General features: G+C 34.8%; 3 protein-coding genes and 1 pseudogene across 7 annotated transcripts; 2 read left to right on the top strand and 2 right to left on the bottom strand.

The window, feature by feature from the left end:
- Positions 1-50,626: 50,626 nt before the first annotated feature.
- Positions 50,627-76,861, bottom strand: MRPS31 (mitochondrial ribosomal protein S31). The gene is made up of 7 exons (XM_012545256.3): positions 76,630-76,861; positions 73,272-73,574; positions 72,220-72,378; positions 63,275-63,418; positions 59,520-59,596; positions 54,936-55,079; positions 50,627-51,020 (listed from the first exon to the last, which is right to left on the bottom strand). Exons 1-7 carry the CDS (start codon positions 76,752-76,754, stop codon positions 50,791-50,793), a joined length of 1,182 nt encoding a protein of 393 aa, XP_012400710.2. The 5' UTR covers positions 76,755-76,861; the 3' UTR covers positions 50,627-50,790.
- Positions 76,862-110,470: 33,609 nt separating this feature from the next.
- Positions 110,471-141,681, top strand: SLC25A15 (solute carrier family 25 member 15). 4 transcript variants are annotated; one of them, XM_023499633.2, is made up of 7 exons: positions 110,471-110,635; positions 112,932-113,055; positions 118,984-119,242; positions 132,607-132,744; positions 136,959-137,128; positions 138,459-138,617; positions 140,210-141,681. In XM_023499633.2, the coding sequence occupies exons 2-7, from the start codon at positions 113,001-113,003 to the stop codon at positions 140,332-140,334; spliced, it is 906 nt and encodes a 301-aa protein (XP_023355401.1). In that variant the 5' UTR covers positions 110,471-110,635; positions 112,932-113,000; the 3' UTR covers positions 140,335-141,681. The 4 variants fall into 4 exon arrangements, with proteins under 4 accessions (XP_023355401.1, XP_003764602.1, XP_023355402.1 ...); XM_003764554.4 differs by having other exon boundaries at positions 110,471-110,827; XM_023499634.2 differs by having other exon boundaries at positions 110,471-110,846.
- A 9,278-nt stretch (positions 141,682-150,959) lies between these two features.
- LOC100929397 (phosphatidylinositol 3,4,5-trisphosphate 3-phosphatase TPTE2-like) lies at positions 150,960-225,333 on the bottom strand. 2 transcript variants are annotated; one of them, XM_031961972.1, is made up of 20 exons: positions 224,627-224,847; positions 220,479-220,578; positions 214,452-214,499; positions 208,083-208,133; positions 198,109-198,156; positions 194,116-194,277; positions 193,665-193,784; positions 185,005-185,104; positions 184,080-184,143; positions 182,087-182,151; positions 177,996-178,056; positions 176,650-176,731; positions 176,444-176,532; positions 174,298-174,359; positions 172,833-172,913; positions 170,804-170,909; positions 164,524-164,621; positions 153,186-153,281; positions 152,223-152,293; positions 150,960-151,175 (listed from the first exon to the last, which is right to left on the bottom strand). In XM_031961972.1, the coding sequence occupies exons 2-20, from the start codon at positions 220,511-220,513 to the stop codon at positions 151,073-151,075; spliced, it is 1,542 nt and encodes a 513-aa protein (XP_031817832.1). In that variant the 5' UTR covers positions 220,514-220,578; positions 224,627-224,847; the 3' UTR covers positions 150,960-151,072. The 2 variants fall into 2 exon arrangements, with proteins under 2 accessions (XP_031817832.1, XP_031817831.1); XM_031961971.1 differs by having other exon boundaries at positions 150,962-151,175; positions 220,483-220,578; positions 224,627-225,333.
- LOC111719840 lies at positions 155,688-156,390 on the top strand (annotated as a pseudogene).
- Positions 225,334-264,112: the final 38,779 nt, after the last annotated feature.

The raw sequence follows: 264,112 nt of genomic DNA, 5'->3' as shown, positions 1-264,112 counted from the left end.
GTCTCTCTGTCTCTCTTTCTCGCTGTCTCTGTCTCTGTCTCTCTGTCTCTCTCTCTCTCTGTCTCTCTCTCTCTGTCTCTCTCTTTCTGTCTCTCTGTCTCTCTTTCTCGCTGTCTCTGTCTCTGTCTCTCTGTCTCTCTCTCTTTCTCTCTCTCTCTTTCTCTCTCTCACCGCCACCTCCCTCCCTTTCTTGCCTCCCTTCCTTCTCTCAGCCTGTCACTGCTTCCACAAGCTCCTCCGCCCCCTCCCCGAGCCACGTGCAGAACTCCAACTCTTAGCCTTGGTGCGGGGAACTGACTGACAGCTCCATTTCCCAGGACCTGCCTCCTCTCCTCCCCTTCTCTGCTTTCCTCCCTCTCACTAACTCCGTTCTTTTTCCTCCAGGAACCCAACCACCCACCTGGCAACTGCAACCTTAGCAGAAATTCTGGAGGACTGCCGGAATCCTGTCAAACCCGGGGTCAGGTTGGCTCAGCACAGTCTCTACTGCCCCTTCCACCTACCAGGCAGGAACGGGCAGAACAGAGTGACAGAAGGTAGATGAGATGGGCCTCGATCCTCTCACCTTCAAATCTGAGATTGGTCACAGAAAAGAAAAGGAAATAATAGATTCTTATCCCACCTTCTCAGGGACGCAGGATAATTTTTTTTTTTTTTTTTTTTTTTTTTTTTTTTAATATGAACTAGAACCTTTCTCTCCTCTGTTTCATTAGCGGTTGGCTGCAAGGAATTCCAGCCGTGTTCTGAGAGGACTCTATTGCTTGGGAGGGAAATTCTACCTAAGAGCGAAATTGAAAGCCAAGAAATGCCTAACGGGGATGGGAAATAGAAGGAGGGATGGTAAAAAGAGTGTTATCAGCACTAACGCTCCGGGAGTACTTGCTCTAGCTTTCAATGGTTAACCTTTTCTGGAGACAGCCGGTGTGCTAGGAAGAGCTTTGACTTGGGAGCCAGAAGGCTGGGGTTCTCAGTCCTGGTCTCCCACTCCGGTTGGGCAAATCCTTTCTCTGAACCCTTTCCTCATCTGCAAAATGAGGGTGCCAGACTCGATGATCTCCGAGGTCTCCAGCTCTCACGGTGTAATATTCTGCTGATGTCCCGATTAAATAGACTAAAAATGTTTGAGTTTGAGTGTTTTGTTTGAGATGGGTAAGATAGTCAAATCTCTGTGGCTCCTACTATCCAGTCTCAGTCCCCCCCCACCCCCAGGACCCTTAGGCTGTAATAAGACCTCTTGTCTTCTAGGCCAATCAAATTATGACTCTCCTCTTTTTCCCCTCTCCCCAAGCCGGGTAACAGGTCCAGGAAGTCCTGTAGAGGGTGAATGGGGCCAGAAGTAGAAAGACAATGGACCTTGTGTCTCAGGGAGCAAGAGAAATAGATTTCTATTTAAGTTTTTTTTTTTTTTTTTTTTTTTAAAGGAGGGGGTGTGGAAGACATTTCCTTCCAGGAGAGACAGAATCACTTAACATAGAAGATGAGCAGCTGGGTTGGGTTGTTTTTTTTTTTGTTTTTTTTTTTTTAATATCTTGTCTAAATTGACAGCTGCCAATTCTAGACAATCTCCTTTCTTCCCACCAATAATTATGAAACTAGTAAAGGGTTAGAATGTTGTGGGGTTTTTTTTGCAGACTAAAATAAAAATCTCATGTCCGTCCGTTCATTTCCATTATTATTGCCTTCACCCTATTGGAGATCCCAATCACTTCATATCTGTATTATTTGCAATAGCCCATTATTGAATTCACTTAACCTGATCTCTTCACATTCCAAGTCATTCTCTTGATGTTTTCCAGACTAAGACACCACTTTCATCATATCACTCCCTCTGCCCAAATTAACTATATTTCATATCTTAATTTCTCTCTCTGGCTTTCAGGGACAATCTTGGTCTATCCTATGTGTCCAATTTTATTTTCATCTTCTCCTTAATGTAAGTTCACCTTAGAATGACTGAACTACTCATGGATTCCCCTCTGAAGAATACTAATTCTTGGTGCCTTGTCACATTGTATTTAATTTCTTACTCATATCTAAAATGAACTTTTCCTTCTTCCCACCTTTCAAATTTGTATCTATTCTTTGAGGCCTAGATCAAAACTCAGGAAGACTTCCTGAAAACTCTAGTCCATGGTGACCTCTCTTCCCTTTGAACTCATGGCCCTGATTTCCTGTTTCACTGCCTGTCATTTAGCACTTAATTATAAATAGTACTGCCTTGTGACATCACTTATACTGTTGTTTGCTTTTTTGCCATTTAACTCTTGTATATATTATGTTTTCAAACTGGTACTCCTTATTTCCCCAAATGCTTTGTAAGTTTCTTAGGTGCAGATACTAGGTCTGATACTTATTTGTAGCATCCCACAATGTACTGTATATAGTTGGTGTATATATATATATATATATATATATATATATACATATATATGTATCATTTATGTGTGTGTATATACAATACATGGGTGTATGTGTATAAAATACTTTATATTGATGGTGTTAGTAGAAAATAAGGAAGGCACAAGGAAGAATTATAATAAAATATGTTTATATGTTACTTCTTTAAGGGTAAATTGACAAGTAGTGTTAATGATACAAAAAAGGAAAAAAAGATTTTCAAAGAAACATTTAAAATATGCAGAAGAGAACATAAGGAAGTTCAAGGGAGCACAATCAATGCAGTTTTGTTACTCAGGTTGAATCTAACATACACCTAGAATAATTAACAATTTATATACAGTGATGTTTTTATTGTACAATGAAACACTCATATTTGTCATTTGTTAATTAATAGTAAAATATAAAATTTTAAAAATACATAGTCAAACACCAGTTCTCAAATTCTTATGCCCAGGTGTTTATAGGATTTGGTGACCCCCAACTGGCTTGTGAAAAGCTTTTGAGATTTTATTACATTTCATATTTTGTCACTTCAAATTTTCCTCTTACTGCACTGCCCCTTAGAAATAGTGGCCCATGTAAAGTACAATGGCTTAGGAGCTAGAAGATTCAGAGAATAGTCTCTATTCTATCACTACAAATTGTATTTGTTGTTGTCGTTCAGTCGTTTTTTAGTTGTGTCCAACTCTTTGTAACTCCATTTGGAGTTTTCTTGGCAAAAATACAGGAATGACTTGCCATTTCTTTCTCCAGCTCATTTTATAGATGAGGAAACTGAGGCAGAGTTAAATGACTTGCCAGGATCACACAGCTAGTTAATGTTTGAGACCTGGTTTGAACTGAGGCCTTCCTAACTCAGAGCCTGGCACTATATCCACTTAGCCACTTACCTGTCCCTACTAGTTATACAAACTGCCTAACCTCTATATAATAAAATTAGACCAACATACTTTAATTTTTAAAATATTGCCAAATCATTTTCCCCCTAATCTGTTCAGGGAGGATGCTGAAGACAATCTCTAGGTTCTAGTCTATCTCTGAAACTATGATACAACCAGAGTCAATTCAAATCAATAAATATTTTCTAAACTCCTACTGTATCCAGGATATTATACTAGGCACTGGGAAAAATACAAAGCTTAAATAAAACATAAATAGATATTCATCTCACTCTAGTTGTTAACTGACAATTTCCTGTAATGCCCTACCCCCCTTCATCCAAGGGAGCCTTGGTTTTGTTCTTCCTGAATGTTAGAAAGGTTCCTGTCACTTACCTTCAGAATTATAGTAAAATATACTTATTTGTTACTACTTTGGGGGTAAGTCAAGTAATGTTAATGATACAAAAAGGAAAAATCTTATTACCAATGCTTTAAAAAAAAAAAAACCTGAAATTTTCTGGGAAAAAGAAAAAATCATAATCTACTTGTCACACACACACACACACACACACACACACACACACACCCTGGTCTTCCTCTTCTCTGTATGGAACAGTATACCTTTGAATAGCACAGTGCCACCAGGGGGCACCCAGTAACCCAAGACATTGCACCTGGCATTGACACAGTAAATCCAAGTCCCCTCCAATTATTATCTTGATTACTAGCCATACAGATGAGCAAACAAGATTTTCAAGAAAATATTATCTACAAGTGCTCTAAGGCCTCTGGCCTGCTAGAGAGGTAACAATGTAATGGATGATATTCGGTGTTTGAAGTCAGAAAGGTCCCAGATTTGAATCTTGACCCTGACTTTAATTAGCAGTGGGACCAACTGGCAAATCACTTAAAACTTCCATTTAATATCAATAAAGTGGAGGAGAATTAAACCAATAGAACCTAGCTCACAGAATCATTGCAAGGCTCAAATCAGATAATGTATGCAAAGTGATTTGCAACCCTTTGAAAAAGTTACTGTGTTGAGTGAAAAGTCTCCCGATGTTGATTCTGCCAGCAATTCACTATGAGGTGGGGCAAATCATTTATTTATCCACATTGGTTCTCATTTTCTGCATCTATCTATCAAAGTGAACGTAAAACTCTACTTCTTCACTACCCATAATTTGAGTGTGAGATCCGCTAGGCAATCTCCTTTTGGACAAAACTGTGTCTGAATCTTTTCTTATGCATCTTTAGGGAGTTTTGACAGTTTTCCTCAAATATAGAAGTTTGACTTGGGTTGATCTTTTAAAAAGATCTGGCTCAGATAACCTATGATCCCATTGTCACCCCATTACTACTAAGAGACAATTTCTCAGAGTTCTCTATCTCTTGGATCATGTCTCAGATGCCAGACTTACTTTTTTTTCTTTGCTTCTACATGAGGACTGACTTTAGGCAAAAGTGTGAAATAAGCAAATTTTTTTATGTGTTCCCATATGCTCCATTTTGGACCAGGCACTCAGTACTTTGCTCTGACATTCTTCTCATTCAGTCATATAACAAACATTTCTAAAGTTACTCTTAGAGAAATGCACTCTTCTAGGTGCTGAAGAAAATTCAAAAATAAACAAGATATAGTTCCTCCCTTTAAGTTTATCATCTAATGGGGTAAATAACCCCCTTCTATACATTAGCTCCTACATAATGAGAAATCATTTCTTAGTTATATAAATATAATTATTCATAACATCATTATTATTTTGTAAAAGAACTAGGTGTTATGATATTATTTACATCTAGTGAACTAGACCTTTTTTTTAATTTTTTAAACTGTTGATAAATCTTTTTTTCCAATTTTTTCTAGAACTTAGCACAATGAGTTTTGACTTAAAATCTAATTTCCTGAATTTCCATTTCAAAGAAATGTAATGGGAGAGCTGAACAACTTCATTCCTAATTAAGATTCACTAAAAATAAAGTAAGTAGGCCTAAGGAGAAGAAATTATCATAGATTTATTTAGATCTGAAAATCACCACAGATTATCCAGTCCAACTTCTTTTCTTTATTTATTTATTTTGACAGATGAGGAAAATAAGGTCCAAAGAAATCAGATGATTTTGTCCAAGATCAGTGAGTAGATGTGGAGATGAAAGACACAAGAATGTAAAGAATTATCTGCTTGGTGAAGAAAATAAAATAGCAAAATGTTTTATTTCTTGTATGTTAAAGTATTTAAAATAGCATTAAACAAAATTTTTTAAATAACATCTTTTTATTTTCAAAATATATAAAAGTTAGTTTCAACATTCAACCTTGCAAAACTTTGTGTCCCAAATTTTTCTCCCTCCCTTCCCCCTTCCTCTCTTAGACAGCAAGTAATCCAAGATACATTCAATATGTGCAATTCTTCTATACATATTTCCATATTTATCATGTTGCACAAGAAAAATAAGCTCAAATCAGTGGAAAAAAATGAGAGAGAAAACAAAAACCAATCATACAACAATCAAAAAAAAAAAAAAGGTGAAATATTATGTTGTGATACACATTTAGTTCCCACAGTCCTCTGTGTAGATGGCTCTCTTCAACACAAGATCATTGGAACTGGTCTCAATCATCTCATTGTTGGAAAGAGCCACATCCATCAGAATTGATCGGTGTATAAAATTGGTGTTACTGTGTACAATGATCTCCTGGTTCTGCTCATTTCACTTAGCATCAGTTCATGTGAGTCTCTCCAGGCCTCTCTGAAATCCTTTTGCTGATCATTTGCTGAATGTGGATCACAACATAGTATTCTCACTCTTTTTGTTGTTGTTCTCTTGCATTTTGCTTTCTTACTCATTTTCTTTCCTTTTTGATCTGATTTTTCCTTGTGCAGCAAGAGAATTGTATAAATATGTTTACACATATTGGATTTAACATATAATTTTAACATGTATAACATATTGGATTCCTTGCTATCAAGGGGAGGGCGAGAGGGGAAGGAAGGGAAAATCTGAAAGACAAGGTTAAGCAAGGGTCAATGTTGAAAAATTATCTGTGCATATGTTTTGAAAATAAAAAGCTTTAAAAAAAAAAACTTCATATACCATAACTTATTTAGCTATTCTCCAATTAATGGGCATCCATTTAGTTTCCAGTTCCTTGCCACTACAAAAAGGGCTACTACAAACATTTTTGCATATGTGAGGCCTTTTCCCTTTTTTATGATCTGTTTGGGATACAGACCCAGTAGAGACATTGATGGATCAAAGGTATGCATGGTTTGATATCCCTTTGGACATAGTTCCAAACAGCTCTCCAAAATGATTAGATCAGTTCACAATTCCACCAATAATGTATTAGTGTCCTAGTTTTCTCACAACTCCTCCAACATTTATCATTATCTTTTCCTGTCAGCTTAGTGAATCTGAGAGGTGTGTAGTGGTACCTCAGATCAATAGTGATTTAGAACATTTTTATATGACTAGAAATCAATCAGGTTTATTATTATTACTATTATTATAGCTTTTTATTTACAAGATATATGCATAAGTAATTTTTTAGCATTGACAGTTGCAAATCCTTTTGTTCCAACTTTTTTCCTCCTTCCCCCTACCCTTTTCCCCAGATGGCAGGTTGACCAATACATGTTAAATATGTTAAAATATAAGTTAAATACAACATATGTATACTTGTCCAAACAGTTATTTTGCTGTATAAAAAGAGTCAGACTTTGAAATAATGTACAATTAGCCTGTGAAGAAAATCAAAAATGCAGGTGGACAAAAATAGAGGGATTGGGAATTCTATGGAATGATTCATAGTCATCTCCCAAAGTTCTTTCGCTGGATGTAACTGGTTCAGTTCATTACTGCTCTATTGGAACTGATTTAGTTCATCTCATTGTTGAAGATGGCCAGGTCCATCAGAATTGATCATCATATAGTATTGTTATTGAAGTATATAATGATCTCCTGGTTCTGCTCTCACTCAGCATCAGTTCATTTAAGTCTCTCCAGGCCTTTCTGAAATCATCTTGTTGGTCATTTCTTACAGAACACTAATATTCCATAATATTCATATACCACAATTTATTCAGCCATTCTCCAATTGATGGGCATCCACTCAGTTTCCAGTTTCTGGCCACTACAAAGAGGGCTGCCACAAACATAACCAGGTTTTTTTTAAAGGGCTTTATTGCCAATACATCTCTTATATATTATTTAGAGTCTCTTTTAAAATTCATAAATTCTTTCTCTTATTAGCTTGGATTAGGCTATATATGTGGCCAAACTAGATTATAGAGAAGAAAAAGTTTCAGTCAGTTATAGGCAATTATAAAGAAAAAAATCTTGGATTATTTCACTTCCCCACCATATTTGCATCTTTTTCTAGCCTTGTTTCTATGTGGCATAAAAGGCCAAGAGACCAGGGTGTCATTTCAATTGATGACTCTAAAAAAATTTTTCATTTACAACTGAACACTAGCACAATAAACTCTGAATCAAATTCTCTTAAGGAATTTGCCAACTAATTTTTACTCTATTTTACATAGCCCAAAAAGGTCATTTAAAAATTCCAATCACTACATTAAAAAAGTTTTAATGTTTATTTTTCAATTGTAGCATGAAAATTCCAAATTTCAGTGCTTTTCCCCCATTATTACCCAAAAAAGTTAGCTATCCATTTTTTGGGAAGATGCTGTTAAGGACCCAAAACAATTCAAATTTATCTCATTTGATCCTCTCAGCAACCCTGTAATGTAGATGCTATTATCTTCATTTTGAAGACGAAGAAACTGGGACTTTAAAATGTTGTGACTGCCCCAAGATATGAGGCAGGATTCAAACTTAATTCTAACTATCGGTAGAAAATATATCTTTGGGAATAATGGGAGGTAAGGCTAGAAAAGTCATGATAACAGATCATATTTTCATAGCATATTAAAAGATTTTTAGTCATATAAAAATGTTCTAAATCACTATTAATCAGAGAAATGCAAATTAAGACAATGCTGGGTACTCTTACATACCTCTCAGATTGGCTAAGATGACAGGAAAAGATAATAACAAATGTTGGAGGGGATGTAGGAAAACTGGAAAACTAATACATTGTTGGTGAAATTGTGAACTGATCAACCATCCTGGGGAGCAATTTGGAACTATGCCCAAATTTTCTTTAGCTTCCTGCTGAAACAAAAACGTTATCATTCACATTTTATGGATGAGATTGGAGTTTACAAATGATCACACAAGTGTCCAAAGTAAAATACAGGAACCTAGCTCTCCTGACTCAAGACCCAGCACTCTGTCCAGTCCACCAACACTAGCTTTGTACCTAAATGGTACCATGGATGGAACACAGGACCTGGAATCAAAAAGATTTAAGTTCAAATCCAGCCTCCAACATTAACTGTGTGATCCTGGGCAAGCTATTTAATCTTAATTTGTATCCATTTCCTCATCTGTAAAATGGAGATAATAATAGCACCTGCCTCCTAAGGTTTTTGTATCAAGCAAGTTAATAATTGTAAAGAGTTTAGTGCAGTCTCTGTCGCATAATAAGAACTATATGTTTGTTATTATTGTATTAGAAACAGACTTTTGCTTTCAGGTTTTGTAGTTTGTCTTTTATCCTAATGGCAAAAACTCTGAGGATCTTCCCCTCCCAGAGTTATTCTTTTGTGAAGTCAAACTAGGCCATTTTTTGCCTTAATTCTTACCTGTGCTTTAACTACTGAATGATTATTGACTCAGAAAAACTGGGACTTTGGAAAAAACCTTAGTTTAAAGGGATCAAGTTTTCCCATAACATCTGGAGTCATCTCCAGTTTTTTTGACACTGGACTTTGACTTTACACAGTCCTGCCTCACTTAAATCCAAATCACTTGCAAGTCAAGATATCATCTTCCTGATGTCACTGGCCCTTTTGGAGCACAAAGGACAAACAACAAGAATCACTGAAGATTTTTGAGTAAGTTATAAAATGGTTAAGACCAGTGCCCACGGACATTTTCTGGGCCAACTAGATAGTCCTGTGGGCCTGAGAAGAGCTGACATCATATCAATCTTATGTGCTCTTGGATATCTTACTATAAGAGCTATGTTATGGTTCCTGTGGAAGAAATGGATGGCAAGGACAGCTGAGACATGGAACTTGAGTGATGGATTAGCAAAGTTAAACTTCCCATGGACAGGAAAGAGACCAACCCTACTCCAACGTGGAACAACAAAGTAAAACCCAAAAGGGGGAAACAAAAATTGATAGGGTGCCCCAGACCCAGGGAATAGAGAGAAGGCCAGAATCTATGAGCAATGAAGATCAGACCCAAAGCAAAGCTTCCCGGTCCTGAGAGTGATGTGCACTGTGTGGATTCAGAAAAGCAGAATTTACGCTCACTGCCATGAGTTCTTTCCCTACTAGGATTCCTCTGTAGAGGCTACTGGGGGAGATGGGGCTTCCTATAAGGGAAAGTTTTCTTTCCTGTCTATAGGTTCAGGATTCAGCCTTTTCTCTATTTTCTGTTGCATGCTCCAGGGCTTGTTAGCCCAGAATCCTTCTGAAATTGAATACTTCCTCACCAGAGGTAGGAGTCCAATTCAGATGTTCTTAGATTCCCTCCTGAGAATAATTGATTTTAAAAAATAGGTGATAACTAAAATTACCATAAACAACATAATATTTTAAATTAATTTGTATTTTATTAATTATGAGAGGGAACAGGAATAATGCAGAATAGTATGATAGCCAGCATAGAGTCTGGGAAGATCTATGTTCAATACTACTTTAGGACACAAAACTAGAATCATGATCAAATCATTGAACTTTTTAATCCCTGAGATGGCTCTTTAAGACTAAGTACAGAAGAACTGCAGAGTTATATCACTGGAAAATGTCTTCATAATGATGAAATCACAGGTCTATTCTTATACACACATACATGCATGCATGCATGTACATGTGAAAAAAATAATTCATATGTGCATGAATTTTCCCATTATAATTTATTAATTTATTAATATATTATTATTATTATTATGGGCAGTTATATTGAATATTTTGAGTTAGGTAATGATAAAAAAAAAAAAAAAAAACATTTGCCATACAATGGGATTCATGAACTGCTTACAATAACTGCTTGGCTTTCCAAGTTTTGCTGGACCCACAGGTTATGAAATGCTTATCCTTCATGTATCTTTGTGGTAAAAAAATCCTTATTTTGGTCTCTTCAGAGGCAAGTAGGCCTTCCTCAGACCATTGACACTAAGCTTATACTCAGAGGCTTCACAGAATATGAGGACCAGACAGCATCTGGAGTCTGGTGACAAACCCTTTAAGAAATCACAATCATTGATTTCCCACAATGATATGTCAGAATGGCCTTAAGAAAGACAGTCTTAAAGAATTCTCCTGGGGGCAACTGGATGGTACAGTGGATAGAGCACCTGCCTTGAGGTCAGGAGGACCTGAGTTCAAATTTGGCCTTAGACACTTAACACTTCCCAGCTGTGTGACCCTGGGTAAATCACTTAACCCCAATTACCTCAGCCAAAAAAAAAAAAAAAAAAAAAAGAATTCTCCTGGGCCACAAATGACCCTGCCAGGACTTTTATTTTCATTCCCACTCCACTCCTTTGGAGACTTATATTCCCCACTCCATGGGTAACACGTGGCACACCAAATCCTCTTGGTGCTATCCACAGACCAGAGTCTTGTATTCATGTCAGAAACACAATGTGTTTTTAGCATTTTATTTCTGTTCCATGTCACATTAAAAACCCTTAACATGCTTCCTCAAAGGGAGGACATATGCATTCTCCAAGAAAATGGAGTATACAGATGGCAGCCCATTTTTGGCAGCAGGGAAGTTCAACAAGACATTTCAGTTATTTACTCAGAAAATGAATATGCAAGTTAGGCAGGGAGAATTAATTGCTACTTTATTATATATATATATATATTTAAATCAAACCACTCTCTTCTTATAAAACAGAGGTTCTTCACCTGGAGTTCATGAACTTTTGTGTTTTTTAATATTATATTTCTTTTCTTTTTAATTTTTTTTTATTTTAAAGCTTTTTATTTTCAAAACATATGCATGGATACTTTTTCAACATTGACCCTTGCATAGCCTTGTGGTTCAGATTTTCTCCTCCTTCCCCCCACCTCCTTCCTCCCCTAGATGACAAGCAATCCCATATATGTTATATACATGGATGACTATATTTCAATTGGTTTCCATAGTTCTCTATGTTTCATTGTATTCGTAGTTCTAAAAAGGGGTCCATGATCTTCCCCAAACTAAAAGGTTAAGAACATCTGCTATAGGGCATTTTAGTACTATTATTGCGAAATAGGAGTTCTAAGTGATTATTAAGGGAAAAAAAAAAAAAACCACAAAGGCCAATGGCGGAAATGAACTAAAAGGCACAATGAGGAAGCTTCTAAAAACTTACATCATCCTCACCAAATATGTTGCTTGTAACGCGTTTGTTGATAGAAATCAATAGTGAGAGGTAGTAAGCGTGTAGCTACATCTGTTTTTAATATGACATGTGTCGCCTCTGACTGTTTCAGGGATGGTGTAAAAGCAGGAGGTAAGAGTTTATCAAATTTCAGATTTGACTGACTCAGACAGCCCACCCATACGCAAACTCTCAGAAAGGCCAGAAAAGAAACACAAAGGATAGAAAGTATATTTTTCCAAAAGATCATATTTCTCTATTTTGTTGTAAATACAGTGATTAAAATACCCTACAACATTCCATATTCTAAGTTTCAACATTTAAAAAAAGGGGGGAATTTCTCATTTGTTTATTACTGATATGTTGCTAGAGGGGAAATTAGCTTGCTTCACAGGCTGTTATGTGTACATTAAATTAAATTTATGTTTGAACAACAAACTGAAAGCATAATATTTGACAGTAATACTGCCTTTGGGGAGCAGATTTAAACAAGACAGCCTCTTTATTATTGACCAAGACCAAGCCTGATCACAATTTATACTTCTCTATTTTGTTGCCAAAATGGTTATTTTTCTCCCTACATCAAAATAAGTGTACAAAAGTGCTATGTTTATGTATATTTTTCATTGTACCATGACATTTTCTAGAGACCTAGAACTCTCTCACAGGGGGGGGGGGGGGGGGGGGGGGGGGGGGGGGGGGGGGGGGGGGGGGGGGGGGGGGCAAGGTTATTACTTTATACACATGTCTTATAAGGTCAGCAAAGTACTTTATAAATATTATCTCATTTTATCCTTACAATAATCCTGGAAGGTAAGAGCTATTATTATCCCCATTTTCCAGATGAAAAATTCCATAACTTGCCTAGTATCACACTGCTATTAAATGTCTGAAGCTAGATATAAATTCAGGTCTTGGACTTCAGGTCAAGGATAATTTGAAGATTCACAATAAATTGTGAACTCAGAAAATGGGTATTCAGAGGTTGATAACTCATAAATTCCAAGGGCAAGTAGTTGACACAGTAGATAGAATGCCAGGCCTGAAGTCAGGAAATCTCATTTTCCAGAATTCAAATCCGTTCTCTCACAACTACTAGCTAGCTATGTGATACTGTGCAAGTCATTTCAGCTTGTTTTCCTCAGTATACTCATCTGTAAAATGAGCTTGAGAAGAAAATAGGAAACTAAACTATTCTTATTATTTTATTTATTATTTTCATTATTTATTGATTTTCTTATATTATTATAAATAAATGTTTATTATTAAAATATATAATAAATAACAATAAAATATATGTAATTGTATAATGTGTAGTAATGTTATTATTACAAATTATATACATTATATATTACATATTATATTATATTTATTATATTTGCCAAGAAAACTGCAAATAGGATCACAAAGAGTAGAACACAACTGAAAGAAAACAACCATGGATCCATTAGTTTCTGTGCATGAAAAGAATCCTAGATAGAGAGAAATAAATAATAAGAGTTAGAAATGACACTAATGGTGTAGAGGATTTCAAGTATTCATGTTTGCTCCCATAAACAGGCAGGTCTCTGGGACACAAAAGTACACAAAAACTTCTGCATGTATAACAAAAGAAGCCAGCCTTTCAAGAATGTAGGTGTGGCTGCAACTGTTTCTAAACCCCAGGCTATCTATCAGTTGAGTCTCAAAAGGAGGGTTATCTAGCTTACCTCAGCAGCACCCATCCTGTGCCAACATCCCACTCAAAAGAGAGGTTGGTCTTAAATTAGTTGCTAAAAATCTGTCACGCTTTCATTTTTAAAAGCTTGGGGGTTAGGGTTTGATGAGAATCATTGAGTGTGCAATTTATATTTCAAATGGGTGAGGTTTATTCCAAGAATACTTAATCCCAGCACTTGTAGAATCACAAAATCTGAATGCTGGAAGGGAATCTTTAAAGGAATCTGATTCTATCTCTCCCCCAAATCAACTCTTTTCTACATAATATCATGAAAACTGTTAATTCTCCTTACTGCAGGGATTGTCCAAATGATATCTTTGGTCTCATTCCAAGAACAAATGAAATTAAAATGTCTAATGTTCCTTTCCCTTTTAAATTCTAAATCTAAGAGAAAAGAGAAAATTCGTGATGATAAAATAAATACAAAACCTTATTAAAAATACTTAAAAGAATCTTTGAAAAGTTATTGTCAATGCAGGTATTTTAGTTATTTTTTAGTACAAGTTTGCTTTAATCAAATTAGGAAACTCATGAAATGGGAGGATAACTATTTTTATATTTCCAGACTTATCACAGAATTTTTTAAACCGTAGGAAAACTTCCTTCTGGTTCTGTATTTCTCAAACTAAGCTGGATTTGGTGATCTTTTAAGGGTATTGGAATGTTATTCTGAAAGGCTAGTGTCTGGGATGAAAGCATGAAATACTCCCAAACTAAAGGAGTGGGGGAACATGTAGAAATCATGAGCATTATTGAAGAATTTAATCTCTTTTCATACTGAAAAATTACCAAACTGAATAACTATTTTTGATACATACACAATTTCATATTTAATGTTATAGAGTAGAAAAATCACTACTATCAAAACAATTGTAAGGAATCCCTATTAATAATCATGAATGAACTCCACTGTTATGGAGAACACAATTTCTTAAATGTTGATTTAATCAAATTTCATTTTTACAATTTAGGGGAAATTTAGGAAATTTTAGGGACCCAAAAAGGTTAAATATCTTACCAGGGTCAAATATTTATTTAGTAACTACAGAACTAGAATCCAGTCTCCTGACTTAATGCTCCTTTCAAATAATACGTGAAATTTTTTAAATCACTTTTCATATTGTAAAGCATTTCATAATACATTCTTAAATCTTAGCTAGCCAACCTGCCTCTCAAGATAGTACAAATAGCACAGCAGTGCTCCATCAAGTCTTAGAAATGCTTCTAGCTTTTTTCAGACACCAACCTTAGGTTGAGAGCTGGTTAATGTTCAGTGGAGGTTAATTCCATGGAGGCTGATAAAGGTGGAGGAAAAACTTGGAGAGCTGACAGTCTGTGCAGGAGTCCACCACTAGTTAAGGTTGCACTATGAGAAGTTCCTCAGCTGATGGCTATACTTAAAACCCCCATGTATGGGGGCAGCCTTAAGTGGGACAAGTTATATTATCTGTCTACTGGACTTCCTCTCCTTTGTCTCCAGGTACCAAAGTCTCATAGCCTTAAAAAAAAGTCTGGTTTCCTGCCTTTTTGTGAGCCTTCTCTCATATCTTTTCATGAAACTCTATTTTGACCCTGAACCAATTTTTTGTCTCTGTTCCATTCCAGTTAATCATCCAATGAGCCAAAGGCCATACCCTCAAACATAGGATAAAATGTACCCTTTTTGTCCCCTCCCTTCTCATTCCTGAAAAAGGAAAGAGTTCTGCCCACATCATGGACCCTGCCCAGACTTGTTCCTCATCTCACTCCAAGGGCCAGGCTACATGAAGCAAGATAATTATTCAGTGTAATCCTAACATTAAAATATCTGCCCATCTTTCCCCTTTAGCTGTATAAACCACCTGGTTGTGACAAAGAATAGAACAATGAAATTGAAGTTGTTTTCTTGGAGTAGTAATAAGAATTCTGAACTAGAAATCAGAGTTCCTGGGTTCAAATATTAGGTAAATGACTTAAAATTTCCCAGGTACCTCAACTGTAAAGTAAAGGGATTAGATTACTTGATCTCTATTCCCTTGAGGGCAGGGAATAGAGACAGCTCCAAACCTAGTCAGGATAATCTGACTTCAAACCCTTACTAGCTGTGTGATCCTAGGCAAGTCACTTTAATCTGTTTGCCTCAGTTTCTTCATCTGCAATATGGAAAGTGAAATGACAAACAACTCCAGTATCTTTGCCAAGAAAACCCCAAAGTTTGGGCACAACTTAAATAATTGAAGAAGGGGGAAAAATGGTAGAGGAGTCCCCTCCAGCTCTAAATGCATTAAACATTAGCAAAATATGCTGACTAATGTTAGGCTATTAGTGCAACCTTAAAAATTGACATTAATTGACAATATTGACAACAATAATAATTGACATTAATTCAGCTTTAAGAGTTGCAAAGATTTTACATACAGTACTTCATCATATCCTTACAATAATTCTGTCAGATAAGAATTATAATAATTATGATCACCCCCATTTTCATAGTAAAAAATTGGGCTTCAATAAAGTTAAGTGCTTTGCTTATGGTCACTCAGCGTCAAAGACTCACAATCTAGTACTTTTTACACTCAACCACAGTGCCTGTGAAATAGCAGTAAGAAAAAAAAAGTACAGAAAAGTTTAAAATGTAAATCAACCAAACATATTTTTTCTACCTCATACAGTATAGATATCAAACACGTTTGATATTTGATTTTATAGACACAAGTCATGATAGATGCTTTACCAAAGACTTGGGCGAACCAGTTGAATGCCATGGCAGTCACCTAAAACTTAGGCCTCTCTCTGGCCCTTAAGAAATAGTAATGGGAAAATTAAAAGCTTTAATTTAAAAAAAGAAAGAAATAGTCATGGATCCATGAAGCTACCCCTAGCTTCAAAGCACAGGTAGAGCTAAATGTTGGTGTAAGCAAAATGTTTAGCACAATGGTTCTCTTACCAAAGCTAGACACCGTGGGTTACATTTTTTTTTTTATAAAATGTAAAGTAATATTGGCCCTCCATACATGACAAGATGAAGTCACAAAAAAATCACTTTTGTAAGGCCTTGCAGGCAAAAGTCAATCTTCTGTGCCTTCATGGAGTGTTATCTTAGTTGTAAGTACCACCTACATACATCAAGGAGGTGTCTAAGGATTAAGGTAATGTTTGCAAAGTGCTTTGAGACTAGGATGAAAGGTTTGTACTTTGACATCAGTACAATTTTGTGGGTTGTGTTTGTAGCTGCTTGAGTTCTAACTTGGGTGAATGCATTATTTCCAAATCACAGGCATTTGTTTCTAACCACTTTATAGGTGACTCATTTTCAGTCTATAGAATAGCTTCCCCACTTAGGTAACCATCTTAGTTACCTAATACTCCTGTGTGTATTGGGGGATAAACTGTGTACTACTAATAGAACTAGGTTAATTTCTTTTGGCCAAGTTTTTATATATTTTATAAAAGAAGAAATAAAATGAAGTGACCTAAAATAATTAAATTCTGCAATTTAGTTTAAAAAGCAAAATTCATATAGAATGTTAGAATGCTAGAACTAGGAAGGGTTTAGAAATCATTTAAACACTTGCCTGATAAATCAATTACTCTGTTATAAAAGCATATATATGTATAATATGTATTTGTATTTATAACTATCCTTATGCTTAATAATATAATTATTATATAATATAACAATAATAATTCACATTATCCTTAGTAATCTCAATGAGTAGTTTTTAAAAAATAATTAAAAGTAGAGTTTGCTGGTTCATTTCAATGAAATAGCTGTTAGTGGTTTTCCTGGCACCTTCAATTAATAGATAATATTATTGTGAAAAACATCAAAAATATTTCCAATTACTAAACCAAAATTCTTCAAAAACTTTAAGACATTTATAATATATTTCAAATGTGTTAAGAAGAAAATATAATTTTTTAATACATGTATTTAAAATAGAAGCCCACTGGATAGAGGGATAAACTGAGTCAGAAAGAACTGAGTTCAAATCCAGCCTCAGACACTCCTGTAACCTTAAGCAAGTCATTTAACTTTTAGCACAGTTTCTACATTTGTAAAATTGGGATAATAATCTCCTTCCTCTCAGAGTTGTTTTGAGTATCAAATGAGATAATCTATCTGAGCATTAACACAGAGTAAGTGCTTAATATATCCTTGTCCTCTTTTGTTTTCAAAGTTTTGTCTAAAAAAAATACTATGTTCAACTAAGTTCATTTTCCCCCCAAGATAGGCATTAGTAAATATTTAGTATTTTGAAGAAAAAAAAAAATAACACTAAACATTTGAGGTAACTGAGTCCTGACTTATCCATAATCTTGGTGATCTTGTGATCCAATTAAAAAAGTAACACAAAAGTTTCTCACAATTACTGTCTCTAAAGAAAAAGAATACTATTATTTAAGGGGAGGTGGGAGGTGGGAATGGGAAAGGCATGAATATGATATTTTTAAGTCTTGATTTTCTCTTCCCCCCCATCACAGTTTTAAAAGAATATTTGTTTGTTTAAAGCAGGAAGGTAGTAGATTAATTTTCATGTTCAGGTCTCAGTTAAAAGGAATTCATGTCTCCTCATGTAGACAAATTATTTCTAACGAGGCATAGCACCTGTATTATCAGATATTGTAGTTATTCCTAGATTTGTTTTTCTTGGCGTGTATGCTATAGAATCACATGTCAATGTGTGTATGTATAAAGACTAGGGTTCTATTAAAAGAGATAGTAAAATGCCATATAATACTTTTTTCACAGCCCAATTAAAATATTCAATCAATGTAGTCATTAATGGACAAGAATTGATGACAATCAGAAAACACTTATAAAAACAAATATTCATTTGATACATGCATATTTCTTTTCATGAACATATAGAGACATATGTATACATGAAAAGAGAGAGAGAGAGAAAGAGAGGGAAAGAGAGAGAAATATGTTCCCTCAATCTACTTCAAATATAACTTTCCTGGTGATATTCATCAACAGTCAGCAAATTAGCAGATTGTACCCCTTCTATGTCTGCTTTCAACCTATTGGTTGTTTGTTTTTTTTTAATCTAACTACTAGCAGATATATTCCTCCAAATCATTTCAATTCAATTAAACCATTCTTTATTGAACAACTTTAATGCAAGGCACTTACTATGTATATACCAATAAAACCTGACCAAAAATGATAAACACATACATTTTTGTTCCCAAACTAATGATCAGAATTTTTTTTTAATTATGAGTATTCTGATTTTTTTAAAATAATATTCAGTATTTAACGAAAATGGTCTAATCAACAGAGCTCAGAAAAGTAAATACAGTCACATCCTACTAAACTCTATAACTCTTCTTTAATCACTATCCTTTAACTTCCCAAACACAGTTATCCCTCAGGTGGAATTTGTTGGCTATGAAGCATTATAAATCTACTTGCTGGTTTTCTTCAATATGAACCATAGAGGTCCTTTCTGCAGGATCTAAGGGCATTCTTGACGGAATGTGGATTTGTTCTGTTTCCTCTCTTTTCCCCCTTTTCTGGTCTAACCTTGTCTTTGTAATGCTTTATAGTTAACCATACCAATTACTGAAGGTCACACGGGACTCTAAAACTAGAACTAGAAGAGACCTCAGAGGACATCTAGATCCCAGTTTCTTGAACTGTGGGTTGTGACCCCATATGGAATCTTGTAACTGAATGTGGGAGTCCTGAAATTATGATTTATAATCAGTACATGTTTGATTTGTATACCTAGCTTATATGCAGATCACATAAAAATTTCTTAGGCAAGACCAAGCTTATTATTTTATGGTTGAAGAACCTGAAACCTAGAGAATTGTAGGTTGCTTATGCAAGGTCATTTATGTTATAAACAGTTATGAATAGAACCTAGGCCATCTATTCCAGCATTTTTCCCTACCATCCTTCACTGTCCATGGGCCTTGGAATACTTATTCTTATACTTGGAACACTTCTAGGAGCTATAGTACTAAACCAATCCAAGGCCTTTGAAGGCCCACAGGGACTTGCCTGTGGAATAAAAACTCATTTTGGACCAATTCTGGCTCAAACACCAAGAAATGAATTGCCTAAAGCTACCTTAGCCTAATGTTTACAAATGTGCTGGCCCTGTTGTCACTCTTCAGTTGAATTAATTCAAGTTGCTTCCAACATGCCTCCCGAATGGTGTGAACAGGCTCACAAGAAACACAGCCCCCTCCTACCATTCCAGGCTTCGGACAGCTTGCTCTGTTTCACATTCTTTAAGATCCAGTGACATCGGCCTTCTTGCTGTTCCTTGCACAAGACACTCAATCTCCCATCTCCGTGCATTTTTCACTGGCTGACTCCCATGCCTGGAATGCTTTCCCTCCTTGTCGCCGCTTCCTGGATTCCCTGGCTTCTTTTCAATCTCAGTTAAAATTCCATGTTTTGTCTTCCTTCTGAGATTATTCAGTGTGTGTGTGTGTGTGTGTGTGTGTGTGTGTGTGTGTGGCTATACATAGACACACATACAGATATATGTATCTATTCATCTTTCCCTCCTTCTCCCTCCCTCCCTCCTTCTCTGTCTCTCTCTGTAAGTATGTATATACATTTTTTCTCTCTGTCTTTCTGTCTTTTCTCTTTCTTTTTCTGTGTCTGTCTCTATTTCTCTTTGTGTCTGTTCTCTCTGTATGTATATATGTAAATTTATCTCTCTAAATGTATATATACAAATTTCTCTGTCTCTCTCTGTATGTATATATGTAAACTTCTCCTCTGTCTCTCTACATGTATATATGTAAATTTCTCTCTGCATGTATATATATAAATTTCTCTATCTCTATATATGTAAATTTCTCTCTCTACATGTATATATGTAAATTTCTCTCTGTATGTTTATATATATAAATTTCTCTATCTCTGTATATGTAAATTTCTCTCTCTAAATGTATATATGTAAATTTCTCTCTGTCTCTGTATGTACATATGTAAATTTCTCTCTGTCTCTCTTTGTATGTATATATGTAAACTTCTCTGTCTCTCTACATGTATATATATAAATTTCTCTCTGTATGTATATATATATATATATAAATTTCTCTATCTCTATATATGTAAATTTTTCTCTCTAAATGTATATATGTAAATTTCTCTCTGTCTCTCTCTCTCTGTATGTATATATGTAAATTTCTCTCTGTCTCTCTTTGTATGTATATATGTAAACTTCTCTGTCCCTCTACATATATAAGTAAATTTCTCTCTGTATGTATATATATAAATTTCTCTCTGTATGTATATATATAAATTTCTCTATCTCTATATATGTAAATTTCTCTCTCTAAATATATATATGTAAATTTCTTTCTGTATGTATATATATATATATATATAAATTTATCTAAATATGTAAATTTTTCTCTCTACATGTATATATGTAAATTTCTCTCTGTATGTATATATATATATATATAAATTTCTCTATCTCTATATATGTAAATTTCTTTCTCTAAATGTATATATGTAAATTTCTTTCTGTCTGTCTCTCTCTGTTTGTACATGTATAAATTTCTCTCTCTCTGTCACTCTCTTTGTATATATATGTAAATTTCTCTCTCCATCTCTCTCTACATGTATATATGTAAATTTCTCTGTATATATGTAAGTTTCTCTCTAAATGTATATATGTAAATTTCTTTCTGTCTGTCTCTGTATGTACATGTGTAAATTTCTCTCTCTCTCTCTCTCACACACACACACACACACACACACCCGTGCGCGCTTGTTTTCTCTCCCCTTAGACCGTGGGCTCCTTGAGACCAGGGACTGTTCTTCACCTCTCTGCACCCCGATGCGATAATCTCCCGCTTGTTGGGAGCCTTCAGCAGCGGCCCTGCAAGAGCGCCTGCAGCCCTCCGAGCTCCCCTGCCCGGCCAGCTCGCGCGGCGGCGGCAGCTGCTCGGGCATCCTAATTTTATCCCTTTTCCCCTTGGGCCGGGCACAGCTGAGCCGCTCTTGGGGGCTCTTTCATCGCCTCTTGAATGACACAGTTCTGAAAGTTACTTAGAGTCTCGGACCTGCCATCTGATACAAGACACCAGCCGAGTTCAAAGAGCTCAGGCTAGGAACTTTAATTCTACAGTTGCTGTCTCCAGCAACTTTTAAACAAAATTAAAAGACAAGGTTCAAAATGTCACGGGGTTATATTGGTTCTTCCCTTCTTTAAGGGGGTCAGGGTAGATAGGGAAATAACTACTTGCCTTGCTTTCTATAATTTCTAGTGAGAAATAAAACCCAAGAGATGAGAAACTCACTTTACAAGAGCAGATGTTCCTTTATTTCATAGCCCTGGATGTCCCTGCCAACAGATGAACACTGCCCCCAAACAATTCGGCATACCCAAGTAATTAAGACACCCCAAAGAATCCAGGATTGCCAAAAATGTAAGCCCCCGGCCATTCTCTCACCAGCTATTTTTATGGTACTTCAAGTAGGATGGTTAGAGTAGATCATGCCCAAACTATGATCTCTCTTAGAGCCGCAAGGATCTGGAATTTTTAAATGAGATTTTATAGGAGAAAATAAAAATGTAAGACAGAAAATGTGCAATTAACTTTCCCCATTGGTTAAAGTCTGCAAATCCCTGTGTATAATTGTCCATCGTGATTACAAACTGTCATACAAGAAGCAGTATGAAGTTTTAATTCACTAACAGGAAAACATGGGTATTGTCTTAACCATAGAACAATTAAGTTAAAGTCTTTGTTTTTGTGCCTTGGTTTCTTTCACTGTAAAATGGAGTTAATAGGAATAGGACTTCGTAGATTTTTTGTGAGTTCTTATTCTTTGCTTTCCATACAGGTAATACAAGGGCCATGTTGATTAGTAATATGCTTGCCAGAAGTACATTTCACCCAGTTATCACTGTATCTGATTGCCTGAGACTTTTCCAGATCAATACACAGAGTAAATTAATTCCAGGGAAAAAAAATCCTCTCTCTCCTTTTGGATAAATGGGATTTTGTTAAGAGCCTTAAAAAAAAAAATTTTCAAATACAAATTCAAAAGCAATGTTTGAGCTCCCCCTACTGGTAATCACATTTCGTTGTATGATATATGTTCATCAGAAACAACCCATTTAGGTTTGTTTTTTGTTTTTTGTTTTTGTTTTTGTTTTTTTTTTTGCTGAGGCAATTGGGGGTTAAGTGAGTTGCCCAGCGTCACACAGCTGGGAAGTGTTAAGTGTCTGAGATCACATTTGAACTCAGGTCCTCCTGACTTCGGGGCAGGTGCTCTATTTACTAGGCCCCAGTTGTTTGTTCTTTTTTAACCCATTTAGTTTTTAGAGAAAAGAGGGGCATCCACTTTACAATTAGCTATGTCTCTTTAAAAACACTCCATTTTATATAACTTTATAAATCTGAAGAATAAAATAGATAGTTAAGAACTTAATAATATTCTTTGTATTTGGATAATTAATTCAGGCATACCTAAGAATACTCACACCATGATTATCCTCATTTATGAATGTTAATTCTTCAGCTCAGCAGCAGCCCTGAAGTCAAGAGGACCTGAGTTCAAAGCCAATCTCAGACACTTAACACTTGCTAGTTGTGTGACCCTGGGCAAGTCACTTAACCCCAATTGCCTCAGCATAAAGGAAAAAAAATTCTTTAAGCTCTTTTCGGGGAAGTCTTGAAAATGATCTTCCTTCTTTGCCTCCTGGCTTGGGCTTCTCTGCTTTCTTCCAAATCTCAGCTAAAATCCCACTATCTGCAAGAAACCTTTCCTGATCTTCCTCAGTGCTGGTGGCTTCCCTCTGAGATTATCTCAGTTCAGCCTGTATATGTATTTTATGTTTGTACGAAGTAGTTTGTATATTGTCTCTCCCATTAAACTGTGAACTCTAGGCAGGTAAGGACTGTCTGTTACATTTCCTGTATCCCTAGGCTTAGTACACTCCCTTTTGCATAGTAAACACTTAATAAATAGATATTTGTTGTTTACTTCAGATTAGGAGAAAATTTAAGTTAGGATAACCAAAGAATCTGGAAAGGGCAAATTATAGCCTAGATTCTCCAAGGTTACTGTTGTAGTATTTTGTGGAAACAGCTTTTTAAAGGACCATTCCTATTTCTAAAAAGTGAAATTCTCCCCATAAATTACAAGCAGTAGCTAGTGACTGTGCTAAATTAGATCACCGGACTAGAGGCAGATTTAAACTGGCAGGTATGAAGGGGAATAGTCCAGTTAGTGTGGATGGTGGTTGGGATATGAAGAGAGATAGCTATAAATTAGATTAGGCAGCAGTTACCTTCATATGGGGAAACCCAAATTTCATTAAATTAAACTTCACTTTAGATCTAATGTTAATTTTCCAACTTTAGTTTGCACATGGATTTAAGAGGAAAGACACTCCTGAACTCTGGTTAAAATTTAGATACAACCAAGACAGAAGAGAGCCTCTCTTTGTTGATTCTCAACACTGAGATAAAGAACCGGAGACCAAGGCAAGCTTCCGAACTTTGCAACCAACTGCAAGCCTGCTAGGCAGTGATTAGCCAGCCCCCAGGGAGAGCAAGGGAAGACACTCATTACCCACTCATTCAAGGGTTTCTTGGAGCAAAGCTCTCATTTCTACAGAAAAGCTAGGTGTGGCTGTTAATGCATTAGCTGGAGGGAAGTTGGGGATATATAAACCATTGTCAAATGGGGGCCCTGAAATTCCTTTCACTTGCAATCTAGTGCCAAATTAATATACTGGAAGATGTGAAAGAAACAAACTCCTGGAAAGTACTCCAAGTGTTTTATATTCTTCAAATAAATTCCCAGGAAATTTATACTACCTTCTAAGTACTTTTCTGAAATAAATACTTTTCTGAAAGTTTTTTAAAAACTGCAATCAATGCTTCAGAATTTCTCTCATATGCATTATTCTTTATATTGATACTGCAAATATATATGTGTATATATATACATATGTGAGGAAATATGGAGGGAAAGTGTCATATAACTTTTACTGATACATATTTTTCCCCAGTTTACCTTTACTCTATTAGTTAGAATGAACATTTAAGAGGTTCAAAACTTGAGAACTTTTCAGTTTGTTCTACCAAATTGTTAATTTTAGGCATTTTAGCTTCAATTTTAATAATTGCCATTACTAGTCACACTGCAGGAAAAAAAAAATCTCTCTCCACTGACAGGTCTTCCTTCTAAAACAAATATACATATTATAATGTCATAGAAAGCAAGCAAAACTAGGATCTCTCTATAAAGTAAAGGGGCTTATTGGGTTTATAAACAAAGATAAGTATCAGCCTTTTCAATCTAAGCTACTGGAAGCAGGAAGGGAGGAGCAGAGAGGAGGGGAGAAAAGGAAGAAAGGGTGTTTTATTTCAATTAAAACCATTGTGATGCAAATTTTCCTTTAATATAAGAGCTGGGAGCTACTGCTCAGCTTAGTTGGGCCTTAGGAGAAAGAATGCCGTAGTGGTTATCTTCTTAATGGAATTTCACCTATAAACACAGTTTTGTTTATCTATCTTTTTGTGAATCCAGGGCAAGGAACTCCCAGTCCTCAAAGCAAAGCCATTATCTCCACCCCAAAAAGTTGGAGAACTTGAACACAGCAGGTACATACCCCTTCTTAGCCTCTAGGACTTTTTTTTTTAAAGAGAAAGACAGTTTATCTCAAACCCGGGACCCGATCCTGCTCTGATAATCCCCAACTCCCTAACAATCCCTTGCCCCTTTTACTATTATTATTCTTCTCATCTGACTTCAACATTTTATACTACTTTTATGCACTAATTAAATTCTAATTATATTCTCTATTCATGGCTATTTCCCCTTATTGAATTTGAGACAGGGTCTATCTTTTTTTTTCCAGTCTTAATTTCTTCATCCATTAAAAAAATAAAATCACCATTTTTAACATATTGGTGAGGGGAACAAATGAGATAATTAGCACATGTAAAATTAGTGCTATAAAAATATTATTGTTATTGTTATTCGGTCTTTTCAGGCTTTTTGACTGGGGTTTTCTTAGTAAATATACTGGAATGGTTTGCCATTTCTTTCTGCCACTCATTTTACAGATGAGGAAACTGAGGCAAACAGGGTTAAGTGACTTGCTCATGGTCATACAGATAGAAAGGGTCAGAGAACAGATTTATATCCAGGCAAATAAGTCTTCATTAGCTGCCCAGTTATTAATGGAAATAATAAATAGTGAATGAATGATCTTATACAATAATACTCTCCATTTCCTGATGATTCCTTGCTTCACAGAGCTTAAAGGAGTGTTAGGGGTCATCTAGTCTAATCCTCTCATTTTACAGATGGGGAAACTGAGACCCAGAGAGTGAAATAATTTGCTCATGGAGGAACATACAGAGAATTGAAGAAAAGTCCTTTGATTCCAAATCCAATCTTTTCCCAACTCACTTTGCCTTCTTTAGAATGATATTTACAAACTATTTTGAAAAGAGTTGGAGGAGTTTTTTTGGGGGGGAGGAAGATCAATAGAAAATTGTGATAAAACGTATAACCTTTAAGAATGGCATGTAGAGCCCTTATAAGTCAAATCCCATTTCTAATACTGGATCAAGAGTTTCTAATTGTATTAATAATAATAGCAATTAACATTTATATAATATTTTAAGATTTACAAAATATCTTCCATGCAATAGCCTTTTGAGATAAGTAAGATGAGAGTTATTTTCCCCCCTTCTAAGAAAACCTTGTCCAGGTTTTCTTCACCTCTCCTTTATGTGGGCTACTATAGCTTTCTGGTTGACACCTCCTTACTTCAATTCAGCTGCCAGTGATTTTCCTGAAATATAGAGTTGACCATTTTACCTCTAGTAGCAGCTAAGTAGGTGCAATAGATAGAGATTCAGGAGTCAGGAAGACTGATCTTTCTGAATTCAAATCTGGTCCTAGCCATTTACTAGCTCTTTACCTCATTTACTAGCCATTTACCTCATTTTCCTCATCTGCAAAATGAGCTGGAGAAGGAAATGGCAAGCCATTCCAGTATCTTTGCCAAGAAAACCCCAAATAAAGTCACAAAGAGTCTGAAGCAATTGAATAATGTCATTCCCTTACTCAATAAACGTTACCTCCAGAATCAAATATAAAATCCAGCTTTTAAAGCCCTTCCCAACATAGCCCCTTTCTCCTTTTCTAATTTTTACATTTTTACTTCCCACCAAGTTCTCCCTAATTATGAAACTCTCCGCTTCTACAGCTCTCATTCTTGATCCTTCTGGTTTCTTTCAAAACCCAATTCAAAAAGGATAGCAGAAAGGTAGCAAACAATTTTTACAAGCAAATATTTTTGATAAAAATGTCATTTCTAAAATGTATACAAAACTGAATCAAATTTATAAGAATACAAATAATTCCTCAGTGATGAATGTTCAAAGGATATGGAGATGATTTTCAGATGAAATGGAGTCATTGATAGTCATATGAAAAATGCTAAAAATTACTATTGATTGGAGAACTGCAAATTGAGACAACTCTAAGATACTATTTCACACTTAATTGGCTAAGATGATAGGAAAAAATAATGATAAATGTTAGAGGGGATGTGGGAAAACAGGGACACTAATGTATTGTTGGTAGTTGTGAATGATCCAACCATTCTGGGGACCAATTTGGAACTCTGCCCAAAGGGCTATAAAACTGTGCATACAACTTTAATCCAGCAGTCTCACTACTGGGTCTTTATCCCAAAGAGAGAGAAAAAGATCCACATATGTAAAAATGTTTGTGGCAGCTCTTCTCACACTGGCAAGGAATTGAAAATTGAATTGATGTTCATCGATTGGGGAATGACTGAATAAGGTAGGGTATATGAGTATTATGGAATATTTAATTGTTCTATAAGAAATAATGAGCAGGCTGATTTCAGAAAAGCCTGGAAAGACTTGCATGAACTGATGCTGAGTAAAGTGAGCAGAATCAAGAGAACGTTGTACACAGCAACAAGATTATGTGATGATCATCTGGGAGGGATTTAGCTTTTCTCAGCAAAGCAGTGATCCAAAACAATTCCAATAGACTTGGGGTGAAAAATGCCATCCACATCCAGAAAGAGAACTATGGAGCCTGAATGTGGATCAAAGTATTGATCCACCATTTTCCCCATTTTTTTGTTTGTTTGTTTGCTTTTTCCTTCTCATGTTTTTCCCCCTTTGATCTGATTTTTCTTGCACAATAAGACAAATATGGAAATATGCTTTAAATGATTGTACATATATAATTTATATCAAATTGTTTGCTGTCTTGGGGAAGGGGAAGTAAGAAAAAGAGGGAGAAAAAATTTAGAACACAAAATTTTGCAAAAATGAATGTTGAAAATTATCTTTACATGTATTTGAAAAAACAAAATACCATTGAGAAAAAAAAAATTCAACTCAAATGCTACCTTCTATAGGAGGCCTTTCTTCCCTTCCCTGATGTTAGTGCCTTTCCTCTAAGATTACTTTGCATTTACATTGCATAATCATATCTAGTAAGTATTACTGACAGATTGAGGACAACATTTGTGTTTCGCCTTTCTTCACATCCCCAGCACTTACCCTAGTGCCTGACACATAGAAAATACTTAATAAATCTCTGTAGACCTACACACTGAGGCACTAAAAAATTAGAAATGTACACACTACCTAGTAAATGTCAGAGGTGATATTTAAACTCAAGTCTCCTGACCGGTGATCTTTCCACTGTCATATTATAAACAGTAACTCCACTGAAACTATATCAATATCAAACTAATCAATCAAGCACTGTGCTAAAACTATATGACGTACTTCTGCCTTACTTGTTTTTCAAAACTATTTTTCACATTTAATTTTTTAAATTCTCCATCTTTATTTTTTAAAGATCTCAGAGCTATATAGGTGGAAGAGGGAAAGGGGAGGGAGGATACACATTCAATAGCATGACATGAAAACAACTAGGAAGCAGCAAAGTGAATCTGAGTTGGACTAAGATGCTTTAGTACATAATGGGAAGATTGAGCCAAGATGGCAGAGCAACAGGAAGCAGCTTACCTGAGCACCACAGTGGAATTCCAGGATAAGGAGCTTCTGGACAATAAAGACTAAGAAATTCTATCAATGTTTTCTTCCTTTTTGGTGAGGAAGTGTTAATTTTTCTGTCTTAAGGCCAATTGGCCCAGTGTTTAACATTGTACAAGTTTTGGTGAAGATGTTTTCCAGATGTGTTATGGTCCATTTTACATTTCCAAAAGTATTCATTCAGACTTGTAACACTGCATCAGTATTAACTGCATGAAACTTTTATTTCAGAATGTCATAAGTCTCTTAATGTGTTCCTAACAAGTACATGTACTGCTTGACTGAGTCACGTTGATATTAATATTCTTACTATAGATGAAATTGTAAGACATAAGGAAGTAGCTGATAAATCAAAGCATAGTTTAGGCAAAGAAAAATGTCTCTTTAAAGCAGTGAATAAAGGAGTTGGGAAATTTGGTGTTGTTATTTTTCCAGGGGTGACAAGAAAACTTATTTCATGGAAAACCTGATCTCCTCAACTTGCAATGCTTCTGATGTCAAGGGATCAAGCACAAAAATTGTGACTGCTCAGTGTCACTCACTCCAGAGTTTATAGAGGATGAAAAAAAGTGGAGAAATGTTACAAAGAAATGTGATTACCACAAAATTACTCAAGTACCTTCACATACTCAATGACTTCAATGTGAGGATGAATACTGGGAAGAGCAGTGAAAAATGTTGAAAAGAAACTCAAGAGTGAAAAATAAAGAAGCCAAAAGTATTTAGATCACCCAAAAGCCTCATGCTAGCATGCAATTAACATTTTCTTTAAGAAAATAACTTCAGGGGCCAAACAAGATAAGCACTGATCATCATCTCAAAATATTAAATTTACTATATCTTAAGGACAGAAAAGGACCTCTGACATGGGACTCATTTAGCATTTATTGTCTTTATGCAGCTAGATAAGCACCTACTTTTATACAAGGGAAGGACAAACCCCCCAAACAATGCTGACCATCAAGAATTCTACCTTTTACATTATAGTTGTTCTGTAGCTCCCTGGACATCATTATACCATACTCCTCCACTCCATTCCACCACCACCCCATTTATGACCAAACACTCCAGATCCCACTTTAGGAATCTGGGCTTCTGTTCACCTTTTTTAGCCAACCTAGATTCACTTTGCTGCTTCCAAGTCATTTTTATGTCATGCTGATATAGATATATATCCTCCATCCCCTCTCTTTCCCCCTATAACTCTGGGAACAATAATTACATCAATGCTACCATTCCTGGAGAGGTTTTGATTATTTGTACTTAGAAGTAATTAGTTGCCTTTGGAAATATTGACAGCATAGTGGGTAAGAGTGCTGGATCTGACATCAGGAAGATCTGAGTTCAAATTCAGCTGTGAGACTCTGGGCCAGTAACTTAACTTCAATTTCTTCATCTGGAAAATGAATGTGATAATAATAGTCCCCACCTTCTGTGGTGGTTGTTTTATATTTGATAGATTTCTGTTTGATAGGTAATATTTGCAAATCACCTGGCATATGCTAGACACTTCATAAATGCTTGTCTTCTACATCCCTTTCTCTCTTTCCACTCTGTCCCTGTGACTTTCTTGACCAAAATTTCCTTCCTTAATCTCTTAACTATCCCCCAATTAGAATGTAAACCCTTTTTTAATTTGAGAATTGGCACTATTTTTTGTCTTCTTCTTGCTTTTTGTATTTGTATCCCCAGTGCTTAGCAGAGTGCCTGGCACATAATAAGAACTTAAAATGTTTTTCATTCATGCATGCATGCATTTATTTATACATTTATTATAATAGTAAAAGCTCCCAAAAAATCTAATTGAATTGTCAATTTGAAAAATGGGAAATGATAGTAGAATCATTGATTCTAATTTCTTAGACAAGTTTAGCTATGTAAAACAGTCCACAAAAACAAGGTCAAAAAGCCTAGAAAATGTCTTACTCAACAGACATTTGAACTCCTTAAGTACAATATCAATTTAGAATAAAGTCTTTTTGGAAGATACTACTTACTGAAGATTTTAAATTGGATCATATCACATAACAATAAAAAGTAGTGGAAAGGAAATGAGTCTGCAAAATTCTTGGCCTGAGACTCAGCTAAGCCATAATATTCCAAGTGCATTTGTAGATCATAGAATAATTGATTTAGAGTTAAAAGCAATCTTGGAAGTCATCTAATTCAGCTCCATCATTTTGCAGATAAAGAAATTAAGACTCATAGAGGTGATGACTTTCCCAATGTTACAATTAGTAAAAATCAAAGCTAAGATTCTGAACCAAGTTCTTGAACTTCAAATCCAGCACATTTTGTGCAGCATAACACTGATGAAGCTAAAAGTCACATATAGAAAGAAAAAGAAAGAGGTCTTGCAGCATTTCCATAGTGATCTATTATTATCATTGATAACACTGTGGCAACTACATTTGGATTCAACCCATTATATCTGAAGTGCTTTTAAGGAATGAAAAATGGTGCTTAAGAAAGCTGAGAAAAGCAGCATGCTAATAGCCATATATATATAGGCATATCTTGTTTTAGTGTATTTTGTTTCATTGCAGTTTACAAATAATGAGTTTTTGGGTGTGTTTTTTTTTAATTGAAGATTTGTGGCAACTCTAAGATAAGCAAGTCTATCGACTCCATTTTCCAACAGCATATGCTCACATTATATCTGTGTCACATTTGGTAATTTTCATAATATTTCAGACTTTTTATTATTATAATTATTATGGTAATCCATGATAAGTGATCTTTGATGTTATTATTGTAATTTTGAGGGCTCCATGAACTGTGCCCATAAAAGATGGTGAACAATTGATAAATGTTGTGTGTGTTCTGGTTGCTCTATTGACTCACCACTCCCCCCATCTCTTTCTCTTCCCTCTGACCTCCCTATTTTCTGAAATACACAATTTTAAATAATATTACATGAGCTTATGTAAAAAGTATAGCAGCAGCAGCATTTAAGAGGATTGACTCCAATTTGAAAAAAGTTCTAATATAGTTAAAATATTATCAAACATCATCATGTACTAAAGAGAAATCTTTCATGAAAGGAAAAGTCAATTGATGAAACAAAAATCATTGCTGTCTTATTTTTAAAAAGTATCATAGCCACTCCAGCTTTCAGCAACCACCACCTTCATCAGTCAGCAGCCATCAATGTCAAGCCATGACCCTTTGCCAGCAAAATGATTATGACTTGAGAACGACTTGAGTGATGGTTAGTATTTTTTTAGTAATAAAGTATTTTTAATTAAGGTATATACATTGATCTTTTTGGACATAATACTATTGCACACTTAATAGACAGTTTGGTATAAACATATACACTAGAAAACAAAAAAAATTCATGTGATTTGTTTTATTATAATATTTGCATTATTATGGTGGTCTGGAATCAAACCTACTTTCATCTGCAGGGTATGAATATACAAAATAAATATACTGAAAATCACTTCATTTTGAAGATATGAGCTGAGGGGTGGGGTGGGTAGGGAATAATTTTCAAAATACCTCAAGAAGGACAATATTCCAAAAGAATGAAAGAAATGAAACAAAACATGTGCAGTGTTATTACTTTAAAAAGGTGACCAAAAAGGGGGAAAAAATGCCAAGAAGATACTGGCAAACAAAATGGCTACTTTCTCATCTCCATGAAATCTTTTTGAGGATGGTCTATGGTCTATACTCACATTGACCTTGATGAAAATATGAGAACTGAACAGGGAACCTTTTGCAACTAATTCTTCACAACAGATCATATCTTCGCTGTCACATAACTGACCAAACTGAAGAGAGAGCACAAATTCTTCAGTATTTATGATTTGATTACAAAAAGCACCTGACAAGAGTAGCATCAGTGTGAGTAGAAAGGAGGGAATATCCAGTTAAGTATTTTATTTCAAAGTTTTGCTTGGGATAATATCGAAATGTTCTCCTTGAAATTAGAAACTGAAGTTCACAGCATCAGTGAGGAGCAGGCTGCCTTGGATTTTCAGCTCAAAATCAGAGAAGACAATAAGTCTGCAGATTTTAACAGTTTTTCTCACCCTCTCTGTGATGGAATGGAACTTCAGAGATGGCATGTGGAACACAATTTCTTCTATATCTGATTACAGAAATCCACAGGTGGAGGAGCAAGAGAGTTCAGGCATGAAGTACAGCCAGTGAAGATATTCAGCAATAATGAGGGCATTATTATTAAGAAACAATAAAGACACTAGTTGGAAGGGTGTCACATATAAGAAAACTGGAATGATAGGAAAAGGGGAGGGTAAGTTGGGCTTTTAAAAAGGCAGAGGATTTTATATTTGATCCTGGAGGTAATAGGGAGTTTTTTTTTTAAATAAGCTTTATTGATAAATAAGTTTTTTAATACCAAATTTCCCTTCCTCATTCCAGAAAGCCATCCTGTGTAACTAACAGTACTTTTAAGACAAAAAAAAGGAACAAAACCAACACTATCAATTGATATACTGAAAAAGTCCATCAACATGTGCAGTGTTTAATACCTGTGAATTTATTTTCATGAAGGGATGGATTTAGAATGTCTGATCATATATCTTCATTCAAGTCATTCTTGATCTTTATAATTTTTTACATCTAGTTTTGATTTTTGATGAAATAGTTATTTTCCTTTACATTGTTGCAGTTATTGCTTTCTTGTTATGTATATTATTTTCTTAGCTTTGCTTATTTTACTCTTTATCAGTTCATGTAGATCTTTTCACATCTGTATATTCACCACAGAAAAACTCCATTATATTCATGTGCTACTATTTGTTTTTAGCCATTCTCCAATCAAAAAGCATCTACTTTATTGTCAATTCTGCACTACTATGAAAAATTTTGCTATAAATACTATAATGTATCTTAGGACTTTCTTCTTATCAGTGGCTTCCTTGGGGTAAAAGGCCAGTAAGAATCTCTTGTCCAAAGAATAAGGATGTTTTAGTTGCTTCATTTGTATAATTACAAATTGTTTTCCAAAAAGTTCTACCATCTCACAGCTCTATCAATAATGTATTAATGTGATTATCATCTTATAATCCCTTCAAATTTGACTACTGATATTTGTTGTCACTTTTGCCTATTTTGCTGGGTACTAAATAAAACCTTAGGGCTGTTCTGATTTGCATTTCTCTTATTATTAATGATCTGGAACATTATTTCATGTGGTTGTAAATGCTTTGCAATTCTTTTGAGAACTGTTTATTTCAGAACCTTTGACCATTTAGTCAAAGGAGTTCATTTATTAGGGGAAGGTGACATGGTCAGATCTGAACTTTAGGAAGAACAAATGAAAGCTAAATGGAGAATGGACTGGAGTGGGGAAAGACAGGAGACAGGGAAACCAACTAGCAGGCTATTGCTAGTTATTACGATGATAAGGACCTGAACCATGGGGGAGCAGTATTAGAGTAGAAAAGAAAGCATACGAGAGGGATGTTGCAAAGGTAGAAATTACTTGGATTTGACAACTTCTTGGGGTCATATTTGAACTCATGAAGATGAATCCTTCTGATTCCAAGCCCAGGGCTCTATCTACTGTACCACTAGAAATAATAATTGAAACCAAGTAAGATAATAAGATCACCAAGTGAAATTTTATATATATATATATATATATATATATATATATATATACACACACACACATATTATATACATAATATATATATATATATATATATATATATATATAGAGTGTGTGTATATAGATATGGAAAGCATAAAACAAATATATTCATAACATTTGTTTATAAAATTTATATGTATACATATTATATATATGCATATATATATATATATACATATATATATATACACATATAGGAACCAAGAGAGAAAGAACCTTCATGACAAAGCTATTGGAGACCCTCATGGATAGTGGGTGTGACCTGAATGAAGATCCAGAAAAGGAGACTGAGAAATAATTAAAAAGTATAGAAGAACTAGAAGAGAGCAGTGTCATAAAATATAGAGAGAAAGGCCTCATTTCTAAAATATAGAGAGAATTGGCTCAAATTTATAGGAATTCAATTTACCAATTGATAAATGGCAAAGGATATGAACAGACAATTTTCAGATAAAGAAATTGAAACCATTTCTAGGCATATGAAAAGATGCTCCAAATCACTATTGATCAGAGAAATGAAAATTAAGACAGTTCTTAGGTACCACTAGATACCTCTCAGATTAGCTAAGATGACAGGAAAAGATAATGACGAGTGTTGGAGGGGGTGTGGGAAAACTGGGACACTGATACATTCTTGGTAGAGTTGTGAACAGATCCAACTATTCTGGAGAGCAATTTGGAACTATGCTCAAAAAGTTATCAAACTGTGCATACCTTTGATCCAGCAGTGTTTCTAATAAAAAAACTAGGGAGGAGAATATCAAGAAGATGACCAACAATGTGAAAGTCTGCAGAGAGGTGAAGGAGTAAGGACTGAGAAAAAGACCCTCAAATTTACCAATGAAGAGATCACTGGTAACTTTGGAGAGAGCAGTTTCATTTGGAGAAAGATGTGACAAGCTGGACCTCAGAGACTTAAGAAGAGTAAAATGAAAGACATCTATTACATATGGTCTTCCAAAGAAGTTTAGCCACAAAAGGAGGAGATAGGGAGGATGACAGCTAGCAGAGTGGAAGGATCAAGTACTTTTTGAGGATGGAGGAAACATAGTTGTGTTAGGGAACAACGGAATCAATTGTTAAACAAGAAATGACTGAACATTAATAAGAGACTAGGAATGTCAGAGGGGTGCAAACTGCTGGGGAAGACCTGTATAGAGTAGGATCACTTATGCAGGTAAAGGAGTTTTGCCTTGGCAGGGAGAAAGTCACATCTTCATATGAAACCAGGGTGAAGGAGGAGACAGTTGAAGCTGAGTGTTGTGAGATGAGAAGGGGAAGAGGGATCTCTTTACTATGCAGCTTTTTTAGTGAGATGTGAGTCAAGGTACTCAGCTGAGAGACTGGTGAAGGGAAGCTGTAGGAGGTTTGGAAAAGCTACTGTGGTGAGGGGGATGAGTGAGTAGGATAGTGAATCAATTATGGAAGGACAAAAGGATTTCCTTGTCAAAATGAGGGCTTTGTAAGTAGTGGACCCAGTCAACATGGTTTTGTGATTTTCTCTAGCTTTGTTAAGCAGCATGTGAGTGGGAGTGAAGGTACAGGATGATGAGAGTAAGCCAAGGTGGAATTTGGCAGGGCAAGTACAAAAGGATAAAGAAACAAGGTATTATAGAGAAGAGGATAATCTAAATTTGAACAAAAGGTCCAATATGAAGAAGGAAACAGGGTATTAAATAGAGGGATGATGGATTGGGGAGGAATTTAATGGTGAGGATGATGAACAGGGTTTAGGGTGCAAGGCAAAGAAAGGGGTAGAATGCCAATAGACTATGGTCAGATAAAGGGCTTTCAAAGTTCAAGGACATGAGTATTGAACACTTGTAGGTGATAAGATCAAGAGTATGATCATCTCTGCATATAGCTGTGGTGCAATGGAAGACTGACATCATGGGAAATGAAGAAGTTGATGAAATTGAAGGTTAGGAAGAAGTTAGAAGTTGAAGGAATTCCAATATGGATTTTTGAAGTGCCCCAATATGAGAGCAATAGATGGGAAGGAAAGAAAGATTGAGCCAGGCAGTTAACTCATTCAGGAAGGAGGGTACAAAAGGATCCTGGAGGATAGTTGACAATACTCATCAGAATCTTGATTGGGTGATAAATGGGGATTGTAAGGAAAAGAGATTGCTGAGTGATAATGCTAGAGGGACACAGGGAAGTAGCATGGCAAAGGGGAGCAAAAAATAATTCAATTTTTCCACCATGATCACTAAGAGGGCTGTAACCCTGGAAAGGGTAATTAGGGAAGCTGCCATCAGGAAGGATCCAGGTCTCAAAGGGTATAAGAATATGGAGGGAGCAAGAAAGGGAAAGGTTTAAAATGAAAATGAAAGATATTTCATTACCTATGGAACAGATATTCCAGAGATCACACTGGGAAGATTGGGTAGTTTTAGAATAGGAATTTGGAGGGACTGGGATGAAGGGAATGGGAATAAGTGAGTGGAGATGGTCAATAGAGTTTAAGTAATGGCAACTTGGGATTCAAAATCACTGGGGTGCACTAAGTATGCTAGAACAGATGTAGATTATTCATTGAAGAATGAGTTCAGGTAGGTTATTATTGTTCATAGGGGTCCATAGTTATAGGTACCATATTTGTGAAGGGACATTACTGAGCTAGAGCACATCTTGAAGAATGAAACAAGAAAAGACTTAAGATCACTATATATGAATTGGTTGAAAGAATTAAGGATTCCAATTTGAAAATGCTCTATGACTAGAATTCATTGATTGAAACTGATTCCAGAGAGGTAAAGAGAGCAAGGGGTGCGGGGGAGAGAGGAAAGATGAATGAACAACTAGATTATTTCATAGTCTGTACTCTTGAAATGTCAGAAGAAAATGAGACATTAAGCAGATCCCCTAGAGCTAATGTGTAGAAAGAAATAGATAAGACTCATTCAGGATGGGCAGGCATGGATTGCAGATAGAAATATGGATCACTGGAGGAAACTTCCAAATTAGTAGAATAAGAAATTCACTCGAAAATATATACATATATATTGTCTCCCAAAATAGAATATAAGCTCTTTCAGGACAGGACCTGATTCATTTTCTTTCTTTTTTATTTCTTAATTGAGTATTTTATTTTTCCACAATTACATGAAAAGATGATTTTTAATATTTGTTTTTAAAATTTTAAGTTCCAGATTTTCTCTCTTCCTCCTAACCCCCCCCCCCATTGAGAATGAACACAATTCAATATGTTACATATGTACAGTCATGCAAAACCTTTTGATAATAGTCATGTTATGAAAGAAAACATAGGCCTAAAATAAAACCCTTTAGAAAAATAAAATATTTTTTAAAAGTATGTTTCAATCTGTATTCAGATACCACCAATTCTTTCTCTGGGTTTGGATAACATTTTTCATCATAAGTCATTCAGAGTTGTCTTGGATTGTTGTATTGCTGAGAATAATGTCAATTATCATCTTACAATATTGCTGTTACTATGTACACAGTACATTTTATTTTGCATCAGGTCATGCAAGTCTTTTCAGATTTTTCTGAGAGCATACTGCTCTTCATTTCTTATAGCATAATAGTATTCCATCAAAATTACATATCACAATTTATTCAACCATTCCCTAAATGATGAGCATCTCATTAATTTTTCAAAATTGTTTTATTTTTTCCTATTATACATGTATTAACTTTTTAAAAAATACACATTTCTTTAAGAATCACGTTGGGACCATTTTGGAGAGCAGTTTGGAACTATGCTCAAAAAGTTATCAAACTGTGCATACCCTTTGATCCAGCAGTGTTACTACTGGGCTTATATCCCAAAGAGATCATAAAGGGAAAGGGACCTGTATGTGCATGAATGTTTGTGGCAGCCCTGTTTGTAGTGGCCAGAAACTGGAAACTGACTGGATGCCCATCAATTGGAGAATGGCTGAATAAATTGTGGTATATGAATATTATGGAATATTATTGTTCTGTAAGAAATGACCAACAGGATGACTTCAGAAAGGCCTGGAGAGACTTACACGAACTGATGCTGAGTGAAATGAGCAGGACCAGGAGATCATTATATACTTCAGCAACAATACTATATGATGAGCAGTTCTGATGGACCTGGCCATCCTCAGCAATGAGATCAACCAAATCATTTCCAGTGGAGCAGTAATGAACTGAACCAGCTACGCCCAGAGAAAGAACTCTGGGAGATGACTAAAAACCATTACATTGAATTCCCAATCCCTATATTTATGCCCACCTGCATTTTTGATTTCCTTCACAGGCTAATTGTACAATATTTCAGAGTCTGATTCTTTTTGTACAGCAAAATAATGGTTTGGTCATGTATACTTATTGTGTATCTAATTTATATTTTAATATATTACATCTACTGGTCATCCTGCCATCTGGGGGAGGGGGGGAGGGGGTAAGAGGTGAAAAATTGGAACAAGAGGTTTGGCAATTGTTAATGCTGTAAAGTTACCCATACATATAACCTGTAAATAAAAGGCTATTAAATAAAAAAATAAAATAAAATAAAAAATAAAAGTGTTTTTGATATATAGGACAATGCACAAAATCATTAATTGCTTCAGATAAGTACAATGATCTATTTAAAATGCAACATCAGGATTATTGGTAGCATAATAAATGTTACAAATGAAAAAAAAAAAAGAATCACGTTGGGAGAGAAAAGTCAGAACAAAAGGGAAAAACCACGAGAGAGGAAAAAAAAAAACAGAAAAATGAAGTGAATATAGTATATGTTGATCTACATTCAATCTCCATAGTTCTTTTTCTGAATGCAGATGGCATTTTCTATTCAAAGTTTATGGGATTGCCTTGGATCACTGAAGCACTGAGAAGAAACAAGTCTTTCATGGTTCATCATTGCACAATCTTGATGTCGCTGTGTACAAAGAATTCCTGGTCTGGTGTTTCACTCAGCATCAGTTCATGTAAATCTTTCCAGGCCTTCCTAAAATCAATTTATTCATCATTTTTAATAGAAGAATAATATTCCACTATCTTCATATACCAGACCTTATTCAGTCATTCCCCAATTGATGCATCCCATTAATTTTCAATTCTTTGTCCCTCAAAAAGAGCTGCTATAAATATTTTTTGTACATATAGGTCCTTTCCTTTTTGATTTTATCTTTTTTGGGATACAGACCAAGTTTGGTATTGCTAGATCAAAGGATATGCATGGTTTTATATCTCTTTGGACATAGTTCCAAATTGCTCTACAGCATGGTAAAATCAGTTCACAACTCTACCAACAATGCATTAATGTCTCGTTTTTTCCCACATATCCAACATTTGTCATTTTCCTTTTTTATTAGCCAATCTAATAGGCATGTGGTAGTACTTCAAAATTGTTTTAATTTGCTTTCCTTCAATTGATAGTGAGGCAGAACATTTTTTCATATGTTATGGATAGCTATGATTACTTCATCTGAAAACTGTTCATATCTTTTGATCATTTATCAATTGGGAAATGGTTCTAGCTTTTATGAATTTGACTCACTTCTCTAAATTTTGAAAATTGAGGTCTTTATCAGAAAAACATGCTTCAACTTTTTTTCACAATTACTGTTGATAACTGTATTCCCCATTTATTCTATCTCTCTCCTTTCACTCTATCCCTCCTCAAAAGTGTTTTGCTTCTGACTATTCCCTCCTTCAATCTGTCCTCCTTTGTATCACCTCACCTGCCTTATATTCCCTCCCCTACTTTCTTGTAAGATAAGATAGATTTCTATAACCAATTGAGTGTGTATGTTATTCTGATGACAGTAAGGTTCTCTCACTCTCCCTTCTCTCCCTCTCTTCCCCTCCATTGCCAGAGCCAGTGATAATTAACCCCATTCCACTTTCCCCTTCTCTTTCTCCTGGTACATCTCTCTTTCATCCCTTAATTTTATTTTTTTTCTAGAGAGCATCTCTTCACATTCAACTAACACTAACACTGTCTGTACATAATCCTTCTAACTGTCCTAATAATAATAAAGTTCTTATAAATTATAAGTATCCTTTTCCCATGTAGTAATATAAACAGTTTAATCTTATGGTGTCCCTTATGATTTCCTTTTCCTGTTCACCTTTTTATGTTTCTCTAGAAGCATGTATTTGAAAATCAAATTTTCTATTTATCTCTGGTCTTTTGATCAAAAATGCTTGAAAGTCCTTTATTTCATTAAATATCTATTTTCCTTCTGAAGGATTAAATTCAGTTTTGTTGGATCTATGGTTCTTGGTTGTAATCCTAGCTCTTTTCCCTTCCAGAATATCCTATTCTAAACCCTCCAGTCCTTCAGTATAAGAACTACTAAATCCCGTGCTATCTTGACTGTGGCTCTATGATATTTAAATTGTTTCTTTCTGACTGCCTACAATGTTTTCTCCTTGATCTGGGAACTCTGGAATTTGATTATAATGTTCCTGAGTTTCCATTGTGGGATTTCTTTCAGGGGATGATCAGAATTGGATTCTTTCCATTTCTATTTTACCTTCTCATTCTATAATATCAGGACAGTTTTCCTTGACAGCTCTTGAAAGAAGATGTCTTGGCTCTTTTTTTGATCATGGCTTCCAGGCAGTCGAAAAATTTCTAAATTACTTTTCCTGGATCTATTTTCCAGGTCAGTTGTTTTTCCAATGAGATATTTCATATTTTCCTCTAATTTTTCATTCTTTTGGTTTTGTTTTATTCTTTCTTGATTTCTCATAAAATCATTAGTTTCCATTTGCTCAATTCTAATTTTTAAGTAATTATTTTCTTCTGTGAGCTTTTTTTTTTTAAACCTCCCTTTCCATTTGTTCAATTCTACTTTTAAGGAAGTTGTTTTCTCTCAATGGGCTTTTTTTTCCATTTGGCAAATTCCACCGAGTCAAATTGGACCCAGCCCCTAAGTCATACTTGCTAACTGTTTAAACTATTAGCAACAAAATTTTCAAGATAAAATTCTCCAGCTTTTATTGTATCAGTTTGCTCAAATATATTTATGTTAATCAAGTGTAAGATTTATAATATGATAGGAACTGAACCTGTGATTCTATTGCTTTAGGAATTTCCCTGGGGAGGAAAGCCCCTCTACTAATCAGCATCTTCTCTGCAATTTAGAATCTTGGAGAATTGCATTAAGACATTGAGAGTCTCCCCCAGGTCATATAGTGAGTATGGCAGAGGATAGACTTGAACCTGGTCTTCCTAGTTTCAAAGCCAGTTCTCTATCCTCTGATCTATACCAGAGGTATAACAATGTAACTGAGAAATAATGAAAAATTTAAAATAGAATATAGAGAATGTTAATATGTTATTCTCCAGGTCAATATGTATACCACAGAGATCCTAGTTACAATTTAATGTCCCCTCTCTTTCTATTTGAGTTTGATACCAATGAACTGTCACACTGCATCTCAAGATTTAAAATACTGATATGAGCATGTACTTTTGAATTAATATTTCATATTTTAAAAATTACAGTATTTGCCTTTTAAACTCATCTATGTCTCAATTTCTCAAAGCAACGGGCTTCAGAAGGAGGACACAAATGAAATTCACATAGTTTACAAAGTTCATTTTCAGAAAATATGGCAATTCCCATTAAGCCTTTTGGTTTTTCGGTGACTGTGGCAATAAAATTGATTGATTTGCATTCAATCTCTTTTACTTCTCTTAATAACTCTCTTGATAGGTTGCCAGCAAAAGAGAAGCACTGGAGTCAAGAGAAGCCAGTCAGTGGTTTGGGATAAACAATTTTGGATATTTTAGGGTTTAAACAAAATAAGTGAAAGATGGATCATAATTTAGAACACCCAGACTCCACTCATAATTTACTCAGCGAAGAAATGATCACTTTTCTCAGTCTAAGTTTTTCCATTTCTATAACATCCAAATCTGTTGGTGAAAAACTAGGCTTTTTGTCGCTAGATGCTCTCATTCAGTCCATCATGAATGCTTAAGCCAAAGCTGTGTCCCACTCTGACCTCATATTCTTCAATATACCTTTTAATAGTGCCTCATCTGAACATGTAAAGTCTAAATTCCTATGGGGTTTGTGGCCCTCTGATCTGCCTACTCCATTCTACCAACCCCTAAGTGAATGGAAATTCCTGATGTGTCCACTTTGGTAAGAACAATTACTTGTCCATTAAATCCTCAGCTACACTTATTCAAACATAGATTACTTCACTCTTGTTACCATTCATCAAAATGGCATCGCTTTCCTTCATTTCTATAGCCTAGTTGCAAGTCATTGATCACAATGAAGCCATTTTTTGATAAAATGGGATAATAAACACATGTTCAATCCCCAAATATAGAATATGTTTCTCCCACAAATTGTTATTATTGTAAATTATTGTAAACATCTAGTTTTCATTATAAGGAATTTGCCATTTGCAGCAATCTCTCATTATTTTCAAGAATTGTTAAACTTCCTATTGTGCTAATGTAGAGTTCCTAGGGGATATTGAATCATTAAAAAACAAACAAACAAAAAGCTTTTGCTCTGTTTGAAGAGAAGAAAAAAGAAAAGACTGCTTAAAATGAGACATTTTTTTACATGCCTAATGTAAGAATTTACTTTGCTTGATTGTATATGTGTCACAAGGACTTTCTCTCTCTCTCTCTCTCTCTCTCTCTCTCTTTCTCTCTCTCTTTCTCTGTCTGTCTGTCTGTCTCTCTGTCTGTTTGTTTCTGTCTCTTTTTCTCTCCCTACCTACTTATATGTCTACGGATTATTCAATTGTAGAAGGGGGGAATGGAATGGGAGAAAATAAATGATAAAGAAGTTTATAAAAATGATTATAAAAGACCACAAAATGACAGCTTATGGTAGAAGTAAACAAGAATTCTCTTTTCTGTTTCCCTTCCCAAAGAAGAAAAATAGCATTGGACCTATCCTGTGACCAAATATTATTTTACCGGGTACTATTTTTACTAATGATGGGGAACACATAATGCAACAGGCAGATAAACATGTGTCATGTGGCTTTTTGGGCACTCTGTTTTGTAGAATTAAGCTACCTAGAATGGATCCTATTAATGATGGAATAGGAAAATCTTAGCTTTATGAATTAAAGCTAAGGAAATATGATACTAACATAAATATTTCATGTTAGCTTCCTTTATTGTCTCTCCTACTGATGTAACTCATGGAGCTGATTCTATACTATTTAAAGGAGGAACATTAAAATTAAAGAATTCCTGTTTAAGTAATATAATGAAATCAACAAGTTGAGGAGTGTCCTAATGTGTGCTATCCTTATGAAATATAAAGTGGGATAAAAGTGCATTAGCTATCATTTCAAAATTGTTAACATTTATTCTCTTTAAATGATATCATGGCTTAATAGATAGTGAACCACACTTTGAGTCCAAAATATCTGGGTAGAAGTCCTACCTCTGAAGCATATTGACTAGCTGACCATGAGCAAGTCACTTACCAGCTCTTAGCACACTGCTTGGATATAGTAAACGCTTAAATATTGATTGATTGATCAAAGTTAATGTCTCAATGCCATCAAGCAACTCTCTAAGAATCCAAGCTATAGAATAATTGCTGCTCTACCTCCAGGGAGAGAATTTCCATATTGGGAACTTGCCATTCTCATATATTCACAAGTCCATACTTCAGAAACTCCCCTTTCCCCTTCCCTTCCCCATATATCTCTTATTAAGATCTTAGAGGTATTAGCATTTTCTAAGTTCACCAATTTATTGTAGTATTCTTGAACTAAATATTAAGATACAGTTTCTTGAAGCTGTGCATGAAGAAGAGTTATATAAGGTGCTAAAAAGTTATCAAGCTCATTTTAAATGGCAGTAGATTTTCAAGACTGAAAAGAAGAAAACCAGTAGGGAAGACTTCTTGTCCACTGTAGAATAATACCATTGCAGTCCCTGACTCACTAACATTTTCTTATTCACTATCTTGCCAGATCTTTTTTGGAACTTCTTTCCCTGCAAGTTCTTTTCTAGCACTCATTTTTTAAGTAAAGAATTAAAAGCATTAGTTTAAATGACATTACAAATATAATGATATATTTCTTACTAACAAGTCTGCTTAACTCTAGTGGATTATGGCACCCATTTAGGTATTGCAAAGCAGAAATTAATTATATTACAGTGATATAGAGGATAGCTTATGGGCTTTTCTGAGATCTATTTACTTCTTTGCTTCTGAATACTTGAAATCACTAAGAATAGGGTTGTATGAAGAGAGCAAGAGTAAAAAGTTTTCCTTCCCACTCTTACCACTCCACATCTATTTTAGATTTCAAGTCTTCCTTCCTTTCTTTTCTTTTATTTCTTTCTTTCTTTTTTATTTTTTTAGGTCAATAGCAGTTGAAGAAAGGGAAGAGATAGGTTATTAAAGGGTCAGGGAAGGGTATCATAAGATTAAAATGTGAAACTTCCTGGTATGGACTGATTAGATCTGGAAAATGAAAAAGCAAGCAAGCTGCTGCCGCCAAAGAAATTCCAGAGATGTCGGGGGTTGGGGATAGGAATAGCATCCTTAAAAGAGTCATCTCTGCAGGGTAAGAGGTGGAGGAAAAAATAAAACAAGAATTCTATCATCTTTCCCTTCTATGTGTCACTGGGGCTCTAAAAAAGTGGGGAGGAAGAAGAAAAGTAACTGGAAAAGAAGAAGAAAAACTAGGAAGGATACTCTGGAATAATTTGGACCACCACAAGGCTTTGGAACAAATAGGATGACGCCAAAATTCCAATGTTACTTCTCCTTGTTCCTCTATTTCCCCAAGGATTTGGTTTTCTCCAGATAAATGGTGAAAAACTCCAGGCATGTTTTTTAGGTCCATTACTGTTTCAGAACTTGGCAGGGAGAAGCACAGAGGTGGTGTGGGTCTATTTGAAATAAAAATGAGCAAGTAGCAAGAGCAGGCTGTTCCTTCTTGCAGAATTTCATACCAGATAAGCTGTTACTAAAGCATTACCTAACCTTAATGTACCATGGGCTAATAGAGTACAAACACCTTTAATTCTAGCTTTTATTTACTCAGAAAATCACTTATCCCATGACCTTGGAAAATATGAGTACCTTCTTTTTTGCAGAGCTAATTTTTTTTGTAAGAGGCTTCTCCCCACCACTGATGCTATTATATGCTTTTATAATAGTGCATCAGCAGTCCAAGAAACAGCTGGACATTCTTCTCTCTCTAAAATATTTTCCCTTCTGCCACCCTCATCATCAGTATCCCAGACCACAGAGATGTTAACAGGCCAAGTAAATCATTTGGGACTACTTTTACAAATGGTCCGGTCTCTGGGTTAAAAGAAGTCAGAAGGCAGGGTAACCTTATGCCTCTTAATATTTGTTTTCTTAGAACACAAACTTGACAGCTCCCGTATCCAACAAATGCATACATTTATAAAGAAATTCATTATAAAGGGGAAAATATTTGTCCTTTCCTCTTTTATCAAAGTTAATACTGATTTCTGGAACAAATTCAGAAGCAATTCTAAGAACTGTTTCAAAGCAAAAATTCAAGCACAATAGAATTCTTTATAGAGACTCAGCTCATGAGTGGCCATTTTTGGAAGTATTTAAACACATAAGGTCTGAGTGCTAAAGGATAATGATCCTTTACTATCTCAATTTTGAAATTAGCTTTTCCAAAATGAAAAATAAAAAAAATTCTCTCATAGAGATAATTATTAAATCAGTGTTCTCACAGGCACTAGTTAATAAAAGGTATATTATTTAAGAATCATATGCCTAAATTTTTCTTTCTTTTTAAAAAAACCTGATGTTCTCTCAGAAGGAAATTATATAGGTTCTTCTAAAATATCTCTAGCTAAAGTTGCCTAAAGTTTTCAAGAAATGAAATGACAGTCACATACTTCACTTAAGTTGGAAGAAAGTGTGTAATTTTATGCTACCCTTTCTTCCAACTAAAGTGAAGTGCATGACCATTAATTTTAAAATTCTCAAAATACCCTCAGAAAAGGAGTTCCCAATAATAAAAGCATCTTCTTGGAAGATATAGTGAATTTGTAGTTAAAAGGATTTGGTTTTAGCACTTATTACCTGTATGAATTTGGATGAGTGACTTTATCTCTGAGTCTCTTCAGTGATTCTTTCCACCTGTAAATCCCATGATTTCCCATGATATTCTATTAAAATGAAATGAGGAACATAATCCTACCTAAATAACATTTGGGAATAAACCATTCTCTTTCCCTCCATTTAAATAAGTGAAATCATTTTCAAAGAGGAATTTTTGGTCTGATTGCCTTGGCCCACTAAAGTATGAGAACTGCATATTTAAATTCTGTAAGGTATTGTTACTTTAATGATTTGATCAATATAGGTTTTCTCTTCATAGAGAGAGTACCATTTCTCCTTGGCTTTTCATCCTGCTTCACCTAATCTAACCTTGGCTTGTTTATCATAGAAGATAGGGATCCTATCCTGTAGTTAAAATACAAAAAATGTACAAAAACTTTTGTGAAAGATTCGATTCACAACGGTACAGAAAATGTGCACACACTCATGGACAACATGAATCCAGTAGCCCTGAAAGACAAACAGCTCTGCTTGTGAGAGCAGGTATTGCATCCAAATAGCAGTCCTAAGTGAAACAAGGATGGCAAAGGAAGGCCAGTTTAGCAAAGTGAGAGATGGATAAATGTTTTACTGGAGTGACCACAGAAGTGGGGAGCATTGATGGGAAGCTGGCCCAGGTTTTGCTATTAAATATAATCTGGTCAACAAACTAGTGTGCCTCCCAAAAGGAGTGAACAGGCGGCTCATGAAAATGCAATTAATTGTCACTTTCAGAAAAGCACCAGACCACCATTCTCAGTTCATTTGCTCCCACCATGACAAGGTATAGGTGGTCAAAGATCAAAGATAAGGTCTTATAAGGTCAAAGAAAAATTTTATGAAGTCCTAGAGACCTTCATCATCAATGTGCCATAAGAGGATGAGCTTATAATTTAATGCCTGAGTAAATTCAGACTATCAGAGATGGCAGGAAATCCTTGGGAGGAATGAACTTGAAAATGGCAACAGCAATGGTTACTTACTATTGAAGACTTATGAATCTCATGACCTTATCACCAATACAGACTTCCATTTACCTAGACACAATAAAACATCATGGATGCAAGTTTGTAGCAAATATTGGCATTTAATAGGCTATGTCACTGTAAGAAAAAGAGACAGAATGGAACAGTGATGAAGGCTCACTAAGAAAAATACAGCTGAATTGAACTTGGCAACTGCTCCATCGGGTAGCCAACGGTGAATTTGAATATGCTCTTGAATCTCCCTTTAGATTGCAATTTCCTTAAGGATAGAGACTGTCTTTTTGCCTTTCTTTATATCCCTAGAGGTTAGCATCCTGCCTGGCACATGGTAGATTAATAGATATTTATTGACTGACTTGCATCAACATAGATGTGGTCTTTTGATTTCATTTTTTTTACATGAAAAGGAAGCAAAAGAAAGTAAAATTAACATAAAATGAGCTACTACATTCTTGATCCAAATCAGCCTATCACAGCTGTTTATGCCTCAGAATGAAGTGGTATCCAATTTCAGGCAAACTATTCAAGCTTCCTCCAACCTATGCAGAAATAAAGCCAAAATTTTCTATTAATAATGTTTCATTTTTTAAGTAAAAAAATGTCAATTTCTCTAAAATGTCTTGAAAGTTCATAAATTTTTATTTTTTTTATTTTGAAAAAAAATTCTTTACAACATAATCCCTTGTACTCACTTCTGTTCTGACTTTTTCCCTCTCTCCCTCCACCCCCTCCCCCAGATGGCAAGCAGTCCTATACATGTTAAATATGGCACAGTATATCCTAGATACAATATATGTGTGCAGAACCTAACAGTTCTCTTGTTGCACAGGGAGAATTGGATTCAGAAGGTAAAAATAGTGTGGGAAGAAAAACAAAAATGCAAACAGTTTACATTCATTTCCCAGTGTTCTTTCTCTGGGTGTATCTATTTTTGTAGCACCTTTATCCATTTACCCAATTCTGTTTTTTAAAAGGTTATATTCTTTGATATTTTAATGTGTTTTTATTAAACTTTATTAATCTATTTAAATTATTAAAAAAAATAAACAGACTGCTGGTTAATCTCTTGTAATTTTCTTGTACAACTTTCTTTTTCCCAATTTTTTCTCTTTTCCTCATTATGTTCTCTCTCAGGAATTCTTTTTGGGCCGTGTTCAGTTAGCATTTTCTTTGATATCTTGGTTAGAGCTGTTTTCATGTTATTGTCTTCTGAGTTTGTCTTAGTCTTTTCTACCACCATTGCTTTATGGTTACTGTTGTTGCTCATTTTTCTTGCCTATTTCTAGACTTTGAACTTTAAAGCTGGACTCTTATTCACCTAGGTTTGGGAGGCACTGTCCCAAGTTTCAGGGTTTTTTGTGCTGTTTTCACAGCTAATTCTAGGAGTCCATATTTTTGGTGCTTCTAAGATAGTGGGATCGTTGGAAAGATGTGATTATTGCTCTACTGGTCTATGCTCTGTTATTTACCCAGGAAGGAACCTTGCTCTCTGATAGCCACAAACTCTAGCTACTTGGCCCTGGAACTGTGACCATGTGCCTTGTTGCCCTGCTATTGCAAGTGCTAGAGCTCCTCTTGGCCCTGGACCTCTGCTCTCTTATGAGCCATCTTAAGTGTTCCTCTCTACTCTGGAACTAGAGCAGAATAGAGCTGTCAATCAGTGCCAGTTGTACCCAATGTTAGCAACAGGTGTCCTGTGATCAGTTTTCTGACCCCCTTAATATCTTTGGGCTGAGTCCCCAAACTGATGCTACTGTATACATATACTTATTGGACAGAACTCCCCTCTCATTTTCTTCTTAAATCTCTATGGTTCAGTTTCCAACCTTATCATTCAACTAACCTGTTTTCTTTGGAATTAATAATGATCTCTTCTCTGCCAAAACGAATGGTCTTTTCTCCGTCCTCATCCCTGACCTCTCTATAGCTTTTTGGCAGTCCTAGTAGGTCTCCTTCTTTTTCTTGAAACCTTGTGACTCTGGTTCTCCTACCTCTCCAACTGATCTTTCTCAGTGTCCAAACACTGGATCTTCACCCAGACATGGCACTAACCAAGTAGGTAACTTATAGGTATCTCAGAGGAGTCTCTCTGGCAATCTCTCAGTGACCTCTCTGCTGACCTCCAGTGTTTCATCTCCAATAATGAAGACAGACCTGGGATGTTTCATAGCCATCTTCATCTAAACATGTACAAAACAGAACTCGTTATCTTTCCCTCGACCCTTCTCCTTTCTGAACTCCACTCATCCTGTGTAGGGCACTACTATTCTCCCAATCACCTCAGCTAGCAACCTCATTGTTATTCTTGATTCCTCAGTTCGTATCCCCAAAACCAAATCTGTTGCCAAGGTCTGTTGCTAACATCCCAACCATTTGAGTTCAGGACTACTGCAACAAAGTCCTTCATAATCTAGCCTCACCCTCAATGTCTTTCCAGACCTCTTCTGTCTTACCCATCCCCATCTTGATCCAGTGACAACAGTCTCCTTCATGTTCCTCAAATAAGACACTTTTTCACCTTTGGGCACTTTTCATGGTTGTACTCCATACAAGGAAGGCTCTACCTCCTCTTCTCAGCCTTCTGGTTTCTCTCCAAGTCCCAGCTAAAATTCCACCTTTAAACAGGAATCCTGTCCTGATTGCTCCTAATGGTAGTGCCTTCTCTCTGTTGATTTTTTTTTTACTTAAAAGAAGTCAATAACAATCACTTAGCACCAATTATGTGCCAGGAAAATAATAATTTAAAGTTCTAATTTAAGAATAAGCTCACTTTTTCAATGTTTCCTTTTTTCTTGATATTCAAATGATATTTCTCATGAAATCAAGTTTATCCTGCGATCAGTACATGTTACTTGACAACTAAATGGATTTAACTGTACAGGACACATGGGCTATACTCCTCTCAGACACATGAGAGAGTACTTAACACAGCAAGAGGAAAAAAACAAGTCCCAGAAGGATCTTCAAAATATAGTTATCTTTTTTCATAAGGCTACTTCTCCACAGCTGGGCTTCTTAAACTTGACCCCTTTCTGCATGAAAAACTTTTAGAAAACCCTAAGTTATACTGGTACATAAAATAGGTATATAAACCAAATGTCTACTACTAATAATAATTTTGCAACCCCCACACTCAGACTCAGTTTAAGAAGCTTTGTTCTACAGCATCCCCTATGGAGGCATGGAACATTTTAGCCTTTCATACAAAAGAAGCAATTCTACCTTCAATTCTTCTTTGTAAAATATAATTCCTAATTTTTTTTTATTGCTGTCAGCACATATATCCATGGGAGGCTCCTTGAAAGCAGAGACTGTTTCCTGTTTCACCTTTGTCTTATAGCTCCAATGCTTTTAGCACAGTGCCTGAAACATTATAAATACTTAAGAATCCTTGTTACTTGACAGTTTTCATGGAATAATTTTTATTATCTAATAAAATATAATGAAATCTTACAACTAAGAGTATTTTTCAGCCACCATGGCTAATCTCTTAAACAACTTAATAATTTTTGTAATGCAAATCAATTACAATAACTATTCACCACAAGTTAACTTAAAGAGAAAAATGAAATTTCTATTTATTCTGTGATAGTGTGCATCTCCAAGAGAATAAAAATGTCCATGTTTTCAGCCAAATTGAATGTTATTTTCTTCAAGAATATTCTTTTTTTCATGGAAATAATTCCGAAACCATTCTATATGCTCAACTTTTTCTTTAACAGTTAAAAATGGGTTTTTTGAGAGTCCACAAGTAACTAATTCCATGAAATGACGAATTGGTCCTTGTTTTGGAAAACCTTCCAGGTATTTGTCCAAAAATATATGTTCATGAAAATCAGCACCATCATCATCAATACCTAGAAAAAGAGCCAAAACACATACAATTTGAATGTATATACAATTATAAATCAGAAATATATTAAAAACTGAATCAGCTTATTGATCTTTCCACTGATTAAAAATAAGAAAATTTCACAAAACACTTAAAAATGAACATATTTATTTCCCATATATGTCTTTGTAAACTAGTTCTATAGTTAACTCTGAATTTCTCATAATTATTTTGGGGGGGTAAGATTTTTTTTCCTTTTATAGTGTATAATGTCGTTGAGATACACATAAAGACAGCAATGCCATTTAAATAAGCAACCCACTGTAAGCTGAAAACAAGTATTTTTGCAGAATCTATTAAATAAGCATCCTTCCATGACATTAGAAACAGACCCAACAATGTATGAGATGTAGAGAAGACACCAATCTGAATGGCAAAGGTAGTTTCTTCATCCAACACTGAAACCACAAATCCAATCCCTATCCCCTAAATTTAAAGTGACCTAGCTACTTATTATTTTTTGGAAGTCCACTGATTGAATAAAGAAGATATGGGAGAGGGAAGAGAGTCTATGAAGAAGTACAAGGATTGAGAAAGACAAATCATGTTTCTCACTACCCTTGTATTATCAGGGGTCAGTAATCATTTTAGCCAAGACTGTCTCAAGTGAAAACACCTATTATTTTAGGATTGAACTGCTAAAGGAAATGAAAAAATAAAATAGAATTAAGAAATACACATAGGAGGATGGCAGGGTCTCTAAGAACTTATTCCAGTACCATTCTAATATTTGTGCCATGTCAAAAAAAAAAAAAAAAGCACTAGTTTATAACAATAATCTCCAAACTATTTTTGCTTCACTTTGAATTATGTTTCTACTTTCTTTGTGTCCATGATGCAAAAAAAAAAGATTTAGAATCTCTGCCCTGGGTTTCTCTCCATACTAACCCCATGAGCCAGTTCTAACAGGGTCTTCTGACTGTGTCAAAGAACATACTATCAAGGGCTCTACCTGGAGCTCTTATAACAATATTAAAATTTCTGTGTCATTACTTCAAGCAGAGTACCTTGCATAAAATAGATGCTCAGTAAATAGGCCATCAAATAAATTGAGCATATGCAGACTGGCTTATTCTTTGTCATGTATTGTAAAAATGTGGCAATGAAAAGGGAACAAGTAGTCAAAATAATTATATTTGATATAATTCAAAATAGAGAATTACTGACTTCAGATAACATCTCATTATTTCCCCAAATGGAATTATTATTGTTTTGATTAAAAATTCTTTCTTGGGTACATATTCAAGGAACAAAGCTTGCTAACTGGGTATTGCTATATTGTTCCTAAATTTATTGAATAGTCAAATCCACAGAAGATTTACTTTCTCCCCAACCCAATGCTTAAAACCTGGAAAACAATATTGCTGTACCTAGTTGATAGCCTCTTAAAATGTACAAGGACTATGAAGAATTGTGAAATAGAGAGCCTCAAAAATAGGAATTGAAATTACTTTGAATTTTAAAAGTTAATTTAGATGCTGCTTTAAATGCCATACATATGTAAATGTCTCAGTCTCTATCTCTGTCTCTCTCTTACACACATACACTCCTAACTTTCTGATACCAGAAAAAAAAAGACATAGAGAAGTTAACTGTAAATATACAAAATGTCATTTTCATTATAATGTTCCAATGCTCACATTTGTTCACTGTACTAAAGAAAAACTAATTTATTTCATAAAGAATAAAGATTGTTTTAAGTAAAGCAACAATGGAATTTCCTTTGCCAAAAGGAATGTGTGTAAATCTTCATGGAAGTTATTAATGACAAATGAGAAAAACATGATATCTGATAACCCCTTTTTAAAAATGAAAATTAAATACCAAGGACAACAAAAGGAAAATAGCCTCCTATTGTGAGGAACCAGGTCACAGTGCAGGTTCCTCAAAGTCTTCAGAAGTTTACAAATGTGTGGTGAAGAGGGAGATCAAATTGAAAAAGTTTCCATGGTTTCTTTCCTGTTTTTCCTTCAGATATTCAAATGTCTTAAGGAGCTGGAAATGAGACACCTCCTTTTCCTACACTGTAACACCAATAATATGCAGTGTATATAGATACCTGTCACATTTTTCTTCCCCGACTGATCAAAACAGATGTTTCCCCCCTTCTTAGAGACTAAACATTCTCAATGACTTTATCGACTTTAAGATAAATTTTTGCTAGGCACTGAAATTCAAGACTGTTTGTCAAATGGAAATAATGGAATGGAAATACAAATCTCATAGTTGTTATGACGATGTACCCTGATTCACCTTCTTATAACCATACTTGGTAGCCACTTGCACTAGGAAATACTATTGACATTTCAGATTCAAGTTATATTGTAAATAATTTTAAAATGTACAGCAATACAAGTAGCTATTGAGAACATATAATACAAGGCCATATCTAATGAAACACCACCTTATCAAAATGTTGTTAACTTTGTCAGTGATTAAAGCACCCAATTTGCATTAAACACTGAATTTTTTAGGAGTAAATCAAATCATTTTCTTGAGATGAAAAGGTTTTTTTTTTTTTTTAACTAATTCCATCTTGTTTTGTTTTTTTATGTCCATGAAGATATATACACATGTATTTAAAACATGCATAAACATATGTAATACATAAGTATGTGCACAGTAAAATTGCAAACATGACAAGAGAAAATTCAGCAAGACTCAAAAAAGCTTCTTTAAAAATAAAAGAACAAAAACTGGCATATTTAAATTTTTTCATTCTATTATTCTAATACAATGTTTTTTAAAAAATATTTCCATGTCAAAATATAAATTCCATTAGAATACTAATTAAAAATCAAAAAACCTAAAATTCTATTTAAAGTTTCTTAAGACCTATGTAGTTGTCATTTTTATGTAGTTTGGCGCTACACCAATTCCAACTCTCCATAGAAATTCAATGGCTTCTCTTCTGAAGAAAATTATTCAAAACAATATTCAAAAAATATTTGATACATTTTAACTGATAGCAAAGGAGGATAAGCACATACAATATAGCTAGAATGTTTTCCTCTTGATTTAAGTAGCTCAGCTTTCAAGCAGAACAGAAAAAAGGCCACAGATTCTTAGCCATTCAAGGCCTCCTAGGCTTTATAGAAATAACTTTTCTGGGCATCATGGCATCCCACGGAAAGTTCCTATAAGACCTTTCAAATTCAGCAACATTCTTTTTTTTTTTTTTTTTTAATGATGGATTTTTATTTTCAAAACATATGTAAAAATAGCTTTCAATATCCACCCCTGCAAAACCCTGCACACTCCATATTTTTCTCCCTCCCTTCCTGTCACCCCCATCCTCCAGACAGCAAGCAATCCCAATATATGCCAAACATGTACAGTTCTCCTCTGCACCTACTTCCTTATGGATCATTCAGTAACTTTTTTTTTCCTGAGGCAATTGGGTTAAGTGACTTGCTCAGAATCACACAGCTAGAAAGTGTTAAGTGTCTAAGGCCAGATTTGAACTTGGGGCCTTCTGATGTCAGAGCTGGTGCTCTATCACTACTCCAACTAGCTGCCCCTCAGTAACATTCTTAAAGTCCTGCGAAGAAAAAGCACTCAAACTCAAAATCTGACATACCATCATCTCTTCAGAATGTAAAAAGTTGTGACTAGTTAAATGGATACAATAATCTTTATTATTCTATGACATCAAGAACTGACATTTAACTTGTCATTTTTCATGTTTAAATTTCTTACTAGGTTGCCAGGAATAAAAAGAAATCTAAAATTCTTAGCTCAAACCTCTCTAAAAATCCATTTTAAGATAAATATTTAGTTATTTAGTCAAAATAATATACAAATATGAAGCTTAAATTAGAAAATTTACCAGAAAGTTTCCATCTCCTAATTTTTTTTTTTTGGGGGGGGGAAGACATACCAGCTTCATTGTTAATTGGGAATGTCCAAAGTTTTCCTTCTTTTGTCCACTGGATCATCTCTTCAAAAGCATTCTGGGGAAGTTGTTGACTTATTGTAGCTAATTGTTTAGCAAATTCCACATCCCAAAGTGTCGGTGATGTTTCTGTAGCAAACAAATTACTTCAAATAAGTATAACCATAAAGATCTTTATTGCAAAAAGTTAAAATTGAACATTAGTTCTAGGTTTTTAGATCTATGATATTTATAAAATAAAGCTTATTTATTTTTTATCACTTTTATTATTTTTGTTTATTTATTTGTTTGCTTATTAGCTATAATTAAGGAACTACTAAAAAGGTTATTACTGTTTTGACCTGAATGAATTAAGCTTTCTTCTAATATGGAGAAGGTTTGACTTCCTATTTGCTCAAAATAAATAAATAAATAAATAAGAATGTATTTTCCTACAAAGGTAATGCACTTTGTAGTATTTTATGTAAGAATGCCTTCATGACTAAGGTGTGCTCTAATAGAAAGTATGTTGGATATGGAGCCTGCCCTTTTTAAGCTATGTGAATATCAATAAGAAATTTCATTTTTCTTAACTGTGGTTTCCTCAGCTTTAAAAAAGAATATTTGCAGTATATATCTTACAGCATAATTGTGATGATTAGATGAAATCATATATGTTAAATACTTAATAAACCATAAAATACCATAAAAATGCTTTCTCTTTCTTTTTAAAATTGTTTTCTTCAAAAGAAGATCAACCTGCTTTCCCTTCTACTTCCTTTCTTCACTGGGAAAACAAGAAAAACAAAATCTTTCCTATAAAATGTATAGTCAAACAAAACAAATTCCCACATTAATGCTAGTTATTAATAAAACTGAAATAGATTTTGTTAATAACTGTCTGGTATCTGGAACATTAAGGATTTCTTGTTTTGAGCTGACTGGTAAAGGTATCAACACAAATCATATGATCAGTGCTATTCCTAACAATTCTCACAAAATTCCCAGTAGAAAAACCCCCTTTAATTCTTAAGATTTCAGAATGAATCATATTGTACAAGCTTCCTGTGTTTTATCACTGTAAATCAAAAAGCATTTATGAAGAACCAGTTATTCAGTGCCAGGCACTGAAGACATAAGTCTTCACACAACCCTTATCCATAAGGATCTTATGTTCCATATGAAGGAAAGAAAAGGTCATACATAATATGTACAGCATAAATATAAAGTGAATGGATACAAACATATATATAAAATAGTTAAATATAAGGTAGTTTGGGGAGAAGGGCATCAGTAGCATGAGAAAATCAGGAACAATTTCATGAAATGGATGGTGCTTGAGCTGTGTCTTACAGGAAGAAAGGATGCAAGTAATTAATAGTGTATGCAGGCAGAGAGAATAGCTAATAGTGGAAAGAAATAAAGCCATGAAGTACATTTATATGTTAAAAACAGAAACACCCCTTATGGATGAATCACAAAAAATCAGGTAGGATGGGGGAGTAATTACTAGCAACAATAGAAACATAAGTTGGGTCCAATGTATGTGGGCCTTTAAAAGCTAAAGAGATTTGATGTTTTATTCTAGAAGCAATAGGAAGATTTTGAAGTTAATTGAATAGGGCAAACACGTGGTAAGATTTACCCTATAGGAAAATTACTTTAGAAGCAGATTGTAGGATAGACTGCAATGGTGTGAGACCTGAGGCAGGGAGAGCAATTAGGAGGCTGTTACCATAATCGTGGCAGGAAGTTGATAAGGACTTGAAATAAGGTGGTAATTATGTGAGCATAAAGAATAATTCCAATAAGAAATATGTTGTATAGGCAGAAATGGCAAGATCTGGACATGTGAGATGATGAAGAATATGAGTTAAGGATAATGCTGAGATTTCAAATCTTAAGAGACTGATGAATGGCAATACATTTAAAAGAAACAGGAAGTTTAGACGAGAGAAGAGCTTAGGGAAGAGATAATCAGTTCAGTTTTAGACATGTTGAGTTTGAGATGTCTGCAGAACATTCAGTTTAAAATGTCCAACTGGCGGAGCTGTATGTCACCTTGCTTACCCCTTGATTTATTCATTTGTCCCAAAGGCTTTAAAAACATAAACAGCAGGCACTATAAGTTATTAAGAGTCAGCTCACTGTTTGAATGGATAAAAATATATCAATATAATCAGATGTCATCATTCATATGTAGATAATTAAATACAATCTTTGCAAGTCTGATTCAAATATTCTAAAAATGGTCTAATAATCTCATTCATGTGGAAACAAATTAAGAAGATGACAATTAAATTTGGGATACAGTCTCTTCCTCTTCCACCTACTAGGCAAAGATAACACAGTAGCAATCATGGTTTCAAGTAATAATAACTAAGTGTAGAAAATAAAGACATAAGCTATGAACAAAGGAGAGTCATACAGATGGGCCTCTTCATCCTTCACAGTAGTTTAAACATTTAAGTTTTGGCTATTTGCCTATTTGAGATTTGGCTATTTGTCTGCTCTACAATATATGACAAGAATGATGTAACTATCATCACTAATACCAAAAAAAGCATCCAGGAACTTCAACTGTAACCTTTGAAAGAGAAGGGCTTCAAAGACTTTGGAAGTATTTCTGATATTTATATCAGTATCATCCTTGATAGTACATACTTTCTGCAATGTCAATATATCTCATCAATTTTCAAATAATCTAGAAAATGATTTACAAAGATCCAGACCACACGAAACTAGATATAAAGTTTTCTATGCACCCCCACATACAAAACCTGTTACTTTTTTGCCATGTACTTCATGGGCAATAGTTGTGAGATATATTTATAGAATTAATCTTTTTTTTGGTGGCACATGAGGAAATAGGATTCCCAATGCCTTACTTAGTATTTCCTTTTACAGTGTACATTATACATGTTGCCAAGTCTATAAGATTAGCCATGATAGGTTTAACAGTTTTCTATAGGCTATCTATAGACAGGAATATATTTTGTGGAATGTAATACCTGCATACATTGTTTGTATAGGAAAATTTGTTGCAAATTACCAATTTATTTAAAAACAAACTTTTGTAATACAACTCACTCAGAAGTTGGAGAAAAGGAAAAAAAATTTAATAACTAAGAAATAACAAAATTACAATTTCCTCACATTTCTGCCCTCCTTACTTTTCTTATTTCCCCTTGAAGCTTATATATATATATATATATATATATATATATATATATATATATATATATATTTTTTTTTTTTCAGCTTGGTGTCCCTCTGACATCAACTTTCCATAAAATGCGACCCTAGAATTTCAACTTAACGACTTATCAGCCTAAGTTTGTATACAATGAACATTTTAAGATGTGGTTTGAATTAAAATCTAATTAACAACATTCTACAAAAACTATCACTATAGAATCTGTACAGATAAGTTAGATAACTAAGTCATATTTATAATCCAAAGTGGCTTTAGAACCACTTAATACATTTTCTTCCAAACATTTTTTAGAAAATGTCAGGATAAATGTCCTGTGGGTATCATTCACCATTTTATTGTAATTGGTAAGTTCTTTCAGCCTTAATGTGCCATTTAGATAATGAGTTTCTCTTTCCTAAAAAAAAGTTAAAGAAACATTCAGACCATGTTTTAAACTAATTCTGGAGGCCACCAATATTAGAAACATTTTAAATATGATTTCCTCTGCTGGAGTCCTACCCTAATATCTCATTATGTCATGGTTTAACATGGTGATGCTGGTTTAGCAAGCATTATTCAAATGGAATAAAAGTTCTGGTAATTCAAGAAGCTGGGAATGCTGTCTATGCAAGTAAAGATGAGTTCTTCACTAGAAAGACAAAAAAATGGCCCTCGAGAAGCCTTTCTCAACCCCTTTTGGGACTAATGGCTCTCCTCTTTAAATTATTTCCGATTCAATCTGTATAGAGTTTATTTGTACTCATCTTTTTGCTCCCAGTGTTCCCCATTAGGCTGTTCGCAATTTGAGAGTAAGGACTATTTTTTGGCTCTTTATGTATTTCTAGCAATTAGCAGAGTACCTGGCATACAGTAGGTCCTTAATAAGTGGTACCTTATTAAATTTCTTTTTTTTTTTTTTTAATTACAGCAACTCATTTAGAGTTGCAACATACATCAGTGGAGGGATAAATGAAATCAGGACTATTTAAGAAATGAAGCAGTACTTAATACATTGTCTCTAAGTAACATATTTTAAAATTATTCTTCTAATTATAACTAAACTGAGGAATTTAAAAAAGAAGATAGGAGAATTTGAAGGATAAAAGCTAATTACAAGGGGGAAAGAATATGGTTATCCTCTTTATTTATAACTGTTATAATGAATAACATTTTGTAGTCGCATAACTGAGAGCATTTAATTTACTACAAGAAAGGAGAGTGTTCATTCAGAGAAACCAGTGATGTAATTAGCTATTACTTCTCTCTAAGATTTAGGCAACTAACAGGATAGAATATTCAGACACTTTATTACTATGCAAATATGTCACTATGCACTGAGGTCTTTGAGAAATGGATTCATGAAAAAGTAATGTTGCTGTTGTTTCATAACCAACCTGTTTCAGGTATCTCTTCAGGTGTTGTTTCATCCACAGGGAAAACATTAAGTCTCTTCCCCGTGAACAATCCTTTCCTAAAACCAAAGAAGGAAAACATGTTCTAAGATCACTTTTAGTTATCAAACTATGCATACCCTTTGACCTAGCAGCGTTATTACTGGGCTTATATCCTAAAGAGATCTCAAAGAAGGGAAAGGGTCCCATATGTGCTAAAATGTTTGTGGCAGCCCTTTTCCTAGGGGCAATAAACTGGAAACTATTTTGTTGAAGAATGACTGAATAAGTTATGGTATGTGAATGTTATGGAATATTAAACAACAAACAGGATGATTTCATAGAGGCCTGGAGAGACTTACATGAACTGATGTTAAGTGAAATGAGCAGAACCAGGAGATCATTATACACTTCAACAACAATAACATATGCTGATCAATTCTGATGGATGTGGCTCTCTTCAACAATGAGATAATTCAAACGAGTTGCAACTATTCAGTAATGGAAGAGAAATCAGGTACATCCAGATAGAGAGGACTATGGGAAATGAGTGTGGAACACAACAAAGCATTCCACTCTTTCTGTTGTTGTTTGCTTCCATTTTTGTTTTCCTTCTCAGGTTTTTTTTTTTTTTTACTTTCTTTCTAGATCCAATTTTTCTTGTGCAGCAAGATAACTGTATAAATATGTATACATATATTGGATTAAACATCTATTTTAACACTTTTAACATGTATTGGACTACCTGCCATCTAGGGGAGAGGATGGAGAGAAGGAGGGGAAAAGCTAAAACAGAAGTTTTTGCAAAGGTCAATGTTGAAAAATTACCCATGCATATGTTTTGTAAATAAAAAGCTATTTAAAAAAAAAGATCACTTTTATATGCTCCAATTTTAAGTTATTTATAAAAACAAAATTTTACATGAAATGTTTTTAAGGTAGAAGTTAAAACTAACTGACCTAAACCAGATGTTTTAATAAGACACAATGAGCCTTACACATTTGAATTTTTATTTCATAAGACAATTAATTTGGCAATACAGTTGAATCTCCAAAATTCCTACTGAAAGGATAATATAATATCCCAAAATTTTATATCTGATTCATTTCTATTTTAGTCATAAGAAAATCCAATGTAATGTCAAAACTATCAAATCTTAATTTAGCAACTTCAACATCAAGCATACCATTTCTGATCTTTTTAATTGTACAAGATATTGTAAAATTTAATTGTAAGAGATAATAGGTAAATTAAAATGTTCCAACTCATAAAGTAGTCTCAGTCTTTCGAATATCCATAGTTTTTAATAGTCTTTTATTTAATCATAACTAATGACATGTTAATCTTTTTTCCCCTGTTTGAAGTTCATTCTTTTTGCAAACATGGTTCACTCTAATGAAGATTCATATTTCACTGTTTCCTGCTCTTATTTGCAAAATTTTCAAAGTGAAATGCCAATGTGACATATTAAAAACCAGCTTTTTAATTGGTCTTTTGAACTGCTTTTAGCCTTCTCGATCTAAAAACTCAGTACATTAACTGGCTGGCAAATCAGAAAGTCAGGGGTTCAGGTCATTTCTTAGATAAATACTAACCACATAGCCTTGGGCAAGTGCCTCTGAACTCTGGGCAACTCTACACCTTTAAAATGCAGAGCACATTTACTGATCTGCAATGGTAATAGAAGTTTCCTCATCCCAAGTTTCCTACAGCCAATGAAAGCATAGCTTTGGATCATACACACATATATTTGCATGGCAAATGAATCTGGCAAGCTTGAGTAGTGTGACATAGCAATTTAAAGCCTTCCTATTTGTGTAAAATTATTTTCCATTGACAGATGAAGCTCAGCAATCTACAGCATTGAAGGCAGAAAGACAATTTTCCATAGCTTATGAAGCCATTTTCCCAATCAGGGCAGAATTGGGTTTTTTCCTCCTCTTTTCAACCTCCAGGCTTTCAATTTCCCACTCTATAGTGCCTTTTTTTTTTTTTTTAACAGTCTTTTGGATTTTTCAAAGCCCTCCAAGTCTGCTCTGAACTTGAAATAACAACTCCTCCCCACTTCCTAGCACTTCAAAGTGCTCCCACAGAAGAAATCTCAATTAGGCATTAAGCCATCTAATTAGCTGATTAACAAGGTAGGAACTGCTGATCAGCTTAAACTCCCAGTATTTTAATAGGGAAGTCCATTAATATAAACAATCTTCTAATTGGTGGGACATAACTGGGAGACATTTGAGAAGAGGGGAGTGAGTATGGCATTCTCACCTTCCCAAACAAGATATCAAAATATAGCTGGGAGGGTGGGGTAGAAATCACTCTTTTAAACTGTACTATTCCCAGGTTCTGATGGTCACTTCTCACCCATCATAAGTGCTTCAAAGAGGGTGGGAGACAGAAATATCATACATTTTCTGTACCATTTTAATCTGTTTCAGATTTAAATTTTTTAAAGTTATTCTAGTCAGCCAAAATCTTATTAAATCCTGACTTTATCATGCAGTACGTAAGCTATATCTCCCGGTTTGTGTCCCCTACAGGGTGTATGTGTGTTTGTAAAGATCTATATGTCTTTCAAGTTACTATTACATTAACTAAAAAACAAAAAAATTCACTGATCACAAAGGCAAGCACAGATCTCCAGATAACTCCAACGGGGAACTCCTATCATTAACAGCTTAGCCTGAATCCATATAATTACAACTTTCTTCGAGTCGTATCTTCATCTTTTTCATAAGAATAGTATAAGAGATGATAGCAAATATTTTGCAAAAATCTAAGAAGTTATACCAACAAAATTCCACTGATTTAGCAGTTTAACAGTGGTCAGATGCCAATGTCTACCAAGGCATTCTTTCTCCTTCTTCTGAAATTATTGTCTATTCATTGTGTGCAGGTGTTGTATCCCTTCTAATTCAATATAAGCTCCTTGAGGACAGAGGCTGTTATTTTCATCTTTGAATCTTTAGGACTTAACACATAGTAGACACTTGAATGTCATTGTGGAAGAAGGATGTTTTAGGGAGGTGAGAGGTGGAGACTATGAGTTACTCTTTGAATGTGACAAATATGAGATGCAGACAGAAATGTCCATTAACTACTGGTGAGGCAAAACTAACACTGAAGTGAGAAAGTAGGGCTGTATATAGACTTAAAAGTCATCTCTGTAGACATGATCACTGAGCCCATGGAAGCTAATTAAAGTGCAGAATCAACAACAAAAAAAAGAAGAATGGACATCTTATAAATTACCATTATAAATGAAATGACCTATCATTTCAAAAATTTCTTTGGGGTATTTTATATTTTAGAGTAGCAGCAGCAAGTTTCAACTCCAAGGTTTTCCCTTGTTGTAGAGAATGATTAGAATATGTTAATATAAGCTGGTACAATTTTACTTCATGTCACTAACATACAATTGAAAACAAAGCTGCCAAATAAAGACTGCTTCTCTAATATGTGGTCTGGTTTACCTAGTCCAAATCAGGAAAACTGTAATCAATATTGGAGGATTTCAAACAGCCTATATAATATGAATGCTCCCAGAATAATATATGTACACAGATGCTAAATCCTCTTCCAGTGAACAGAATGGGACAATATAGACTGAGAGGATAGATTTTAATGCATCTTTTCTGTCTAATACATTGTGGACAGGAATATACATAGTCAAAATCCATAACCAAGAGAATAGAAGAAAATTTATAGTCTGAGTTAGGAAAATGGAGCAAATAAAAATTGAGAATTAAAGTACCTCTTCCTAGGATTAAGATCCCCCAATTCTTTCGCAGACAAAAATCCATGTTCTTCATCAAACTGAATTTGACGGTCTGGCCTGGAATAAGTTCGAGGGGCAGATGACTTAGCAATCTTCATATCTGAAATTATGTCACTGAAACTTAAACAGAAATGGTTAAATGAACACTGAACCACAAAACAGTAATAGGTTTCCTGACATGTAATGATGACTCATGTTACTTAATCTTTATATCATCATTATAAACACTTTAAAACTGACAAGTATAAATCGGCAGTCATACAAAATACCAGGTAATATTCCCTTACTACAGCTCTTTAAGGTTTTTCATTTTATCTCTTATAATTTGTTCTTTGGATTTCTGCATTAAAAACTATAACAGTCCTTCAAACTTAAACCAGAAGTTCTGAGTTTAAAAATACAAAAGATAATTTCAATATAACTACAATCTACAGCAAAGCCACTTCAGGTCACTAATTCATCTAGAAATTCTCTTTCAATTTTTAACAATGAAGATTCATAAACCTTTTCTACTTCTAGCTGAGAAAAAGTAATATTCAGAGATCTGAGTGAAAGAATTTGCTCAAACTTAACAGTAAGTGAGAAATAATTTTATAGATTCTTAAAAACTTCATCCCTTAAAGTCTTTCATAGAACAGGAACACAGAAATCTTAGAAATAAAGTGATCGTGCCTCAACTCATTAAAACCTTAACAGCTATATTAATATCCTTATGAACTCTCAAAATAGTCACCTGGTCTCTCTCTACCTATATTTCCTGTTTTCCTCTTTCACTGTATTGTTTGGCTTTATACCATGTGTTCCTTGCAGCAGACTTCATCCTCCTTTTCCCTCCAGATTTTAATAAATTTTGGGGGGGCAAGGGAAGGGAAGGGGGGTAACTCTGTCTCTACTCCCAGCCTTTTAAAAAAACAAGTCTCATTTGGAGCCTTAGTGTTCTTGATTCTATTTTTGTAGGTCTATGCCACTTTGGAAGACTTCTTTAATCATATGCCCCTTCTTGTAATCTTTTTTAAATCTAGACTTATCAGATCTCTTTGGAAAATCTTATCATTCACTTTGTGTTGGCAGACTTTCATTTGTGAAACTCTTCCATTTCTTTTGAACTGTCTTCTACTTTACAATCTCAGGCCAAAGAGCTATAACTGTTTTCTCTTTGATCTTGTTGAAATTTACTTCCTTAAAATCCAAATGTCTTATATGTCCATATTCATTGCCAATCATGAACTTTTATAGTAGACATTCACAGACAAACAAAATAAATTCTACATTGTTCAGGTAAAAAAAAAGTCTCATTTTATATTTTGAATTCATCACCTCTCTGTTAGGAAGTGAGGTAGCACAATAGATCACCAATCCTCTGGAAATCTACCAAAGTTGTCTTTATGGATGTTGTTATTGTAAAAGACTTTAGGGAATGATTTTTAAGAATCTATAAAATTATTTCTCACTTACTGTAAGTTTGAGCAAATTCTTTCACTCAGATCTCTAAATATTACTTTTTCTCAGCTAGAAGTAGAAAAGGTTTATGAATCTGTCATTGTTAGAAACTGAAAGATTTACATCTTTTACTGTAAATTTACAGTAAATAAAAATAAAAAAACTTGACTATCTCAGTTTATATCTGATTCATGCCCTTCATAATTTCTTACATCATTTTAGCCATTTATATAACTTATTCAAATATTTACCAAATGATAGGTACCTCCCCCCCTCCCAGTTTCTTGTTCTTTATTACTAAATAGCTCCTGTAAATACTTTTTATACATATATGCCCTTTTGCTCCTTTACTGCTCTCTTTTGGATACTGATCCAGAAAAGATCTCCTTGGGTCAAAGGCAATGCAATTTTGTAACTCTCAGAACTGAGTTACATATTGCTTTCCAGAATGGTTATACCAATTTACAATTTACAATTCCAACAACAGTGAATAAATGTCTTTTTTACCCTTAGTCCATCTAACAGGTCATTATCCATTTTTGTCATCTTTACTAATCTTATGAGTGTGAAGCAGAACCACATAGTTGTTTTAATTTGCTTTTCTCCAATTATTAGTGATTTGAAGTGTTTCTTCACATGTTAGATAGCTTTGAGAATTGATCATTTTTCCACTGATCATTTATCAAATGGAGAAAGGCTCTATCAGGAACTTTAAAATGATAAAATTCTCCACAGATTTTCATCATTCCTATTTCAATCACTAATTTCTTTACTGATCAAAATTAGCTTTTTAATTGCAACAAAATAATACTGAGAAAACAACATGGAAGTCTAGTACTAGATAATAGCCAAATATATTTCATATTAAGATAATAATATCATATTGATATGAAAAATACAAAACACACAAGGAAAAGTAGAAATAAAGGAAAGCAAATGATACAACAATGATCCCAAGAACTACATTAAAAAAAAAAGAAAAAAAAAACACTGTGTTAAAACTATATCGTATTCTGGTCCTTCTGAAACTTTCTCCCCTTCTAGTCAATATATCAAATTTATAAGTAGCCAGTATAAGAAGTACTATTAATAGCCAGAGATAAAAGCAGAAGCTGAGAGTAACATACAAATAGTCCCAAAGATCAAAGAAGCATAATTTGTAAATCATATCATATATTAACCAAAATTCACATCCTGGTAATATGTGCTGAATCAGCAGAAGCTATCAAGATATAATGCTGTCAGGGTTCTGTTAATTCCAGACAAATTCCAGACCTGTAGAACATCAAAAAAAGGTCCTGCTAACTTTGAGATAATGAGGACATGTTAACTTTACAATTCTACTGATAATGTTGAAATGATTTGTATATATTAATTAATGTTTCCCACCCCCAAATTCCTAAATAGATAAAACTTCAAATTCCTGCCCCCCCAAGTCCTCTTCTATCTTCATCAGATAAATGTTGCCTAGTGCTCCCAGCTTTAATCTATGATTATGTGAGTAATATTCTTCCCTTCTCCCTCTTCATCATAACATTTTCCTACTTGAACATCAACATCTGACTCTGTAAGTCTTTTGTTGTTTGTTTCTGCCTTTATGACTTCTTGCCTTCAATACTTAAAAGTATGATTAGCACCTCTTTCCTGCTGCGAGTTGTGGTCTTTCTAGGCAAGTACCCAAAGAACAAGGAATACCTACCCCCACTTCATAATTTCATATTTTATTACACAACCAAAGGCTATAAAATTTTAGGCAGGTAAAAAAAAAAAGGGGGACACAAAAGCATTTTCTTTGCTTTAAAAAAAAATTCTAATACTGTTTGCTTTTGTTTAAATAGGTATTTTGGATTTTCTAAACATTAAAAAAATCTTGAGTTACAAATCCTCTCCCTCCTTACAATCCCTCCCTTGCCCACTGTGAAAAAAAAACAATGTATCAATTATATATGTGAAGTTATACAAAATATATTTCCATATTAGCCATGTTGCACTCAAAAAAAAAAAAAAACACCAAGGAAAATAATATGAAAAAAGTATGCTTCAATCTGCACCCAGAGTTTATCAGTTCTTCTCCTAAATTTGGATAATGTTTTTCAACATGAGCCCTTTGAAATCATCTTGGACAAGTACAATCACTCCTTGACTACAAATAGCACAACAGTTTTGTTTTATAAGACAATTTCCAGGTAACATTAATGTATCTTTATAAAATCTAAATGTGTACCTTTTCATAAAGATCTATTAAAAATTTTTACTCACTTTTATATTTAAGTTTTTTTTTAAATCCTTTGAATTAGATTAATTTTCGAATAATCCTAACAAGCAAAAACTACAAGTTTAAGGATTACCCACATTTCAACACTTATGAATTACAGAATTTTAGACATGAAAATGACCTTCAAGATCAATTCATTCATTTTTAATATATGAAGACGATAAGGTTTAACTGAGGGCACATAACTTGTGAAGCCATATAACTAATTGGTTCCAAACAAAACAAAGATACAATTGGTCTTTACTCCCTTCCCACAACATCTTCTTGTATCACACTATTGGCTGATAATTCCACAGAAACAAAATTTTAAAGGCCATTATGACTAACATTTTGCTAATATATCTTATGACTGCAGGATAATAGGTCAAGAGATAAGAACTATAGAGATCATCTAGTCTAAATCCCTTATTTTTAAAGATGAGTAAAATGAGCTCTTCAAAAAATTAAATGTCATGCCCAAAGTAATCTAGCTGGTAAGTGGGAGATGAACCTAGATGCTCTGATGCTTCCATCAGTGTTTCTGATACAGGACTTTTGTTCTATGTTAGCATTCAAGTGCTCTTCACAAAGCTGACTTGTCTCCTAAGACTATCACTGTGAATTCACTTTTGCCTTGCCCCTTCCTCCTGGGCTACTCACCTGCTTAAGAGCTTAGAGATGGAGGTCACTCACTCTACTTTACACAAGGGGATAGAGAATGTTGCCTTAGCAACTACACTGTCAATACCCCCATAAGTCCCCTAGGTCCTGCCACCTGCCTTGCCTCTACATACCTGGCAGCCCCCTGATGCTGCCATCTGATCTCCTAATGTAATGAAGAGACTCTTGGACCTTTCTATTTGCTTTTAGCTAAACTTTTTTCACGTACTATCTCTCACAATTAGAGTGTAAGCAATGACCCAGTTTTTTCTGTTTGTATCTCTAGCACTTAATATAGGCATATAATAGAGGCTTAATAAATGCTTTATCCTTTATTTATCATCATCAAATAACAGTTTTTTTCAACATCATCATCATCATCACTTTTTTTCTAATATCCCAAATTGGTAGCAATCTTCCCTTTCAATGTTTCCTAACCTCCAATAGACTCATCATATAAGCAAAGTACCTTTGTTTTTGGTCAAAATTAAACCTGTGACTTCATCAACTAGAGAGCTCTCCAGTGAGTAAATGTGTGTTAGCAATAAAGACTAACTGCTCTGCAAATTTAGTGTATAAGTTGCCTGGGGCTCTCAGAAATTTACACGATTTGTCCAGGGCTTCCTGACTGGAGGCCAGCTCATTAGCTCATCCAAATAGATAGTGGAAAATATATGGAAAATATGAAAAATACACTTTTCTATATTACTGCCTCGCTCAGTGCCTTAGAGTTGGGTGTTCAATGTCCATGAAATGGTCTCCCACCTACCTCTGCCTTGAAATTTATTGATTCCCTGAAAATCTGCTCGTAGGATGCTCTCAGAAAATCTGGAAAATTATTCCTGAACTTAAGCAAAGTGAAATGTATAAGGTACAAAGTAATCAATGTTCTGAGATGGTCAATTGTGAATGACTTTTTGCTATTCTCTGCAATACAAGGATTCATGATTACTCTGAAGGATTTGTAATGAAAAATCCTATCCAAACCCAGAGAAAAAACTGATTTGTGTCTGAATACAGATTGAAGCACAGACTCTTTCACTTCATTTTTCTTGAGAGATATATATATATATATATATATATATATATATATTTTTTTTTTTTTTTCTTTTTAGAATGGGAAACCTAAGTTTTCTTTCCCACATTACTTTTATGGAAATGTTTTACATAACTTTACATGTGATTTCTTAATTAAATGGGCCTGGAAGTGAGGATAAGTGAGAGAATCTGGAACTCAAAGCTTTAAAAACAAATATTAAAAAATTGTTTTTGATGTAACTGGGGAAAAATAAAAATATTAAATAATTGAATTTAAAAGAAAAAAAAATCTGCTCAAGCACCACCTTCTACACATGGCCTTTTGCTACTTTCCATTAGCTCATGATCCCCATGTTCTATCAACTTTTATTTATGAAATACATTTTATATGTAGTTTATATATAGCTATATACTTTTATTTCTGCCAAAAGAATGTAAGTTCACTAAGGGAAGAGAGAAGCACAGTGTCTGGCACTTAGTAGGCCTTTAATAAATGCTTTACTGACGGGTATCTATTACTAGACTATATATAGGTAAAGTGCTCCCTAATGTTTTAAAAAATTCCTTGAGAAAAAGGAATATGTTTTAGGTGAACTTTGTATCTCCCTCAATTCCTTGCACTGTGCTCATTGCAAGGATGATGCTTAGTAACTATTGAACCAGTTGTATAAATGTATTGGAGGGGAAAAAAAACCAACCAATTTCCTGAAAAAATTAACAAAATGAAAACTGTCAGTGAAACTGAAAAGTGACTCAAGCAAAAAGGCTAAAAACCTGCTCAATCTAAAAACCTGAAAAACTGCCCAATTCGGGAAATGAGGGAACTGATAAAAGTACAGGAATTCAGATACAAATCAGCAATTAGATGCAGTAACAGGGTACCCTGAAGGAAAGAGAAGTAGCATGTGCCAAGCAAGTCAAGACCATTATCACTTCCATCACAATTTTCCTTTAGGCCCTCATGGAGATAATCCAGGACCCCTATATGCCCTCAACAGCCCTTCCATTCCTCAATCCCATCACCCAGATTCTGCTTCCAACCCAGTTCCAAGAGCCATCATTCAGGGAATCAACTTTCATGCCACCAAAAGCCTTATCATAGTCAAATGGTTAAACAACTAAAACAGTTTTGGTTTTATTAGTGGAAATGACATTAAAGGAAATGCATAATCATTTGCTTTGTTTCTGTAACCTAAAAACCATCATCACCTTCCAACTTACTTAGCTGAAACTGCCTATCATTTTCTATTCTATTAGAATGTGAATTCCTTAAGAAGAGGGACTGTCTTGAGAGTTTAATTAGCAATAATATGGAATAAGACTCATAAGGTGGGCATAAGATATTAAATAAGAGGCTAAGGATTTTGTAGTCTATCCTAGAGTTAAGAGGGAGCCACTGAAGATTTCTAGAAAGTGACTCAGTTCTCTTTTAGAAATATCAATATATCAGCTAGGTGGGTAATGAATTGGAAAGGCAAAAAACTGAAAGAAGGGAGACAAATAAAGAAGCTATTTCAAGAGTCCAAGAGATAAGTGGCAAGGGCCTGAATAGGAGTCAAGGTTGTGAATGGAGAGGTATAAGACATAGAAATGCTGTGTAGCTAATACGTTGTTGGTTGAATTGTGAATACATCTAGCCATTCTGGAGAGCAATTTGGAAATATGCTCAAAAAGTTATCAAACTGTGCATACCCTTGACCCAGCAGTCTGATTCTTTTTGTACAACAAAATAATGGTTTGAACATGTATACTTATTTTTTATTTAATTTATCTTCCAATGTGTTTAACATGTATTGGTCATCCTGCCATCTAGGGGAGGGAGTGAGGGGAAGGAGGGGAAAAATTGGAACAAAAGGTTTGTCAACTGTCAATGCTATAAAATTATCCATGCATATAACTTGTAAATAAAAAGCTATTAAAATTAAAAAAAAAAAAAAAAAAAGAAATGCTGTGTAGATAGGATTACTAAGCTTTGGCAACTACTGGATATAGTGATAGGAAGAGAATGAAGAATTAGCCATGATCCCAACTGTGTGAACTTGGATGAGTTGAATAATAGTGATGTCATCAACAGAAGTGGGGCAATTTGGCATAGGAATAGGTCTTGAGTGAAATATGAACTGCATTTAGATGTTGAATTTGAAATGCTCATGGGACATTCAGATCTAGAGACTGCAAGGCATTTGGTAATGCAAGAATAAAGCTTAACAGAGAGATTGAGACTCATACTATAAATTTAGGAATCATCTGCATAGTGAAGACCTCTTGAGTTAATGAAAACATCAAAGCAGGAACTGAAAATAAAGAGAAAAATCTGGGCTTAAGAAGATACTGGAAATGAGTAGGTGAATTAAAAAAAACCTGGAAGGATTTTCACGTACTGATGTTGACTAAAATGAGCAGAACCAGAAGAACATTATACCCAATAATAGCAACATTGTGTGATGATTCACTATGCTAAATTTAACTATTCTCAGCAATACAACAATCTAAGATAATTGCAAAAGACTCATGATGGAAAATGTTATACACTTTCAAAGAAAGAACTATGGAATCTGAAAGCAGGCCATTTTCACTTTTTTTGTGTGTGGTTTTTCCCTTTTGTTCTGATTCTTCTTGACTAATATGGAAATATGTTTAATGTGATTGTACAATGTATATTAGACTCCTGCTGTCTTAGAGAGGAGGGAAGAAAAAGGAAGGAGGGAGAAAAGTTTGGAACTCAAAATCTTATAAAAATTATTGTTGGAAATTATTTTTACATGTAATTGTAAAAGAATAAAATACTATTAAGTGGGGGAAGGGCAGATAGTGGAACATTTACACCAAAATCCAGATCTATTATTTTTTTTACCTTTAAAACTTCTTAGAAAGTGGAGTTGGAGTTGGTATATATAACACATTAAGGAGGGAAAAAAAAACTATCAAATTAAAATTGAAGAAAAAATGTTACAGGTAAATATAACAGAAGCTACCAAGACTGGCATACAAATTTCCTCTAGTAAAATTTGATTTCTAGTTTTTCCAAAGTCCTCCACAAAATGCTTTTAAAATTCACCTCAACCCGTAAATGTTTCACCTTGATTTTTTTTTAGTATAATTTTGAAATGTATAACTTTGTATATATGATAATTAGGCTTCTCTTTCTCTGCAATTTACATTCAAAATTTTGTGCTTATGGGAATGTTACGATGGTTAAGTGTAGAGATTTTGTAATTAATAAAATAAAAGGTCAAAGAGTATGAAGAATTGAGGAAGAATGTATTTTGTCATGCTGACATACATCTAGCAATTTATTTCATTTAGAAAAATGTTTCCTTTCACAGGAATATTTCCTTAAAAAGAGATTCTAAGTTTACCAGTTTCTTTTTACTTTACTATTTTTTAAAGTAGCTTTTTGATGGATAAAACTTTTAACTTGTGTGATGTTTTTAAAAAGAATTTAAATTAAGTTACAATTGCCATCTCATTTAAATGAAAAAATGATTACTTTGGGAACCATTATGAAGATTGCCATTCACTTACTAACCTTATTTTAATTGCTTCTTTTCCTTGGTGTGCTTTGAAGTCTGTCTCATGTTTCCTCAATTGACTCAGCAACTCTGATTTGACTGATTGTTTCTTAAAAGGAAGAGAATCAGCAACAGCAGCTGCAGCAGCCACTAATTCAGGACTCAGTGACTGGTGACTAAAGAAGAATGTGAAAAGAAAGAAAATAGAATGTCATATACTGTTAACAACATTTTTCTCTTAAGCAAAATGCAAACTGATGGTCTTGTAATCTATCTTTCTTTTTTATACCAGGTTATATATAACTCCAGTAGTTTTAGAGCTTAACAAGTCAAACATAAATTATGATTCCCAATATTATTTTGGTTTTAAATCTTCTTGAAGCACATTTAATCATATAATAACTTTGTATTAATATGTATGTATATATTATAAAGCTCATTATTCTAAGCTAACAAAGTAGGGTGACTAAACCTATTTCAGTAAAAAGTAAAACATTCAATTTTATTATTTTCAATCTAAGAACAGATAAATAGAATGAAATTAACAATACCTTTTCAGTCATTACTACAATGGTGGTGTTTCTGTTTTTCTTCAGTAACTGCATGATTTGAAATTTTGTTAGGCAGTTACTCTCAAATCTTCCCTTTCTTTCGAGTTCCACCTCCACCCGACCAGGCACTTTGAAACTCTTAAGACTCCTTCTACAGCTTTCTGATTAATTTTTCTGACTTCCATCTATTCTTAGCTGGAAATATTTGTTCTCTCAGTGGAAAATTTCTCAGAATATAGCCTCCCCCCCCCCCCAATAACCTGAAGGTATGTCAATAGTTTGTCAAAGTTTGCTATACATCTTAGTATGACCTATCAGAATTTATATATCAATGACATAAGTCTTGGACAACCTAGACTCACCTACATATCATGATGAAGTACTGGAGATTGGAATGAAGGGAAAACATTTATTTGTTATTTAAAAGCTCAAATTTAAACAGTTCAAATTCAAAGGGGGAAAAAATGGAGTATCAAACCCATCATATCAAGGAACATTCAATTGAAAATTCAACTTACCTCTCAGGTGAAGAATCTTCCACAGCTTTCTGACTTACACTACTTGTCCTCTCCAAGTTTTTAACCTCCTTCTTCCTTTGTTTATTGGTTGTATGAGTTTTTCTGTCCTCTAACACGTCTGATGTAGCTAATTCAACTTTCATACTCTTTATAATATTCAACAAGTTATTTGCATTTTTATTTTTTTCATTCTGGCTCTTTGGAATATTGTCAGAAATCTTTGCAACAGGAACAAAAGACTTATTTTTCTTTCTGTAGACCACACTGCTTGTACCAAAATATCTTTGGATTTTGTATTCTGTCCTAGGAAAGATATTTTGAAGAGTAAAGAAAAGGAAAAAGAAATATATATATATATATACATATATATATTACATGAAGAGTTTATTTTTATTTGCTACTCCAATGGTGTTCAAGACTTTGAGTGTATACTTTTTAGTCAAAAATATAACTTTCCTCCCCTCTCAAAACCTTACCATTTAATAGCACCATGTTTACCAGTCTCCTGGGTCTGAAGCTTTAATCATCTTTGATTCCTCACATCCAATTTCTTGTTAACTGTTACTTGCAAATCTCTCTCCAATCTTTCCCTTTCCACTACATTCCAATTATACCCTTAGCAGCTTTTACATATCCTCTGCTAAGACTTCTACCTGATTTTCCCAACACTGTCTTTTCATATTCTAACTTTTCCCATATACCAGCAATCATCTTTCTCATATATTTCTCTCTTTAAGATAAAACCCTACTTTAAAAAAATCTTCAATGGCTCTCTAACACCTAACAACTAAAAACAAGAGGCATTCAATAATGTCTAGTCTCATCTGCTACCAACTTTTTTTATTTTAATTTTTTTCTTTTATTTTTCAATTAGCATACATCTATCTTTTCTTTTTTCTTCAATAAGGCAATTAGAGTTAAGTGACTTATCCAGGATCACACAGCTAGGAAGTATTAAGTGTCTAAGCCAAGATTTGAACTCAGGTACTCCTGACTTCAGGGCTGGTTCTCTATCCACTGTGTCATCTAGCTGCCCCCCATACATCTATCTTTTCTCCTTTACACTTCCCTATTTTCCCATCCTCCCCAATAGGGGAGAAAAAAAACAAAATAAAACTCTAGTAACAAATATAGAGTTCAAAAACATATCTCATTCCACAATTCCTCACTATTTTACCAGCAGGTGAATGGCGTGGATCTTCAGTCGTCTAAAATCATGGATGGCCACTGTATTGATCAGTTTTTCAGTCTTTCAAAGTTGTCTGTCATAACAATGTTGCTACTGCATATACTGCTCTTCTGGTTCTTCTCACTTCACTCTGCATTATTTCATACATTTTCTTAGGTTTTCCTTCAGCATTTCTTGCAGCACAATATTCTACTAGATTCATGTAACATAATTTGTCTAGACATTTTCCAATTGGTGGCCACTCCCTCAGTTTCCAATTCTCTGTCATAGTATTTCTTTGATCTCTTGAGGGTACAGCCTAGTTGTGGTACTATGGGCTAAGGCGAATGCAATTTAATGATTTTAGGGTCTTAGTTCCAAATTGCTTTCCAGAATGGTTGTGCCAATCCACAACTCCTCTAAAAGCATATTAATATGTTTATTTTTTGGCAGCTCAATATCTCATTTTCCTTTGTCATCTCTGTCAATCCTGATGTTCTGAGGTGGAACCTTAAGAGTTGATTAAATGTACATTTCTCTTTTTTTTGATGCAAAGAACATTTTCATATAGATTTTGTTAAGTTCTTTGGCCTTATTTCTGCATCTTCATCAGTGAAATGGAAAAACTCAATATTTCAAAAAAATCTTGCAGGTCTTTCCCACTTCCATACCTCTGGTCACACAGTTGAAATGCACACCCCCATTTCTCACACATTTTCAATTTGTAAAGTCTAGTTGAGATGCTAACTTTTCCATAAAGTTTTCTCTGGTTTCCCCCTCGGATGAGATCTCTGGTATTGCCTACCACACTATATCTTTCTTCTCTCCCAATAAGATTAGCAAACTTATTGTTATATTCATCCCTTCTAACATTACTCTATGCAGAAAAATATTTAGTCCTCCCTCACTTAAATCCAATTCACTTGCACATCATGGCATCACCTCCCTGATGTCATGGTCCTCTTCAAGAATGAAGGACAAACGATAATTAAGCACTGAAGATATAAAAAAAAAACCTACAAAGGAGTTTACAATCTAGTTAGATGGAAGAAAGAATGAATACACAAATAATTAAATGTCTAGAAAAATGAGCTAGATGAAAAAAAATGAAACTTAAGGGAGAGCTCATTATGGTAAGGAGACAATGTTGAGGAAGGTCACGATCCGTCAGTTTCATCAAATAGTAACAGTATCCATATCACACAGCCGTTGTGCGGATCAAATGGGACAACAGTATCAATCACTGGGCAGATGGTGGCTATCACTCATAGAGGAGATGTCTGAATAGGAATGCGATAGACAAGTACCAAAGGGGATAAAACAAGAACAGAGACTCATCTAGTTCTGCTAAAACACAGGTTTATGGACATTTGTTATTCAATCGTTTTCAGTTCCCTCGGACTCTCCCAGACCCCCACTTGGAATTTTCCTGACAGACTCTGGAATACTTTGCCACTGCCTTCTCCGACTCATTTTACAGATAAGGAAATTGAGGCAGACAGGGTGAAGTGACTTGCACCGTCTTCCTGCTCTTTGTGATAAAAGCTGGGAGAACTTTGAATTGAGTATGGGAACAGGAAGTAAGATTGCTGAGGATGAAATTCAACAGACGCTGGTTGGCTGCTCGAGCACTTAGGAACTGGAACGAGAGCTCTCCTCTAATGATCTAATGCACTTTCTTACAGTTAACTTTTTTTTTTATTTGATTTTATTTTTGAGATTTTATTTTTTTAAATAACTTTTTATTGACAGAGCCCATGCCAGGGTAATTTTTTACAACATTATCCCTTGCACTCACTTCTGTTCCGATTTTTCCCCTCCCTCCCCCACCCCCTCCCCCAGATGGCAAGCAGTCCTATACATTCTTATACAATATACATTCTTACAGCTAACTTGATTACTGTTGCACGTCTACGGGCGAACTCTTACAGTAAAGGGAAAGCGGGGAGACGGAGGGTGTTTTTAACCCCCAACTCCCGCAGGTAGGGAGGAAGCCGGGGCTGAGGGGAGCACGAATGAGGACAAACACAACTGGAAAGGGGCCGAGGAGCGCAATGTTAGGCCCAGGCAAAGGGACGCAGGGAAGAGGCGTAGGAAAGGCTCCGGGGGCAGAGGTCACGGGGGCGGGGCACGAGGAGCGCGCGGTTGCCAGGGTGACCCCAAGGCTCCAGAAGGGGATAAAGGTAGTACCTGGCGTGGCCGGGGAGAGACCACTGTCCCCGAGTCTCCGTAGCCGCTTCAGAGCCACCAGGGATGCAGGGAAGACGAAGGAAGAGGGGGCGGTTGGGCCCGAGACTCGAAACACGAGAGAACATCGCGGCGGTGAATGAAGAAAGCAACCGGAAGCCGCGCGTTCTCTCCCCTGAACAACACTTTTCTCTTGCTCCCGCCCCTTCCGTGTGCTCTCCCTTCCGTCCGACTTGCTACGGACGTCCTTCGCTCAGTTCCGGGGGTGCCGGGAGTGACGCATGACGTCACCGGCTTTGGGAGGGGAGTGCGCCTGCGCGGCCTGGGCGTCCGTGCTGGCCGCTCTCTCTCACGCGTTATTTTTAATGACTCTGCTTCCTTCTTGGAAGCACGGAACAATTTTAGGATTGAAGGCAGGGAGGGATTTTAGAGTCCGTTTTAATCCAATCTTCCCATTTTACTGGTGATGAAACGTGGTCCCAGAATGCTCAAAGGTCTTGGCGAAGATCCTACCCAAAGTCTGGACTGGACAATTTACAGATCAAGGGAAGGAGGGACCGGGACTGAAAGCTGGGCGCGGTTGTTCCATTCTCAGCTCTCCTGGCTACATTTGGGGCGATCTCATCCCCGATCGAGCCCCACACGGCTCTGGCCCTGCCCTGGGGTGAGGAAGACCGAATTCAAACGTGCTCTGACTCATGGGGCAAGTCTCTTAACCGCTTCCTGCCTCAGGTGCCTCATTTGTAAAAAAAGGATGAAACCTAGCATCGCTTTGGCGCGATGCGAAGGCCTTTCCAGGGTGGTTAGGAGGAGAAAATAAACAATCTGCGGAAAGTCTTACCCAAATGTAAGCTGCTCTTCATGTCCTTTTTCCCCGGGCCACTGTAAAATAAAAGGGTTAAATTAGATGCTGAATAACATTTCTTTCAGTTCTAAATCTAAATCTCAGTGAAATTGCAGAGGTAGTTAATGCTGTTTCCTCTAAGAAGGGAAAAGGACCTTGGAGAGCACCTTCTCTTTCAACCCTCTCCAAGGAATAAGCGCACCTTTTCCAAGTGCTTCCCTAGTTTAATAAGGAATCTTACAACAACTCTAATATATGGGTAGGGTGAGCATTAATCTCCATTTGACAGAAAAGGAAATAAGCTTAGTGAGTTATGCAAGGTCATATACGCCTCAGGGACCGAAAGAGGAAAATGTCCATTTTTCATTCCCTTGTCATCCCTCTGGAGGGGAAGTGGGGGGGAAAAAGTTGAACTTTAGGTATCAAATAAGGAGAAGCAATGTCATCAACATAGACATTGCTGTGGCAGTGTTACTTTACAGATTGGAATTTTCATGGTACTTTTAGTATCCTCTAAAATTCCATTAGTAGAATCCAATATGCCCAAGAAGCTGACTGATATCTGTAGCCGCCTTCACCTTCCCTATAGGGTTATAGCAAGAAAAGGCTAAGTATGGAAGGTATTAGCAGCACATCATTTTCTCCCAGTGTTTTCTCCCTAATTCATTTTTCTCCTTATTGCAATGCCTTTCTATTTCTCTGAGGAAAAACTGTCCGTCAGTATTCTCCCCCTCTCAATCCCACCCCACCTTTGCAACAAGCCATAATCCTAAATTTAAAGTAAAATTTAGGTGATTCTGAAAATAAGCATAGTTAGGGATGTTTTTCTAATATGGCATGTGAGTGCTTTTGTTTTATTTATAATATTTGGACACTTCATGTCTTTGGATCTGATGAGAAATGCCAAGATTATGTCATTTAATATTACTCCTCCAAATTTTTAAATTAATCCTCTTAAAGTAGCCTTTAATATGTGTATATGTCACATGTTTGTGTGGCATTTTATATCTATATCTATAGACTTATAGAGACTGAAATCTTCATCTCTACATTCACTGATCTTTCTTCCAGAGACAGATTTAGTCACTTCTAGCTCCAGAGCTACAATCCTATAAAATAACTTGCTCCTAATGCTGAGAAAAAGAAAAATGAAGTTATCCATAGCTAACAATCTATAGATTCCTACATTTCCTATGATTCTAGTGCTATCTATAACTAGCAATCTATAAAGATTTCTACATTTTCTGGAATATAGACTAGGATGACCATTCAGTAGCCCTTGGGGAATATTCTAAATAGTACTTAAAATTAAGTGTGTCCTTGCTTTAAAGGTAAAGAAAAAAAGACTCATAATCACTAGTGATATATTCTTTGAAATATTTACACTATAACATAGATACATGATGACAATATAAAACTATGAGTAAGAGAAAATATTGGACCTTCCCCCCATCTATAATAAATTAAATGTTAAATGTTTTTGGCAAGACCTATTAGAGTTCTTTGTCAGTGACAATGGCTGGCTTACTATTGGTCATATTGTCCGTGCTTTTAACTAATAAGAATAATAGCTAATGTTTTTATAGGGCAGGTAAGTGGCACAGTGGAGAGAGTCCTAGGCCTGAATTCAGGAAGACCAGAATTCAGAAATGGTCTCAGGCATTTATAAGTTATGTGACCCTGGGCAAGTCACTTACCCCTATTTGCCTCAGTCTCCTCATCTGTGAAATTAGCTGAAGAAGGAAATAACAAGCCCCTCCAGTATCTTTGCTTAGAAAACCCCAAATGGGGTCATGAAGAGCTGGATATGACTGAAAATGACTAAACATTTATATGACATTTACTATGATAGGGCACTATGCTAAGCAGCTTAGAATTATTTTCTCATTTCATCCTCACGAAAACGCTGTGTGGTAGATGCTACTATTTATCCCTACATTGCAGTTGAGAAAACTGAGGCAAATTGTGGCAAAAGAAATTATCTATCTCTCCCAGTGTATTTAAGCTAATAAGTGGCAGAGCTGGGATTCAAACCCAGGTCCTCCTACTCCCCCTCCAGCATTCAATAGAGATATATAAGCCAGTAATTTTAGGGAAGTGGTAAAAATGAAACCTGAAAGTGGAAACATAGCCCAATCTGTTCTAACACTGATTCACTTCCCTACCCCTCCCCACTCTGGCCACACCCTCACTCAGTTACACAAGGGCACACTAGAATGAGTGTGTACACACACACACACACACACACACACACACACTTTTCTGCCCTCCCGTTAGCACAAGACATAGCAGACCAAGTGGAGCCAGTCTTAAGAATGTATTCATTTGGCTTTGTCAGGGATGTCTCATGACACAGTAGCCCTACTCTGACTAGAGGAGAAAATGGCAAAAATCCATACAAAGACATTAGTGGAAAATGTTAATTCTGTTCATCTGTCCACCCAGCTGGTTTTCATTTTCAGCTATCTCCAGGGCCATTTATAAATCTTCCAGTTCCACTGTCAAATTTCCGGCCTGAAGATGATGACATACTAAGACTGATTTGGCAATGTGGTACTTCATTGACAGTAAAAGTAGGTTGTCAGCTTGGTTGGCAGAGAAGTTACTATTTCCAAAATCTTGTTTTTGCAGATGTTAATAAGTGGAAAGATCTAAATTAAGAAAGAGAAAAGCAAACTTTGGGAACTTGAAATTACTGTTGTCTATTTAAAAAAAAAAAAAAACCCAACCCTGAAATGCTATTAATTTCAGAGAAATACTATAGATTGTGTAGGAGGGAACATTTTAACTGCATTCATTAAGAGTCTTTGGACTACTGGATTAATTGAGTCTTCCCTTCCTGGTCCTCACAGATAACCAACTTCTGTTTATGGCAATAGAAAAGTTTATTTTAAATACTACAAATTCTTTTTTAAAAAGTCAGCCAATAGTCAACTTCCTCTTCTGTCCAAATTTTATCAGAGCTGTGAATGTGTGGCAAGGGGACTGATATGAATTTCACTTCCTCTTCTTCTTCCTAGTCCTTGCTTTCCTGATGCTTAGGTAAATGTTAAGCCCAAATGAAGAGCAAAAATCAAAGGTCAGGGGCAAGAGCCAGACAAAAGAGCAATAAGTTTTCACAAAGTAAATAATTTCTAAACAATAGTTAGTAATAAGGAAAAAACATTGTAATTGCAAAGTGTAATTTAAAACTATTATTTTGCAATATCCTGAAGCTGGAAATATTAAATATTGTTCAAATCTTTTCCTGGAAGGAAGATTTTGAGGAGATGCTATGTGTTGAAAATAAATTAAGCCTTAGACCTCCATATTTGAGTTTGTGAAAAAGGAAATTAATGTCTGAGAAATTGACAATGTCCTCTACCCTTAGAGTATAGTGCAGAAAATATAGTACCTTTTTGTGCCTCAAAACCAAGTTGATAACATGTTCAATTCCGAGGTTAAAAGTTGCAAGCAGATACCAAATTTAACAAAGAGTATGTTGTGTTGTGAGGAAGTAGATGTATAGAGCTGAATAGATGGCTTCTAGTATAGTTAGTCAAACAAATATTTTAAGTGCTTATTATGTACCAGGGAGTATGATAAACTCTGGGGATATAAAGAAAGGCAAAAGCATAGTCCCTACAATCAAAAAGCTCACATCCTAATGGGAGACAACATGTAAATAACTATGTATATATAAAACATATACATCATTTTGTAAGGAAGGAAATAAGCATTCCTATAGTATCTACTATGTACCTGGCATAACTTTAAATTTACTATCTCATTTGACCCTCCTAATAATTCTGGAAGATAGGTGTTGTTATTTTCCCTGATTTACAGATGGGGAAATTTAGGTAAACAGGGTTAAGTAACTTTGCCCAGGATCACATAGCTGATAAGAGTCTGAGGCCAGATTTGAGTTCAGGTCTTCTTAACTGCAGGCCCCACACTCTATCTACTGTGCCACCATTTATAGTTTGCATATATTACATGTGTATATATATATATATATATATAGAGAGAGAGAGAGAGAGAGATATAGATATACACATATACATACATACATATGTAATTTATAATTTTTATATGTACTACATATACACATATATAGTATATATATATATATATTTCAATCACACACACACAATAATCACTAGCTTCCTGGGTGGACCAGGAAAGGCCCTTTGTAGAAGATGGGATTTGAGATAATTTAATGAAGTTTATTGAGTAGAAGGATGACATATATTATAGAAAAATCACTTTGTCAGTTGAATGGAGTTGTTTGGGTAGGGGAAGATTTAAGTCAGGTTAACCAAATAGAAAACTAAAGCACTAATTAAGACAACAGGAAATGAAGACCTGAATTGGAATGAAGGCCAAATAAGTAGAAATGATAAGTATGTGAGATGTAATAAAGATAGAAATGACAAGATTTGACAACAGATATATGGGATGCATGCCATACATGGGAGGAATAGAGGTTGACAAGTTTCCAATCTGACTAATTGAGAAGATGGTGGTATTCTTGATGTCAACTGAAAAGTTGAGAAGAGGAAATTTAATTTTTGGAAAATGATAATTAGTTTACTTTTAGACATGATGAATTTAAGATGCCTAGGGGACCTACAGATCAAGATGTCTAAAAGACCCTTTTTGATTGGACTGGAAGTCAGGAGAGAGACTAGGTTTGGATTTATGCATCTGGGAATCATTTGCATAGAGATAACTGAACCCATGAGAATTGATAAGATCACCAAGCAAGATAGTGTTAAGGAAAGACTAGAGGGTCCCAGGAAGAGTCTTTGAGGTATGATCTAGATGAAGATCTAGCCATGGCTGGATATGATCTAGATGGAGATCTAGCCAAGGAAACATATGGAGAGGCCAGAGAGGTAAGAGGATTACCAAGAATGAGAAGATGTCACTGAAATCTTAAAGAAGAGAAAATATCCAACAGGGGATGGTGATAAACAGTGTCAAAGACTGCAGAGACATTAAGAAGGTTGACTTTGAAGGACAGCCAAGTGTTGAGATATCCTTCTAGTTTAGGGGAGGGAAGAAGAGAAATAATCATTGATAACTGCCAAGCACTATACTAAGAGCTTTATAATAGCATCTGAAATTTCCAACACTGGAACTAAAAATATTAAATAATTAAACAATATATAATAATTAAGTAATTAAAAATAAAAGATTAAAGCATTGCATCTCTGATTTTTTTCATTTTCCAGAAGTATTCTTCCAAAATGCAAACATATGATCCAATAAAAAGCTCACATGTAGCCTTGAGCAAAGCATTAATGCAATTTATCAGATTAACTGTCTAGTAGGAAAGAAAAAAACAAGGGAAAAAAAAAACAAGTACCAGAGGGAATTATTGTTGTTTGTCTTTTGTTTTCCAAGAGGATCATGGCACCAGGGAGGTGATGTCATAGCATTCAAGTGAGTTGAATTTGCGTGACAGAGGACTATATAAGGTCACCAGCTTCAGTTTTTTCTTCCAGAGCCATCTGGGTCCAGTGGCAAGATGTAAATCAAGATGACTGGAGATGGCCCAGGTTGCAATGGGAGATCTTGACCTTTTGAAACAAAGGTCTTTAACAAATCTGTTTGACTAAGGCCATCAAAGGGAATTAGATATAGTTGAAGAAAGTATTCATGGGGAAAAATGACTCAAAGTTAAGCTATGATACATGGAGGACTCATTCTCCCCAGAAGAATGGGCCCTTTTGGAGAAATATAGTGAGGGGTCTCTAGATAGCTATTGGGCCATATGAAGAAGAAGATACTGAGAAACTGGGGAATTAGTAGTGCTAGAGACCCAAAATTTCTATTACTTCACAATTTTGTCTATGCTTTCTTTATTCTGCAGGGAAAACTAAATGGATTTTAAAAAATTACTATCTTTGTGTTTGGGCACTAATCATTTTCTCTTACTCCTCCCCATCCCCTTGAACTTTCCCTTGTAAAAAAAAAAGGAAACATTTAAACAGCCAACTGGAAGAATGTATACAGTATCCATATTGCACATAAGAAGGAATTATTCTATAGTTTCTTTATCAAAGAGCCAGAAGTCAGGAAGACTTGATTTCAAATGCAACTTTAGTCACTTCAACTATGTGACTCCAGTTACTTTGTCTCAGTTTCTCCAACTATAAAATAGGGATAATAACAGCTGCTACCTTATAAAATTGTGAAGATCTAAAGAGATAACTGTAAAGGACTTAGCACAGTGCCTCACACATAATAAGTACAATATAAAGATTAGCTACCTAAAAGCTTACATTAATAAGGAGATTTGCCTACTATATGCAAGGCGATGAACTAGGCAATATGAAAATTATCAAAAAGCCCCAGGCCTCAAGAAACTTCCATTCTTCTGGAAGTTAGTACCAAGTACTAAATACAATATATACAAAGTAATACAAAGTAGTTTCAAGGGGGAAACAATATTATATATTGTTTAATTATTTAATATTTTTAGTTCCAGTGTTGGAAATTTCAGATGCTATTATAAAGCTCTTAGTATAGTGCTTGGCAGTTATCAATGATTATTTCTCTTCTTCCCTCCCCTAAACTGAAGGATATCTCAACACTTGGCTGTCCTTCAAAGTCAACCTTCTTAATGTCTCTGCAGTCTTTGACACTGTTTATCACCATCCCCTGTTGGATATTTTCTCTTCTTTAAGATTTCAGTGACGTCTTCTCATTCTTGGTAATCCTCTTACCTCTCTGGCCTCTCCATATGTTTCCTTGGCTAGATCTCCATCTAGATCATATCCAGCCATGGCTAGATCTTCATCTAGATCATACCTCAAAGACTCTTCCTGGGACCCTCTAGTCTTTCCTTAACACTATCTTGCTTGGTGATCTTATCATGCATGGAAGTATCATCTGAGCAGGGCTTGGATACAGATTTTCCAAGGGGGAGTGGGCCTTGGAGGACAGAGGCAAACTACATGTCCAAAGGCAAAGAGGTAGAAGATGGAATGTCAGGTGTGAGGAAGAGCCAATAGGCCAGTGTGACTGTAACAGAGAACATATGAAGGTGAATAATTTGAAATTAGATGAAAAAGGTAGATGGAAACCAGACTCTGGGGAGCTTCAAATGCCAGACTCAATAAAAAGATTTTATTTTATCCTAGAGATGATAGGGAACTACTGAAGATTTTTCTTTTGGGAGAGGGGAGATTTGTTATGGTCAGATTTATGTTTTAGGAATTATATTTATAGTTATATGGAAAATAATTTGGGGAGGGAAGAGATAAAAGGAAGAATATTCAGAAGAAAACTGCAATAATCCAAGCAAGAGGTAATGATGGTTAAAATCAGGTAGATAATATTTAAGTAGAGGGATGGAGGCAAAATCAGGTGATGTTGTAGAATTAGTATTACAAATTTGAAAACTGATTGGATGGTGTTGAAGAAAAAGACAGAGTCCAGGATGGCTCCAGGTGTCAAATCTGGGTGAGTAAGAGAGATTTTTTGGAGAAGAAATATGTTTGTAGGAGGGGAATAGAATAGATGTATTTTGAGCATGATGCGTTTGAAATACTTATAGTACATCCAAATGGAGATGTATAGCAGATTATTAGTAGTAGAGAACTGGAATTCAGGAGAGATGAGGGTATACAGATTTGGGCATCATAGGTATAAAAGAAATTGATGATGTCATCAAGTGTGATAATAAGGGAAGAAAAGAAGAAAGCTTAGAGCATAGACTTGAATAGGAGGAGAATGATTCAGCAGAGAGGACTAAGAAGTAAGAAAACAGACATGTAGGAGGAAGACCAAGAAATACAGTGTCACAGAATTAAGGGAGTAAGAGAAAGCATCCAGGAGGATCAGATGATTGAAGATGTCAAAAGCTTCAGGGAAGTCAGGCAGAATTAGAATTGAAAAAGAACCATTGGATTTAGTACTTAAAAGATTGTTAAAAGCCCCGGAAAGAATGCTTCCTTTCAGTTGACTAAAGATACATGACCTAAAATGCAAGGAGATGAGAAATTAATTGCTATTCATTCATCAGAAGTACCTGCTCATCAAGGGCATCATCATTCAAAGACCTTTCCCTTGTCAACCATTTCCAATTAAGGCTTATCTCTTCTCCCTAAGCCCTTTCAATATTTCTCTTATTTAGCTTTTTCTCTCCATTCTTACTACCATGATCTTAGCTCTTCTGCATCACTTCTGATTTAGAGTATTCCTAGCCTATTTCTTCCCTCTTCAACCATTCATTCAATCATTCATTTATTCATAATAACATTTAATTAGTATTTATTAAGCATTTATTAAGCATATAGCTGTGTTATTTCCGGGACTGAAAAACAACAGTCCAATCTTAAAGAGAGTCTTCATTTTTCAGTCTCTTTCACCTCCCATATCCCATTATTTTGTCAAGTTTTGTCAATTCCATCTTGACAATATCTCTCAAATCTGTCTCCTCTCTACTAACATAGGTGCAACCATGTCATGCCAGCTCCACCCCCACTCAGTAAACTCCAGTGGTTCCTATTACCTCTAGGATCAAATACAAAATTCACTGGTATCCAAAGCTCTTCATCACCTAACTCCACCAAATTGGGCCCAGATTGTGAAGGGCTGTCAATTACAAACATAGGTATTTGTATTTGATCTTTCAGGGAATATAATGATAAATATAGCCTTTTTGGCCTGGAGAGACTTACACGAACTAATGCTGAGTGAAATGAGCAGGACCAGGAGATCATTATATACTTCAACAACAATACTGTATGATGACCAGTTCTGATGGACCAGGCCATCCTCAGCAACGAGATCAACCAAATCATTTCCAATGGAGCAGTAATGAACTGAACCAGCTATGCCCAGAAAAAGAACTCTGGGAGATGACTAAAAACCATTACATTGAATTCCCAATCCCTATATTTATGCACACCTGCATTTTTGATTTCCTTCACAAGTTAATTGTACAATATTTCAGAGTGATTCTTTTTGTACAGCAAAATAACGTTTTGGTCATGTATACTTATTGTGTATCTAATTTATATTTTAATATATTTAACATCTACTGGTCATCCTACCATCTAGGGGAGGGGATGGGGGGGGTAAGAGGTGAAAAATTGGAACAAGAGGTTTGGCAATTGTTAATGCTGTAAAGTTACCCATGTATATATCCTGTAAATAAAAGGCTATTAAATTAAAAAAAAAAAGATAAATATAGCCTTTTTATTTTACTTTAGTTAGAAATGATAGGTAGGGGCCACTGAGGTTTATTAAGTAGAGGAATGACATAGTTATACTTGCACTTTAGGAAAAACTAACTCTGTGGAAGATGAATTGAAGGGAAGAATTGAGTCAAAAAGACCAATTGGGAGGCTATTACAATAGTTCTGGAGAGAAGTGATGAAGGTTCTAACTATGGTGGTAGTTGTGGAAGTAGAGGAAAAGGATCAGTTCCAAGAAATATTATGGAAATAGAAAGACAAAAATTGCCAACACATTGGGTATGTGGGGTAAGAATGAGTAATCAAGTGCAATACCCAAGTTTGTTAACCTGGATGAGAAGAAGGATGTTAGTGTTCTTGATAGAAATAAGAAAGTTTAGAAGAGGTATGAGTTTAGAGGAAAGATAATGAATTCTATTTTGGACACACTGAGTTTGAGATATCTGTAGGACATGTAGTTTGAAATATCAGTGGGCAGTTGGTAATATAGGACTTGAGCTCAAGAAAGAAACTAGAGATCTCACTATAAGCACCAGCATACTGATAATAACTATTGTTACTGATAATTACTATTGTGAACTATTGTTCACAATTAAACTATTGTGAACTTAAGCAGTCACTAAGAGAGGGTAAAGAAAGAAAGAGGAAGAAGAGGAAGAGGAGGAGGGGGAGGAAGAAGAAGAGAAAGAAGAGGAAGAGGCGCAGGAGAAGGAGGAAGAGGAAGAAAAAGAGGAGGAGAAGGAAGAGAAACAGGAGGAGAACAAGAGAAAAGACAAAGCTTTGGTATATACTCACAGTTAGGCAGTTAGACAGTCGGGAAGAGATCAAAGAGAGAACATAGTGAGGAGTGAGTATATAGGTGTCTTCCTGGGAGGAGAAAGTATCTCAGAAGAGAAAGTGTTTGATCAACAATGTCAAATGCTGGTTAAAAAGAATGAAAGCCTGGAGTGGAGGAAGGGAGAGAGTGAGATATCCTAGGTGGGATAACTCACTTGGCTAGGAGGTTCTGGAATCAGCTCTATATGGTTCAGAAGAACCAATTATTAAATTTCCAATGTGAGTTGTTTACATCTTGACAAACGAAACAATTGAGTTTACACTTCGACAAACAAACACTACCAATTGGGACTTGATTTATTGTTCTCTTTATTGGCTAGACCAAAGCTTGTTAAACTGTGGGTCACAATCCCACATGAATGTGAGGGTAATGAAAAATTTGTTAACAGTAAAAGGTGTCAAATATTCCACCAAGATTTATTTCTTTATGCAAAAATAAACAAACACATCATTCTCATTAGTAAGCAAATTTGCTTTTGTCTTTAATCAATGGCAAAATTATATGTAAACCAAATAATTGTTTTAAAATAAATTTCTTGAAGATTTATTATCAGTAAATTTTTAATTTCTATATCTATGTTATTTATCTGTATATTCTGGATTGAGTAAAAATTTCTCTGTAGGAAAAAGGGTCAAGAGTAGAAAAAGTTTAAGAAGCCCTCTGCTAGACCAGAGGTGTCAAACAATTACCTCTACATATGGGCTCACAATAATCCTTAGAAAAACAGAACCAGACTAAAATGTAATTGGAAACTAATTTTTAAATGAATAAAAATACAACAAAACATAAATAATATTATATATTACAACTAAGTCAATATACAACCAGTAGGATTCTTTAAGTATGGGTTCGTGAACTTGCTTCTATATAAATCTGACACCACTCATCTAGACTTAGGAAAGTGATGGAGAAATTTTATTAATGCAATTTTGTGTACGTTTTCTTCCCCTGGGGGAAAGGGAGGTTGTTAAATGTTTACCAGCAAACCCCTGCCCACTGGCCACATTAATGTTTGTGTTTTACAACTACAGTAACAACAGCAGAAACAGCATACATGTGATTAATGCTACACACTCTTGCTTTACTAGACAAGGTCTCCATGAGTTATTATGAATAAACAAATTACATTGTGCACAATATTTTGTTCACAATCCTCTCTCAGTTTAGCTAAACTGGTCCTAGAGCGAGTCTGTTGCTGGGCTCATATTCGAAATCTGTCCAACTAAGTTAGAATCTTCCACTTTGTTAAAAGCGGAACTTTTTCTTCATAGCAGAGCTACTTTATCTACATAGCAGAGAGGAGACACCAGAGCACAACTTTAAAGAACCAAGTGTTGGGCTAAATTACAGAAGCATAGAATGAGGACAGTTATGGCCCTCTGCTGCCCTCTGGTGCTGTGCTTAGACCACATTAGTGGTATTGTGTCCAGATCTGACCTCACTATTTCAGGAAAATGTCAAGATTATAGGATAATTTAAGTATTCGTATTCAAGAGATGATGACCAGGATAACGAAGGAACTGAAAATATAATAAAGGCAATGGAAGGAATACACGATATTTAGCATAGAGAAAGAAAGATTAAGAAGAGCACAATAACCATCTTCAATTATTTGAAACTCTGTCCTATAAAAGAAAAAATTAAGATTTGTTTTGCTTGGTTCCAGAAAAACAGTCCTAGGAGAAATGAATATACATTGCATCAGGATAGATTTCATAAAAATTTTTTTTCTTAAGAAGTGAAGCAAACAATGAGTAGAATGGGCTACACAATGTCACATTACATTTCCTTTCATTATAGGTCACCAAGTGAAGGTTTGATGATAACATGCTGAGACTGTTGTAAATGGATCAGGAACATTTGGGATCATCGAATTTAGATATGGTGCAGACCTTAAAGATAATTTTGTCTTGTCTTCTATCTTCAGTTTTATTGATGAAGAAACTGCCTTAAAAATTGATCCTCACTTCATCTTGTCATCACAAAGACATTTTCTTTCTTGCCATGTGATTGGCTTTTTTTTTTTTTATCATAAATGCCTCATATCTGGCTTTCTATACTTACTCTATTATATGTATTTGTTCCTTTTAAAATAGAAACTTTTTAATTTTAATGGTGGGTTTTCAAGTTGAGCTATTTTGATAAAGGAGATTACATTATACAGACTTATGTGTAAAACTGGGCCAAATTTTGGGAAATTTATGATGTTCAAGTGCCCCTTTAAGTACCAAAAAGATCATCTCCTGAACCCTGAAAAAATCATATATAAAAAAAGAAAATATAACTTGGCATTTTGAGGGATAATGAGCCCATATACCACTTGCCATCAGAATATAAACTTCTTGAGAGTAGGAATTATCTTTCTTTTTCTGTGTACTTGCATCTCCAATGCTTACATACCATAAACAGAAAATGAATGCTTTTAAATTTGACTTGCTACATAATATGATAAGAATTAGGAATCTACTTAGTGAAAATCCAAAATGATTAATAATTAACACATGTACAAAATTAACATGAGAGGATTTTAATAATACCATTTTGGGGTTTTAGAGCAAATTGGCATTTTTAATCTTTAAGATATTAGTGGTAAAGTAATTAAAATGTTATCATGAGGCATAGAAAGAGGAACAGAGTCATTCTAATCCAGAAGGTAAGTAAGGTCTGACTCCTACTCTTTCTTTATTCACAGAATTTCTTTTCCTATTTGCCTAGTTGGCAAACTATTCTCCCCACCTCAAATATACTTACCACTTTTTTTCTTCTATATAATATTTCTTAACAGTCATGCAACATGTGCATACTTTTACTTATGAAATAATTTTGATGGTTAAAATGAAAACTGCTTTGAGTTTTTTGACTTCTAGGTTATACTGGATCATGTCAACTTTCCCCCCCCCTCCCCCTTCCTCCCCAGAGTTTAGTCTAAAATAAAAGTTAAGTTGTATCCATGGCTTTATTCCTCCTAAGTAAGCACACATGTATACATGGAAACACAGTTAGAACTGAGCTTAAGGTGGATATAGGCAGAAGCAGTTATAAAGACAAAAATCACAAGGGGAGCATACAATTCCATAGTGGACTTTATCAGGTCAGGTCATCTCTGAGCAGGGTTGTTTTTCGGAACTAGGAATTGATATGAATCAGTCTGAGTTGGTTATCTGGCATAGCAGGGGAAGTTCTGAGTTCGGTATGTCAATACTGCAAGGAACTTCCGATGCACAAATACTTCCAAGAAATCTCTGATATACCTAGCAAGAAATGCTCAGTTTTATCTGATTCCTAGGTCAGTCCGATCTCCTCTGGATAGTAAGAGAGCTTGAGCAAATCAAAGATGATTAGTAAAGTCATTGACCATTCCATTTTCACATTCCCTCTTTCTGATCAAGAGAAATGCCAGAGGTATTCCTTGCAGACCAAAAGGGAATCCACAGACAGCATAATTTTGTTCACCCATGTGGTAGAACACTTACAGGTAACAGCAAGGATAGATCACTAAGATAGAAAGCATTCCAGTAGCATAAAAAAGACACTGAATGAAGCCTCCCACACTTGAGGGGAGAGAGAGCTATAGACATCTGTGCTTTGTTGTGACTTGCTCCCTCAGCTGATTTCACCCTTCAGGTTTCCCTAATGCTATGGCAATCAGATCACTAGACAGAGAAAAAGACAGCACACTCTTGCATCAGGTTCTTGAGCAAGGAGAAGGGGGGGGGGGGGGGGGAAAACAAAGATGTGCACACTTAGCCCTGGTCCACTCTTGGGACAGTTGTCTCATCTGGATGTCATCTGCTTTTGGGTCCTTACCAGATGAACTTTGAAGATCCTGGAGGGTTCAGGAGCAAGGGCTTTCTTCAGATGATCCAGGAGTCTACAACCACAAGTTTAGCATCTGGGAAGTAGTTAGAAAGACCTGACAAATTCCTTAGAGAAAAATCCTTGCATCTTCTGCATAGGAAATCTGCATAGGAAAAATCCTGTGCTGCTTCTGGTCAGCATAACACAGGTCCTAAGTTAACAGTCTCTAAACAATACCTAGAAATTATTCAATCATACAGGGCTAGATTTAAATAAGTCAATAAAATTTTTCTCACAATTCCTATAATTGCATAATTATATTAAGTCGGGTACAGATCCCATCAATTAGAGGACTCAAAAAGGAGTAGTTAAACTTAAACATTAACATCAAGTCTCATCTTAACAGAGGCATGCTCCTAATAGGACACTCCCTTAGTCTGGGGTGATAGACAAGGGGGAAAGGGCCAAGGTTGAAACAGAACAGTTTAGGGGATAAAGCATGCAAAAAGGATAATCCCAGATATTTCATATCATTTACTATTTCTACTCTTATCTAAACCTTGTAACTGTTATAATCTTTAATAGAATTCATTAGTAAAAGCCTAGTTCTAATGTAATTCTCTTTCCCCTGCCCCCTCAATGGGGCTATTCTTCTGCCCTTTAAAATTATCAATCTGTATATAGTTCTTAGAGAAAAGCAGTCTAGTCTTGCTTTTCTCAAAATTTACTACTCAATTTTATTAGAACTTTTCATATTACCTTGTCTAATGATTCTCTCCTTTAAAGAATATGATCCTCATATCAATTTAATCATAAATATAGGTTAAAATTGTAACATGATTATACTTGCATCCTATTTTAACTCAGATATTCCAGTATCACTCTATTATTTAGTAAATTTAGTATTATACTTATAAAACTTCTTGATTATAGAAATTTACTATAAAAGAATAGGGACATAAAGGAAAGTATTCCCTAGTTTTGATATTCTTTCTGGGCAAAAGTTATGTAGATGAGAAATTTACATTGGGTTAGCCTTAAGTCAATCAAGTGGGACTTAGAAATTCATGTTGGTGAAATTGAGTAAGAAGAATCCTACCTCAGTTTTTGGAAAATCATTCTCCCAACTTTTCCCATGTGAATTCCAACTACAGTTTATATATGTATGTATGTAGGACTGCTGGCATCATGGATCATTGATTCAATAGCATTACTTGATGATCATATATAAAATCAGAGCCAGAATAACATCTGTTAATTGTCCCACCAGATCTTAAATAACAAATTCCAATAATCAGAACTTCAGCTTTCAAGGATCACAAATCCTAAATAATATTGACTATAATTTTACATTGGTAATAGTAAGAGATTCATCATAGAAAATTCACAACTTATTTTGATATAACTAGTGCTCATGCAAAGTAAACGTACTGAAATCCTATTCCTTAAAACAAAAACAAAAGACTTCTTAACTTTAATCTCACAACTTAATAGATTTGCATCTTTGTTTTACAAGTTTGTTTGCTTAATTATATTCATATCATTCTGAAAGAATGAGATACTTTAGGAATTGAATCCTATACATGACAAATTCAAATACTAATTTAACTTTCACTTAGGCCTTGGAGTAATAATAAATTCAGATCAAAACAGCAAGATCTATCCTACTTGCAGAATGATACAGTAATTTAGCTGCCTTGATATTATTCTAACAACTAACAATTCTAAAAATTAACCATAATTCAGGATTTCAATGGTAAATTTCCATTTTTTGTCTACCCTGATAATAGAAATTGGCTATAAGAGCAGGGATATGATCCTCAAGGCCTACATCACTAGAAGTTGCCTACCATATGAAACCAGGTAGATAGATTTCTCGTATGGAAAAATGAAATAAGAGGAGTCCACTATAGCCTTTTCTACATAACCTCCTTACTTTATTCCCGGGACAGATATTTCTGAACCTTAGATCTCAGATGTGGCTGCTGATTTCCCTGTTTCTCTAAATGTACACATTTAAAGAGGTTCCAATGACAAAGCAAACCTAAGAATGAAACTCCAAAAAAGAATATATCCTGAAGTTTCACTAATCACAGTAGGTTTGGAAATAATTATTATCAATATCAAATTATTATTATTATTATGTTACAATTATAATAAACTAGCTTGCAAATGAAAATTTAGTAGGTCTTTTTTTAAAAAATCACATAAAAGACTTTTATAAAAGTTTTTTTTTTTAATTTAAACATTTCTTTTTGAAAGTGTTTCCCTTTCATAAAAGCAGCTTAAAATTTAGCACGTTGTTAAAAGGAATAATCACTAAACTTTTATAAAGTAAATTAGTTGGGAATCTCTAAAATGACAGATCTCTGTTTTATTCAACCTTAACGCAATTAAAATTGGAACTTATCAAAGCTAAATTAGTGTAAAATTTCTCTAAATACCATAAATAAATCTCCAAAGTACTATAACAAAAAAAATCCTAATCATTATTAAATTTCTAGTTATAACCTTTCTTTAGTCAAAAAGTATTTATAGAGGAGATTAAATTTTTATGGGTCAAAAAAAGTATAACCAATTAAATTAGCCTCATCACAGTAAAGTTTACCAGGCCTTTCAAATTTTGGCCAATAACTTCTTGTTCCATTCTCTTTAAACAAATCACCAAAAATAAGGAAAAATACATTCTGGAATCCCACATACATACTGATATCTGATAGGCTACTTAAATTCCAAATTAACATCCTTCTCTATCCTTCTTTAATGGTATTTTGCATTCTCCTCTTAAAGCAAAATTAATCTTTAATAGTAGAGCTTAAGACTAAGTTGTTTCAAAATATATATAACTTCCACAAGTGATAGACAAATAACCTTAGATGAAATCCACTCTATAATATAAGTAGGCTTGAAGATTTTACTCCCATTTTCTGCAAGGATTCCCATTTACTGTTTCATTCTGCAACACAGATAACTTGTATGGGATTAATAAGAATTTATGATTAGACAATTTTAAGAATCCTTGTGGGTTTAAGAAGGAGATTTTACAAGGTCTTTTTTTTTGTATTATTACCAATTTTTCTTTTCTAAAATAGCTATGTAAATATTTGTAAATGTAAATAAAACAACAGCTCCAAATAACTTAGCTAACAATCCTTTTTTTTTTTTTTTTTTTTTTTTTTTTTTTGCTAAGGCAATTGAGGTTAAGTCACTTGCCTAGAGTCACACAGCTAAGAAGTGTTAAGTGTCTGAGGTCACATTTGAATTCAAGTCCTCCTGACTTCAGAGCTGGTACTCTATCTACTGCACAACCTAGCTGCCCCTAATCCATTAATTTTCATACATGATAGTCAAATAATTTTAAGTGAAACATCCTCTTAATATAGACAAAACTTGGAATTTTATAAGTTCTTAATAACAGTGCTTCAGAATATCCATGGCACATGGTCAGCAGGGATAATAGAATGACCTAACAGCATTCTAACCTATGCATTTACCTTTATTAAAAAAGAAACAAACAAAAATCAGTACAACTCTTAACAACATTTAGATTATAAGAGAAATTGCTTTTTAATATAGCTGATATAATTGTTTACCATTACAAAACATAAGAAAATTTAGAAATATAACACCACAAACAATGTTATGTTTTACCAATTAGGTAACCTCTTATACAGAAAATCATTCATCTTAAAATTGACATTATATGTTGATTATATCTAAAAAATCCATGTAAAGTTTATCAAGTATGAAGCAGTTAAATCCAATAATAAAAAAGTTAACATTCATTAAACCTTCACTTACAAATTAAAACTATCTATATTTTGGGGCATCAGACATATATCAAATAAATTATAGATTAATAGTATTACTAAATATTAAATATTTAACAGTTTTCAAATATTAAAAAAATTTTTTTTAATCACATCCCTTTAAAAGTCTAATTCATGTGTAACAACATCCAGATTAAAAGGGAAGATTTGTCTAATAGCATTTCTGGTTAACAACTGTCTCTCAAATGTCACAATATAGATTTTAAAATATAATAGATTTTTAAAATACAATAACATAGTCAATAAACTTCAGATGACATCAATTGTATTTCTAAATTATGACGTATAAAATCATCAATCTTATAATCTCTAGCATTATAAAATCACTTTTGAGTAATCAGGTATGAAAAAACTATATTGGATTATATAAATAATAACAATATGCTTAGCATATGTTATTTACTGTGTAAAGCACTTTATAAGAAATATATTATTTTGATCTCACAAGAAAGAGTTGTAATTCCCAAAGCAGCATAGTGATATGAATAAGGAACAGAGAGGAAACATTCCAACTTTGATTTAGTCCTCTTATAGGCCTTTTGCATTAATTTGTTTTTAAGATAAATCAATTTGGATCAGTTATAAAAGCCCCAATAGAATTCAATGTTATCTTTCATTGGCTAATACCACTACTCGAAATTGTTGTGATCATTAGACTATCTAATTTAGATTCTGATAGAAGACTATCCAACTAGCCAATCCAACTATTGTCAACACAAAAAATCTCATTTTTGCTTGCACTAAAGAATGATTTTCCTACAATATTTCCTAATGTTGTATATACCCAGGCTTCTTAAACTTTTTCCATTTCTGATCACTTTCATCTGAGAAATTTTTGTGTGACCCCTGGGTATATAAGTACCAATAGGTCCTAGGCCAAGCCTCATTTTGTCATTGTTTGGGTCCAGATTTACTCAGATTAAACGTAAATAACAATCATTTCTGCTTTGGCCAGGAACTCTGAATATCTTTCCCTCCCAAATCCATTTACTTATTTATTTATGTTTTTTTTTGGGGGGTGGGGGTGGGGGTGAGGGGAGGGTTATTGTTGTTGTTGTTGTTTTGGACTAGTGAAAAAGGAGATTCTCTGCCTCCATTTCAACCCAGCCTTCATCACTGAATAGGTGCAGCCTCAGTTCAAAGTGAGACCAGTTGAAGATTTTAGTTTAAAAAGTCAAAGATCTCCCATTTCATTCAGGGTCATCTCCAGTCATCCTGATCTATATTTTGCCACTGGACCCAGATGATACTGAGGGGAAAGTGGGGCAGGTGATCTTGCACAGCCTTCCCTCATTTATATCCAATTCTGTATGTCATGATAGCACTTGCTTGATATTGTGGTCCTCTTCAAGAATGAAGGATAAACAACAACAATAAGTATTGTAAAATACCAAACATTTGCTACTGATAATAAATCACAATTTCATAACTCTGATATTCAATTACTGGGCATCATATAGGGTTACAAACCACAATTTAAGAAGCTGGGATATGTATAAATCATCCTTTTAATGTACAAAAAAATCACCTATTGGACATTGTTCTTTACAGAAATTTATGCAAGTACTTTGCAAATCTTAAAATGCTGTATCAGGTCCAGCAGTGTTTCTACTGGGCTTATATCCCATAGAGATCTTAAAGGAGGGAAAGGGACCCATATATGCAAAAATGTTTGTGGCAGTCCTTTTTGTAGTGGCAATAAACTGGAAACTGTTTTGTTGGAGAATGGCTGAATAAGTTATGGTATGTGAATGTTATGGAATATTATTGTTCTTCTAAGAAAAGATAAGCAGGATGATTTTATTTTATTTTATTTTATTTGATAAATAGGTTATTACTTTTTTTGTAATTTGGCACTGGAACTTTTACAGATCTCCATGAGCCTTTCTACGTTTTGTGGAAATGTTTTTTTATTTTTAAATAGCTTTTTATTTTACAAGATATATGCATAGGTAATTTTTCAGCATTGACAGTTGCAAATCTTTTGTTCCAACTTTTTCCTTCCTTACCCCCACCCCTTCCCCCAGATGGCAGGTTGACCAATACATGTTAAATATATTAAGGTATAAGTTAAATACAATATATGTATACATGTCCAAACAGTTAATTTGCTGTATAAAAAGAGTTGGACTTTGAAATAGTGTACAATTAGCCTGTGAAGGAAATAAAAAATTCAGGCGTACAAAAATAGAGGGATTGGGAATTTTATGTAGTAGTTCATAGTCATCTCCCAGAGTTCTTTCCCTGGGTGTAGCTGGTTCAATTCATTACTGCTCTATTGGAACTGATTTGGTTCATCTCATTGCTAAAGAGGGCCACGTCCATCAGAATTGATCATCATATAGTATTGTTGCTGAAGTATATAATGATCTTCTGGTCCTGTTCATTTCATTCAGCATCTGTTCATGTAAGTCTCTCCAGGCTTTTCTGAAATCAAGCAGGATGGTTTTAGAGAGGCCTAGAGAGACTTTCATAAACTGGTGCTAAATGAAATGAGCAGAACCAGGAGATCATTGTACATGGCAACAACAAGATTATATAATGATCAATTCTGATGGATGTAGCTCTTTCCAACAATGAGATGATTCAGATCAGTTCCAACAATCTTGTGAGGAAGAGAGCCAACTACACCCAGAGAGAGGACTATGGAAACTGAGTGTGGACCCACAACATAGCATTTTCACTCTTTCTGTTGTTGTTTGCTTGTGTTTTTTTTTCTGGTTTGACTTGATTTTTCTTGTACAGCAAGATAACTGTATAAATATGTATACATATATTGGATTTAACATATACTTTAACATATTTAACATGTATTGGATTACCTGCCATCTAGGGGAGGGGATGGGGGGAAGGAGAGGAAAATTTGGAACACAAGATTTTGTAAGGGTCAATGTTGAAAAATTACCCATGCATATGTTTTGTAAATAAAGCTTTAATTTTTTTTTCAAAAAAAAGAAAGAAAAAAAACTGTTTTTTTGTTTTGTTTTGGTAGAACTTTGAAGCTATGTGGTTTGTAGACTCCCACTAGTGTGCTTCTTTTATTGACTTATCAATTAATGAACATCAATTAGTCATCCAGACTTTTAACTACTTCTTAGATATGAGTCTTTACTAAAGTAAGGGGAAGAAGGATAAGCATTTATATAGCTCCTACTATGTGCCAGGAAGTCTTAAGTGCTTTTTACAGATATTGTTTCATTCAATCCTCACAATACCTCTGGAAGATAAGTATTATAATTGTCTCCATTTTACAGTTAAGGAAACTGAGGCAAACAAAGGTTTGGTAATTTGCCTAAAGTCATGTTGCTAGCAAATATCTGAGACTAGATTTGAATTTAGGTCTTCCTGATTCTGAGTTTTATTCTCTATCCACTGCATCATCAATTGGGTTTTGGTAATAATAGAGCATACTATATGCTGGTTGCATTGTTGGTTGGTAAAGTACCAATATTTCATTTGATTTTTACAATAGCCCTGGCAGGAAAGTGCTATTATCATCTCCATTTTACAGTTGAGGAAACTTAGGCAAACAAAACTTAATAGGCTCACCCAGGGTTATACAACTAGCAAAATTTGAAGCTATATTTGAAGCAAGGTCTTCCTGACTTGAAGTCTAACATTCTATCCATTCCACCAGGTAACTGATACAAAATATCTTTCAAAATTTGGGAATATACTTCTTCCATGAGTACAGTTAGAGTTCAGGGGAAAGTAAGTTCAAACTTATAACATATGTGGCACAGAAATCAGTTATTTTATTATTATTATTTTAATTTTTTAAAAATTTTGATAGTATTTTATTTTTTCAAATACATGCAAAGATAGTTTTCAACATTTATCTTTGCAAAATCTTGTGTTCCATATGTTTCTCCCTCTCCTTCCCTTTCTCCCCTCTAGGGGAAAAAAGAGGAAAAAGGAGAAAAAAACCAAGCAAACAAACAAACAAACATCACAATCTTGTTATTGTATACAATGTTCTCTAGATTCTACTCATTTCACTTAGCATCAGTTCATATAAGACTCTCCAGGCCTTTCTGAAATCGTCTTGCTGATCATTTCTTAAAGAACAATAATATTCCATTACATTCATATGTCATGACTTATTCAGCCATTCTCTAACTGATGGGCATTCACTCGGTTTCCAGTTCTTTGCCATCACAGAAAAGGCTGCCACAAACATTTTTGCACACATGGGTCCTTTTCCCTCTTTCATGATCTCTTTGGAATACAGACCCAGTAGAGACACTGCTGGATAAAAGAGTATGCACAGAATAACTCAGTTCTTGACTTCTGGAAATTCCTTTTTCTCTGTTGTAAAGTCAACAAGAAGTTTCCTCAAAGCACAATATAGTTTTCTTCTGGATTCCTTGTAGAGTCCTTAAAGCTGCCTCTTCTTTGTCCTTGATTCCTAAAATAGACATTGACATCAGCCATAGCTATTTCAGGGATATTGCTAAGAAGCCTGTGGGACATTTCTCATGGTAAGAGAGTGGGAAAAGAGATAGAGGATCTCTCCCTGCCCCAAGTCATTCCCTCTCAAGTGTTTGGCTGTAACTACTTCTACCATTGGGCTGACTCCTGGACACTAAAATGCTGAATCTTGATAGCTTGCAATTTGATCCAAGCTCACAATATCTTCAATCAATTCTAATTCACTTCCTGTATAGCATCATGTCTTGTTATTGCATGGATTTCATGCTTTCCAAATTGGTTAAAGACTTCTCTGCATCTAATTTAATGATTTTGATTCAATGACTTAATAGAGATATCTTGCCAAATTAAGTATTAGGGTGTACAACAATGGCCAGTATACTAGGGGACAGCATCAGAAGGCCAAATTGCATGTCTGTTTTTGTGCTACTCGTGAACTAATAGTTATTTGTTTTGCACTTTAAAATAAAGTTTTATCATATTTTTAAAAGATAAAATTGTTTTCAGCTTGTGGGTGATACGAAAACAAGATGGACTTGGGTTTGGTTCTCAGGAAATTATTTATTTTGGGTATAAAGCATCTTACCTTTCTCAAGAGCTCTTAATCCTAGTGTTTTCTCTCTTTAAATCATTTCCTATTTATCCTGCATATAGTCTATTTTAAAAATACTTGTTTACCTGTTGTCTTCTCCATTAAATTGTAAGCTTCTAGAGGAAAGAATAGTACAGTCTTTTGCCTCTTTTTGTGTCCCCAGAACTTAACTTAACACTGTGCCTGTCATATAATAGGCATTTAATAAATATTCATTGACTGACTGAAGTTCTTTAAGTGGGAGGAGGGAGTGATTTGATTCAACTGATCTTCACTTTTTCATGGCATTACTATCTGGCTATGAGTAGCTTTCTCCACTACTACCCACTTTCACAGACCTTTTTCATATTTTCTGCTACACTGCCACCTTCTGGTTTGGATAATGATTCAGAGACTATGAAATTCCCCAAAGGGAGTCCATCAGATTTTTTCTTTTTTGTAGTTTACAGGGATTTTCTGTCCTTTTGAGATTCAGAGTTCTGTTGGAGAAGTCCTTAGACATTGTCTTCTGAATTATTTATATCAAATGCTCCTGCTAAGGGAGTTGGGATGTGCAACTAGCATTTTTTGCCCCTAATACTGTAATTTAAAGAAAATTCCTCTCCTCTCTCATCTTGACAATTATGGACCATGAAAATTACTATAGTTTCGCAATTGTCAATGTTGAAAAATTACCCATATATATATCATGTAAATAAAAAGCTATAATAAAAAATAATAATGCCAATAAATAGTGATGGTGGTATTTAAACTACCTGTCTCAAAAAAAAAAAAAAAAAAAGAAAGAAAGAAAGAAAGAAAAAGAAAAGAAAATTACTCTAAGACTTCACCTAACAAGACCGAAGGGGAATTGGTAGGATTGAACTTTGTCCTACTTTTTTGCTAGCAATAAAATCCCTGCCCTTTGAACTTAACAAAGTTGTTTCATTTTTCTAGTAGTGTCAAGGGAACAGAGTTCAAGCTTCAATCTTTACCATTGTGACCATAAGTAAGCAAACATTGTGAGAAATAGTGAATGTTTTATTATCTATTTTTCCAAAAAGTAAAACAGTAGTGCTAAAGACATGCACATACATACATATACATGTATCTATGTATGCTTCTATGTGTGTTATCTATGTATATATATATATACATATATTATATATATATATATATATATATATATGATCACCATTGTAATTTGGATAGCTGAACTGAAAGAGAATCACAGCTGAAACTAGGACAGCATCTATTATTCCAGATGATTGTGGTGAAATTATGTTTTAATATTCAAAACTTAGTGGAATTATTTCTTTGTAAGCCTGAGAAGAATTGAAATGTTTATTAATTCTCAAAACCTTGATGAGGCAGTAGCCATGTAAGAATATGGTTGCTGAAGACTGAAAGCATATATCAAGAAAAGATTAAAGAAATTCCTTTGGATGGTGGCTATTGGTAAAGTTATCTTTCCATACCTCTAGGGCTGTGTATCAAAGGAACCCTTAATAAATGATATTTGATTATGGGAGTGGAAGGAACAAGGAAAAAACTGCAGTGAGGTGGTACAGTAATCTGGCTCACTTATTAGCTGTGTGACCCAGGGCAAGTCAATGCTTAAGCTCAGCTTTCCACAAAATTTTGAAGAGTGTTAAAAGAGCCAGTCTTTATAATGAGAAAAGAACACTATTTTAAAGACAATCTTAATCAAGAAAAAAGCAAGGAACTGTTGCCTTTCTCAATAAGCTAATAATAAGAAGATATTAGCTAATTTGCCAAAATAGCTTTCCTAAAGAGTAGATCTGACTTTGTCCCTTCTTCTATTCAATAAGTTCCAGTGATTCCTTTCTCCTGAAAGAGCAAATATAAACTCCCCTATTTAACATCAAAATAGCTTTACAACCAGATCCCTCTCTACATTTTCATGCTTCTTATACATTTTCCCCATCTAATCATTATGCAATCCAGCTATACTGGCTTACTTACTGTTCTGTACTCACAATACTCCATCTCCTGTGGCTTCTGCATGGAATTCCCCTTCCCCTGCCCAATACCTAGAATGCATTTCTTCCTTATCTCTATTTCTGGGAATCCCAGATTTCTTTCAAAATTCAACTGAAGAGCCACTTTCTACCTGAAGATTTTTTTTGCCCCCTTCTAGATTCTAATGCATCCCCTTCTCAAACTACTTGATATGCATTTTATGTAAATTTTGTATATGTTTATGTGTGTGAAATTATATTAATATATATGCATGTATATATAGGCATATACATACATACATATTCTATATCTCCATCTTATCTATCTACCTCATATTTTTCCAACTTGCACTCAAATTGGATCTCTAGAAGGATAAATTGCTGCCCCAGGTTTTAGAGATAAACTTTTATATGGCTAGTCATATTACTGCAGTTCCTAAGTTGATGTGCTTCCCTTTTAATAGGCAGCCAATAGATTTAGCACTTTTAGGAAAAGCATTTCCTGAGATGACATAAAAAGAATTGGTATGAACTATTCATAAGCTTAGGACATATTCTTCCATAAATATATACTGGCTAATGGTAAACATAGCTTCAGACTTAAAGAATAATAGCAGTAAAGCAAACATATAGGAAAGAAATGTTTCAAAGAATTCACTTAATAATTGCTAGTACTAGAAGTCCTTTTCCCTTTTATATGTTCTTCTCCCTTTGTGTGTAGATTTTTGCTGAGAGAGTCACTCAGCTGACTCCCAGGATCTGTTCCTTTCTTGAGTCTGTTCAAGTATCAGTAGCTATTCCTTCCATATTAGCCTATTAGTCATCTACATGTATATTCTTTTTTCTTTTTATTTCTGTGGATGTATAAATCTAGTAAAGTAGAATTTTTAGAAAGAATAATTTTTTCTGGAAGATATTTTCTTGAATGATGTAACTCATTAATATGACTATTGTTTGCTTAATAAATGAAAAATGCTAGGCTTTGTATCTTTGTAAAACTTTATTTGTAGAATTTTATTTTTTGTTTCATATTTAATATAAAAAGTTACTTGGATAAGAAAGGATTAGCAGGATAACTTTGCATGGCTAAACCTCTCTTTAAGGAGAAATTCTTGTGTGCTAATAAATTGTCTCAGACAATTTTTGGCTAAAATGCTAGTTTCTCAATCTCCTTGATAGCCATGACCTAGTCCTTCACTCTATCTCAATGACACACAGAGAGGGTAAGTCCCTTGATCTTGCCCTCACTCACAAATGTTCCATTTCTTTCCATATACTTGGAAAACATTTTAACTGATTAGATTGATAGATAGATGGAGGGATGGAGGGATGGATAGACAGATAGATAGAATCATTTCACCTTTTTCTTTGTTTCATGACTTCTAATTCTGTTCTTTGTACTCACTGTGAGTCCTCATTTCTTACCAGGCCATTACTCCCTGCAATGACTACACACTCTCACTTTCCCTCTCTTGACCTTCAAGGTCTTCCTCTCCCAGATAGATACTTTAGTGGTGGTTAATTAGGCTATCATTTGCCTCAATTCTTACATAGCCCTTAGTCACAGAATGGGCATGGCCTCTGACAATTGAAACCTGGGAAAGATCTTAATTCAGAAAGACCAAAGTCATCTAGTGCATCCAGGACAATCTCCAGTTGTCAAGACTTAGATCTTGTCACTGGATTCTGATGACTAGAGGAGAGAGGGAAGCTGATGACTGTACAGCTTTGCCCCAATTAAATACAATTCACTGGTAAATTAAAATATCACCCTCATGATGTCATTGGTCCTCTTAGAAAAAGGACCACTACATCACCCACTGCCACAAATAACAGCAACGACAACAATCCAATTGCACTGGCCATTTGGGGTTGATCAAACATGACGTTCCATTTCTCTTCTCTAGTTATATTTTATCCTTGGAATGTGCCATCCCTTCCCCTATACCATTTATTTTCTTTGTCTTGCTTTATGACAACTCAAATCTTTCCTTCTGCTGTAAGTCTTTCACACTAATGCCTTCTCCTCTGAGTATTTTCCATATGTGCTATATATATTTTGTATGTACCCAGTTATTTACCTCATTAGAGGTCTCCCTAATAGAAAGTAAGAGTAGGATCACATATTAGTCTTTATTTGTTTCTCCACTACTTAGAACTGTATCTGTAAGTGACTTCTTCCATACTTTTCATTTTACATAGAAAAACTAAATCTAAATTGAAAAATTATCCAATATCACCTAGGGAAGAGATGGCTAAGATTGAAATCAGGTCCTCTGACTCCAAATTTAGATATATTTACCAAAAACTAATTTCTAAAATTCATTTGATCTTTAATGCAATTAATTCTTTTATTTTTTCTTATTTTTTATGAACCAAAGAACACAAGGCCTTTTATATAAGTGCTTAATATTGTGGTTGTAATCAGTTGAGCTATCCTTGTAGTTGTTTCCAATGCAAGTCCTATAAAATAAGTTGTCCCCTTTTATAACACTATCTCAGTGTTTTTTTTTTTTTTAAATTTAATAGCCTTTTATTTACAGGATATATACATGGGTAGCTTTACAGCATTAACAATTGCCAAACCTCTTGTTCCAATTTTTCACCTCTTACCCCCCCCACCCCCTCCCCTAAATGGCAGGATGACCAGTAGATGTTAAATATATTAAAATATAACTTAGATACACAATAAGTATACATGACCAAAACATTATTTTGCTGTACAAAAAGAATCAGACTCTGAATTATTGTACAATTAGCTTGTGAAGGAAATCAAAAATGCAGGTGTGCATAAATATAGGGATTGGGAATTCAATGTAATGGTTTTTTATCTCAGTGTTTTAAGGACTCATTTAGAAGGCACATTTCCCCACTTTTACAAAAAAAAAATAGTCAGAAACCCTATCCACCATTCAATATGAAATTTAAAAATATTAAAATAGAAAAAATATTTTCTGATTATTTAGAAAATTTAAAATAGAGATGACATACATTTTCATTTTCTGTGAAGTGTTTAGGGAATGGTTTGTTCACTTTCAAAGGAAACAAGGACATCCTTTGTATAAACTACCTCAGAGTTGGGGTGAGCAGGTAATCTGTTTTAGTGGAATTATTCGCTTTTAAAATAAAGTATCATTAACCAGCATGTTGAGAAATCTCTTAGAAACAGCAACTTGGTCACTTTTTTTTTTCCATTTTGCAAAACTGATCATTCTGCCCCTAACCCTGACCAACGTCACACCAACTACTTTAGGACAAAGATAGCTAGAGATGGTTGTGCAATCTCAAAATAGGCAAACAAGCAAAAGCTGTGAACGAATTAAGGGAAAAACATGCAAACTTGTTTTCTTGTTTTAAATCCATATTTAAAAGCAAAAACTTATGTCTCCAACTTCTGCCCAGCCATAAGACAATGGGAGATAACATTGAGTCATCCTTAGAATAAAGGCATTGGAGACTTAATTTTACAATAACTTGGTTAAAGATAATACCAAAGCTAAATAGAGTGGTGGGCAATCAAGACGACTCAAACCTATGCCTCACTCACTGATTAAGTCATTGAATTCCCTTTATTTATCTTCCCTTTTATAAAATAGAAATAGTGGAAGTAGTCAGCAATTCAAAAAACTGTTTTGAATTAAATATTTTAAAAGCATTTAAACTTTGAAAAGATGCTATTATTACCAAATATTCTTCTAATGGACTACACTATTGGAAGGAGCTCCTGATTCTTTGAATAGACACTACATATTCTAAATTATATGTTAAAATTAAAAACATGAAAAACAATGGTTAGAGCACTGTGTAAACAAAGTCACATCTTGTCCTCAATCCTTTCTTAGGTTGGTTGCTTCATGTGACAAATTGTCCCATGGTTGAAGACTAAAACTCTAACCTTAACCTCTACTGTAAATGGTTCGTTGGCTGGTTGGTTGTTGTCTTCATTCTTGAAGAGGACTAAATTGATATTGTTATGTTAGAGTCGAATTACAATGTGTCCAGATTGTGGCGGAACAGACCAAATTGAGCTTGGAATGCTCTGCCACAGGTCAGACACAAATAGTCCCTATGAGCTTTTGGAGTCTCTATGAGCTTTTGGAGTGGCTTCTCTAACTTCTGAGCTAATTCAATTCTGCTTTGCTCATAGAGCACAGCATCTTCTCTGATGAGGGCACATCATGCTGGGCAGTCTTATGCTAATGGTTCCCATGTCATGCAATCAATTCTAAAGTTTATATATATATATATATATATATATATATATATGTTTTTATTGACAAAACCCATGCCAGGGTAATTTTTTACTACATTATCCCTTGCACTCACTTCTGTTCTGATTTTTCCCCTCCCTCCCTCCACCCCTTCCCCTAGATGGCAAGCAGTCCTATACATGTTAAATATGTCGCAGTATATCCTAGATGCAATATATTGTGCAGAACTGAATAGTTCTCTTGTTGCACAGAGAGAATTGGATTCAGAAAGTAGAAATAACCCAGGAAGAAAAAGAAAAATGCAAAGTTTACATTCATTTCCCAGTGTTTTTTCGTTGGGTGTAGCTGCTTCTGTCTATCATTGATCAACTGAAACTGAATTAGGTCTCTTTGTCAAAGAAATCCACTTCCATCAGAATACATCTTCATACAGTATCATTGTTGATGTATATAATGATCTCTTGGTTCTGCTTATTTCACTTAGCATAAGTTCATGTAAGTCTCTCCAAACCTCTCTGTACTCATCCTGCTGGTCATTTCTTACAGAACAATAATATTCCATAACATTCATATACCACAATTTACCCAACCATTCTCCAATTGATGGGCATCCATTCATTTTCCAGTTTCTAGCCACTACAAACAGGGCTGCCACAAACATTTTGGCACATACAGGTCCCTTTCCTTCTTTAGTATCTCCTTGGGATATAAGCCCAGTAGTAGCACTGTTGGATCAAAGAGTATGCACAGTTTGATAACTTTTTGGCCATAATTCCACATTGCTCTCCAGAATGGTTGCATTCGTTCACAACTCCACCAACAATGCATCAGTGTCCCAGTTTTCCTGCATCCCCTCCAACATTAGTTTTTCCTGTCATCTTAGCCAATCTGACAGGTGTATAGTAGTATCTCAATTCTAAAGTTTTTAAGAGAGACCTTGAGAGTATCCTTGTATTGCTTTTTCTGATCACTTTGTGAGTGCTTGCCCTGTGACTACCTTGTGAGTGCTTGCCCTGAGTTTTCCATAAATAGTTTTTTTTTTGGCAAGCATACATTTGGCATTCCAATGGAAGTTGAACTCTGCAATAGAGTTGGAATGCCTATTACTGATTACAAGGGAATGGAGAATATGGATAGGTTGATGTAAATTTCATTATTGCTTGAAACAATTTAAAATGCACTATTTATTAGCAGTAGATAGAATGTTGGACTTGGAGACAGGAAGACTTAGATTCAAATCCCAATCCAGCCACTTGATAGCTATGTGACCTCAGACAAATAGCATAATCTCTGAACCCCAGTTTCTTCATCTGTAAAAATGGAAAAAATAATACCAACTTCATAGGTTTATGAGTATTAAACAAAACTGCAAGCAAAGCATTTTGCACATTTTAAAACTCTACATGTGAGCTGTAAAAATAATAGCTAATATTTATATAGCACATTAAAGTTTTCATAGTACTATGCAAATATTATTTTATTCTCAACAACCATTGGAGGTAGGTGTTTTAGTTATTTAATGTGCCAGTAATATCATTACCACATGGCATAATAATAATAGCTTATCATCAGATAAAATGTTAAGATTTTTTTTAATGTCTTTACATATGTTTATCTCACTGGAAGAAAAGTAGTAGGTTTTTGGCAAGATTCATTACGACATTCATTACTACTGCTACAAGATCCATTACTAACTAGTCCCCTAGGTGGCACAGTAGATTACTGCATTAGTTTAGAAGTAAAAAAGACCTAATTTCAAATATTGCCATAGATGTTTACTTGCAGTGTCATAGGCAACTGTAAAATGTTGACAATAATAACATCTATCTCAAAGGTTTGGTGTGAGAATCCACTAAGATAACACCTGCATCTATGCCTTTAAAATATCTATTATTAGCCTCTTGGCCATGTGCAAGTCATTTAACCTCCCTGTAATTTAAAATGAGTTGATTGAATAATCAAAAGAGCATTTGCAGGTATGAGATCTGCAGTTTTATGATTTTGTTAATAGAAAGTTTAAAGAAGCCACACCTTAACTACATTCATGTGAGATTTTTATAATCAGCTTCATACTCAGAATAAAAAGCTATCGTAAAATTATTTAAATACTAGTGCTGAGTTTCAGTAGAGATTAGGATTAGGTTGGCAATAATATCATGCTATTTTGTCTTTTCAAGGGACAGCATGTTAAAATGTATTTTCTATGATGCAATGTTACAATGCCACGTGGGAAAAAAATTTCTTAGTAAGAGGCAGAATGGGGTTAAACTTTAAGAACACAACCAATTTGGAGGAAATGAAATTGGAAACATAGTATCTGAGCCAAAGCACTTTGAATAGGAATGTTACTTCCCGAGTATATAGGCTGCTGTGGGCTTCTATTTTATCAGACTATGGAAGGGATAATTACTTTTCTCCCCTTATGCATGAGTTTCTTTGGTCCTGAAAAACAAATAAAAAATCCTCAACTCTTCTCCCTCCAAGGCTACTGATTTACAAAGTAGATCCGTTTTCTATTAAGAGCTCTCCAATACCAAGAATACCGTAGTTTTTAAAAATTGTAATCCTAAAGGAAAAAGTCATAGCAGTCATTAAAAGATTTCAATCTATATTCTAGGTCTTAAAGTAGATACTGTGGTCTTACTAATGTGGCATCCTTGTGCTTTGCACAGAGTCCTGTCCATAAGAAATAGATTAATTTTTTTTTTTTTTATTCTGTGCCAGGTACTGTCATGATGAGCATTCAAGTAATTTGGAATAATATCACGAATTCCCGTTCCCAAGGAGAAATGGCTTTCTCTCAAGCCCTTTTTGGGGTGTGGGAGCAGGAGAGAGCCTTTCCCCCGGTAATGGTTTTGCATTTTATTTCCCAACTCTGCATCCAAAAGTGCTCTTCTTTACTTTTCCTTACTTCCAAGCTCCTTACATTATAAAGAATGTCTTCTGTCAAAACGAAGGACTTTAAAAAAAAATGTTTATTTTTCAATAATCTTTTTTTTTTAATTTATAATTTCAAATTTCCTCCTTCCCTCCAGACCTTCTCCCATGCATTGAGAAGGCAATAGGATACTTATTATATAAGTGAAGTCACAAAGTGACTAATTTTTTTTTTAATTTAATAGCCTTTTATTTACAGGATATATACATGGGTAACTTTACAGCATTAACAATTGCCAAACCTCTTGTTCAAATTTTTCACCTCTTACCCCCCCCCACCCCCTCCCCTAGATGGCAGGATGACCAGTAGATGTTAAATATATTAAAATATAAATTAGATACACAATAAGTATACCTGACCAAAACGTTATTTTGCTGTAGAAAAAGAATCAGACTCTGAAATATTGTACAATTAGCTTGTGAAGGAAATAAAAAATGCAGGTGTGCATAAATATAGGGATTGGGAATTCAATGTAATGGTTTTTAGTCATCTCCCAGAGTTCTTTTTCTGGGCATAGCTAGTTCAGTTCATTACTGCTCCATTAGAAATGATTTGGTTGATCTCGTTGCTGAGGATGGCCTGATCCATCAAACTGGTCATCATATAGTATTGTTGTTGAAGTATATAAAAGTGACTAATTTCTAAATACGAACCCATCAAAACCTAGGCCCGGGAACTGAAAGTCACTTAATAATCACAAAGTCTCTTAATGCCAAGCAAAAATCGAGTCTACCAGATTGTAAAGTCCTTGGTCCCCTTCCTGCTTTCATGACATCCCCAAATAGGAGTTCAGAAACCCGTAGAGGGAAGGGGTGGGCAGAAGAAGCGGGATTAGAATAGGGGATAACGAGTGATTCCACCGAAAACCAATTAGAGAAGGTCCATTCCATTGCTTCCCGCCTGCACACGCTACACAGCAGCGGAGGCGGCGGCGGCGGCGCAGGAAGCCGCGGATGCGCGGGGGTCCCCGCGTAGGGGACGCGCAGCGCTCCTAGGGGATACAAGTAGCGCGGTAGGAGCTCTGGAGGCCTCAGGCTCCGGGGCGGAGCGCAGTCCAGGCCCGCCGTGGCTGTTCCTTGACTTCCGCTTTCCCGCCTGACTGGCTGAGCTGGGGAAGAAGGCTTAGAGGGGGCAGGATGGCCCGGGGGAGCGCGCAGACGAGGAGGGGGGCGCGGTGCAGGCGCGCCAGAGTCGTGCGTCTATATAAGTCTGCGGGGGCGGGGCAGCGCGGGGGGGTGTAACACCCACCCTGGGTTAAACGGCCCGGTCACGGCCATGGAGTAAGTGCAGCTGCCGCCTCTAGCAGCTTACATCGCGTCCGGGCGGCGGCGGAGGAGGAGACTGAGGCGGCCGTCCCTGGGCGCCGGGCGCATTGGTGAGCTGTGCGCCGCACAGGCCCGGGGCTTTGCAATGCGCGCTGGGTGCCTCGGGGAAAAGAGGCGGAATCCTGCACTTAGGAAAGAGAAGAGAAGGCGAATCTTGTAGTTTCCTCCGCCCGTTCGGCTCCCTGCGCTTCTCCGAGAACTGGCTCTGACGCTGTCCCTGCCCCCTCTGACACGTGCAGTCGGTACTTGCAGCGCTCCCCGGTAGTAGAGGGTGGGAGGGACCCTTTCCGTGCTTTGTCCCCCCCACCCCAATCCCGGGTGGGCAAGGGGGGAAGCGGACGAACCTTGTTGGAGGGCTTTGTGTCCCGAAGATTTGGGAATAATATGCCCATAGCAACTGGAAACCAGCTGTTCACCTTTCCGGGCTCCTTCACCTTGCTCCTGAAACTGTCAGTCACTGTATCCTTTCGTCCCCTGAGTTGCATTCCGAGTGGTGTCATTTAGTAGGTGATCTTAGTTGTGCTGCTGACTCTGCCCGGAGAAGCCGTGAGATTTTATGAATGGGATGATACCCTTCCACATTGAGTCTTTGTAATATAGATGGGAGATAGCTTGAGCATTTACAACTCTTTCCTCACCCCCCATCCCGACTTTTTTTTTTCCTGGTGGAAAATGTATCCACCCTTACCCCAAAACCCAGTAAAGAGAAAGGTGTCTGTTGAAAACTGTTGCCACCTGAAAAGTAGCTTCTTTGTTTTTTTCTTTCTGAGAGTACCTCCTCCGTAGAAGAAATTGATTAAGGATAAAGTGGAGTGTTGAGAGTAGTTAACTTTATTTTTATTTATTTATTTATTTTTTTAATTTTTATTTAATAGCCTTTTATTTACAGGATATATACATGGGTAACTTTACAGCATTAACAATTGCCAAACCTCTTGTTCCAATTTTTCACCTCTTACTCCCCCCCCACCCCCTCCCCTAGATGGCAGGATGACCAGTAGATGTTAAATATATTAAAATATAACTTAGATACACAATAAGTATACATGACCAAAACATTATTTTGCTGAGAGTAGTTAACTTTAAACCGTGGATTTTGTGTTGGCAGCTGACAATTCATAAATACTATTTCCCTATGTCCAAGCAGGGCCTTTCCCTTTCCATTCTTCAAAAGTTAAGAGTCGTGGGCAACTGCCACCATTTTTATTTTATTTTATTTTATTTTTTTCCCTTGGACTGGAAAGTGATTACCTTTTGGTGCTGGTAGACATTTTTATCAAGTTCATTAGTCTGACTAACAAAAGCGTTAACTTAATTTGCTTCAGTGGAGTTTTGGTCAACTATATTCTTTTTGAAGTAGGATTCATTCTTGGGATCTGATTATACTCAAAAGGTGCTTTTGATAGAATGTCTGCTCTAAGCCAGTTTCACATTTCTCTATCATTACTCTTTCCTCCTTCCCATTAAGCTATTTTGTAAAGGTATCAAATGTACATTGTTTTTATTATCTTTATATTTATTAATTCCCTTTATTTCAGAACAGTACAGTATCAAAATAATGATTATTTTCTATATTAATGAATATTCGTTTCCATCCACCCTGTTACCTACATTGGAGGTCTGCAGTGAAAAACCTGCCTTACCATCACTCATCAGAGATGTAGATGAATTCTTGTTTGCATTGGAATAAATGTCTGCTGAGAGCCTATTTCACTGATATTTTTTGATTCTCATCTCCAGTTTTTGTCTCCACCCCCCTTTTTTTCTCTTCTAATCCTTCCCCGAAATAGCAGGATTTATGAGAAACAAAGCCATACAGCAGGGTTTTGTTTTGTTTTGTTTTTTCTTCTTCCAGATCTCTTAATTTTGTTAGTGTTTCTTAGGAGCTTTGACCATAGCATAAGATTTGAAACTGATATGTTATATAGCTTTAGAACTTTAGCTTGAACTATGGGACAACTAATGGGAGTTGGGGAAAAGAGAAAAACTAATGCTCATTAACTGAAAAAAAAAAAGTTACATTTATAGTTGATAATTTGTTCCCTAGTTAAGTCTTCTCTCCTAGTTTCTAGGAAGTCATCAGAATTCTTGTCAAGCAAAACCATTAGGTTTTATATGTTGTGTATTGATTGCAGGGGCTCTCAATTCTTCATTGACTTTAATATGTAATTAAAAAAAAATATTTTTAAGAGTGAAGTTCAATGATACCACAGCAGTTCTTTCCTTCCCCCCCCCCCCCAATAAGTCCTCATTATTTGAGAAATGGTTACTAGTTGTCAATCTGTAATAATCAAACCAGGTATTTCTAAAGGCTTGATTAATGTGTTTTTTTTTTCTTTTTCCCAGGAGTATGCATTATCAACCATAAGCTCTGGATATTTCCATTCCAAGAGGGAGACAAATAAGTAGGACAATATGAAGTCCAATCCTGCTATCCAAGCTGCCATTGACCTCACTGCTGGGGCTGCAGGTAATCCCAGAGAACATTCAATTCCTCTACTTCTCTCTATGCATTTTCAGAATGAAATTGGTAAAAGCCTGTTAAGATGCTTAAAGCTTCCCCGAAGAATGTGTTACATAGTAACAGATTCATTCTATACAATTTAACATTAGAACATTATAGAAAGAATATATCTTTTCCATTATTTTCTCACTACTAATTAGAATAAGATTACTTTTGAGATCTACTAGGCTATTCAAAAAACAGGAAAACTAAATATTGAGTTGCTCTTGCCTCCTTTTGTCTAATGCAGAGTGCTTGATGAATAGTAGGTGCTTAATAAATACTTATTGACTTGTAATAGATCCTCCTTCTAGTGAAGACTGTAGTCTTCTAGTAAAGTCTATAAGTGGTGCAGGGGATGGAATAGTAAAGTCTATAAAATTTCTTAGAATAATGTTTTTAAATGCATAAAATAAAATACATAGAAATACAAAGGAAACTAATTATGTTGAAATACACTTATGAAGAGACAAGTATGACTGCTGTCTAAGAATCTGTCTAGAGTTTACCATGAATATTCATATAAGATAAAATACAGAGTTTAATTTTAATAAAATAGCATAGTTTTATACTAAATCTTGCCCATACCTCCTCAAAAAGCTCCTCCATTACCTGCGAGATATCTATTTCTCATGTTGGGTTTTGATGGTAAAGTGATTGCTTGCTGATCTTGGAAATCTTGGAAATAAGTGGTACAGTAGATAGAGTGCTGGGAACTAAGAGAACTGAGTTTTAACCCTGGCTATTTTGTGAATTCACTGTGATTTTTGATAAATCATAATCTTTTTGTGAAAAAACTGAAAATAATGGTGCTATCCTGCCTATCACATAGGGTGTTGAGTATCCATGGAGATATCTATAGGAATATGCTTCATAATTTAAAAGTGTCACACAAATATATTAACAATTCACTATTTTTCAACTATATGTAGGCAAATAGAAAACTCTGGTTCTATTCTTTTTAATTTAATAGTGTCCCCTAAATAGAAGAGGGGAAAGTTTATGTATATACAAGAACGAAAATGCGTGGCATGGCAAATTTTTCAAAAGTGATTGCTCCAAACATAGTAGCCCTCAGAATCAGCCTGGCCTTGTTCTTGGGTCGTGGAGTGCAGTCATCTTTGCTCCTTACACCTTGTTGTCACAATATGGTCATCAACCTAAAGGCCTCTATTGCTCCATGCTGTTTATCAGGTAGCAGTCTCCTATCACTAGGTTTTTTCAGCACTGAAATTAAGTGACCTTTTAGTCTTGTGGAAAAATACTTTGTTCTTCTTTAAACAGAAATCGATTTATTTATTTTGAAGTGAATGATGGAAAGGCTTCTGACAGGTTTTGGTTTATTGACCTTGCAAGTCTTATTGGGTAAGGTAAAGTATTAGGCAACCGAACCATTTTGTCCTCTCCTGCTCCTGGAAATTTATGTATTCATTGTGAGTATTAGGTAGTGTTGTAGGGTGGATTGTTGTTTTCTGAAGTGAGATACTGGGACTAAGTTGATATTCTGTGGGTTTTATAAACACAACTAGTACAAATAGGAAGGGTCAACTTGGAAGGTGATGGAGTTGATTGATAATATACAAAAAAAAGACATTTATTGTAATGCCAAAAGAAACTGAGCAAGACAGAGATTAGAGACCAATTCAATAGTTTATTAATTGGAGAGAAATACTGGGACCAATGGATCCCAGGGCTAGACGAGACTATCATCTCAAAGAGTCTAGCCCGGAATGTCGGGACAGCAAGCCTTTTATGGGATACAAAACAATGACAGAATGGAGGGACCTAGGTGGGGATAACCTGATAGATGGAGGTTACTGATATTCTAATGACATTAAGGAATGTCTATAACGCCTTTATCCTTAAGGCAGAATTATGAAATAGTACAAATGGAGGAACTGGTCACCCCATTAAAAGTGACCTTTGGCATTACATTATAACCCCCAAAGCACAAAAATACAAAAATAACTTGACTGACTTGAGAGCCAACATAAATCCTGTCATTTAATTAGCCTGATATTTCTTTTTTTTTTTTTTATTTTTTTCATTTTTAAAACATATACATAATTTTCAATACTCACCCTTGCAAAATCTTGTGTTTCAAATTTTTTTCTCCTTCCCTTCCTCCTACCCTTTCCCCTAAGTGGCAAGTAATCCAATGTATATTAAACATGTGCAATTCTTCTATGCATATTTCCACAGTTATCATGCTGCACAAAAAAAATCAGATCAAAAGGGAAAAAAATGAGAAAGAAAACAAAATGCAAGCCAAACAAAAAAAAAAAAAAAACTGAAAATTTTATGTTGTGAACCACATTCAGTCCCCAGTCCTCTCTCTGGCTCTTTTCATCATAAGACCATTGGACCTTAGCCTTATATTTCAATGTCAGTTCATTTAAAGACCTCTCCATCTAGTAGAGGCTCTTTGGTTGTTTGTTTAAATAACTTTTCAATTTGATCTCTTTAAAAATTGAATCTTTTTGAATTCCAAGGATCTAAACTAAATGAATTGTGTACATCTTAGGTGAGAGTAAGTATATTCTGCTTCCATTAAACCATGAGAAACAGTGTGGCTTATAGAGAAGGCCTTGGAATAAGGAAGACCTGAGTTTGAGTCACCATATTTACTGACATATTGATGTTGGTCAAATCATCCTCAGTGTGGTATGACCTTAGTCTACTCATTTATTCTCATAATGTCCCAGGTCTGTAAGGCTATAAGATAAAGAGTAGGTGCTGATTTTCATTAATAGAAGAAATTTTCATCAACAAGAATTCTATAAGCTAATAAGATCCTGGGACTTGTCCACAAAAAAAATGATTCACTTCTAATTTTGTGGGCAAGATATCCAGTATTGGTGATCAGGAAACCTGAGTCTTGATTTCATCTGATATTTATCATCCTTGTGATCTCTGTCAAGCTAGTCATTATCTTCCTTGGTAAGATGAAGGGATTGGATTAAATGACCTTTGATATGTCTTATAGCTCTAAGAAAATTCTATGACTGCATGATTTTGAAAGGTATTGAACAGCAATAGATACTGTTAAGTCTTAAAAAGAAGAAACTTGCAGTTATCCCCCCCCCCCCATTCTCTTCTTTTATCCCTATCTTTGTTCCACATAAATAGGGTGGAAAGGCCTTCACGATTCTTCAAGTTTGTTTTTAGTAAATCCAGAAAAAAATAAAATAGTGTGTGGTACAGTGGAAAGAACAATGAACACTGGGATTGAGGAGACCTGGAATCTAGCTTTGGCTTTGCCATAGTCTAATTGTGGGAACTTGGACAAAAACATTTTCTCTGAGCCTCCCCTTCTGTAGCCATAAAGTTAAATGGCTTTAGAGGTCTTTTAGTTCTAAAGACTTTAAGAAAAGTGCAAATGAACTGAGATTTTAATTTTGATTTGTTTCTCAACCAAATGTCAATCTTTTGTTGTCCTCGGTCTCCAAATGCTTATTGCCATACTTTTACTATTCTTTACTGAGAGAATGCTGATTTTCACTCAGATATTGGAACTCTTATCCACCTGGGATCTCTTCCAAGGACTTAACCAAGTAGCTTCCTTCTTTTGCTAAAAAATGGATCTTGTGGAGGGACATGCTTGTTTAATAGAGGCAGAAAGCTGGAGACAGAGATTAGCTGCCCTAATGAAAAATGCAGTCTCTTCTTCTCAAAGCATTTAACAATATTCAAGAATCAGAATGTCATGGTGTGTCTCTCAGCCTTAGGTTAAGGCTTGAACACATGGTACTTAAATCCATATTCACTACTACTTAAAGCAGAAGATGCAGGTTTTGGTTTAAAAAAAATTATTGATACCTTCTGTTTTTATATCACTTACATTTCCCAATATAGTCTTCCCCTTCTCCCTCCCAGAAAAAACTAACCAGCATGTTAGAAAAGTTGGACATATTTAATGTTTCATCTATTCCATAATATTTTACCTTTAAGAAAATATTAGAGAGGGGGGACCTGACTTGTCATAAGCCTTAATTGGGGCCAAGCTTGGTCATAATAATTTTGCAGCATTCAGGTTTGAGTTGTTCTTTTCATTGAGTTAGGATTGAATGTTTTTTTAAATTATTCTCTTCTTCTGTATTCCAAAAATATACAAAAACAAATCAGATACAAAGCTTCTTTTCTGATTAGAGGTTCTGGGAATTACTGGCATAATCAGAAGGGGACAAAGTTCATGGGCAGGAACAGCTGTTAACTTCCATCCTTCCCATCAAATCTGTACATTAGTGACAGAGGAACCCAGTAATAACTCTCAAGTTGCAGTTTATAAGTTGGGATCAGTGGTGGTAGAGAAACCAAGATTGGGGTTGAAAGAGAGATTTGAGATTTCTAGTAGCGTGGGTTAGGCTCGAGAACTTTCAGACTCTGTCCCTTAAGTTTGGAGTCTCTTTGTAAGAATAAGCATACTTATGCCACTGGAGGGATCAAGAGCCCTAACTCAATCTAGTTTGTTCATAAGGATGCTGAGCCCAAGGCTCAGTGCCTCTGCTAGGGGATTTTATATAAGATGTATTATATGCCATACCTTTATTTCATGCTATCCTAGAGTAAGAATGGGAAAAGAATAGAGGTCATTTAGACTAACCTTATTTTACAGGTGAGCATGAGACTGAGAAGAGTAAAGTGACTTGCCAGTGCTTAGATTTGTTTCAGGAAGCTTGGCAGCATAGTGGACAGAACGCTGGGCCCTGGAGTAAAGAAAACCTGAGTTCAAATTTGGTCTCAGGAATTTTACTAGCTGTGTAACCTTGGGCAAATCACTTAATCCTGTTTGCTTCAGTTTCCTCCCTTGAATAATGGGGATAATAACAGCACTGACCTCCCAGGGTTGTTCTGAGGGTTAAATAGGATAATTTGCAAAGGTCTAAATTAGCATAGTACCTGGTATGTAATAGGTACATGTAAATGTGAGTTTTTAATAGTAGTAATAGTAGTAGTAGTATCACCGTCACATGGTTAATAAATAGCAAAGCTGGGATTTGACTCTAAATCTAGTACTCTTTCTACTATGCCACTTCCCTTTTTTCCTCCCCCCTTTCATTATTTAAATAGGCAAGTCACCTAATCTCTCTCCCTCTGTTTCCTTGACTGTAACATACCTTTCAGGGTTGTTGTGAAGGTCAAATGGTAAATATTTGTAAAGTGTTTACCATATAGGAGGTATTAGATGAAATGTTAAGTACTGATATTATCAAATGATAAAACAGAATCAACCTCTGTTTAAATTGTTAAGCTTTCTAGATAACAAAGTTTTATTCATGGAAAAAGGCAGTTTTGTGTTCACTGATGAAAAGTTACTGAAGCTCGAGAGATACTTTCAGCATATATAAGGGTGTTGGGGGAACTTGGAGTACAGCATTTTCTTTTTTCTCATAACGTTGATGTTTTTGTTAAAATAGTCCATAAATATTAGTTATTATTTAATTTTAACCATTTCTCCTGTAATTCCATTCTTATGATTTGTATTGATTATCAAGATAGGATTGGTACCAAGTAAAAAAAAGGCACATTTGACTTGTGGAGTCAGGAAGACCTGAATTAAAATCCAGCCTCAGGGACTTAGTACCTGTGGGTCTCTGGGCAAGCCACTTAACTTTTATCTGCTTCAGTTTCTTCTATTGTACAATGGAAATCATAATAGTTCTGTACTCCCTGGTTTTTGTGGGTATAAAATTAGGTAATATTTGTGAAGCAATTAGCACAGTGCCTGGTTCATAGTAGGTACTTAATAAATACTTGTTCCTTTCCTTTCTCCTTGTATATAACTAAGAATTGGCTCTAAAACAGAGCTTTCATATTTTAATAAAAAATTAGAGAAGCAAACTTTGAGCATATTGGATAGGCAGAGGAGTTCTGACTTTCTGCTCCATATTCTAGGAGGGACTGCATGTGTGATGACTGGGCAGCCTTTTGACACAGTGAAAGTGAAGATGCAGACATTTCCCAACTTGTACAAGGGGCTTGTAAACTGCTGCATAAAGACATACACCCAAGTGGGCTTTCGAGGCTTCTACAAGGGAACCACCCCAGCACTAATTGCCAACATTGCAGAGAACTCTGTCCTCTTCATGTGCTATGGTTTCTGCCAACAAATCGTGAGAAAAATAGTTGGATTGGAGAAGAATTCAAAGCTGAGGTTTGTCAATATTTTTTTTTTTTTTTACTTTTATTGGTAACTTTTGTTTTTTACATCATTTTCCTTTCCAAATAATCACCATTGTTCCCTCTCCTTACCAAGGGAGACTTCCCTTGTGGCAAATATTTTATTTATATCATTTTTTATTAATTTTTTTAAATAATAGCTTTTTATTTTTAAAATACATGCATAGTTTTCAACATTCACTCTTGCAAAACCTTGTGTTTCAAATTTTGTCCCCCCCAGACAGCAAGTAATCTAATATAGATTAAACATATGCAATTCTTTTATGTGTATGTCCACCTTTATCATGCTGCACAAGAAAAATCAGATGAAAAAGGGAAAAAAAAATTAGGAAAATTATCAAAAGGCCAGCAAACAACAACAAAAAAGATGAAAATACCACATTGTGATCCACTTTCAATATTCTTTCTGGATGCAGGTGACTCTTTATCACAGATCTGTTGGAAATGGCTTAAAGCACTTCATTTTTGAAAAGAGCCAAGTATCACAATGTTCTCTTGTTTCTTCTCACTTCACTTAGCATCAGTTCATAAATTTTTCCAGGCCTTTCCAAAATCAGCCTGCTGATAGTTTTTTTTTTGAACAATAATATTTCATAACACTCATATACCATAACTTAGCCATTCTTCAACTGATGGACATCCACTCAGTTTTCAGATTCTTTGTGGCAAATATTTTAAAAGAATTAAAAAACCATACTTCAATCAAATAAGCTGATACATTAAATACATCTGATTATTATTAATATCTCTCTGCTTACCCCATGACCACAATTAAAAGGCAGATGATGCATTTTCTTAACTCTTTCCTAGGATCAATTTTTGCCACTGTAATTCCACAATATTCAGTTTTGTTTTAGTATTTTTTTTCCTGTTTACATTATTTGCCTTGTGCATATTGTTTTTCTGGTTCTTCTTATTTCAGTCTGTGTGTTAATATAATAAATCTTACCATACTTCTCTGAATTTTTTATATTAATTATTTCTTAAGGAGCAATTATATTTCATTGCATCAGAGGCCATACTTCCATTTTCCAATCTGTAGGCATTTTCTTTGTTTCTAATTCTTTGGTACCACAAAAGGGGCTGTTATTAATATTTTAGTATTTTTTAACTTTCTTTTAAATCTTTTAACTTTTCTTTAATCTTCTTGAGATATGTACCTAGCAGTGAAATTTCAAAGAGTATGGAAAGTAAATGCAGTTTTTTTTCCTTTTGGCAAGTCAATCAAGGTTATGTGACTTGCGCAGTTGACTTGACATTAGGAAGTGTCAAATGTCTGAGGCTGGATTTGAACTGAGGTCTCCTGACTCCAGGGCTGGTGTTTTATCCACTGCATCTCCTCCTGTAAATGCTGCTTTAATAATTTATTTATTTATTAATATATGTTCATCAGCCCTTGATATGTGTGAATAGATGAGCGGATGAATAGTGTTCTTAGGCATGCACAGTTCCTTGCCTTAGAAGTTTTGGCTTATTAAAAAGCAAGCTGCCTACTATGTGTTTGGAAAAACAGAACTATGGTCTCTCTTTCAGGGACTGATGCTAACTTAAATGTGCTACAGAATGCAGTCATAGAATCTTAGAATGGGAAGAAAGCTGTATATTATTCTAATCTAATGCATTCTGAGTAGGAACTCCCATCTACTAGCTCTCTGACAAGCGGTCACCTACATTCCTCTTGAAGATCACTAGTGACTAAAAACCCACCATTCCTTGAAGTTGAGCAGATCTAATTACTAGGAAGGATTTTCTTCCATTATGTCTAGAAAACTGCTTCCCTGCTTTTTTTTTTTCTCTCACAGGCCAATCAAGAGGAAAAGAATACCTAGAGGTACAAAAGTTGTACAGCTGTGGCTGTATGATTGTCTTATCTAAACCAAACCAGAAACATTTTGACTTTAGCATGTTCTGGAACATATGTTAGCAGACTTGAGTTTAAATTCAGCCTTTACTATTGGCTTTAAAAAAAAAAGTTGGTGAGGTTCATAATTTCCCTGTCAACAAATATGTTATTTCTAATGCATCCCACTGTCTGTCCATCTTGATCAATAGTACTTGAGGGAAGTTAACTAGTTTCCATATAAAATATTCCAAATAAAAATAGGTTTGGTTTTTTTTAATGTTTAAAAGAATATACCTACAGCTTTTCAGAAAGTTTGACTACCTCGAGTGGCCTAGACTAAAACTTCTTAAATTGTGGGTCAGGATCTCATTTGGAGTTGTGCAACTGAATGTAGGAGGTCACAAAAAATTTGCCAACAATAAAAGATTTCTGAATGCCCTACATCCAATAGTATCAAATATTCTCCTGTATTAATTCTTTATGTAAAAATAAAGAAGCACATCTCATTAGCATACAAGTTTGCTTTAATTTTAATAAGTGGTACAATTATATGTATACAAAAGAATTACTTTAAAATAAATTATTTTATGATTTATTATCAGCAAATGAAAAGGGTTTGTGAGTGGAAAAATTTAAGAAGCCATAATCTAAGTAACTGAAATTTTACTGTAATTGAATTAGGAGGACAAATTCAGTTCTTGGTCTGTTCTTGATACCCTGAGAACCTTGTTATAATCTTGTTCTTGTGAAACCTATAGTGAAACAATACTATGAAACAGTGAATGAATAAGGTTTTTTTCCCCTTTCCTTTCTGTTCCCCTTTGTCTTCTTCCTCTGCCTTCCCTTCCCTTTCCACAGAGAAAACATTTCTGCCACATTTGTCAGGAGTGTGCAGATTTATCAGTAATTTACAGTCTTAGAGAGTTATCTGGGGCACCAAGAAATCTAGTCAGTCAACAATCCTTTAAGTACTTACTGTGTGCCAGACACTGTTAACTGCCAGAGATTAAAAGGCTGAATAAATAAATAATAGATGCTGCCCTCAAGAAACCTCTATTCAAATAGCAGAGACTGTGTAGAGATACTTAGATAGAGAGAAGGAATATAGAGTAGATGGATGGGATTCTGAGAAAGGAAGGCATTAGCAGCTGTGTATGTGTAGGGGGGAGGGGAGGAATTAGAAAAGGCCTCCTACAGATGATGAGGTTTTTATCTTAGTCTTGAAGAAAGTCGGGGAAACTAAGATGTGGGAATAAGGAGGCAGAAAATTCCAGACGTGGGAGAATGTTTGGCTCAGACAAAAGCATGGAGATGAGAGATGGATTGTTACGTTTGAGGAACTGCAAGAGGCTAGTGTGGCTGGATCATAGATTACTTGGGGTTGGGGGGGGAGGTTTAAAAAATGAGAAAAGTAGGAAGGGCCTGATTGTGAAGAGTTCTAAATGCCAGTGGGATTAATAATTGACTCTGGAACTAATAGGGAGCCACTGGAGCTCCTTGAATAGGGGGATGACATTTTCAGATGTAAACTTCAGAAAAATCAACTTGGGAGATAATGTATCTGTGTATTTAAGAATAGAGTGGAGAGAGCCTTGAGGCAGGGAGACCAATTTCGAAGGTATTGGAGTAGTCTAGACAAGAGGTGATTAGGACTTGAAATAAAATTGAGACTATATGAGTGAAGAAGAGAGAATGTATAAAAGAGATGTTGTAAAAGTAGAAATGACAAGATTTGTAATACATTGGCTACATGGAGTGAGAATGAGGAGTTTGCCAGGATCTCATAGCATGTCTGTACTAGAGACAATACTTGAATCTGGATTTTCCTAATTTTAAGACCAGTCCTCTATCCACTAAACAATACTGCCTCTCTTTATTATATTATAATAATACATAAATAATTGTGATATGTAAAATATGTCATTTATTTTTATAATTTATTATAAACTAATTTCCCTATGTAACATCTGCATAACTTAATAAACTTAATAAATGTAATTGCTACTGATAATATGATAAGATTGTAGACACAGAGTTGGAAGGGACTTTATATGGTACCTTAAACCTCTTCATTTTATAAATGACACTTTGAGAGATTAATGGTGACTATGTCCATGTAGCTAGTAAGAAGCCAAACCAAGAATTAGACCCTCTAATTTCAGGATGAATTCTGCTGAACCATGTTACCCAAATCCTTTGCCCCACTTCTTTTTTTTTTCTTTCTGTTAAGATCAATCACTCAGGTTTATTGGCAATAAAAAGACTGCAATCATAAGTAGCTTACATTTATATACCAATACATATTTGATTGGTAATAATTTTGACTTGTAAGTAGTAACCGTCTTTTATATAACGCAAAGTACTTTATGTATGTTAACTGGTTTGATACTAATTTCTGTATAATATTAAGGGTATCTGAATAATGTTTAATCCTAGGTTCAGTGAAAATATTTGTAACAACATAACAAGGAAGAAATTTGCGAATTTCTACCTCTTCTGCTGCTTAAGAGTCTGATCACATCCTCTGCTTAAGGACAGTTGGAAGCTTGTGCCTTTAATGTGACATGGTCATGTTTGGGGTCAGGGGACAATTGGGGAGTGTGTATTAAGAGGAGATTGTGAAAGGGCTTTACTTTCTACTTGCTAGTACTGTTGGCTATCTCTGGTAGCCGTGGAGAAATGAAGAGAATTCCTCTTTTCCTAACTCATACTTTGGAATGCAGCTTCTATTAGATGGCTTTCAGTGTTCAAAGGAAAAAGCAACTCTTCACACTGAGCTCACCTAATCTTTTGGCCATCCCCAGCATGCAAAGAGTCCTCTGTGAGCCTTAGTAGGAGCTTGGGGGAAAAGACTAATAATATTTGTCCCAAATAAGCTCTCATTTCTCTTTCGCTTTCCCTCTTCTATGGTGAAACCAATGTGAGGCAGAGAGAACAAGTATCCAATCCTTTACTGGAGAATAATGGTATATTTTGTGAGTCTGACCTAGAAAAATGTTCAGAGGGAAAGGGAATGGAAGAAAGGGAGGAGAGGGAGAAGGGGGAAAGCGAGAGAAAATGAGAAAGAGAGAGAGAGAGAGAGAATGGGGAAGGAAAGGGAAAGGGAGGAAGAGGAGGGAATAAATGGAAATGAATGAAAATAAAAGGAGTGAGCATATTGGAAGTATGTTCTCTAATAGACAGTATTATCCATTTGACTTTTAGTTGTTATAAACCATAGTTTGGGGGAGGGGGGTTGTGTGTCTGTGTGTTGTACATATACGCATATGTGCACATGTTTTAAGCTAAACAGATTCATCCCTAACCACTTATTTCACTTTTATTACAGTCATAAAATGGAACTCGTGCACCCTTGGTGCTTATACAAGGAGATGAAAGTGTTTATTAGAGACCCAAAGTCCACATTGAATTTAGAATGATCTAGTCACCATTTGCTGTTCACTTGGATTTTCATCAGATCCTTCATTCAGGATGGACTGAGGAGTCTCAGATAGACATTCATGTGTCAATATGTCCTCAGGTGCCTAGATTTCCTGTCTTTCAAACCAACCATCTTCAGGATACATCGCTAAACTTGAGGGTGGCAAAGGAAGGAAAAAGAAATGGGCTCCTGAGAAGTACCATTTAATACCATTCTCTACTCCTGGTCTGGCTCTACTAAGATTTTGACAAATCAAATCAGTCTCCAGCTACTTTCTACCTCTCCAGCAGTCTCCAAGTGCTTGTCCCCTTTATACCATTGTCTCTAAAAATCAATTCTCGTCTCTCTCTAAAAACAGGGTGGGAAACTCTGGCCTGTGGGCAGTATGAGGCCCACAAAATCATTTGGTCTGGCCCTGCCAAGGCAACCACAGGCAATAATGAGTTGCTTGAATTCCATTCGTTGATAATTTTGTATGGCTTGAAAATGGCATTATTAATAATGGGAGAAAAAAAAGATTCCCCACCCTGCTCTGAAACCAACCTGTGAAAATATTGCACAATAATGTTCAAAAGCTATCTATATTTATAGATGGTTACCTTTGGTCCCTAAAGGTAGATAAAAATTACCTGCTGATCTTAACTGATAGATCCGAGCCATCTGACTGACAGGGTACCCCTGAGAAAGGCAAGCCTGGCCATGAAAAGCAAATGAAAAAGTTTAAACTTTGAGTTTTATCAGGATTAGAAAAGCAAAGATTTTTGCTTTGTGATAGTTAAAGAGAAGTGAGAGTAAGCTTATGAACTAGGTACCATGTAGCAGTAGAGTTTGAAAGAATAACGCAATGCAGGTGTGTATATTTATGTGTCCAACAAATATACTTACCAATATTTTAATGTTTATTTTCTTTAAAATGTAAAAGGAAATGTGCCCTAAGCATTGTGAAAGAAAAGCCTTCTCAGGGCCAACTGTCAGGAACACTCTCTCCTTGCACTCTCCGCCTATAAGCCAAAGTACGAGGTCTGATCCTTTCCCAGTTAACATTAACTGCCCTACCACTCAGGGTCAGTGTTTTCTGAATTAATTTCCCTTTGTAGTCAATAGACTGGATCACTTGGGTGTGAGTGAGCGTCATTATCAGTGCTAAGAATGCCTGTGCAGACTGCTTGCCTGCTGATGTTGTAGAACATTAATGTAACTTAGAAAACCCAGGGCTTGCCAGAAAATTCCCAGCCCTGACTCCCTGATCTAAGTTCTGTGCATCTGCATTTGTGTGTTTATGTTGGTGTATATATTTGTAAATGTATGTGGTTATGTATGTACACATGCAGAAGCATATTCTTGTGGGTGTTGTGTAAGTCCCACCTTTGCCCCTGACTGGCTATGTGACCTCAGGGAGACCAACTGATCTCTTTCAAGTTTCAGTTTCGTCATCTACAAAATTGGGAATTGAACTAAATGTTCTCTAAGGTTCCTTCCAGCTCAAGGATTCTCTGAATATATATATTGGAAATAGGTCTTTAGGTACCTGGGTTTCCTGTCTTTCAAATCAGCTCATTTAGGAGCTTGGATTGAAAGAATGAAAGGCTTGGAGGTTGCAAGACAGCTTCCAATCCTGGCTGTGACATTTATTAGTTATAAATTTTACCTTTGGCAAGTGATTTAATATCTCAGTTGCTTTTGCTCATCTATAAAATGGCAGTAACAATGCCAGTGGGAGCTCTAAGGAATTCACCCTTAAGAAGAAAATCCTCGTATACATCAAAATATTTATGGCAGCATTTTTGTGATTACAAAGAATTGGAAACAAAGTAGATATTCATTGATTGAGGAATGGCTAAACAAATTGTGGAACATAGATGTAATGGTAGACCATATTGTGTTACAAGAAATAATATGTGGCAGAATCTAGATAGAAGTGTGAAAGTAGCATTTTGCTAAATTCTCAATATGTACTCCCTTCAAAACAATCCAGGAATAGATGGATTTGCCAGAAAATTCTATCAAAAATTTCTAACAAATATTTAAAGAACAATTAATTTCAATTTTAAATAAACTGGAAAAAATAGATTAAATAAACTGTCAGCAAGGAGATTACAGAAATTTATCAAAAAGATCACAGACTATCACCAGGATAAATTTATATCAGCAATATTAGGAAAACTATAAGCATTATTGAGTCATGTCCATAATAAAACCAACAAAAATATCAATAGATATAGAAAAAACTTTAGTCAAAATACAATACCCATTTCCATGAAAAATACTAGAAAATATAGGAATAAATGAAGTTTCTCTTAAAATGATACAGTTTCTCTAAAACTCAAAGTAAGAGTTCTCTGTTTTAGGAACAAACTAGAAGCCTTCCCCATAAGAACAGAGTTGAACTAAGAATGTTCATTATTATTCAATAATTGTGCCAGACAAAGTATTGATAGCAATTTCAGAAGAAAAAGAAATTTAAGGAATAAGGATAGGTAGTAAAAAAAAAAACAAACAAACTTCATTTTTGCAGATGATATGAAAATTTACTTGTAGAACTATTGAAAGTCAACTAAAAAGCTAATCAAAACAATGAACAACTTTAGTAAACTTTAGGATATAAAATAAACCTACAAAATCACAATTGTTTCTCCATATAAATTGTAGCAGGAAGAGATGGAAAGAAAAATTTCATTTAAAGTAATTGATGACAATTAAAAATACCAGGAATTCTACCTGACAACACACACACACAAACTCTGTGAACACAACTGTAAAACCTCTTCATAGTAACAAAGATAGACTTAAATAACTGGAGAAATATTAATTTCTCATGGGTGGGCCAAGGCAGTGTAATAAAAATGATACTACCTAAATTAATTTACTTATTCAGTGACATCATTAAAATTACCAAAGAATTATTTTATAGAGTTAAAAAAAAGTTGGAGCTATAGAACAGAAAGTCAAGAATATCAAGGGAATCAATGGGGAAAAAAAAATTGGGAAGAAAAGGGGCCTAGCAATAGCAGATCTCAAAACTTTATTACAAATTGATAATCATCAAAACAGTTTGGTACTAGATAAAAAATAATGATTGATCAATGAAGTAGATTAAATAGCCAATATACAAAAAACAAATGAGCACAGTAACCTAGTATTTGATAAATTCAAAGATCCCAGCTCCTGGAGCAAGTTCTCACTACTTGACAAAAACTGCTGGGAAAACTGGAAAACAGCATGGCAGAAACTAGGTATAGACCACTGTCTCAAACAATATATTAAACTAAGCTGAAAAAAGGTCCATCATTTAAAGGCTAAAATGAGCTTATTAGAGGAGGATGGAAAAAATTATCTGTGAGATCTTTTGATAGAGAAAGGCTGAAGTCTTTCTTCATGAGTAACAAGAGATAGGTTCACAAGAAGTAAAATGGATGATTTTGATTAAATAAAATTTAAAAGGTTTTTGTATAAAGTCAATGCAGGCAATTTTTTTTTTTTTTTTAACAGAGGCAAGTTCCTCTGACAAAGGTCTCATTTCTCAGATATATAGAGAATTGAGTGAAATTCATCAAAATAAGAGCCATTCCCTAAGTGATAAATGACCTAAGGATATGTAGAGTAAGAAGTCAAAGCTGTCAATAATCATATAAAAGCATGCTCTAAATTACTAATAATTAAATTATTGCAAATTAAAACAACTCTGAGATACCACCTCACACCTACCAAATTGGATAAGATGACAGAACAATAAAATGACAGATGCTTGAGGAGATATGGGGGAAAACATATAGAAGTGCACGTTAGTGGAGCTGTGAACTAATCCAACCATTGTGGAGAATGATTTGAAATCATGCCCAAAGATCTAAAAAACTAAGAATACTCTTTGACTCAGCAGTATTAGTACTATGTCTGTAGCCCAGGCAGATCTACAAAAAAAGAAATGACTCATATTTACAAAGTGTTTATAACAGCTCTTTTTGTGGTGGCAACGAATTGGGAATTGAAAGGATGCTCATCAATTGGGGAATTGTTAAAGAAGTTGTCCCCAGTTGACAATTGTGATAGTTTGTGACATGATGTAGACTGCTGTGATATAAGAAATGATGAAGGAAATGGTGGCAGAAAAACCTGGGAAGAATGAACTGATGTGAAGTGAAGTGAGTAGACCAGGAGAACAGGGTAACAGCAATATAAGAATACTCATCTGTGAAAGGCTTAGTAACTGATCAATACTGTGATTTACCACAGTTCCAAAAGACTCATGATGAAAAATTCTGTCCACTAACAGATAAATGATGGACTCAGATTGCAAATGGCAACATATTTTTCCCCTTTATTTTTCTTGCTTTTTAGTGCCCTCATGGTTAAAGTAATGAGCATCATATTTTTTGCCTTCTAAATGAAGGCAAAGCAGGAAGACCAAAGGAAGGGAGAGAATTTGGAACAAAAAATAATAAAAAAAAGAAATGATGTGTGAGATGAGATGCCTGGAATGATACAGAATAAAATAAGCAGAGCCAAGAAAGCAGTATATACAATGACTACAAAATGTAAATGGAAAAAAAAAAAAAAGTAGTAAAATTATAAATATTTTATATATAAATATATATATAAATAAATATATTTATTTTATAAATATATATATATATAAAATATATATATATAAAATAAATATATAAAATATATAAAAATAAATAAATATAAATATTTCAGTCATGTTCAGTCATGACTGAAATGAAGAGATATGAGAGGGTACCCTCAATTCACCTCTTCATGGAAGTAGGAAGTTCAAAAGTAGTTACATTGTATATGATTTCTGATTTTTTAAATGTATTGGTTTTTTCCTTAAAAATACTAATTATTATATGAAGTAGCTCTGGGGAAGTAAGAAGGATATTGGAGAAATTATGATGACTTAAAAGAAGAGAAGATATCAAAATCTTTTTATTTTAAATAATACCAGTAGGAACAGAGGGTCAAAAAGGATCAGACATAACTGAAATCACATCAACCAACAACCACCAGTAGGACCTAACCCACTTGGTTATTGAAAGATTCAGATAGATAATGTATGTAAAGTAAGCCTTAGAGTGGGAATACACATACATCTATTATTATACATTTTGCTTTATTATTGTTTATTATTTGCTTAATAGCAGTAATTGCCTGTTGCTATTATCATCTTCACTAGAGTAGTTCCTTGAGGGCAGAAACTGTTGTTTTCTGTTGTTTTTTTCTTCTATAGTTCAAGGTCCTCTCCATGATATTTGGACATAGCAAATATTTTTTGTTACATGACCTGCTAATTTTGCTGTTCCTTTATAAAATACTCACTTTGTGCCAGGCATTTTGTTAAGTGCTCGGGATATAAAGATAGAAACAGTGGCTGATGTCAAGAAGCTCACATTCTCATGGGGGAGACAATGCAAATAATTGTCTGTAGGTATATGTGTATGACTATATTTATATCTTTGTGCATGCATGTGTATATATATATAGTGTGTGTATTTCCATATCTATGTCAACCTATATATTTGAATATGTATGTATGTGTGTATACACACACGTATATATAAGGATAAGGGGGTAGAGAAAGAGGAGAGAGAAAATGAAAGGTAATCATAGTGGGGAAGCCAGAAGCAGGGACGCAAAGGACTTGTGCAGAAGGTGGAAGGGTAGGATTGATAAAGGAAGAAGGTCACTAACTGGTGGGCAGGGTCATGGTAAAAAAAAAAAAAGTCCTCTGGGACTTGAGTCAGTAGGGCAGTCTAGAGAGGAATGAAGACATGTTTGACCTGGGTCTCATTCTTAAATTGTACATTCTGGGAGGAACCAACCAAACAGAAGATGGGGCCTCTGAGACAGAAGCTACTTCCAGTGTGAGAATTAGTTCAAGGGTTTGCTTGCATTTTATTTTCTTTCTTATTTTTTTTCTTGTTTGAGCTGATCTTCTGAGCACAAGATAATAAATATGTATGAATATAATGGGAAAAAATAAATTCTGACATTCTTTTACAATTAAAAAAAAAAAGAGAATTAGTTTAAGGGTTAAGTGAACTTTTAAGATGAAGAAGTTTTTATGGTCTGGTAACCTCGAGGTGGCAGTGAATGTGAGGAAGAATTTTTTTTCCCAATGATTCCAGCTCTCCTGCTCATCTTCCCCCAGTTTTTAGGCCCTCCCTCCTAAAACTTTTGTGTATATTCTTTATATCTTTAATTTATATGTATATGTATACACACACACACATACACATAGAGTATACTTCCTTTAGAGTATGAGGCTCTTTATAAAGGGCAGCCACTGTTTCATTTCTGTCTCTATGCCTACCTTAGCATAATACCTGGTCTAGAGTAGATGCTAAATGAAGGCTTGTTGCACAATTGGGTTTTAGATTCTGGCTCTATCACCTTAGTTAAAATCACAGACTTTTGAGGGCCTCCATTTGTTTCTCTGGATTAAATGATCTCCAAGGGCTTTTGGTTTTAAGTCTATATCAGATCTCCTGGCTTTGGCTTTGTAGACTCTTTTTGTTTCATTACTTTTCCTTCGTTTTCCCCCCTTCTCTCCAATCCCTCCGCAATATAGTAGCTGCATTGAAAATGATCACATACACATATGTACATACATAGTCACCTACAAACAATTGTTTGCATTGTCTCCCCCATGAGATTGTGAGCTTCTTGACATCAGCCACTGTTTCTTTCTTTATATCCCTATAAAGGCTAACTCTTCTCCCCCATCCACCTCCATCATTCAGATCTTCTTTCCTGCCCCAATCTCTCTACTGATCTCCAGTCTCACGTTTCCAACAGAATTTCTGACATCTTGAACTGGATGTATAGTAGACTTCTTAAACTCTCTATGTCTAAAACAGATCTTATTATTTTTCCTCTGAAACCTTTTCTCCCTCTTACCTTTCCTATTTATTACCTGGTGTAGAGAAAATCACCACCCTCCCAGTCCCTCAGACTCAAAGCTTGGGAGTTATCCTGGATTCCTCACTGTCTCACCCCCCCATATCCAAGCTGTTGCCAATGGCTGTTGATTTCATGTTTGCAACATCCCTCAAATGTACCCCTTTATCTCCCCTAGTTGGCAGGTAGTCCAATACATGTTAAAATTAATGTAATTAATTATAATGCAATTATAAATGTAATATACATTATATTACTAATAGTAATAATATTACTAAATGTAATGTAATACTAGTAGGTCTGTCAGTCTGCAGTCTCCCTCTACTCCAGTCTGTCTTCCATTTAAAGGGATTTTCCTAAATTGAAGGTCTGATCACATCACCACCCTCCAGCAGCTTTCTATGGCCTCCAAGAATACAAATACAACATGCTCTGTTTGACATTCAAAGCCTTTCATAACCTAATCCCCTTCTACCTTTCCAGTCCTCTACCAATTTATTCCCCACCAAGAATTCTTCAATCTAGGGACACTGGCTCCAAGCATTTTTTTTCCTCTCCTCCTTTCCTAGAACACTTCTTCTTCTGCTCCAACTATTAATCTCCCTGACTTTGTTAAATCCCCGCTAAAAATCTCACCTTTTACAAGAAAGTATTCCTTAACTCCTCTTAAATCCAGGGCTTTCCCCTCTTTTAATTATCTCCTATTTAGTATTGTTTTGTATACACTTGTTTACATGTTGTGTCTTCCATTAGAATGTAAGCTCATTTTTGTATTCCCAGCATAAAACCCAGCACCTGCTGCTTAATAAATGTTTATTCCTTGAGTACTGACTCCAGGCTTAGTTTGCCATCCATCTGGCCCCCTCGCTGTCTCCAGTAGAGAATATTCGTGTTAATGATCCAACTATTGATTTGATATAGGGAACCTACAGATGAGGAAATGCCCTCTACTTTTAGGGCGGTACCTTCTTTGCAGTTTATAGTTTAGGAAGTTTCCTAGAGCAAGTCCGAGGTTGACTTACTCCTGATCCCACACAGATGAGGATAATTTAAACCCAGATCTCCTTGACAAATCCAAGTTTCTAATCACTTATGCCATACTGCCAACTGCAAATAGCAGGCACTTAATGTTTGTGGGCAAATACATCGATTCACGTTCTGTTGTGTTCTTGTTCAGTGATGTACAGAATGCGGCTGCTGGCTCTTTTGCTTCGGCTTTTGCCGCCCTGGTGCTGTGCCCCACGGAGCTGGTGAAGTGTCGCCTACAGACCATGTACGAAATGCAGGCATCGGGGAAGATAGCAGAAGGCCAGAAGTAAGTTCTATTTGCATGGATCCCCTTGCCACCTTGGAAGGGTGGAGGGGGCAGGTCTTATGTATGGGATGCTCTATATGCTGGAGGATGGAAAGTCTCAGGAGTTTGCTGATATATTGAGTCAAAGAGTGAATGTTAAACATAGAAACAAGCCTATTTTGTTGTGATTTGGCCTTCTACAATACATTGATTTAGAGAGCACCAACTTTCTCTCAATGAGATTTGCAGAAACTGTCTTATTTTTGATATTCTTTAAGAAATTTAATCTGCCTTGCTGCTAGAAAAAGCTTAGTTTTAAGAATTTAAGGTGTTTTTAAGGAAAGCACTTTAAAGTGTGATAGAAGAAGGTATTGATGAGAATGATATAAAAAAGTAATTTATTTAAATTAATTTTTTAAAAGCTGTTTAAATAATTCAGCTAGAAGAGTAGTCTCTTCTTTCCCCTTCTATGAAATACTGAACATCATACTCCCTCTCCCCCCACCAAAAAAAAGTGAATGTTGAGTGATAGGAATTGAAATCTTTTGTATTTTGGAAGAGAAATGTCCCAGCCATGAGATATTACATAGCATTGGGACTAGTTGTTTGATTTTGTTTTTCTTGATCTTTGCTGTTGGTCCCCAGAATAACCTTGGGCAAATCTTGTAAGTCTCTTGTTGTAGTTGCCCTTTATAAAATGGAACTGATTTTGACATCCTGGCTGTTCTGGAGGGGCCTGGCAAATGAGGTAATGTCTGGTTAAATCCTTTGAACTTCTCCAAAGGAAGACATCAGATGCAAGTTATGTTAATTATCTCAGGGCCTCCAAGTCTTCAGGTGATTTGAATATGAGTCCTATCTGTTGCCATAGAGTGAAGTGAGAGGTGAATTATTTACTATTTGGTAAAATGGCCCCTCCCCAGTCCTTAGTCCAGAAAAGAAGTAACATAGGAACAGAGCTCCTTACCATAACTGTAGACCAGTGAGCCTAATGAACACCAATTTTAAAAAAAGGAAATAAAATTTTGGTAAAGAAGCTACAACAACATATTTTGAAAAAATCATACATTAGGAACTGGTTAGATTTAGGTAGGATTGATTCAGTATTAAGAAAGAGATGAATATCAATACAAAGGAACATTCAGAATATTTTAGCATTGAGCACTGGACACATCTAATCCAATCCAGGTCTTCTGATATCAAATCTGGTGTTCTTGCCACTACGGCAGAACTACACCTCTTTATGACAATGCTGTTGCACATCCTGCCCTGTCAGAATACCCTGCAGATGTGATTACAACAAGCAGCCCCACTCACATGATTTCCATGCTTCCTCTTCTTTATTTGTCTTTAATTAAGTAACTCATTTTCTACTTGACATGATGGGATATAGAGCCTGGGCTTTTTGACCAGGAACACACACACATATATATATAATGTGTATATGTATGGAGAGACAGAGACAGAAAAAGACAGCAAGAGAATGGGAGAGGGGAAGAGCATTAGGAGGTGGGGTAGTGGTGCTTGTTAAATGCCTTGTGGAATGAGATTAAGTGGAGGTTAAGTAGCTCCCAAAATTGGGGTTAAGTGATTTGCCCAGGATCATATAGCTGGTAATCCCAATTATATTTTAATCTGGTTTTATCAACTGTTAGGGAGTTTTGCAGACTGCTTGAAGCCCGCAAGCCTCGATTTTGATACCTGTGCTACAGTTGATCTTTTGAACAGTCTAGAAGTAACATTTACCCTGCAATTTAACTCCTTCTTCCTTATTTTAGTCATCTAGCCACCTGAACAAAATCCATTTATTGCCTGCCAAAGCACAAGGTATAGAAAGGAAAATTAAGGAGACAGGAATAAGGGAACATTTTAATCACCTAATAAGATTCTCATTCTTACAAATCCATCACAAGAAGGCTGTCTAAAGAATAGGGTTGTTGAGGATAAATTGTGTGTTGGACTAAAATTTAATTGAGGTGATATTCTGATTTGCTGTTGTTCTTTTTGGAGGCAAAGAGTTAGTGGGGAAGAGAGGGGAGTAAAGAGAAGAGATGAAGTTATATATTTAGACAGCTAAGTGCTTATATAGTACTGTGGCCAGGATATCACAAGTCCTGTCTTGCTATCAGGAGTCTTCCCAGTGGGCTAAGAGCAAACCTGTAATTGGAAGAAAAGAATGGTGAGCTTGGTCCAGAAAACTCAAGGTTAGACATATACAAGATCCATCTTGTTTTTCTTCTACAGGAAAGCCCATTCCTGTCTGGTACTCCAGGACAAGCAAATGTTGGAAATCCCAGTGGGATAGGGGGGAATATATGGCATTTGGAATCAGAGAATCTGGCTTCTACTCCCAGCTCCTCTTTTTAGTGTCCCTGTGACCTTGGATGAGCTATTTAACTTCTCTGGGCCCTGGGTGATAAGTGACAAGGTTGAACTAGATGACCTCTTCTTCCAAATCTATAGCTTTGTGCTTGTAGACAGGCCATTGAGGGAAAATCATGGAAGCCAAGTTAGGTGGAATTTAAACACAGGGAACTTAGGGTGGAAAAGGCAACTAGTGGGGCCAGAGCCAAATGGAAATGTTTGAGAATGTTTAATAAAATAAAAATACAGCGCAACATAGACATTGTTAATTTGTGGTTTTCTAAGGCAAGGATCTGTTTCCCTTTGAGTGTGATATTTCTGGCCTAGGGAGTTTAGGGCCTTTCATCTGAGACTGAATAGATTTAATTATGTTAATGCTGATAGAAAGTTGCTGTCGTATACTCTTTTTTCTTTATCAGTTTTTTTTTTCCCTTATTCAGTCATTTCAGTTTTATCCAGCTCTTCATAAGTTTTCTTGTCAAAGATCCTGAAGCAATTTGTTATTTCCTTCTTTAGGTCATTTTTACAAATGAAAAAAACCAAAGATAACAGGATTAGATGTGCTTAGGGTCTCTTAGTTAGTAAGTGTCTGACACTATATCTACTGAACCACCTAGCTTGACCCTTCTTTGTCAACGAATTCTAGAAAATATGCTCTTGTCACTTAGAGGAAGATGGTTGATTGGAAGGAGATTAATGGAAAAAGAATGCATTAGAAGAATGACCAGCCAGATTATTCTGCCCATTAATTGGGGGACAGGTAATTAGGGTTGAGGAACAATCCTCAGTCTTTGAATTTAGGGAGCCAGGTTGTGTCAAGGGCCAAGAAAAATCCAAGAGCTCTCATAATTCCTATGTGGGGATTAAAGATCCAGGAAGTTTAGTCAGACTTGGAAACAATAAAAGCCTTGCATCTAAGAACTAAATTCCCTTTTTTACTCTGCCCAGGAGAAAGAATTGGAATATCAGAAAACTAAGAAAGAGTTATCTAAAGGGATAGAGTCCTGAATCCTTTCTAGGTTTTGAGAAAAGAATTTATCCTAAAATAATGGCTGATTATGGTACAAGTCCAGTCTCTTTATTGATGGGAGGCAGCAAGAATTGGTGATGAACAGTTTGGGAGCCATTGTTTTCTTCCTTCTTTATTCAAAAACTAATGTGTGTTCCAGTATGTGCCAAAATGTTTGTGGCAGCCCTGTTTGTAGTGGCTAGAAACTGGAAAATAAATGGATGCCCATCAATTGGAGAATGGTTGGGTAAATTGTGGTATATGAATGTTATGGAATATTATTGTTCTGTAAGAAATGACCAGCAGGATGAATACAGAGAGGCTTGGCGAGACTTACATGAACTGATGCTAAGTGAAATGAGCAGAACCAAGAGATCATTATATACGTCAACAACAATACTGTATGAAGATGTAATCTGATGGAAGTGGATTTCTTTGACAAAGAGACCTAATTCAGTTTCAATTGATCAATGATGGACAGAAGCAGCTACACCCAAAGAAAAAAACACTGGGAAATGAATGTAAACTGCTTGCATTTTTGTTTTTCTTCCCGAATTATTTTTACCTTCTGAATCCAATTCTCCCTGTGCAAAAAGAAAACTGTTTGGTTCTGCACACATATATTGTATCTAGGATATACTGCAACATATTCAACATATATAGGACTGCTTGCCATCTAGGGGAGGGGGTGGAGGGTGAGAGGGAAAAATCGGAACAGAAGTGAGTGCAAGGGATAATATAGTAAAAAAAAATTACCCTGGCATGGGTTCTGTCAATAAAAAGTTGCTATAATAAAAAAATAAATTAAAAAACAAACAAACAAAAAAAACCTAATGTGTGTTTATGTTGTCTTTTCTCCCAGTACTGTGTGGTCGGTAGTAAAAGGCATTCTTCGAAAGGATGGCCCTCTGGGTTTCTACCATGGACTCTCCAGCACTTTACTTAGGGAAGTGCCTGGATATTTCTTATTTTTTGGTGGCTATGAACTGAGCCGATCATTTTTTGCATCAGGAAAATCAAAAGATGAGTTAGGTATGTACCTGTTTTTTTTTTAATAGATCACAAATTGTTGCATGTGCTTTGAATTATCCCCGTGTGGTCACCAAAGTTACACTATCCCCCTTTCAGGCATCCATGAGATACAGTGTTGTGGCTTTGAACAGAGATAAAGAATGTATTAATAGATATTCCCAGTCTTAACCCAAGGTTACGTATGCCTTCGTTCGGTATATATTTGAAGAGTGCATTCGAAGTCCCCTTCCTCAGGGTAACATTTTCTCAGTAACTCAATTAAACATTCACTATGTCTATTTGAGGAAGGAGAGCAATAGAAACAATATTTGCATGGGATTTCTAATGGTAGAGAAATAACTGGGAGAAATTTTAGTACCCAGTTATTAAATGTAGATAATACAGGATTTGGTGAATACATTGAAGAACCTAACTTATCTCTCAATTCAGTATAATCATTCTGATATGTATTATTGTATGACTGGATCCTTACTTTTGTGTCTTATCTCCTTTGGTTAGGTAATCTTTTTTTGTTTGTTTGTATTTCACCAACAAGTTCAATTCATTTATCTGAAATTTGAATTTTAAGATCCAAAATTCTCTCCCTCCACCTTCCCCATTCAAGAAGGCAATAAATATGATGCCCATTTTCCATATAGTCATACAAAGCATATCTTCACATTAGCCATCTTGTTGGTAGGGTGCAGTAGGGTGGGGAAGCAAGAAAAATAAGGTGAAAGAAATTCTTGAGTACTCAATCCATCAAGTCTATATCTGAAAGTCACTAGTCCTTTGGAAATGTTGGGGATCATGGTATTAATGATCTGCATAGCTAAGTCTTTCACATTTGATTTTCATTATGATATTGTGGTTACCATGGACAATTTAGTCTAACCCTTCTTGAACTTACATAGCTATTGTCTTTTAAACAAAAGATTAAGGCTTTTGGGAAGTAAGGATAAATTATAGGACTTGAGGAAAATGATGGCAAATTAAAGCTTTATTTCCTGTTAGACATTTTTGGAAAAACTTGGTCACATAATTCTGCTTTCTCCAGTTTCTAAGACAAAGTAGTTATAAGGCTGGGATGAAGAACTATATAGAATAAGAACTTTCACATGAATTTGGGGTTTCTTGTCCTGAAAGACACAAGGAACAGTCCAGAAACTGAAAATAGTTTGTGCTCCTGGCTGTCATGACAGGGTCACATTTGTCCCCTTAAGAATCCCTTCTTGGGATTGTATTCTTTGGTATGGTGAAAAACTCTCATTGGTGATCTTTCCCAGGTGTTGAGTGATTATATCAACTGCCCTGTACTTCTGGCCACATGATGTTCTTCTTTCTTCTTCAGGACCCATCCCTTTAATGTTAAGTGGTGGCTTTGGAGGAATCTGCCTCTGGATTGCTGTGTATCCAGTGGACTGTATCAAATCAAGAATCCAAGTTCTTTCCATGTCTGGAAAACAGGCTGGTTTTGTGGGGACATTTGCAAGCGTTTTAAAAAATGAAGGTGAGTCTACAGATGTTAAAAAATAGAATACAAAACTTGTATGCTTTCAGAAGTTAAAAGTATCAGGATTTAGTATCAGAGCTGGTATTTGATACTGGGAAGTTGAAAGATGAACCTTAGGGCAGTGGGAATGTTAAGGGAAAGAACTTAAACAGTGTTTGCTTTGTAGTAATGGTTGTTAAGTCTTGTGCAACTTTTTGAGAATCCCTTTTGGGTTTTCTTGTCAAAGACTTTGGAGTAGTTTGCCATTTCCTTCTCATTTTACAGATGAGGCCATTGAGGCAGACAGGATTAAGTGACTTGCCATAATCACACAGCTAGTAAGTGTCTGAAGCTGGATTTGAACTCAAAAAAAGTGAATCTTCCTCACTTCAGGCTTAGCACAGTATTGACTGTATTACCTAAAATTGCCCAAGTATATGTACCTTACAGAATATTCAGGTTATATCCATGAAGTTTAAAGAAAGTGGGAGCTTGGAAAGAATGACTATATAATTAATTTGGCAAGCAGAGATTGAAAGAATATATTTGAGTGAATCAGGGAGAACTAAGCAACTTTGGCTATAATGAGCTGTACTCTGAGAAGCTACAGGAGTTCAAGGCAGATATCCAGGTCCTAATATCACTTTCCTCAACCCTCATCCCCATCTCTAATACACAGCATAAATGCCAGTTAAGAAAGCAGTAGTGAAAAAGCTGTATATCATATATTATCTCATTTTCTGAGCTCCAGTTCTGTATTGGGAAGTGAGTATCGAGGGGAGCACATTGTAACCTAGGACATAAAATGTGCATAAAATACTAGCTAATTTTTGGGATTATTAAAGTCTTTATATGGGTATTAAATACTTGGAAGTATGAGTTTAAAATAACTGCCTCCTGAGTACTTCCCTTGTGAATTCAAGAGTTCAGTACCCATCCTTATAATAGATATCCTTTGTACTCAAAGCCATTTGGCGTTTCAGTTGGATTTTGTGTTCTAATTTCAGATGAACAAGAAATATACAGAATTTGAGTACTTACTGTCCAAAACAGGGCACTTGAAAATTATATATTGTTCATTCTGCAAGACCCCCATACATTAATTAAATCAATCATCAGTCATTTTCTGTTCTGAATGCTTTTTGTTATGTTCTCTCCAAAACTGCTCAGCTGGTTTGTTACATGAGCATTGGTATCACAGTTATCTCAAGGGTGTAATGAATTTGCCCATGATTTCTGTTAGTATGATTGGAGGAAACCATTAGCTGCACCTGTAACTATTGTTTTGTGTACATTTATAGGTATTTTTAGCAGAAAAATAGGAATACTTGGGTTCTAGTGCTATCTCTGATACATGGTGCCATTGTAACCTTTGATGTGTCACTTAACCACTCACTGCTCTGGACATGTCTCAGACTATAAACTGTAGAGAAAGTGCTGACCTCTTTGAGAGAAGTAGTTCTGTCATCCAGGGTAGTTCCTATATTATTGAAAAGAATAGATAATTGCTACCTCAATGGTTTTTTTAACCATGATTTGCACTTCTGTGTCTTGCCCTATAGAATTTCATATTCATCCTTAAAATGCCAATTTTTTGTTTTGTTTTTTAGGGATAGGGGCCTTATATTCTGGACTGAAACCTACTTTGATCCGAGCTTTCCCTGCCAACGGGGCCTTGTTTTTAGCATATGAATACAGTAGGAAGTTGATGATGAGCCAATTTGAAACCTACTGAAATATCTTGGTAGAACTGGATCCAAAGACTGCTGCTGTCTATCTCTGGGTTTCTCTGAGTATGAAGATCAAATGGAATTGTTCTAACTTCATAGGACTTTTTCCCTCCTCTTCCCACTCATCACTTTCATCTCCACAAAGAACTAAATTGTCTATGCACTAGTTTCTGCTAGTGTTTTTATGAGAGATAAAGTTTTATCTCTTCTCCTAACCAGGAATATACCCAATGAATTATGTCTTTCCAATGGACCTGTCAAGATGGATCCGTTGAGATTCCTAGCATTCTCTGTCTGTTTTTGTCTTTGGAGGATGGATAGTGTCAGGCCTTGAAATGATGTAGTTCAATTTTTTCTTAATTTAAACTTCACCAGAAAAGACCTAGGGCTGGTTATATGCTAATGTAGCATTAAAAATGGATCAGAAAAAAGTTGTAAATAATTATTTAAATAATACACTAAATTTATGGCTTCTTTGTCAAAAGTACCTATTGAGATATCCTAAGCAGTCAGTTTGTAAAATAAAATTTTCTTTGTGGTACTTACAAATGGAGCTAACAGAATTTAACTGGAAAATCTAATAGAGACGCTTGTAGCTTCCAGTTGGGTATGGTTTCCATTTTTTTTGCTACTGGGTAAGTTTCAGAGCTAATGTTTCCTCAGGAAAATACATTAAGATGGTCTTACCTGAAATAGCCTTAACAATTTTTTTTTAAACATGGGACAAGCTTCCACTGTGATGTTATATAGGAAAATTTGTTTTAAAATTAAATCATCCCAAATCCAATGACCATATTATTGGCATTTACCTCCCTTTTCTCTGAGATCCTATCAGAAAAAAATCTTCATGTTTCCATGAGTTGAGGGAGATACATAGGGAGTGCTGGAGTGCTACTCTAAAGAGACAGTACTCGAACTTCTGATCTCTACTCACCGTACAGGGCTGTCTGAATTTTAAAATAGCACAGGCCAGGGTACCAAAAAAGAATCTCCTTCAGGTCATCATTTGGTCCATTTTACTGTGGTTTCCAACTATAAAAGAAGGAAAGATGGAAGACATCTACTTTGTACATGTACAAAGTGAATCCCCATGTGCCCTTGTAATCATCAACTGATACTGGTGGGAAGAGTTTACTGCTCAATCACACAAGTAGCACTGAATAGAAAGTTAATTTCTTTGTAGTAATATCAATGTTAACACATCTTGAAGTTCACATAAAGATCCAGGTATTGCCATTTAATTTTTTAAGTTGTTTGATCCATGCCAGAGAATGACTGAGTTTTAGAAATGGTGCTTAATGATTTTTGATTTTTAATGTATATGTGACATGAATACAAAATTGTAAAACTGATTTCTGTTTAAGAAAAATAATCTTATTAACTGTGGTGTGTGTGTGTGTGTGTGTGTGTGTGTGTGTATGTGTAAAATTACAGTCAGTTTATCTTAAAGGGAAATTTATCTAGTCATTTGCTAATGGCTAATGGTCATTCTGATAGCTAATTTTGTTTTAACCACATCTATTGTGTACGCAGTGTGAGGTGGGTGGAGGGATTACCTGAAGATACTGCTCACACACAAGTGACTTATCAACCAACATGTGAAGATGAAATCAAAGATAGTAACAAGCATGCAGTCTATACTTACTTGGACACTTTACGATGATGATATTCATGATGATATTCATAAATCCTTATTTTAACCTCTTCCCCAACTATTTTTATTGTTGCTGGCTTTCTTTTTTTCCTTCTTCCTCTACTCTACTCTCCTCTCTCCTCTCCTTCCCTCCCCCCCTTTCTATCTCCCTTCTCCCTCCCTCATTCTTTCCCTCCCTCCCCCTCCCTCTCTTTTCCTCCCTCTGGTCTTCCCTCTCTCTCTCCCCCTTTCCTCCTTTACTCTTTCCCTCCCACCCTTCCTTTCCTCCTTTCCTCTCCCCCTTCCTCCTTCTTTCCCTTCCTTCCTCCCTTCCTCTCTCCCTCTCTCCCTTTCTTTCCTCCTTCCCTCTCTTCCCTCTTTTCCTCTCTCCCTCCCTTCATCTCTCCCTTCGTTCCTCCTTCCCTTCCTTCTTTCCTTCCTTCCTTCCTTCCTTTCTTCCCTCTTTTTTTTTTTTTTTTTTTTTTAAATAATGGCCAGTTCTCCCTTAGAAATGAATAATTAGCAATAACTATCTCTGGCTGTCAGCAATTTGAAAATTCTGCCTTAAAAATGCTGATTTCATTTTAATAATATTTATGATTTTTATACCCCTACAATTTTTATCAATAATTAGAAATAAGGGTGTAAGAGAAGTAGTGATTTTGCTGAAATTAGACAAGCTGCTGTTAGATTTGGTGATGATTCTCTGAGGTATTCCCCAAACTACCTGAGAGCCTGCAAGCTGACTCAGTTTTTATCTGAGTCAGAGGTTCTAACCTGAAATCCATTATCCTCATGGATGGATAGATTTTAGGGGCCCATGAACTTCAGTGAGAAAAATATTACATCTTTATTTTCATTAACCTCTAACTGAAATTTAGCATTTGCTTTAATACTGAAATTTAATTATTAGTTTGGATCCACTTTCTGATTCTGAGAAAGAGTCTATCAGTGGCTTCCCCAGAATGCCAAAAGGATCCAGGACACACAAAAAAAGGGAACACCTGCTCAGGGTGAAAATATTGGCATTTTTCTTAAAATTATTTGTCATTATCATTTGATTTACCGAGATAGAAAAAAGAAATACAATGCATAAAATGCTCACCTTCTCCCTTCTCAAAGCAATCTTGTGCCCAAAAACCTTCCTGCCCCTACAAGCCTGGTCTAATCTCCTGACGTTAACCCTGCCCTTTGCCAAGCCTTTCTGCCAAGTATGTGTCCTTTCCTCATGCTACAGGATTCAAGTGGAACCTTTTGAAGTACCATGGGTGGTGGAGCTGTAAGCTTACCAAGTCAGAACAGAACTTTTATAGAATCTGATGAATTCGTGTTCAACTTTGTAGCACAATTGGTACTTTTTATTATCTGTTTTTCAACAGTACAACAACTTCAGATATCATCTTTAAAGACTCTCTGATATTTCTATCATTAAATTATTTCCCTAATATGTGAATATATTTGTTTTGCTGAATTTCCTTCTTTTCCTTCCCTTTCTTCCCTTCCTTCCCTTCCTTCCCTTCTTCCCCTCACATCTCTGCCATCAAAAATTTCTTCCACCCTTATATGTGGTCAGAAATGTGATTAAATGGGGAATCTGGTAATATTCCAAAGTGCTGACTTGATTCCTGGAAGTTTCTTTTAAGTTAGATTTTCTCATAAAATTTTCTACCATATAAAATAAAAAAAAAATACATATTACAGTTGAAACTGAATAGAATTTTTTTTCCCTCTTGCTGGGTAAAATGTCACTGATTTCTGGCAATGTGAACAAGGCACACATATATGTATACTTATACATACCTGTATGCATATAGCTATATGTGTGTGTGTATAAAATTTGAAAGTAGCTTTAAGACCGAGAATATGCAAAGTTGTATCTGTGCATATAGAATTTGTCTTATTTTAATCATCATTCTCCCTCTATATAGTAAATCATTCTATACATCTTGTATTGGATTTTTCCCCTTTGTCAACACATTTGTTCAGGTCCCCTGTATCCTTTTTTAAAAAATCAAGCACTGTTCCATTTTCTTTCCTTCACTATTGAACATCTCAAAAAGAAAAGTTTTCTCAAAAGTTTTCCAACAATCCTTACCTCCATAACACAGCCTATTCATTTCACATCTTAAAATCTATCTTCCTCTCAACTCCTGACACTACTCTGTCACCACTGATCAGAAGATCAGTTCAATGGCATTCTGATGTAATTTTTAACCAACTCATTATCTTTGATGTTTTAAGTTCCTTAAAATGTCCCTGATATTTTGTTTTTACATTTAAAGATGACCTTTTCAACAAGGTGTCTTGTAACACTGTAAAAACAATTTAGGAAAACTAATGATGAGTGACCTTGTCTGAAAGTGAATATAATATTCCAGATCTGTAGCATCTGATGTCAAAATTCTTTGATCCTTCTCTTGTTATACCACTTTGTTATAATTCTCTTCCTTTGCTTTTTCTGTCTTTGTGCTTTTATAGATCTTTTCCTACTCTGATCTCTCTTTACTATGTCTAACCCCTAAATGCTGATGTGAATAAGGTCTCTCCCTTGAGAGCACATTATACAATACTTCTGGTTAGCTACTTCTGTTAGCCAAAAAATGTTTGTTAAATCAAGCTCAAATATGCCTCGCAAACTTTTTATTTCTCCTTTGGGGTTAAATGGAACAGCTATACACTTATATACACAGTGTTTTGTTTTGTTTTTTTCAATTGAGTGTAAAGAGTTTTCAACGTTCATTTTGGCAAGATTTTGAATTCCAATCTTTCTTTTTCCCTTTCCAAAATAGGAAGCAATCAAGTAGAACTTCCACATGACAGATCTTTAGATACTTAAATATATTTAGTAAATAGAGTGTCAGATTTTATGTATTTGGGCTCTAAGATGACTGCACACAGTGACTACAGCTATTAAATTAAAAGACGTTTCCAAGCAGGAAAACTATGGCAAATCTGGTCAGCATATTAAAAAGCAGAAATACCACCTTGCAGACAAAGTTCTTATAGTCAAAGCTAGGTTTTCCAGTGGTGATATAAGTCTGTGAGAATTGGACTGTAAGGAAAGCTGAGCAACACAGAACTGACATTTTCAAATTGTGATGCTCTAGAAGACTTTTGAGAATTCCTTGCACAGCAAGGAGATTGATCAGCTAATATTTTAAGAAATTAATTCAGGGTATTCATTGGAAGATCAGATACTGAAGCTGAAGCTTTGGCCATATGGTGAGAAGACAGGACTCATTAGAAAAGACCCTGATGTTGGGAAAAATGAAGGCAAAAGGAAAAGGGGAGTACAACAAATGAGGGGGCTAGATGATGTTATGGAAGCAGCAAACATGAGCTTGGACAGACAGGAAGATAGTGGAGAATAGAAGATTTATCATTCATGGAGTCATGAAATGTTGGACAACTACCAATTAACTTGCCACCAAGGTCTTTACCAGGTTAAACATTCACATTTTTTCCCACTTCATATGGCATAAACTTAGGCTCTTCGTCATGGTGATTCTCCTTTGGACATCAACTTTATTACCAATGTCTTTCCTGAATTATGGAATCTGAAATTGAACATAATATTCTAGATGTGATCAGACTTAGGCTGGATTTATATCCAGATTTTCACCTCTCAGCACAGCAAACCAATAGGAATAGAGGATACTTTTGGTAGTATCCTTTATTTGAACCTCTGAGCACCAGGACTATTCCATATTCTTGGAAGCTCCACCTTTTAGTACAAACTAAGATTATATGAACCTTTTTGGCTGCCATCTCACACTGTTGGTTAAATTCATAGTCCATTAAAACTATCGGTTCTCTTTCAAACAGTCTGATGATTTTTTTAACCCAAGGGCAAGACTATGGATTCATTGTAATTAAATTTCAACATAGTTGATGTCCTAGCCTAATAACTAACCTATCAAAATCTTTTTGGAATCCAATTATTATTTGATTATCTCTTCTAGCTTTATGTCATCTCTCTCTGCCTTTAAGTAACGGGTGTTAAGCTACATAAGAGTCAAGCACAGACCTCTGGGGCACAATATTGGAGAACTTCCAAATTACACCATCCATGACAGAAGGAAAATGCTGAATTTCAATTTCAAGAACATTTTCAATTCCCAGCTTTTACAACTATAACTCTGAATTGACCAATTAAACTACTACTTAATTCAACTGATTGTCTAGCTTATATTTTGTCTTTTTCACAAGTAGAGCTTGAGATATTTTGTCAAATGCTTCACTAAATAAGATCAATTAGTAAACATTTATCAAATACCTATTATGTGCCTGGCATTGGGGCTACAAAGAGAGGCAAAGGAATCTCTGTTGAAAAGGAACTCACAATCTAAGGGAGACCATAAGCACATAAATAGGTAAAAACAAGCTACATACAGGATGGAGAGAGAGTGCTAAAATCCAGAGAGTTTTAGAAAGGCTTCCTTTAAAAGAGGGGTTTTTAATTGGAATTTAAAGTTAGGGAAACTAGAGACAGATGAGGGAGAAAGTTCCACAAATGGGGGACAATCAGAGAAAAGGCCTGAATAATGAGAGAAGGGTCTTGTTTGTGAAACAGTAAGGAGACTAGTGTCACTGACCATTGGAAAAGAACATTGTAAATACAGAAGTGGGAGAGTTTTTTTGAAGCTTTTTCAAGGCCAGAAGATTTTGTATTTGGTTTCAAAATAGGGAGTAAGGTTACAGATTTTAAGGCATTAAGATAGAATGATGATATGTTTTGCTGAGATAAAGGAATTCAGAGTTTATGAACATGGAAGTAGAACATTTATGGGTGATGGTATAATCAAAGGAATGACCATCTTTTGTGTGTAACTGAGGATAAGTGAAGGAACAGATTATGCAACTATTCAGATTGAGAAATTGGGAAGTTAAGAGTAGTTAATATCTGGTAATCGATATGTATGTTAAATCCTCTAAAATGAGGGCTGGAGTTGGGGTAAAGGAAAGACTGCGTTAGGCACTGAACTCATTGAGGAAGGAAAGAGAATAATGCTTTGGGCATTGATAATATCCTACAGGATCTGCATTAGGTGGTTAATCTGGATAGCGTGAACTTCAAAGGAAGAGAGATTGTTCCATGATGGTGGTAGAGGGAGTCAGTGAGGAACAAAAAATATTTCAACTCACTCTCCCTGGCGTCATCAGGAAGCCAGTCCTGGAAAGAGTTGTAAGGGAAGTACAGAACAGAATCAGGTCTATTATTAATGAAAATTGTATAGTATCCTGGCATGGGGGAAAATAAGTCTAAATTGCACTTTCAATTCTTATTCTAAAGAAGCAAGTTTTAAATCATAAATATAGCTTTGATTCTTGGAGGGATCTTTGGGTTTATATAGGTCAGCTCCCTCAGATGAAGAAACTGAAAACCAGAGAAGCTCCACCAACTATGTATTAGTGTACCTGTTTTCCCATAGTCTCTTCAACATTATTCCCACTTTTTGTCATCTTTGCTTGTTTGCTAGGTGTGAAGTAAAATCTCAGAGTTAAATTTCATTTTCATTTATCACAATGATGATTTTGAGCTTATTCTTGAATGGTAATTCATAGTTTACAGTTTTGTTTGCCTCACTAGGCTAATGGGAAAGAAAGTGACTATAACTGGAAGGGAGAACATGAGCTACTGGATGGAGAATCCCAAACCCTGGTCTGCACCTTTCCTTGAGTTCCACAGGTAACATCTAACACTAAATGAGGACTGAAATGCTTTGCTTCCATTTATGCTGTTCCTGTTGACCTGTTTGACTTCCTTCTACCTGAATTTTCACCCTGGCTATTTCCTACACAATGGAGAAAAGATGACCCAGGCACTTTGAAGGGGCATCTGCTTTTTGCAGGGACTTTGTTTCCAAGTTTTCCCCCAAGTGTGTCATCCTGGATCCAATGATACCAAACAACTTCTTGTACTTGATGCAAACAAGAGGAGCAGTGTCCCGTTCTTACTCTCCACTTTATACATGCTCTAGAGAGGAAAGCTTCTGATTTGAATGAAAGTTTCTCAGAGTAGAACTGAATTATAAGCCAGTGACTGGTATGGCTCCTTCCCCAGAATACATATATGCATATAAACTCAGAGACCAGGTATTATCACCATCATTATCCCCTGCTTTCTGGTTTAGGACAGTTAAAGTTTCTTGGCTCCTGCCATTCTCTCCTTATTATGCAATTCAGAAAATTCTCTTGTTTCAGTGGTCCCCATTACCCAATACATTGTGATGAAGTCAGTCTCCTACTAGAGCCATGTCACCTCTTTATCTAAAACTTCCATTTCTGAGCCATGAAAGGCTTTGGATCTGGAAGATCCAAAACTGGATCTTCAATACACAATGGAAGATGTCTATTATTATTATACATCTGGAACCACCCCACTATTTGCTGCCCTCAGATTGAGGGCAGTAGGAGTTGTATATGGAGACTCCCACCAGCATCTACACTCCTTCACCCATTTTAAGAAGCAGTTGCCATTCATCCACGTGTCTCCTTCCCAATTTGCACTGCAATGCCTGATATTCTCTTTTTTATTAGGTGAGCTCCCTAAAGGCAAGGACAGTGGTTATATTTTGTTTGGTTTCACCTTTGTATCCCCAGCTCTTAGCACAATGTCTAGCACAGAGTAAGAACCACTGGGTGACTCAGTGGATAGAATATTGGATTGGGGATCAGAAAGATCTGAATTCAAATATATTAGTTATACAACTTTTGGGCAATTCAATTTTCTTCAGTTTCCTCATTTGTAAAATGGGAATTAAAAACTGCACATAACTCTCAGTATTGTTATGAGGATCAAATGAACTAACATATGTAAAGCACTTTGCAAACCTTAAAGATATGTATATGTCTATAAAAATATAGACTATATTATATACAGTAGTGTTATTGTACATTATTATTATGTACATTATTACAGTATATATAATTTATACTATATCATATAATATGATCTATAAAAATATACAATATATTATAGTACATACTATAGTATGTATATTCTATGATATATTATATAATTGTTTTCTATTATGTTGCACCTATCTAGCATATTAAATATATTCACATTATTTATTTACATGGAAAATATATACTATAATACATAATATATTCTATTTTAGATATATCATTTTATATATCACCTATATTATATACTATGTAATATATAACATGCCATAATTATACATATTACTTTAAAGTTTATAAAGTGCTCTTATCTATAATATATACTAATTATTAATAAGTGCTTAATAAGTGTTTGCTGAATGATATTTCAATGAATCTTGGTTCTTGGTGTTATATATACACATATACATATATATTTGTGTTATTCCTATAACTTGCAAATTACATTTTAACTGGTGATATTTGATGCAAATATTGTCCCCTCTCTAAATCTGTGTTACTTTAGAAGTTTGGTTGCTTAAAAAATGCCTTTTGTGGCCAATCTGATGTTTCTAGCCACTCTGTAGTTAACTAAGCTGATCTTTGAATAGCAAAAATTACACAGAAGCCTCTCCTTATTAAGACTGACAAAGAATTTGGGCTCCCTAGGGTCTTCAAGAACTCTGGTCACTTGCATGTTTTGAGGATGTAGAACTTCAGTGAAAGATCAGCTCCCCATTTCCTTTGTGGGTCATTATTGCATAGTTAATAAGTACCTGGGATTTTTAATCTTATTTCATGAGAGCTATAGCCATAACTGAGTACATAAGTCTTAATAAGTTGCCTTTGACACCAACATGTTAAATGATTTTCCCAGTCATGCACCTACTGTCAAAGGCCAAATTTGGATGCAATTCAAATTGAAATTGTTCATTTAAAATTCTTTCTACTGTACAAGATTGCCTCTTTTTAGGGCTTCTTAATCTGGGATCTGTGAACTTTATGTTTTTAATATTTTGATAATTGCATCTCAGTGGAATTAATTTCCTTCATATTGTTACAGAATTTGTTTTATTCATTTAGAAAAACTGTTCTGAGAAAAGGTCCGTAGCATTCACCAGATTGCCAATAGGGTTCATGACAAAAGAAAAAAAAAAAGTAAAGCTTTCAGCCCATTAAATAAAGAGGCTGTTCTAATAATGGGCTTCTCTAGCAACTGTATAATGGCCAGCAGATCAACATCTCAGTTTGAGAACCTTTATGCAATATAACAACAAGAAACTGACACACATTAGAGACCCCAAAACAAAAGAAAACAAACAAAAAAACACAAGTTTCTCACTTTTGGGGATTGGGTGAAAATAGAGAATGTAGGGTTTTTTTTCCCTATAAGCATAGGGAAGACAATAAAAATTTTTGAGCAAGGGATTGCATGATCTAACCTTTCCCTTAGGAGTATTTGGGGAGGCTGAATTTTTTTTTTTTGGTAGGATGGATTTGCTAAGTAAAAGACTGGAAGCAAAGAAGTCAGTTGAAAAGGACTAAAAGCATCCTCATATCTTTTTCATCTTTAAATCTCATGATTTAAAAAAAAAATTGTCTCTACAAAACAAAGTATTGAAGCATGCTAGAATTACAAGATCAAGAAAAAATGTTATTTTAAAAAGTCACAGAGTAAAGGCATCCACATAGACATATATGTGTATATTTTAAATCATAATAGTTTTACTAAGGATTTGTCAATCAGCCCATTCAATAAGCATTAATAAGCACTTATTGTATGTCAGGCAGTGTCTTATCAGTAAGTTTCTATGAAGAAATAATTATTTTTCTCTTGTGAGGATATCATGTTCCAAATTCAGCTGAAGATTCAGATACTAATTTTGTATAAAATAAGCCTCTATGGCTTCTATATCTTAAATTTAGATGCAATCTAGGCTAACACCTTCATTTTGCAGATGATTGAGGCTCACAAACCCACTTTTTACTGCAATGCATTGTCTCACTTTTCTTGAAAGTCCCTGTAAAAAAGTATGTGAGAAAATAAGCAGATGGCTTTTACCTCTAAAGTTTTATGAAATTCTTACGTATGTAGAATATAAATGAATACACTAACAAAGAAATGTAGATTTAGAAGATGCTTCTATATAATAAGGGGTTCAGAGGAACATGATTCTTTAATAGAAGGGAATAACATTTAAACAAATATATACTTGTGTAGATCACGCATTACTAAACAGTAATTCCACTGCAAAATCTTCAAGGTAAATATGCCATGTTTTTTGTTTATGGGGATTATCCAATTCATTTCTGGAAAGATAGAGCCTAAGAGAAAGAAAAAATGATGAAATTTGTTGTTTTCTGAGTCTTGAAAAAATATGATTTTACTTTCTGTTGAGCATCATCTTCCAGCCTTTTTATAATTTTTTTCCCTTTCCTATATTGGAAATATATATTCAAAATAGTAAGCAAAAATTTATTTATAACATATTAATCCTCCAAGTAGTTTATAGGTAGAAACTTCTTTCCCAGGTGCTATTTTTAAAAAATCTTTAGTAGTACTTTAGTATCACACTTAAATCATCCCGAGTTTATTTATTTTTATAACTTTTTTTGATAATTTCTTTTTGTAATTAGCTTATTCCTTTTTTCTCTGCCATCATATTTCCTTCCCTCAGAGGAAAGCTAATGAGTAGTACAGGAAACATATTGTTTTGAAAGAAATAATTTGATGAAAGACTTTATTGAATTCTTCTGAAACATTTCTTTTATTGAATTAAAAAAAATTCACTTTCTGCATCTAGAGCATTAGACCAATTTGGGGATATGATGGAACTTATGCAGAGATTAAACCCTAAGAGAAATATGTGATTCTTTTTCTGGGAATTTCTACTAGATACACTACCACTATTTCTCCAGACCTAAAATTAATCATTTTAAAAATCAAAGTTTTCTTTTTCTGCAAAGACTGGTTTTTCAACAATGCCAACAAATAAACAGTTTTTAGATAACCAACTTTTCCCCTTGACTGAGACAAATAGACAAACACTCTAGATACTCTCTTCTAAGTTTGGGATTCACACACATATTGGAAATTTCTTTGGTATATTAATCTCAAAACCAATTTTTAACTTCCTTGATGTCAAATTTAAGTAACTGATATTTCAGTTTTTGTTTTCTGAACCTATCAATGCTCATGTTTGAATGTTAGCTGATAATCAAAATACTGGTCATTTACCCAAACCCTTCTTTGTTTTCTCTTTTAACACACTCACATACACATACACACACACACACACACACACACACACACACACACCCTAGTTTTTCATTAGGGTGAATTTAATTTTTTAATTAGGTCATACATCATACCTGTTATTTTCTATAAATGCTGTATTGAAGCAAAAGAAAAATGGACACTTCTCATATAGTTTAGGAAGGGCCTAAAATACATAAAATATATCTGTGTTAAAAGGGATATTTTTTCTTAGCAATATTGATTCCAAGCAATTCTAAAAAGACTGAAATCTCATCCCCCACCCTTCAGTTAAATATCGGTCATTTATATTAGTTTAAATTAGTTTAGACGCTTTTAGACAGAATGTATAAAAGACTTCATATCTTACTCAAAAATATATTTTTCTATAATAAGCTATTATGATTAGACAACTAATAATTTTAATCATTTAATATTTTCAAAATGCTTTTGATCCTTTGATTTTAACCTTGTGAGGTTAAGAGATTTTCATATATATATATATATATATATATATATATATATATATGTATGTATATACATATAGTTTGCAAAATTTTATTAGACAATTGAGGTCCACATATATTAAATGTCTATGATTATATTACTAATAAGTTATGGAATCAGGACTAACAGCCAGGTTTCCTATGTTTCGGCCAGTGTTCTTTCCATTATTCAAATATAGTGATTGAGAGTATAATTTCAGGTTACTCAGTTGCATGGGGCCAGAAGAGGATGATCTACTCCATAAAATCATCCTTAACTGGCTCTCTTGTCTTTTACCATGTTAGTGCTGATTTTCCAGTGGAGGAATAGTTGAAATTGACTGGAGGTAAAATCTGTATCAGTCAATTTAGCTAATAACAAACTGTTATTGGTTAACAGTTCTAGTGAAAATTTTGGTAGCTCAGGATTGATTTGGAAAAATTGGAATTTAGGACTTCCATAGCTTGTGGATCTGGAGAATCTTCATTTCCTACTTCCACTGAAAATTAAAGATTGGCTAGTTCTCCACTGAGAAATTGCTAGAGAATACTTAAAAGCTAAGAATTACATTGGTTGCTTTTTGTTGTACTTACGGAACTGGAGAAAAACTTAATTTTCACATCACCACTGAGGTCTGGACAGGTTTTTAGCTTGATATTTATCAAATTATTTTCAACATCATGCAATATCTGTGATTGAAAAATGCAACTTAGAAGCATTAATAATCAAGGTACAAAGGGTGGAGCCAAGATGATATCATGGAGGCAGCAATTCACCAGAACTTTCCTAAATTCCCAAGCAAACAACTTGAAAGTAATGCTTCAAATAGAATTCTGGAATAGCAGAATCAACAAAAGGTTGGGGTGAAACAATATTCCAGCCCAAGACAACATAGGAGGTCAGCAGAAAAAGATTAATGCCAATAGCAAGCCTTGGAAGTAACTTTGGCTGCTCTCAGTCCACAAATGATAAGAGAATTGGAGAGTTGGTCAGAAGAAATTACAGGGGATCATTTGCTGGTTCTGGGTTCAGGACCCTGTTACATTACTCATATTCAGTTCTAGGTTTCAGTCCCAAGGTAAAGAGGAGCACTAGTTCTTGCGACTAGAGAGGAGTAGGGGCTTTGGTCTCAGTTCCAAGGCTGAAAGGAACAACAGCTCTTGTGGGAGAGCAGGGTCTCAAATCACAGTTCCAAAGCCAGGAGGAGTAATACCACCTGTGGCTACAGGGGAACAAAGTCCCTTCCTGAATAAAGACCAGAGCACGGGCCAGAAGAGAAGTGACCCTACTGTTCAGAGAAATGCAAATTAAGACTTCTCTGAGGTACCATTACATACCTCTCAGATTGGCTAAGATGGCAGGAAAAGATAATGATGAATGTTGGAGGGAATGTGGGAAAACTGGGTCACTGATGCATGGTTGGTGGAATTGTGAATGAATCCAACTATTCTGGAGAACAATTTGGAACTATGCCAAAGGGTTATTAAACTGTGCATATCTTTTGATCCAGCAGTGTTTCTACTGAGCTTATACCCCAAAGAGATCGTAAAGAAGGGAAAGGGACCTGTATGTGCCAAAATGTTTGTGGCAGCCCTCTTTGTAGTGGCTAGAAACTGAAAACTGAGTTGTAGAATGGCTGAGTAAGTTATGGTATATGAATGTTATGAAATATTATTGTTCTGTAAGAAATGACCATCAGGATGATTTCAGAGAAGCCTGGAGAGAATTACATGAACTGATGCTGAATGAAATGAGCAGAACCAGGAGATCATTGTACATGGCAACAAGATTATCAAAATGATCAATTTGGATGGACATAGTTCTTTTCAGAGCAGTTCCAATGGTCTTGTAATGAGGAGAGCCATCTACACCCAGAGAGAGGACTGTGGGAACTGAATGTGTTTCACAACATAGCATTTTCTTTTGTTGTTTGCTTGCATTTTATTTTCTTTCTCATTTTTTCCTTTTTGAATTGTTTTTTCTTGTGCAGCAAGGTAATTATATAAACACATATGCATATATTGGATTCAACATATATTTTACCATGTTTAACATATATTGGATTACTTGCCATCTAGGGGAAGAGAAGAAGGGGGAATTGGAACACAAGATTTTGCAAGGGTCAATGTTGAAAAATTATCCATGCATATATTTTGAAAATAAAAAGCCTTAATTAAAAAAAAAAAAGAAGTGACTACACCTCTGTATAGAGGGTTGGAACTCTGAAAAGGTGTACTTGAATCCAGAACAGCAGAATACTTAAGATTAAGTACCTACTCCATGCGATATAATGGTTCTATAAACATATACTTAGAGGATATGGTGATGTGATGGCTCTCCTCACCATTGGCACCTGCTGTGCTGAATGTGTTGTGGTGAGGTCATCCTAGGGAAGGATTGGAGGGCTGAGGGAGCGAGACAGACTCTCTCTGCTACAGCATGCTCAGCAGAGAACACTTCAGGCTCCAGACTCCAGAGTCCAAGCTCCATCTTTGATGAGCCACAGTGGCAGTTTGCCTGCCTCCTTCATTTCTCTTTCTAAAGGCCAAGGACTTTGACTGATCCTGACTCTGACTGATCCTGAGGCCCTCCAGAAAAGACATTACACCTCTCCTAATGTAATACCATCTTGGAAGCATAATCTTGCAGAACTAGCTCTGAAAACAGTAACATGAAAAAATTGAGACAATACTCTCTCTACCCTAGGAACAATGTCTAACAATAATAGGAAGTAAAAAGTTAAGAAATAGGCTGTAAAATGAGCAAAAGAAAATTTGACCAAAAAAGTTTCCATGGTGACAAGGAAGATAAAGACACAAACTCAGAAGACAATGCTGTCAAAACAGCTACAAAGCCTCAAAGAAAACTGAATTTGACACAAGCCCAACAAGAATTCCTGTTAAGAGTTAAAAACAAATTTAAAAACTCAAATAAGAAGGGGGAGAAGATTGGGAAAAGAAAAGAAAACTAAGAAAATTAGGAGAAACTCAATGCCTTAGTAAAAGAGGCACAAAAGACATTCTACAGTCTCTCCTTATATAGTCACCTTTCTCTTTCTTCTGAAGTTGTCTGTGAAGCCCAGTTGGTCTATCAACATGCCAGTGGGAAATGTCAAGACTGGGTACTCAGTCCCCAATTTCAGAGGTATAGCTGTTATGATGGATTAGCAATTCAAAGACATTAGCCTTTCTGACTACGAAGTAATGGTCAGATTATTGCATTTAGTGATCAAGCTGAAAAATTTAAGAAACTTAACTGCCAAGTGATTGGTGCTTCATTGATGTCACTTTTCTATCACCTTGTCTGAGTCAACATGATCGAGAAGAATAGTAGACTGGGATAGCGTGAATATCCCATTGGTCTTTGAGTCCAAATACCATTACTCAAGATTATGGTGTCTTAAAGGCAGAGGAAGGAATTTCATTCAGAGTTCTTTTCAATGATGAGAAAGGGATCCTTCCCCAGATCACCATCAATGACCTTCCTGTGGGCTGCTCTGTAAATGAAACTCTGCAGCTCATCCAGGCCTTCCAGTTCACACACAAGCATGTGGAAATGGGTCCTGCTAGCTGGATACCTGGGAGTAACATCATCAAGTGTTCAGTAAGGAATGCTTTTCCGAGAAGCACTGAGTTGTTCTCTGTAAGAAGGAACGTCCTGCCCCTTTAACTCCCACAGGGGGCTTGTGGACTTATTTAGCTGCTGTCCACAGGTCAAGAACAAATATGCTTAATCATCCTCAAACTTTCTACTGAAAGGCCTTTGTAGAGGGAGCCCAAACAGTGTAGGGTAGATGGGCATGTCCTCTCCCTATGGATTCTGATCATTTAACATCATTCCTTCCTCCCTCAGAGCAGCAGCCAGATGGCTGAGCCTGCTTTAGGCCTTTTGGGTCTCTCTTTCTCACTCTCAATGACCAAAGCTTATATTAACATTGTTTGTACCTTAGACAATCCTTTGGACATGAGCCTATCAGATGTTTGATAACTCTATTAAACTTGTCCTAAGAGGTGGTGATGGGGGTAAGAGGCACAAAAAATACTGAAGAAGAAAACAACAACAAACAGAATTGGCCAAATGGGAAAAGAGGCATAAAAGCTCACTGAAAAAAATTCTTTTAAAATTAAAATTGGTCAGGTAGAAGCTAATGATTCCATGAGACATTAAGAAACGATAAAACAAAATCAAAAGAATGAAAAAATAGGAGAAAATGTGAAAAAGCTTATTGAAAAAACAACTGATCTGTAAAAACAGATTGAGGAGAGATAATTTAAGAAGTATTGAAGCTGAATGTCACGATTTTTTAAAAGGACTTAAAACAACAAGAAATTTCAAGAAATTGTTAAGGAAAATTGCTTTGAGATCCTAGAATCAGAGGTTAAAATAGAAATGGAAAGAATACATTGCTCATGTCTTGAAAGAAATTTCCATATGAAAACTCATAGGAACATTAGAGCTAACTTCCAGAGCTTCCAACTTAAGGAAAAAATATTGCAAGCAGCCAAAGAGAAACAATTCAAAATCTATGGAGTCATAGTAAGGGTCACAAAAGATTTAGCGGTTTCCAAATTAAAAAAAAAATCTGAAGGCTTGAAATTATGATATTCTGGAAGTCAAAGGAGCTAGGATTACAACCAAGAATTAACTACCAGCAAAACTGAGTAATTCTTCAGGGGAAAATACAAATATTTAATGAAATAGAGAGCTCACAAGCATTTTCTAGTGAAAAGATCAAAGCTGAATAAAAAATTTGACTTCAAATACAAGATTCAAAAAAAAAACATTAAAAGGGAAGATAGGAAGGAGAAATCATAAGGGGTTCAATAAAGTTAAATTTTTTATATTCACATGTGGGAAGATGTTTCTTATAACTTATAAACTATGAATCTTCCCAGTAAGATCTGGAGTAAAACAAGAATTCCCATTATCACCATTATTCAATATTGTAGTGGAAATGCTAGCTATAACAATAAGAAATATTGAGGAAATTAGAGTGGGCAATGAGGAAACACAATTATCATTCTTTACAGATGATGGTATACTTAGAAAATCCTAAAGAATCAACTTAAAAACTAGTTGAAATGATTAACATCAGAGACTCATTTGGCTGCAGAACAAGGAGGAGAAAGATGGAGATTCTGGGCTCCAAAATCGAGAAGTTGGCAAAACTCCTGGCAGTGTGCCTGCTTCTTTCACTCCTCCCCCTAAAGACCAAGGACTTTTGCTTATCCTGACTCTGGCTGATCCTGAGGCCTCCAGGGAGCTAGCTTGGACTTAATATTTTGATGCCCAAGGTGGACTATGCACCCTAATTTCACTGAAGAAGTCCCAGTGACCAAGAAATAGGGTGAGTATTTTAATAGACAAACAGGGAACTTACTTTATTAAGAGCTAAACTAGTAACTCTCATTTTCTATCTGAAATGGGGCAGATATTAGGAAAAGATTCTCCCCTACCCAGAGGGAGATCTACAGGAACCATACTTAGACTGATAAAGAGACAGGGTTTGATTGTAACTTGGGAGCAAATTGATGGACTCAAGAATACATTAGAATGCACATCACCTTGGTTCTTCAAGAAAGAAGAAATAAAGGCAGATAATTGGAAACTAGTAGGAGATCAACTATGTGAATATTATAATGATAAAGGTCCTGATTCAATTTCTAAGGAAACATCCTATATGTACAACTTAATACAATTGGCTTAAAGAATACCGCAAGTTATAGAAAAAAGAAAAGTTTTAAGAACAGCCACATAAGGAAGTGTGAAGAGAGAGCAGAAGAGAAAGGAGAGATTAATGGAAATACTGCTGAAGAGCATGAGGAGTTAAGTGAACTTGAAGGGCATACTGATTCTCACTCTCACAGTCCAGCTTCAACTCCACCTACACTTACAACCTTCTCTAAATCCTTGGAATTCCCCTATATTTGTTGTAAAAAAGAAATCTGGAAAATGGAGGATATTGACTGATTTAAGAAAAGTAAATGAACAGATGGAACTATGGGAACTCTTCACCCTGAACTTCCATCTCTTACTCAGTAGCCTAGAGAATGGCCTCTTTGGGTTATAGACATTAAGGATTATTACTATTCTATCACTCTAGATAAGGAGGATATGAAAAGATATGCCTTTTCAGTGCCCAGCGTTAACTTAGCTGAGTTTTATAAAAGATATGAATGGACAGTGTTGTCATAGGGAATGAGAAACAGCTCTACTATGTGTCAAATGTATGTTGCTGCTGCTCTTACTCCAGTAAGAAAAGCATTTCCAAAAGTAATGTTATTACATTACATGGATGATATATTAGGATGTGCACCTGAGGAGCAAATGTTAGAAGCATGTCTATAAAAGACCTTTTTTTTTTTTACAGGATATATGCATGGGTAACTTTACAGCATTAACAATTGCCAAACCTCTTGTTCCAATTTTTTACCTCTTACCCCCCCATAGAAACACTAAGGAACTACAAATTGCACATAGCTCCAGAAAATAATTCAAAGACATGCACCTTTTCAATATTTAGGATATGAAGTATACCCTAAGGTGCTTACAGTACAAAAACTTTTGTTAAGAATAGAGAAGTTGAACACCTTAAATGACTTTTAGAAATTGATAGGAGATATCCAATGGATGCATCCAGTGCTAGGCTTGACTACCTATCAGTTGCAACCATTGTATGACATTTTAAGGGGAGACAGTGCTTTAAATGGGTGGTTCCATTGCTGACTGTGCCTACCACCACAGTTATGGCGATTGACTCATGGACATCAAAAATTGTTAATGAAACTGATGCAGGACTTCAAAACCAGCAGGAATCATTGGAATCCCTGAGGCATGGTGAGACTGTTGCAGCACTTCAAAATCTCCAGGAAGATTGGATTCCTTGACACATGAAGCAATGGACAATAGATTGGTTTTAGACTATCTCTTGGCTGCTGAAGGAGGCATATGTGTGACTGTTGTTTACATACCCTCCTTCTAGGACTTCTGGAAATCTTTCACAACATCATGTTGATTCATATTGTTTGTTATATCACTACTTGCATGTACAATTCATATTTGTTGCACCACATTAAGCCTGCACCAGCTGTGGGAAGAGTCATCACTACTAGCCTGTGCGTTATTGCTATGTGCTTGTGTACTACCTCCCATGCTGATTTGTTTGTGCATACCTGTTTCTAATAAGACCCTTCAGCCCAGAAACCTGATAACAATATCTGCCTTGACTCCCCACTTCCCTTTGGTTTTTCATCTCTCTTTCTGAAATCAGGAAGAGCCTGATTCTCTCCTTTTTAGTGCTTTCACCTCCCTTCCTGAGAAGTCAGGGGGGGCATGATCACCCCCTTTTTGGGGTTCTCACTTCCCTGAGAAGTCAGGGAGGGTGTGACCACCTGTGTTCTAAAACAAAAGAAAGTGGGAGATGTAAAGGGCTGGGATTATGAAAAAGTTTACTTGAATCAGACAACCAAGCACTTAAGGTTAATTACCTATTTGATATAAGACAATGACTCTATTAGCATATGTTTAGAAAAATGGCCCTTATGCTGGCTCAATGTTTGATGTTAAGATAATTGTAGGCAAGGATTAGAGAGTGGAGTGTGACAAGCCAGTCTCACTTGGCAGCAGGACAAGGAGGAGAAAGGTGGAGATTCTGGACTCCAGAATCAAGAAGAGATTTTTGGCAAAACTCCTGGCAGTTTGCCTGCTTCTCCCCCTAAAGACCAAGGACTTTTACTTATTCTGACTCTGGCTGATCCTGAGGCCTCCAGGGAGCTAGCCCAAACTTAGCACTTATTACTGTAGAAGGCAAGCCCATCCTCCCAATCCCTGAGGCTGGCAGCCTAGGAGTCACTATCTCTCCTCTCCACCCCTCCATATCCAATTGGTTGCTAAGAGCTGATGATTACGCTTTTGCAGAATCTCTTGAATGCACTCCCTTCTCTTTTTGCACTGCCACTACTTTAGAATAGCCCCTTCTCATCTTGGGTCTGGAAAACTGCAAATAGCCTAGTGGTGGATGGATCTGTCTCAAGTCTTTCTCTGCTCTAATCCAGCTTTCATTTAACTCCTAAAATGATTTTTCTAAAGCATAAGTTTGACCATGTCATTCATGTCCCTCCAGGGGCCCTCTATTGCCTACAGAATTATATACAAAATACTCTGGCATTCAAAGCCCTTTATAACTTAGCCCCCTCCTACCTTTCTAATATTCATATACATCACTACTCTGTATAGACATTTATATCTATCTATATATAGATATACATATATATCTGTCTATACACACACACACACACACACACACATCCATATATTCTGATCCAATGACACTGGCCTCCTGGCAGTTCCATGAACAATATACTCCATCTCTCAGATCCTAGCATTTTCTCTAATTATCCCTCATTCCTGGAATACTCTCTCTCTTCCACTCTACCTACTGACCTCCTTAGTTTCAGGTCCTAACTAAAATCTCTTCTTTTACTAGAACCCTTTTCCAACCTTACTTAATTTTAGTGCTTTCCCTCTAATAGAGGGAAATAATACCTCCAATTTATCCCGTATATAGCTTGCTCTGTATAAATATGTCTGCATGTTGTTTCCATCATTAGATAATACTGTCTTTTGTCTCTTTTTGTATCCCTAGCACTTAGCACAGTGCCTGGCACATAATAAAGCAATTAATAAATATTGATAGTAACGACAAAGGAAACACAGGAAGAAATATAACAGATATCTTTGTAGATAAAATCAGTAGAACTTGATGAGCAATCAATACAATGGAATATAAGAATGAAAAATGAATGATGAGTTCCAAAGTTTTGAATTGAGAACAAAAGAGAAGGGTGGACAGTAATAGTAGCAGAAAGAGAATTTGGTGAAGAAAAGGAAGAGTTGGTTTGGATGAGGGAAGGGCAAGATAAATTTTTTAGATAAATATGTTTTAGACATATTAAACTTAAGGTGATAGTAAAGTAAGGTGATAGTAAAAATAATAGCAGCAGTCACAAGGACAGATGAGGTCTTCAAAGATGAGTATGTAAAGATATAAATATCAAACATATATGCATCAGATGGCATAGCATATAAATTATTAAAGGAAAATGAGTTAGAGGAGGAAAAAGTGGAACTATACTAGTGGGAGACATCAACTTTTACTTCTCAAAATTAAGCAAATCTAACAATAAAATAAAAAAGAAATTAAGGAGCTGAATTTTAGAAAAAACAGATATGATCAGCCTCTAGAGAAAACCAAATAGGAATAGAGAGGAGTATATTTTTCTCAACTATACTGCCCAACTATAAGTCAATAAAACTGACAGTCTAAATGAAATGGACAACTATATAAAAAAGTGTAAATTGACCAGATTAATGTAAATTGACCAGATTAACAGAATAGGAAATGATACTTTAAAAGATTTATCTTAGAAGAAGAAAGCCATATATCTCATAAGAAAGAAGCCATAAATGAACTCCATAAGAAAAAATAATCTCATGACCAGAAGCAAATTCTACCAAATATTTAAAGAATAACTAATACTAATATTATATAAACTGTTTGGGGGAAAAAAAGGTAAAAGCATCCTTACAAATTCTTTTTATGTCATAAATATGGTCTTGATACTTAAACCATAAAGAGTCAAAACAGAAAAAGAAGACAGTATATATATTTCCCTTAGGGAATATTGATGCAAAATTTTAAATAAAGTACTAGAATAATATTATAACATCATATCATGAAGAAAATATATTCTCACAAGACTGGATTTATGCCAAGAATGCAGAGCTAGTTTATTTTTAGGAAAAAATACAAGCATAATTGACCATATTTTTTGAGCTTTTTTAATTTACTTTTTTTAATCAAAGTTTTTTATTTACAGAACATATACATGGGTAATTTTCCAACATTGACTCTTGCAAAATCTTGTGTTCCAAATTTTCCCCTTCTTCCCCCCCCCCATCCCCTTCCCTAGATGTCAGGTAATCCAATACATGTTAAATATGTTAAAATATATGTTAAATCCAATATGTGTATACATATTTATACAGTTATTTCGCCGCACAAGAAAAATTGGATCAAGAAGGAAAACAACTGAGAAAGAAAGCAAAATGCAAGCAAACAACAAAAGAGTGGTAATGCTGTGTTGTGATCCACACTCAGTTCCCACAGACTTCTCTTTGGGTATAGATGGCTCTTTTCATCACAAGATTATTGGAACTGATCTGAATCATCTCATTGTTGGAAAAAGCCATGTCCATCAGAATTGATCATCCTATAATAGTTTCCATGTACGATGATCTCCTGGTTTTGCTCTTAGCATTATCTAAGTTTCACTTAGCATCAGTTCATATAAGTCTCCCCAGGCCTCTCTGAAATCATCCTGCTAGTCATTTCTTATAGAACAATAATATTTCATAATATTCATATACCATTACTTATTAAGTCATTTTCCAACTAATGGGTATTCATTCAGTTTCCAGTTTCTTGCCATTGCAAAAAGGGTTACCACAAACATTTTTGCACATGTGCAGCAAAACACATTGGTTATTCACTAAATAAAAGCAAATGAGCATAGTAGCATAGTATTTGATAAACCCAAAGATCCCAAATACTGGGGCAAGAATTTACTATTTAAAAAAAATAAAACCTATTGGAAAACTGGAAAGTAATATGGGAAAAAACTAGGCCTAGACTAACATCTCACATCAAATATGAAGATTAGCTTCAAAATGGGTACATGATTTAGATATAAAGAGCAATATCATAAAACAAATTATTGGCGCATGGAAAAAATTATGGACTGGTAAAAATGTTCATGACCAAAGAGATAAGAATGTACAGAAGACCTAAAAAGATAATTTTGGTTATATAAATTTTAAAGGGTTTTGCACAAATAAAACCAAGTACACAGCCTTTATCGCCCATTAACCAGAATCCAGGCAAGCATGTCATCATGAAATTGACATATGTAACTGCATGTTGTCTCTCCCAATAAATTGTGAGCTTTTTGAGGGCAGAGACTGTCTTTTTAAAAATTATTTCCCCCAGTTACATGTAAAAACATTTTTTGGTTATATAGGTACATTCATTTTTTAAAACATTTTCTTATAAATTATGTTGGGAAAGAAAACTCAGAAGAAAAGAGAAAAACCACAAGATAAGAAAAAACAAAAGAAAAAGGAAAAAAGGTGAACAGAATATATGTTGATTTATATTCAGTCTCCATAGTTCTCTCTCTGGATGTGGATGGTGTGCTCCACGAAAGTTTGTTAGGATTGCCTTGTATTACTGAACCACTGAGAAGAACCAAATATGTCATAGTTGAACATCCCACAATCTTGCTGTTGCTGTGTACAATGTTTTCTTGGTTCTGCTTGTTTTGCTTAGTATGAGTTTATATAAGTCTTTCCAGGCCTTTCTAAAATCAGCCTGTTCATTTTTTATAGAATAATAATATTCCATTACTTTCATATGCTATAACTTATTCAGTGATTCCCCAAGTGATGGGCATCTACTCATTTTCTAATTCTTTGCCATGACATAAAACAGAGATTGTCATTTGCCTTTCTTTGCATCTCAAGTCTGACACATAGCTGATACTTATATTTATTCACTGACTGACTGGTATACATGAAATATTAAGCAACTCAATGGAGTCCTCTAGTGCACTGAGTGGATATTAAATAGAGGATTGATGAGAGGATTTAAGATAAGAATGGCACATATGAGAAGGTATTATAAGAAGATTATGACCTTTACTAGTAAAGGAAATGCCCACATTGATGGATTATTGTTCCATAGAAATGAGTCAGTAATGTATATGAATTAATACAGTGTTTTATTCCCAGTTTTGGTTGGTTATTTCATTTTTTTGTATCTGTTAAAATGGTTAAGTTTTTAAGTAAAATTATTTGTAAACAACAACAACCCACCTGACAGCTCTTTAAAGATGAACACACACAAGTGTGAACAATTTTTTTATTCACAATTATTACTATTTTCAGATCTGTTCCATTACCTTTTCCAATTCCTAAAAAGGAAAAAAAAAGTTGTGTTCAATTAATGGTAAAAAAAAAAAAAAAAAAAAAAAAAAAAGATAATATTTGTTGAATTAAACTTAGACTTCTTGCTAATTAATTTTGGAATTTAAAAAGGCATTACTGTATTAATATTTGCTAATTTTGGTGATCCTCTATTCCATCATTGTTAATTAAAGTAGAATCAGTAAGATGCACTTCAGAATGTATTTTAGGTACAGTTAGATCACACAGTGGAGAGAGTGCTGGGCCTGAAGTCAGTATTCAAATTCAGACTCAGATACTTAATAAAAGAAATTGAAGGAATTAGAGTATATAATGAGGAAACAAAATTATCACTCTTTGCAAATGATATGATCGCATATTTAGAGACTCTAAAGAATCAACTAAAAACTACTGGAAACAATTAGCAATTTTGGCAAAGTTGCAGGATAATAAACCCATATAAATCATTGGCATTTCTATATGATACTAACAAAGCCCAATAGCAAGAAATAAAAAGATTAATCCCATTTAAAATAATTGTAGATAACAAAATATTTGGGAGTCTATCTGCCAGGGCAAAGCCAGGAATTATATGAACACAATTACAAAACACTTTTTGCACAAATAAAGTTAGATCTAAAAAATTGCAAGAATATCAAATGCTCATGGATGGGCTGAGATAATATAATAAAAATGATAATTCTACCTAATGAATTGACTCATTCAGTTCCATGCCAATCAAAATACCAAGAAATTATTTTATAGAACTAGAAAAATAAAAACAAAATTCATCTGGAAGAACAAAAGGTAAAGAATTTCAAGGGAAATAGTGGGAAAAAATTGCAAAGGAAAGTTGCCTAGCTGTACCAGACTTAAAACTATATTATAAAACATGTTCATCAAAACTATTTGGTACTGGCTAAGAAACAGACTCTAGCTTCTGAGATAAGAACTCATTATTTACAAAAATTGCTGAAAAAACTGCAAAGTGGCAGAGCAGAAACTAATCATTGACCAACATCTTAACATCCTATATTACGATAAGATCAAAATGGGTTCATGATTTAGACATAAAGGAGGATACTATAAGTAAATTAGGAGACTGAGAAATAGTCTACTTCTCAGATCCATGGAAAAGGGAAGAATTTATGGCCAAAGAAGAACTAAAGAACATTGTGAAATGCAAAATGGATCATTTTGATTATATTAAATTAAAAAGAGTTTACATAAACTAAACCAATGCAGCCAAGATTAGAAGGGAAGCAGAAAGCTGGGGAAAATATTTATGTTCACTGTTTCTGATAAAGATCTCATTTCTAAAATATATAGAAAATTGACTCAATTTTATAAGAATATATAAGACATTCCTCTATTGATAAATGGTCAAAGTATATGAACAGAGAATTTTCAGATGATGACCTGGATGGACCTGGAACACATTTACCTAGCAAATATTTAATAAGAGGATTCTTATTTAGGTACAGATTGGGCTGCTTCATGTGTGTCTTATCTTGTTTCCCTAACTGGAATCATGAAGTCTTTGAAAATAATTCTTATACTTACTCAGTTTTGTGTAATAAGATACTCAGGAAATACTAAATGAATTTTTAAACATTTTATTTTGCTTAATTTTTTCCAGTTACATTTAAAATAAAAGTTATTTTTATATTTGTTTTTAATATTTTGAGTTCTATATTCTCTCCCTTTTGGCCACTCACAGTTAAAAAAGCACATGTGAAGTTATGCAAAACATTTCCATAAAAATCAAATTGTGAAACAAAACATAGATCTTCTACCCTAGTGAAAATAAAAACCATCAAGAAAAATTATGTCAAAAATAAAGAGAGAGAAAGAAATAGAGAATGCTTTGATCCATATTCAGACTCCATCAGTTCCTTCTCTAGATATAGATAGGATTTTTCATTGTAAGTCTTTCACAGTAGTCATGAATGATTATACTATCAAGAATAGCAACATCATTTACAGTTGATCTTCTCAGAACATTGCTGTTGCTTTCTTTTTAAAATTTATTTTACTTGAAAAATTTGAATAAGAAAAAGAGAAAAACAGAAAAGGAATACAAAATAAAAGAGCACATTGTCATGTGTCCAGCAGAACATCCAAGAGGATTCAAAATATATAAGAATTACTATATTAATCAGAACTAGGCTCTGAAGATACAAAGAGAAAAGAAGATGGTCCCTAACCTCTTTTTGTTTGTTTTGTTTTTAAATGTATTTATTAATATTGTCCCCCATTATATTTAAAACAATTTTTTACATTTATTTTTTAAACTTTTGAGCTCCAGATTCCCTCTTTTATCCCCAACCCCAGTCCTCAATAAAAAACCACATGTAAAGTTATGTGAAACATTTCCATAAAAGTCACGTGAAAAAAAAAAGCCACAGATCTCTCACCCTAATAACAACAACAACAAAAAACCCTCTAGAAAGATAAAATATGAAAGGGGGCCAGGGGAAGGAGCGAGAGAGGAGCCAGGGAGGGAGGGAAGAAGAGAGAGAGAGAGAGAGAGAGAGACAGCGAGAAAGAGAGACAGAGAGAGAGAGAGAGCGCATAATCACTTCTTTTTCTAGGTATGGATAAGATTTTTCATCATAAGTCCTTCAAAGTAGTCGTGGATCATTGTACTGCTGAGAATAGCAAAGTCATTTACAACTGGTCCTCCCAGAACGTTGCTATCACTTTGTATACAGCACATTTTGCTCTCTTTGAGTTTATAGAAGATTTTCCAGATTTTTTTCTGAGAGTATCCTCCCCATCATTTCCCATAGAACAATAATTTTCCATCATAATCACATAATCACTAAATACAATTTAGTCAGCCATTCCCCAATTGATGGGCATTCCCACAATTTCTTTTTTTTTTTTTTTTTTTTTTTTTTTTTTGCCTTGAGAAGAGAGTTGCTATAAATATTTGTGTACATATAAATCCTTTTCATTTTATTTTAAATTTCTTTCGGTATTCATGCCTAGTAGTGGTATTATTAGATAAAAGTTTATGCATGAATTTATAGCTCTTTGGGCATAGAGCATATCTTTTGATCATTTATCAATTGGGGCATGGCTCTTAATGTTTTATTTGACTCAGTTCCCTCTATTTTTGATAAATGAGTCTTTATCAGAGAAAGTTTCTTCAAAATTCTTTTTACAACTACTATTGCTAACTGTATTTCAAGAGACTTATTCTAAAGAAGAAGACAATATGCACATACATACATTTATATAAACATTTAAGAAAAACTGAGGGGAAATCCGTTAATCAATTAGATTATATTGAGTGCCTACTATGTGCCAGGAATTATGTTTTGGACAAGGAATATAGGTACAAAGAATAAAACAATCCCTACTTTCAAATTTATATTTTAATGAAGATAAGAAGCACATAAAGAATATAAGCAAATATAAATATAAATTAAAATACAGATATATTCAAACAAGTACAAGGTAGTTTGGGAGGGAGGGAACTTGCAATTGAACAGATCAAGAAAGGCGTCATGTAAAAAATAATGCTTAAGCTTTGGTATGAAGGTGGGATAGCCAATGCAAAGGTGGGAAAGTCAATGAGTGGGATGATCCTGTCTTCTCCTTTGACAAAAGGATGTCAAATTGTTTTGAGATGAAGAGGATGGGAGGCAAGAGAGTTCTTGTCAATTAATCTCAAATTTTTAGTAATTGAGGCAATTTCCTCAGCTGAAAGAAGTTGCTTTCTTAGATAATGGTTATGAGGGTTGAGCAGCAGTGATGGTCTGTAAGATTTCACTACTTCCAGGATTTTTGTGTTCATTTGTCTGTTGGTAACAGTTGTTTAGCAGTTGTCCCTGGTGGTGATGAGAAAGGTAGTCCCCTTTTCTACCGTGATACACCACCCTTTCATCCTTTCCTATTATGGCTGTAGGGGCTGGGCTAGGTTGGAAGCTGTTCTGATGATTTGGGGAATGCTGCTATTCCTAATGCTCTTGGATTCAGGATCCAGAGATTTTTCAATTGGGTTGAAAAGATAGTTTGGGGTCATCTTTCTCTGTCTCTCTCTGTCTCTCTCTGTCTCTCTGTCTCTCTCTCTCTCTCTCTCTCTCTCTCTCTCTATATATATATATATATATATATATATATATATATATATGTATGTATGTATAAAACATATGTGTGTATGTATATATCTGTGAGTTATCTGTATAGAGAAGATAATTAAAATCAAAGGATCCAATAAGTAACACCAAGAGAGAAAATAAAGAGGGAGAAGAGGGTCTGGGATACTACTTTGGGGAATTATCATAGTTAAAAGGTTACTTAGCAAATGAGTTTGGGAAGGAAAAGTCAGACAGCTAGAAGGTGAATTAGAACTGAATTGTGTCCTAATAATCCAGAGAGGAAAGACTATTACATGAAATAGGTTTGAGAAGAATGAGTACTAAGACTATCAGAATGGCAATTAGAATATTTCTCATAATTTTGGAGAGAAGTTTCAGTTTTCTAATGAGGTTGTACAGGTTGAGGGTGTGAGTACTGAATGTAGATGATTTTTTACAAGAAGTTTGGCTGATAAAGGAAGGAGGGATATAGTTCATTGTCAGAGATTGGAGGAAAGGAAAACAGAAGACAAAGGATGTCAAATTGTTTTGAGATGAAAAGTATGGGAGGCAAGAGAGTTTTTGTCAAATAATTTCAAATTTTTAGTAATTAAGAGACAATTTCCTCAGCTGAAAAAAAGGATAAGGGAGGAAGTATGGGAGACTTGAGGAGGAAAGAAAATGTTTGGAATAGTTTTTGGAAAGAATCATATAGAAAATCAGTTACTTCCTTGCCACGTAAGAGTCTAGGCGAATTTAGATAACATGAATTTGTAACATACCCAATCAGTATGACTGGACTTCCTACACTTTCATTCAACCGCTCATGGGTAGAAGTGGAGAAGGTGGATGGTAAGAGTAATTTATAGCTGAAGTTTAGCAAGAAAAGAGCAGCAGTCTGACCAAAAAATATAAGGAATCTTATTTGGATGTCTAATGAGTTAATGTTATACACTCAAAAGCAGAGTATCTCCAGAGAGATTAAACAAAAAGCAAATGGACCTACATGTACCAAAAATACTTATAGCAGTTCTTTTCTGAGGACAAAGAATTGGAAATTGAGGGGATACCCATCAATTGGGGAATGGCTGATGTGATTAAGTATATGTGATTATGATGGAATACTATTGTGCTATACGAAATGATGAGCAAGATGCTCTCAGAAAAACCTAAAAAGACTTCCATAAACTGATGCAAAGTGAAATATACTGTGTATAAAGTAACAACAATATTGTTAGGTGATCTACTATGAATGACATAACTATTTTCAGCATTACAACAATTCAATACAACTTGAAAGACTTATGATGAAAAACTCAAAGAAAAATGATAGGTATGATGTAGATTGAGGAATATTTTTTTATTTTATTTTTCTTGAGGGGTTTTTTGGTTTATGTTTTCCTTCACAACATGACTATTATGGAAATGTTTTACATGACTATACATGTCTAATCTATTACCTTTCCAAGGTAAATGGGAATTGGGAGAAGTCAAGGGGAGCAACATTTACAATATTATTATTGTCATACACGTTGTTCTCTTGGTCCAGTTAACTTCATTTTGTACATATGGTTTCCCAAATTTTTTAAAAATCAACTCTTTCATAATTCCTAAGGACACAGTAATATTCCATTACAGTTATTACTATATTTTGATCAGTCAATTCACAATTCATGGGCACTCCTTTTGTTTCTAGTTTTTTGTTACAACAAAGAGCTACTAGAAATCTTTTTGTGTGAATGTATGTACTATAGAGCAGCATAGTGAATATAAGGCTAGCCTTAGCATTTTAATACCAATTACAAATACCAATCACTGACACATAATTAACTCTGTGATCATGGGAAAATTATTTAACCCCTTTAACTCCTTAACTACAGGCAGACCCTAAGTGGCAGATGAGTTCGTATATATTGGCTAAAGCAATGTTCTTATCATTATTTCTCTTCATGAACAAAATCAATTAACTAAAAATTTTTAGCTATGTATACTAGATATAATACATGTTCATATATACATATACACATACATGAACTCACGTAGACATAGAACATATCTGTAACCAAATTCAAATTACCTTCAATTATTTTAAATATACTCACCTCGAATTGAATGAATAATGATGGAAGATATCTTCAGTGTCTTAGATTGAGGGACAGCCCAAAGGTACTTGTTCTTTATCAGGGCAAAATATTCAATGTATCTTCTCTGTAATATAAGGGAAAAGTCCATGTAAGTGAAGAGGTGTAAAATAGACATTCCAGTTTCTCTGCAATTAATTTAAGTGTTAACAAACATTTATAGAGCAAATACCTTGAAATTTTTGTAACAAGGGCAATGGGATGTTACAAAGAAGATAGCCTTTGCTATTTATTTATGTTCAATGGGAGAGATAAGAAGCTAAACGTAAGTGAAAAATATATTTAACATGTTGTTTTTCATCCTTCATTCTTTTTTTGTTTGGCTGAGACAATTGGGGTTAAATGATTTGCCCAGGGTCACACAGCTAGGAAGTGTTAAGTGTCTGAGGTCAAATTTGAATTCAGATCCTTCTGACTTCAGGACTGGTGCTCTATTCACTGTACCACCTAGTTGCCCCTCATCCTTCATTCTTAAAGAGGACCAATGACATCAGAAGGGTGATATATTGACTTACCATGAATTGAATTTAAATGAGACAGTTGTGTAAAGTTGTCAGCTTCACTCTCTACTCCAGAGTCATCAAAGACTAGTGACAAGACCTAAGTCAAGATGATTGATGATGGCTTGAAATGCAGTGGATGACCTTGGCATTTCTAAATTAAAGTCTTTTCTAGACCTCAGTTTATCTGTGGCAATACTCATTCAATGTCTAAAGGCTAGGTAAGAATTGATATAAAAGATGGCCTAATTAACCATCACAAAAATATCACCCAAGGTGGGGAGACCCCCAAGTTTCTGGCCAGAACAGAAAATAACTGCTATTTACACTCATTCTAAACCATTGGAGTTAGCTATGGAGCTAGTATGAAGCTAGTCAAGTAGCTTCATACTATATCAAAAGAAAAATGGGAGTATATACACAACTAATTATATGATAGGTAAGGCTCGCTCACTAAAATGTTTGGAATGATGGAGTCAGTAGAATTAGCCTGAAAATACTTTGAGGAGCTAAATGGTGAGCAAAGTTTTGAAGAAGAGATGGTTAAATAAAGATGAGAAGGTTCTCTTAAGAATATGAAACTGTGTAATTAGAAATTTAAGAAAGGGGGTAAGGCATTTTGAAAAGCAAATATTACTTCCTAATTCTTCCCCCTGTCTACAATGTTTCTATGATGATTTCATTCTGTCAGTCCAGCATAGAGAACTTAGAATTCTTTCCCTCACCCTGAATCCTGCTTTCACCCTCAGTATCTGTTCTACTAGTGATAACCATTCATGGATCCATTTAATCACAGAGATCTCAGCACTCACATGAGGGAACACTAGTAACTTATCCCTTCCATATTGTTGCAGTACCCCCATGATCTGGAAAATCCCCATGAAATTTTTTGTCCTTCCATACCAGAAAATAAGTCTGAATTTTGGGAATAAAAGATAAAAGATAAAATATACTAATTATACATGTATTTTATGTACTTTAAAAAAGAAATTATTATTTATTGGGAAGTACCTGTGTGAATTCACTCCTTTTATTTTTTTTTTCTTAACAGTAATTTATTTTCCATTAGCAATTATACTATCATATCCAGTAAGGTATAGAATCTTTAGAAATTACTCTGATATCTTTTGTGACAATAACCCAACCATATCACTTTATTTTTTAAAATTTTTTCCATAGAACTTTAAAATATGATTCTTAGAAAGTAGAAGATAGGCTATATATTCTAAGGAAAACTTGTCACAGAAGTCACCAAAAATAAATTTTTAAAAGCCTCAAGAATTCTCTAACTTGCCACAGTCAAAGAGAGTGAAGATTACTGCTATCTCTTATCTTGCAAGAAATTATTAAATTCACTAATTATATTGAATTTCTAAGAGATAAAAGTAATTTTTAATTTTTTTATTTATTTTAATACAATAATAATTTTTTAAAAAGTTACTTTTTGTGACCCCTTTCCTAGAAAACTTATTCTTTCCTTAAAAGCTCACCTGTGAAGGAGTCTCTACTCCTTGATATTTGGAGCTAGAAGCTGTATCTGTTCTTCTCTTTCCAAAATATTCTAGGGATTCCTTTAGAAAAAAATGAAAAACTCAAACAAGACTCAACTAGGTAGCAAATAGTTTTCAATATTTTTTTTACTTAATTTCCTCATCAAAACTCACCTAAGGTTTCTAATGGAACTAATGACACCTTTATTACTCTGGTCAATATTGTTTGGGCTGAGATTATCTGAATTTGGAATTTCAGAGCACACATGTTTGATGAGGCATATTGAATCTTTATCTTTCTTCTTACTTTGTCTCATTTAGAAATCATTTAATCCATATATTTTTGTAAATGTCACAATAAGAATCTTAGGATCAGCATTAACTTTGGTTTACATAGTACCTATAAGGATGTCTAAAGAGCTTCATATATTTAATTTTGTATTTAATTAGTTTTAATGTCATCTTTTATGTTATAAGGGAGGCAAGCTATTATTCTCATTTCCCTGAAGAGAGGATTTTCTAAATTCAACAAACAGGAGAATTTAGAATATAATTCACATGTTCTGGCAACTGTTTCCTCACTGAGAGAAAGGGATTGATCTCTCCAAAGAAAAATCCCATTCAAGCACCATAGAATCATAGGCCTAAAGGCAGGCATCAGGGGAAATATTAAGAGAGAGCTGGCTTTGGAATCAGTAAAATATGGCAGTTCGATGGTACCATAGTGCACAAAGCTTTGAAGACAGAACAACATTCAAATTTGGTATCCCACACTTACCGATTAGCTTATCTTAGATAATTCACTTAAGTTCCATTTCTTTAAATTTTTTCATCTGTAAATGGGTACAGCATTTTTCAGGGTTGTTGTGGAGATAAAATGAGGTAATTTTGTCACCAGCTACGAGGACATTGTTTCTATTCTAAATTCTGCTGTTTATTTGTTGAATTTAGACACATACCCTCCCCAGTGAAAAGAAAATAATGGCTCATAACCTTCCCAGGATTAAAAGATCATATCAAGACTAACATAAAATCCTTAGCACAGTGCCTGGCATTTAGTTGGCACTAGTTAAATGATAACAATGATGATAATCATAGTGATGATATAGGTTCAAGACCTCACCATGACACATATTAAAATCACTTAATTTCTCAGTGTCCTAGGCAAATCTTTAAAACTAATAATTGTAAAGCAAGACCAATTTTCATTGGTAGATGAAATTTATTCACTAGGAAATCCTTGTACCAATGAAATTATAGGTTTAGTTTTTTGTTTTTTTTTTAAAGGATCTTAAGAGTTGAAAGGTACCTTTGACATTATTGTATATTCAACCTCCCATTGCAGTACTACAACTCAAATAGTCATCTTAATAGTGTCTAATTTCTTTCAATGGTTTTTCAGACCTGGTAAGGTTTATCTAAATAACCAGCAGAACAATATAATTCTTATTAGTGCATTTCATACCTTTGCAGTATTAAAATGTTCACTAGCAATAAGCCAAATACAGATCATAGTTCCAGTCCTGCCTAGAAAAGAAATTGATCAATTGACCATTGCTCAATAGGAGAGTATTTTCAATCTTAATATTGCTAGCCATTTATAAAGATTATAACCTGAATTTGTTCTTTTTTGACCTAAATATAAATCATACTTCAGAAATAATCAAATATTTCACAGGCTTGAACTTGAACACACTTCAGGTTTCTAATTCATTATTTTCCCACACTAAGACCTAACAACAAGAAGAAGAACTACAACAACATTTTAAGGTTTGCAAATTACTTTATAAATCTTATTCCATTTTATCCTCTCAACAATCCTGGAAGTTGTATACTATTATTTCCCTCATTTTGCAGATAAGGAAACTGAGGTAAACAGAAGTTCAGTAACCTACCCAGAGTCACACACCTAATAAGTACCTGAGGCTTGATGTGAATTCAGATCACTCCAGGCCCAGGGCTTTAGCTATCCTTTTCCACTTAACTGCCTCCGTTAATACTTTGCAATATTTTCCCTTGTGCTAAGTCTCTGTCAAATCTATATCATTCTTAAAGTCACTTATTTCTTCTTTTGGAAATGATCTATCCTTTTATAATTATACTTTCTAAAGCACTTTGTACTCCATTTATGTTTTTAGTATAAGGAGTGTCCAAAGGTCTCAGTAAAGTTTTAGGCTTCAATAACTTTTAACCTTTAAGTTAATAGATTTTTTAAAATAACTTTAAGTCTTTATATTATTAAAGAATAAAACTGCACTGAGACATCTTTTATTTAAATTTGCATTACAGCTATTTGTGTTCTTGTCTTATCTTTTTTACTGGTATAAGTTCTGGAGCAAAGAAGTCTTTTCTTACTCATTTTTCTACAAAACACATTACTTGCTAATTTGTTTCATTGGGAATGTGTTTCAATGGGCATCACTTAATATTTGTTTTTTGAACTGAAATCAATTTAGCCAATTCTACAATATGTTCAAAAAGGAAAATATTCTCCTAACTGGTCTCCTAGAAGCTTCTTATGTACAGCTAAAGAGAGATACATGACATTATGTTTGGCATCCAGGTTAAGTAGCTGATAGTAGAAGTTTCATATCAAATATTGTGCTATAACTGTATATGAAGAGTTATTCAAAATCCTTTAAAAATGGAATGGAGAGATAATATGCCCTGTTCCTGTACCACATGCTAAAAGTTTCCTTGTTCCAGGGTGGTGGACATATGGTTTCCATGTTTCATCTAAGTACAATATGTTACCATGAATGACATTTTGAGTTCTAGAAAAGCCTGTCTTCTCTGATTATATTTAAATCAGAAAAAAAATCCCAAATGTTTTATGTACAATAGGAGATTTAAAGACTAGCTCCTTCTTCAAGGAATTTGTTTATTTAGTTCCCAGACTAGCTTATCATGTTAAAATTTAAGCAATAAAATGTTTAAATAGCATATCTGCAATTGCTAAATGACTTTCCCAGAAAATAAAGGGATTCAAAAGAAAAAGAGGTCACTTTAGGCCAATACAACCAGGGAGGATTTTACTTGATCTTTCAAAATGGAATCTGAGCTAGTAGGATTTGAATGGATGTGTCATAGGAAATGTAGAAAAAAAGATTTTAAAATTATTATCCATGTTAGAAATAGAGAATAGAAAGGGGGACTGATCTCTATTCATGATTATTGCATTCTGTTGTCTGTGACTTTTTTTAAAAAAAGAAAATGCTTTTATCAATTTCTAAGGCCTCTATGTTCACAAACAATATTTCTTAGATATATTTCAAACACACTAGCCAATTTAAAACATTCTCGTCATGTTCCCTCTGGAATGGAAAATGTCTGATTTTCAAATATTAGGACATACACAGGCTTTTTGTACCTAATTCCCATCTTGCTCATTGGAGATCCATCTGACTAAGAAAAAGAACTAAAGATGCATTTCAAGTCTAAATCAGAATAAGGAGAAGAGACTAGAGAAATATAGTTTATCCTTGGTCTGAGCTCATAATTCTGCATGAAGAGACTGTGGCATAGAAATTTACTTGAGACCTCTTTTTCTTTCAATTGAAGATCAGTACAGCTAAAGAAGTTGAATCCAAGAGACAGAGAAAAAGTATTACCTTTGCCTCCCATACAGTGAACTACAATTATATTTTTTGGATCCTTTTCCATCCATTCAAATACACTGTCCACAAATTTCAGCATATCACTGGTTAAAAGCAAATGATTTTTAGTTGAATAAAAGTATTATTTTGAAAAATCAAGATTCCCCCTCCCTCCTACTTAGTACTCCCCTCTCCCTCAGGAAACTTGGTATGCAACCTACATTATGGTGGGGACATTGTGATCATCAATAGGGAATCTTTCTACCCTGTTATGGAAATGTGAAGGGTTATACGTTTTCTCACCTAAAACAGATAACAGAAGTTAAACTTATGCATTAAACTAACAGACTTGACATTAGCAGACACAAAAATGGCAGTTCACTTAGCCCACTTAAGGATTTGCCCTCTCTATCCAAGAAGAGTTGTACAGGAAAATTTTGAAACTGTAGGAATAGGAAAATAGGAGTAGCATTAGCTTCTCAATTATGCCCTGAGGTCATAGTCTTAACATATAAAACCTCAGCAAATGGCTAATAGTGCAACACCCAATAGGACCCACAGCAGAGGTAAATGCAATTGATCAAGGGATAGGAGCAAGAAAAATATATTCAATTTATCTGAATTTTCAAGTAAAAAATATAAAGGTGGTTCTTAGCCTAATTCTAACTGATGTATCCTTGTATCAGAATCACCATAGAGATGGGGATTCACACACACACACACACACGCACACACACATACACACAAACACATATCTCAGTTCCATGATTTCAATGGATAATTGATTTTGAGAAAAATCTCCATCTGGGATATGTGGGAAAGAGTTTACACCTCCATGAAGATTCTGATGCAGACATACATAGGCTTCACCTAAAAAAAGTTCAAGGAGTAGAGTAAAAAGTAGAAAGAGTGAAGTAGAAAGAGAACTGAATTGTAAGTTAGGACACCTGGATTCTAGTCTTAGATTGTTATGTCACTTTGGAGAAGTTACTTTTTTCCACTGGACCTCAGTCTCTCTAAAAGTTTAAAGTGATATATTGCATTGATTTTTTAAAGTTCCTTCTAGCTTTAACAGTTTGTCTCATATTCTTTTATGTCTCATATTCTTTCCTTTTTATAATATTTTGATTCCACACTAAGCTTCTGTCTTTAAAAAAAAAAATGGGTCCAATAGAAGATAAGACCTTTAAAAGATAAATGAGAGTGAGGGCAAAGATCTTTTAAAAATAGTTACTAGAAGAAAATGAAATTATAATAAGGAAGGAATAGACATTTCTAAAGTACTTACTATGTGCCAGGCATTATGCTAAGTGCTTTACAAACGTTATCTTATTTAAATCTCACAAGAACCTTGGAGGCAGATTCTATGTTTAACTCCATTTAACAAATGAAGAAACTGGGACTAATCCTGAGTAAGTGAGACTATCACCTGCTAGAAGGCACTGACTTCAATCAATAACAAGTCGACTAGGTTATTAATTAAGCTCCTATTTTGAGCCAGGGACAAAATTTTGTGCTAAATGCTTATATTCAAACCAGAATATCAAAAGAGAGAATTCATACATACTGCATAAATTGTAGATCTTGTAGTGGTCTTTATGTTTTGTATCCAGGAATCTTGCAACTTCCTAAAACATATACAAATGTATATATTTTCTCACATATACATAATACATACATTATAAAATGTAGAATATTTGCTAACCTCAAGATGCTTAACTGATTATTAAATTATTATTACTACATGACAACAATAATTATGAAGATTCTCATTTAGCACTTTTAAATAACAGTGCTTTTTATTTTATTAAATAATAATAACTTATTTATTTAGGAATTTGATTTTCCATGCATGAATAATTCAACTCTCACAATAACTTCAGGAAATTAAGTATATCGAGTTACTTTCATTTTTCAGATAAAGGAAATGAAAGTTTAGCTAGATTGAGTGACTTGCCCATGGAGGTAGCAAAGCTAATAATACTTGTCTCAAGTCGGTTTCCTGACTAAATTCAGCACTCTGGACAGTCTCTCCAAGGAAGGTATAAAGAACAAGAGTATATATATATATCCTCAGATTGCCTATATACCTAATAATCCTACTGATAGGGAATAAGTCATCTATAAGCATTGTAACATTGTTATGTTAGCTTGCTATTTTGACTAGGAAAACAAGGCTAATTTGACCTTATAAACATGTTCAGTAATTTTGTTTTCTTTTCCTTCCCTTCCTCTCTACCTTCCTCCCTTCCTTCCTTCCTTCCTCTCTTCCTCCCTTCCTTCCTTTTCTGAAGCAATCAGGGTTAAATGACTGGCCCAGAGTCACACAGCTAGTTAAGTCCCAAATGTCTGAGGCTGGATTTGAACTTAGGTTCTCTTGACTCCAGGTTCAGTGCTTATGCACTGCACCACTTATCTGCCCTAATAGCTTTATTGTGAAAATTGGTCCCATTGCTCTTATTTTAAATATAAGTCCATTCAGACTGATCTCTTAGTGGGCTATACTCTCATATGCTTGGTTGACTATTGATCCCTTAAGTGTCAAAATGACATTTTAAAAAAATATAGTGTAACACCTTACTTATCCAAGTGTTCATACTTCTAGTAACCTCAACCATATGCCGCAGAATTACCCTCATCCCCACCAGAGGAAAAAGTATCTGATTAGCAAGTGAAATGGGTGTCATAAGGTTATTAAACATTCATTCAAAGAATCCTGGGAGTAACAAAAGGACAAATTTGATTGTATCATAGAGTATGAAAGAAGGGCTTTAGAAATCAAACAATGAGAAAAATGACTATTATTATATTAATAATGTTTAATTATTATTATAGATCCTCATTATATTAATAACCAATTTATATATAGGACCCAAAGATCTTTTTGCTTGCTCAAAGACCAGTCTGTTAAGAACATTTCTGACCTTGGCTCAAAATTCACCCCACCCAGAAAAGAGCCCACCTCTCATTATCATATTCATTCTCTCCTTGATTCATCCTTCAGGATTGATCTCCACATTTTTCCAAAGATATTTAAGCATTCAGTGACCTCCATGAAGGGACTAGTTACCCTGTGAGAGAGCACTAGCCATTAACTTATTGATTACTTGCTAGCCTAATTAATAAACTGATTATTAATTAGAAAGAAACTCTGTCTCTTGGGTTTTCCATTCTTCTAACAGAGTAGTGTATATTTCATCCCAGAAGAAAAAGGAAACCATTGGAATAGATTGAATAGTGTAGTGATACACTCCACTATTTATCTATTTATAAGTAATCTATTTATTATATTTATAAGGTAATATCACTTTGGCTGCAATGTATAAGGTAAATTAAAGTGGTGAGAGATTTAAGGTAGGAAAAACAAATTAGGACAGTGTTACAATAATCTTGTTAAGAATAATGAGGATTTGAAGGATGGTGACTTTGTGGGCAGAGGGAAGGGATGGTGTGAATGATGAAAATGGTTAAGATTTGGCAGTATGTGGGATATGTGGGGTGAGATTGAGGGGTGGAGTATAACACTGAGATGGTATAATTGAGTAATTGTAAGGATAATGGTGCCTTCAGTAGTAATAAACAAGTATGGGAAAGAGGTGAGTATGAGGAAAAGATGATCTAATGAGATCTTAGGTGCAAAGCAATTGAAGAGGATGGAGCAGGTTCTCACGGGTCTCTTGGGTCAATTTCTCAGAGCCCCTTCAGTGCAATACATTGAAGTTATCTGGTGGGTAGAGTATAAAGATATTTGAGTGGAGGGGAGAGAAATTTACCTACATAATTGCTATAGGTATCTGGTCTCTATTAATTTACAAGTACTCTGAGGGATTTATACCTGGCATAGGCACAAAAGGATAGTATGGTTAAAAGCATGAAGTGAGAAGTGTTCTATCATAATAGGTGATGGGGATAGTATAACTGTGTTGGAAAAACTCATAATTAACTTGTGAGATGGGAGAGAGGTAACTAAACTTTTCACCTATAAATGATTGATCATACATTCCTTTCAATTATTCTAGGACCTCCCACTTTAGAGATCACATCCTAGATGGTCACAAATGTGCCCTTTACATATAATATTGTACTGATTGTAACAAGCCCTAGAATATTATGGGATCTCCTAGATGAGATATATGATCATGCAAAAGAGATCAGTTTAATACTATTCAAAGGGTCAACTAAATGGATGAAAAAAATATCTGTTTTTAAGTTATGGTGATGTTGTTATTTGGACAAACCTTTAAATTTGTTCGTAATCTAACCTTTTGGGATGGGCAGTGCAAGTAGATAGACCCATTTGAATGATTTTCAGATCATGTGTAATTGTTTGAGCTTTTCCCAACATAACTGCACTATCCTCAATACCCATTATGAGATTTTAATATGTTAGTTATACAGTATTGTGTCAATAGCAAATTTCATAAGTATACCATGTATTTTGTTTTAGTGATTAATGAAAATGCTGGCTAGAATAGAGCCAAGAATAGATATATGGGGCAATTTAGGAGATCATCTGCATTATACATATACTGATTACTTCAATTGAAACAATGACTCACTTCAAAAGTTAAACCAAGTAACGTGCCAGCAAGAAGCATCAAATGTACAATGGGGAAAATACTGACTCAAAAGTCAAAAGCTATTCTCTAACTCCTACTAGCTTTGTGTCTTTGAGCAAGTCCTAAAGCAATTTCTGTTGTGAATTATTTATTTGTAAAAGCACTGGGGAATGATCCAATCAAAATCAAGCATCACAGTGAAGAGGACCATCAAGACTTACATCAAACCAAAGGTGTGAAAGCTATCTAAGGGATATAATGGTAGTTAGGAGACATATTTGTTAGTATATGACCTCTGTGTTTTCACTCCTATTTTCTCAGAGAGTCACAATATTGTAATATTTCCATTTGGTATCAATATCATCATAGCCTAGATTTCTACCTTAGTAGAAGTGACAGATAAGGAAGTTCTGGGACATGGAACAGTGGAAGGAGGAAAAGACAAAGCTATTGAGGCAATGATGAAAGATGAACATAATGTGGCTAAGCTTATATGCATATTTCTCTTCCTGGCTCCAGGGTAAAGTAGGTATTATTTCTAAAGTATCTAATAGGGAGGAGATGAAAATATTCCTGACCTGTAAGGCAGAGTGATTAGTACTATGTAATGCCTATATGTACCCACAGTTCTCTGAGTCATTTGGTCCATGAGTCAAGACCATCACATTCCATGTAACAGTCCCCTGATTCAGTAGAAAAAGTGTTATTTGCAATTGAGGTTATTCTCTGTTCTAAAGCATTTATGTAAAGTTAGTGACCATCTAGATTTATTCTAGAGTTGGGGAGCAGGAGAGTGAGGCTTCAGGTTGGAGGATGGGGATAGAGTTGATAAATCTTCAAATGATTATAAGAGGGCAACTAGAAATGATCAAAAAGAAGCAAGTAGGAAGACAGGAGTTAGGGATTAAGGAAGGCAGTGGAGTTAATTTTGATGGTACCAATGAAGAGGTGATTCTCAGAAAACATAAAATGGCCTATATAAGTTAGAGACTGTGTGCATTGATAGATATATCTCTTGAAATATAAAACTGTAATGGACTCAGTCTATTTTCATTGAAAAATACAAAATGAATACCTATTAGATAACATTCTCTCTTACTTTAATGGGGTTTCTATAGAGTGACCGACTTCCAGATGATGGAAAGGACATGGCAATAACATTATCTGAAAGTGAAAATAAATTTTTCCTATTAAGAAATCATTAACATTATGAAATTGTAAGATTTTGCAAACACACAAAAATACAGATTTAATATTTATATGTATACATTTATTATAAATATGTATTTAGTATATATTTATAGTTACACTATTTAGAAGCCCCTTTTCTAGTAGAAAGTTTCTTTCAGGTAATTAAGAGTCACAGAATAGAAACAAATCAGCCCTGTGACTAGGATGGACTGAGATTTTGGAAATTTTATTGAGTAGAATGATCATTTAAATCCATGAGTTTCAAGGGCCATCTAATAGTAATTGAAATATCTAGTTGAGGCTAATTGAAAAAGGATTTGTGTCTGCTTTCATCAGCAGTAACCTTGAGAGGGGAAGGGGCTTAGACTAACAGTGATTCATATCTGGGCCCAAGGACATTTGGAAGATTGAATCAAAACTCAACCTCTAATAATGGTTTTGGTAACTTTACTTAAGTCTTTCAAGATTGTCTCCAACTTACCCTATGTGTACTTGTTTGTACATTTTATCTCTCCCATTGTGAGTTCCTTGAAGAAAGAGTTGGGGTTTTGTTTTGGGTTTTTGTTGTTTCTTTGTCTTCCTAGTGCTTAACACAGTGCCAAACACATAGCAACAAGTGCTTAAAAATGCTTTTTGACTTAACTTCTATGGATCCAGGAACTTTCCAAAACAGTGACCAAAATTACTGAGAAATCCTTAAATTAAAGTCTTTTTGCTGTCCCTGGGCCCAATTAAACTTTTTTTAGACCCCATTCTAGACTGGACTATTCTGAACTCAAATTTTGGACATTTGATAGAGAATATTTTAACTTTGAAAATGCTATCAATTGAATATCCAATGCTTCAGTGAAAGCAAGCCCTGATAACTGAGGTAAATCTCAGAAGAGATGTGAAAGATGATTAATTGGACTCCTATTTTATTCTAATTAGTATAATCAGTTTGATATGAATCCATAGGATTGGTGATTATAAATTCTGATAATAGCTCTCTGAGCTATGAATTGCAGATTGTTTAGGAAGCTAACTAGAAGATCTTGACACTTGTTTTTTTCTTATTATGGTGACCAAGACCAGCATGATGGAAATGATTCAGTTACATGGAAAGTCTTCCAACTATTTTTGTTGCCCCCCCATCCCTTGTCATCCCTCTGTTGCCCAACCTGGGAAGATGATCATGAGCACATAGCCAGTGAGTAACTCTGGCTGTCCACCTGAGGTCTGTCTTTCTACTAGTTCGTGAACGTACTTATTGACTTGATAGGATCTCCTGAAAAGTTATCATGGGTCTGTTAAGGTCTGCTTACGACACCATTTGTCAACCAATGGGACTCTGTATTTTGTGTAGACTCTCCTGGAAGGTCAAGGGAAAAGTCTATCCACCACTAAGACTATTTCTGATCTTCTCCACCCATAAGCAATATAAAACTAAGAGGCAACTGAGATCATGAGGAAAATCTGAGTTCTACTTCATTGGAGGGAACCATTGACCCTTTAATAAAGTGTCATTGACTCAGAGCTATGCCTCAGTGGTTTTTCTTATAGATTGGGTAATTACAATCCCCACAAAGCGTGGGAAGGATTTCTTCCTATAGTTTACAGAATGTGTGACAATCATTCCATCTGCTTAAGAGATAAAATAATAGTATTGATTTCCTCCTTTCCACTCAAACACTACCTCTTTTCTCCCACTCCCTTCCATCTATATTTGCAAGAGTAGAAGGGGAACTCAGTAAGAACTAAGAGAAAAATTTCAAATGCTTTTGAAAAGCAGTTTGATTTGGATTAAATCAAGACAAAACACAAACTGAATTATTGACAAAGGAACAAATTTTAAAGTTAGTAATGCAAACTAATAAACCATTGTATATAGTCATTAGTTAATTTCATCAAGCTGCACAAACCAGTAATGTAAGTGAGGTCCAGATCAAATCCATCTTTCCTATAACGTCTTTTGTTTTCTGAAACCTTGGAGAGAAAAATAACAAATTTATTAGGTATATGCCAAACTAAAAAGAGCATACATGTAATGTTACCCAGATGTCTGTCATTCAAAATCCAACACCCATTCCTATTGAAAACACTAGAGAGCATAGGAAATTTTCCTTAAAATGATCAGCAGCATTTATCTAAAATCACCAGTTAGAAGCATTCCCAATAAGATCAAGGCTGAAAGAAGGCTGCCTGCTATCAACATTACTATTCACTATTATATTAGAAATGTTAGCTTTAGTAATAAGAGAAGAAAAAGAAATTAAGAGTAGGTAATGAGGAAACAAAATTATTAGTCTTTACAGATGATATGATGGTATACTTGGAGAATCCTAGAAAATGAACAACAACAAAAAAAAACTACTAGAAACAATGAACAACTTTAGTAAAGTTGCAGAATACAAAATAAATCCACATAAATCATCAGCATTTCTATATGTTACCAACAAAGTCCAGCAGCAAGAGACATTCCATTTAAAATAACTGTAGATAATATAGATATCTGTCATCCTTGCCAATATCTCCCAAAACAGGTGGCAGCTAGGTAGCATAATGATATACAATACTAGACTTTAAGTTAGGAAGAACTGAATTCAAATCCAGCTTTATGCACTTAATAGTTCTGTGATCTTGAACAAGTCATTTAACTATTGACTGCCTCAGTTTCCTCAACTGTAAAACAGAGATACTAGCCCCCTTGTTTCCCAACATGGTTGTGAAGATCGAATGAGTTAATATTTATAAAGGACTTAGCAAGCTCATGGCAGGCACTATATATGTGGTCTAGTTAGAATAACAAATATGCTTCAGAATCCAAAAGAAGGTTTGCCCACTTACCAACTTTCTAGCTGCTTTTTCAAGTTTATTTTTCTCACTGGCCAGTTGGAATACTTTTATTAGAACAAAAAGTCTTAAAGTTTTAAGAAGAAATGTCACCCTGACAATGAATACAAAAGAAATAATTTTACTTCAGAACTAGCAGTTACTGATAAGAAAGATTCAAAGGTTGAAGCTCATTTTTAATTTAATGTGTTTCTACCCGGGGGGGGGGGGGGGGGGACTCAGGAACCCTTACTCAAGTAGAACTCCTGGACCTGGGCATTGCTTTTGGAAGTTTCACTGTTCTAAGTACATAGTTATCAGTAACACCATTAACTCCAAAGCCATCTTAAGCCTCTAGAAGTTGAAGTTGAGATGTTCATATTATGGAATAATACAGGACCAAAGGCCTCAGTTTCATTCCCAGTTGGGCATTTATTAACTAAGAGACCTTCAGAAACTCATTTAACTTCCATCAACTTCGGTTCTTTCTTTGTAAACTATTGGTGGGAAATCACACCTACCCTCCATAACTCACAGTTATTGTGAGGAACAAATGAGATCATGAATGGGAAAAACATTTTTTGAGTTGCAAAACTCTACATAAGATGTCTTAATATCCCAATTAGTGACTATAAGAATAATGCAGTGTCCAAGTCTAAGATATATAGACAAATTGGAAGTGTTAGAGTTGAAGCTTAACTTGAGTTGATTACCAGAAATGGAATGTTGTGAACAGCAGTCAGTCAAGTCAACATACATTTATTAAGTGTTTGCTATGTACCAGGCACTGTGCTAAGCACTAAGAATATTTATAAAAAGCAGAAAGGACGACAATCCCTGTTCCCAAGGAGTTTACATTTTAATGGAGGAAGATAACACATAAAAGGGAGCTGGAAATCAGGGAAACCAGAGGTAGCAAGGAACACTGAATCCCAAAATCTCAGAATTGGAAGGAGCCTCAGCAGCAATCCTGACATGGGATTACTCAGAGTCTGCATGAAGACTTCTACTAGTAAGTCAACAAATAGTTATTGAGCTTTTACTGTGTACTAAATGCTAAGGATACAGAAAAAAGAGAACAAAAAGAAAAGAAAGGGGGGAAAAAAACCACCTTGCCCTCAAGAAATTCACTCTCATCATGAAGACAATATACAGATGATATACACAACATTTTTACAATGAAAACAGAAAGTAGTCTTGCAGGGACAGATTGGAGAAGGCTGGGGTGGGGGGAAGTCATGCAAAGGCCCACCACAGAAGATAAGGTTTGAACCAGATGTTGGAGTAGCTCAGGCAAGTACATAGAATTAGGAGATGGTGGGAGAGTCAAGTGTGAGGAAGAGGAGGCCCATGTAGCTGAACTGAAGAGTTCATGAAAAGGTTCCATTACAGAGATGGAAAGATAGAAGGTATACTCTGGAAATAAAGACTGGAAAGACAGGAAAGGACCAGGTTGTAGCCCATTTAAATGGAAAATAAAGTATTTTATATTTGATCCTAAAAGGAATAGAGAACCACTAGAGTTTATCAAATTGGAAGGGAAAGTGACATGGCCAGACCTATAATTCAAGAAAATCATTTTAGCAGCTGAATGGTAATTGGACCAGAATGGAGAGAAACTTGAAACATGGAGACCAGCCAGGTTATATGAGACCTGTATGGTAGCTGTGTAGATGAAGAGAAGAGGATCTGAATAAGAAATGTGGGAAAAGGAATGATAAGATTTGACTACTGATTGGATATATGGAGTGAATATAAATGAGGAGATGAGGAGATAAGGATTATACCGAGGATGTAAGCCTGGATGACTAGGAGAATGGTTTTAACCTCAATAGCAAAAAGAAAATTGAAAAGGAGGTTGGGGAAATAATGAGTTCTATTTTGGGCATGGTAAGTTTGAGATCCCCTTGGGCCTTCCAGGATACAAGATCTGAGACATTAAAATTAGGCATATGTTAATCTGGGAATCATGATCTTAGATATGGTCATTTAACTCATGGAAGTTTCTGAAATCACAAAATAAGAGAGTTTAGAAAAAAAAAGAAAAGAAAAGAAAGAAAGAGGGTACAAGAGGGATCCAGGATGTGTATGGGAGGGTGGGGATGGGAAAAGGGAGAGATAATCCATATTAATATCCAATATAATCAATTGAATATACTAAATCAAAGAAATCTGAGGGAGGAAGACCAGAAGAAAATAAAGTCTTAAAACCCTAAAGAGGAAAAAAAAGGTCAAGAGGAGGGATATGAATAGTGTCAAAGGTATCAGAGAAGTCAAGGATTGAAAAAAGGGTATTAGGTATTGATTATTTATATAAGTAAGCCATGATGCTTACTAAGTGACACAGTGCCCAACCTGGAGTCAAGATTCAACTTTCTGTGTTCAAAAATAGTTTCAGATACTTACTAGTTGTATAAACCTGGGCAAATCATTGACATATAGCAAGTGATCCATCTTGCTCCCTCCCTTGCACCCTGATTTAAGGACTTTTTCTTGCAGTCAATATGACTCAGAGAGTAGTGAAAGTTGGGAGTAGCTGGGTCATAAAGTATTTTCTAGGGAACCCTGCATTATGTTGCAAGGGATGTTGTTGGGTGTTCAAAGGAAAAGAGATGGGAGAGAGAAACAGAAACAGAGAGACAGAGAGGGAGGAAGGGAGAGAAGAAGAGAGATAGACAGAGACAGACAGACAGACAGAGAGAGAAGGAGGGAAGGAGGAAGAGAGACAGAGACAGAGACAGACAGACAGAGAGACAGAGAGAGACAGTGCTGAGGGAGGTTAGGGGGCATTCCTATTTCAGAAGCCACATATGGGAAAGCATGAAGTAAAACCAGTGAGTTTTGGACCTGTTGAGTCAAAGAATAAACAGTATAGAGATTTCAGGCAGGATTAAGGTTTCTGTGATAAGCAAGACATATAGCATCTAGGCACAAGTAGACTATTATGAGTGATTTCTGAATTCAAGAATTGGAAGTTTGTGTTGAACAGGAAACCTTTTGTTTTTTCACTCTAATGTGGAATGAGTTAGAGTGAGTTCTTGCACAATGGAATTGGGAAGTCTAAGATACATATGACTTTGCCTGTGTTTATTAGCTTTATTTAGTCAAATTAAACTGCTTATTTAAGTATTGATCAATATAGTAAAATATGGGAAAACTCATTTTTGGAAGGATTGGGTATGCAAAATTGGCATAAAAATTACTTCAATGGTTCTCAAAAACAGATTGAAAATATGCAAAAATCACTACATATTATTCAGGTTTTGAAAATGAAATTATCATCATCTTGATCAAAATGATCATCTTAGCTAGCATTTATATAGTATTTTATAGTTTGAAAAGCATTTTGTAAACATTTTCTAATTTATCCCTGAGAGATAGGAACTATTTCCCCCCATTTTATAGATGAGGAAACTGAGGAAGACAGAGATTAGATGATTTGTCTAAAGTCACATAGCTAGAAATTATGTCTGAGACTGGATTTGAAGTGTTCCTGATTGGTCCAATGCTCTATCTACTATTGTTAAGGGGCAGGTCAATTCTCTGAGAGCCTCCACAGCTGTGGATTATAGCATCTCAAGGAGTTGCAGGGCAGCCTTTGCTGACACAGGTGTTGCGGATTGGGAATGAAATAAATTGGAAGCAGAGGGAAGAGGAGAGAGGTCAAACAATGCAATGGCCTCTCAGCAGAGAGGTCAGAGAACAGCAATGGCCTCTCAGTCTCCTTGTATCATCCTTTCACATGAGGAAATACTTTCTGCAGGTCTGGGTTGGATCTCCAACAGCCACTGTCAGGTGACTCCTGTATTACAACATACTACGACACTGCTTCTATCTACCTGAATCGTTACATCACTAAAAAGACATCAAGAGCAAGAAAATTATCATCCAAAGAAAGTAAATATACAGTGATACTCAATGACTTCAATGAAAAGTTTGACATGAAAGAGAAAAGTATGTTGGAAAATATGGTTTGGTGTTAAGAAACAGAAGCAATTAAAATTTTTGTAAAATTAATATGAAACTACAAACCTTTCTTCAAGAAAAAAGTTGGAAGGCACTGAATATGGTGAACATTTAAAAAATGAAATCGATTACAACTTAGCATACAGTCAATGATTATTTGCTGATGTGAAAATCATTTCAGAGTCAGCTATCTGTAAATAGATCATAAATTTATGGAAGCAAAAATAAAAATCATGATCAAATTAGAATAAGGAATTAAAAAAAATAAGAAAATGGTATATGCAATTGCAATAGTTCTAACACAACCTAGTCAAGCAAGCTATTGGTACCCAAAATTGAGAATTAGTCCTAATAACATTTTCTACAGGAATTTAACTAGATGTAAAACAGTCATCACAATAAGAAGGCCAAAAGAGCTCAGAAACTGCTTCAACCAGTGATAGTTGTATTATTGGCAAATGGAAAGATTTAGCAGCCAGACACAAATGGTTTAGAACATAAATCTATTTGCAAAAAATATAGGAAAAAGTAAAATAGTGTCAAGTGTTATCGCTTCATAAAGCAGCACAAAATAGCAGAAGAAACTGAGTTTCCACAAGCCTCATCCAGACTCCAACTTAGATGAATCTCCCCCAAAACATTGCACCATATACTTCAGTGAATTTCAGCTGGATGATAGACTAAATATTAAAGAGAACTATTAAAAATATGAAGGAATGGAATAATGTATTTCTTTCAATTGTATGATTAAAATGATGTTTTTCTATTGAAATAGGAGGAATTATTAAGGGGTTAAGATAGATTCCCTTATTTATTTAAAAAATTTAAATTATACAATTAAAATAAATTTTTGTAAAAAAAAATGACAGAGAAAATATTACTCAAATGAATGTTTTGTTTTTGTATTTATACCAGTAGCATGTATATACTATCTGGCATATAGTAGGTGCTTAATAAATCCTTATCGAATTGAGTATTTTCTGAAAAAACATAGCTCATTTATCTATTTGTGTCTGCCTATCTTATGTAACTTTTGTTTATGTGTTTCATCATTTTATCATAAGAGATCTCCTCCAATGTTCTAGGGGAACTTCTCTTGACATGATGATTATACCAATAGAGCACATTGGTTGTTTATCAGCTGCTTCTTATTTTTGCTAGAAGAATAACCCATTTTTAAATTTTTTCATAAATTTCTTTAATGACATCCTCTACCATCCTTCTGTATGATTTCTAGTCTCTGCTGAGATTCAGGTAGCTCATATCAACAATGTAACTAACTCTTCATTGCCTTTTTGATTATCCTAAATTCTTTGGTGGACATAGTATTTTCACAACTAATAGCCACAAAATCAATTCATATGAAAATTGATTTTTAAAGATGGATCTTCATTTTCAGGGAAAAACATGACATCATTAAAATAATTTCACACTTTCCCCAAAATAATCCAATCAGCTTTCCTACTTTTGTTTAACTCTTGTCCTAGTTCCTTATATATTTGTAGAGTCTTTCTACTATACACTAATTAATCAGTTATGTAGGTTGTCCATCCAATTGTATATGACAGTTTGGAGAATAGACATTCTTCATCCACTTAATTTTTCCTTTGTGGATAGAAACCATAAAATCTTTTGAACGTTTTTGAATCTCATCTGGGAATTTGTGCAATGTTTGAGGCTAGGTGAAATCAGAAAAATATTCTCCATAAATAGGAGAGTGTAGAAGGTGTTAATCACAACCAGACATTTCTCTTTGATTGGATTCTGCACTGAATCTCTTCTGTAACAGTGACAAACACCATTAGTGTGCACATCTCACTGTTTGATAATCTTTTATTAATAATCAAGGAGCATGGAGGTGGGAAAGGCAACTAATAGAAATATATATCACCAAAAGTAATTTCCTCATGTTAAGGCAGACAAATAATTTGAGGACATATCCTTTGAGCCAGCAATATCTCTCCTAGGTCTATATTCCAAAGAGATCATAAAAGAGGAAAAAGGAACCCCATGTGCAAAAATATTTATATCAGCCTTTTTAATAGTGGCAAAGAACTGGAATTTGAGTGAATATCCATCAGTTGGGGGAATGGTTGAATAAGTCATGGCATATGAATGAATGGTATGGAATATTATTGTTCTGTAAGAAACAATCAGCAGGATGATTTCAGAAAGAGCTGAAGAGACTTACATAAATTGATTATAAATGGAGTAAAACCAAGAGAATATTGTACACAGCAACAAGATTATACGATGATCAACTCTGATGAACTTGTCTCTTTTCAACAATGAGGTGATTCAGGCCAATTCCAATCGACTCGTGATGTAAAAAGCCATGTGCATCCAGAAAGAGGATCTTGGGGACTGATTGTGGTTCAAAACATAGTATTTTCATCTGTTTTCTTGTTGTTTGCCTATTTTTCTTATTTTTTCCTTTTTAATCTGATTTTTCTTGTACAGCATGATAAACATGGAAATATGTATCGAAGAATTGCACATGTTTAACATACACTGGATTATTTGTCTAAGGGAGAGTGTGGGGAGAAGACAAGAAGTTTGGAACACAAGATTTTGCAAGGTGAGTATTGAAAACTATCTTTGCATGTGTTTTGAAGATTAAAAAGCTATTATTAAAAAGGAAGCATTTAAAAAGAATAATTATAAACAATTAATGACCATAAGAATGAACCTTCCAAATCAGCAAAGAGAAGAGAAATGCAAATCAAAGCAACCTTGATATTTCTCCACATATCCAGTACATTAGCAAAGATAAGAATAATCAACATTGTAAACACAGGCATACTGATGCATTGTTAGTGGAGTTGTGATTTAGTAAGTACTCTGTAAGTACAGAAAGAGATTATAACTGATTATGAGAGATATTGTGGAGCTAGAAATAACAAATTTGGTAGCTCATCGGATATGTGGGATGAAGGAAGGTGAGAAGTCAGGGAGAGTGATAAAGTTATGAACCTAAGACATTTGAAAAATAGAGGTAACTTCAACAGAAAGAGGAAACTTTTGAAGAAGGAAGGGATATAATGGAGGGAAATAATGTTCTCTTCTTGATATTGAGTGTGAATTGATGATACGTTTAGTTCTAAATGCCAAATGGCAGTTAGTGATATAGGACTGGAGTTCAGGATAGAAACTAGATCAAAGAATCACTTCTATAAATATAGGGGTGATGTTCAAAACCATAGAAGCTGATGACAACACTAAGAAAAATATAGAAAGAAGAAAGAGATGAGAGGCTAGAACAGAAACTTTGAGTGCCTCACAATTAGGGCATGTGTCCTATGATAGATGACCTAGCAAAGGAGAATGAGAAATGGCCAGACAAGTGGAGGAAGAAAACAAAGAAAAAGTAGGATCATAGATATCCAAAAAAGAGAGAATATACAGGAGAATATCTCTTCTCAGTAATTCTAGAACTGTAATAAGTAACTTATTTTTATTTTATTTAGGCTCAGATCCTGGAGATACCAATTAAAACCAGACAAGCAGTAAATAGAATATAGCTCCAAAATGATTCACCTAATGCATCATCTATAAACTGTTTCATACTATGCATCATATTTTTCCCTATTAATTATCTGTCACAATACTGAAAGATCTATACTTTTCTGGCATTAGATCATAAGCTCCTGGAGGGGAGACACTGTCTTTTTTTTTTTTTTTTTTTTTTTTTTTTTGTATCCCCAGCACTTAGTACAATGCCCGGCACAGAGAAAGTTGATTGATTGTAATCTAGTAAAATCTTTCTACTTGCTTTGTGAACCTCATCTTAGATGTAAGAGATAATGGAAAGCCCTTCCTATTTCAAAAGCTATATTTATCACAATTTTATATGCTTGGTACTTGGTAGTTATTAATTACCATGTTCAGACTTAAATAGAACAGTCAAAACTGTCAGGTTCTTCCTTAAACCTCATAATTCATTTAAAAATTACTGATCAAGCTCCTGGGCTCATAGTTCTATCTAGATAAATTGAGACAATATTTGTAAAGCATTTTCAAACTTGAAAGGACTATGCAAATGCTTGCTAGTTAGCTAGTAGTAATATTAGTAGCTAGTAGTGGTTCTAATAATAATAATTACTACTAATACTAATAACTACTATTAATATTAATTACTACTAGTAATAATAATAGTCTTAGAATAATGTCATTTGAAAATAAAATTCAAGCAGAAATCTAAATAGAATTTATTTAAGCAATATAATATAGATGTAGAATTGAGATAACCACAGTATTATTTTTGTAAGAAGAAGAAGGTAGTGTGGTAGATAGGGTGCCCGTCCTGAAGTCCAGGAGAAAGCTGGTTCATCTCTCACTTCCCCCCCCCCAAAAAAAAAAGAGAAGGAAGAAGAAGGAAGAAGAAGGAAGAAGAAGGAAGAAGAAGGAAGGAAAAAGAAGGAAGAAGAAGGAAGGAAAAAGAAGGAAGAAGAAGGAAGAAGAAGGAAGAAGAAGGAAGAAGAAGGAAGGAAAAAGAAGGAAGAAGAAGGAAGGAAAAAGAAGGAAGAAGAAGGAAGAAGAAGGAAGAAGAAGGAAGGAAAAAGAAGGAAGAAGAAGGAAGAAGAAGGAAGAAGAAGGAAGAAGAAGGAAGAAGAAGGAAGAAGAAGGAAGGAAAAAGAAGGAAGAAGAGGAGGAGGAGGAGGACAAGAAAAGCACATAACATTTCAAGACATAAATAATATATTTCTTACGTGGGGATTTGAGGAATTCCTCCAATATCAAAATAAAGATAAACTATATCCACCATCAGGAATGACAAAATAGAAAGGAGATCTATTGTATTGATTATTGAAGAAAAATATTTCACTGCTCTGTAATACAAGCAAAATTATGAAATTTACCTCTCAAAAGAAACACAAGGAAGATTTCTTTTTAAAACCCCAATCCTTTTAATCCCAAGTAATTAGTTAATCTGCTTTAAGAGATTAATATGATGGCATTCAAAAAATTAAGGGGAAAACAATATTGTTTTGAAAGATAACTTTTCATCTTAAATGTCTACATTCCCCTTAACAAAAATGTTAATATCAGTTTCAATAGCAACTACCCATTGGAATAGTTACTGAGAGCTAATTTGGCATCAAATAACACTTGCCATATCAACATAGAACAGCTTTATGAGTTTTTAAAAATCCAACTTACCCTTCTAAAAAGACTTGAAATAGCACATCAGCAAGGAAGAAGAGACCAAAAAGTAAAAAAAATATACGATAGACTAAAGGTAACGTTGTACCCTTAGGAGTCAGGGATAAACCTGCAACCAGTACTGCAATATGAATGAAGATCAATAAAATACTAAATAACCTATAAAGATGGGGAAAAAAATCAGTAAAGAAAAGTGAATCTTACACATCATATCTGACTTTAAGCCTGCTAATTAATATTTTTAAGCCAAAGAAATAGTATATTGCATCCTCATAATTTAAGATGAAATTTATTCAGGAAAACACAACCTCCCCTCCCCCCCAAAATTTCTATCCTTTTACACCTGAAGAGTAGTATATGGGGGTATATGAAGTATATGAAGAGTAGTGTGGGGGTAGGGAAAAGGAAAGTTGGTTTGAATATTAGTGGAAGAAATTATTATGTTTTCTATTCAGTTTTAAACAAATGGTCACAGACATTGTTATTAGTTTGGGAGATGAATTTTTCTCTTCTTCTGGCTTTCACAGATCTAGATCTTCCATGAGAATTCTCATAACACATTCTATAACCAAATGCTACATAGCCTCAACTAGGTACTTAAAACTGCTAGGCAATTCTTTTCTATATCAGTTGTTGACTCTTCCCTATCACATGCCCTGTATTGCTTATCCCAAATTTGTCCTCTTTCAGTGGATGACCTTCCTCCTATATTGCTAAGGTAATCAATTATCCTGCAGGAATCCCTTCCTCTCCTCTTTCTCTGTGGTCTCTGAGGAAGAGTAGTTAATATTAGTTAATTATTTTTATTATTAGTTAATATTAGTTAATTAGTTAATATTCTAGTTAATATTAATTAATCAGTCCTTCCTCTCCTACTCTCCTTCAAACAACCCACCTGTATTCTTTGTCTAACATTTGGCTTTCATAGTTTGGGACTTCATCAATCACAGTGTCTCTTGAATTCTCCATCTATATCCATTGGCTTCTTTCCTTTTATCCACAGATATGTACAAATCTTCCATATCCTAAAAGACCCATCCTCTCTCAATTCTACCACTTCCTAGTGGTTGCATATCATCTCCATTCTCCATTTACTCCAAGTTTCTTGAATATTCATTCAAGAATATATTCATCCAAGAATACACCATCTATATTGGCTATCTATACTTCTTGACTACTCTCAATACTTGCAGTATGACTTCTATCTTTAGCATTCTAATAAAAGTACCTGACCTATACATATAATTTATGTACAAAATCTATTTTGCTAACTTTAAAGTTATCTCATATCCTGCTTCTTACATTGACTATCTATGTGGTCTTGGACAAGTCACCTCAATTCCCTACATCTCGGTTTCCTCATTTGTAACATGAAGGAGTTGACCACAGAGGTCTTTTTAATTTTATATAACTATAATCCTGTATCTTCAAAACAACTCCATCAAGTAATTATGAAAGATAGCATCATTCACATTTGACTGAAACTCAGGGGAGTATCTAGTATTTTCTGAACCATACCAAATTGATACTGATCTCTGAAAGGTCACTACTAACCTTTTAATGACTAAATCTAATGGCCTTTTCTCAAGTCTTCAACCTCCTTGACATCCTTGAAACATCTTGCATTTTCACTATTACAAACTCCATGATATTCTTTCTTCCTTTGGCTTCTGACACCCTAATACCCTGTTTCACTGTTTTCCCTAATTTTTGTTTTGTTTTGTTTTACTGATTCCTCTTCCCTCTATTGGCTCTATCCTCAGTCCTCCTTTTTTCCCCTTAATCCTCTTTTTCTCAGTGATCTCATGCACTCCCAAAGTTTAGGATCAGCATGCACGTATCATAATGAGAATTCTAGGATAGAATCACATATTCTATATGAGGTCTTTTGGCTAGGCAGTTGTTAAATAACTTGCCCAGGATTACATAGGTAGTAACTGTTCATTGTCTGAGGTGATGTTTGAATTCAGATTCTCCTGACTCCAAGGCCAGTGCTCTATCTACTGTGGCACCTAGCTGCCCCTAATATATTTAATTGATTGATCGATATACAGGTTTTTATTTTTCCAAATATATGCAAGGATATTGCATCACAATAGTCACATATAGTGTGATAGGAATAAAGATGATGGGAAAATAGTCTAGTTTAAAGTTTATAGTCATGTTGAAAGTTCTGATTGAGAATCATTGTCAGTTAGTGATTGTAGCTTCTTGGCCTAGATATTTCTAGAGATTCTCACATCTACACTATCCATCCTGCAAATTCTTCAGAGCACCAGATTTAATTCAATTAAGTCATTATTTTAAGTACTTACTATTTAATGCAAGGACTGAGCTAAGCGCTAGGGATACAGACACAAAAATTAAACAGTCCCTCAATTGGTCATCTCCATCTAAGATCACCTAAGATCATTCATTAGCCCCTCAAACTCACCTTGAGCTGACCTAAGTTAGATTTAACCATCTCTCTATACACATGCTCTTTCTGATTTTCCCAATTGTTACACTGATACTGCCATTCTCCCTATTTTTTAATTTGGGAATCATTTTTAGACTCTTTACTCTTCTTCCTCACATACATCCAGTCAATAAGTCTTATCAAATTCTATACCCCTGACAGTGAAAAATAAATGTAGAGCTATAATGCCAAATCAATTTGTGGGCCCAAGTAATGTTTTTGATAATACAATGAATCTTCATTAGTTAGAACTAGTTTGGGATGTAATAGAAAAACTACTATTAATTAGTAAAAATTCTGAATTATATTTTAAAAGAAAGGTTTTTTTGACACTGGCTGTAATAAAAGTGTTACTTGAGGTCCTTAAGATACCTTCTTTAATTAATGTGATTTATAATTATATAATATTTTATATCAGTGTATGTTTGTTGCATTAAATATGGAGTAGTTATTCAGTAAATGTGAAACTTAATTCTTGAAGGTATTCTTACATATTTTAAGTTTTATATTTCATTGAGAAGATTGAAGTCACTTAATATGAACTTCTTCAGATTCTCTGAGTATTAAAGATTCAAATTTGGAAACTTTCTATATGAAGATGGTAATTGAAATGAATAAATATACATTGCAAAAGATCCTCAGGGCATCTCCACTTAAAGTTCTCAAGATCTTTCTGACTTTGGGAGACTCTATGGTGTGCCCTAACAGAGAAGGTATTATGCTTTATGAGCAAAGGAGAATTGAATTAGCTCAGAATTAAGGAAAGTGTGAGAATTGAGATAACCAATTGGATTCCATCTCATGACCACTGACTCCATCTTGTGTTCCCACATGTATTATTCTCCATCTTGTATTTCTGCAAATCCTTCATGGGAAAATAGATGTTATGTCATTTATTATTTCATAAAATGCAGGTGGATTCAATTAATCAACATCTGCCTATTCTGGGAAATGAAAGATCTTGAAGCTCAGTTACCATCTCCCACATTGATTGAAATCCATTTTCTCCATCCCAACTCAAAAAATCCTTCAATTTCCTGAAATTAGAGATCAGATTACCTAATTTTGTAAACTGGTTTCTATCCCATTAATTGTTGGCTTTTAATTCATGAAAAATCTATTTCTCTCTGTATTTGGGGTGCAGTGCCAAAATGAGGAGGCCTGGTCCCAATATTTTATATAACTTGGAAGCATTGCTTAATAAATCAATATGCTCAGAAACTTGAATCTTTGTTTCCTCAGTTATTTCAAATTTTACTGGTCATACTCCAGCAATTTTACTCCAGCAGTTTCCTCCACAAATGGTCTAAACCTATTATCTGGCCAATTACATCTTCCACTGTAAATAAATTAATTAAAGTTCTGACTTATCAGTCAGTCTTTTATGAGTTTGCTTAGGGTGTCTGAAATAATACCTCAGATCTCGATCCTTCTATCCCATTCTTGAGCCAAAACAATTGAGAAGTCAGTGGATGTGAGCTTAAAATTGAAGGTCAAACCTTCTTGCATTCTTTGTTTGCAGTCTTTCATACCTGAAAGTGATGGACATCACAACATATTGTATAGCTTCTTTAAGCTGGCTGTTGGGAAAAAAACAAAGTTAAAATTAATCATATAATACAATATCCTAACATTCAAAATTTTATTTCACATTTCCTCTAATTTGTATTGGATTTTTTATCCAAAAGAGGAATTGTGAAGAGAAAAGTAATTAGAGGAAATATTTATGACCTAAGGCCCACAGTATTTTCTCTGTTTCCGACACATAATAAATTTTTGTTATAAGGAATTCATGTCAATAATGCAGATATTTCCATCCTTCTTTGCCTTAGCAGACATCTTTTTGAGTTGTTGTAGTCAAAATCCTCATGACCAAGGTCCAAATTTCTGTTGAAAATCTCTCAAGAAAATCATCAGAATAAAGTTTTGAAAAGGTAAATGTTAAAAACTATCCTTGCATATATTTGGAAAAATAAAAACCTGTATATCAATCAATCAATTAAAAATATTAGGGGCAGCTAGGTGCCACAGTAGATACAGCACTGGCCTTGGAGTCAGGAGAATCTGAATTCAAATATTACCTCAGACAATGAACAGTTACTACCTATGTAATCCTGGGCAAGTTATTTAACCACAACTGACTTGCCAAAAGACCTCATGCAGGTTTAAATTTTGTCTTTAGCTCATACTGTAACCCTGGACAAGATTCTGAAATTCTCAAAGTCCCTGGAAATTATTTAAGATTATATATTGCAGAAGAATTGCCAGTTGACATTGGTAGAGGAGTTCCCTAAATACACAAAACTACAGGTCTGGAGCAAATGATAGACAAAACAATATTTGTTGGATAAACAAAGGTGCTTTACAAATAGTAAAGCTTAATACTGAATTACTATAAAACTAACTTTTCTTGTTTCAAGATTTCTACTCTTATAATTGGAATCAAATCTATTTTTGAGTAAGCATATTTGGGCTAGCATACGTAGGAACATTCCACTTTCCAGACAATGTTCTTTCCCTCCTGCCTTCAATTTGAGATTATCTTGGTCATCTATTGCAATCCTTAAACTAATATTTGCAAAATGAAAACCAAAAAAACAAACAACAAAATCATAGTAATATGCCATTATCTAATGCAGAGGATGAAGAAGTATAAAAATTCTATGAAAAACTTAGTAAATTTTAAATTAAATTGACACTGATATTCAGAGACTGCAAATAAAATAGGTTAAAATGCTGAAAAACACATTAGAAAAATATAGATCAAGAGTATGAATTTAAACTTATATACTATGAATAATTTCTTCAAGGAAAGAATCAAAAAGTACTGGACATGAGAAACCCCAAATAACATTAAAACATCAGACCGATTATATTTTGTAGGTAAAAAAATGACTTATTATGGTTATGGTGGTCAGACCACTGACCTACAAAAATCAAAACTGAAGCAAATTAGAGAAATTAAAATAAGAAAAAAATATGATGTTCAGATAAAATGACTCTATTCTCACTGATTTATTTATTGATTAAGATTCTGAGAAGATGGAGGAGTAGATTAGAAAACTTTCAGCTCTCCAAATTTCATACACACACACACACACACACACACCCCAGACCATCACTTCAGCAGGAGAAATAAACTTGGGTTAAAGAAGTGTCCTCCTAAAATAATTTGAAAAGGCTCCAAAACCTTCAGGGGTAGAGGTTTGGCTTGAGTAAAGTGTGAACATCTCCAGCTCAACAAGCAACAAACCCTGGAGGCAGCTGGTTAGAAAGACAGCCTCAGCCTTATACATTTTCATCTTGCAGACAGTGTGGGGGCCTGATGGACAAATAGAAGATTAAAGGACCTTCCACTGTCAAGAGATGTCAAGCACATCCTGAGCTGTGGCTGTAGAAAGAAAGAACTAATACACACTTGATGAATGTAGTCATGAGGGTGGGGATCCTTTTAGTTGTGGACACTTACAGGAGAACAGAGTTCTTGGTTTCAGTTCTAGGGCAGAGAGAACAGCTGTAGTTTGCAGCCACTGGAGGAGCTACAAGGAGCAAGATCATTTGCCAGACAATGTAACTGGGACTGTAATTGTGGCTTAGGAGTAGAGAGGGGAGGCCCAGTTTGAATCCCAAGAGAGATCTCAGAAAATAACAGTAGAAGGACCCGAGACTTGAGACATCATTTCCCCATACCTTGAGACTACAACTTGATTACACAAAAAGTTGCTAAAAAAGTGAAAAATAGAGACACTACACTATGTATCAGCAATATCATTCAATATTGTTTTTTTTATCTTTTAAAATATCTATCCAGTATAAAATATCTGACCATTAAATTTACCTGCCAAAACAAACAAAGGAACTATATGAACAGAAACATAAAATGCTTTTTATACAAATGAACTCAGAACTAAATAATTGAAGTAATATTGACTACTCAGGGGAAGGTAAATCCAATATAATTTTTAAATGACAATTTTATATAACCAATCTATTTATTCAATAAATAAATAAAAATGAGTAAGCTAAGGGAAGGAACCCAACCATAGTTACTTTGAGGATAGAGAAGATCTGGGGTCATATTTAGAGGCAGATAATGAAGCTAAAAAACCCACTCCTTTTTCAATGAGAACTGTCAAATGACCTTAAGCTTTCTTGAAAGAACTTTAAAAGGGACTTTATCAATGACTATAGTAATCTAATGTTTGAAAAACCCAAAGACCCCAGCTTTTGGGATAAGAATTCACTATTTGATAAAATTTCTGGGAAAATTGGAAATTAGTATGGCATAAACTAAGCATTGACCCACACCTAACACTGTATACCAAGATAAGATCAAAATGGGTTCATGATTTAGATATAAAGAATGATATTATAAGCAAATAGAAAAATAAAGAATAGTTTACCCCTCAAATTTGTGGAGAAGGAAGGAATTTCTGAGCAAAGAAGAACTGGAATTCCTTATTGATAATTTTGATTATATTCAGTTAAAAAGTTTTTGAACAAACAAAAGCAATGCAGATAAGATTAGAAGGGAAGCAATAAGCTGGGGAAATTTTTTACATTCAAGGGTTCTGATAAAGGCCTCATTTCTAAAATTTAGAGAAAATTGATTCAAATATATAAGAATTCAAGCCATTTTCCAATTGATTAATGGTCAAAGGATATGAACAGACAATTTTCAGATGAAGAAATTGAAACCATTTCTAGTCATATGAAAAAATGCTCTAAATCACTATTGATCAGAGAAATACAAATTAAGATAACTTTGATATACCACTATATACCTCTCAGATTGACTAAGATGACAGGAAAAGATAATGGTGAATGTTAAATGAGATGTGGGAAAACTGGGCCATTAATACCTTGGTGGAGTTGTGAACTGATCCAACCATTCTGGAGAACAATTTGGAATTATGCCCAAAAGGCTACCAAAAATGTGCATATACTTTAATCCAGCAGTGTTTCTACTGGATTTATATCCCAAAGAGATTTTAAAGGAAGGAAAGGAACCCATATGTACAAAAATGTTCGTGGCAGCCCTTTCTGTAGAGGCAAGAAATTGCAAACTGAGTGGATGCCCATCAGTCGGAGAATGACTGAATAAATTATGGCATATGAATGTTATAGAATATTATTGTTCTATAAGAAACAATCAGCAGAATGATTTCAAAGAGGCCTGGAGAGATTTACGTGAACTGATGCTAAATTAAATGGGCAGAACCAGGAGTACACAACAACAAGATTATGTGATGATCCGTTCTGATGCGGCTCTTTTCAACAATGAGATGATTGAGGCCAATTCTAATGATCTTGTGATGAAGAGAGCCATCTATACCCAGAGAGATGACTGTAGGAATCGAGTATGGATCACAACATAGGATTTTCACTCTTTTTGTTATTTGATTGCATTTTGTTTTCTTTCTCATTTTTTTCCTTTTTGATCTGATTTTTCTTGTGCAACAAGATAATTGTATAAATATTTATACATATATTGGATTTAACTTTTTTTTTTTTACCATGTTTAACACATATTGAAATACTTGCTATTTGGGGAAGGGATGAGGGGAAGGAGGGGAAAATTTGGAAGACAAGTTTTTGCAAGGGTCAATGTAAAATTATCCTACATATGTTTTGAAAATAAAAAGTTTTAATAAAAAAATCATAAAGCAAAAAGGGGGCTTTAAAAATCAATTAAGAGAAATCAAGGAAAATTGGAAAAAATAAGAGCAATTCAAGAAAATCAAAAAAATTATGAAAAGAAAGTCAACTAACTTCAAAAGCTTAAGGAATAAATTACCTTGAAAACTAGAATTGGGCAAAAGAAAGCTAATAGCATTCTAAAACACCAAGAAATCACAGAACAAAATCAAAAGAATGAAAAAATAGAAGAGAAAGTGAAACATCTCATCTGAAAAGCAATCAATCTGGAGAACAGATTGAGGAGAAATAACAGAAGAATAACTGGACTACCTGAAAATTATGCTAAAAAAAACCTGATTCGATATTATAAGAAATTATCAAGGAAAATTATCCTGAAATTCTAGAACAGGAAAGCAAAGTAGGAATAGAAAAAAATATCTGTTGTTCACTATCTGAAAGAGCTCCCCAGAGAAAAATTTACAGGAATATCTTAGTCAAGTTTCAAAGGTCCCAGGTTAAGGAGAAATATTGGAAGCAACAAGGAAAAAAAAGGCAATTTAAATATCATGATCTACAATAAGGATCAGATAAGACGTAACAATTACTATGGTGAAGTCCTATAGATCTTGAAATACTATATTTTATAGAGCAAAAGAGCTGGAGTTATAACCAAGGTTAACTTACCCCCCCAAAATTAAGTACACTCCTGAATGGGAAAAAAAAGTAGTTATTTAACAAACTCAAAGACTTACAGATTTTTGTGACAAAATTCCCAGAACTTAAAAAAAATTCAGCATACAATAGCCAAGAAAAATATAAAACAAACATGAAAGAATAATTAGAAGGGACATATTAATATCTGAAATATCAGTACTCTTGTAATTGTTATCATTATTTGGGTAGTTTGAAAGAAAGGTGTGGGCTAAGCTGAGTATGTTGGAGTGATTTTAAAACAAAACTGTGTAGGGAGAGATAAAAAGGAGAAATTATCTCATACAAATACAGTTTAATGTAGCTTAGAATGTGAATGGAACAAACTTACCCACAAAACAGAAATGAATAGCAGATTAAAAATTTGAATTTAACTATATGTTGCTCTCAGGAAACATCATAAAAAAGAGAAATAGACACAAAGATAAAATAAAGGACAGGAATAGAATTTATTATGTAAAAAAAAGCAGAGACAGTAATTATCAAAGTTAAAATTAAAATAAATTTAATCAAAAGTGAAAAATAGAGAAATTATTGTCAGCAATATCATTCAATATTGCTTTAGACCATTTAAACTACCTAGCCATTATAATATACCTGACCAAATATCTGCCAAAAACAAAGGAACTATATAAACAGAAACATAAAATGTTTTATACAAATGAACTCAAATCTAACTAATTGAAGTAATTTTTACCATTCAAGGATAGGTAAATCCAATATAATTTTTAAATAACAATTTTTACCTAACTAATCTATTTATTCAATGTCATCTCAATTAAATTACTAAAAATTATTTCACTGTCAGAGAAAATAATATAGTTCATTTAGAAGAACAAAAGATCAGAAATTCAAAGAAGCCAAGGGGAAAAGATGTAAGTAGATTAAGCAGTATTGAACCATGAACTGTATTATGAGATGAGAGCATTATTGAGGTACAAAAAAAATTTTTCAATTATTTTATATTAAAACTTTCTTGTAGTAGTAAAAAATCTATGTGGCCAAGAATAGAAGAAATGAAGAATTGGGAAGGAGGAATTTTTCTAGACAGTATCTCAGATAGGAGGTGATTGGGTTGGAATATTGTTGGTATAGAAAAACATGGAAAGACAAACTTATGAAGGAAAATAATGCCTACTTTTAGAGAAACTCATGTATGTGAGAATGTACATGTGTGTATATATATATATATATATATATATATATAGAGAGAGAGAGAGAGAGAGAGAGAGAGAGAGAGAGAGAGAGAGAGAGAAAGAGAATATCCATGCTTAGTTGTAGCCACTTTTAGGGTATTTGGAGGAGGGAGCAGAAAAAAATAAAAGTAAACAGTACACAGGAAAAAAAAAAAAAACCACTAAGGAAACAAAGAAAAGCTGGGCAGCTTTGAAAACAATGTGTAACATTTATTATATAAGTTTTCTTGACATGGAAATTTATTGTTTTATATTGAATACTGTTGTGTGGTCAGCTGTGTATATGGCAATATTTTCACCACCACCCCCATCTTGCATTTAAGTTTAAAATAAAAAAGTTTTACCAAAAAAAAAAAAATCCAACTATTGTTTTTGAAAAATGGGAAACAGATAGAGGAAAGGACATATCTTATGGCACAATAATATTCCATTATATAAAAATACAAAAATCTGTTAGGCCATTACCCAATTCGTGGTTACCTCCTTATTTTCCAGTTCTTTGCCACCACAAAAAGAGCTGCTGTAAATTTTTTTTTGGATATGTAATTTCTTTGAGGGTATAAGCATGGTACAGCTGAATCAAAGCTCCTTCACAGTTTAGTAACTTTTGGGCACAGTCTCAAATTGTTTTCCAGAATTGGTAAATCAATTCATAGCTTTATCAACAGAATACTTATGGTTTTTTCTTAAAGCCTCTCAACATTTGTCATTTTCTTCTTTTGTCATCTTTGCCAACTTGATAAGTGTGAAGTAGAACTTGAGTTGCTTTAATTTGCATTTTTTTTAATTATTATTAGTCATTTGGTCACTTTTAGACATTTTTTCATATAGTTAATTATTAGTCATATGTCACTTTTTCATGTAGTTGGTGACATCTTGTATTTCTTCCTTTGTAATTGTTCATAACCTTTGACCATTTGGGGAAATAGCACTTCTGACTTATAAATTTGCTTCAGTTCCTCATGTGTCTTGGGTATGAGAAAAAAAAAAAAAAAGGAGTCCATAGGAAAGATGTTACAAAGATAAAACTATCAGGATTTGATATCACATTGTATAGGGGAGGTAGAAAAATTGAGGATGACAGCTATGTTGTGAACCTGAATGATTAGGAAGATGGTGGTATCTTCAGCAGTGACAGGGAAGAGAGGAAAAGAGAATTTAGAAGGATAATTAAGTTCATTTTTGAAAATGATGAATTTAAGATACATATTGGATATCCAGTTTGAGCTTTCTAATAAACAGTTGGAGTTGTATACAGTCAACATACAAATTTGGGTTGGATAAGTAGATTTGAAAATCATTAACAGAGATGATTACTGAATCCATGGGAACTAGTGAGATTATCAAGTGAAATAGTAGAGAGAGAAGAAAGAGGTTTAATGGACTATCATGGATGCAGATGCAGCAAAGGGTTCTGAAAAGGATCAGTGAGTTAGGTAGGAGAAACGGGAGAGGATAGTGTTCTGAAAAACTAGAGAGAAGGGAATGTGAAAGAAGAGGGTGTGTTCAATTATATCAAAGGCTACAGAGAAGTGAAGGAGAGAATTGACAAAGTCTTTAACTTTGGCAACTAAGAGATCACTGATGACTTTGGAGAGAGCTATTTCAGATAAATGATAAAATTGAACAACTGTGGAGAATTTTTTTTAAAAAGAAAGTGGATGATTGCCTCCTCCCTCTCCCCTTTCATTCTTGAGTCTGCACAGAGATCTCTAATAACTCTTGTAAATAACCATTTTATTCTTATTTTTATGATTTTGTTTATAAACTACATAAAGCACTTGAATGATTAATCTGTGTCTGAATCATTCATATTCAGCATCATTTGAACCATTAGTCATTACAAAGAAAGATATATTTGAATTTTAAATAAAACTGGTGTAGGAAAAAACTAAAAATTAAAAAAATAAAATAGATGTATACATTGTAGACAGCTTTTTCAAGGATGAGAGAGATCTAAGATACTATCATCCATAGATGAATCAATTCAGAGTTCTTTAAGGATGTGAAAGATATGAGAATGTTTATAATTAGTATGAAAGCAGAGATGTGAAAGAATGGGGTCTGAAAATGGAAGCAATCAATTGGGGGAAGACAGAATAGAATGGGATCATTTGTGTATGTAGAAGGATTAGACTTGGCAAGGAGAAAAAGTAATCTTTTTTGTGAGTCACTGTGGGGAAGAAGAAAGAGAAACAACAAAGAAAGAGTGAAAGGATTTGAGGGAACTCTTTTGCTCTCTAGAATATCGTATTGCAAACCCTCCTTTAATGTAGAAGCTGTTGAATGTTGTTATCCTGCCTATGACTCTTATAATATTTTAATTATTTCCTTTTGGCTATTTGCAATATTTTCTCTTTGACCCGGCAGCACTGGAATTTGGCTATAATATTTTTGGGAGTTTACATTTTGAAATCTCTTTCAGGAGGTGATTGGTAGATTGTTGCCATTCCTATTTTGCCCGTTGGTTCTAGAATATCAGAAGGGTTTGGCTAGATAGCATGAATTTCTTGTGGAGCTAGTGAGCACAGATGTGTGACTTCTTCTGACTGAGTAGGAGTAAAGGAAAGCAGATGGTAAGGAGAATCTAAGGCTAAATAAAGAGCAATAAATGAGATAGGAAGGGATTGAAATTAATTAATAAAAAACAGAAAAGAGGGATTGTGGAAAACGAAGCCCTACTCAGGAAAGATGGCCTGGGAAAGTGGTAAGAAGTGAAAGAATTACAGGTCATGGTGAAGATGGCTATTCTGTTTTCTCACAAAATCATCACTCATTATCTTTATCTTGGATGATGTTGATAGCAAATTTCTTGATATCGATAGTTCCAGTTTTCCCTTTTCTAATCCTTTTTCACTGGAAGACTGATTAAGTAACTTCCCTTTACCCCCACTCTTAGAAAAGGAAATGAGAGTAATGCAAGAAAATCATTAAAAAAAAGATTTTAAAATATAAAAAAGATTGGTAAATGAAACAAACAGCAACAAAAAACAATGAAGAAAAGAATACCTTAAAAAATAGAATAGGCCAAGAGGCATAATCATTCAGTGAAGAGGATACCTTAGAAAAGCAGAATTGGCTAAATGGAAAATACAATAATTCACTGAAGAGAATTCATTGAAAAGCAATGTGGAACATCTCATATCTTTTTTTTTTTCCTTCATTTAGGCTGGATCTCCCTATTTTAACCAGGCTGGAAGTACAACAGTTATTCATGGGTCTTATCCCACTGCTGATCATCATAGCTTTGACCTGTTTCCAACTTAAGCCAGTTGACCCCTTTTTAGACAGCCTGATAGTACACACCATCCCCTCCTAGAAACTCACCATGCTGATGCCAAATTTGGTGAATTCTCCCAATACATTTTTTAAAAAATATCTGCATTAGTTTTATTTTTTTGTACTCAATATACTTTAGCCCTTATAATGCTCAGGACTCAGGAATTTGAGTCATCCACCAGGCTCAGCCTCCTCAGTAGGCATAAATTACAGGTGTGTGCCCAACTGTGGCTTCACCATAAGATTCACTTATAGAACTTTACTCCATTCTTTATAACCTAGTTGTTTAAAAGAAAATTCTTCATTTGGGCTTTTCACTTAATTAATGAGGCAAATTAATGAATTTAAAGAGAATTTAAAGGAGTTTATCATATCTATGTTAAGGGGGCAACATGTTGACCATATACTGGCTGATCCCTGAAGATCAGCAATACCTTCAAGGAAGGGATAGTTTTTAATGTTTAACTTTCAGACAATCTAAATAAATTCATTTCAGCAAAAGAGGCTGAGCCCTTGCATCTCAGTTCTTCCCCAAAGGGCAGAAGAATGTGATAATTTGCAGGTAAGAGTGACAAAATTCAGAAGCAACAGGTTTGGTGTCTTCTTCCACCCCAACACTGATTAATAATCAGAGATGGGGATATAGGTTACTGAGTTATCATAACTTCCAATATACTTACCTTTGCTCAATATAGTCTTCCTCCTCAAACTCTTCAATGAAGGACATTTTACTTGCAAAGACCAAAATATTTGAAAACAGAATTAGAAATATACTATACAACAATAATCTAAATGTTTTGTTTTAATCATTTTATAATTACCAAAACTACAAAGTCTGTCCAAAAAAGGCTCAATATTAATATCTAAATATCATTAGTACAGTTTTTGGGGTCATCATGAAGTGTGTGGGACAGTGACCCTCACCCAAATTAAAATCAGAGACTATCAAGTTAAAAAGCAAAAAAGGATTTATTACTATCTTATGAGAAAGGACAACTCCCAATAGACAAGATGTCAGTAGAAGAGTACAAAGTGCAAACTGCAAAACACAAGATTATATAGACTCTAACAGGAAACCCCCACCCCCACCACTTTTGACCTTTTCTCCTTTTGGCTGGGAAGTTCTAATATACCCAGAGACTAAATATATATCCCAGAAACAAAGAACAGCACACTTTTTTTTTTAAACCATCTTAGGTACTTAAATGTTAATGAAAAGATGTGGGGAGTGGGGGGGAAGAAATGTTTAGGATAATCAAACACTTGCAACTTTTAGTTATAGCTCAACTTGTTATTGCAAAATCTCAAATCACAATTAGGGCATAGGTAAAGGCCACATTTTTATGAGAAGTCTTCACTAGGTTTATCCCATTCAATCCCTCCTCTCTATTTATTAACCTTTGAAGACCTCTCACACTATTCTTGATACATTTTCTCAAACATTTCATTCTCAGTCTTTAATTCCTCTGGACCTGGTTTGTCCTTTTTCTCTCCTGGGGTCCATCCTTGTGCTTTTAATAGTCCAAGTCTAACTGGACTCCCCCCCTCCAGGTTGTTCAATCTTTACCACCCTGACTAATGATGTCTGACTACCCTTGTACTTTGTACACTATATCACTGTGGAAACAGTATAAACTGGATCACACAGGGGAGACAGACAGGGGTTAGTAGGACTCCACTTAAAAGTTATCAACAGGACCCAAAGAACCTGTTTCTACCAGTTGCCTCCAGACCAAGACCATCAAAAGGTATTCAATGGCAAGAGATGAGGTTTGGAATGGGACATGGGCCAATTTTTGGATGTCTTTGGCAATTTCCTTCAATACTAATCCACTATCATCAATTTTCACACAGCAAGTGGATATTTAATTTCCCAAAACTCCACCTTTTTCAGCCAACAAGTAGTCTAATACTAGTCAATGCTGGAGTAGTGTTTCTCTAGTCTAAGTGGTCTGATCCGTTAACAAATCCAGGGCCTTTCTTTGGTTACTAATTATTTCTACCATGGCCTGGAGTTTAAGGAGCCTATTCAGCATTCAGATTGGGGTTCTGTACCACTAACTCCCCCTTGTTGAATCTATCACCCCAATCATTTGTGTCCCTAGTAATTAGAGTAGATAATCTACTATATCACATCTGCATCATAAATAAAGATGCCTATCAGGAAAGTCAGCAACTACAGAAATGCTAAAATGCATCTAGCAACAGATAGATGACTAGGCCAAATTCTTACTTACCCACTTATTTAGGATATAATGACCACATATTTTCAGACAGGAAGCTACAAGATGGTATACACTTGAATTATGCTCATAGCTTCTACTGACTATTTGCCCTTATTATAGAAATTTGCTATAAGAGGAAAAAAGCAGGTTTTTCCTCTCAGGAATAATTAGGTGAGTTCTTATTCAAAGGAACACCAATGGGAAACTGAGTCAGAAGGATCCCATCTTAAGTGGAAGTTGTCATTGTCCTCCTAACTCTTGCCCAGATACTAACTTCCACCTTTAATAATTCGGGATCACATTCCTTGTAGAGGAAAGTGTATAGCTTGATGGCATATTTCTTTCAGGTGATGGATTACTGACTTGATGATCCATTCCAGGGGTCCTCAAACTATGGCCTGCGGGCCAGATGCAGCAGCTGAGGACATTTATCCCCCTCACCCAGGGCTATGAAGTTTCTTTATTTAAAGGCCCACAAAACAAAGTTTTTGTTTTTACTATAGCCCAGCCCTCCAACAGTCTGAGGAACAGTGAACTGGCCCCCTATTTAAAAAGTTTGAGGACCCCTGCATTAGACAATCATAATTCAAAATGCCAAATAATACGTTACAGTTCCAAGAGATTTTATCTCAAATAGCAAGACTCATTAATCAAAGCTTCATGTGAATTTAACTCTCAAGGATCACACATCCTAAATAAGTGTTAACTATGACTTTACACTGATAACAGTAAGAGATTCATCCTAGAAAGTTCACAGGTGATCTTCATATCTAAATAGAAGAGTTTTACAAAGACAGACTACTGTTCTCAAAATCTCTCTAAACAATGGGAACAGCTTTAAGATGATTCAATACAACCAATTATAACTCATATGGAGTATAGAATATACTGTTCTAATTTCACATTAAAGAACCCTATCAGAATTAACATTAATAATTTCTTCATCCAAAAAAAATGTTAATTCAACTTCCTCCAATTGAGAGTCCCTATAAACATTTCCAGAAATATAAATAACAGTTACAACACCAATATTATTAAAATTCTTCTAAGCACAATTAATCTCTCCTCCCAACAAAACATTCCTAATTGCCCTGGTGCAGAGTCAATTTTAGAGGTTATAAATTGTCCTTAACAATTCATTCTTGAGGTTCCTCCACAGCTCCTTTAACCCTGGTGTTCTCAGCCTCCAGACTGCTGTCTCAATCATCTGTAACATCAGGTCAAGTCCTTTTCATTCTGCTTCTTCCAAGATTTGGAAGTGCAAATTCCAAAGGTGTTGCTGGGCCAGCAATCCTTGCTTCCTAAAGGCTGACAGTGATGAGGACATTGCCAGTATATAATTCTTTAAAAACTTATCCTTTGTTTCAAAAGAGGGTCTTTCCATATTTAACATATATAGGACTGCTTACCATCTAGGGGAGAGGGTGGAGGGAGAGAGGGGAAAAATCGGAACAGAAGTGAGTTCAAGGGATAATGCTATAAAAAATTACCCTGGCATGGGTTCTGTCAATAAAAAGTTATTATAATAATAAAAAAGAGAGAGTCTTTCCCTTTCTCCTCCAAAATAAAATAAATTAATCTCACATAGGGAAAATCCCAGATCAATCTGAGGACAGTTCTTTTTCTTAAATAAAGCCACAAACAAACATTTGGTCCAAGGCAATTTAGTATCTAACATCAATTTTAGTAACCCATTTCTTAAGAATCTGATACATTCTTTCCATTTTCCCTGATGAGGGCTGATGCCAGACATATGGAATTGCCACTCAATACTCAATTTGCAATCCCTCCCCATTATTTCTTATAAAACCTTAGAAGTAAAATATGTTCTATTATCAGAATCATTAGTTTCTACCAATCCATAAATTTGTTCCAGTGTTATTTCACTAACCCTTCTTAAGGCAGCAGAGCTCAGAGGAAAGCTTCCACTCATCCTATCAAATAGTTCACTATAATTAGTAAATACCTCAGTTCTCCCACTGGTGTCATTTCAGTAAAACCTAACTTGAATATTCTGGAGCCAGGGACACCTTCTCAATACCTTCTTATTTATCTTTAGACATATAACACTTCTTTCAGCTACAATTTGTTTTGCAATCATACATATCCCTACACGCCCAATTTTCTTGCTTTTATTTCTTTGTTAAAGGGAGAAAGCAAGTCAAACCTTAATATTTAGAATACAAGTAATATCTAAATAACTTTGGATCAAATTTCACAAAATCTATACCATATATCCATCAGGGCTGACAAAATGTTACAAGCATAGCTCATACAATTTTTACAAATTGCTTGATATGCAATTTAGTAAGCAATATAGTAGCTTAAATATATTTCATCTAATTAAGACAAACAAACATGTGAGCTCTTTAGGTAAAGTTACCAGAGAACTTCATTTTTTTTTTAAATAAAGCTTTTTATTTTCAAAACATATGCACAGATACTTTGATGACACTGACCCTTGCATAGCCTTGTGTTTCAGATTTCTTCCTCCTTCCCTCCACCCTCTCCCTTAAATGGCAAGCAATTCAATATATGCTAAACAAGTTACAATATATGTTAAATCCAATACGTATAAGCATATTTATACAATTCTCTTGTTGCACAAGAGAAATTAGATCAAAAAAAGAAAGTAAATGATTAATACAAGCAAACAACAACACAAAGAGAACTCTGTTCCCACAATCCTCTCACTGGGTAGAGATGGCTCTCTTCATCACTGAACAAGTGGAATTGACCTCAATCATCTCATTGTTGGAAAGAGCTACGTCCATCAGATTTGATCATCGTATAATACTGATGTTGTCATGTACAATGATCTCCTGGTTCTGCTCATTTCACTTAGCATCAGTTCATGTAAGTCTCTCCAGGCCTCTCTGAAATCATCCTGCTGATCGTTTCTTATAGAACAATTATTCTATTACATTCATCTACCATATCTCATTCAGCCACTCTCCAACTGATGGGCATCCACTCAGTTTCCAGTTTCTAGACATTACAAAAAGGGCTGCCACAAACATTTTTGCACATGTGGGTCCCCTTCCCTCCTTTAAGATCTATTTGGGATAGAAGCCCAGTAGAAATACTGCTGGGTCAAAGGGTATGCACAGTTAGATAACTTTTCGAACATGGTTCCAAATTGCTCTCCAGAACAGCTGGATCTGTTCAAAAGTCTACCAACATTGTATTAGTTTCCCAGTTTTCCCACATCCCCTCCATCATTCATCCTTGTCTTTTCTTGTCATCTTAGCCAGTCTGAGAGGTCTGTAGTGGTATCTTAGGATTGTCTTAATTTGCATTTCTTTAATCAATAGTACTAGAAAACATTGTTTCAATAACCCCCTCCAAAATTTTTTTAAACTTAAAATCGAATACAAATTTAAACTTCTAGTAGTGATACTTCAATATCAATGCATACATATTTTTAAAATCTTATACCAGAATAAACCAATTCACAATTTTAGCACACACTTGTTAATAGTAATTATCTCATACAATTTCAGAATCAGAATTCCAATTTAAACACACACAGCCTCAAAATTTAAGGCGGCAGAAAACTCCCTTTCAAGTCCCTCTACAAGGGAGGGGAATATGCAAATAAAACTTTAAGAAACTCTACTTGGCTGGTAGACAACCAGTCCCACAGAGTGGGGCATCTGCCCAAACAAAACAACAGTATTTAATCCCTATCCATTATGGTACTTCATCCCAATTCTTCCTAAAGAGCACATTAGATAGGTTTTTTGAGCCAGCTATCTTAGATTGTTTCTTGGTTTAGAGTATCTTGTCATCTTTGGTGGAGGACTCACTTGATCTTACCAAAGGAAAATTGGAGCACCTTTATGGACTCTTTACTTAGAATTTCCCAATATCAAAGGGAAATTGGAGCCTTTTACTGACTCAAACTGCTTAAAGTTTCTCAATCCCAATCCCATTCATCCAGGCAGCTCACCAGTTCTTGGCAAAGGGAAAGTCCTCTTACAGACTTTAACTGCTTAGTCTCTCTCCCCTCACCAGTTTCTTGCTCCACCTGGGTTGTGCACAATTTACCTGATTTTAAACTTTTCTTTACTGGCTTATCTCCTAAACCAAATTAATCCTCTATCTTTCCTAACTCACTTCTGTTTTTGTTTTCAGTGAGTGTCTGTCTCTGCGAATTTACCCAATTGGAGCAGGAGTTCCCAAGTCGAGTTGGGAACTGCTCAAGAATTCAATATGGAAGAGACTCTCACAAACAGGAAATATCCTAGACTGAGTCCCCAAAATTGTGTGGGACAGCTATGACCCCAACCCAAATTAAAATCAGAGATTCTCAACAAAAAAAAAAAGAATTTATTCTGATCTCATAAAAAAGGGCAACTGTCAACAGACAAGGTATCATCAGTATAGGAGTGCAAAGTACAAACTGCAAAATACAAGATTATATAGACCCTAAAACAGAAGTTCCCACCACCATTGTCTGGGGAGTTCTAATTTACCCAGAGACTAAATATGTATCTCAGAAAAAAACAATAACACACTCTTTACCATATCAAGTGCTTAAATACTAATGAAAAGTTATGTGGAGAGGTGGCAAAGACAGAAGAGAAATATTTATCTAGGATAATCAAACAACTACAGCTTTTAGATGTAGCTCAACATTATTACAAAGTCTCAAGTCACAATTAGGGCATAGATCAAGGCCCCAGTTTCTTCTTATAAGAGTTCTTTACTAAGTTTATCCTATTTGTACAGTAAACTACATATTTATATAAATGATCCCCTTCTATATATTTTGAATTCTTAAGAAACTTTTCCCATATATATATATATAAAACAACTTACATGTTTCTTCCTTCAGATATATGTGAGGGAATTGTTTTGCTTTGTAATCTGTCAATGAAGTTAAATTGTAGAATTACGTACCTTTTAATTTATAACAATTCACATTTCTAAAACATTTTCAGTTTTATAACATTCTTTCCCCTTAACAACCTTATGAAGTAGGAAGTGAGCCCAAAATATCATGTTTAAACTATTCTCTGGAAATAAACTTTTTTTTTAATGAAAAAAATTTATTTGTGACAATGCTACTCGTTGAATTCACTTCTTTATGTGATAGGAAGTATTAACTTCATTACAGAGAAGAACATGTTCGGTCTTTCTATGCAGGAGTCAGAATAACTTCCAAATTTAATTCTTAAATCACTTAAAAATCTTATCAAGGAAAACTGGAATTAAGAGTATCTCTCTAGGGAAAGGTACGGGAAAGCAGAACTTCCTTCCTTTTTGAGAGGTTTTGGAAGCAGCCCTAAATAATTTGAATAGTCTGGCTCCACTATCCTGGGAAAGGGGGAAGATGAGGGTAGGGAATTCAGGGAGAGAATGGTTTGCTACACCTCAAGGAACTAAATTTAGCAAGAAAAGCTAATAAGAATGAAAGATACATTGGCCAAAGGCAATGTGTCTTAAAGATACGAATTAAACATTCCTACAGCACTTCTAGCTAAAAGCCTGGGATAGGGCAGACTATGAAGGTTTATGAATTTCAGAGGCACATTTTGAGCTCTAAATATACTTGGAAAATCTTCCCATATGGACCAGTGACAACTAGTCTTCTGATAGATATCATTAGTAGTTTGTGGTGGGAGCTAGATGGCATTATTTTTCTTTTATTTTCTTTCCTTTTCTATTCTTTCCTTTCCTTTTATATTTTTCTCTCTTTCTTTCTTTTTTTTTTTTACAAGGTAATTGGTATTAAGTGACTTGCCCAGGTTCATACAGCTAGGAAGTGTTAAGTGTCTGAGTCACATTTGAATTCAGATCCTCCTGAATCCAAGCTGTGTATTCTATCCATTGTACCAAGTAGCTGCCCCTAAATGACATTATTTCTGAGAACAGTGTTATCAGCAACAAAAATGAGGAATAACAGTAGAAGGAGAACTGGGGATAAAATAGTTAAGTGGGAACTGAGAAGCAGAAAAACTTACTAAAAAGTCAGGAATATCTGGATTTCAATCTCTCCCCTGACACTATTGATGTGATTATACTCCCCCAAAATTCTGTTTGGTAGACTGAAACTGAGAAAGCATCAGTTGCACATATTCTTTATAACCCACCAGAAAGGAAAAATCTAAACATATTTCTTCTTATACTTTGGATTTCAATTTCTTGTTAAATAAATATCTTTTAAATTCACTCATCTAAACAGAAGCAAGATATGAATAATTTTTTTCTTTGTTTACAATTACCATCTCATCCATACTGAATAGAGGGACTATATAGGATCATAAGCAGGGGGTACTGTAAGATTCAACTGAGATAATGGATATAAAGCATTCTGCAAACTTTAAAGCACTATATTAATATCAGCATCTATTATTGTTGTTATAATCCTCTAGATACCAGGCCTCCAATTTATACTCTTGCTTTATACAGAGCAAAACAGGGGTGTACCATTAAATGGATAACAACCCCCACCCTCCCAAAAAAATTTAGAGACAAAATTATTAACATTAGAAACAAGGAGGCAATAAATTAAGCCCAGTTTTTTGGGTTTTTTGGGGATTTTTTGCAGTGTAAATGTTCACACTGAAATTTTAATCATTTTGCAATGGTTGGAGCCAGTTCCAGCACATTCCTGAGTTCAATATGGAAGTGATCACAGAGATCACTCTATTCAAATTCTCTCATTGGAAACAAGAGGCCCAAGAGAGGCTGAGGTCAAACAAAAACAGATGAGATGGGATTCAAAGCCAGATCCTTGGATATCATGAGACCTGAGTTCAAATTCCATCTCTCACTCTTACAAGTTGTATGGATGCAAACAAATCATTTACCCACTTTGAAACTCATTTTTTACTATTATAAAATTAGGGAATGAGATATCAGTTATCGTTGTTATTGTTCAGTCATTTCAGTCATGTCTGATTGATTCTTCCTGATCCCACCTGAGGTTTTCATGGCAAAAATACTAGCATGGTTTGACATTTTCTTCTCATTTTACAGATGAGTTAACTGAGGGAAGTAGGGTTAAGTGACTTGCCAAGGGTCACATAGCTAGAAAGTAGCTGAGATCAGATTTGAACTTAGGAAAATAAGTTTTTAAGATTCCAAGCCCAATGCTCTATCTATTGCATTGCCTAGCTGCCTTATTCTTATGCTGACATATGATGTCAAAATTGTGATGGAGGAAGTCACAGTGTGGAAAGGGATAACTAATATTTACTCTGGAAAAATCTGGCTTCAGAAGGAGAGATTGAGTTAGGTTTAATTCTTTTAAGACCCTTTCAAGATCAAGAATTTATGACTATTGTGCAACACTTTTCTAATACTCAGAAAAGTACATTGAATCCCAAGAAGCATCTAACTGCTATTAATGTCTGGATTTCTCAGTCTGACATAAATATGCCTAAGAAAATAGGAAATAGCTCAGAAAGTATTGGGAAGAATGAAGCAATACTGTAGAACAGTGTTGAATGTAGTAACAGGATTATTACCACCAAATCAGTTCTTTGGTCCCAAAACCCCAACATAGCAAGCATTACCCCCAAATTCATACAAGAAAATGCATATACAGAGAAAGTCACTTACTAACAACAGATCACTAAAGTCATATTGTAATACCACAAGATTTCTCATCTGATTCCCTAATTTCTTTTCCTTTCAATGGACTCAGCAAAATTTGACTCACTATCAATAATCAGTTTGTGAACCAATCCTGAGAATTTAATTTAAATATCTAAATATTTATTCCAATAAAACACTTTCTTTTTTTAAATAATAGCTTTGTATTTTTCCAAATACATACAAACGTTTTCAACATTCACCTTTGCAAAACCTTGTGTTCTAAATTTTTCTCCCTTCCTCTCCCCCACTCTCTTCCCTACACAGCAAGCAACCCAATAGAGGTTAAAATATGTGCAATTCTTCTAAACATATTTTTATATTCATCATGATACATAAGAAAAATTAGATCAAAAGAAAAAACCATGAAAAAGAAAAACATACAAACAACAACAACAAAAGTGAAAATACTATGCTTTGATCCACATTCAGTCTCCATCCATTTCTCTGGATGTGGATGGCTCTTTCCATCACATCTACTGGAATTGCTTTGAATCACCTCGTTGTTGAAAAGAGCCAAGTCCATCACAGTTGATCACATAATCTTGCTGTTGCTGTGTACAATGTTCTCTTGGTTCTATTCGTTTCACTTAGCAGCAGTTCATGTAAATCTTCCTAGGCTTCTCTGAAATCAGCCTGCTCATTATTTCTTATAGAACAATAATATTCCATTACATTCATATGCTGTGTGTATTCAGTCATTCCTCAACTGATGGGCATCCACTCTATTCAATGAAACTGTCTTCTGTACTTTGATAACAAAAGTTATCATCAATGTCATCAAAGAAAGGTAATTATTTGATCAATAATATTCCAAATATCTTACATCACAAAACAATGGTCTTTATTCTCTACAAAATAGACATTGTGGGCAATTCACATCATTACAAATGGATATTTCTTTAGCATCTCAAACCATCTTTCCATGAACTTAGATTTGTAAAAGTAAGAGTTGTCCTTGATATCCTCCCTTCCTCCATTTCCTGTATCTAAGTAGTTTTCATGTCTTATCAACTCTATCTCTGCAACATAGCTCATATCTGTCCTCTTCTTTCCTACAACTGAAGTAACTTCAACATTATAAGTCTGGATGTTTGGGAGGAGTGTGGTGTTTGCCACAGAAATAGGGATGTCTGGGAAAGAAGCAGATTTAGAGGGTTGAATAATGAATTCATTTTTGGATATGTTGAATATGAAATGTTGATAAGACAGACACACCTGTGATGTCTAGCTGGCAGTTTAAATCTGAATAATTGGGGAAGGAGAATTACCATTAAAGGTCCTGGAGAAGATGTAATAAAATATTCCTCCTCTTTCATGGCCTTGATTGATACTTCAGCCTTCCTCTACCCCTCTAATTCTCTAACTGGAAAGCTGGAAAGGTACTAAATTCCTACCAATGCCTTTCTTTATAGAAGGAAGAGCCAGGTAGGTGGCTCAGTGGATAGAGCACCTGCCTTGAAGCCAGTGAGATTTATCTTTGTGGGTTCAAATGTGGCCTCAGAGACTTACAAGTTATGCAACAATCCTGCACAAGTCTTAGTTTCTTCATCTGTAAAAGGAACTAGTGAAGAAAATGCAAATCACTCCATCATCTTTGCCAAGAAAATCCCAATGAGATCACACACACAACTGAACTATGATTAAAAAAAAAAAAAAGAATATAGAAACTATATTCTCAGACCACTTCACTTTGTATCTGCTGCCCTGTCTGATTTCAACCCCACAGAATGAGATTTCTCATACATTCTCTGTCCCCTCCTTTCCTTTGCTTTCCTGTCTCCTTGCGTTTATCACCCCCTTTAGACTGTAAACTACTTGAGGCCAGGGACTGACTTTCTTTTTATTAATTGTATCCCCAGTACTTAGCACAGAGCTTGGTATGTTGTAGGTGGCTAATAAGTGTATATTGGATTGGAATTGGTGCAATGGATAGAGGGGCTGATCCTGGAGTCAGAAAGATGAATTCAAATCCTGCCTCAGACACTTACAAGTTGTGTTTCCTCAGCAAGTCACTTAATTTCTGTCTTCCTCCGTCTCTTCATGTATAAAATGGGCTTAATAATATTACCTACTCCTCAGGGTTGTTGTGAGGATGACATAAGGTAATATCTGTAAAGCATTTTTCAAAACTTAAAGCACTATATAAATGCTAGTTATAACAATAATAATAACATTATTATTACTATTTCCTTTGAAACACAAAGATGACTTCTGAAAATCTCTCTAAATCTTAGCTTTTTTCTAGAAAAGTGTGGGTTATTTTGTGATTTTGAAGGACATAATATGTGAGAAAACCCATCAAAAAAGTATGTGACAGTAGCAAGTTGCTCTACAGAAACAGTCACAAACAGTAAGAAATTACATTTAACATGAAGTCATCAGTCTGAACTCAAATGTTAACTTAAATTTGGTTATCTCTGAGAGGCTTCTTCAGCACTATTAAGATAATCTCCTAAAATCATATAGTTGTGATTTCAGTGAGAAGCAAAAACAAATAAGTCAAGAGACACACGTAAGAAAGACGCTCAAAAGAGATTATCTTTTGTTTTTTCAAAAAACCAAAAACAGCAGGTTCTGAACTTCTCCATGATGATGGACAGCAGAATGAAATAAGCGTGGTAACCTAACTTCATTCTTTATGATCTAAATGATGTGTATCTTGAGAGGTAATTTTGGTTGGGTATGGATGGGTTGGGGGTTTTTTTGTTTGTTTTGGAGTTTGATTTTTTTTTTTTTTTTTTTGGATAATACAAGAAAGTTTGCTGTTGGTTGAGGACTATTCCCCAACAACAAGTCTTAAATTGGACTTAAGGTTGTATTTAAGGTACTTTAAGATGACAGATTATGGAGTTTAACCTAGAGGAAGGGCTAGAGGAATAGGACATAATTTTTATCTGAAAGGGATAAAAGAGCACACATGCACTATACACACCAAATCCTTATTGTCCTGCTGTATACATGGAAATGCTCCTTTTTCAGGGCATTTAAGTTCAGAACTTAACAAATAAAATAAAAAAATAACATGAAGCAACTTGTCAAAATTAAGGATAAGTAATTATTCATTTATTCTAGAAAATGACTCAATACAAATACATTTTCTGGATAATTGTGAAACATAAGCTTTTACTAACATCAAATTCCTACTTTTTATGTAAAGTGAGAGACACAGCTAAGCATTCTGTTCCAAATTTGGAACAGAATTTGTTTTTGGAAATCAATAACTTTATCATTTAGCTTACTTACTTACGTAATAGATCTGATATTTCCAAGCACTTCATTTACCGTCGTTACGGTGTTCTGTGTTGCCTCTGAAATGAAGACACTAATTTTTTTCTTTTCATTTCTAAAGGAGAAAAAGAATTATACAATTACATGTTATCTATGCTTCATCCAAAAAGAAATTTTCCAAAGTGTGAGAGAGGAACACCAGATAATTTAAATAAATAAATTTAAGTGATTTAATATTTGTAAAGTGTTTAGCACAATGTCTGTCATATAGTAGACACTATATAAGTGCTTTTTCCTTTAACTGAACTTTAACCAATATTTTAAAAACAGATATTTACAAACTTATTAAAGTCACTAAATCCATAACTTTTTGGGAGGGTTGGAAAGAGTCATGCATATGCTTTAGATATGAACATTTTAGAAGTTCACAAAATAAATGAAAAAAAGATGGTTTTTAATTTGCTTAACCAAACAAATATATGCCTAGTTCAAGTATAATTTGCCCTTAAAATTACTTATATTGTTTAGTGCTAAGACACAGGACAAAAAGCTATTTAAGCCTAGTTTTTACACACTAATTATATTACTACTGGTAATCTTCAAAATAGGGCTTAAATTTCATTGAGAAACATACTAGATGGGTGAAGAACAAGAAGAGATTTAGGAGTAGTTGCACTTCAAATCATTTCACAAAATTTTGTGGATATAACCCGTGGAAATGTGATAGCCATGCTGTAAGAGCAGGCTGAAGAACAACCCTATGTATAGAGAGAGACTTTGGATTTGATGTAGTCTTGGATAAAACAGAAGGAGAAGCAGATAGGGTGGTTAGAAAAAGAGAAAAAACTTGGTTAATGTGAGTCTTGGAGCCTCAAACACATTTAAAAAACCCTGTCATCCCAATATTTCCTTTGATTCCTAGTGCCTGTATCACTAAAGTTTGCTAAGAATAAACTACTCTAATGACTAAACACAATTCCATAGGATTCATGCTAAAGAGTGCTACGCATATTCTTAGAGATATGGACTCAGAGTACAGAGTGAGATTTTTTTTTAAAGACATTGCCAACTCAAGAATTTGTTTTGCTTGACTATAAAAGTTTGTAGCAGAGATTTTGATTTTCTTCTTTTTTCAAAGATTCTGGGAAGCGGAGTGTAAATGGGAGGGATAGAAGGCAAATCTTCATGAAAATAAAATAAAATTTTATTTTTAAAAAAAGAATGTACTGTTTTGCTAAGATTATTCTATATTTAGTTGAGCTGAACTCTACAAAGTCAAAAGGCTCATTTTTTGTGTGTCTTCTTTCTTGTTTATACTAATCTGCATCACTTTCCTGATTTTTTTCTTTCACTATATGCTATTATAAATGTATTTGCTCACTACTCATGTTGCCTTTTGTATAATAAATATTTTATGAGAAGTAATTAAACTGGCTACGAGTAAGCTAACAGTTACTTTGAAACTAGAGCAGGACTACTTTTTTCCCAGAGGACCAGGGATTTTCTTCTAAACTAAAGTAGAGCATTTTACTCCTGGATTGAAAATATGTGATACATTGTTAACATGATACACAAGAGTAACAGTCCTTTGTAATGATAAAATCTCAGTTTAACCAAAGAGGGAGTGATATCACTAGTAAAGCTCTATGACTTCATATTTATATAGGTTTTGCCTTTTCAATGGGTGAGGAAGAAAGTGGAAAGAGGGAAAGCATCTGGAACTGAAAATAAAACTGAATGAAAAAAAAAAAAAAGAAAGAAAAACCTGTTCTTAATAGTTTCTGGTTATTCAGGTATTGATTGTAAAGGGAAATGTTGAGATTTCCCCAAATGCCTATGGTCTCCTAGTCATTCAAAAGTTTATTCTTCTCTTCCCCTCTCTCTGCTTCTCCCTGTCTTTCTGATGCCCACTCTCGGCCAAATCCAAAGTCACAGAGAAAGAAGAGTGGGGAAGGGAGTGAGAGAGGGAGGGAAGGAGAGATTCATTAGCAACACTTATCAAACTTACTAGTGCTCCCCTCTTAACAAGCAAAGCTTTTTAGTGTACAATATAAATGTGAATTATTATTAGGTTGAGAAGCTATGCAGAAGTAAGAAAAACATGAGTTCAAATCCTTCCCCTTAAACATATTAACAATGTCATTGCAGGTGAATCATAGGGACCTGACAACTGCCCATAATTGTAAATTACAGATTTGGTGGCCTCCCTTCCTACTTTGTGGAGGGAGTTTTCCAGACCAAGAATCCTCATATAAATGAAATTATAAGTCATTTTTTTTCTTTAAATGCAATTGGGCTAAACATTGTCTGAATTTGAACACTCACTTCTGCTTGAGATGTTTGACTGACTTCTTTAAGGAAGAAACCAGAAAGATAATAATATCGAGTTCCAAATATGTAACAAGGCTCATTTGTGACTAGGAGGCCCTGCCATATGAATGTCATTAATGTATGGCTCAAAGAAAGGCAGAATAGACATTTATTTTCTCCCCCTCCTCTCCAAAGAAGACTCTCATTCCTTTCAAGAAGGGAAACCAGAAGTTAGGACCAGAGGCCAATCTGCACTCTGCACAGAGAGTCCTGGACTATAATTATATCTATCTTCTCCTTTAAATATTATTAGTCTAGGGGATATGATTGGTTCAGTCAAACTTCTGATTACTTTGTCACTTTTAGAGGGGAGGGAAGGGATATCCCCAGCTCTATATCCAAAGTTTGATCCTTTTTCCATCTAATATCAGATGCAGACTGAACACATAGCAAATAGTGAAGAAACCCATTTATCCAACTTGATGTGGACTTACTCTTCTTCTCAGTTAGGAAGAAGCTTATGTAACTATTATTAGATATAATTAATTCACAGACTTTATCAACCTCCACTGTCTACCCTCTCCCTCCAAAAAAAAACACAAAAAACTCTGGGTATTCCTAACAACCTTTGAGATACTGATTAGCATACCTTTGGAGTATTCCATCTAGTTCTTTCTTGACCCTTCTGAATTATCAAATTAATTCTTCCCTGGTTCTGAGAAACCGCCAAGGCTGTATTTCCTTGACAAAAGATCTACTCATGATGAAAATCTTTGCTAAATCCTTTTCACAACTAAACCCACTATAAGGTTCTCTCTCCTTCTTATAGTGTCTTCCCTTTAATAGTATCTTTCTCTTTTTTATATAGCTAATTTTGGTTAGTCTATTAAACTCCTCTATACATCTAACCTGCCAGTCAATGGCATACCCAAGCCTCATGGCATATTCCTTTAATGGATTCTTCCAAATTCCTTGATAACCCTATTGCTCTCCCAACTCTTATTCATATTGGCCATTCCTGGTGCCTATTTTATCTCTTCATTTTTTCTGTAATTTCTTCTCATTTAGAAGAAATTATAGAGATTAGGTTTATTTAGAAACCTAATTTTGAAAAAAAAGAAAAGAAAAGAAATCTAATTTTGGCAAAGAGAATGACCATTGTGAATTTATAACATGTTTGTTTTGAACTAGGAATTGCTGTCCTGACCTCATCAAAGTCATAATAAAATATATGTGTGTGTGTGTGTGTATATATATATATATATATATCACAGATAATACAGAGTGAAAGAATGTTCCCATTGCAAGAGAAATGACTCAGCTGGACCAAGAAAGATTTTCCTTTATCTCACCCAATGGGAAATTCCCCAAAGCCTCTAGTGTAGCAAGCTGAGGATAGGGTTATGATAGAGACTGTTAGTTCCTTTCTTGTCTTCCTAGAGTCTACTCCTTCAGGAATCTGAAATGGAGTTGGCCATTTCCGTTTTCTCTTTTGAAGCTGGAAGCCTGAAGAACCTGAAGCAAGTCAAGATTATGGAGTCCAAACTAATTCCCCAAATCAGAAAACTGCATGCATTCCCAAACCAGAAGTGCACACGAGTTAAGGACCAGAAAGAAGGACAACTGCCAGCTCCCCTAACCAGGAGAGACTGCTGGCTGCCTCAAAGCCATTGAAGACTGCTAGTTGTCAAGAGGGTATCCCTACATCTTGTTGCAGAGCTGGCAAGAAGGGGAGAAAGTCCTTCAGGCTTAGGAAGCTCAAGGAACTCAGGGGAAATGGAGACAGATATGGCTGCCCCTCAGAGTTATTCTTCCTTTTCTCCCCTCCTTCCTTCCTTCCCCAAAAGCATTACCTGATAAAAGTGGATCCAGTATTGATTGTCCGCATGGATCTCTGAAAGAAGGAATCCCTTTTGAATTTTTGCTTGCCATTGATGGAGTCAAAAGTTCCACGTGGAGGTAAGGATGCAACTTCATTTAAGTCTGAGGGTGAGGGTGAATCTGATGTCAAGGGGATGGAGGGAGAAGACTTTGATACTTCAATTACATAATTCTCTGATACAGGAAGATCTTTCTGCTGCTCACGTTCCTTCTCTGTCCCCACCTTCTCTTCCTTGACCTTTCCTTTCCGTACTTTCTTTTTTCCGGGCATAGTGGTCTTTTCATTTTTTCTCTTTTTTCTTATTAAAAATTCATGTAACAAACTATCCTCTAATCTATTCCTTCATTCTCCTGTTTAAGGTTATGTCCAGTTTTCCCCACATTTCCTTAATTAATTTACTTCTTTTTCTTAGTCCCCGAGGATCAAGTAGGACAGGGACCAAAAAGCTGAGCCTAATGGGGTAAAGAGAGCTTGCTACCTCCCATTCACTTTTTCCTCTTTAAAAAAAAAACAAACAAAACTATCTCACTTAATCAACCTTTCCCCAGAACATTCCCTGGAAATGGTTGGGGAAGAGGGAGCCAGCAATAGCACAAGAGAAGCCTTTGGGGGAGAAGAAGAGGAGTAAGATCAGACCCTATCACTAAGGAGTACCAGAAACCTGATGCTAGGAGGAGGCCAGTACTGGGAGGGGGGGGGAAAGAACCCAGTAACCATGGCAACACCAAGCTGGAGGTTCTTACTCCAGAAGCCAGGTCAAGCTAGAGAGGAGTAGTTCAATCTTTGGACTCAAAACAGAACACACCACATGCACACACACATTCGCAGAGCAATATTCATAGGCTCTCTTTTTCTCTGAAAATTTAGGATAGAAGGCTCCCCCAACAAATAAATAAATAAAACCAGAGCACAAAAATTGTGCATTTACAAATGTTATTTCAAGCATCTCATTTGGTGTCTGCTTCAAAAAAACATTATTTATGGGCTTCCAGGTTACATGACCAGCAAAATGAAGGACCAGATATTTTCTCTGATTCTCAGTACCTCTCAAACTTTTCCAAAACAGAAATTACACACGAGAGATAAAGCAATTTCTACTGTCTCCATAGTATAGAACACTAATAACAAAAAAGAGAGTGAAAATTTCTTGAATTAACAACTAATAGATTTTCATTCAACACTTCCTCCCCTTATTTCCATTATGTTTCCTTCAACAAGGCTGCTCAAGCAAAACCCACAGAATATAAATTCACACCCCTTCCCTCTTTCTAATGCCATGGAGATCTAAACTCCCAACTGCACAAGTTTCCTGAGCCTGGGATAGAGAGCATCAGAGAAGCATTCTGTGCTGCAACGGAGTTCTTAACAAGAAGTGGAGGAAAAAGTTCACAGAGCAGTACACATGTCTGAGTTTGTAATAAAACTCAAATCTACCCGACTCCTGCTTCCTTCCAATGCTAAGAAGATTTTGCCCAGCCTGTGACAATAACAGCATTGGTGGTGCTCTGTATCATTGGACCAGTGAACTAAGAAATAATAAAAACAGGGTAAAACATTCTGGGAGGCAGATGTGGATATGGGTGTGTGTAGGAGGTACAACTGCACCTGAAGAGCCCAGAATGCCATTGGAATCAAGCTATCCCCTCAAAAGTCACCTGGATTGGTGAATTACGAATTGTCCAGGAGGAAGTTGAGATATTTTGAGATTATATTTCCAAAGAAACCAGTATGGAAGAACAGAAAGTCGGAAAGTAATCAGTAAAAGAAAAGAAGGCCAAAAAAAAAAAAAAAGAAAGTACCAAAATCTTAGGAGGAAAGAAATTCAAAGACTTTGAGCAGAAGCAGATAAAACAACAGGGAAGATATTGTGAGAATTGGATGGAGATTCCATTTCCACAGAATCCTGAAAATTTAACTGGAGAAATGAAACTTAAACTAGAAAACTGAAACCCATAAGGACATCAAAGAATGTTATCAGGGATGGATGTTTTAGATTTGAACTGGAGCCCTTTGGACTTTATCCCCTTTATCTTCCCTTATAAGAATGTAACTTCCTTGAAGGCAGGGGGTGACTTTTGTAATCGGGAGTAGAGATTTTAGATTTTAACTGGAACCCTCTGAACTTTGCCTCTTCAGGTTATCTTCCCTCATTATAATGTAAGCACCTTGGGGGCATAGACTGACTATGTCATGAGGAATGGACATTCACATTGCTCTCCAAAATAGTTGGATCATTCACAACCCAATCAATAGGTCATTAATGTCCCAGTCCCTTCCAACATTTATCATTTTTCTTTTCGATCATATTAGCCAATTTGATAAGTATGAATTCATACCTCAGAGTTGTTTCAATTTGTAGTTCTCTTATCAGTAATGATTTAGAGCATTTTTTCACATGACTATAGATAGCTTTGATTTCTTCATCTGAAAACTGTTTGTTTATATCCTTTGATCATTTATCAATTGGGGCATGACATATTTTTATAAATTGACTCAGTTCTCTATATCTTTGGAAAATGAGGGTTTTATCAGAGAAATTTGCTATAAAAATTTTCCCCCAGTTTCCTGCTTTCCTTGTAATGGATTTTATTTATACAAAATCTAATATCAAAATTGTTAATTTTATAACCCACAGTAATCTCTTGGGTCTCTCTCTCTCAATACACATGTGCATATTATTATAACTTTGGAAATTGTTAGAAAATTGTGATACTATCTGCACACAACAATCAATAAATTTCTCATTAATTTAAGATAGCGTCTGTTGTCTGATCTTTTAAACCCACCATAAGCAAAAGTCCAAAGGGAAAAGACAATACATAGAAAGGGAATTCAAGACAGAAGGGTAAAAAGCCAATGGACACAAGATCACCTTTTAAAAAGGTTAATCTAAAGTAACCAAATAGATGTTGTGCTCTGTAGCAAAAAAAAAAAAAAAAAAAAGAGGAAAAAAATCATACTCTAAAAAAAATTTTGAAAATAGTTGAGTAAATATAATGTTAACTTTCATAACGTTAAACATAAAATGAATCAAACAATTCAATAAAATAAAAAAGTGACAGATTATATAAGAAAATAAAACTTTATAATTTGTTGTCTATAAGAAACACATTTTAAAAACAAAGACAAGCATAATAAAACTGAAAGGCTGGTTAAAAAAAAAAGTACTGTGCATTGAGTAAATTTTTTAAATGTATTTAAACAAATACACAATAAGAAAAAATTTGTCATATGCACAGAACATAAAAGATATTCAAAACATAAAGCAATAAATTTCTGTTTCAAGAAAACCTATATAATAAATACATGTTCTGTTCAGAGCTGTTCATGTTTTCTTTGCTTCCTTATGGTTGGTTTCTTCTGTTCTCTGATGTGTACTTTTTACTTTATCCCCTCTCCAAAGATTACAATTAAGTATAAATATATGTGTGTATATGTATATATATAAAAATAGATATCTAATATATATATATATGCATGTACACATATAATGCATATGTACATATACATATATATTCACATATAAACATAGATATACATAGATACCTAATCATTTCAATTTTTCTGACAAAGCAAAAAAGAAACCTTCAAAGATAAAAAAGACAAACAAGAAAACTACATTAGATTGAAAGGAATCATACACAAATGAACCAATACCAGTGATAAAGTCATGTGCTTCAAATGCCTTTGTATACAAATTCATAAAGAAAAGATTAACTGAGTTACTAGAATACATAGAAATTAACACCATAGCAAAAGGAGATTTCAGTATCCATTTCTCAGTTTTAGGTAAGTCTAATAGAAAGCTAAACAAAAGGAAAAATATAGAACTGAACAAAAAAAACTGAAGAAATGAGCTAAAGTAAAAGATTTATGGCATCTTTTAATGAGATTGTAAAAAATACATATGTATTTCTCTGCACCACATGGAATTTTTGCAAAAGTTTTGTCCATGTACTTGGGCATAAATATGTTGAAACAAATCTTAAAAGGTAGAAATAGCAAATCTATGTTTTTTATAGACTATAATGTTATAAAAGTAGTCAGTAGTTCAGGGATCACAAACAAAAGATAGACCCAAATGGAAACTTAGCAATAAAATTTAACTAATGAGCAGATCAAAGAAGAAATAATGGAAATAATAATTACATGAAATAAGATAATCATAATAAAATAACATATCAAAATGCCAGTTGTAGCAGAAAAATCTAATGCCAACAACAAAACATATACTAGCAAAACAGAAAAGGAGTAGACTAATGAACTGAATGCATTTCAAAAATTTGAAAGCCAAATAAACAAACTAAAAATAAACATCAAAGAGGAGATAATAAAAATTAGAGAAGAAATAGATAAACGGGGAGGGAGGAGTCATAGATGTGATAAACAAGTTTAAAAGATGATTTTGATAATTATAATCTTTATTTTGTTTGATGTTATAGTATAATTACAGGACTGCAATATGAAATCATTTTAGTTTATTTGGTCCTAATGTCTGTAAATCATATACACAAAAACATATAAAGATTGCACTTTTTCATTGTTCTGACTTATTAACAGTTAATGCCTGGTTTCTGATTAGATAAAACTCCTGACTGACTGCAGTTCCTAAAGTCATTCTCTTCCTGCTACATTATATATTAAACTTAGATCCTCTCTCTCTTAGTTTCTCCAGTTCTGATAAAGAAACTCTCTACATCTAAACCTCGCCTTAGTCTTGCATTGTTAAGTGACTCCAACAATTTTATCATATCTGGGCTGATTAAAAATGCCCCTTCCCATCAATTGCCTGATTCTCCTTTCCTTTATTCCATACCTCAAAACTCCTTCAAAGCTTTCCTTATTCTCTACTTCTTAACTTCACTGAGAGACACGGGGCCCTTTTCACCAAGATCAGCCCCTCTACTTCAGTCCTTGATTGTATTTTCTTTGATCTCATTGAGCAGACAGTTCCTTTAAGTGTTCTCTTTCCAATTTCCTATTTCTCTCTTAATATCTACAAATATTCCCAAGTCTTTCCCAACCTTAAAAAAAAAAAAAAACACTTCACTTTACCTTATCATCCCATCAACCTATCATCCTATATATCTTTTCCTGATCATATTTAAAATCTTAGAAAAAGCAATTTATATTTTTTAACAATGTTTCCTCTCTTATCACTCACTTCTCAATAATTCCTATCTGGCTTCTGATGTCTTCACTTAATTGACTTCTTTTCAAGGTGACTAATAGCTGTATGGAAAGGGAATCGATAAAGATAACTTCGCGGTTTCTCTGAAATCTTTGCCTCCTTTGTTATTTCTAACAACACAAAATTTATGTCATTTTTTTTCATATGCCATAATTTGTTCAGTTGTTTTACAATCAATGGACACCTTTTAGTTTCTAGCACTTTGCTACCACAAAAAAAGAGAGTACTATGATCAATGCCATGATCAACCATGATTCCACAGAAATAGTGATTAACCATTTCATGACAGAAATAACAAATACTTGCCAATATGGAAATTTATTTTAAGTGTTTGTTTCTTTTTTTCTAAGTAGAGAAGGTAATATAGAAAGGAGAGAAAATAAATTCTTATAAACTGGAAAAAAATTAATTAATGGAATTAATAGCTGCTTCTTAGTCCTTACTCTTCTTGATTTCTTTGCAGCATTTGACATTATGGACAGCATCCTCCTCCTCCTAGATTCTCTCCCTTAGATTTTCACAGAAACTGGCCCTTTGCTGGTTCTTGTCTTACCTGTTCTTATTTGATTTCTGTTCTTGGACCATCATCTATGTCTTACATCAAACCACAAGAGCCATACAATATTCTATCCTGAGCCCTCTTCTTTCTTCTCTCTACATTTTCTTTCTTGGTTATCTCATCAGAATCATAGATTTAATTATTATCTCAATAGAAATGTATATGTATACATATATTTATGTTTGTGTGCGCATATATGTTATATATATACATATGTATGTAAGTATATATATATATATATGTATTCAGAGAGAGATAGAGATCTTAATTGATGCTAATAAATATTTACTGAAGTGGTTTCATTATTCAAATTTGTGGGACAAATTTCCATTGGATTGGAACCAATGATCATATCTTGCATAATTATAATTTCAAATACTGCAAATTCATTAATATACAGTTCTAGTTTCTCTACTGCTCTTCATTCATACTTCCCCAACTGTTTCCTGGACATCTTTAACAGTATGTCCTAAAGCCATCTTAAATTTAACAATCAATTAATCAACTGAACAATCAAGAAGTATTTATGAAATACTTACTATGGGTCAGGCACTGTGCTGGGCACTGAGAATACAAGTGCAAAGAATAAAACAATCCTTTCTCATAAAAATTTACATTTGAATGGAGGAGAAAACAAGTATATAATAAACACATATTGAGCACAAATATTAAGTTAATGAACTACTAAACAAACTCATAAAACATAGTTAAATACAAGGTAATTTGGAGGAAGAACACAGCAATTGGAAGAATCAGGAAAGTTTTTTTTTTTTTTATTTTATTATGGCTTTTTATTGACAAAATGTATGCACGGATAATTTTTCAACATTGACCCTTGCAAAAACTTCTGTTCCAACTTTTCCCTTCCTTCCCTCCACCCTCTCCCCTAAATGGCAGGTAGTCCCATACATGTTAAATATGTTAAAATATATATTAAATACAATATATGTATACATATTTATACAGTTATCTTGCTGCACAAGAAAAATCAGATTTAAAAAGAAGGTAAAAATAACCTGAGAAGAAAAACAAAAATGCAAGCAAACAATAACAGAAAGAGTGTAAATGCTATGTTGTGGTCTACACTCATTTCCCAGTGTTCTTTCACTGGGTGTTGCTGGTTCTGTTCATTACTGATCAATTGGAACTGATGTGGATCCTCTCATTGTTGAAGAGGGCCACATCCATCAGAACTGATCCTCATATAGTATTGTTGTTGAAGGAATTTGTGAGCAAAGAAGAACTAGAGATTATCATTGATCACAAAATGGATAATTTTGATTATATCAAGTTAAAAAGCTTTTGTGCAAAGAAAACTAATGCAGGAGATCATAATATATGATCTCCTGGTCCTGTTCATTTCACTCAGCATCAGTTCATGTAAATCTCTCCAGGCCTTTCTGAAATCATCCTGTTGGTCATTTCTTACTGAACAATAATATTCCATAATACTCATATACTACAATTTATTCAGCCATTCTCCAATTGATGGGCATCCATTCATTTTCCAGTTTCTAGCCACTACAAACAGGGCTGCCACAAACATTCATGCACATACAGGTCCCTTTCCCTTCTTTAAGATCTCTTTGGGATATAAGCCCAGTAGTACCACTGCTGAGTCAAAGGGTATGCACAATTTGATAACTTTTTGAGTATAGTTCCAAATTATTCTTTAGAATTGCTGGATCCATTCACAACTCTACCAACAATATATTAGTGTCCCAGTTTTCCCACATCCCCTCCAACATTCATCATTATCTTTTCCTGTCATCTTAGCCAATCTAACAGGTATGTAGTGGTATCTCAGAGTTGTCTTAATTTGCATTTCTCTGATTAATAATGATTTGGAGCATCTTTTCATATGGCTAAAAATCGTTTCAATTTTGTCTAAGAATTGTCTGTTCATATCCTTTGACCATTTATCAGTTGGAGAATGGCTTGATTTCTTATAAATTAGAGTCAATTCTCTATATATTTTGGAAATGAGGCCTTTATCAGAACCTTTAACTATAAAAATGATTTTCCAGTTTATTGCTTCCCTCCTAATCTTGTCTGCATTAGTTTTCTTTGCACAAAAGCTTTTTAACTTGATATAATCAAAATTATCCATTTTGTGATCAATGATAATCTCTAGTTCTTCTTTGCTCACAAATTCCTTCCTCCCCCACAAGTCTGAGAGGTAAACTATCCTATATTCTTCTAATTTATTTATAATCTCGTTCTTTATGCCTAAATCATGAACCCATTTTGATCTTATCTTGGTGTACGGTGTTAAGTGTAGGTCAATACCTAGTTTCTGCCATACTAATTTCCAATTTTCCCAGCAGTTTTTGTCAAATAGTGAATTCTTATCCCAAAAGTTGGGATCTTTGGATTTGTCAAACACTAGATTACTATAGTTAATAACTATTTTGTCCTGTAAACCTAACCTATTCCATTGAGAATCAGGAAAGTTTTCATGCAAAAGATGTTCAGGACTGAACTGCATCTTAAATGAACGGTGATGTGGAGGTGAGAAGGGCATGTATTCCAGGCAAGAGCAAGGCCATTGCCAGGGGATAGGTATAGGTGATAGTGTCACATGTGAAGAATAGAGATAAGGTGGGTTCATCTAGATTACAGAATATTAAAGGAAAGAGAAGATTCCGTAGTCCTGGAAAGGTAAGTTGAGGACAAGTTATATAGGGTTTCCCTGATTTTCTTCCACTCATTAGAGTACCACCTTCTGCAAGAAGTCTTTCCTAATCTTCCGAAATGTTCTTCCCTTTCCTGTGAGACTATCCTCGAGTTTTAATGCACATATCTCATTTATTCAGTCATTTGCTTATTGCATCCTATACTGGACTCTGAGCTCCTTGAGAGTAGAGACTGTTTATTTTTTGCCCTCATTGGTCAATCTTCTGTCACACTTGAAATGCCCAAGTGACTTTTAATATTTACATATTATTTATTTATGTGAGGCAATTGGGACCTGCCCTGGGTCATATAGCTAGCTAGTAAATGTCTCAGGACAAATTTGAACTCAGGTTCTCCTGACTCACTTCAGGGGTAATGATCTCTATCCACTGTACAATATAGCTGTCTCTGATGTTTACGTATTTTTAAAAAGAAATGGTGCCTATAGATCTCCAGAATCCAGAAAGATAGCTCTCTCCTAAACTTGTTTCTGTAGGCTTAATAAATATAGCACTGCCCAAATATTTACGAACTAGGCCATTTTAGTAAAGAAAAACTTATTGAATTCAGGAGAGTAATTTATTAATCTAAATTAATCTACTTTTTAAAAACACAAACAAAAATCGATATAGCCATAAATTAGAACCAAAAATGATGATTACATTGAAATTATGAATTTCTACTACATACAGCTTGTTTTCTTTTTTTTCCTCAATAGTATTTTATTTTTCCAAATACACAAAGAGATAGTTTCCAAAATTCATTTCTATAAGAATTTGTGTTCCAAATTTTCCTCCTTCTCTCTCTTCCTTCTCCCCTCCCCAAAACAGCAAACTGTTTACATGTTAAACATGTACAAACTTTTCAAAGATATTTTCATATTTGTCATCAAAATTCTATTTTCAAAGTTATCTTATTTTTCTGTACCTCTTTCTAAATTTGCATATAGAAAAGACTGAAGTTCAATTATTTCACTTTTCACAATCAAAACTTAAAAAAAAATATTCCTCTGTGTGGTTCTCTGAGATTCTAAATCCATGTACTGTTGATTTGTTCCACTAGATGGAGAAATGAGTCAATAAAATTACCAGGGCCTTGCGAAGAAAGAATAAATCTTTGAAATTTTTCCTATATTTAGTGCAGGGTCAATACTACTTTTACTTATTAGAAAATACATTAAAGATTTTTCAAATATGAGGTTATAAGAAAATTTCTTCCATTTTTGAGGTCTTATGGGTAATATTCTGTAGAAATGAGGACAGAGTCAAGATTGCAAAGAGCTCTCCCCTAAGTCTCTATGAATACCTTTAAATATTGTCACAAAACAATTCCTGGAGCAGCAGGACCCACAAAAGGAAGGGATGAAGTAATTTTCCAATCAAAAACAATTTAGAAGGTCAGCAGGAAAGTTTTGTCACTCCTGGGTGAAATGTCACCCCTCCAAAATAGCCCTAACTCCAGCAAATTAGAAACAGGCTTTAAAAAGCACTGAATCAGCAGTGACAATGGTTGCTTCTGGAGCTCTCAGCCCACAATAAAGGGGTCCAACAATTGGTCAGAAGGAAATGACAGGGACTCTTTACTGTCACTTGGGGAAGGACTCTATTGCTTTACCCATCTTAGATCTGGGAAAATGGCGATTTTGGGTGGCAGCCCAGAGCATACCAGAACTTGCAGCTGAAGTTTAGCAGAGACCCTTATCACAGTTCCAGGGTATAAAAGGAAGAATTTAAAACTTACAAGTCCCTAAAAGTGTCTTTAAAAAGGGTTGCACAAAATCTCTGAAGCATGAAACAGTGTTACTTCCACCCTGAAAGCAGAGCCCTACTTTAATAAAGAGTTAAAGTAAAGAAATAGGCTGGCGAAATGAGTAAACAGCAGAAAAAAAAATGACCATAGAAAGTTACTATAGTGACAAGAAATATCAAAACACACATTCAGACAAAGATAACAAAGTCAAAACTCTACATCCAAACCCTCCAAAAAAATTATGAAGGTCAGTTTGGAAATCAAGTAACAGAGATAGAAGAAAAATTGGGAAAGTAAATGAGAGTGATGCAAGAAAAATCATGAAAAATAAATCAACAGCTTGATAAAGGAAACACACACACACACACACAGACAGACACACACCCACAATACCAAAGAAAATACCTTAAAAAAAAACAGTCCAAAAAGAAATACAAAAATGTCAATAAGAAATGTCAATAAGTCTTAAAAAAGTAAAATTGGCCAAATGGAAAAGGAGGTTCAAAACTTCACTGAGTAAAATAATTACTTGAAAATTAGAATTAAACAAATGGAAGCTAATGACTTTATGAGAACTCAAGAAACAATACAAACCAAAAGAATGAAAAAATAGAAAACAATGTAAAATATCAATGGAAAATAGATTCAGGAGACATAATTTTAAAATTGTTGGATTACCTGAAATCCATGATCAAAAGAAGAGTCTAGACCAGAAATTATCAAGGAAAACTTCCCTGATATTCTAAAATAAGAGGGTAAAATAGAAATTGAAAGAATTCATCTGTCACCTCCTATAAGAGATCCCAAAATGAAAACCCTTAGGTCAAGGAGAAAATATTGCAAGCAGTCAGAAACAAGCATTTCAAATGGCTAATGGCTAAAGGAGCTAGGATTACAACCAAGATTCTCCAACCTGTCAAAACTGAGTATAATCTTCAAGGGAAAAAATGGAAATTGAAGGAAATGGAGAATTTTCAATCATTCTTGATGAAAAATCCAGAGCTGAATGGAAAATTTGACTTTCAAATATAATGCTGAAGAGAAGAAAAACGTAAACAAGACAGGGAGATCATAAGGGACTTAATATATTCTACTGTTTTCATTTCTAAATGGAAAGATGATATTTGTAATTCACAAGAACCTTCTCATTATTAGAACAATTAGCAATAAATAGAGAGAGTTGAATAGGAAAGAATGGAATCTAAAAAAATAAAATTAAGGAGGAGGAGAGAAATGTACTGGGAAAACGTGAAAAGTAGAAGTGGAATGGAGTAAATTATTTCACATAAAAGTGGCAAGAAAAAAACTTCTACAGTGGAGGGGGAAAAGGGAGAAGTAAGGAAGTATGAATAAACCTTACTGTCTTACTCTCTTAACCTATCTACTCTTAATCTATTTTAACCTACTGGAAAGAAGGAGGAAAAGGAGATAAAAGAAGAGAGTGCAAGAGATAGAAGAGAGGAAAAAATGGGAGATAGGATAATCAGAAGCAAAATACTTTGGAGGAGGGACAGGGTGAAAGGAGAGAGAATAAAATAAACGTGGGGGAAATAGAATGAAGGGAAAAACAACAATAGTAGTGGGGAAAAAAATTGAAAGTAGGAGGAAAAGGAGATAAAAGAAGAGAGAGCAAAAGATAGAAGAGACGAAAAAATGGGGGATAGGATAATCAGAAGCAAAACATTTTGGAGGAGGGACAGGGTGAAAGGAGAGAGAATAAAATAAATGTGGGGGAAATAGAATGAAGGGAAAAACAACAATAGTGGGAAAAAATTGAAGCAAACTTTTTTATAAAGGTCTCATTTCTCAAACATATTGAGAACTGAGTCAAATTTATAAAAATATTAAAATAATATAAAAATTTTAAAAATATAAGCTTATTATAAAAAATAAGCTTATAAATAAGATCATTTATCAATAATAATTGATAAATGATCATAAGATACAAAGTTTTTAATTAAAGCTATTTTCTAGCCATGTGAAAAAAATACTCTAAGTTACTTTTGATTGAAGAAATACAAATTAAACAATTTTGAAGTCTTACTACATACCAATTAGGTTGACTAATAGGACAGGAAAAAAAAAAGACAAATGTTGTAGGAGATGTGGGGAAAATGAGACAGTAATGGTGGAGTTGTGAACAGATTCAAGCATTCTGTAGAGCAATTTAGAATTATGCCCAAAGAACTATAAAACTGTGTCCTTTGATCCAGCAGTGCCACTACAGAGTCTGTATCACAAGAGAGATGAAAAAAAAGGAAAAGGTACTATATGTACAAATATATTTATATCAGTTCTTTTTTCAGGGCAAAGAATTGGAAATCAAGGGCATCAATTGAAGGATGTGATTATAATGGAATACTATTGTGCTATAAGAAGTGATGAGCAGGATTCTCTCCTAAAAATTGGGACATACATGAGCTGATGCAAAGTGAAATATATAACAATATTATAAGAGATCAGCTGTGAATGACTTAACTATTCTCAGAATTAATGATTCAAGATAGCTCTGAAGAATTAATAAAGAAAAATGCTATCTATCCTTAGAAAAAGAACTGATGATGAATGAATATAGATTGAAGCACATTTTTTACTTTATCTTTCTTGAGTTTGGGTTTTTTTGGGGGGTATCTGTTTTCTTTCACAATGTGATTATTATGGAAATATTTTGCATTACTATACATGTAATAACCTATATTGAACTACTTGCCTTTTTAATGAGGGTGTGGGGTGAAGAGGAAGAAAGGGAAAGAATTCAGAACTCAAAGTCATAAAAATGAATTTTAAAAATTGTTTTTTGTTTGTTTGTTTGTTTGTTTTGTGGGGAGCAACTAGGTGATGCAGTGGAAAGAGCACCAGCCCTGAAGTCAGGAGGACCTGAGTTCAAATTTGACCTTCAGATACTTAATACTTCCTAGCTCTGTGACCCTGGGCAAGTCACTTAACCCCAATTGCTCAGGGGGAAAAATGTTTTTTATGTATAAATGGGGAAAAATAAAATATTAAACAAAATCTAAAAACAATTCTGTACAAATCAGTTCTAAACTGGCTATTAGTTAACATTTTTATCAATAACTGCCCAAAATCATAGAATCTCAAAATTGGAAGAGGAGTTGGAAACAATCTAGTACAACCCAGAACTGAAAAGGAACACGATTTTCCTCTATAACAAGACTGATGTTGTTCTCATCAGCCTTCACCTAAATAATTATAGTAAGAAAGACTATTTCTCATGATATACACCTCATTCTCCTTGTTTTAAATTGTTTAAAAAAAATACTCTGAAGTTAAACCCTCCTAAAAAGAGGGCATTTTCAGATACAAAGAACACAAAAAAGAGGATTCTATGAAAATATGAATCACCGTTTTATAATTCTAAAAAGGAGATATATGTGTATTTATATATGTTACAAATATGGAACTAATTCCTAAACCAGGAAGAGCCAAAACAAAGAAAGAAAATTATTGACCAATCTCTCTAATGAATATTGATGCAAAAAATATAAATAATATATTAGTAAAGCAATTAGAACAACTTATATCAATATAATACACTATGACCAAGTGGGATTTATACCAGAAATTCTGGGCTGGTTCACTATCAGAAAAACTAGTGGCATAATTGACCATATTAATAACAAAACTAACAGAAATCATATGATAATCTCAATAGATGCAGAAAAAGTTTTCCTGTTAAAAACATTAGACGGCATGCAAATAAGTGGAGTTTTCCTTTAAATAATAAGTAGCATCTAACAGCATCAGCAAGCATTATTTGTAATGGGAAGAAGCTAGAAGCATTCCCAACAAAATTGGGATGAAAAAAAAAAAAGATGCTCAACACTATTATTCAAAATTGTACAGAAAAGTGTTAACTTTAGCAATAAGAAAATAAAAAAAATTAAAGGAATTAGAATAGGCAATGAGGTGATAAAACTATCACTCTTTGCAGATAATACGATGGTATACTTAGAGAATCCTAGACAATCATCAAAAAACCTACTTGAAACAATTGACAATGTTAGCAAAGTTGCAGGATATAAAATAAATTCACACAAATCATCAGCATTTCTATATGTTACTAATGAAGCCCAGCAACAACAATAGAAAAAGAAATTCCACTGAAAATAACTAGACTAAATACAATATTTGGGTGTCTACCTGACAAGACAAATCCAGGAACTATATGAACACAATTACAAAACATTTTTCACACAAATAAAGTCAGATCTAAACAATTAGAAAAATATCAATTGATTGATTGGGTAGGCCAAGCTAATATAATTAAAAAATGATAATTCTACCTAAATTGGTCTACTTGTTCAATGCCATACCAATCAAACTGCCAAAAAAAAAAATCTATTTTTACAAAGCTAGAAAAAATAATAACAAAATTCATTTGGAAGAACAAAAGCTCAAGAATATCAAAGAAGTTGATTAAAAATAGCTAGACAATGATCTAGAAGTAGATTCTATTATAAATTCTATTATAAAGCAGTAATCATCAAAAACATATGGTTCTGGCTAAGAAATACAGTGATAGATTAGTGAAATAGGTTAGATATACATGACACAATAATCCATGGCTATAGTAATATAGTATTTGGTAACACATACCCCCCAAACTCCACTTTCTAGGATAAGAACTCACTATTTCACAAAATTGCTGAGAAAACTGGAAAAATAACATCAGAAATTTAGCATAGACTTATATCTCAGATTCCATACCAAAACAAGATCAAAATGGATATGTAATTTAGGCATAAAGGGTGACACTATACACAAATTAGAACAGCAAAGGACAGTTTATCATTCAGATCTTTGGAGAAGGGGGGAATTTATGGCCAAAGAAGAACCAGAGAACATTATGAAATGCAAAATGGACAACTTTGATTACATTAAATTTAAAAGATTTTGTGCAAACAAAACCACCAGAAATAAGATTAAAAGGAAGTACAAAGCTAGGAACAATTCTTTACAGCCAGCATTTTTGATAAAGGCCTCATTTCTAAAATATATAAAGAACTGTGTCAAATTTATAAGAATACAAGTCATTCCCCAATTGATAAACAGTGGAAGGATACGGACAATTTTCAGATGACAAAATTAAAGCCATCTATAGTTATATGAAAAAATGCTCTAAATTACTATTGATTAGAGAAATGCAAATTAAAACAACTCTGTGGTACCCACCTCACACTTCTCACATTGACTAAGCTGACAGGAAAAGATAATGATAAATATTGGAGGGGACATGGGAAAACTGGGATACTAATGCATTGTTGGTGGAATTGTGAAATGATCTGACTATTCTGGAGAGCAATTTGTAACTATTCCCAAAGTTTTTGGGGGTTTGTGTCCAAAGGAAATCATAAAGTAGGGAAAAGGACCCACTTGTGCAAAAATGTTTGTAGCAGCTTTTTTGTGGTGGCAGAGCTCGAAAATTAGTAGATGCCCATCAATTAAGGAATGGCTGGATAAGTTATGGTATGTGAAAGTAATGGAATATTATTATTCTATAAGAAATGATGAACAGGCTGGTTTTATGCTGAGCAAAACAAGCAGAACCAGGAATACATTGTACACAAGACAGAAAGAATGTACAATTATTAACTATGAAAGACTAGGTTCTTTTCAGTGGTTCAGTGATCTAAAGCAATCCTTATAGATCTTGTTGTTTTTTTGTTTGTTTGTTTGTTTTTTGAAAGGCAATTGGGGTTAAGTAACTTGTGGAGGAAGAGGGGGTCACACAGCTAATAAGTATTAAGTATTTGAACTCAGATCCTCCTGACTCCAGGGCCAATACTTTTTTTGGAAAACATCATCACATCCAGAAAAAGAACTATGGAGACTGACTGTAAATCAACACATTCTACGTTCACTTTTTTTTTTCTTTTTCTTCTGTTTTGTTTTTCTCTTGTGGTTTTTCCCTTTTATTCTCCCAACGTGTTCTCTCCCATAAAGAAATATGTTTTAAAAAAAAAAAAAAAAGCCAAATTCAGAGCAGTTCTTTATGATCTCCAGGGAGGTATAAGGTCTCAAAACAGACAATTTTGCATGATTATCTGCTTTGTGCAATTTTTCACAGATTCACATAACCAAAAAAAAAATTTTTTTTAAGGATATAGTACATTTCATGTTACTTTCAAAACTGTGCTGCTTGTCTGTGCTTTCATCTGAACTTCATTCTTTTTTTTTCACTATTTCAGTGGCCCCTTTTCAGCATTACTTCTGATCATTTTTACCCCTGCAACTTCCCAATTTAAAAAATCTAGTGAAAGAAAATTACTTTGCAATGAATGGAGCATGACTATCCCTGGTCCCCATTGCCCAAAAGCCAGGTATATTTCATTTTGATGGGATATGGTTGCCCAGGAAATGTGGCAGTAGCACTGAGGTCACTGGACTTGACAGTGTTGTAGTTTCGCAGATAACGCTGACTACCAGATACCAATCAGTTGGTCTGTGATAATAGGATTCCTGAGACAAATGCTGGGGTACTCTTCCATTTCCACTTCTAAACCATAAAATTCAATATTGAGGGGCATAATAAATTAGCATATCAGTGACATAAAGCACCTGATCTCTCTGTCCTTTTCCTATAAATTTTTCTTCTTGCTCCTGGTTCTTTGTTAAATCCCTTTGGAACTTAGCCCACTTCAATTGATGTTACATTTGCAACAAACTTTGTTTCTTGACTTGGAGATGGGTTCAGACTCTTTTGAGACACTTGGGAATATCAGTCTGTGACCCCAATTTTTGGGGTCTCCTTCTGAACCACAACAATTTCACTCTTTCCCCAGGGTTTACCATTACTCTCTAGGGGTCCTCAAATTTTTTAAATAGGAGGCCAGTTCACTGTCCTTCAGACTGTTAGAGGGCTGGACTATAGTAAAAACAAAAACTTTGTTTTGTGGGCCTTTAAATAAAGAAACTTCATAGCTCTGGGTTAGGGGGATAATCGTCCTCAGCTGCTGCATCTGGTCTGCGGCCTTAGTGTGAGGACCCCTGCAGGAAACTTAAAGGGGGTTGGAGGTGATAATCCATGCTTTCTGCAAATGGCTCTAGTTCTTACCTATGGTATTCCTTCAGATGGAAGGATGCAGCCCAATTCCATTTAAACACTCACAGTTGGATTCGTTTTTTCAAAGGAATAATTAGTTCAAAGATACAATAACAAATATACAAATAGGCTCCCCAGTATGTGGATCACAAACCTCTTGCTTTGTACCACCTTATCCTATGGGAAGTGGGCTACATTCTCTGAAAGCACAGTCCCAGTTCAGAGTCAAACACCCCACTCAGGTTCCAGTCCTAGGCTTCATGGGGCTTTCCTGCAGACTGACTGTACCATTCCACTTGCAATCCTGACTCCAAGGTCCAGTGGGAATCACTGCCAACGCCCGAATTTGATCATTACAAATGATCTAGGAAGAAAGCAAATATCCACAGGCTATTTCTTGCAGCCAGGGTAAAGGGAGAGTAGGGAAGAAATCCTTCACCTGTCATAGGTTCAATTCATGGAACCTGCACTGGAGATGAACTGGATCCTCTGGACGCAGCCAGAAAGAACTCAGGAAACAGAAAAATGTCTTAGTCTGGCCAGTTCTAAAGATGCAGCCACGACCTTTCTGGCCACATAGTCAAAGTTATCCCACTCGCCCATTAGGTGATGAAGGGAGTGGAAGGCCATATTAGATATGGATTTGCCCCAAACAAGTCCCATTCCACATTTCCCAGTGTGAAATGTGCCTTCCAGGGAAATAAACAGAAATTTTTTATATTTTTAACTTGGTGCTCAATCCAAATTAAGATCTCTGTCCCAAATTCAGAACAGTTCTTAATGATTTCCAGAGAGGTATAACGTCTCAAAACAGACAATTTTGCATGATTATCTGCTTTGTGCAATTTTGCACAAGTTCACAAAATAAGGAACCCTTTACAAAATTATCCAAATATTTTAGCTTGATTATCTTTACAGAGCTTTTTTCAATCCACAAGAAAAACAAGGAGCAAAGACAAAGAAAATTGGCTTCTATCTTATACAGAAACTTGATCTACACTAAGCTTTCCAAACTACATGGAGCTCTCCCCAATGAGGTGATTTGGCATCTCTCATTTTTCAAAATTCTCAAATTTTTCAAATTTCTCGAAGGAGTTTCTTAAAGCATTCCTGGCTGGAAACTCTTCCAATGATTTCCTTACATTAGGCCATTCCAACTTGGGTCTATACAAAGACTTCTTTTCAACACAGGACACACCAAATTCTCTATTGTACCTTAAGTGATCCCCAGAGAGGTCCAGGCACTTTTTTCTGGCTTCCTTATCCCAAAAGGTGACTGAAATTTCCCAACAGATCCTTGTTACTACAACTATAAGCCAAATGGAATTGCAAAAACCCTCAAGTCAAAAAGAACAGAAAATATAGAAAGTAGCAAAGAATGTCAGCTACTTGTAGGTTTTAAGTACAGGCATCTCACCATAAGAAGTTGTTAGGGCAGCTTACTTTCACAAAAGACAAATGGACTAGGTCTGTTTAAATGTAAAAGAACAAAATGAACATTTCTACTAGACAGTAGCAATCTACTTAACCTGGATTTCTCACATTCAACTTAATTTCAGCACTTTTACTGGACTCAATAATATAAAACATCATCAACATATTCACACTTATACATAATTCAATAATGCAAAAACAATCAATACTTAATAGTCAAGCAATCAATAAATGAAAAGTATGTAACATTACACTAAGTGCAAGTTGTAATTTTCAAGGGAACACACATTGGGACTAAAATTGACTGTATTTATAGCACACACACTCTCCTCCCCCCCAAAAATGGACACCTTCCTCTAGGATCTCATTCACAGTAATCAAAAGTCCTGAGCAGAAATCTCTCCAGGGATTTTTAAAAAAGTAAAGGACCCAATTATATCCCAAATATATATAACACTGACCATCCTGAGACCATTGTCTGATGTCTAGATATGTTAAATTCCACTCCCCCCTCAAGGTTCTCCATCATTTTAAGGGGATTTGAGGAATGTCTGAATTCTTTATTGTTGGCTCTATAATGGTTTTCCCTCAATTGGGGGGGAAGGTTCCCCCTAACCCTAGTTCCATTTGACCACTATCAGTTCAGTTAATTTTTACCATGAAACATTTACTGACAGAGTATAATAGCAAACATGTATACATTTCCCCAATATGTAGAACATAGTCACTCCCTGTTGAACTTTTCATACTTTAGGATGGTGGTTCTCAAGCTTTTATTTTCAGTATCCCTTTATACTATTAAAAATGATTGAGGAGCTAGCAAAAAGTTTTTGTTTATATGGATTATATTTATAGATATTTACCATGTTACAAATAAAACTAATTTTAAATTTATAGACTCTGAAAAGGTTTCAGAAACCCCCAGTATTCTCTGGACCACACTTTGATAATTACTGCTCTCAGAAGTAGAAGAGGAGCAGGTTCACAACTTAGTTTGATTCCTGTACAGCACAGTCCTGGTTTCAAATCCAAAAGCAGCTTTGAGTCCCAGGCTTGTCCCTTGGCTTCTCTGGGTTTCTTATTAGACTGCCTGGTTCTAATATCCCATAAAATCCTAACTTCAAGGTCTCCATAGGGAGATCTTTTGAGCTTGGTAGGTCCAATGAGGATTACTGTCAGCACCAAACTAAGAAGAATAAGACAACATTTCTTGGAGCCCATAGAAAAAAGAGAAGGAGAAAAGGAAAGGAAGTCCTTTTTATTTCACTGATTCAATTCATGTTGCCCATTTTATAAATGGACTATAATAAACTTTGTGTGTTCAACTCTCCTTTGCTTATTTCAGTTAAGATTAGGGTTCATCCACCCCTCCAACACTTATTCCATGTTTTTATGTTCTTCTTAAACATCCCAATAATAAAATCCACTTTCTTCTTCCTTATTTATACTCTGATGTACTTCTTTTATCATCCTTTCTCTTTTATCTTTTCAGACCATCAGAACACAAACAGAACAACCTCTGAAAAGTCTTGAGCTTATTTCCTTGCTTCACTGCTGGATTTTTTTTATTCCACTTTTAAAACATTTTAACAAGTAGGAAGATTTTTCTTACATTTAGTCAAAATCTGCCTCTCTGACTTCCTCCCATCTATCATTCCTTATTCTGTCTATTAAGAAGAATAAATTCAAACTCTCTTCTAAATAACAACTATTCAAATATATGAAGAAAATGATCATGTGTTTTTCCCTCTAAGCTGAACATTTCTAGCTTTGGAGGTTCTTTCCCCCCAAAAGTAATTTATTTTCATCTTGTAACTAATCTTTCTTTGAAACATTATTCCTTCCTTCCTTGTGTCTCAATAAAAATGTGTTTTTCTGTACAATCTGAGTGTCTAGCTTTGCAGAGGTAGTCATCATGACCCATTTTATGAATAGCTATACCATCACTGTTACAGGAAAACTTGCCATGTTATTTTACTCTCCACAATTCTACTTGGTCTTTACCTGGGTCACCTAGGTTCCTGAGCTGATCTCCATTTCTGGGATCTGTTCACATTAGGAATACTGATAGATTTTTAATCTCCCCTGGATCTTTAAATTTAAGTGTTACATCTTGAAGACTCTGTAATATCTCAGGCCAGATGGATATGAATCTTGGCCGGAGCAGTAACCCTGGAACCTTTCACATTGGAACAGTTACATAGTACCTGCTCTCAAGGAGCCTGAGTTGGACTTTAGTTAAAAAAATCGATTCAACAAATTAAGTTGAGAGTACATTTTCTATATACCCATTATCTTGTGTAAATGAATAGAAGAGACCAAAGAATGTAGGAGAAAAGAGGGTAAATGTTAGTAGTGTCATTTAGCTGGCATGTGGCAAGTATAAGAGGAAATTATGAGAAAAAAAAAGTTAGAAAAGTTGCTTAGAATCAAATAATGGAGAGTCTTAAACAGCAGGGTGATACATTTTCTAATGATTAGGGTTATCTAAAAAGTTCTTGTAAGTGTTCAAGTAGAGGTTGATCTACAGCAATTTGTAGAAGGTACTGCTATTTAAATATGGATGATTTAATTTATCTTTGAATAGCTAGTTGGCTTTCCTATCCCTTAGTTGGATTTCCTATCCCTTTTAAACTCTTCTATTTTAATTCTGCTCCTCAACTTGGCTTGCTATTACTTAACCTCCCTCCACCCATGGATTCCTCCCTTATCTTTTACCCCCACCCTTTCCTTCCATCTTTATCCCTTTCCCATTAATCTACATGCTTATCCTACTCGGATTAATCTAAACACCCTTCAGTTCTCCACCTTATCCTTTGCCACCCTTCTTCCCCCTCCCCCTCCTTGCCTTATCCCTTTCCCATTAATCTACACACTTTGTCCCACTACCATTACTCTACATATAAATCCCTCCCTCATCTTTAAAGGAATTGGGCAAGAATCATCTCATATCTCTTCTTTGGAGCCACATTCTTTGTAATTTTTGCTGCATTTGTTTCCCATTATTTTGTGGTGATTGTTCTACACTCCATCTTATCCTATCCCCCCTTTATTTCTTTATAGATTTTGGAAGGCGGTATACCCTCGATGTTTCTTATTTAAACCATTCCCAAAATGAGTAGGTTTCAGAACTACAAGCTCTTCTTCCCCTTTAAATGCCTCTGTGTCTATTCTTCCTAGGCACCTCATTTACATAATATAATTACTATTTTTACCTTTTCCTAGACATTATAACTTTTTAGAGTCAGATAATACTCAACTCTGTCTCAATTCTTTCTTTTGAGCTACCCAATTACTGATAACAATTTTAAATATAAGATATACATTTCCATGTACATTCCTTTCCATCCTTCAGCATCCACCTCCATTCTTTTATTCCTCTCAGAAGTCCTTCATTCTGTGTATCCACAATTTACTTCAAACTCATAGATGAAAGTTAGATCAAAATCAAATACCTCAGACTTTCAGGGATCATCTATAGATCTATGGTATTCTTCCAAGATTCTTTTTTTGGGTCACTAACAAGCAGTATCTTCTCATAATAGCTAGAGAATAGTGATCTCTCTCTCTCTCTCTCTCTCTCTCTCTCTCTCTCTCCCTCCTTGAAATTAGTTTTTTTATATTGGCTCTTATATGTTAAATTTTCTATTAAGTTTGGGTTTGGTTGAGAGAAAGTACTGAAAATCTGCAAGTTCATTGACAAAGAATCTTTTTGAGGTGGTGATGAGTAGATTTTTTCTATTTCTATTTTCTATTTTCCTCTCATGTTCTGTCATCCCAGGATAATTTTCTTTGATTCTTTCTTGCCTTATTGTATCAAGTTTCTTTTTTTGGTCACAGTTTTCAGGTCCCAATTGTTCCATTTTCTCTTCTTGATCTGTTCTGCAAGTCTGTTGTTCTTCTTGTAAGATGTTTCACATTCTATTCTATTTTTTTCTATTCTTTATATTTTCTTTTGTTATTTCTTGGTCTCTTATAGCTTCACTGGCTTCTCCTTGCCCAATTCTAATTTTCAAAGCATTAATTATTTTCATCTTTAAGACTATAAATTTCCTTTTCTAGTTCATTAACTTTTCCCCATAATCTTGTTTTTCTTGTATGATTCTTATTTATTTATTTTTAGGTTTTCCTCAATCTCTCTCATTTGATTGTTAAAGTCTTTTTTTTTTTTTTTTGAGTTCTATCATTTAACATTATTTTGGAGGGTAAAAGAGACTTTTTTTCTTACACTTCACTGTCCTCTAAAGATGAATACAATTTTCCCTATTCCCATAGTAATTTGCTATAGTTGGGTTCTTTCTTTGCTTTTTCATTTTTTAAAAAATAAGAACTATTAGTGTAAATACTTCTAACTAGGTTTGGGGGGATAGTATCTTTAGCTTCACTTCAGCTTTTCCCTCTGACCTGGAACCCTGAATCAAAAGCTCTATTCTCCTGCAAGTGTCTGAAGCCAGCAGCATTCTTGTATCACTGCTCTGTATTTGCTAGATGTGCTGGTTCATTACAACCCACAGCTGCATCTCTGCAGGGTAATTGAGTCTGGCTTTCCTAATCAGCCAAGGTTTCCTCAGTATTCCTGGACTCCCAACTTGCTGTTTCTGTGGAGCTAGCCTAGAAGTGTTTGTACTTCACACTGGTTAGTGTCTTTCTGGGGTCTTTCTTTTTTCTCTGGTTATCCTAGACAGACCCCTGTTGTGCCGCAAATCTTTCTATGTTCACTCTGGAATGCAAATTTGTTCTTTTTGTCAGGAAAACCTGAAATTTTCTGACCTACTATGCCATCTTCCCAGGATCCTCTCCCTCTCTTTCTTTTTAAATTGTCAGTCTGACTCTCTATCCATTGTGTCTCCTAACTGCCCAAGTTAATACTAAGAATTTCCTGTAAAATGAAATCTGGCATGATATATTGAAATGAGCATTAGATCTATAGTTGAATGCTATGTTCAAAATTCTCTTACTGGAAGAGAAAGTTACTATATTAAAAAAAGAAGTTTTTAAAAGACTTGAAAAATGGCTTTATCCTTTTCTAGATTATCAGGGAGACCTCCTAACCTCTTATTAAATACTCAGGGAGTAGAATTAACACAGAAATCTTTGGAAATGCCTTCCCTGAATGTTTACAAAATATGGACCAATTCCATCTGTCAGGGATAATCTCAACAAAGTCCACCTGAAGGTGGACCAGATGCTCTTTCAAATTCCTTTCAAATATTATAATTTGGGTCCCCAAAGTCAACTTGTAATTTTAAGCTATAAAACTTTAAAACTTTGGGGAAACACTGAGTTATTTTACTCACAGGGCTCAAAATGAAAATTTCTAGCTTTATACATACTTTGCAATCTTGTGGACAAGTCTAAACATCTTTGGGTATCATTGTGTCAGTAAAATCACTTTTAGATTAATGAGCTACAAGACTGGAGTGACATATAAGTCATCTCAGAATGCTACTGGAGAAAGCATGGGAGGAACTAGTACAGATAATGGAAGCCAAATTCATTTGTTATGGAAGGTGGTTTTTGCAAATGGATCTCTCTTCCTCAGGTGATGTAGTCATAGAAAGCAAAGGGGAGAAAACAGAAAGCAGGAGGTAATAATATGATAATGATGCATTCATTTAACTGTAAAGATGCAACTTAGTTCAACATCTCGTAATGAAATGTGAAAACATTTCTCTGATTGAATTGAAAGGGGAGCTCAGGATTAACTTAAAAATATCCACTTAAGCTGGAGATCTTTACATAAATAATTGAGCTTGCTGGCCCTAGAATCATTCAGCACAGTTGAAGAGTTTGTGATAGTCCAAATTGGAAGCAGCTTTCTGAGTTGTAATCCATGTACCTAGCAATACTAAGAGGGTAGGAGTAGGGAGCGGATTTTCTGTCTTCTTTTTTTTAGAACCATAGACCATGACATTTTGAAGTGTTAGGCACTGTATTCCAACAGTGAACACACACACACACATACACACACACACACACACACACACACACAAACTATATAGACAGACTCAAAGAGACAAAAAAGTGGAATTTCTGGCAGTAAAGAAGAGAGCTAGTTTTAGAGACCAAAAGTCAAATACTAGAAGATTAATTCATCTCTCGGGTCTTTAGTTTTCTCATCTGTGAAATGAGGAAACTGAACATGAAAGTCTTTTTTGGTCCCTTCAAGTCAAGTTAAACATATTCTCAGTAACTTACTACCTATATGACCCTGGAAAGTCACTAAATCTGTGTTTGCCTCAGTTTTCTTAACGATAAAATGTGCATAATAATAGCACTTTCCTCTTAAGGTTGTTGTAAGGACCAAATGAGGCAATATTTATTTTTTTTAAAAAAAGTACTTAACATAGCACTTGGCCCACAGAAGTTTGCTATATATTATTCTATAAAATGTTATGTTTATATAACATATTATTATTATATAAATCCTTATTCTCTTCTTATTATATTTATATAAATGCTTATTCTTTTCCCTTACCATCTGGCTCTATATTTATATGGCTCATATATTTATATTTATGGTCCTATGATTTATCCTCAATTTATTGAGTGCTAAGCATATCTAGCTTACAGGGATAAATTGCTTCAGCAATTTTTATTATCACATTCCGCCAAAACGGTATAGGTAGAAAAAGTCAATTTTTTCAAATTAGAGAGACAGATTATTGAAGCAAATCATCTTACTGATCCTTGTAACTTGGGAGACAGCCCCAGGAATGTTTTGGTAATGAGGGAATGGCAGCTTGGCTGTGTTTATTTCCCATGATAATCACCCACTCACTCACAGATGAACTTCTCTTGGTCACTATGTACATTCCTTTCCATCCTTCAGCATCCGCCTCCATTTTTTTATTCCTCTCAGAAGTCCTTCATTCTGTGCACCCACAATTCACTTCAAACTCATAGATGAAAGTTAGATCAAAATCAAATGCCTCAGACTTTCAGGGACCATCTATAGATCTATGGTATTTTTCCAAGATAAAGATTCTTTTTTGGGGTCACTCACAAGCAGTATCTTCTCATAATAGCTAGAGAAAAGTGTTTCTCTCCCTCTCTCTCCCTCCTTCCCTCTCTCTCTGTCTCTCTCTCTCTCCTTTCTGTCTCTTTCTCTCTCTCTCTCTCTCTCTTTCTCTCTCTCTCTCTCTCTCTCCCATCACTTTCTTTTTCTTTTCCGTCCTATGATCCACTCAAAACCTGTTCTAGATAATCTCTAGAACCTTTTGTATCTTTCTCTTCTCCCAGAGAGCTATTCCATATTTCAAAAAAAATTTTTTTGAAAAAGAAAAATCAATAAAACTGATTGATAGGAAAATAAATCCATCCCAATGACCCCAGCTTTTCCACTCTATATCAGTCTGCCTCCTCATAATACACTAAGTTTTTTTCCTTCTTTAAAAATCTTACAGACAATTCAATGTCCAATAGACAGAACTTAATAGTACCTAAATAGTTCTTTTCAAACATGTCTAGCCAGATAAACCATTGGCTATTAAACCATGGCTCATGATCTTTGTCAATCCCTGTCTGTTACCTATCTTTAATAAATGCTTTGGGTTCATTGTTCTTGACTTACCTCCTTCCTCCATGAGAGAACCAGGCTTTTCAGAATTTCAGTTTTAACAGATTTCAGAAAAATAATTCTATTATTGTATGAGGGGTGGAAAGGAAAGGGTCACAGGTTAAAAAAAAAAACACCCAGTATACAAGTATAAATCAGATGCAAAACAGTCAGTTTTATTCTTCCAGAAAAAAGGGAATGCGAAGGAAGCTAGAATCATTGACTATTAATTACTAAATGAGAGACTAAGTATTTAAGGTCTGCTGGGACATTTCTAAACAGCTTCTTCCCCTTAAATTGCTTGTTATTGTACATTTCATTTCCATTGAGCATGCATGGTCTGGTCAGCATTATGCAGATTCTTATTTTTGGTGGTTTTTCTCTTTGAGGTTGACTTTCTCTTTCATCTAGTCTGACACTTATGCTGCCAATGTAGTCACCACAATTGCTCCAGCATCCAGAAAAAGGAAGAAACCAGATGCCCATTAAAATCCCATGAGGAAGCCAGCACAAGCAAAGGTAGCCAGCATCACCTCAAACTTTTATTTAATCTAATTAAATAAATCTAAATGAATTTTTAAAAGTATTTAATTTTATTATATATTTATATGTAATTACAAATGTTATAAATTTATTGTAATTTAATTAATATTATCGATAAATTAATAGATTATTAGAGTTGCCTAAGGACTCTATGAGACAATGTCTTGCCATCCAGGACAAATAATAATAATAATGATGATGAAAACAGATAGTACTTAATAGTACTTTAAGGCTTACAAAGGGCTTTATAAAATTTTTATCTCATTTGATTCTCAGAACAACATTGGGAGGTAAGTGCTATTATTATTTCCATGTTATAGATGAATAAATGCAGATGTAGAGATGTCAAATGATTTGCCCAGGTTCACACAGGTAGTAAATGCTTGAAATAAGATATGAATTCAGGTCTTTCTGACTTTAGGCCCAGCATTCTATCCACCATGCTTCCTAACTGCCATCAAGTTTTCCAGATACCCATTGTTCTATTTATGTAATTTATTTTATGTCTGTCCTCATGGGGTAACTGAGATTCACTGAAAACCTCTTTTCAGTGATGGACTTTTCTCACTCAAGAAGAAAAGTTGGTTTCTAGATGTCCATATTTTACATTCAAACACAATAGTTAACACCTTGGGAACTTATCTTGGAATCCAAGTTCATATTTTTAAAAGATCCAATTTCTTAATTTTTCTCTGTTCTTTGCTAAAAAAAAAATTGTTGAGACTTTGATTATTGCTTTCTTATATAGGATTCATTTCTTTTCTTAGGCTTTGAAGAATTTTTGTAAAAAGCCTATTGTTTTGAAAGTTGGAAATGATGTACTTTGATTACTTAAATTTTAGGCGGGATGGGTTTCTTTCATTGGCTAAGTATTCCCTGTTTTTGCTCATTCCAAATTTTCTTGGCTGACTGCTTGAATTATGGTGTCCAGATTTTTGTGGGTTTCTTTAATATTGTATGAGAGGCCAATAATTCTGAGCTTTTGTCTTTTGAAATTATATTTTCACTTCCTACATGAGAATCTTCCATATTGCCTTAATTGCAAATGCTTCTCCTCTTTATCTTGTATTTATCATGTGTATGTATATTCACTTTAAAATCCCTTTCATGCAAACCACTTTGTTTTCTTTTATTTCTCTTAAGGTATTTTTTATTGCACCAGATTTTTTTTTCATTAGTCATTGTCTTTCAGATGAGTGTGAATTTGTTTATTACTTGTAGAGTTTTTACTTTTTGCATTTCTAAGGTTATATTCAATGAGATTTTATTGACTCCCTAGTGTCTTTTTATTTCAACATCTTCCCAGAAGTATAGGTCCAGTGACAATTTTTTTTTTATTTTATGAAACATAAGTATTTCTACAGTTTGATTTTTTATAAAATTTATGGATACTTTCAAGAATTTCTTATTTGTTTGTTTTTCCTTCTGATTCCCATTCCCTTCCGTGCATTTTAAAATGTTTCAATGACCCTCTTTTCTTTCTTTTCTTTTCTTTCTTTTTTCTTTTTTTGCAATAATGTTGATAGCTTCTCCTTTCTATCCTTTTCAAATAAAAGAGGTAAAAAATAATACTTGTTACAAATGGGTATATTTATACAAAACATCCATATATTTGCCATGATAAAAAACGTAAATGTCTAGAAAGTTTTACACAAGGCCTTAATATGAGTCATTTGGAGGACACAATGCAATCATAACTATTCATCATGTACAACTCAAGCTGGCATATATATAATAACCAGTTGCCTATTACATGCTAGCGCACGCTCATATTATTCTGTGTCATTCCCCATATTACAATACAGTATTTGTCATTCAGTGTTGCTTTGAAAAATTATTGTCTCTTCACAGAAACAAGATTATGTGATGATCAATTCTAATGGACATAGCTTTTTTCAACAATGAGGTGATTCAGGCCAATTCCAATAGACCTGTGATGGAGAGAGCCATCTACATCCAGGAAGAGGAATGTGGGGACTGAATGTATATCCCAACATAGTATTTTCACTTTTTTTATTGTTGTTTGCTTACTTTTGTTTTCTTTCTCATTTTTTTCTTTTTTCTGATATTTCTTGTGAAGTGTGATAATTATGGAAATATGTATAGAAAAATTACACATGTTTAACATAGATTATTTGCTGTCTAGAGAAGGGGGTGGGAAAAGGGAAGGAGAAAAATTTGGAGCACAAGATTTTGCAAAGATGAATGTTAAAAACTGCCTTTGCATGTATTTTGAAAATAAAAAACTATTATTAAAAAAAAAAAGAAAAATAACGGTCTTCATTGGTCATAAAGCCCCAATAAACATATAGTTACTGTACAAACAATTGTTGCAGTGCTTGGCAAAGTATAAAGGGAAACCAAATATTTATTAAGCATCTGCTATGTGCTACACACTGTGTTAAGTACTTTACAAATATTTTTTTCATTTCCTCCTCACCACAATCTTGTGAGGTAGTTGCTATTGTACCTTCATTTTTCAGGGAGAAAACTTGAGATAGTTAGAAATAAAATGACTTGCCTAGAGTCACACAGCTAGTAAATGACGGAGCCTGGATTTGAACTTAGTTCTTCCCAATTCCAGGTCTAGCACTTTTTATCTACTGTACCACCTAGATATTTCTAGGGGTCTTGTGAGGATGTTTCTGTGTTGGAGGTGAGCCTCTGCTCCCTGAAACCAAAAAAAAAAAAAAAAAAATCTTTTTAATACCAATATTTTTAGTAATATTAGATGGTTGTAAATTATAGAACAACACATTTTCTGATAAGCAAAATTGTGTGAGTGAATTAAAGAATAGTGGGGAGAGATATAAGGTATATAATAAGCTGGCTGGCTAAAGCATATTAACTACTTGTTTTCAAGAATTGACCTAAAATAATTTCAAGCAGAAAGGCATATGATCAAAAATGGAGGTGGGGCTGGAAATGTAAGGAAAATTAGTGATAATGAAGAAAAAAAAAGGTATTTGTGGTTTAGTAGTCTTCCCATATATCTTTTTAAGACTTAGACAATTTCCAGAACATTGGATAGCTCCTCTATGCAAGATTTATGGGGAAAAGTGGACAAGAGTCATTCTGGTTGAGAAAGCATGGATGAGCTTATTCTGAAATACCAGAGACAGAAGTATTCAAATAAATGAGATAATGAATCCATTTTAATAGTAGAAGTATATCATCTGATATCTCAGTTTTCTCATATCAAAGGAAGATTGGTTGGAATGAATATAAGCAGATTTACATGAGCATCTGATACAAAGTGAAAAGAGCAGAACCAGGAGAATATTGCATACAGCAACAGCAATATTGTTCAATGAAGAAATGTGAATAAGCTATTTTCAGCAATGCAGTGATCCAAAACAATCCCAAAGGACTTATGATGAAAAAAAAAAGGTTTCCACCTCCAGAGAAAGAACTGATATTGTCTGCATACAGATTTATGCATGCTACTTTTTCTCTTTTTTTGTTTGTCTCCTTGTACATAATCTATATTGCATTACTTACCATTTTGGGTAGCATGGAGGGGAGAGAAGGAAGGAGGGTTAGAATTTAGAATTCAAAATCTTTTAAAAACAGCATACATGATCTAACATAATTGAAGACAAATAAACATTCCTAAAATTATGAATGCAAATATATTGTTTTGTATAATTAATAAATCAATCAACAAAAATTTATTAATCACTCAGCCAAGAGTCAGGAAGATATGAGTTTAAATCCTGTCTCAGATACTTTCCAGCTATGGGACCCTGGATGAATCACAGAACCCCTGTTTTCCTCAGATTCTTTATCTATAAAGTGAGAATAATAAATAATGTTCACAGAGTTGTTATGATGATCAAAATGAGATAATAATTGTAAAGTGATTAGCCCAGTGCCTGGCACATAATATGTGCTATATAGATGTTAACTATCATTATTTTTATCATTATCATCATCATAGTGGCAGACCTGACTCAGGTTAGACTGGCAATTCAGATTTGAGATGGGAATGAAATGAGAATTTGTACATCTAATAGTTAACAAAAGGAGTTTTACTTAGTTATAGCAGGGAAAGTATTTTAAGCAAGAATATATATTTGATTTTTATTAAATCTAGCCTTCCTGTCTCTGTGTGATCCTGCTGATCTGCTAGTAAGAAGTGATATCAGAAGAGAGGAACTATTGATGCTTCATGTGCTCTTCCCCCTCACCTTCCTTAGGCCACCAGTAATCTATATCAACAACCTAAAACTTAGTCCTTTGGATCAATTAGGTCATTAGGACAATATAGTTTAAGAATAAACTAGGCTAGCAAAGTAGGTCCCTGGAATATTTTCTATCCCAACAGTGCACCATAAACTGTGCTAAGTGCTAGGGATAGGAAGACACAAAAACTCTTATAAAGCCTATATTCTAAGCTTATTTTGTTATTTGAATGAGGCTGCTGCTTATTTCTCATGAGATAATATGCTATAATGTAAAGACTTGGTAACAGAAGATTTGATTTTAAGTCCCAAGTAGATAGCCACCTTACCCTAGTTATGTAACCTTGAACAAGTAACTCAACCTTTCTAAAATAAATTCTTGATATATAAAAAGGAGCTAATAACCTCAAGGTGTTATGGGAATCAAGTAAGAGAGTGAATTTAAAGCATACCATAAGTGTACTATTATCATCAGCTTCTTTTCATCAGATCACACAGATATGTGGTGAGTTTCCTTTACCGAGTCTGTGTAAATTCTATAAAAAAATTCACCAACAGCTGTTTGCAATTCATAACCTAGATGAGAATCCAATTTCCTGGAATTTTTCACAGTTTTAAAAATGTTTTTTGTTCACATTATACTTTTTATGTTCCAAAGTTAAAAGAAGCAAATGATAAAACTACCTCCCTTTATATAAAATTTTAGGCATGTCATTTTAGCACCACAAAAAGTATTTGTATTTTACCTGTTAATTTGTCCTCGATACATTTTGCATACAGCTATCAATAATCCTTTTTTTTTTTTTTTTTACTATACTAAGAGTGAAAACAGTGGAATTTTTCAAAATTGCTATAAAATTGTTGTTGTTGTCCAGTCATGTCTGATTCTTCATAACCCCATTTGAGGTTTTCTTGGCAAATATACTGGAGTGGTTTGCTATTTCCTTCTCTAGCTCACTTTACAGATGAGGAAATTAAGACAATCAAATAAAGAACTTGCCCAGGGTCACATTAGCTAGTGAGTATCTGAGGCCAGATTTAAACTCAGGAAGATAAGCTTTTCCAACTTCAGGGCTGACACTCTATCCACTCTACCACCTCACTGCCCTACTCATATTCCATGCCTATCATAAAGTAGTCCTTGCCAAAAGTTTTTTTCTTTCAGAACTCTGAGCAAAGAACTCAAGCAGCATGCACATTCTGCTTCGTTTGAGCTTTCTACCATGCATTTTTAGTAATTATTCCCCTGGTGTTGCAGACTTGGAATTTAAGCTACTTTTCCAATAGATACGTTACAGATTGTTTTCAATAAATGAATTTGTTCCAATGTTGGCCAGATAGTGTAAAGGTCTGAGCAGATGGCTAAGGCTCAAGTCCCAGTTCCTGTTCTAACACTCCCTTGCCTCCTGACCTTGATCAGAGAACTTAACCTTGCTGGATTTCAATTTCCTCATCTGTAGAATGAGGGTCTTGGACCATAGGATTCCTCTAAGGTCCCTTCCAGCCCTAATAGCTTATGAGTCTGAGATAATTAACTCAAAAGAATGTCCTAGAAATGTATTAAAATAATGGACTGCTAGCTTCAGTTTATGTCCAACTAACACAAAACATTGAACCTTTGACTCTGCTTATAGGAGGTGTTCCAGCTGGAAACTGGTTATTATAGGGATAGTGTCCTCAGAGGATAAGAACATCTGGAGACAGACTCAGACTGGATGAAGCATAAAGTCATCTATTTTCGTGAACATTTCATGGAAGCTGGGCTGCAGTTGTCCTTTCTGCCTCTGGTATCAAAGGCTGCCTTTGTCTTTTACTCTTTCACAGTTAGCTATTTTCCTTGTTAATAAACCACATCCCCTTCTGAGTATCTTTGTTGTGGCTCTGTCCTTGAGTATTCTGACTATAAGTAACCTCATAGACTTTTTGTCTTGGCAAAAGATACTGGAGTGGTTTACCATTTCCCCTTCCAGTATGCCCCCACTTAACAAATAAAGAATAGGATTAAGTGGACTTGCTCATGTAGTAAATATATGAGGATGGATTTGAACTCACATCATCCAGATTATAAATTTGGTGCTTTGTCCACTGGACTACCTAGTCTCTTAAACAATGTTTAATATTTTTGAAACTCTCCAAAGGTTTCCTGACTCTAATTTACTCTTTTTGGTTATTTTTATGTTTATTTCCACTTTTTCCTATCTCCCTATCCTCCTCCTCCCCACCCAAGACAGCAAGCAATCTGACATAGGTTATACACGTACAATCATATTAAATACATTTCCATATTATTCACGTTGTGAAAAAAGAATCAAAACAAAATGAAAAACCATGAGAGAAAAGCCAACAAAAACAATGAATTAGTATGCTTTGATCTGCAAGCAGACTCCACAGTTCTTTCTTTGGGTGTGGATAACATTTCCTATCTTGAGTCTTGGAATTGTCTTAGATCATTCTGAGAATAAGGGTCTTGAACCATAGGATTCCTCTAAGCTCCCTTCCAGCCCTAATAGCTTATGAGTCTGAGATAATTAACTCAAAAGAATGTCCTACATTGATGCATTGTTGGTGGAGTTGTGAACGAATCCAACCATTTTGGAGAGTAGTTTGGAACTATGCTCAAAAAGTTATCAAACTGTGCATACCCTTTGATCCAGCAGTGTTACTACTGGGATTATATCCCAAAGAGATTATAAAGAAGGGAAAGGGACCTGTATGTGCACGAATGTTTGTGGCAGCCCTTTTTGTAGTGGCTAGAAACTGGAAACTGAATGGATGTCCATCAGTTGGAGAATGGCTGAATAAATTGTGGTATATGAATATTATGGAATATTATTGTTCTGTAAGAAATGACCAACAGGATGATTTCAGAAAGGCCTGGAGGGACTTACACGAACTGATGCTGAGTGAAACGAGCAGGACCAGGAGATCATTATATACTTCAACAACAATACTATATGATGACCAGTTCTGATGGACCAGGCCATCCTCAGCAACGAGATCAACCAAATCATTTCCAATGGAGCAGTAACGAACTGAACCAGCTACGCCCAGAGAAAGAACTCTGGGAGATGACTAAAAACCATTACATTGAATTCCCAATCCCTATATCTATGCCCACCTGCATTTTTGATTTCCTTCACAAGCTAATTGTACAATATTTCAAAGTCTGATTCTTTTTGTACAGCAAAATAACGTTTTGGTCATGTATACTTATTGTGTATCTAATTTATATTTTAATGTATTTAACATCTACTGGTCATCCTGCCATCTGGGGGAGGGGATGGGGGGGGTAAGAGGTGAAAAATTGGAACAAGAGGTTTGGCAATTGTTAATGCTGTAAAGTTACCCATGCATATAACCTGTAAATAAAAGGCTATTAAAAAAAAAAAAAAAAAAAAAAGAATGTCCTAGAAATGTCTCTTCTGAGAAGGGCTAATAGTTGATCATTGCACCGTGCTGATTACTTTACTTTTCCTAATATGAAGATGTAGCAGCATCTCACTGAAAGTGATAGAAACATCCAGTATACAGATTCCATTGTGTTCTTAGTGCCAAGAATCACAGTTAAGTGAGACTTTTGAGACTACTCAGGTTCACTCAGGTTCTGAAGTAAAAACTCCAGCCTTCCCTTGAGGATTGTTCATGATAAGATATCTGTAATTGATTTTTTCTTCATTTTTGAGTAAAAAAAATGAATTTGAAGTTTTTTGTTACATTGATCAAAAAGTTGTCTTCTTACATTTTTTGTTACTGCTCATAGTAGTCTCAAAAGTCTCACAATAACATCCCTGTGAGAATAAGTAGGAAATGTTTAATTCCTTTTATACACAATAGTTCTTTCTACATGATCACCCCTTTAGAGACAGAATGCATTAAGGTCTAACTTCTCTATTGTACAGGTGAGTAAACTGAGGCTAAATGAGTTGTTTAAGATCACGTAGGTAGTAGTATAGTGTCACAACTTGAACTTAATCTCTTTGGTTCCAAAACCAGCATTCTTTCCATTTTACCATATGGGCTTAGTCAGTGTTCGTGATCTCTTAGACCTTCCAAGTCTTCTATCCTTTAGGTTAAACATCTCCACTTCTTTTAACCATTTTCTTAAATTTTAAGTACAACCCAGGATCCTTTATTAAGTGCCTAGTGTATACAAGCAGATAGAGCAAGATATGGCCTTTGTTTCTTTTTTTTTTTTTTTTTAATTTTTTTTTTATTTAATAGCCTTTTATTTACAGGATATAAACATGGGTAACTTTACAGCATTAACAATTGCCAAACCTCTTGTTCCAATTTTTCACCTCTTACCCCGACCCCCCTAGATGGCAGGATGACTCAGTAGATGTTAAATATATTAAAATATAAATTAGATACACATAAGTATACCCGACAAAACGTTATTTTGCTGTAGAAAAGAATCAGACTCTGAAATATTGTACAATTACTTGTGAAGGAAATCAAAATGCAGGTCTATAAATATAGGGATTGGAATTCAATGTAATGGTTTTAGTCATCTCCAGAGTTCTTTTCTGGGCATAGCTAGTTCAGTTCATTACTGCTCCATTGAAATGATTTGGTTGATCTCGTTGTGAGTGATGGCCTGATCCATCAGAACTGGTCATCATATAGTATTGTTGTTGAAGTATATAATGATCTCCTGGTCCTGCTCATTTCACTCAGCATCAGTTCATGTAAGTCTCTCCAGGCCTTTCTGAAATTATCCTGTTGGTTATTTCTTACAGAACAGTAATATTCCATAATTTTCATATACCACAATTTATTCAACCATTCTCCAACTGATGGACATCCATTCAGTTTCCAGTTTTTAGCCACTACAAAAAGGGCTGCCACAAACATTCACACTACAGGTCCCTTCCTCTTTATGATCTCTTTGGGATATAACCCAGTAGTAACTGCTGGATCAAAGGGTATGCACAGTTTGATAACTTTTGAGCATAGTTCCAAACTACTCTCCAAAATGGTTGGATTCGTTCACAACTCCACCAACAATGCATCAATGTCCCATTTTCCGCATCCCCTCCAACAATCATCATTATTTTTTCCTGTCATCTTAGCCAATCTGACAGGTGTGTAGTGGTATCTTAGAGTTGGTCTTAATTTGCATTTCTCTGATTAATAATGACTTGGAGCATCTTTTCATATGACTAGAAATAGTTTCAATTTCTTCATCTGAGAATTGTCTGTTCATATCCTTTGACCATTTTTCAATTTATGGCCGTTGTTTCATAATCAGGAGCATCTGAGCTCAAATCTTGCCTTTGACACTAACTGTATTAAATCATTTATCAATGATCAGTAATCCTTGTTTGTGAATATTGTACAAGAATACACTGAAAACAATAGGATTTTTCAAAGTTGTTATAAAATAATCTTTGCCAAAATGTTACTTTTGTAACTGTGAGCAAGAACTCAAGTAGCACGTACATCTTGCTTTATTTGGGCTTTACAATTTGGCTTCCAAAGTCACTATTTATTCCACTAAAACTCTTCTTTCCCAAGTTACTAACATTATCTTAATTTCTATGTCTCATCATTCTTGACTTTAAAAAAATACTGTTAACTATCCCTTCTTCTAGCATTATCTGTCCTTTTAACAGTTCTGGGGATTTTGCTCTCTCCTGGTCCTTCTTCTGCCAGATCACATCCTCAGTCTCCTTTGCTAGACCATCAACCATGTCTTCCATCCTAACTATTGATCCCTATCCTGGACATTCTTCGTATATCTCTTTTATTGATTCCATTTGGTCCTATGGATTCAATGATCAGCTTAATGCAGATGGATCCCAAATCTATACATCTAGTCTTCATTTCTCTCCTAGGCTCTAGGCTTGAATCACCAATTGTCTTGCTTACTAGAGATCCCCACCTGTTTATTCCATACCTGGATTAGCATCTCAAACTCCCCATATTCAAAACAGAACTCATTATCTTCTTTTTCCCTCCTTCAAACTTCCCCACATCTGTTGACAATACCTCCATCCTCCCATTCAGGTTTAACCTTAGAGAAATCCTTAGTTCTTCTATTTCATTATTTGATAAATATCAGCAATTCTACCCCCACAATATCTCTCTCCTTTCTATTTTCTTGAGAACCACCCTAATTTAGGTCCTCACAACCTCTCACATGAACTATTATAATAGTTTTCTCATTATTCTCCCTGAATAATTTTTTCTTGTTTGCCTTTGTAGAGACAGTACATAAGTCTGGAATTTATTCCATTCTGATCTCTCTCTTAGAATTAGGTGACTTCATTCAAAGAACATCTCAGTTACCAACTTATACAGAAGCTGTATCAAGCATGCAGCTAGGAAGCAGAATGGAAAGAGTGCCAGGTCTAAAGTCAAGAAGATGGTTTTTCTGAACTCAAATTCATTCTTACATACCTCCTAGTTAAGTGATCTTGGGCAAATCCCTTAACCCTATTAGTCTCAGTTTCCTCCTCTATAAAATGAGCTAGAGAAGGAAATGGCAAACAATTTCAGTAACTGCCATGAAAACTTCAAATGGGGCCAGAAAGAGTTGTGCATGACTGAAACTGAACAATAACAATCAAACTCAGTCACATTTTGACTTAGGAAGCCACAAATGAACATTATATGTACCATATCCTATTTTTAGTTTGTTAAACAATTCCTAATTACATTTTAATCTGATTCTTGTGCATTCTGGAGGGTTTTTTTGTTTGTTTTTGTAAGAGGGCCCTGGGTCAGAATTCAACATCTCTGTCATAGGAAGTCTTTCCTGGTTTCTGAAATGATAATATTCTTTCTCTACTCATTGTGTTTATGTAAATGTTATGTCCCTCCAGCTAATTTTTCCCTTGTCTTTATATCAAAAAGCTTTATATATAGTACTTTAAATAAGTATTTGCTAAAGGGAATTGTCAGTGTCCCAAAATGTGGTGCCCCAAACTGAATGCAATACCAGAAAGGCAATCTGATAAATTCAGAGTATCTGAATCAAAGAACAAATTCAGAGCCCAAGATGGCTTTCAGTCTTTTGGCTGCTTCATCACATTCATCCAAAATAGGTCTATGGGTTTTGGACTATGAGTTGTATGGACATCAGAAGTGTGATGTGTAAGCCAAAAACACCGAACCACCTTGACTGCATTAAGAGAGGCAACCATGTAAATGCTGGAGTTGATATGGGAAAACTGGCACACTCATACATTGTTAGTGGAATTGTGAACTGATTCAATAATTCTGGAAAGCAATTTGGAACTATGCCCAAAGGATTACAAACTATGCATATCCTTTGATCCAACAGTGTTTCTATTGGGCCTTTATGCCAAAGAGATCTTAAAGGAAAGAAAGGGCCCCACATGTGCAAGAATGTTTGTCACAGACCTTTTTGTAGTGCCAGAAACTAGAAACTGAGTGGATGCTCATCAGATGGAGAATGGCTGAATAAGTTTTGATATATGAATACTATGGAATATTATTGTTGTGCAAGTAATAATCAGCAGGATGATTTCAGAATGGCCTGGAAAGACCTACATGAACTGATGCTGAGTGAAGTGGGGGGAACTAAGAGAACATTGTACACAGTAACAGCAAGATTATGTGATGATCATTTGGAACTATGCTCAAAAAGTTATCAAACTGTGCATACCCTTTGATCCAGCAGTGTTACTATTGGGCTTATATTCCAAAGAGATTATAAAGAAGGGAAAGGGACCTGTATGTGCACGAATGTTTGTGGCAGCCCTGTTTGTAGTGGCTAGAAACTGGAAAGTAAGTGGATGCCCATCAATTGGAGAATGGTTGGGTAAACTGTGGTATATGAATGTTATGGAATATTATTATTCTGTAAGAAATGACCAGCAGGATGAATACAGAGAGGCTTGGAGAGACATGAACTGATGCTAAGCGAAATGAGCAGAACCAGGAGATCATTATATATTTCAACAACGATACTGTATGAGGATGTATTCTGATGGAAGTGGATCTCTTCAACAAAGAGAAGATCTAACTCAGTTTCAATTGATCAAGGATGGACAGAAGCAGCTACACCCAAAGAAAGAACACTGGGAAATGAATGTAAACTATTTGCATTTTTGCTTTTCTTCCCAGGTTATTTTTACCTTCTGAATTCAATTCTTCCTGTGCAACAAGAGAACTGTTCGGTTCTGCACACATATATTGTATCTAGGATATACTGTGACATATTTAACATGTATAGGACTGCTTGCCATCTGGGGGAGGGGGTGGAGGGAGGGAGGGAAAAAGTCAGAACAGAAGTGAGTACAGGGGATAATGTTGTAAAAAATTACCCTGGCATAGGTTCTGTCAATAAAAAGTTATAATTATGGGGAAAAAAATTTAAAAAATAAAGTAAACTGAGAGACCAAAAAAAAAGATTATGTGATGATCAACTGTGATGGACTTGGGTCTTTTTAATAATGAGCTGATTCAAGGCAATTCTAATAGGCTTGTGATGGAGAGAGTCATCTGCATCCAAAGAGAGAATTATGGGAAT

Source organism: Sarcophilus harrisii, chromosome 3, assembly GCF_902635505.1.
Source record: "Sarcophilus harrisii chromosome 3, mSarHar1.11, whole genome shotgun sequence".
Taxonomy (NCBI): domain Eukaryota; kingdom Metazoa; phylum Chordata; class Mammalia; order Dasyuromorphia; family Dasyuridae; genus Sarcophilus; species Sarcophilus harrisii.
The sequence above is the reverse complement of the archived record's forward strand: the minus strand, read 5'-3'. Positions and strand labels throughout refer to the sequence as shown.

Coding starts and splice junctions, on each gene's coding strand:
- MRPS31 (XM_012545256.3), bottom strand. CDS start 76,754: ATGTTCTCTCGTGTTTCGAGTCTCGGGCCCAACCGCCCCCTCTTCCTT. Junction 63,419..72,219: donor AAAGAAGCAATTAAAATAAG/GTTAGTAAGTGA, acceptor TTTCTGTTTAAG/TTTCAGTGACATAATTTCAG. Junction 59,597..63,274: donor GATCTTAATCCTAGGAAGAG/GTACTTTAATTC, acceptor CTTTGGTTTTAG/GAAAGGATTGTTCACGGGGA.
- SLC25A15 (XM_023499633.2), top strand. CDS start 113,001: ATGAAGTCCAATCCTGCTATCCAAGCTGCCATTGACCTCACTGCTGGG. Junction 113,056..118,983: donor CCTCACTGCTGGGGCTGCAG/GTAATCCCAGAG, acceptor TCCATATTCTAG/GAGGGACTGCATGTGTGATG. Junction 119,243..132,606: donor GAGAAGAATTCAAAGCTGAG/GTTTGTCAATAT, acceptor GTTCTTGTTCAG/TGATGTACAGAATGCGGCTG.
- LOC100929397 (XM_031961971.1), bottom strand. CDS start 224,925: ATGCCCGGAAAAAAGAAAGTACGGAAAGGAAAGGTCAAGGAAGAGAAG. Junction 182,152..184,079: donor GGACCTCACTTACATTACTG/GTTTGTGCAGCT, acceptor TTTCACTTTCAG/ATAATGTTATTGCCATGTCC. Junction 176,533..176,649: donor CACAATGTCCCCACCATAAT/GTAGGTTGCATA, acceptor GCTTTTAACCAG/TGATATGCTGAAATTTGTGG.